Source organism: Motacilla alba, chromosome 2 (genome assembly GCF_015832195.1).
Source record: "Motacilla alba alba isolate MOTALB_02 chromosome 2, Motacilla_alba_V1.0_pri, whole genome shotgun sequence".
Classification (NCBI taxonomy): Eukaryota; Metazoa; Chordata; class Aves; order Passeriformes; family Motacillidae; genus Motacilla; species Motacilla alba.
In genome coordinates this window covers 70198508-70447592 of record NC_052017.1, presented here as the reverse complement: position 1 = coordinate 70447592, position 249085 = coordinate 70198508, and the positions used below count along the sequence as shown (strand labels likewise).

The following is a 249085-nucleotide window of genomic DNA, read 5'->3' as shown; positions in this document are numbered from 1 at the left end:
GACAGCAAAGGCCAAATTCTCTTCTCATTTATCCCAGACGATATTAAAGTGAATTGAGGTGGAGCCAGGGAAACCCGGAGGAAGACTTGGCTGTAGGCGTCAAGCACCATGACTGATCTGTCTCTGCAGAGCTCACTGAGGAAGCTTCTTGAGGAAGTTATTCCAACCAGCTCTCTGGCCTCAGCTGGCACAGAAGCCCCATGCTTATTTTATTTTGTTGCTGCTTCTTTTTTAAATTGGCTGCCAAGGACTCAGTACTCCTGTTTATGAAGCCAATGGGCTTTGGCTTGTGTTGATCTGGATGATCTGCAGGCAAAGCCATCTCCTCGGGTTCTGCAGTGCAGGAGGCATCACGTTGGGGCAGGCAGTGCAAAGGTGACTGGGAGCGACCTGCATCCAACCCAAACTCTGTGGGTGAACCAGCACCACTGTGCAGAAATAAGCCCCAGAGAAGTCCTGTGAGGCTGGGGTCACCTGGACTGGCTGCTGTAATCATCAGGTAACAGTCCACCCCATAAAAAGAGGAGCAGAAAGGCAGGTGTGATGGCCAGGGTCATCCCTTCAAGGGAAACAAAAATGGGAGACTCTCCATCACTTGAGTGAGCAGGCTTGACTTTTGAGGCTGTCCTCTCTCTGTTTTGGGGACACTGGCACTGGGTCAGGCAGGGTGAGGGGTAAAATCCCCCTGCATGAGGCAGCAAGAGCACTCTGCAGGGACCCACCAGCAGCACACATCCAGGCCCCACCTTGTTGGAACTCAGAATGTCCCACAGACATTCTCGGACGTTCCAGACCCAGGTCAAAAGCATCTGAGACCCTGGCATGCAGCCAGAGACCCCTGTGGCTTTGAATCTGACCCATGGAACAGTTTACCAACTTTGCAGGAAGATCAAGAAGTCACAAAAGTTTAGATATTGTAGTAGAAGTAGTCAGGAAGTAAAGGGTAGGATTTCTGAGTGCTGTACAGGGGGGTTTTAAGCCTTGTACGCAGGGGTCCAAGTTTTGTACATGGGGGTCAGGAGATCTAAGATGGAGGGACTTGGGTGTGGCCCTGTCCTCTTTCTTTCTCCTTCCTAACCTCCATGTCTTTGGTGATGTTGGCACTCACAGATTGGTCTAGAGTAGAAAGTCACCATTCAATATAGATAGTAGGCATTGGGGAAAAGTATAAACATGTAGTACGTAATATATGATATAAAAGATGGCACCAGCCCCCTGAGAGGGCAGAGTGCCTTTGTCTGAGCTGCTGAACGGGCCACAGCAGTTCAGGAGAAGAATCTTGTAGATAACCAACAATAAACAACCTTGAGAACAGACAACAGAAGACTACTGAGTCTTTCTTCGAAGGCACGGGTTGGAGGAGGGACTTTTCCATCTTTCGGGGTCATCCCAATCCGGGGGTGAAACCCCACACCACCTCTCCTTCTGGGGTATTTTGATTGTAGCGAAAGGCTCAAGAGACAGAGAGAGGAAAAGCTTGTTCTATGCTAAATTGACATTGGAATTGTCAAATGCTTCTAATAAATTGCATCTCAAGGAGGGGCTTCATCTGATCAGCATTTGGATGAGTCTGATACTGAAATGACATGGTATTCTATAATACACCACATCTGAGGTTGTTGTAATTATTATTACTGTTACTACTATTATTATTATTATCATTATTATAATTATTATTATTATAATCTCAGGGTCTTGGGAATCCAATCAAGAAAATATACATAGTGGTTTTATCTAGCCTAGACTGTACTAAAAGAAGACAGAACAGAACTTACTGTCCCTTCTGCCTCTTTAGTGAGAAAGGAATGTCCTCTACATGTTCTTTTGAGAAAAAAGGAAAAAAACAAACAAACAAACCAAAACACAAAAAAACAAAACCAAACCAAAACAAAACCAAACAAAAAAACCCAAAACAAAACAAAAAAAAACCAAAAAAAAAAAAAACCAAAAAACAACAAAACCACAAACCAAAAAAAAAAAAACCAAAAAACCCCCAAAAATATGTTCATGATACTGGCTCACTCATACATCAGAAAATCAAGGGAGACACCAGCAAGGATCAAAAGCTTGCCATACACGCAGCTGTGAACTTACTAGTGGGGTAAAGGACTGTTTCCTCCTTTTCTCTCAACCCCACAGTCTCTGTCTATCTGGTCCCTGCCCCATGATGGGAATAAACACATTCCCAGACAATGGACACCATAGAGTTTATCAGCTGCCTCAAAACTGGTGTGATGGTCCAGTTCATGGCCCTTTTCCACAGAAGCCTCAAAGAATAAAACACACATACAAGCAAAGGCATGGTACATATCATACTAAAACATGTCCAGGTTCAGGCATTTCCCTGAGTCATGGAGGCACATGACTTTTGGGTTCCATGGACCTGTTCTCTGCCTGGGCCTCCTGGGCCATGTAGCTGCCTTTACACAAGTTGTGCAACAGAGAGGGAGCAAAGCACGAACAACAGCCTACAACAGTATCACTGGCTTATCAACCTTGATTAATGGAGGTGAACAGCTTTTTATGGCAGGAAAAGTAGGTAATAGTGGCCATCTCAGGCTTTGTGGTGATAAATGGTATTTTCAATACCAACATTATGGTTTTCCAGGGTTATCCTCTGATACTGAGAATAAATATGCCTTTCTGCTTGTGGCAGGGAAGGGAGCTGGCAGAGCTATGCCAGAAGGGCTGCCCACGTGCCCCCATCTCTCCCGCCAGCCCTTCACACACTGGCAATGAGGGTGATAGCAATAATTCACCTCTAGCCAGGGATCCAGGAGTCTGAAAGTCACAAGTCATCGCCTCGTGTGCCTCACCAACAGCAGTGGTGCCTCAGATAGAGGAGGGGAGCAGTGGTGAGGTTGCATGGAGAAGGACAGGGAGGGATGGCTGCAGAGAGGAGCACTTGCAGGGTGGTATCCATGGCAGTGCCCAGCCATGCTCAGCACTCCGAGCTCACGGGCTGCTGGCACCAGCACCACTCCAGGGAGAACCAGCATCCCAACTGCATTGCTTCCTGTGAGGCCAGCCTATGGGAAAAAATCCCCCAGGTAGGTCAGTGGGACAAGGATTTTCTTTTTCTGATGATTCTCAGAAACTTCTCCTTCAGGTAGACTGGGCTGAGGTGCCATCCGTAGACACTGTGTCCTAGCAAAACACTTCGTTGATGCAGGGTTTCCCCACACTGGCTCTGGTTAAAAGCCTTTAAAGCTCTTGCACACTTCTGTTGCCCTAAGGGAGAACTATCACCTAAAAGTCTGATGCTTTATACATCAAAGGATGTCAAGAGTAAAATTAAGCTAGATGTTTTCATAAAGGAGTATCATCTTAAAATCCACTTTGGTGTTGTTAAGTGAAAAAGCTAGGATCTGAAGAGAAGCTTAAATAAAAGCTCCACTTAAAAAAAAAAAAAGATAAATACAGAATATTTGTACCTTGGGACATTTGTTTTCCCTTTTGAGACCCCTCATGAGCTATGCTGGTGTTCAGCTTCTGACTCATGCGCTTGTTCTGAGGAAATTAAACACCGTATCCTCGATTTTTTCTTTACATTAACATAAGATGAGCCTGTAAATGTAAGCTGTCTCCACATTTCTTACTGAGCATATTGCAGCTCCTACAATTATCTAAATAAAATGCACATAACTGTAAGCTAAATTGCCTCTTACACCATTAACTCAGGTTTTATCTGGCTGTTGTTAAGGACAACTGCATGTCACTTATGGAAAGCCAGGGGTTTTGAGATGTAAGCACAGGGGATTCATTAGTTCTCCAGCATCTGATCTGACCCATCTTTAAATAACAGGCTGGCTTTTCAGAGGGATGATCCTCATCACTTCCTTAAATTGCTCAAGCCTCCTTTAAGTGTCTTAGACTGAGCCCATTAATGCAGAACTACCCATGACTATGGGCAATCATGGCATTTGTGTCCAGCTGAAGGACTAATTTTTTCCAAATATCAGACCACGCACACTTGTATAACCACAAGAATAATCCAGAAAAAAAAAACAAAAAACAGGTTTGACTGAACAGGATGAAAGAGACACCAGAGGGACAAACTTGGTCCAGCATACACATATTCTACAAACAATAAATGCATACGCAAATATACATTAAAGCGAAAATACCACTAATGCTCATGATTCTTTCCTCCAACCCAAGAAACACTATAAAGGAAAATATTTTTAAATTTGCATTTTTGTCCTAGGTCCTGAAAGTAAAACTGGTAACTGGTAGAAAAGGAAAAATAAGCCAAATTTCACTGAATAACCCCCAAATTAGTTAGAAGCAACCATGCAAAAAGATTGGCAAATACAAACATGTTGAATTCAACTCCTTCATGTTTTCTTCATTTGCAGTAAGTCATGACCGTACTATAAACACTGGAAAAAGATTTTTTTAAAAAAAAAATCTTTTCAGCCAGTGGTGCCTGCTCAGAGCTAATGTGTATTGTGCTGTTTGCATCACGGCTGCACCAGGCTGTTTCCTGAGAGACTGGCTTTGCATTGCCTCCAGTGCCCAGCAGGACAGGATATAGCATATTACTGTCAGGATGCACAGGGCTAAGTACAACCAGTCCAAACAGTTCTCTGGGCCAGCTCAAGCAGAAAACAAAAGCTAGTTTAAAGTGGTAGCCGCTCCCAGGACTCCATTAATCATCAGTCTGCAGGGTCTTCCTCAATCCCATAAACAAGCAGGTCATCCACCTCTGATTGGTAACCAAACAGGGTTGCCTTGTTCCAATGACCTGGGAAGGAGGAGAGAGAGCTGGAGAGGAGAGCTTTGAAAAGTGTAAGGGTTTACGTGCAGCTAAAGTGCCCTTCAGACTTTATGAAAGGCTGTTATGTACAGGGGCATCGAATGTGCTATGCCACTGTAGGTCTAAGTCCTAAATTTGTATTTTATATACAGAAACTAATGTGGACTGAAGATCTGGACTGCAGAGGCATGTAATAAAGTGCTTCTGCATCCATACAATTTTTCACACTCCTTTCTGTATAGCTTTTACACTCATCTGTCCCCTGAAAAACCCGCCTTCTAAAACACCCATAACTCTGTAGTTTTGAAGAAGCAGGTTTAGCCAAGCAGAGAAATGTAAAGGTGGGAATCAAGATCTAAACCTGAAACTCACTGAGCTCAGGCTGTAGCAGGGCTTTGATCCAGAAACACCTCTGGTAAATAATTCTTTTGATTCCCATATTGTTTGGGGGGCCAAGAGGGTGCACTCTTTTCTGACAGGAAACAAAATCCATGGAACCCTCCTTTGGGGAAGGATTTTTCCTATGCTGCATAATGATAAACAGCCAGTCCTTCTCTTGTACAGCTGCCAAACCTCTTTCTTCACCTAGGCTTTCTGAAACAGAAACCTTAGTTTAGGATGACATTGGGGCTGCTTCTTTAAAAATGTAAAACCAAGGAACCAATTTCTTTCCCATGAAGGTGAGGCAAGTTTTCTGATACTTTGGTGTTAATTCAGCTCACAGCTAGCGATGGGTCTGTTCTTGAACAAAATTCAATTCTTCAAAGCATGGTTAAATAATGAAGCATGGTCCTTGAAGGCCCTAGATACTTCTAGAAGTCCTTCATAGCCTGGAATTAGTCTGGGGGACATTAGATTTTAATTGGAAAGGCAAATTTAGTCCAACATCCTAAATATGGTCCTCAGCTGTGGCTTTAGTTGACATGAAACACATTATTACAGAGGACAGCAGTGACAAACTAAACAGCCATTTCCCCTCCCACCTAAGGCAGAAATCAAGTGTAAGCTGAACCCTGCCAATCATAGCACACTATTAACAGCAGCAATTACAGATAATCACCCCAATTACTAATAAAACATTATCAAGGGTAATGGAATGGGTAATTGCTACCTTTCATTTAAGAAGGTCCAAGACCATGGCAAGACACTCTCAAGAAGGATGATTCCCAGCTCCCTTCCTATTTGATGGCACCTGCTAGGAGACCCCACAGCTACAGCTCCAGAGAAAGCGCAGAGGTGTGTCAATCCTGTTCCCTGGAAGCAGCTCCGAGGGCAAGACTGGGAGCACAGCTGCAGTAAAAAGCACCAGCAAAATAACTACTTCTTAAGCACTGTGATACCTGAGTGTGGCTGAGATGCCACATGGAGATGCCCATGTGGCTGAGATGCCCATGGACACCCTAAAATATTTCCAGCTTTATGCTTCCCAGAGATGCAGTTGAGGATCATGCTTTCAGGCTCTAACTCAGGACAGGCTCATGGCAACTCTGTGGCTTGGCTTGACCCTTAGCACTGATCTTTGGTCTCCATCAAGCAGGAGACCGCACATCCTCCCTCAGTCCCCCAAAATGCCTGGGTGTTGGCTCCAGGGACTGAACACAAAGAGCTATGGGAATTGAGTAAATCCTCACTTCCAGCCTAGTGAGCATTTGCAAAAGCAAAAGTTAGTGCAGTGGAATTGTTAGGCCAGCAGGTTCCCTGGCTGAGGGTCACCTCTTTACATGGTCATTGGGGGACACAGGAGGAAGGTATTTTTCCAGCTGACCTGCTGTCTTCAGAAGTTTGCATTTTACTTCACTCTTAGACTGATTTCCCACATTCCACATTAAATTATATATGAGTAAGTTGTAACTTGTGTGCAGGGTGACACAGACCAGCAGCAGCAGTTCCCATGCTGAAGAACAGCTCATACACTTGCTTGTTCTGTCAGAGGAGCTCTGCTGGGATGGATGTTTGTGTCCTCTGCAAAGAAACAGTGGTTGTAACTTGGTGCACAGGCACTTATTTGACTGGCATATATCTAAAGCATGAATACCCAGTTTCTTGGGGATTATTCCATGAGTGGCCCCTCTGAAAATATTTGGGTAGGCATGGAGTGTGCAGCATGGTCCCATTTTGTGGGAACAGTACTGTTTGCACAGTGTGCAGCAGCAGGAGGCTCATCTGGACAACAGAAAAGCTCAGCTTGTTTGGCTCATTTTAATATATTCAAGTAAAGGAAAGGAGTCTCAGCAATGCAGAGGATAAGCTCAGTCTTGGTCCAAAAGTGAAGTAGAGAGTAAAATTATTGCTCTTCTACATGTCTTCTAACAGTTCACACTGAGCATCAAATCTGGACCTTATCTCAATTCCCAGCACATGCAGCTTTTTTCCCCATTCAATAGAATATTTGCAGTCACAGGTAAAAGTACCTTTTATTGGTTTTAGAGTCCCCTTATATTGCTGTAAAAGAAACAGGATTTGAGTCAGTAGGAACTATGTGTTGCTGAGCACAGAGCAAATTCCCAGGGCTTTTTATTGGATTTCTCTACCTGGTACTAGGCAAATCCCCCAGGGGGATCAAAATTACTGCAAAGTCCAAGAGGAGCAAAAGTTTCACAATAAATAGCTGGCCCAGATCCAGCAGGCAGCCTGGAAGGTTGCCAGGCTGCTATGCCTGAAGTAAAGATGGCTGGAATCTGCAAGTCAGGTCCCAGCAGTGTGAGCAAATTCAGGGTAATTAGCTGGCAGGTCACTGCAGCACGCACTGGAGTGGGAGGGAAGTCACACAGGTCTGCTGAGCAGGTGGCAGAAGGTCAGGGAGGAAGAGGACACCAAAAAGGAGTGAAGAGAGAGTCTATCTGATCCATTCACAGAAAAAAAAAAGCCCCTTGCTATTAGACAAAGTAGCACAAAGGCATATGCAAGTACTTCATTACACGTCTGCCACATGCGTAAATGGTAACAACAGTATCTAGTTTAAAACAAGGGCTGGAAAACCATTAAAACACTTTAAAAAAACCCCAAACCACACACTTTAAAATATATCCTATGTTGACAATAGCATGACCAGCAGGCCAAGGGAGGTGATTCTTCAGCTCTATTCTGCTCTTATGAGAACTCGCTTGGAGTGCTGAGTCCAGCTCTGGGGCCTGCAATGTAAGTCTGGAAGAGGAGCATGAAGATGACCAGAGGGATGGAGGATTTCCTCCTCTGTGGAAAGGCTGAGAGTGTGGGGGTTGTTCAACTAGGGAGTTGTTCAACCAGGAGAAGAAAAGTCTCCAGGGAGACCCTATAGCACCTTCCAGTACCTGAAGGAGGCCTGCAAGAAAGCCAGAGAAGGACTATTGACAAGGGCAGTTAGGGAAAGGCGTCCCTGCTCATGGCAGGGGGATTGGAAGTTGGCAATCATTAAGGTCCCCTTGCAACCCAAACTATTCTTTGAAGATTCTATACATTTGCTCTATAGTTAGAGAGGAAGCACAGAAAAGGATTTTTGCTGGAAATTCTTGGTGGAAATTTTCTGCAATGTTTTCTGTGACTTACACACTGTCCAGTTGCCTTTCCAAAGATACTTTATGGAGAAAGTGGGGGCAACCACCCCATGATGCCTCAGCAAGAATGAGCAAGGCTCTGAAATCTGAGCAGCATGCATACCCTGAGAGACACAGCCATGCAGAGATTTGAGAACATCCATAAATTCCATACCCTGAATAACTGAGGCATTCTGCCCACCCTGCAAAACATCACTATTAAGAACTTCCCCACTCTGAAGGTAACCCATGCTGCCAGCAAGAACAGCCTACAAGGGCTATGGTGGAAGCTGCTGAAACTACTTCTCCAATGTGCTCCCTTTTCATAATACTGCTTTGGGGCCAACTCACAAATCCTTGCTCTCACCTGCAGGGCACACTAGGAACTACTATGAAATACAACTTTATCAGCTCTAGAAATATGGATGTCAAGTATGAGCATCTGAAACAAAACAATTTGAGAGTGGATTCCTATGAACTGTACTGGGACATAATTCTCTTTGACAGACAACCATTTTTGACAAGGCATTTCCAGAACAGGATGAGGAATCATGGTTAAATTCCTAGAGACTGATGAGAAACTCTGGGGAATAGGAAAGAAACATGCTGGCCTGGGCAAGGAGGGCAGCAGTGTTTTTTTCTTAACTTTTCTACAAACATTTCTGGGAATTAACAACATGATAGATGTAGCTGAAAGCACTGGATGGGCAGATCAAACATATGGAAGAGGTACTTACACTAGGCTAATGCAAGTTTATGTTTTCAATCTGTATAACTTTGCTGTGGATTTAAATCTCAGCAAATGGGCCTCTTCTCCTCCTAGACAGCTTCACAAAGTCATCTTCACTACAGCATCTCTGGAAATGAGATCAATAATACTTGTAAAATATCCTGTGATCTCTAGATACAGGGTATCTCCATACCATAGAATTGCTGGCAAATAAACATGGCTTTTCTATGCCACTCACTCAAAGCCTCAGGTCTGGATATCAAGTTTGCACGTGCAATACAAAGGGTAGAAAAATCAGGCACACCAAGCTCAGTTACTTTTTCATCCTTCGGCCCTAGGAGACACAGGATGTGAATGACCTGGGTTTTACAGCTCAGGAGGTCATTACTGGGAAGAAGAGTAGAGAGTCTGTTCTCCTGCTCCACTTAGATCTGCTGGAAATCACCCCTGCCCAAACGAGGCAGAGCTTCAGCCTCATCTGTGGCTCACATTGCCCTCCCCAGGAGCCACACGCTGAGATGTCCAGAAAACTGCCGAGAGGAACAACCAGAGCTAGAGTGCAGCAGCCTCTGCTGGGGCTCCTGCCATCCATCCTCAGCCAGGAAAACAGGCAGGAGGAGCAAAGGAGAGGAGGCATGACCTACCTTCCACAACACCCTGCGGAGGCAACTCCACACCAGCTCTTTGGAGAGGAACAGTTTTAGTCACCACACGTAGAAGATGTGAGACCGGACTTCTACCTACTGCCACTGCAATGTAACTTGCAATAATGAGCAGTAAATGTAAACTGTGGAGTTTCCTACCACCTACAGGAAATTTCTAGTATTAGGGAAGTGTGTGTTTGTGTTTCTCGGTGACTTTGCACACACATACAAGCTTATGTACTTTAATGATGGTTATTCCTAGGAACATAGATGAGGACAGGCTCCATTTGTCCTGCCAGAATTATAACAATGGAACAAATTAATTCCTACTTAGGCATCATGCAAGAGAATGCGAGAGCAAATGGAATGGAATGAGCAAAAAGGCAGCTCTGCCCAGGCAAGCTTGTGAAGCAAGTTCAGGAAACCCCAGCAAATCAAATCAGAATGTGGAGATTCCTCCGAAAATTCCGAGCTCAGTGCCTGCAGTGCCAAGCTGCTTGTAGAGATGAGGTACTGCTTTCCACAGATGAACTTTGCGCAACCCATTTCTTGATAACAAGTGACACCAGCAAAGCACAAAAGGAGCAACCCTTTTGCTAATTTGGGAGCATCTTTGGATCTCATTCGAGCATGGTTCCATCCAAGGAGACCATGAGATTGACAGCCTGCTGGCATGAGGATAGCAAGGTCTAAATCTGACCTCGATGTTAATTAATTTATGTCACATTCCCACCAGTGGTGCTCAAGTTCAAGTCCACCTCTTCCAAGTTAGCACAACACAATTATGCTGTCATGTTTCTACAATATCTGCTAAGAAGCAGATGCCATGAGGTCATGGTAAGCTCTGGTCACGTGGGAGCAAAGTAAATTCTCAGAGCCTTTAAAAGGCAAGAAGAGATAAAAGAGAAGCAAGACTTCCTTGAGGAAGGGATGATGTATGGATATTGCAGTGTCAGGCTATGTAAACACAGCTGCAAATCTCCACGTAGAGTCAAGCTGCTTTATGGGGTGTTTATTACACATCTAGATGGATATCTCTTTATATACTTATAGAAAACAAATATCCACATAAAACACCCTTCTGCAAGCGCTACTCAGGCCTCTTCATTGCAAAGAAATAGTTACAAGTGGGATAAGGGAATACTGTGGAGCATTCAGATCAGAGCAGTGACTACAGGTGAGCCATCCCAATGAGCTCTATGGCATTACAGTCCAGCACTCTGCAGTAGCAACATCAAAGCATCTTCTGCAGTCCTGCAAGCACTGCCACCACTGGGTCTTTTAACAGCAGTTTGAGGCCATCAATCAGCTACCAACATGCCATCAATGCAGGGAAAAGTCACCAAAACAGGCTGCAGCACTGCGGTATTATTTGGCATACAATAGGAATTGGCTCTAAAAGAAATGCAGACATAGAACTGAATAAAATCAGTTGGTTTGGCAAGGGATCAGTCTGGTTTATCAAAACATTTATGGATGCAATCCCTTAGCTTGCTTTCCTGCAGGCAGTCACCAGGAAAAGAAACATGGCTGGAGGGATACCTGACACCAGATTTTGCACCTTTATAGTAAGCTCTGCACACACTGTTCTCAACTTGCAACCAGCAGTGTAACAGTTTTCTGGTTCTCATATTTATTTTCAGACAGATCAGCACCCTAATCTCCAGCTACATCATCTTTTGTGTCAAAACAAAGAAGAGGGCAGGAGCAAACCAGTAAGAAAGGCATACCTTCTTTACAGTGTTTCTTCACTGGCACAAGTTTTACAACCAAACTTCCTGTTAAATTTCCTCCATACTTTGCATCACACTTATGAATTCCATTACCACCTGTATGTACCTTCTTTTCTCTCCAAATTCTTCCAGATTTCTTTCAGAGGGGCTATGTACCAGTCAGCAGAAACTAAGCTAGAACTAGAGAAAAGAGCCGCATATGGGGACTAGCTCCAGCTGAAAGAAAGATGACAACTTCCAAAAGAGCCATCAAGGACTTCTCTGCTCTAGGACTGACAGGTGCTGAGTAAGAGGGATGCTTTTAACAGTTCTCTTGCCACCCCTTGGCCCTATGGCACTGGAACAGTAGGACATGGAGGACTGAAGACACAGTGGTGTTTCTCTTGCTGGTGGAAACCCTTGATGTGGCTGGACAGGTATCAGTGCTAACCCAGCAAAACACAGATGTTACACTCCTGACCATCTTCTTACTGCATTACACACCAATCCATCAGAGCATGTTTCTTCAGTACAGGCATAGATGAAAAATTTGGAAAATAAAATACCAAAATAGAAATGTGGGAAGAATATCTGTAACCATCTGTTGGAGGAAACCTAAACATGAGTGTGCATAAGTCCATGGGACCTGATGAGATTCCTCTGCAGGTCCTGAGGGACCTGAGAGATGAAGTCACTAAGCCACCATCTGTCATTTTTGAAAAATTGTTGCAGTCAGGTGAAGTCCCTGATGACTGGAGAAAGGGGAATATAATCTCTATTCTTAAAAGGGGGCATGGCCAGCAGGTCAAAGGAGGTGATTCTCCCCCTCTTACTCTGCTCAGACTCCACCTGGAGTGCTGCATCCAGCTCTGGGGCCCCCAGCATAAAAAGGACACATAACTGTTGGAGCAAGTCCAGAGGAGCAACACAAAGCTGATGAGAGGACCGGAGCACCTTCCCTCTAAAGACAGGCTAAAAAAGCTGGGGCTGTTCAGCCTGGAGAAGAGAAGATTGCATGGAGACCTCATAGCAGCTTTCAAGTACCTGAAGGGAGCCTACAGGGAAACCGGAGAGAGACTCTTCATCAGGAACTGTAGTGATAAGATAAGGAGTAATGGGCACAAATGGAAGGAGGGCAAATTTAGGTTAAATATTAGGAAGAAATTCTTGGCTGTGAGGGTGGTGAGACACTGGAACAGGTTGCCCAGGGAGGCTATGGACACCTCAGTGTTCAAAGCCAGGCTGGATAAGGCCTTGAGCAACCTGATTTAGTGGGAGGCATCCCTGCCTATGGCAGGGGAGTTGGGAATAAATGATCTTTAAGGTCACTTCTAACCCCTTAATATTCTATGATTGAAGTAGTTATGTAGCATCTATTCCATAACCATCAGATATTATGGCATCTGTGGGTAGCCTTTATTATTTCTGAATTTTCTTTCTGTATTAAAAATAAAACACCAAACTTCCTAATCACACATCTTTTCCTCACTGTTGACTTCTCTCTGTAGTGGCTAACCAGATATACCAGCCACCTCAACAGAGATTCTCTTGAACTGTGGCCCACACTTAACATTTTCAGCATGGTTGCAGCAAAAAGCTCCATTTTATGATTTAGAAACTGAAGTTTTTGGTTGCAATAACAATTTTGCAGTCATTTTGTATTTTGTTAAGGGGATTCTTATAAACTGCCCCTGCATCAGGAACACTTTACCAGCAGAGAGCTTCTGGTGGAGATGCCTGGCTCTAATAAAAATATTCCAATCCTCCAAAGATTATCAGACTAGATGGGAGGCTTTTTCCTTATTTATTTTTCTTGTGGGCAGGCTTAGTACCCAACAACCCAGAAACTCCTTCAAGGACAATACAAGGCACTCTGAATCATGGATGTCTCAGACACTCTCATGCTGGCATCCCCTCCCACTGAGGGAAAAGCAGAGAAGGGCAACCAAATCCTCCCCCAGCAAAAATGAGGGGTGACAGGAGACATAAGCTGCTTCCCCCTGCTTTTCTCTCCCTCCATGTCCTCCCTCTGTGTGTGGCTCTGACGAGGGTGGTAAAAGGTGCAAGTTGTCGCGGGAGAAGGAGAAGCAGCATTTCTCACAGCTGAATTTTTGCCAGCATGAGCTGTGGTTCATGAACTCAGCCTCTGGCCCAAGGCTAAGTTCAATTGTGTCTGAAGTCTGATGAAATGCTTTGCATTGCTCTAATATAAATTTTTATTTCAGCTGAGGTTTTTTCCAAGGCAGGAGACAATTCCTCTGCCTGACTAAAAAACAGGCTTTGAGCACTGTTTGTAATGTATTAAAAGGGATTTGCTTTGTTAATTTTCACAAATACCAAGTCCATTCTGCAGGCATATAAAATGTACAGTAAAAAAACGTGATCCATCTAAGGATCACAGAGATCCTTTTCTTCACATTATGTCCAGTGGAGATGATCAAGATCCTGAACTTAAGGATTTTGTAATTCATAGTGAAAACCTTGCTGTAAAAACATATTTCTAATACTAAACGGCTCTTTATGAGAAAAATGTAACAAGATCTAATGGCTGGAAACTTGGCTAAGAAGATACAATTAATTTTAATAATCACTAACTATTGAAAGTAATTAGCTGCTAGATCAAACTACTGAATCATAATAATTTTTTTAAAATCTTAATTTCTGGCTTCATTTAATTGAAAGTACATGTTCCCTTGTAACGTACACAGTAGCTCAAACAGAAGTTACAGGGCTGAAGCAGAAATTACTCAGAAAAATGCTATGATCTGCATTAAACAGGTCAGGCTGGATGATCTAATAGTCCCTTCTGGCCCTAAATCCTATGAATTATGAATCTAGGGTGCTCTCCTAGGAGAGTTTGACAATGAGGTTATAATCCACTGTAATACTGCAGGCCAACCACAGCATCACCTCAACGTCCAAAATCTATGTTTTATGGCCATCTCTAAAGGGATAAACTTTACTTATTAGGGTATTAAATATTTCAGAGGAATGGCTAGCAGATCTGATATGTGGAAAAATTCCCTTTTACAAAGGGAGAGCAGAACAGAGGTGCACTATGAATGTCCCTGAGCTGAGGACCTCTGTCTGCCCAGCAGAAGCACCATCTGCTTCTAGGCTTACATCTTGATGTCACCCTAGCAGAGCCACAGAGATCTCAGCTAAGGATATGGGCTTTTCCTCACTGAAAGGGCAAATAACCTGACCATCCATCTACCCCATCTCTCTGTATTATAGTCAAAATACAGGGGTGAAGACTCTTCTACTTTAGGTAATGCTAAACAAGCAGTACAGCAAGGCAGTGCATGCTCATGTGGACACACTGACACCAATGCTAAAACACAGGCATGTGGATGCCCCATCCCTGGAGGTGGTCAAGGCCAAGCTGGACAGGGCTTTGTCCCTGCCCATGGCAGGGGGTTGGAAGTAGGTTATATTTAAGGTCCCCTCCAACCCAAACCATTCTATCTTATTCTATGATAACAAGGAATAAATTTTCAATTGGCCACTTTAAGCTATACAGGGGTTGCTTATTTTAGTTACAGACTAACAAGACTGCAGGTTGCAATTGCCTCTATGAACTCAGCTCAAACTTCGGGAGACTTCTCTGTCCCAACACAGTAGCACAATAAAGACTGGTTCCAAAGCAGCTCAGCTCCAGCAGAAGATGTCCCAGTTTTGTGTAGCAAGGAGTCCAAGCTAGCCAACCTGGCAGACACAGATGAGCTCTTCCCTTGGCACCCTCCCACCACCAGCATAGCAAGATCCCTCCTATACCCAGGGTCAGCCAATGCTCAGCAGCCTCACAGGTCTGGCTGGATCCAAACCATGCTCCCTGGTACAGCAGATCTCCAGGGATGCAGCATGGGGTGCTGAGCCATGATCCAGAGCTTTCCTGGACTTCCTAGCGCTACTGAGGGGAGGGATTCACTTCTGAGGATCAATAAAATCTGGGAAGCCCAAAGATATCCACTGAAATAGCATTAACATGCCTGAACCCAAATCCCTCCTCTTTACAGACAGAAGAAGAGCTTCAGAGGCCTTTTCTGTGTGGCTTATAGACAGAGGGCTGACTGATCATGTACAAACTTTGATGGTGAAACAAGTGTGTGAACATCGAGGCTTGGAACAATTGTGACCGTACAAACCTCTAAGGGAACCTAATCACTGTGGTATCAGAGCTGCTGAAGCAATGTTTGAGAGCAGAGCAGGGAATGACCCCAGAGAGGATCATCCCGGGCTCCTGCTATAACAGAGTGTGACCAGGCAGCTGCTTATGCCCGTGTGACTTGTGTTAAGCCCCTTGAAACATCCCCCTGTTGCAATAGTCAAACCACAGATCTCTTACACATAAAGCCGCTATAGAATGAGGCTGAATGCTTTTCATAAAAGCCTGATCCAAACCTGCTGAAGAAGATACTGCATTTAATTTCTGCAATCAAGCCTAACAGGCATTTTTTAATATGCCACTGCATTGCTCAGCATGCCCTTTCTCTCCCTTCACAGTCACATGGCTTTCCTACTGAGTTTTATTTTGACCTAAGGTAGCATTTTCAGCAGGCACACATCATGTGAACAAACCAGAAAATTAACAGGCTGGTGATTTGCTGCTGCTCTTGTTAAGTCAAACAGAGAGAGCACCCTTGTCTTCATAAAGCTCTGCTAGAAAAACCTCAGCCAGTGAGAAGTTAGGAAATTGCTGCTCCACTCCAATCACCCTCAGGTCTGTTTTGAACCATTCTGTAATCAAGAGAAAATGAGGGACCAACAGCTTTTCTTCCTGGCTGAGCCTTTTTATCTGCTTTGGCCAAGGACTCTTTGCTTCTGGAGAGCGTGGTCCCGTTCCTTAGACTGTGCTAGGGCTTTGCTACAGGATATATGTGGATACGAGGCAGGTGGGAGCTGTAAGCAGCAGAGCATTGACTGTCTCATCTGGGACAGGGCTTAAGGGTTCTGAATCATTTGCTTCAAGACTTGGGCAAATAGATTAAACATCATAATAAAACATATACTGAAACAAACATCCTTCTTTAAATGAGGAATAACCCTGCTCTGAGTTCAACAAATGCATGTGTTTTGTCTTGGCTCCCTTTGTGTAAAGAGCAGGTTCACCAATATTAGTTCAGAGCAATGTGTTGAACTATGGCTCATGAAAGGCACATCTACCACAGTAATGGAGCTCTATAAATAACCTAAAAACACTTGGACAGACACATGTAGCTAAAGGACTTCATACTTCAGTGGGCAAAACCACAAAATACCAAAATAATTAAATTTGTCCCTCAGAAGCCTTGAAAATAATTGGGTCAAGTTTCCCTATTTCATCCCCTCCTATTTTATAAGATAATTATGAACAACTCAGTACACCCAGTTTCTGGAAGCAAAATTCTGCACATCCTTCTTTTTCCTTTCTGCTTCCAAAGAAGCAAACAAAAGGAAGAAGAACTGAGTCTGAGCACAGTTAGGTCTGCAATATGCCACTGGCTTTCCTCCACACAACTCCCTTTAAGTCAAACCAGCTGATTAGCTCCGAGATGCCTGTCTCTGTAGAATCTCTCTTCCCAGAGCCAACAAGAAACGGAATTGTGGTTGCTTGAACCAGAACAGTGCTTCTGGGATTTTTTCAAGCACTCTCCCTGTGCAGAAGAGTCAACATAATAGTGCAACATGACAAGATGTTGAGCCACAGTGCCAAGACAACTTGCACACTTTGCATTTTTCCTATTAGAGATGCATCAGTGGTTCTGGAAGGGAAGAGAGGGAGAGGAAAAGAGAGAAAATAGTGCAGAGGAGTCAAGTCCAGCTCTAAAAGCCTTTGTGTTTTCATTTTTCTATCAAGATGAGTTATTACAAGACAGCGATGATTACAGCAATGATTTGTAGACTTTAAGTATTGTAATAAATTTGCCCTTTTATTAAAACTGTTTTCCCAGGGGAAAAAAAAACCCAAAACCAAACACAAAACAACCAGCCGAACACCAAAGCAAACAAAAAACCAGGACCAAAAGAAAAAAGGACCAGAACATTACAAACTACTACCATCCTCAACTACAGACTTCATGCTAGGATGAGCAAACAGAGAAAAAACTAAAAGCAAACTCTTCTTTCTGATCCCTCCTCGCAGTTTTTCTGGGGAATATTACCCCTAGATCACACTACCAAAAAAACCTGTGAGTTCCATTTCTTAATACCAGGAATGAAGAAATACAGAAAGCTTTGAATGCATTTCCCAATCTTCATTTTTTTTCTAAACATAGACCTGATTTAAGGCCGCTTTTTCCAGACATTTTTGATTTAAGGGAAAGAGGGTTTGTACATTATCTCTGCACCCTTCCAGACCAGGCTTCTCCCCAGGGCCAATGCAGGATGTGGCACCAGCCAGAAGTTGGCCTTGTGCTGCAGTCCCCCCTTCCTCAGCGTCCCTCCAGCTGGGTGCCCACTGAGATGTCCCTGGTCAGGACTCTCAGCCCGTCTGTGGCTGCCCCTCTCCAGCCCAGGGCGCTGTGTAGCAGGGAGCCTTTCAGCCACCCCGAGCGTTCAGGGTGCCTGCTCTGGACCTGAGCGAGTGAGCAGCAAAACCGTGCTTGGGTTGTCACCCACCTGCCCAGCAGAGCACCAGGGCCACCACTGCCTTCGGGCCCATTTTTGCAGCCCATCCTACACCGTGACCTCATCTCACAAAGAGTCTGTGACTTGTCTCAACTCTTGAATCCTTTTAATTTGTAGTGACAGAGAAAGGGGTTACCCATTGCTGATGGGCCTGTCTCTGTGCTAGAGGTATGCATATATCTGTTCAGTCATAAGGAGACAGCAGTTCATTTTCAGCCTTTTTCACTGTAAATGCAATGGTAGGTTATGGGGCAGGAAGGTGGTATAATTTCTAATGGAAATTACCTTAATTATAATTTAGAAACATTAAGAGAATTACCCTCACAAAGGAAAGTATTATCTCATAATTGTTATAAAAAACCTACTGCTCTGCTGTTTTAACACAGTCAGCTTAAAACCTCAAGGCTGATTAAAGAGTTCACTCTCGGTGTTCTTTTTTTCAAGAAAGGAGAAGATATTTGGATTGACTTCCCTCCCCACCCCATCCCACTTCTAAAGTGTCCCTAAATTGCACCACAGTGTTACTGATCCATGAGCTGTACTGTAGATGTTTGCTCTTAAAGGTCCACAAATCCTGACTGTTTGTTAGGTGACAACCTATGCCTAGGGCCCTGGCAGAGATTATTAACTTTACCATTTAGTTGGCTCCTGACAGAGATTTTTAATCCTGTGAATTACTTTTAGGAGGGCTACATCAGGAATTCCAGAGCTGCTTTATTATCTATGAATCAAGCCTTGGCTGCACACTCAGAACACCATCCCTACTTGAGAGGAGCAAACGTATGTATGTATGGGGATATAACAAATGAGTCTTTCAGACCCATCTTGACAATGAAGTTCATGGATTTACATCTATTCCAAAGATGCAGTAGAAAAAGGACCGAAGGTCACAAGTTTCTTTCCAATATAAAGCCTGACTTTAACCCCAGCACAGCTTTGCTCTATGGAACCGTGAGCTTGAAATTTGCCAGACACCCTCAAGTGATGGAGGGTGTCACCTGAGGGTGTCTGGCAATTTTTTTTCAGATTTTTTTTTTTTTCAGAAAAAGGAAAACTAACTGGAGATTAATTAACTCAGCAAACAGTTACCTTCTGTTGAGACTCTGACTCCTGCACTGAACCAGTAACATTTCTGCACAGAAACTTTCCTGCAAAAGTAGTTTTTGCTCTGATAAAAATTTAAATATAGAAACTAGGCAAAGAAAAGCTACTTTTTTAGACAGAAATCACTTTTCACTTTTCACCATTTCCTCTTTGGCCTTGGCTTTCAGTTAAAAGTGCTTTACCAAGGTACCTTTTTAAAGATCATAGCATGAACTCTGAAAGGCCGGCCTTATGGGGAAGGGCAAGGCTCTACATCAGATTTTCTTTATCTATCCATAGGGTCACATCCATAGGACTATTAGGCAAGTGCTGCAGACACCTTTGGGGGTGTGGAAGACAGGGAGTTACACACCAGATGTGCGTCCTCACACCCATCTGTGCATAAAGCTCATGGAGAAATAGGCTTGGCAAGCACAGCAAGCTCCTTCCTGCTCCGAAGAGCCCATGCCCTCTCCTTGGTGGTGGCAAAACGCCATTGCCTTGGCGGGGAAGCCTTGAGCCCTGAAAACACCAGGGCTGCAGAAGCCTCTCCTCAAGGCCACCAGCCAGGCACTGGAGGTCCCTCAATTCCTTGGGCTTGCATCTGCCACGGACACTGATGTAGAAAATAGCTGCAAAAGCAGCAACATGCTGCCAAAATGGGGAGAGCAGCAAGTATGGGATTTGCCCTTCATGGACTATGGGAATTCCAGCATCTCTTCTGCAGCTCGTCGGGCTGGGAGTCCCAAAAACCTAATAAACTGGGAGCCAGGCATTCACCATGTTGGGAAGCACGTCCTCAGATCACCGTTTGGTCATGTTTATACATTTAGGCTGTATGCAAATCTTGTGGCGAGCTATCAATTATAAATCCTCAAAGGCTTTTGCACTGTTATAAATGATATAGCATGAGAAATGTTAGAGTCACGGCACAAGTGTTTTCCGAAGCAAAGGCATACAGCCCGGAGCCAGGAATGAGGTAATTACTTGTACAATAGAAATGTAAATTCAGTAACCTGAAGCGGGGGTGGGGGAACACAGAAGCGATACAAGTCCTTACAGAGCCAGGTCCCGGGGTAAGTCTCAGGCACCAAGAGGCAAGCAGACAGGAGGAAGAGAAAGTTTTTCTATGAAGGAATAAGGCAACCAGAATAGTCACCTTTAAAGTCAGAGGAAGAGGTAACAGAATATCCCAGCCCCAGCAGCAGCAGATAATTAACTACTCCAAAAAGCTAGCTGGTTGAGGGAATAGCCAGAAAAAATAAATATTTAAAGGTAGGTAAAATATGAATAATTCTTTTCTTTTATTAACTTTATTCACGTACCCTCAGGCCTAAGTAAACACTTTTTATCGTTCAATCTCATCTACTCAAAATGCTGACTGGCGAGAAACATAAAACACAGGGTTTCCAATCCTTCTGGGGTGGAATCAGAGGATTAGTATGCTTTAACAACAAACAAACCAAAAAAAACCCAAACATTCCCGGGATATCACAAACCTCCCCAGAGAAGAGGAAAGCTCCTTCAAGAGCAGCAGGCCATGGGAGCCCCTCTGATGTTCTGAAGGGAGTGGGAAGGACCCTGGGTACAAAAGGCATGCAGCACAGATCCATGAGCAGCACTGGAAGCCTCTCTGCCTCGAGATAAAAGCCACATACCAAACCCCCATATAGAAGGAGCTCAGGACACCTACCTGAAGGAGCCTGAGGCAGAAGGAGAACGATCAGAAAGACCCCAGCAATCCCACCTCGGGCTCAGCAGGAAAACCCTTATTTCCTAGCTGCTTCCCATCATTCTCCAGCTCCTCTGTCTGAACAAGTCAGCTGAAACCCATAGCCCAGGGGCGGCTGTTCAAATGGAGAGGGATAAACCAGATGTGTTTTGGCCAGACCTGATTGAAAACCCCAGTCCTACAGTCAGCAGGGCACTAGCAGTTAAAGCTCATCAGCTGGTGAAACTCAGCTCCACATGCCCACCATAAGTGCAACTGAAGGAATTTGCATCCAGCAAGGCTCTGGTGAATGCATCCTGGCTTCCTTTTCAGTGTCAAAAATAAAGCTCGTTACTTGCTGAGGTTTGGGATAGGGGGTGGGGATGTGACAGTAAGATCCTGAAATGTTTAAATAAATGGAGGCAGCAGTGTTTTGAAGTACTGCTTGTTCCTCTCGAGGCTTTGCCCACAAAAAAGAAAAAAAAAAAAGGATAAAAAAAAAGTGTGGCCTTGTGACTTTTTTATAAAACCCTGCTGCATCAGAAAGTTTGAAATATAAACAGCTGCTTTTACTGACTACATCAGTGCAGCTGGGCTGCCTAATCCTTGTGTAGCAGTGCTTATAAATACTGCTCAGACAGGCAGGTTAGATCAGATTTTCCCATGAGCTCACCCAGGATGGCTGGCTTTCACGGACAGGCACGCTGTTATCTCTTTTAGCAGCCAGCGTTTTAACAGCCGGCTTTTGAAAGCCGGCCACAGTTTTCAAAGAGTCAGTCCTGGGGAGGAGGAGAAGGAGGTGGCAGAGGAGAGTATCTTTCATCACAAACCTGACACGGGAGAAGCTGCTCCTGGATTGATGCCGCTGGAGAATGTATCACTCACTGTCAGGCAGAGCCGGGCCATTTCCAACCAAGCCGCTGCAGAGCCCCGGGCTCTCCCCGGTGGGCACAGGCCTGTTGAGACCAAAGTGCCCCTGGAACACTGGAACCTGGTTTTGCCCGGGGGGTTAAAGTGTAGCCACAAAGGATATGGAGCTACCCTCCTCCCTCTGCATCCCTGAGAGCATCCCAGCACCTTGCTACTTAAGGGATGGGGTCTTGCCCCTGCAACGCCTCACCCTAGAAACACCAGTGGGGGAGGACAGAGAGACGGATGTGCTTATTTCAGTGAGGATTGTTCACCTTATCATACAAGCCGGGCTTTTTAACATCAAAGGGCAGCAATGCTTCCAGTTGGACCTCCTGGCACTGTGGTTCCTGCCCCTGAGGGGTATTTATCCCAGTGGCGTGGTCACCTCCATGAAGGGTGACACGCCCTTAGCTAGAGGAAAGCATCTTGCACAGAAATTATTTACAGCAGAAACAATAAAATGAAGATGCATTATCAGTAGAGCTTAAATTGTGTGAGGATGACTAATCAGAGCCCAGCTTTGGATGGCCTGTGTGGCCTGTGCCTGGCAAGAAAGCGTTAACCCAAACCTCCTCAGCCGAGACACGCAGAAAATCACCTTCAGTTCCTTTGAGCTGATCACTGCTGAGGCGCTTCATGAACAGCTAACCCAGGGCTGCAGCCCCAGGGAGAGATGAATCCATCAGGAGTGAAAGGGGGAAGCCCCACAAGAAGAGCAGATCAAGGAGTGTTTCGAGGAGCGCAGCGCAAGGCCCGGTGGTGGCTGAGCCGCCTCAGTGCTCGCCCCGCGCTGGCCTCGGTCAGGCCAGAGCCACCGCAGCTGCAGGGCACCAGCTGCCCTCGCTGTCAAAAGCCATTCCCTGGCAATCGTGCTCTGGGCATTTGGCTGATGTGTCAGGAGAGCCCCGAGGAGACCGGGGAGGTGACATTATTGCTGCCGCGAAGAAAAGTGCAGATAATGAAAACTGTGGCTGTGTCAACAGTGCCGCTGAGGAAAGGCCTTTTCCTCTCAATGTTTCTATTTCTTCAAAAAGATAAGCAAATCTCCAAGCGCTGGCAAAAGAAAAAGTGTTTTTAGGGGAGGCCACTGAAAAAATGCAGCCAAAATGAAGCCATTTGAGCTTGCTGGCTCCACTAGAGTTAAATCCAATGCATCCCTCAGTGAAGGATCCTGGGCAAAAGGGCTTTTACCCACATTTCCTTGTCTGTCCTTATAGTGATCCCAGTGGTGCCATCCCAGCTGAAAAAAAAGATGTTGAAAAAAAAAAACCCTGCATGTACACTCAGGAGGGGCCAGTGCATAACAGCTCCATGATGAGGGTCTGAGCTCCGGCCACAGAGCCAGCCCAGCACAGGAGACTCGCACCCAGCAACCCCACAGGGCACAGAAGCTCCCTTTCTTTCCTGAACACCATCAAGACTGAGGAAAAAAAAAGCCAAAGCTCAGGTCTTCATAGCCCCTTTCCAAGTTCAAGGAAGTCAGTAGTGAACAGAGGGACAGGGTTAGTTTTGCCCCATTTGGATCACAAAGTGCAGAGGCAAAAACTTCATTTGCCAAAAAAAGGGTGATCCACCTAAATGGTTTCTGCCAGAGGGCACGAGTTGTCTTTAATTTCCAATTGCCAAGCCCTGCAATAAGGGAGGGGAGAGAAGGATGGTCATTAGGAGGCCAGAGTTGTTAGCCTGTGTCCTCAGGAGAAAAGCCTTCATCCCTCTTTGCCTCACTCTCAGCCAATTTCAGCTGAATTCAAAGGAGTCTCAGAGGTATAAGTCTCAAAACCAATTGAACTTCCACATGACTGATGAGACAAAGCAGTCTGGGAGAATAGGAGGTCCCAAGGAAAAGCACATGGCCAAGTCTGGGCACAACTGGCCAGTGGGTCAGCAATGACATTTGTCTGGATGGTCCCCACCTGGACACTTGAGGAACATGGCCAGAGAGCCAGGGAAAGGGAGCACAGGCACAGCCTTCCCAGGGTCCACCAGGTCTTCTGCTCATGGGACATAACTTCAAACAATATAGGATATTGCTGGGGAGAGGAAACAATTTCAAAGTCATTTTCTGTGACTGCTTTCTTTGACAGGGCGTTTCCATGCTTTAGATAGAGACTCAGCATCAAATTCCTTGGCTGCACTTTGAAGGAACATTATCTAGGTTGGAAACAATCTCCCTGTTTTCAGAGGTGGTGGGGATTTGTCCTGTATGCTGCACAAACACACCATTTCCAGTACACCTTCCTGCAGCAAGATCCAGTCAGGGCTGTAGGCTTCATGCACCAATATCTGGCAGCTGATCACACTGATCCTTTGAGCCTTAAAATTAATTAAATGAAAAACTGAGAGTAAGCTAATCACTTTCAGTTATAATGGTTTCATATGATATCAGGATGAATACCTATCAGTTTGAGATTAAAAGCAAAAAGTAGAGAACAGAATAAAAATTCCTTCATTTTTGCTTGTGTATCACAAAGCAAAAAAAACCCCAAAAACAAAACAAACAGATGCAATCTCTTCTTTCACAGCCCATTATACAGACTCTTGGAAAGAAAATACACAGCCCTACAAGGATCTCCATTAAAAGACAGATTCAGTTCCTGTCACTTCAGACATGGAAGTGCATGCAGAAGTAATGAAGGTTTGCTTTGCTTACGGTTCTCTGTGCATAGCTGCTGGTAATTGCTCTTACTGAGCAGTGGGGCATTCTTCTTTGTGGAAAAAAATCAATACATATTTAATTCATAAATGCAAGAGAGGTGATGAGCAAAATATACAACTAATAAAGATAAATGGCTTTCATACTCATGAAGAAGTCTCATAAAGAGTCAGTGGAAAAAGTGTCCCTGCTGAGCAAAGAGAACAAAATAAATGGGAGATTATATACTGCAAACACAGCATTGAATTAAAAAAAAAAAAAAACAAAACAAAAAAACCAACCAAAAACCCAAAATCAAACAAAAAAAAAAAAAAAAACCACAAGAGAAAACAACATTAATGCATCATTAATGCTGAGTGTCTAAATCTACAGAAATCAGCACAACATAAAGGAAGATTCCTGAGGCAACATTAATTGGGACTTATTGTGGGCTCTGTTATTGATAATTACATACATTCAACTGCATAAACAAATTGCCAAAGCTGTATACAACTGGAATGCAAATAAGGGATGTGCAGTCACGTGGTTTCTCCTACGCTGCGAGATCCAGCAGGCAACACATGTAGCAGGAACAGCTTATGGGTCACCTACAGATGGACACACGTATGTATGTTCCATGGACCACCACAAGGCAAAAATTCCACCTACAGTACCTTCAACATAAGTTATTTGTGTTTATTTATTTGCAGGCAAGTTAAAGATGGGGCTAACAATGCATTCCTTTAGTGCTTGCATAATTTAATTTGTTTCATCTGTTGTATCTGAAAATGCTAAGACACGACAAGAATGTAACACTCCCTAACTGGTAAAGTACTTCTATTTAGTCATTTCTATGGCCAAATGAAAACTTAGTGTTATTTCATGTCCCATACTGCCAGTAAAACTGCAGCTGAGCTAACGTGCTCCAATCCCTATGCCTGTTTTCCAAAGCACAACATCCTGGGGACATATTCTCTAAATTCCCTGCAAAGGCTTTGGAACCACACAAATGCAGCCCGGAGAAAGAGCCTCATCCATCAGAAAGGCCAGGGTCTGTCTTGGCTCCAGCAATAACATTGTACCTTATCGGCACCAGGCAGTCACAACTTGGCAAATGGCACTCAAATTGATGCTGGAGGGGGGCATTATTTGCATCACTGATATTCTCAGAAACCCCAACAGAGATCAGATTCCTGCTGCAAGTACAAAGGAAATTGCCCTTCATGTCCAGGTAGGCTATTAACCTTTCAGAGAAGGGGTTAAGTGTGAGTGGGTTATCCTCTCAAAACATTCCCATTTCACAGGGGAAGAACTGACCCTTCTACTGAATGCTGTGGATTGAAGCAGGAAATTTGGTGTTCTGACATTTTGTTAAAATTTAAATCAAGCTCAAAAAAGCAATCCCAGACACTTTATCAAGTCACCCAAAGTTGCACACTGTGACAGAACCCAGAGGTGCCACTCTTCCCCACTTGCATTTCCCATGACTAGCCAGTCCCTCCCCACCTTTTGTGCCTCTTCTTTAATCAGAAAAAAATAACAGAAATGCTCATGCAGTGTTCTATCTTCTTCTACTTTTGCTTCCAGGCCCCCCAGCATCTGAGCATGGGGTGAAACAGACGGGGGTATATTCTGCTTAGATGATTTAACTAATCTCATGCAAATGTACTCAGCAGTCTTGGTACCCATTGTGTTTTCACCTACATAATGGCCAAGACAGCTGAATATAGCTTTTTCCAAGGATAATAGCATTTCTATGCATTATTCCTTAAAGCTTTTTGTGCTCACACACTGAAAAACAGCTCCAGCCGAGGAATAGCTGAAGTATATGTACTCAGTCTCTGTCCAGGTAATTATGCATCCTCCTCCCATGCTAGGTTAAGAAAATATGATAATGATAGGACATCATTAACATGTCTACTTCCCCTCCCCCTTTTCTTACTTTCAGCATGTGCAATAGAAAACTGCAGTTAAACATTTATTATCACATATTTTCTGACATATATTGCCTATTTATTCTGCATTTGAGAAGCGGGAAGGATTTTGCAGGCAAGACAAAACAGAAAAGAACTGGTTTAAAGCAGAAAACAATACACTTACCTCTCCTGAATTTATGTGATTTATTAATTTCTTAATTGTCTGAGTCCAGAAGGACAAAAAATCCGCCCCAAAAGTATACATTTTATACACACACACACACACACACACACACATATATATATATATAATGTTGTTTCCTTTAGTAATAGCGGCAAAGCCACTCAATAATGGTAATGGAAGTGTTGTCAGCTCCTCTTCCACATCCCTCACCAATTCTCAGGTTAATTTGCCAGTGATAAGATAAAACCCACCTCGATACACCTTCTTCCCAAGGAACCAGGATTGGTTGTGAAAACCAATGTTAGTGGTTTTTCCCCTTTTCAGTTCTGACCACATGTTGCTCCTGCCCACGCTCATGGGTTGACCAATGCACAAAGACTTTTGAATAAAGATTGGGATTTCAAATCTGAGACCAAGGAAATCTTCTGAGGAAGATTTGCTGGAGGGAGTGGGGTGTGTTGCATATGACAAGACAATCAGCGTGTGGCCACCTGAACCACCTGAACTAGTCTCTCTTGGACTAGTTATGTTCATAAGGATGTGTAGTGTTGAATCCAGTTCATCTGCTTATACAGGCTCTGAATCCAGCTGCTTCCTGCAAGAGCTCCCTCCTCACCACAGGGCAGGGCACAGTATTTTAGCGTTTGAGGACTGAAAAGAGGAAGAAGAAGGCTGAAAGCATGGCACTCTTCCTCTTCCCATGACCTTTGAAATCAAGCTTGTTTATATTTTCATTATTTGTTTATTTATTGACTTATGCTTGGCATAACTTTCTAACTTTGAAAGTGGATAATGTAAAGGCAATGACAACACACCTTGTTTTGTTTGCATTTTATTTTCCAGGTGAGTTATAAGAGTAAATGCCTCTAATGTTACATAAAGTGAAGTTGACTTAAAAGATTTACCTTTTGCTCACGTCAATACTCCTGACAAACCTGCTAATAATGGCTGGATATCATCCAGTGGTTTCTCTGTGACGGGGAGAAAAAGCACCAGACCAAGTTCCCCCCAGCTGTTTGTGACTGCAGTGGGACACGGCCAGGGATGGAGCCCACTTCTGCTCTGAATTTCCTGCCATCTGCACCCTCCTTCTCGGGGTGTCACCTCTGCTGCAAGGAGGCCCTTCCTGACCCAAACTGTCCTGTGACCCAGTGTACAGCCACCAAGTCCTCGATGCTGGGGCCAGTGGTTGAGCAAGGGACAGGTTAGTGTAGAGTCAGGCCTGGGGAATTTAAATTTAAATTTAAATCACTGCAAAAGCAATCACACCTGGGTCCAAAGTGAGAAGGTAGGAGAAATATGAGAAAGCCATGTGTCACTACCATAGCTCTTCACTGTTCCCACTGCCTCCTCTTGCTTCTCGAGGGGTTCGCAGCTCCAGCAGTACCTGCCCAAGCTTGGCTCCAAGCTTCAGCAACCACAAGCTGATCCAAAGGGCACATATCCAGTGACAAACATTGCACAATTGAACCACTGGCATTTAGGGCTGGGGAAACCTCTGACCAAGACCTAGACTCCTCTAATTAAACTTAGCTTATCGCTCTTGTGGAAAGGCTGAAGGACAAGGCATTCTCAGTGCAGTTCTCATATTGACTTTCTGTGGAGTAACCTTTATATATCTCAATAGATGTGGCCTTTTAGTGATGGACATCATTATTCTGCCTTCTTGGCATGTGAGGCAGTGCAAGACAAAAACTGCAGAGTAATTTCAACAGAGGCTGAAATTTGGTGATGTGAGTTGCGGTGAGCACACAAGCAGAGAGACTCTGAAAATGCTCTGATTTTATTTTTATATCAATTTCCATATTAAGTTAAGAGACACTAGAACTTACTGTACAAAGCACTGCTATCCAGAACTATATTTAGCTGCTCAGATATTTGTGTCTCCATCTCACTAGATCTCCAGAAGTGAGTGGATATTTTCCATCAAGGGCTTGTTATATCTGACCTACTGTGAAAGGAAAATATCTGTTTCACCACCATGCATTTTTTCATACAAGAGGTATCTTTCTGTGTCTTTTCTAACCTACTTTAACACGATTAATTTCCTTTAAAATGCTACAAACTTACTTGCTTTAATGTAACTTGGTAATTAACTGGTGGTTACAACCAAAAGAAGAAAAATGCGTGTCATTTTTAAAGAATTACATAGTGCAGGAAAACCTCCTAGTATTTGGGAGGATGGCCAAATCTCCATCCAGGACCTGAACTGAACATAAGCCTTCTGAAATTTGTCTGAGGCTTCTCATTTCCTGGGGCTTTATTTCCCCACCAATCCCAAAACAGCCATGCAGTGAACCCTGCCTAAGATTTCTTTTTCCCAAGCATGCGGGTTTCCCTGGAGGGTCCGTCTTTCCTTTACTTCTCCAGAAATCTGTGTCCTGGTGGCCCAGGACCTGATCTGCCAGCCCAACTCTGCAGGAGAATCTTAGAAGCATTTTGCAGTCCCAGGACCCAAACCCAGGACAGTTCAGGGAACAAGTTTTGTCCTGTTCGGTGGGTCATGATGGCAGCCGGTCTGTCACGGGAGAGCCCATTTACTTAGTTTGCTGCTTCTTTGTTTGTTTGTTTAGGAGTTGGATTTTTTTATTAATTTATACTTAAAGCTTGAGGTTTAGTTTTTTCCAAGTAATGATTGTGAGACCAGCTGTCGGCATTAATTTGTTTTAATATGACTCAATCTGAGCAGTGTTCAAGCTTCCTCTTAGAAAATGTAGCTGACTGAGGGTTTTTTTTTCAGGCAGCTTGCTTGACAGAGAATAAATTTTTACAAAAAGTTGCTCTACAGAGCAAGGAAACAGACTCTGTCATTTTCCCTTCCTGCTGCTCATTTCTTGCAGAAGTACCTGACATCTGGGGAAAAGCAGCCTTTTCATTAGTGGGTGCATGGCAGGCCCACGGGCAGGAGCGCAGAATAACTGGCTCTGCAATTTATAGAACTAATTGTGTTTTAAGGCTCTGTTTCAGTGAGGCACCATTGCTGCCTATCACTCCAATAAATATATTGGAACTGAATGGCAGTAACTATGTTTTCTCTCCTTGTGGCAATTTTAATTCTTTGTGAAAAATCACGGCAGCTGCGAGCTTTCTGAATACAAAGCAACGGAGCACAGGTAAGTGGAGGTGACATTCCCCTGTAGTTCACAGCAATTAACCTCAGGAGGGAAAGAAAAATTAAAATGGTCACTGGTGTTTGGGAGAATTACCTTGTGATGCATTGCAAATACCCTTGTAGGCAGTGATTTACCTTAATCTGTGCCAGAGTTATGCAAATATGCTTATGATAGGTTTGACAGCTTGATCCCTTTCTCACTCTAGGAGCGGAAGAGGAAGATGGATTGGTGTACATGCTTCTAGAGGCAAAATGTGTGATACTTGTCAGGTTAGAGCTAACTGGCATTATTTATTTGCTTACTTTGCAAGTCTGTGAATGTGCCTCACCATTAAGAAGACGAACACGGTAATGATTCTGTTTAATTAAGGGAGAAGTAACTTTCTTGCCAGTTCTAAGTGTCGCTTGATCTATCTGAGGTGTCACAGGACTGGAGAACTGCAAAGGGCTGAGGAAGCATTATTTGTGCTCAGTGCGTGGAGCTTTATGAAAGCAATTTACATATTTGCACACTGAAGCATAACTACCAGAACATAAGCGGGGTGATAAATGATTAACTATAAAAGATTGGCAGCTTGGGCAAAAATCCAGCAGAGCACTTAAGCATGTGCTTAACTTCAAACAACCTGGCCCTGCTCGCAGTGTTAGGGCCACTCTTAAGTTCGGGAATCTGCTCCTGCACTTTAGTTAAATATGTGCTTAAGTGACCAGGAGGACCAGAGTCTAGCTAAGCGAGCTTGTAAACAGGGAAAGCTTTCTCGTAGAATGCTTTTAAATCGTGATGGCAGCTGTAAGCAGGTCTGTAAACAGATCAGAGCTCATCACAGATGGAGCATCTCCAGCTCCTATTGATGAAGTGGGAATTGTCTGTTGCCTAGCATTTCTCAGACAAAGGGCAAAACCAGAGGTATTGCAGCAAAAGACTAATCTAGTCTGCCCATTTCAGCACGTTTCGTTTTGTGCATTTTGTTCTGGTTTGTTTTTAATTTTTGGGAACATAAACATGCTAAATATTTTATTGCTGTTCTGTGAAAATCACGCTCTGCTTTGGCCAAATGTTGCTTTCACTAAATGGCTTAATTGAAAATGAGATTTGGCCAAAAAAAAAAAAAAAAAAACCAACCCCAAAAAACTCCCAGAAAACAAAATCCCCAACCTCCCAAGAGTATTTTAATTTTCCAGTAATTTGAGACTCTTCTCCAGCGTTAATTTTGCACCCACCAAGAATCCTGTTAGTAACTTTGCTTCATCACAAGCCACTTTCTTACAGTGTATTTAGAAGTTCCTGAAGCTGCAGGCTGAAGAAGCTGCTCTGAAGCACAAGCGTTAAGCAAAAGTTGAAGCCCAGATGAGGGTCATTCTGATGGAGCTGCTTTTGGTCTCCATGTAACAATTCAGGAGTAATCAACAATTCTCATGTAACAATGTTTCCATGCGCCCGGGTGAAATTTACCAAATGAGTATTACAAACGAAGTCTGCTGCTTTTGCCTTTTATCTCTTCTAAAGGAGAATATTTGGGCTTATATCTGCTGTCAGAGTGACTTGCTCCTCCAGTTACCCCTCCCACCTCCAGCAGGTACCCGGGAGCAATGGCTACTGTGCATTCACCACACATTCACTCAATCCTTGTGGGCTTTTATGTCACCACAGAGTGATACATGCTGCTGTTGCATGTTCTTTCCATTTTGGGAAGCTTTTTGGCTCCATTTTTTTTTTTTTTTAATCTCTGCTGATAAAATCTCGCTTAAACCATGTCTGAAGTTCTTGGTGGTTGGGTGAAACTTAATTAAAGCATGTCAGTGTGATGGTGTCTTTCATTCAGGAGACAAGAAGGAAGATGATAATCTCCTTCTTTGGAATAAATATGAATGGGTTCAGTGCCCAAAACACAGGCTCTGAATAATTAACAAGAAGCAGAAAAAGGCGAAAATATTTTTCCAGGGCTCAAATTAAGATCTAAACAATAAGATACTGTTACTGGAGTGTGTTGCCAGCCTGAATAGCCAGGGAACAAGCAGGAAAAATAGGATCTAGAAAGTCCTGGAGACAGAAAAAAAAAAGTTGGAAATACAATTTGGAGCAAATGGCTGAAAATTCTCATTGAAATACGAGTGCAGACTAGAAAATGATAAATTATCTTTGATTTGATTCAGACTGTCTTCAAGGCTTTTGTATTTCTTTTTTCTTTTCAAAATCAACAGGTTTGCATCAAATTACCTGAATCCCTCAGCAATTTCTCCTCCTAATGGAGCTGACTTGAAAGATGCTGAACAATGATCAAACAGCATGAGACACACCTACAATGACAGCAGTCACATTTTTGTATCAGAGGATGGGGGAGCTGGAGCTTTCTCCATATCTGTTTAAAACATCAAAATGGGTTTCATGCTTCTGTAAGGGCATGGACCTTGGATATAAGCCAACAGCTGTCAACATCTGCAGGAATTTCCTAAAGCCCATGGAAGCCAATGGTCAACTGTAGATAGATCAACAGTCAAAGTGCTCTCCCAGGAGCATAAGTTAAAGGCTGGTTATTACAAAATTCAAGTGCCTACATTTTTTGTAAGTCTGCTATCATTCCTTTTTTACAGCCGGGTTTAATATGTTGGACCTATATGGAAGTTGTGGCTTTCCAGAATGTTATTGCAGGTGCCACATTGCTGCAGCTTTTCCAGCAATATTTTCCAAAAATATTCTCTTCAGCTGGCCCCTGCTCACAGAGCCTCACATCTATCAGATGCAGGAGCATGGCACCCTCCACATTCTCATCCTTTTTGCCGAAGACATCTGGGTGAAGGACCCCCACCACTCCACAGCCACAGGAAAAGGGATTGCAGGGTTTTCACAAACAATCTGGAGAAGTAATGAGCATCGCGTCCTTACAAATTAGCTGGGGTGGTAAGAGCTGAAAAAACATTTGCATTGTGGCTTCTCCAAACCAGACACCACAGTTTAAGGTTTGGGTGAGACCATGAATGTTCATTCATATCATTGTTCTCATTCAAAAACGTGAAGACTGTACCAGACTTACAACTAACAGGCACAGCATGCATTGAAATCACCAGAGCTTGTAAAATCTGATTTACTCTGTGAGGGAGAAGGGGAAGTTATTTAGTTTGAGTCATAAGAGGTCTTGATACAATCTAGGCTTCATCATTTCTGAAAAAACAGCTCACTCCCTGGGTAGATATCAAAAGGCTGCTGTGTGCATTTTTGATAATAAAAAAGCAGAGAACAATTCCTAGTGCTGAAGATTACAAGACCTTTGTATCAGCTGCTCTTCTGTATAGTTTCTCTTGCATTACACCACCTGATGGGCACTCTAGGTTTATGGTTAGCTCTTCAGGGATCCATGGATCTGAAATCAGGAAGACAGAAGCTTTGCAGAGGTTTTTAGTTTAAAAAAAAAATAAAGTTGTGTCACCCTTGGCATGAATAACAATGTCCATCTACATTGCCTTTTCCAGCCTAAGGTTTTCACCCTCTGGAGCCTTACCTGCTCCAGAGTCAGAGAGTGTGCAGCTTTGCTGCAGGTGAAAGAAGGCAGGCAGAAGGGTTTGGGGTGAATTCTGCTTTCATGTCCTTCACATGTGCTGGAAGCCTCTGCTGCTTCAGAACCCCCTTCTGAGGTCTGAATCCCATCAGGACCCCATGAAGAGGGATGATGATGCTTGAAGACCCACAAGCAGAACAAAAGAAAGCTTAAACCCATCAAAACACAGAATTTTACTCCCTACCTTAGCTGCTAAGGATGGGGAGGATGTTTTATTGCCGATGCCATTTGTTTCTGGAGAACACGCAGCTGTGGGAGGGAAGAGTCGACTTTGTCACACACCCCATGGGGCTGTGTAAAGTAGCTGAGTGGGAGAATTTTTGACACCTCTCCATGCTGGAGTCAACCCAGAAGTGTGGGCCAAGACTCCAGCAAGAGCCTCCCCTGGGGAGACGCGAGAATAGCACAGCCAATCCTGCCTCTCCATGAGAGCTGCTCTCCAGCACTCCCGGGGCCTCTGAGGGAAACCGAATTCACAAATGGCACAGAGATGCAGTGAACCAGACAGGGAAAGGGAAAGGGCAGCTGAGGTTACTACCACCATGGCCCAACCACAGCAAATGGCAAACAAGAACAAATCCCTGCAGAGCAGCACTGGGGAAAAACAATATGTATATTGCAAATATTCCCCTGTGCTCATTATCCCCTTTCTTCTCTTACAAGGAACGATGTAAGAAACAAAATTCACTTTGTAGAAAAAGGTGCTATGGAAACCATAAGCAGAAAGAGTAACTGATGCAGGTTGTACTTTGCACATTCATTTCCACTTGCCTGCATACCAGAGTATATAGATTATTCCTACTACCACAGATGAGCAGCACCAGACACAGTGGGCTGAGACACTGTTTTATTACCAGCCCCTGTGGTAAAAAAAAGGCATCAGGTTTGAGCTCCTCTGCATTCTCCCAGGGACCCTGTAGTGCCAGCAGTATGTACCTCCCAATAGGTAAGACATCCATTTGGTCTTGTCATAAACAACAAGCAGTTTTGATGAGCTTGCAGAAGGTGTGACTTATGGGTGGCAGCCCTTTGAGTCCCACATTCCCAGTTTTTCAGTCAATTTCTTCACATTGCATCAATGCCAGATGTTCAGCTGCTCCCATGAGTTAATTTGTTCTACAAACAGTAGTTCTGCAAAGCTGTCACTCCAGCAATGGAGACTGGGATGGTCAATGGCTTAGAGCTTTGTGTACTGAAGCACTGTGGACAGAGGTCTCAAGACATCAGCTAGGTCACAGAAAGCTGAGGATGCAGTTAGTACCCACAATGACACAGTATGCTGTAGATACTTGTGGAGTGAGGCTGAGGTGAGGATAGCTCTCCACAGCAGACACTCACTGGATCCTGGAACAAGTGTGGCACATTCCTATGTCTATACAGAGACTTTGACCACTGGACCACCACCTAGTGGAAAAAATTACTCCCTTAACAGTACTCAGATACTCTCACACAGTACTCTGAAGCTGCATGGATGACTGCAGGCCCATGATGCCATTTTTTTCTAGTACCCAAGAAGCAGATGGAGGTTTGTAACTGGTTTTTCCCAGCCAAACTTCCTGCAGAGGGATGACTAGTTTTCAGAGTGGTTAAGAGACATGTGACCATGGCCAAATGCCAGATGGCTGGAAAGAGCATTGGAGAAGCCCCCATGACGCATGTCTAGCCTTGGCTGCCAGCATCATGCACCATATGTATCAGCTCCCAGATAGAAAGGCCTGGCTGCTACCTGGGAGTGTGACACAGGGATATTACACAGCACAACTTTTAGTGATGCCATCATAGAATGGGCCGGAATAAACAACATTTTTTCTTTTCCTTGCTTCTCACTTGTAATCAGTATACAGAGAATCTACATTAGAGTCATTGTGCAGCCATTAGTGATGCTTACAGTAATGGAGCAGAACACAAGTGGAAAGAAAAACAAGGAAACAAAAAAAAAGCCTCCACATGGCATCATTTTTGAAAACCAGCAACTCCAGCTGCAGTTTCATGACCTCTTTATGCTGATCTAACTCTGGGCAGCTATAGAAACAATCAGCCCTAACCTTCCTGCCCCCCCTGTCATGAGCTGGCCCAAGTAATTTGACTGCTATTTAACCAGGTTCCTTTTCATCTGGATCAGCTACCTGAGTGTCATATTGCTCAGCCTGCCCAAGCTCAGGAGGCAGCAGGGGAGCAAAATCATCAGCAGCAATTCACAGCAGGATGAGCTGAAAGATGTTGTCTTACAGCAACAGCCTCACAGCACACTAGCTGTAACCTGCCTCAAGATCGTCTCACAGGCACCCTGACACGGCTGGCAAAAAGCACAGCCCGTTTCAGAGATGTTCCAATGTGTGTGCCACATCAGGTACACACAAACCAGTGATCTGCCCAGACTGATTCCATTCATGCCTTAGATTGGGAGGTGCTTCTGCAAGACATGAAACAAAGCTAGAACTTTGCAGACTCCTAATGAGAGTATGTATAAACAAACAGCTGGCAGCCCAGTTATAACAACAAGAAAAAAACCCACCTCCCCAAAAAACACAAGCCAAAAGACAGCCGCCTGTTTATTTTAAAAATAATTTTTTTGCTGTTTTCATGTTCAAGAAATGTGTACACTTGAAGAATAACCAGAGGCTTTTTTATTCCCATATTCCCACTGGTATCTAAAGGGCAACCCTCAAATGCAAATTTCAGTCATGTGACAGCATTTAATCTGTATCAGCACAGCACTCCGATCGCTGGATGGGATTTTGGCACTCTAGTCCATTAACCCTTATTTACATTCCAGAGCTGGAGGTTGGTTCAGAGGAAGTCTGAGGATGCTTCATCACATGGAATGGTGTTTATTCCTTCTGGGAAGTCCAAGTCTCTGTGTAGTTAACAGCTGGGCCAGTCCATTCATCACCATCATAAATATGGTCAATGACATCACCAGCACATAGTGGCTGATGCTGCAAGGAAGAGACAGATAAGAAAAGTGAGAGAAAAATACACATTTGCAGAGTAAAGAAAAAAAACCTCTGACATAAATAACCCTCTAAATATTTCTTTTTTTTTTTTTTTAAGTAGGCCTAATTGTTCACTTAGGACATAATTTTATATACACTGCTCTTAGAAGACAAGTATTATAGCAGTCCTGTCATGTAAAAACCCAAGTCTCTGACAAAATAAAATGGTGGGGACAACAGAAAACACAACTGAGCATACAACAAGTGAGTAAGAGTACCAGGTGTACTTTTCATTCAAATGGATAATTCAGTATATGTGAGTGAAACAACTGCAAAACTTTCATTTGCTGTCAACTATTACACAAAATCTAGAGAGACTTTGCCATCAGGCAGACATTCCTTGGTAGTAAGACAACTCAGATATTTGCCAGATGAAGGGCAATTTTCTAGAGAAAACATTATCCTAGTGACAAATAGCCTTAAGAAAAAAAAACAAAAAAAAAACAAAAAAAAAACCAAAATCCAAAACTCCACTACTTTTTCACTGAGCATTGCTAAAATCTGTAGAATTCTGTGCTGTGGAAGCACATGCAAAGAGATTAAAGAGATGAGCTCAAGAGTGGCTAATAAACACAATATGAAAATGCAGCTTCTGGGTTAGGATGTCCTGAAGCCACTAATGATTAGAAGTCTAACAAGCAGCAAGCTTGTTCTCTGCTTGCTCAAATTCTGTTACCTGAGGTTCACTGGTGTTAGAGATGGGCTATTTAGGGTCAGACTAAGATTCAATCTAGGACATTCAGCATTCTGTGTTCAATAGGTTCAAGGTCCATTTGGAATTAAATCTGGCTAAGGATGTCAAGAATAACAACAAGGGCTTCTTCAAAGACACCAAAAACACAAGGAAAACTGTGGCAAATGTCGGTCTGCTACTGAATGGAGCAGGGACCTTTGCAACCGAGGCTGAAGAAAAGGCTCAGATACTGAATGCACTCTTTGTTTCAGCCTTCACTACCAAGGCTAGCTCTCAAGAACCTTTGACCCAGGAGATCAGGGAAAAAGTCTGGAGGAAGGCAGACTTTCCCTTCATGTAGGATTACAGACCATTCAGTCAAACCTGACATCCACATGTGAAGGTGCCACCTCAGCAAGTTTACTGATGGCACAAAGCTGGGAGGAGTGGCCGATACTCCAGTGGGCTGTGCAGCCTCTCAGAGGGACCTTGACAGGTTGGAGAGATGGGCAGGAAAGAACTGAGATTCAACAAAGGCAAGTGCAGGGTCCTGCACCTGGGGAAGAATAACCCCAAGCACCAGGACAGACTGGGGACTGACCTGCTGGAAAGCAGCTCTGTGGAGAAGGACCTGGGTGTCCTAGTGGACAATGAGCTGTCCATGAGCCAGCAGTGTGTCCTTGTGGCTAAGAAGGCCAAAGGTATCCTGGGGTACATTAAGAAGAGCATTGTTACCAGCAGGTCAAGGGAGGTGATCTGGCACCTCTGTTCAGCCCTGGTGAGGCACAGGTAGAGAGCTGTGTCCAGTTCTGGGCTCCTCAGAACAAGAGAGACAGGGAGCTCCTGGAGCAGGTCCAGTGGAGGGCTAAGAAGATGATCAAGGGACTAAGAGACTGGAGCCTCTCTCTTACAAGGGGAGGCTGAGAGAGCTGAACCTGTTCAGTCTTGAGCAGAAACAAGTGAGAAGGGACCTCTTCAATGTCTTTAAGCATCTGAAGGGAGGGTGTCAGGAGGATGGATGCAGGCTCTTCTTGGTGGTGCCAAGCAACAGAAGAGGCAACGGGCACAAACTGGAATACAGGCAGTTCCACCTCAACATGAAGAAGAACTTCTTTACTGTGCAGGTGACTGAGCACTGGAACAGGCTGCCCAGAGAGGCTGTAGAGTCTCCTTCCCTGCAAAACAGCCATCTGAGCACAATCCTGAGTAATGTGTTCTGGGGGACCCTGCTTGATCAGGGAGATTGGACTAGGTGACCTCCAGTGGTCCCTTCCCACCTCAACCATTGTGTGATTCTGCAAGATCTGAATTGGGTACTGTTAAAACCACTAGTCATTCAGAAACCAGAAATCTTCCAAAACCAGTGACATTTCAGGTTAGAGCTGCAGATGAAACACTGCTGCACCCGTGTCCATTATGCATCCAGTGTGGCTTTGGTTTTTCTTTGGATTACTGAAGAAACTAGCACTCTGACATGAGAGGTACTCATTCCTATAATTTCAAAGTAGATGGCTCTTTAGGACAAACAGAGTAACTTCAGACTCTATGCAGTCTGAGTTTAGTCACAAAAAAGGATTGCAAGGAACGCTCGCTGGCTTAATGACCTGGAATTTCTGCCAGAGGACTCATTCAGTTTGAGAATGCCACAGAAGAGCAGTAAAGCTCATAATGTCGACACTATCAATCCCCACAACCCTGAGACTGTGACAACTCTGGCGTTAGTCTAGCACAACTTAGACCTGTGAAGTGGAGAAGCACCATCTCTCCACAAAGCTGGGCTGCTAACCAGTGTGAGAGAATAAAAGTAATCCAAGAAGTTCTTCCACAGCCAGGGTGCCAGTGACCAAAGGACCAAACATAGAGGACGTGAAAACAGACTTGATGCATGCTTAAGATTTTTCTGTTTCAGTTTAGTCAGACTAAAACACCTCACAAATGCCTTGCTCAAAATGCATAGGTTTAAGAAATCAATTAGAAAAATCCACCATCATAAAAGGGCTCAGACCTCAATGAGGATAATGAGTGGCAGAGCAGCATGTCTACAAGAGCCAAGCTCCTGTCCTGTTTCTGTGGGGAAGGTGTAAGAAGGGACACAGGGGGAGCATGAAGTCAGGCACAAAGCCTCCAGTCACCTGGGCAGTGCACTTTGGACTTCATAGTTCACAGCACATTTACAACAACAGAGATAAACTCCCTCAAGAGCTGCCCTTGAAAGATCATCTGGGTGTGTTACAACTTTGGTTTCAGTTCTCCATGGGAAAAGACACATTGACAGATGAAACTCAGACTCTTGCTGCAGTTATCTTCATGGCATAATGTGGCCTTGGGGACTGTACATTCACCACAGGTAGATAAGGTTGCTGACTCCTAAGGGAACAGCCACTCTGGTAAATAGCTGGACACGTACTGTCTCCTGCCTTGCCTTACTGCTAACACCTCTCACCTGGCACCAGAATTCTAGTTTTTCATGTAAGCAGCAAACACCACTTTCCTTGTAACATTCAAAGGAAGTGTGAATGAGAAATCTCAAAATCACAAACCAAATGAAGACCCTACCTGTATTCCCATAGATACTGCAAGACTATCACAAACCATGCATGGTCCTCAGACAGGCATCTGAGTTCCTATGCATCCCCAAAAGGAGTTCTTTCAGATGTGATCAGGATTTGGGCTTTCTCAGAGCAAAAAGGTCTCTTCAAACTCTCCTTAGCCACCTGTCAGTTGAGGGACTGGTTCCTCTGTACTTTTGTAAAGAGGATGTAAATGTTGCACACATTTCTCCCTTGCTATACTGCACAGGTCTGCATAGTTATGCTTCCTTTAATAAAATACCAGACATTCAAATACATATATATAATGCCATAGAGGACAATAAAAACAATTTAAATCTGCTTGTCGTGTAATTACAAACAGCCAGCATCTCTGGGGCTCTAGAAACTGGTACTGTACTGCCTGCAGGCAGCTCTGCCAGGTAAATTACTTCTTAGGCTGGGGTAATGCTGTATTTAAACAAAGAAAACCAGACTCTTACAGGTATATGCCACAACACTTGATCCCTATACAATTCAGAATCTGCACCTTTGACTGGATCTGTAGTTACAGTGAAGGAGGTAATTCTCAAAACAAGCCTTCTGCATCAGAAGTCAAACCTGAGCTAATGAGAAAGAGTGAGATTTTAGGCTCCAGGCAAATTAGATCCATGTGGAGGAAGAAGAGCCATTAAACAGGTACAAGAGAAGAGCACAATGGGGCACAGTGGGGCAATGCTTATAAAAGATGAGATGGCAGAGGTAGCAGGTGAGGGGGATCATGGATGATCCACGGTAAGGCAGCACTGTTGAAAGGAAAGGTGAGTGCCCATGTATGGATCAATGCCAACAGGGAAAGTTAGTGGCAGGAAAATTTTTTATCAGGGAGCAAGACACCTGTTTCGGTGGCAAGGAACCACAAGGAGAACATATGAGGTACTACCACCTCCTGGCTTTCTGACAGTGTATATTGGTGAGAAAAAAAAAAGAAGACCAGAAGAATCTAAGATATTAAAAAAATCAGGGGGATAAGCGATGGGAATCAATCTTGCTCCAAAACTTGGCTTTCTCCCAAGACAGGCTAATTCCTAAGATGACAAACCTGATTAGAAGCTGGAAATACAAGAAGATGAAGTAAGTCACCATAGCAATTAAAACAACTAGGAACAAAGTAAGTAAAACAAAAACAACTTGTGCAAAGACTTGGACGAGCACTCTCCAGAAAAATCCAGAGACATTATTTCTTTGTGACATGCTCTTTGAACTGTTCCCAAGCACACACAGAGACCCCAGATTTAGATTCTGAATTTTAAGTTTCCTGCTTTTCCTGCCAGGATGCCACACCCTCTCTCCTCAGTTTCATCAAAAACAAATTACAAAACTTTTGTTTTAACAGTCAAGCCCCACCACCCCAACCCCAAAATTGACTCCGTTATTCCTAAAACCTAAAAAACCCCCAGTTTTGTGCTTTATTTATGTCCCCTGACCTTTGAAACTGCAGAAGAGCAGTTAAGATCATATCTTTATCTTCCAGCAGCTATAAAGAGAAGGAATAGTACAGTATGTGTCTGTATAAAGCCATATAATAGCCATATAAAGAACCTTTAAGGTTTATCTTTACTATCAGGCTATACAACTATTTACAAAGTGCATGTACTGTAAAGATATAGTAGGCTTTAAAGGCTATTTCTCTCTCTTTCTGGAAATCTACAGACAGAGATAGATAAACACCTTTTAAGCTGCAGAGAAATTATTTTAGTGACAAAGAAGCTGAAAAACTAGCTATTCCATTTGGCTCTTATTAAAAAAAAAAAAAAGGACCTGTCAGAACAAACCTCTCATCATCATGTACTACACACTAATACATCAAAGACACTAGGAAAATTACATTATTATTTTTAAGAAATTTAGTGGTGTGTTCTTCTGGGGCATATGATGCAATTCAGGTTACCTCAAGGTATATAGGTAGAGGGCAAGGTTAAGCACACCTTAAAAGTTTGTGTAAGCTGCTGCTTTGAGTTCTGCATTCCCTGCCAGACTGTAATTCCATTATTATATCAAAACAATGAAAAGCACTCTCTGAAAGACAAGCTTACATTGATTTTGGCATCACCATTAAGAAAAGGAGCATTAAAACTTTCTAAGAAGCCATAAATATTGGTGGTAATTGATAATGTACTGAGAGGAGGGAATCAGTGGTGCGTTGATAATCTGCTGAATGTGGTAATACAGGACTGTATGTTGGATCTGTTGTTGCTCAGCATTTCATTAACGAACTGGAAGAATGGAAGAGGTAGAAATCTGCTTCCATTCAAAGACAACACTTATGTGACCTGGTGAATTCCACTGGGAGAATAAAGACATATTGTTAAGACAAATGTGAGGCATGATAAAAAGTCATGTCATATGGTTAAGGCATAGCAGAATAGGATGCAAAAAGCCAGGAGTTAGGGGTTAAATTTTTAAAAATAGAAAACATCAGTTCAGTAAACAAACCTTACTTCCAAACAATGAGATCCACTAGGAAAGAAAACATCAAGGTGAAAAAGCATTGAAGGTCTTTTTATTGGAAGGGATTTAAAGCCAGCTCATCTACATTAAACCTGGCTGTTGGAAAAATCAAATACTGCCTAGTGAGTTCCCTACTCAACTTGCATATTCTTAGTAGGAGAGAGAACACAGAGAACTTTTGAATGTGGTAATTAGAAAATGCATGGAAAGCCCATCACTGCAAAACAGGATGAGTAAGGAAACACACAACGAAACTTTACAAATGTGGCACATAAACCACTGGACTCTGAGACACTTTGGAGGAATGAATCTCCACCAGGCAATTAAGCTGCTGGTTTTCTATCTCTGATTTCACTGATGTGCTAACCAGTAACATAACACAAATCCAGATATTTTTGCTGACACACACATACACACTTCCTATCAGTATGACAAGAAAAAAAGAAAAATATGAGAGCAGCTGTCCCTAAAGACTTCTCCTATTCTCAGGAAAGCTTTGGCAACATGGAAAATGTTGCCTGTCGTAAGACAGGATATTTTCAGACCTTGCTGTCAAAGCAGCAACAGACAACACTGCACTGAGTATGCCACAGAGCTGTCACTGCACTTGCAACAGGAGGACAGGAAAGAGCTATGTTAGTATCTCACTCCCACTGGTTTTTGGGAATTACCCAAAACCCCTTGAAGCTCATCTTCCCTTTCAGGAACAAACAAAAAAAATCTTCTGCTGTTGCCTGCTAATTTTGCCAAGCCTGAGGATCACACATTAGGAATCTGCTCAGAGGAGAAAGTTCTGATGCCAAAATAATGCTCATGCTAGATAAGGGAAGGACCACTTAGCTCGACACCTATGGCTTCACTTCCTTTCTTAAGTAACCTAATTATTTTTCTTATGTGCATATACACACCTACATAGAAGACATATATAAAGAGACTACAATAAAATAACATAGGTGGCAGAGTCAAGGACTCAGAAGTGAAGTAATGACAGAGGTTGCCTGAACATAATGAATTTCCATGTTAAAAGTTAATCACAAATTACTCTTTCGAAAGGCCTTTCTCAGTGCTTTCTTCAGTGATCAAAACACACACATGGAGAGGCAGAATTAGTGGTGCATAATGAGCTCTCCTAAACTCTTCAGAATAAGGCAACCTTCCAGCTGAAATAGATCCAGCAATGCATTACTGTTGTAAAGCTCTAGCTATGAAGACCATGTATCAGAGAGGAAGCTTTTGGGTACTTGTCACAATTTATACTTTTGCTGCTAACTCCCAATTAAAAAACTTTTCGCCCAACAGAACAGAAATTTTCTGAGGGCTTTAATACCCTTATTAATCTGCAGAGGAATTCAAACCAAAGGATGAAGCCCTCTGACTTACCATAAACTGACCATAGCAAGGAAGTGGGATGCTAAAGTGACATTTTCACTGTTTGTTCCTCTGCCCACAAGGAACCTTCAGAAGGTAATGATGAGCAGGAATTTGAACATCCAAAGAACACGTGTGCACACGTGTGTCCACACGCTGCTGGGAACAAAGGGGCTCACAACAGCAAAGCACAGAGTACACGTAGACTAAACAGAATATTAACAATGGCTCACTATTCAGCTTCTGTTTAAATAACAGTGTCAAGTGACCAGATTGGCTGGATTAGAAACAACACATTCCCTACTAAGCTTACTACAGCATTTTATCTATTTTCACAACTCAGGGAAGGTAAATCTGAAATGTGTATCCCTTGTATTTGAGGTTAATATGACTGCAAAATATAATGCAAAGCAAATTCTCTAATTTTAGCTGTGATTGCTATGTTTAAACACTAAACTCTTCCCCAGCTAGGGGGAGGATGAGTGCATGGGCCTTGGTCGCCACCAACATCTTTACACAAGGCTCACTAATTCACAGTGAACAGTATATGGAGGCTTAACTAGAAACAAGATAATTAACAACTTCAAAAAATTGTTATTTTAACAGTGATTACAACTAATTAAAATGCAAAACATTAATTAAAATAGTTTTTGTGTAATTAGTCTTCAAACAGATCCTACTAACTGTATTTCTTGCCACGTTGGATTTATTACTTACTCCGTGTTGCTCTGACGCAAGTTTTGCTTGGGATATGTGTATGTATGTGTGCACATGTGTTTAAAGTATGTGGAACATCCCCAAAGCATTTGATTATGCAGAGTAATTGGAAATAATGACAAGAATTATGACTAGATAAACAATAGTATGAACCCATGAAGCTTTAAAAACGCAATGCAATGGAAGCAAAAAAGGTACTGTACCTTGTGCCAATATCCAGCCAGCTTCCATAATCTTTAACCAAAAAGAAAAAATGCTAGGAAATAAAACAACTGTGATTAGTACATCAACACTGCACATTTTGAAAGAGAAAATTAAACCCAAATTTTTTCAGGCTGCTTACTCCAAATTTCTAATTCTTCACATAGAATAAGCACAACAGCTTTCCAGGAATATTCATTTGGACCACAGTAAAGAATAGTCTAGGAACCAGAAACAGATTTAACATTGTATCAAAGAAAAACATCAAGAGATGGACTAAGTTCTGTCTAGTGTGGCTTGCAAAAGCCAGAGAAATACCAGAACTTTTTCAATAAGAAAAGCCAAGCCACCTTACTGTTTGAAATAACAACATGCCAAATAACACGTAGTGCCTAAAAGTTATCATGCAATTTCAACACAAATGTCTTTGGGCAAGTCTAGCAGTTCTCCACCTGTAAAGCAGGAATAATGCTGGGAGAAGATAGTACTTACCTATTAGTGAATTCCCCTAATTCTGGTTGGTAGCCCCATTGATTCAAGACAATAAACATGTTCTCTTTTTGTCCTGCTACTTTCTCATTTCTTGATTTAGTTCCTACTTTCTCTTTTCTTGACAGAGTTCCTACATATCTCCTACAGACCTCTTTGGTAATTTTTTTTTTTTGGTATACCAATTACATTTTTTCAAAACACTTAAACTAAAACAGGAGAATACAGGAGATGTAACACCTGGATATACTGGGGCTTGCTATACACCAATAAGTATCTGTAGTCTTCTTTTGGTTTAATTATACTGATTTTATTAGTGAAATGCTATGAATGTGGTTAATTGGTATACTATTTCTTTTCCTGTGGAAGTTACCCAAAAGCAGATTAGTCACATAGACTTATTTGAAACTTGACACAGCCACACCTTCTCCTTTTCTCACTCTACAGACAAATAAGCAATTATTTGGTTTTTACTTCCTGTTTTTCCTATCAGGTGATATTTACAGATCACACTGTACTAAGAAATAAGATCAGGAATGCTTACTCCAAGGGATAAAACAAAACCATCATGTATAAAGTGACAATACCAGCTCTACCTGCTGATTTGAAAAGGTTTCTGTTTACCAGTGGCACTGCTTGCTGATTTGAAGACAGCTAGAGTGGGCAATGAAAACATACTTTTAATCTGCAAAAACTGCATTGGGGGATTGTTCAGCTTTGGGTTGTTTTAGCTAGCTTGGTTTGTGGATGCAGGCTTTCTGAGGATAGCATTTCCTGACAGCTTATTACAAAGGGCACAAAATGTCTTTTTGGGTTTTGCTGATCTCCTGGATTCTGATAAGTCTAATGCAGCTGGTGGGTAAAGCATTTCTCCTTTTCCACCCTCTTTCAAGAGAAGCTGGGGTGGGTAAAAGGTTTGGAATTCCTGAACAATTAAATAAACTCTGCACACAGCTAAAACTGATATTCTTGTTTAATTTTTTCCAAGGAATTTGATCGTAAAGCACATGAGGAACTTCAAATGTTAACGTATTGCTTCATTTTGTCTCTTATTATTATTATGAGAACACTGCTTCTTCAGAAGCATTAATTACATGAAATTTGAAAAGCAGTGATTGGAAGAGTTTTATCTCTAAGTTATGTTAGGATTTCAATCCAATTCTCTGCCCTAGTTAGAAAAACTTTGAAGTCTGAAACAAATTCAGATCTCTCTTGATGGAATTAGGAGAACTCTCTGCTTCTTGATCTTATTTGAAGAGAATGTGCAACAACAACTTACCAAAGCCATAATGTCTGAAATCACAAGAACAATGAGGAAAAGGCTGCAAAGAAAAAAACCCAGCAAAGTCAGACCATCAACCTTTCTTTATGGATGCAGCTATTAAAAGAGCTTATTAAAACCCAGAGAAAGAAATTAAATAAAGATATGATTTCTTGCTTTGCCTTTCAAACAATCAGGTACATTTCAGTCTACTAGAAAACAATTAAAATGCATGACTAGGACATCTGGCATTTATAATTTCACATTAATAGGGTTTCAATTTTGCAATGGAGAAATGTAACATGAGTCATTTTTTGGAGAAAAAAAGTGTCTCACAAACAGCATCTGCCCATTCCTGATGCAGAGAGATGTGTGCTGGTTGGACCAAATAAAGCTGATTTAGGAGCTTCATGACGGACTCAAGAGTGAGCAAAGCTGCTTGGCAGGTACCTGAGCTGTTCAGTCCCACCCTGCTGACAACCACTCTGCTGGGTCAGAGGCTGCTAAAGGAGGTGCTTGCCCTCCCTTCCAAATCTCTGGATGCCCATAACTTGCTCTGAGAATATGCAGCATTTTGGTGGTATGCTCCCAAACCATGGGCCTCTTTACAGGTAGCAGTTAACTTCTGGAAGTTAGGCTTAGGTTAGTAAAAGGAATCAGAAGGGAGGAGGCAGAGCTATTTTTTCCCCCCCATTAACCTAATCTTCTTTTCCTCAAACTACGTGAATCCTAAATTACATGAAAGCAATTGCTGTAACTGGTTAAAACTGGTTTCTAAGTTAATGACACTGAAGTAATGTTGCAAACAGCTGACCCATTAACAAAAGTCTTTAACTAGAATACAGCTAATTTATCAGTACTACCATCATAAAACTACAAATGTTTTTTTTGGAAAATGTCCTGCTGCAGCTTTGCACGGGCATGTACTGGGGAGACACCCATACCAATGCCTCCAAATGAGGAGCTTGCTGATACTGCCTGCATCACTTGTGCTTCATTAGTAAATCAGGATGCAACAATCCAGTTGTATCTCAGACACAGGGAAAGGCTTCTCTCTGCTAACCTATGGCTCAGATAGGATGTTGCAATAATAGTGCTTAGGAGGCACTCAGCTAGAGGAATATTTTTTAATAGGCAAGCTCCAAGAACATACTGGGACAGAATATTCCCCATTGAAAAAAAAAAAAAAGAAGTCTTTCGTCTGTAATCAGGGACTTAAGGAGCAATTTGTCCAAACCACAAAAATCCACTTTTTGCCCTTCTGAACTGCAGGAAGCCTTTCTCAACAGAAGAACAAGACTAATTTCAGGGCAAGTTTTATACACTGCAAAGACAAGATTGTTGCCAGTGATGGTTTAATTTATCTAGCAGGGGCAGCAACAGCAGTAAGAAGTGCAGCACAGATTTCAGGATGCGCTGACAATCAGAGCACAACCTCTCCAGGGATCCCAGGCGCACCTTGCGGTTTCTACCGTGTTCCCAGGCGGATGCTGTGGCACTATCACTGCATTTGTTACCTGAGCACAGCTAAATGAAGCTGGCACAAACACCGGACAGAGTTACAGCCACAGCCTCATAAAGTGGCACCGAAATACTTGTGTCCCCTGGTTTATGAAGGCAGTATCATTTCCCCTCTCACACACTCAGATGCACATTCCATAGAAGTTTGCAATATCACCAGTGTTGCCAAGGCAAGCATTCACAAATTGGGAAACGCTGACCTTTATGATGCTTGAGCCCTAGAAATGGAAACCACTAGCTGGTCATCTGAGCAACCCCAGGTCCTCAATGCAGCCCTGCCCTTGTACAAGCCTTAGGGATGAGGATGAACGCCCCTCCTTGGGGGTCCAAGGACGATGCAGGCACGGTGAGCGCACAGCTAAGGCAGAGCAGGTAAAAGGGGTGGGGAGCATCGTGCTGCCGCTCCAACAGGGAGTCAGATTTTGGGCTGCCCCACCTCTCTTTGGTAGCGGGTGGTGTTGTACAAGGAGACAACAGGCAGGGTCAGGCAGAATGAAAGCAAACAGAAAAGCAGAGGGCATCACAACAAGTGAGGGCAGCTTCCTCACGCTCAGCTGAGCAATGCACAGGAGAAAGTCCCTGAAGTCCTCCTGCCACACACAAGCAGGACTTTTGGTCAACACCACACAAAATCCCAGAGTGACAAAATCACATGGCTGATGGGGACCTCCTCCATCTCAGCACCATCCATAATAGCACACGATGAGCAGAGGATTCAGTCATGTGCACTGGGTCTGCTGAATGAGGTGAGCAGGGCTGAGAAAATAAAAGTCTTGAGACAGGGAAAACATGTTTTGAGTCTGGATACAGCACTCCGTGAGGCTGGGCACCCATACTCTGAAAAGTCCTTAGAGATAGGGAAAGGACTGGCAGCCATCTGCTCCTACTGCAAAAAAATATGTAATACTGAACACATCTGGGAAGCACTCAACTGCAATGCAAGGACATCCAGAGCCTTTTGTTTTTTTAATGCTATTTGTGGTGAGGTCAGTGCTACAAAGCTATAAATTGGTTACATTATAAATGGGCTACTTAAAAAATACTATGCTATAGGCAAAGTCTGCTATAGCAGATTTTATATCTGCTCTGCAGTATAAAGTAAAAACCAGACTTTAAATTCTGCTCATTTTTAACATTATGGAGGAAAAAGGGTCATTCTGTGTATTGTCAACAAAGAATATTAAACATCTGATTGTTTCAGACAAGGCCAACACTTTAATTTATACTCATTTATCACTAAGGAAAAAACCCCTGAACTTGCAGAAATCACTGAACAAAACCCCAAGCCCTAATAACAAATAAAAGCAACAATGAGATCTAATAGGTTGTTTTTTTTTAAAATTTCCAGTGAGATTTGAAAATTCTGAATTCCTCCAAAACAGATTTGAAACCCTTACTAATGCAGAAATACACCATGTAATGTACCTCTTGGAAGACAGCTGTGTTGTGACTTGAACGGCTTCGAAAGCACATGATACCAGAACAAACGGGATTGCAACCTGTTCAAAACACAAACTACATTTTGGCTTATAGACACATTTACAAAAAGAATCTGGGCAGGTTGTGGGAACATTTTCCTGTTTTTGAAATTATCACAGAATGGGTATGTTACAAAATAAAATATTGGCTAGACAGGGTAGAAAATTTTGCAGGAAACATTTTCAGTTAAATAATAAAAACACCTTTCCATGGTCATAGCTGAACTGCAATGAAATAAGGTAATATCGAAAACTATAATTAAAGCATATCCTCACTTAATTTATCCATTTAGCACTAGTGATAAATACTGCGACAAGGCTAGAAGACAGAACTATTCAGATCCAGCATCTCACAAGATAGGCTGCAGAATTTCAAGTGTAAAGGACAATCTCTTCACAAAAATAGTCTGAATAGAGAAGGCATTCAATAAGGCAAGGGTCACACTGCCTGTCCAGAGCCAAGTCAAGCAAATGTAAATGGTTCAGTAAATTAAGAACAAAACAAACTAGAAAACATGAATGCTGCCTTTTGCTCTTTCCAAAGTTGATTTGCAATCCTTATGTTAGCAGTGTATAAAACCTGACTACTGGCATCCAGAGGGTTTGCACTATTGATCTGTGTCCTGCGGGACAACATGCAATGTACCTGTAACTTCAGCCGGCTTCCTCTGGGACAGAGGGAGCAGAAAAGCAGTGGTAGAAAGTACTGCTTATTTTAGTAATAACAAATAAATTCAGTGTCCCACTTCACCCCTTCTGGCAGAACTTTTACTCAAATACTAGAAAAAAGCTACCTTGCCTCCAAACCAGAAGTGCAATCCAATCTCTGACAGACTGAAAAAATACAGAAAATAATGGCCATTGTAAAATGATAACCTCATCAGCAGAACATTAAATACCTCTATTTAATGTAATATGGACAGAGCTAATTCTATATACATCCTCAACATTTCTGTTGATATTATACTACAGGAAAAGCTTTTAACTTTAAAAATTTTTAAAGTACTTTCAACATTTGAAATTTCCATTTTAATACAATAAACTGACCTAATGCTGTTAAACTACACTTCCCCACGCTTCATCTTCTCTCTTGGGAAACAAAATGACCTCTCTAGAAACACTACAAAGGCTGAAAGCTTCACACGTGGTTAAGAAGCCTAATGACACTCAAATATATATACATATGTTCTTTTGTGAATTGCAAAGTAACAACCATGTATGTGATAGGTTATTTATTCCACAGTTTTCTGAGAAAATCTCACCAAGCTAAGATTACTAACCTTCAGTAAAAGCAGGCCTCCCATCATGAAGGGACTGAATACAGTCAAGAAACAATAGACAGAAGCAGGATCAAAACTAGAGAAACATGAAAAAGACATTACATATCTTTGAAATGGCATTTTCCATTTAAAAACCCCCAGCCTTTAATTACCCTGTAACACACTGGGTTGTACATACATTTTTAAACAAGGCTTCCAATTTTATCTTCTCTTGATGAAATATTAAATCAGCAGGGACTGCCAACCTCACCTGTCTTTCTCTACAATTTTTCTCTAATTGTGTTTTTCAAGGTGCCATGCTGTTGGTGGGCAACCAAGCTCTCTGCTCATCCTGATAACATCTAATGGAATTGAGACAGCCTCACAACCAACAAGCTCGGGCTCTTAGGGTAGATGTTACAGAGAGCAGAAACAAAATAAATTGTTATCTCTCCACTGATTACTGCTTTGATTCTGCTGCCCTGATTTTGTTAACGAAATTTACATTCAGTACGTCAACTGCAGGAAGAATTTTTTGTACTCTGTGTCTCAAATTAATTAATAAAATTTACCTGTTAATAGAAGCTATGTTTCCAGTGCCAAAAAAGGCTGTCACTATGAAGAAAACCTAGATGCATTTAAGGAAAATACACTAAATAAAAAAATAAAACCCACATTTCTCCTCCTTCATTCCAATTTACTTTCAAAATCTATCATGAGACCACAAGAAGCTGATCCACTACTACAGGTTTACAGCACATTAAGAAATACAAAGTATTTTCTAGCTCTACCCTAGATTTCACACACAACAATACCAATTTTAAAATACACATGCTGCCTAGGTAAGGTTTTAGAGCCTGTCTTGAGGCCCTTGTGAGAAAGTTGCAGCTGGCTTTTCGGGTCTCTGCCTAGCAAGATAGGAACATCCCTGGACCACAAACCCAGCAATGCATTCAAACACATGCTTTTGCAGAACGTGATGACACAGGCATGTGTTCTGCACAACAAAATAGATGGCTTTATTGAGGAACTGACCATGGAAGAGGTTCCTTTATTAAGGAACTGACCATGGCTTCTAAAAAAGGCTAGAGGTTCCTATGCTATCCTTACTAGAGATTTTGTTTTTGTCCAAAGATTATGCTGACTCTACCCATGGCAATATGGGACTCCCATTTTCTTCCTCACTTGAGGGAGGATGACTCCAGCAGTATCTGTACAGCTAGAAGCTTTTTGATAAACACTCCCTTTTTCATCTAGATACAACACTTGCTGCTACATGAGCTCATGAAAGGTATTTTTCTTGCTCCTGAGCTCGTTGGAGCCCATTATAGCTCATATGGCTTCAGCTGAAGAATGGTTTTTAACTTATGCAAAATAAGTCAGTGAGGATGGGCTGCTGTTGCCAGAGCCCCCTCTGGTCCTTTTGCTCCTGTTATAGCTCCTGCACGGGATGATTTAAGTCTCTCCATAAACAATTTGTTACCAACTGTTCAGTAGAATGGTTGGGATTCTGCATGCAATATTTTGGAAGGATTAGGTCAGCATAACTGGAGAAATCAGGCTTCCCAAGAGTATCACATAATTTCAAGTTTAGTAACACAGCAGTCTAACAGCCTAGCGCGGTTCTGCCAGTTGAGATTTATAAGAGCAGGTCTGCAATAAAACAAACAAGAAAATACCAGTAACACATAGGTCTAATCAAAATGCTAAGCATAAGCAATCTGAATCTTTTCCTCAAAGACCAGACTCTGATTTCTCAGCAGATGCCAGATACTGGGCCTGATACAGGAGCCTTGGGATAACCTTAAGGCACACAGTTCACACGGTCGTAGTTGCAGTAGGACTGCTCTAGCAGAAAAGGTTTCTCCTCTAATACCACTATTTCTAAACATTAAACAGCATCTAAATTCAAAAAAAGACACAACGTGTTTTGAGCAGACAAAGGAGATCTGCAAATTGGTTATTTTTTCAGGAGCTGAGCAAAACACATTCAAATGTTTTAAAGTAGTGCTCACTTGTGGGACAGTGTGAGGAGCAGAAAAGGCCTTGACTCTGTGCAAGCCCTGAATTATCAATACTGCTGTCATCACAAATGCAAAACACAGCCTCACACTAGCTACCATGAAGAAAATTAACTACAGCCAAAACCAGCATAGCTACATTCCAGTGTTAAAGATGTACTATGCTGGAGCTTTAAAAAATACAGCTGGACTAGTTGACTTATTTTTACTAGTATTTAGCAACTGACAGCAGTAGCTTTACTAAAGTTAGCATATTTTTTGTTAAAATAGCAAAAGAAATTGATATATTTATTGCAAGGTGTCAGCTCTTTTTAGGTATACTAAAGCAAAGACAAACATAAAACACCTAACAAATCATTTTGCCTTCTTTCTTAGCAATTATCTGCCTTCTTAAATTGGTATCTGTTACACTTTCTCTGCTGCAAGTTCCTAATGTCCAACAACACAGTTCCAAATTCCAAAAGCTTGGACTCTGTGACTGTGACCCACCCTCTCAGATCTGGTTACCTGACAAACTATAAAGGCTGGTTTTGTAGGAACCAGTATTGAGACAACTTCCTCCCCAGATACAGTAACTCACCTGCACAAAACCCCCATGTTCTAGACTAGCTCAATTTCTCTCCCATTTGCCCATCCATCTTCCTTGCTACCAAAGAGCTCTCACTTAATTGCAGTCCCACAATGAAAGAGAAAAATGACAATGTTATCAATGGTCAGTATTAAAAAAAAAAAAAAAATCATCTGCAATATCAGTTACAGGAACACAAACTAACTGCTATGTTAGTAAACCAACAGCTCCTCCCTCCTAAGACAATACAATTTCTAACAGCAGAAATCACTTAAGATATAAATAATTCTAGGCCAGATTCTGGAAATATGTTTCACTACAAGCCTGCAGGAACTTTCCTTCTTGCTTCATCTGCCTGCTACCTAACATCTGCTTCCTAACATACTGCCATGCTCTAAAAATGAGAATACCTTTAATATCACCTATTTCAACTGATTTGTGAAGGTGAGCAAATTCCCTCCAGCCAAAATGAAGTCAAACAAAACCAAACTGAAAACAGAACTCCTCAGAAGAAAATTTACCTCAGCTGCAATGGCCATAAGTGGGCAAAGAGCCAGATTCTAAAACTGCATTTTTAACTACTTGATAAAATGCCTAATGTACAAGACCATTGCCTTTTGAGTGATATGAGTCAAATCATCTTTACCAGCTACTGTTCTCAGTGAGTACCAGGCTACAAATTTTGACTGCAGGTCCTTTTGAAACAAACCGTTTCTTCGCCCTGTAGTGCAGCAACCAACCAAAGGATACAAAGAAGAAGGACCTCCGGACATCATCCAGGTGGAGCTGTCGGAACTGAGTTATATCCACAGTGCAGGTGAAGTTGAAAACAGCAAGCTGGAAAGACAGCAGAAGGAATCAACACCAAATATAAACTAATGGACTTCGACAGAGCCACTATATTTTTACTGAAATGAATGAGAAAAAAACCTACTTCCCTATTGCCTGTTATTAGAGTATTATAATAAGGACTGCAAATGTTTCCCATGTTTTCATTACACTTTAATGAATTAATGAATCTGCCAGAAAGACTGTACAAGTGAGATGATCAAATGAACAGTGAAGCTTCCGCTGTTATCTACACTAAAAATGAACTTCAATGCCTTAGACTTATAACCATCTTCTTTCATCAGAAATATTCCTCCCACACACATACTCTTCCACTGCTCACATGAGCATATGGATAAAGATCCTCAGAAATAAAAGACTGCAATTATCCTCATTTGACTCATTTTGTGAGTGAAAACAGTAAAATACTCTCCATCTCCTTTACTCAGTCCTCAGCACAATATCACTTGACTTGAAGAGAAATTATCTTCATGGAATTTAAGAGGTCAGTGAACTCCTTTACATTGGGAAAAAAATCAAGTAATAGACATTGAAGACTGATAACATTTTAATTTAAAATAATCTCTCATCATCAGATAATTGAGCTGCATTCTCTAATACAAGATTTACTTTGCAGCATATATTAACAGGCATTCTAGGGGTGGTATCTTCTGGAGTAAGCATTATTGTTCCTTTCACCTGAAACCATAAGGTTCAAGTAAATGTTGACAAACAGTAAGTGAAGTGACAACTTAAAACATAATTACAGCCTACCTATGTTCTTTTCACTTGCATTTCATTAGTAAAGCATTCATCACTGTTTAATACTACTTTAATAGCATTTTATTTTATAATGAAGAGAACACCAGACTAACAGCAGACAGGCAAGCATCACAGATGCTTGTAACAAGATACAAAAGATACAGTGGGTTCTAGAGTGGAAGAGAAAATACATCTAACAGATGCTAAACACCTTCAGTCGCAATTGTGGCATCACACTAATTGTAATTGTGAGATTCAGATTCCATCCCTATTGCTTAGGATGCTACAAAACACAATCAAACAAATTATCATAAGTAAAGGTAGCATAAATAGAAAATTATGCCTATTTGTATTTCTCTTTTCTAGGCTTGAATTGCTAAAGCCTGCTCTCTCAAGTTTCAAAACTGTCTTGCTTGTAGGAGCACCACAAAACCACAGTATGTGTCAGGTTTGCTCTGGTGACTGTCTTGGCTCAGGTTTCAACCTCCAGAACTTTTCCCTAATTATTATGAGCTGCAAAAGGAAGGAAAGATGTGTACCAACAGTTCTCAAGTGACTCTGGCCACTCCCATGCACGTGTAGCCAGGAGGGCTCATCTGGGAGAAGCCAGGGAGAGCTGTGGTGCACACCCACCTGGCTCCAAGGACCCAAACCACTGTAACTGGCACTTTGGATCTGACCAAAACAGTGGCACAGCCCCAGTTTGTTCAACCCTACACCTAACCTAAGAGCTAAGTTGCAGTGTGAGCAGCATGGACTTGCAAATTGACAATATACTAAATTTTAAGGTGGAAGAAGTTGTATTGATTACAAAACTCCCTTTTCTCCTCCAGGCAAATATGAGAAGGCACTAGTTCCAAGTTGGTCTCCAGTTACTTGTCAGTCTAAACAGAAATAAGTTTCCATCCTTGGACAAAGAGAGGACAAAATCAAATTAAGATTTCTAATATCTCCTATGGTCTTTTCAGAAATCAAATTTCTTTTCAGCCTCTCACTCATGAATCTGTGATCAGACCAAAAAAAGTACTGCAACAATGTACTTACGCTGAAGAGCTACTATATCTTATCCTGAATTACCACTACACTTGACAGAGAGCTCTGTAGCCTACAGACCATACCACTGTGTCTTACTAACTCAAACTGTCTTCCGGCATTTCTAGAAACAGCTCTGATATGCACTATCTTCCATAACATGAATTACAAATCTTACTTACAAAGGCATATTCCTAGTTCATGATACAGCTTATACTGACTTCCCAAACTGAAAAGAAACACGAAGTGTTGCTCTCTGAAAACCACTCCGAATATTTATTACATCCTTAAAAAACCCCAGATAAAGCTGTTAATTACATTGATATATCTGTCAAGAGCTGTTACCTTTGGTTTGGATGAAAGGCCATAGTGCTGCAGTGCTTCTTGTTCCATATTTATCCACATAAACATCAAACCAAACAGTGCCAATGGAAAGAGAGCTTCATATCTGAAAAGTAATGTAATAATCCTAGTAAGGGCAGTTGCTGACAACGAATTAACATCAAATGCTTACATGTTTCTTTTCTTTTTTCTTCACACAAAGAATATACTAAGACTTGGTGGTATTGTCCCCCTTCTTTACCCATTTCCAAATAGCCACAGTTGGTTAAATTGCAAAGCCATAGAGTAGTTAAATGGCAAAAGTAGGATAAACAGAGTTTGCCTCAGCTTTGTCATGTTTTGCATTTTTTTGTTCAATGGCTGCCACAATGTTGGATGAGTGACTTTTTAAATTTTAACAAAACTGGAATTAAGTTAAAAGAAACAGGAAAAAACCAAACCTACTTGACAACAATTTTCTGCAAAAGGGAATATTTCTCAATGAGAGTGACTTGGAAATGAGGGGTCACAGTTCAACTTAAACAGCAGCTAGTATCTCTTTAGGACCTCATCACACAAACTCATTATGGTGATCTGAGCTTTGTTCTAAGGAAAGACACATCTGTATAATAAAAGGAGCACTACATTTCACTTCAGTGAAATGCTCTTTTCTTCACTGTATTCCAATCCTTCACAATAGCAGCATCAAGTCACACTCCAACCATGGCCACTAAGCTGTTCTAGCTACAACCCCAATCTCTGAGGAGTACTTCTGGCTCCTACAGCTCTCAGATTCCAAAGTATGAGTGTATTTATGTGAGAGATTAATTTAATTAATTAATTAAACCCCCAGATAACATAAGGGTGTAAACTGAAATTGGACAACATTTAGTTTCTCCAGTTGCACTTCATGGTATCTCCCAGGCTTTTTTCTTCCAGGATAAAATTATAGTACTGACTCTGACTGTAATACTGATACTGACAAGACTGCAAATGTTTCCCTCTTTATTTTTCCTTCTTAGACAAATATCTATTTGTCTAAAAATAAGGTAATCACTGCAGTCAATCTTGGTATTGTTTCTGTTGGGCTACAAAGCAATTTCAAACTGGAACAAAAAATTTTGAACAGACATTTCCACTTTATTATCAGAACCACAGGCAACTAAACATGAAGATGAAATAGTTATGCTGTCAGTAATAGAAACACTACATGTCCTTATAATGGTCTACATCTACACTTGCTTTCAGATTAAATGCCTTCAACAGAGTTGGCGACAAGTGGTTGTATGCAACCATGCTCTTAGGCTGCCTTCAGTATTTCCACTGACCCACCCCTAGAGAGGTGCTGCAATTATCCAGGCAATGTGCTGGGTTATCAGTACTTGATAGAAGAGTGCACTGAGGAGAGAAACACTGGACACTTTTGGCACCAGTGCCTTGGGTTCTGTTTTCTCTTATAAGAATCACTCCAAAATTTTTTCATCTATTTGGATATTGTAGGAAGCCAGCAGAGAGCTGTCAGCATTTACATGGCCTGATGCAGGGCTAAAACACAAAGAGGGAGATTGCCAGCCTCAGAGAGAACAACATTCCTGCTTTATACAGTAGCCAGCACAGGCTAAGAAGGTTGAGTGTAAGAATGTGTGTGCAGTCAGGAGTAACATTAGGCTCAAAATCTTAATGGGGAAGTGGGAGGAGGGGGAGGCAGAAGACTGGAAAAAAAAAAAAAAAGGAGATGCTTCAACTAAAATGAGAGTATCCACAGGAGGCAGCTATTGCAAAATGTCTGCTGCAAGATGTTTTATTCCACTTAATTTTCCAGTGTAATTAAATCCAGAGGATAAGTGGGAGGGGAGGCGGAAAGAACAGTTCCTATACTCCCCATTAATTATGCTCTTAAAAGCTACCAAGTCTGAGAGAAAAGAAAGGGCTGGCTGACATAGTGTTTTCTTCATTTAAAACATTCAGAGAAATTGACTTTTATCCAAAAAGAAGCAAGGTCTAGTCTTTATGGGAAACAACATCCCTCTGGAAAAAAAAAAAAAAATTACTTCCACAAAAATCTCTCAGAATGCAATTTTCCCTCATTTTAGGACTACCTGTTTCCTGGCACACATCATTTAAGCCATAACTAGACACCAGTGCTGAGCAGCTGGGAGAGATGCTATTTCCTTTTGTTTGTGAGCAGAAAAGCACACGTCAAAACAACAAAAGGCATAAACTAAACCAAGACTTTCTTATTTTGGTGCAAGATTGTTTGAACACACACCCTTCCAGCCACTGCCTTGTCTAGTTGAAAGGAATGTCAACAAACTGTGTTTATAATACAAGGAAGAACATGAAAGTTCCCCTGAAATTTTATTTAGTAAACTAAACAAGGAGATAAATGCTGAAAGCACACGTTACACCTTTACCAGAAATGTGCATGAGATGAAGTAGTTGCACATATAGCCCTGGATTTTCATATGTAAAACCAACTCAAATAGAGTAAAAATGAAGTACCCTGTGCTGAGGAGCAGGTAGGTTGACATCAGGGAGAGCAATATGCTGAACAGTCTCTCAAAGAGAAACGTGGGGCTCAGTAGCAGCAACACTGGGGAAAAAACTGCAATAAGAGGAAGAGATACATCAGTCACAACATGCAAACCACTTCACCCTCAGTAACAAGATAAAATGTCAAGATTTGAGGAAAGTTATGTACAGAAAAATCAATACATATCATATATGACCCTCTATTTTCAGAAGTTACTTTTGCTAAAGAAAATACAATGTTTGGACTGTTTTACATTCACCCAAAGTAATTTCAGTTCTTTATCGTTTTAATTCCCTGTCTTTCCATGTCACAGCCTTTATGATTTCTCATGAACTGATATTAATAAGTTTTTAGGATGATGTAGAAGCACTATCCTAAATTCCAGTCAAACCTGACTGTTTAATACTACCCTGAAAACCACCTACTATGGCCCTGAGGACCTCTGGCAGCTCAAAAACTGCAGTGACAAAGCCACTGCTCCACTGGATTAGAACCACAGAACAGCTTGGGTTGGAAGGGACCTTGAGGATCACCGAGTTCCAAACCCCCTGCCATGGGCAGTGACACATTCCACTGGGACCAGGTTGCTCAGAGCCCCATCTGACCTGGCCTTCTACCTTTTGTAATTAGATTAGGAACTGGGCTACTGCAAAAGTGAGTAAAGAGGCAGAAAAACAGGAAAGATGTCCAGTGCTTGAAGAAGGGAAAGGGAGAAGGGCAAGCACTGCTGTGATGTAATCTTTAAACCCGTTTCTTTTAAATACAAAAAACTGCATGTTTATAAAAAAGTATGCTGACAAATAATATTCATGTAATTCTTCACTGCAGTATAGGAACTTCATATTACAGAATCATTCAAAGGTTGCATCAACAGTAAGTCAAAATTAATAATCACTCTAAGGAACACAAAACTATAAGATATGGAAAGTACTCCCTGGTGATTATCATCATTGCATCCATTAGTATTTATAGTGAACATATCAATGAAAGAGAGGCGAGGAGGTTTCTAAGTCCTGTGGGTCAGTATGCTTTATTTTCTGGCTTTCAGTCTTGGCCACTGCTACAATTACAGAATAAGTGACTTCAAGGGGCTCCAAGAAGGCCCAGTTCAAGGAGGAACTCCAGGAACCTCACTGAAAGTCAGAAGAGTTGGAAATAGAATTCAGCATGGCAACTGGCCTCTCTGAATGACACTGAATATATCAGATGTGTATCACACTGACTGCAATCATAGATGAGAACAGATGAGTGGCTAGTAGGTGATTATTAGTCTCTCTCTTCCATCTCTGATGCAATATATCAGATATTAATCATAAAAAGGCCTGTAGGTTTCTGGCTGACCTACAAAAACCTCTGTATATGACCCCTGCACACAGTTGTGACACCAAATTCCTCAAAATTTAGCAAGTTGCTATGGTAAATTTCTACAGATGAAAATTTTAAGACATAATATACATTAATTGAGAAATGTCTGCTAATATTAAGAAGGTTCTGAAGAACATGGGAAGCATTTGAATTAATGTTACACCTCCTCGTTTTGCAGTTAAGTACACTGTATGAACTATACAGTGTTGCAGCTAAAGCCACTTGGACACAGGCCTGCAGGAACCCAGCTATCACTAATTCATTTACCTGGTTCCTCAAACACCAGTCTTTCTCAAAAAAAATAGGTTGAAGTTTAAATTTAAACAGTTAGGCTTCATATTAATCAGGACAAACAGCTGAGAAAGGGGGAAAAATTCCCAAGAAAACTTCTGAAGTATTAATATTACCCTGACACAATAATAAAACAGTATTATTATGAAAAAATACTCTTAACTGTGTGTTTCTAGTACTATAAATACACAGAGATGCCAAAAGAGTTCAGTAACAGTGCCATTCTTCCACAATTATGCAAAAAGACAAAGAGGAGTTGGACCACCTGTAATCCCACCAACCTTGGAAAAGCTACAGTAGAGTTTGATACTTTAATTCTTATGGTATCCCATTTGTGGTACACACTGGCAACAAGGCAGGTGCTAGTTGTGGTTATGGTAATGACAAGGCATTTCTCTCCAAGAGGAGTATTGAGGACATGTTGGATGCCTTAGTGTTTTACCTGCTTATTTCTGTGTTTAATTATGGAAAGCAATTTCAGCAAGTACACAAAGCTCCTATCTTGTATATCATATTCACTTAGAATGATTACTTCCAGTCTGAAAGACTTTGCTAAAATATTCAATACTACTGTGGCAGCAAGCAGATATTTTGAGTACCTACAGTTTACTTCACCGTTAGCTTTATTTTTATCATCACCCACAACAAAGAGAATTTCTAATATACTTTTTCCTCATAACTCTAAACCTCTTTGACTGCCTGAATCATCTCTTAGATGAAAAATGCTTCCCTTTCATCCTTACACAGGAGAGAAATATAACCTTTACACTCAACTCCTGCTCCAGTAAGCCAAGCAGGACTTCATTGATTTCATTGACTTTACAACTGTGAGAAATTCATCTACACAGAGATCCCCATTTAGCTTTAGCAGGCTGCAAAGAGTTAGGGGAGCATGATGGAAAGGAAAGGAAAAATGCAAAGAAAAACGCATTACTAAGAGAGCATTGCTCACACACACTGATCACAATCACTGAACTTAATCTTGAAGCCATTTGCTCAAACAGAAGCAGGATTGCTAAAACTGGCAAGATCTCCTTAAGTTAAAACAATGTCACCAGTATAGGAATGTACATGACAACCAGCAAGTAGGCAGCATGGACCACAGTACTTTCATTGGGCCGTGTTTAAATTCCTGATCTTGACTTGTAGCAAAAAGTTGCTATCAAACTTAATATGGGATATGTTTAGCTCTAAAACAAATCCCACTTTCAGATCACTCAGGGATAAACAATGCTTAGCATTTTCTAATGGAGCCCTATAGAAATTATTTTATATCTGAAATATGAAAGGTATTGCTTTACTGCATTCCAGAACTCCAGTAACAATTCCATTTGCTCTGTTTGATCACACTAAGATTTGTGAGTGGTGAACAATTCATAGACTTGCAAATTGCTTTTTTCTTTAATAATTAGATACTAACAGATATCAAACATACACTATCATCATTATTTCACAGGTATTTTGCAAGGCAGCTCTCAAAATCACTTCCACAAGGGTAACTGCCATCGGCTGCAGCTTCAAGTTTACATTGAATTACAGCAACAACCTTTGGTCATTTCCCTGTGCTCAACTGGATTGATGGCAGAACAACTCAGACAACCCATATCCAGCTCCAAGTGAAACAAAACGGGAATTTATGCCATTATATCCCTAAAAGTGGTCTTCAAAATATTCAGAACATTCAAAATAAAAGATAAAGCTATTTGTAAATCAAAGATATTTGCATTTTATTACAAAGTTACAAAGAATAATATTTTAGAAGACTAACACATCTCAAAAAAACTCACTTAGGAAAACAAACATACAGAAGAACGACCAGCAGTCAGATAAAGGAAAAGAAGATGTTAACGAAAAAAGTGACATCATCCCCCACCCAATCCCAGACTCCACAAACTGCCAGCATAAAAGTTTGAGAGGGAAGATTTTCTTACCTAGTGTCATCCAGCTAATAATTTGATTCATTACAGGTAATCCCTGTTTGATCTTAAGACTGTTATGGGTACTGCCCACAACATATGTCGAAAGTGCAACACTGAACATCTAGAAAGAAGAAATCAGGCAAAGAAACACAAAATTAATGTATGGATCTCTGCCATTCCATCCTAAATATGTAGATATGCTTTAGAGTTGCAAAAACACCTCATCTGAATCACCATAAGAACAGGAAGTCAAAGACAGTGTCAAAATTTATAATTTTTTATAATTTACAATTACAGGCTTTTTAAAACTTCCATCTAGATTACTTTTTATTAGCATTCTTGTTATTTATTTGCACTATTTTAGAATAGTATACACAAGTGACCGGGACCACTGATTTGACATGCTACGCTCTTTGCCAAGAGTAACTATTTAAACACTCCTGCAAGCCACAGAAAACACATGCCCCCAGTCCTGCAAGAGGCACTTGTCCTCAAAGAACAAGCAGAGCCTTTGGCTTTGCTGCAGAATCAGGTACAGGGAGAAGGGGAAGAGAAGCAGCAGCAGAACAAATTGGAAGTGGCTTTTAAGAGATGGGAAGAAGCTGTTGGGTTTTTTGCCCCACAAGTGAATTGACTGAGCCACCTCAAGCAGAGCCCTCTGCCTTGCGGAAGCAGAAAAGTTGGAGAGGGTTTTTCTCTGACTAATTCAAGAGACACCATTCAGTTACCAAGTACGTGCAAAAAACCTTTTGAAAATTACCCCATGAGTCAGTTATTTTTGAAAGGTGACAATTATCCAAGAAAATGCTTGAGCCAAGTTTTCAATTACTGCTATTTATTCACAACTCTGCAGTTCCACTAAAAGGCAAATCAAGCATGCACAGTACTTTGCAAACACGTGCTTTAAAACTGCATTACAAGATGTAATTGCAGTCGCGGTTTTTAGTGCACCAACTACACCATTCACACCCATCACTTTGTACCATATGAATAGCTGCTATTTCCCTGCTAGACTGCAGTGATACCTACTGGGATCAGCCCAGACGATACATTTAGCATCAGCATTCTTTTTTGACAAGTTTCACAGGTGCTCAGTATCTGCTGCTTCTATTTCATTTCAGGCCACAAGAACATGTACCTTGTATTTCTCCATGACACCAATAAACAAGGTCAAAACATTAGGCATCCAAAAGCTCAGGGAATTTTAGACCTCTGAAGTTTATTTTGGACACTTTTGCTGTATTCGGGCCCTGTGATATATCTTATCAAGTTCTGTTTGGTGTCACGAGCTCTGGTGATTCCTCCGATATCCCCTAGACACTGGTGAAGTCACTTTGCACTGACTTTGTGTCACCCTCTGTAATATATCCTGTGCCTTGGAAGACTTGTGATGGCCTGGAAACATCAGTAAGCACAAGGAACTGCTGCTAAATCTATGCCAGCGTCCAGGCAAGGGCTCAGCACGTGCTTTTGAGAATTCGTGTTCACATTTTAAGTAATGTTCAAACTGGTCTTGGCTTTCACCCACACCTCCAGGACTGCAGAACTGAGCAGAAGAAACTTGAAGAGGAAAACTGAGCTAAGCTAAGAATCTGTCTCCCTTCATCCTTCACAACCCTCTCCGATGTTCAGAGACAGTTCTCAAACAACTTAAGAGCAGGTCTCAGATATCCACACATGTAGATCATACAGCTACAAAGAAGAAACCAAGGGTGACACCTGCAGTCCCAACACTGCCAGCTGCTCTGGCTGGGAACTCTCCTCCGCATCAAACATCATAAGGACCCATAGGGACAATGGCAGGACAACCAGCATCATCAGCTGGGCACAAGGCTGGTTGAAAACACCCTTCCTGTCCCCTGCTTCCGCCAGAATGACATGGATTCCTACTGTCCACTTCTATTTTAAACAGCATGTAGATGTTGCACTTAGGAACATGGTTTAGCGGTGATCTTGGCAGTTAACGGCTGGACTTGATCTTACAGGTCTTTTCCAACCAAAATTATTCTATAATTCTAACTGAGAGGAGAAAACTAATAAACTGACCACCTTGGACACACATGAAGTCCAAGCATCCTGGGAATAATAACTTGGTCCAACATTATCAACCAAGGAAACCAGCAAGTTTTCAGTAGCATGGCAGAAACTGGACAACACCTATGAAAACAGATGACAAAGAGAAACTGGTGCTCTCTCCAGCAAAAATTAAGTTATACAGTAATCACTGCAGCAGTCTAGCTGATGGATTATGAATGACTCCTGTTTTCATCTTTACTGAAGCCTTAATGACCTCTCAGAGATCACAGAATCAAAGAATTGTTTAGATTGGCTTAGGTTTAATTCACCAGTGACTCCAAACATTAAATAACAGTGTTATCAGAGGAAGGCACAACCTTTGATGACTGCCTCCAAACACCACTTATGGGGGACCTGCAAAGCCTACTTTTAAGAATTCCCTTGTCAGATGCAGAGCAGGAATCTGATTGAGTGTGCTTATCTATTTGAATGCCAGTGGCCTGATCACCATTTGTCACAGTAAAATAGGTATTTTTTTCCCTGCCTAGGGAATTCATCTCACCTTTAATATTGTCTGGGAGTTGTAATCAAAACTCAGGATCTCAAAATTAGCATTTTTGAAGATTATCCCTTCCTGTTCCCACTGAAAAGTCCAACTCAAAGGAAAATACAAAAGTGGAATTAGGGAATTTCATTGACTAGGAATACCAGTATTCTGACAAGCATTTTCCTCTTGTATTCCTGTACATTTCAAAACAACTAAATGTAACCTAAAAATGTAACCTCAAAACAAGATATTTATTTAGAAACACATAGAATGCCTCTGTAATATTCTTTTATCCCTCTACATCTGAATAATCTCACCTCCCAATCCTCTTCTTACCCAAAATGTGAGTGATAGATCCCATATTTTCCATTCCCATTTGAGGTACTGAAACAAAAGTCCAATAGAGACTAGTAATTAGATGTCACTATTGTAAAATATCTACTGATTAAGAGGCAATTTGAGGAACTTTATGATCTTCTTAAAAGTTGGGAGGAAAATGAAGACATTACTTCTGGAATAAGCAGGTAGAACGTTTTCCTCTAATTAAGTATCACTCTGTGAACTTCCTGATTCTCTACATTTGGTCAAGAATAGTCTGGCATTACTTTTTTACTATAGACCAATTTCTTCATCATCATGAGATGCTGCAGCAGTTGTGTGGTGAGTTGAGGTTGACCAGCCACCTACTGGGCTGCTCCCTTACTTCCCCATGCAGTGTAAGCCTTTTTCAGACATTCCAGCAAGAAATCCATTGCCAAGTGTATACTGGAAATTTATGTTTTAAATGCTTAGGAAAGGAACTGACATCTCTTTTCCACATGTAGGCTGAAAAAATTAAGAGACATCACCACCATATTTGACATATGCATTCATGCTCAGCTGCAAAAGCCATTTTAAGTATTCATTACTCTTTCCCTTCCTCCTTTCAACCAATTTGAGCTCCCTACCTAAATCACTGATATAATGAGTGCATTGCTTTGCTCAGCAAGAAACTCCAGAACACACTAAATCATAACAGATAAAGCTGGTCCTGAAGTAAAACTATTATCTTGTAATAGGTTGAGAAAAAAAAAAAAGAAAAAAAAAAGAGGACAGCAGACATGCAAGGTATTATTAGAATCTTAAAGCTCTCTAGAACTTAATTAGCTCCAAGCATGAAAAAAACCTACCTATTTCAGGAAGATATAACTCACCTGAAAGAAGACTTAACCAACAGAAAAGATGCTCAGTATCAGTCTCACACTGTTTTTCTACAGCCAGAAACTAGAACTAGGTCAGCCCCCCAAACCAGCAAGCCTTAGTGTGCACATGCAACTAATGCAAAGGCACTGGAAGTGATATACACAGACCAAAGGTGGGACAAACTCTCAAACTCTCCAAGCAGAACATCAAAATCTTTAAGCACATCGATATATCAAGCAATATAATTATGCACAGATTTACACACAAGCAATATAATTACGCACAGGCTTTTGAGAACACAGCATGATGATGTTTAAATATGTGCACATGGTCCTCTTGAAATAGCCAAGGAGAAAACTCTCAAGAAAAAAAAAGTTATTCCTAAAAATTGTGGCCTTGGTAGAAATATGTTCTTAGAAGGTAAGTAAAAATTTGCACAGAAAAACCCTCTAACATTCAGAATTATTGAAAAGTAACAACTGACCTGATAAAAATATACTTTCAGATCTTCATTATCTCTGTACTTATTTTCATTTTTACAAAGAGATGTCAGTGAGAAGAAAGATATCAAGATGGTCAGCAAGCCAGCTGCTATTCTGCAAAAACAAATAAAAGAAGAATAAAATCTCAGAAAACATCATCAAAAATTTCTTTTGCTACTGTACACTGTTTTGTTGCACTTGACATGCCACACCAGATTCAACCCCAGGAGCGCTTTGGGTTTCCTAATTCCTATCTTGAATATTCAGTGTCTCCAGGTTCCTCTTGGATTGTCTAGCCCTGCTTTCATCCCCATGATTCCTTTTTATGACTGAGCTGACTCAGGAGCTCCCTGCTCCTACCATACAAGTTTCATTAATGTACTGAAAAGCCCTGACTTGACAGTACCACTGCCCAAGAACAGAAACACCTATTTCTCACTGGCTTTCTGATTTCTCCCTCTTGTATCTTCTCCCCCAGCATCAACTTATCTGCAACATCCTGAAGTGTCACATATATTTTTAATTGCTGCTTCAAACCTTTCCAGCTTCAAAACTACCTTGAAAAGTTTCAGACAAACACAGTGTTTCAAAGGTACAATGTTTCATCAGAAGAATAAATAGCAAGATGTAGAGCTTGGGCAAGGTGAATATAAAGAGATGTCAGAGAGGAAGATCTGTAGGTAATTTATTTCCATTTTGATTTCTAAGCTGTGCACATATGTACTAAAGAATAGAAAAACCTCAGTTTGGACCAGGAGAAATACATATACATGTATATAAAGCTGAGAGGCTGTAACACAGTCGAAGCAAATCTGTGCTGAATATTTCTAATGTGCCCAAGGAATGAGACTAAGAAGCATTTTCAAAGACAGATTTAAAACACAGTAGAAAGTATTGAGGGAGAATGTCAATAATCTTGGAAATATCTGGGCTCATAATTCTACCTGCAATCACATATTACTGCTCAAATCCCATATTTCATTGAGGATCAGGCATCCTGGCTCTGCTGAGGCATGACATCTTCTACCAGCCGGCAGGAGCCATTGCACCCCAGGGTAAATTCACTTTTTCTGCACTAACTACAAAGAGACCACAAGCCTAACACTTCAGGCCAACCACCTGGATTGCATCCAGATATGAGAGAATGTTCCTATGACCAAAGAGTGGCTCACAAGATGAGAGGAACACATAAAGATGTACTAGAAAAACAATAAAAAACAACAACTGTAGAAAATCAGACAAGCAATACCAGAAAAGAAGACTCTGGATAGAGAAGCCAAAGTGGAAAAAGAAGAGACACAGGAAACACAGAGGAAGAAGAGAGCTCTGCCTACCCTGTTTGTTTTATTTCCCTGAATATCTCATTAGGTACAGAGTGCTATTCAAGACAAACTATTCAGAATTGGATGGACAAATTCTGAAAAATGCTGTCAAAAGTATATTGCTTTTGACTAAATTCTTATTCACGTATGATAGTTGTGTTCTGACCATATTTACTCCCCACTGAAGCTTCTCCTTTAATGATCCCCTTTATTTTCCTGTAAAATGTGCAAATTTTTGTATTGTGAGGAATGTTTCCCCTTGACAAGAAATTGCAGAATAACAGAAGGACCAAATGGATGTGGCAAAATAATTAAAAGTCTATTCTCATTCTCATTAGTGAATAACTGAGGTCTCTATAATCATGTTATTTAAACTCTGAATTTCAACTCCTGTCTCAGCCAGCTTTCAATAATGCAATTCCTCACAAATACCAAAAGGCAGCCTACATTTTGAATCAAAGAGGGAATAAAAAATTTAAAGAACAAAATGAGATTCTTACACCAGAGGAATGTTTGGTTCTCTTCCTACAACAGGCATTAATGGGAATATTGCCAGGAGCACACACAGGAGAGTCCAGATCAATGCTTTTGTCTAGAAGAAGAAGGAGGTCATGTGGACAGACAATTGTCTACTCATAAAGAAATACTTCAGTGAGCTACTAACAGCTACTAGGATCTCCCATAAGCAAAGACCCTGCATCACCAAGGAGTAAAATTAGCTAAAAAAAAAAAAAAGACCATGGGGTCATCAGTATTACAGCACTTCAATTTAATACAGAAAAGAATTTCATTGATATAGCTGTCAAAATCCCATCAAAGACAATGATAATTAAAGCCAAGATTACACTTATAAACACTTTCTCAAAGTGTGGCCTTCACACATTGCAGACACCAGAAATCTGACAATTCGCCTTCTAGAAGGAAGGCATAAAACTAATATCCTCAGAAGGTTACAGCAGTTAATTAATCAGCATTGAGAGAGAATACTCTGAGAATATGGTAACATTATCCAGTCTTTGCATCTATGTGCCATTTGATTTAGCCACCATAATCATCTAAGTAGTTCCTGAAACTCTTTGGTAACATGAAAAAAACCAACCTATCCCAGGTGTTTTATTTAACTAAAAACATTAAGAGCTGTGTCATTTAAATTTTTCAAGCTCAAGTCAAATTCATATTCCTGAAAGGAAATTTCACACTACAAAACATCATCTGTGCATATCCAGCTTTAAGACAAGTTACTTGATTACTCAACTAGAACAAAAAATTGTAAATTAAACAAATACAAGACTCCATCTTGGCAGTTTTTTTGAGACCAAGACTTAGCAATTTGACTCCTTTTCTCCATCCCAGAACCCTCAGGTTTTAAGTATCCCATGAAATAAGAGATGTTGGAATCAATTAACGGAAGAAACGTCTCTTAAATTTAATATCATGCTACTTGATGAAAGTGGAGGTTTTTTCCTAGGAAAAACAACAGAGAAAGCTGCCTCTGAGAAGCAGGTGTCCCAGCTGATGGCAGACAATAATGAGTTGACAATTGCTTTTCCTTCATCTTCAATACTTTTTTAAAATAAATTATCATATTGGTTAAAGGGTGACACTTCCACCAATTGTACATATCAACACCATAGTCACTGCAACAGTTTGATAAATGATGTGCATTTCATATGATTGAGTCAAGCATTTTTTACTCATCAACAACAGAAAACTGACAGCTAACCCATAGATAGCCCCAAACTCTTAAGTACTCATATTACTTCTGCTGCATAACAGATCTATACAGATCATATTGAATTCCCTTGCTTTGCTACATGCAGATTATGACAGCGATCACAAAAAGAGCGTAACTGAAAAAGACTCTAAAGCAGCATTCCAAAGCGCTCCCAACATCCTAAGATGCAATTCAGCTGTTCAGCAAAGCAACACAATACCTTAGCTTGAATCCACAGTTGTGTGATCACTGGCCAGCCAGCAAAGACAAGAAGGCCAACAGTAAGTGCTGAGCGGTAGAAAAAGCTGAAGACCTAATTAAAAAAAAATCCAAGAGAGAGGACTGAAAATCAAACACATTAATTCCTCAAAGAGGTAGAATACAAGAAATTAGACACCCTGTTGATACATAAGGATAAAATACTTACTAGTATTTCAATTCCCAGTATACAAACCAAGAGGAATCCTGTAGATTGACCAATATGAAGTGACAATACATTTGTGGCAAGGTCCTGAATGACATGAATTCTGTTCAAAATGATGGAACAAGATAACATTCATTTAAAAAACCCAGAAATAACATATCATCTTACCATTGCAGGGCAAGGATGGGGTCAGAGGACAAAAAAATGTTAGAGGTATTGCTGGCCCTGCCTAGACCTTGTGGTTGATGGCTAGGTGCTCCTTCTGCCCAGTTTTACTTCATAGAAAATCTATAATAAAATTCTCCAGCTTTTTTCTTCCCATATTTGGCACATCTCCGCCAATGTTTGGACAAGCTTCAGATTATTCACTACCCAAATTGACTCTGAGTATATGAATATTTTTGGTTATGTTGTGTTTAATGTCTGTCATAACTGATGAAACATTCAGACGCTTTAGAGAGAAGAAAAACCTTCCTTGTTAGTTTTTCCTATGTTTTATGAGACAGCTCATTATCTAACTGCAGTTGGTCTCATTTTCTCTGAATAATACTGAGTTGGTATCTACAAATTGCCAGTCGATCAAGAAAGTAAAAGGATTCAGAAGATAACAAGCATTTCTGGGCCTGGAGTAGAAGGAGACCCAAACAAGACAAACAAACATATTTCAATATGGGAGCACATTCTTCAGCATGACTGGCACATGCTAGTTCTCCAAAAGTAGCTGGTGTTCCACAGACTTGACACTTTGCAGGATCATTTTGCAAAATAAATCAGGTGCTACAGGTATTTGCAAAGATTTTATGTTTTCATGGAAATAGCTAAATTTATTTTTGCTAATAGAAAAGATATCTTCTAGAATTGGCAACTGTATCAGTCAGTTTGGACACTACTCATTATGTCAACTGAAATATAAACCAGAGTCCTTTGGAATGTCTCAGGAAACACTTAACGAAGTTTTCTCCCAAATTTATGGGAAAAAAATTAAATTCTCTACAAAAAGGAAGTCCAGACTTGGTCTTACAAAACAGTAGTAATAAATTGCATTCTTTACTTACTCTTTCACAACTGCATACCATACTGCCACTGGCAAGAGACAGTATATATAGTATGTCCAAGGACATGTTTGAATCAACAGGAAGAAAGTTATTATCATTCCAGCAGAGGCAAAACCATAGAAGAGAACAGTAGATTTCTGAAATACAAACGTTTGGACAAACATTCTTTAAACAGCAATAAAATGTTTTAAATTACACTCTATTTTCCATTTGTTAGTTGCACAGTAAAACAAATGCTATTTTAACACAGCCACACAAGCTGCCATGTGTCCCTACACAACTCTAGACAAAGCTGTCAGCCAGATTAAAAAAAACAACAGTAGGATTTGAAGATCTAATTCTAAATGTGTCTCTTTATAAGGTCCTGCAGAAAAATCTGCATGGGAAAGACATCCTTGTACAATCTGGAAGCCCAATATATGCAATGTCATTTATGTTCAATGGATACTTGTAATCCATCTGAAGCCAGAGATGCTAAGGGGTTTGGGAAAAAGAAATCTCAAATTTAGATTCTAGAAACAGACTTGGAATATAACCCATCGAGCTCAAGTTCATAGCCTTACAGTCAAAGCATTTAATGCAAATTCCATCAGCACATTTCCTCCTCCTGCTTGAGACATTTATAAGAGAACTAATTAAATTAAAATATTAAGCATTAACTCCTACCAGAAAAAACCCCACTACTATTCAGGATCTAGGGACAGCTACAAAAGGAGGCTTGTGACCAACCTTCCACAGGAAAATCTTCCTTCCTCAAAGAACCCACCACTTCAAAATACAACAGAGGACTAGTGTTGCACAGGCCTACAAGCCCTATAGCTACAACTCCTGGTATTTCATCTTAACCTACAGGTACTGCTTTGGGCTTTTCTTAGAAAAAAAGAGATACAAGATTGGAACATTATGTACTCAAAGAAACACATCCTCAGACTGAGAACACTCTTAAGGAGAAACATCAAAGAGAGAAGGAAAATTTTAAATGGGTTATCTCAGATAGGCAGGTCAGTCCTTAATCATCAGCAGAAATCCCTTGTTTGTACAAAGAGAAGCATTAAGCAGTCTGCATCTGCCTTTTATCTGGTCATTGAACTATTCTTCCTTATTCACGGACATTCAAATATCAGAAGAATTACTGGTAAGGGAAGGTTATGTACAAGTTTTAAATAAACAACTTTATCTGTATGTATTACAACTTGACATAGCAAAGGCAGCTTTCGTGTAGGTAATGACAGACACTGTTTTCTTCTGCACAAATGCTAATTTTTTGAAAGTGTTAGGTAGACAGATACACAACTATGTTAAATATGCTGAAAAGAAGAGACAATCAGCTCACAGTTCACCTAGAGGGATTAACATCTTTTCTGGCTCCCCCTCCCTAGAACTGATGTACAACTGCCTTGATCTAAAATGACAGCAAATGCAAGTTCTAAATTATTTTTAAAATAGAACTTTTGCTAAGATATCCCATTAGCCTAAGAAAAGATATGTCATATAGAAAGCTGACCTAGGGCAATTTTGCTTTATTAGTTTTAAATTTTACATTTGCTGACATATAGACAGAATGAATACGCATATATATGATACGCACATAGTATAATTTATCACTGAATGAGTAAACAAACACAATCAACATTTTATTCCATATAGCGACACAAATACTATAGAGTCCAATATAGTCAGTCATGCATTGAAAGTGGAAATGAGATTTGCAATTCTGTGACTATTTAAAATAAATTTAAAGGTTACATTTCTTGCTAGGTAAAACAACATTCTACACCAAAAGAAAAAAAAAAAGGTGTTTTTTCATACGCAACATAAGAAGCCAAAACTTTTAAAGATGATATATACAGGATTTGCAGTTTCATTACTCAGAGGCTTCTTGATTTTATAAAGGCGTGCTTTGCAGGAGACTATTTGTCAGTGGTAGATTAGTCTCTCAGCAGATTTCTTTAAGGTGCTCCAATGTAAGCTATAAAACAAATAACTTCCCTATGTGAAGCATTAGCCTCATATTGTGATTCTCTAAGTATTTAGGAACACTAAAAAAGGTTCCTACAGAAAAGGGCCGCTTATGAAAACTGAAGATAAATTCTATAGATGAAGAACTAAGATATCAAACTTTTTTTTCTGCCAGTGTCACTAGCATAAAATTTGTCTTCAACAAGTAATATACGAAATTAAAATCTATGTCAACTAAGAATGCAAATTTTTCCTTAATGTAGTTATTAAGATGCCTGATATTCAGCCTACTTATTGTAATTATTTTGTTTGTATCTAATATCACATGCATTCTGGATTATTTCCTCCCAGTTATTTGATGAAAGAACAACTAAATCATGCAGTACAGCACTTATGAATATTTTCCATTTTAATTTTGTTTGAGTATTTTCACTAAAGGTCAAGACTATCTCATTTCAGCCAGTAGTAAAAACCTCAGGATAGCATGATAGGAATTTTCTCAGAGTAATATATTGAAGGCAGTAAAGATGTTAAGTGAGTTCTCATTCTCACCTACATTACAAAATGAATCAATTCCTTTTATTCTGAAACAAATTCTTGCAGTTTGGGAGAATTTCCCCTCCCCACAAATGCTTTAACCCTTCTCTAGTGAAATGCTAGCTTTTTGCCTATTCACCTTTTTGAGGTCTCTCTTTTCTTGATGAATGACTGAAAATAAATTCTTAGGATTTTATACTTCGTAAAAAATCAAACCACAATAATCTAGTCAAAAAGAGCTTCCTTCATCTTTAATGTCTTCTGCATACTTGCAAATCACAAAGAGCAAGAGAGCACACTGTTCTGTGAAATCACAGCTCACCTTCTATCAAAACAGGCTATACATTTTAAAAACGCCATGATTGGACTGCACAGTTGCTGAGAACAGATGTAAAATTACCAAAGAAGGCAGAAATAAAATTATTTACATGCTGGGTTTTTTTTTTGTCCTTACAGTGAAGAAACCTCAATGAAACTGGGAGCCTGAAATCTGTATTCCTCCAAACAATTATTATTACAACAGAGTGCTGTTAATACTGAAAATTAAACCTGGTTAATTAAACCTGGGAAAACTTAACCTGGTTAAAGATAGTTTTAATAGTTAATAGCTTTTTAATAGTTTTAAATCACTCTGTTTTCTCACACTTGCATTAGCATCTCAAATGGACAACTGTAGGAAGAAAAACTGAAGAAGCACACTCAGACTTACACATCTTAGGAATACTGATGCTAATCAATGGACTTAACAGTAACACCACACAGGCTTACAGCAGCTGGAAAACTCAACAGCTTGCCAGTTTCCACATTAAGTCAAAAGAAGTATAAGGTATTTAATTTATCCTGCACACAGTCACTTATCATGCATGTAATACTGAAAACTGATAGGAAAAAATAATTGAATGCTTCCAACCTACCTTTTTATTAGCTGGGATAGTCTTGGTCAAATTGGTATGGGCCTTGATAATGACCAAAATCACGTAAGTTGTCCAGCCCACAAAGCTCACTGCAATGCTCAGACCCAGGAACAATCTATCATACGTGTGGTAGTAAGACAAGCCTTCCAAAGCAAGGTTAATCAGGGTTTTGCACAGGGATACCTGGAGGCAGACAAAACATTTAAGTACCCATTAGAAGAGTGTGGGCTCCCCATTCCACAAATCAACCTAACTGACAGCTACTGGAGCTCCAGCAGCTCAACCACTCCTGGCACACATGTCCTCTCCATGCTCAGGTAGTGTTTTGGCCAGCACCAACTGCTGGAGTGCACACTGCTTGGGACTCCTGCTGGATATCAAATCAACCATCACCTGGCTCCTTCACCATCCTCCCTGGCCACGACAGTGGTTAGAAGGTGAATGCCACACAGACAGCACACCTTCAACATCACCTGCTACCAAGCATGTCATTGGGTTTTCCCACAAGCATTTGACTGTACATATTCCAGCGTAAGTTACCCCCTTAAACACCAGTCATGTGCTTCTGAAGGCACATTTACACAGGAGGAGGATTATGGATGCAGCTGAAACATGGCCACTCTCCACAGCCTGAAGTATTCCCTGCCTGGGTTTTGATGTCCTCCACTTCAGTAGTACCTGATACTGCTAGCACCAGCAGTGAATTCAGAGACTAAACTGGAGTCCCGGATGCATTTACAGAACAGCTGCTTGTAGCTCTCAGGACAATTTCAAAAATCATTTGGAAACAAGAAGGGTTGGACCCAGTCTAATCACAGGTCCCTCACTAAATACCTCCACTGGGGAGACACAACGATAAAGCCCATGGGTTTTCCCACCGTGCCATTTGGGTGTGCTGTGATTCACCCAAAGATGGGAAGCTCATCCATGCAATTTGGAAGAGTACAGTAACAAGATGAACATACACAATGAAGTTTTTTTCTATGTGCAGGTACCCAGTTGGGATTCAACAACAACAAAAAACACAGAAAAAGGTACAGCATCTACTGAAGAGATCACAAGTCTGCCAGTGGGCAAACTCATCCCAAAAGACACATATTCTGTACAATTCTGAGGGCATATTTGCAAGGTTGAGGCAAACAATCATCCATACCCCAGGTTCTGGGAATTGAAGAACCCTTCTACATTGCAATAGAGGATGCTGAGGATAACCAAGGCACAGGCACATGTCTGATGTGTGAGTGATCAAGAGTGAACTTCATATAAGCAACAATACAAAATCACAAGTTCTACTCCTGAAATGCATAAAATGTCTCCTATCAGTAAATGTGACAGCTAAGTAGAAGTATTAAGAAACCAAAAAGAAAACCTTCTCCCACAGCAAAATAGATCAATTTATTTAAGTTGAACAGTTTCCAATTTACAACCAAGCAAGTAAAAAGGTATAAAATAGATTTAGCTGTCCTGTGCATAAAATAGTAATTTATTACCCTAAGAATCATATTAGGAAAAAAGAACTGAACCCTAACACATAAAGGAAGTCTTCCTTGTGCCTGGCAGGTAAAATATAATCTTACATATTCAATATTTTCATACTTTTAAACATAGAAGTCAATGACCAAACAACATCTGTTAAAATGAAAGACTTCTTAGTATGATTTAGCTCAACAAATTCTTTCTGTGAACATCACAATACAAGCATTGGTGAACTGCACCCATCAAGTACCCCACCACACAGTGAGTGTTGGCAAATTCTTAGGAAAGTAATACTGGAACTGAGAAGCATAATTCCATGTATGGCTCCCAGTCTGACACACTGAAATGTGAAAGTAAAACCAAGCACGGCTGGTTCAGGTAGAAAAAAAAAGGATCAGGTAAAGCAGGATCTATGATGGAGCAAGATACCACACTTGTTTCATGCAACTAGCTGTCTAAGTAGTACAAACATGAACTACATTCCTCAGTTTATCTCTCAAATTACCCTTTTCTAGTGTGGAAAATAAAAACACACACTTGAAATATGTAATATTTCAATGAAATTTGAAATATTCTATGAAATAGTAACAGTTTAAGAAGTATGAGAAAAAATACAGCAAGTCAGTATTATGCATTAAAATTGCTATCAAATTGTAAAATTTTGAAGACTTACAGTGGGGTTTTGAGTTAATGAAATGTGTATGATAAGGATGAAAAAAGTTTTATTTCTCAGATAATTTTAATTTAAAGAAAAAAAATATTTACATAGAACAAAAACAGACTTACCGCTTCATCGTACTTCTGCTGCTCAATATATAGTCTTATTTTTTTTAAAAAGTTGATCTGTTCAGAAGCAGAAAGTGGTCTGTACAACAATATAAAGAGATATTAACATTTCTCCTCTTCATGAGCAGAAAAAATTAACTTTGCAATTAAAATAATTATTCTGTAATAACACCAAAATCTTCTGAACTTCATTAGAAGCAATTAGGTAATTGAGACTAATCTATTCCTCTGCATTCATCCTCACATGTGTCAACACAGCTGCTTTTTAACTTATCTCAAAATTGCTGCATTAATAGACATTTCTGTTATGTAGCTGATCCCATCTAATACTGCTGAGAACTATCTCCCTTGTGCATTGTTACTGACCATTGCTTCGGCCAGGAAGCATGGCACATAAAAAAAATTAAGCAATGTAATTGATTTGAATGTGGCTGTAAGCAGTTGATAAGACAGTAATGAGTGATTTGCTCACGTTCCAAGTTAACAGTAGATGATTCCCAAGAATCTTCTCTTTGAAAAGTATGGCTGTGTCTCCTGTTACTCAAGGAAATACTAGCTGAGCCCCCACAGCAGGGGATAACAGAGTTACCTGGCTACACTGAGGTCAGTGATAAAAAACTCTTTGATTTTAATGAATCTGATCAACAACCTAAACAACTGCTACCATTCTTCCCTTACAGAAAGCAGCAACCAAGACAAACAAGCCAGTCAACCAAACTCCACCAAATGAAGGGAGAAGGAGCTGTTTCTGCTGTACCATTTTCTTTCCACATTTAGGGACAGACAGACCTGAGAACCCCAGGCTTACCCTGGATAAGTTATAAGCCACAACACAGTCCCTGTCGCTCTTGGCACCACAGACAAACCACCATGGGCCAGCCCTCTGACAGCCAGGGAATTCATACAGCAGCTTTCCCTCACACCTTCCACAACACGGCAGTGGCACAGCACCAGCTCTCTGCATCCATGGCACAAGATGGCCCAGTTGCATGCATGCACAGATGCCTGCCTCTCTTCACCTCCTTTACATGCCTCATTCACAACCATCCACCTCATGTTTCAGGGAGTGCCAAATCAGGTCACTCCCACCATTTCAATCAGCAGCAGCTGCCCATGCAGTCACTCAGCTGAACCACGGGGGCAGGTCTTGATTTCATGCAGCTGCTCCATGGAAATGCTCATTCCTGTAGCTCCCAAACAGCCATGAATCACTTTTGCCTACAAGCCAGTCTATAGGCTGATACAGCACTTAATAGATACATCAGCAATACATACACAACATCCTTTGAGCCATGAAATATATTGCAAGTATTCTGTGCCTGAACAACCTGAATTTTTATTAGTAGTAACATCCTGGTATATTTTGATGCTATTTTATTAAGTTCAGAGCACAGCAGTATCATGCAGGAATCTTCCTGAATAATTTCTGAATAATTGGAACAGCAACTAATCTTACTTTTGACAAGAGTAGTACCTGTATTAAGAAAATGTTTATCTCTTTTCAATCTAGAAAAGAATTGAAGGGTGGTATGTATAAACAAGTAGGAAGAAAGAGATCCCATAGAAAAGGAAAAAGGGAGAAAAAGATAATCACAAGGTCACGGTAAGAGATTGATCACCTTAACTTTGAGGGGAAAACAGAGGATTTTAGAAACCAGACTTGAAAAATAGCAAAGTGAATGTTGGTTGCTTCTGCACCTTCATGATATGTGTCTATGGAAGCCAACCTTACACCTCCACAGGCTGAGGGCTACAATTAGAAACAATTCTTAAAGGAGGCAAACCAGACCCCAAGCCTTGCCTCAAGGAAATCTGTGGCTTTCAGATTTTGCAAAGTTGTTTGGTAGGGGAAAGGGAGCAAAACATCCACTCAAGATGGGAGTTTCACCATGTGTAATAATAGGAGGAGGAAAAGTAGGAGAGAATAAAAATAGGAGGAAGAAAAAAAATAGGAAGAGGAAAAAAGAAAAGATATCTTAGCTTTTAGGTAAGGATTTTTAAAAGACTCTGGAATACATATTCAGAAGTTTTATTTAGGACTTAAAACATTCAAGATGTTCCTACATTCCCTGTCTCATTTTTATTGTTTTACACATACTGTTTTCCACGAATTCTATCCTTGTCAAATTCAATGCAAATTTCTTCCAAGCCAAAATCCTATTTTACTTCATATCTTTAGTAGTTTAGCTATAACCCACTTATTATCTTTTTATTCTCACTGAATCATTATATTATTAATGAACAACAGTCTTCACCTATTCCTTCTTAGAGGACAGCACTTAAGATCTCTGTACATGGATGGTGTAACAGAATAAACGAGGTTTTCAAACAGTAAAATTTTGACTAAGTCAAACACTGAAAGCAATTATTTTGTCAAACTGGGTTACCATTGGCAGGTGCACTGTTAATTTTCAATAGCTAGCATCGTAACACACATATTACCTTACTTCCATATATATAATTTTCAAGAGGTTGAATTTACAATTGTCTAACAATTGTTTCTGTAAAATTTATGAATTTCACCAGAAACTAAGGACTATTCACATATTACTGTGAAAATGCAAGGAATTATCATTATCTTAAGATATTTTTTATCTCTGTATTAAACAAAAAAGCAAAGAAGTGATTAAAGAATTTTTGTATTTTATACCAGTCCAAAAAGGTTACCAAATATGCTGATGATCCCTCAATTCAAGAATGGGCATAGTTCACCATAAGCAATTTATCATCCATTGAGGACACTGATTCACTTCCTGAAGCTAACAAAGTAGATGAGAGATTTAAAAGAAATCTAGGGACAGCAGAATGCCTATGAAAAAACCCATGGACTTCAGAAATGGTGGTTCTAAAAAATCTACAAGACTTACCAAAAACCAAAACCACACGGAAAATTTAAATCTGAGAGGTTAAAATTGAACTGTTTGTAGCACCACTTGATTTTAACTTAAACTATTTTAAAGGGATCCAACAGAAGACAGTGTTAGGAAATAATAAACTGACCAGAGTTTTTCCCTGTGTTTTACTATACAGCATCCCAGAGGCACTAGCAAATGTCAATGTATTCTCAAGGTCACTTAATACACACATTCATGCAATTAATATTAATAGCAATGAAGTGAATTTACTGATAATTATTAGAAATATTCTCAATTCTAGAAGGAAAACTAGGTTGTATGTGTATATGCTCTTGCCAGCTATCCACCATCAAAATCCAATTCTAATAAATTCAAGATGAATAGTCTTGCTTTGTAGAACCTGTGGTCTTCTTCCATAACACCAAAATACCTGTCCCATTAAGAGGCCCACACAAAGAGAATTCAGTCAGTGGATTCAACTCTGTCCTCCTTTTCTTAAAAGTATTGCAAAACACATGCACTGTAAAGGGTAGTACTCAGAGGTTCAACTCAAAAGAAAAAAACAAGAACTCGATCACACAGATTATAAACACGCATGCATTCACAATATCATCAGGATTCCAAAGACTTAAGGTTACATTCTCCACAGAAAATTATGGTGGTCCTGGAAGAGTACTTTTATTTTTCGTTATGGCTATCAGAAATTAACTTTCTGGTTCCACAGAGAAATCACAGCTTCATCCATGAATAAACATAATTAATTATGAAACAAGATGATTGGGCTAATCATGCAAGTGCTTGTAAACTCTCCCTTCTGAGATGTTAGTTACCCTTGTCATAGGTATACCTGACAAAATTAATCTTTCCAGCACATCATTCATGCTTCATATAAGCTAAGCTATTTGACGGCAATTCACAACAAGACTGTGATGAAGTACATTCACCATAGCAATGTCAAAGGGATCTCTCTTAGGCCAATGAGTCTTGTTTATCATCACACTACAGAAATTACCATCCCCAATGGCATAGGCAGCATGCTGCAGACAAATTAGGAGATTAAAAACTCTGAGAACAGAAGGAGATGCTTTGCAAATACATCTGTATCCACCACTGCTAGTTTGTTAATTTTATTATGCCTGGTTATTTGGGTAAAGATTTATGGTAATTTTATTGCACAGTAAATTTTCCAGAATTCTGCTATAACAAGTAACCCCTTCGTGGCTGTATCAGTTGAACACTTATAATGCTGCAGATTTAATAATGAAAGTCAAGGAAGCACCACAGACCTGTAGATGAAATGTACAAGAGAAAGACTGAGATCTTTGCCTTGCTCAATGTCAGATGAAAACAAATTCATTTCAGCTGCTTACCTATACACACTCACAAACCCCATGCACCTGACTATGTCAGCTCATGCATATCTACACCCTTTTATCACTGCCTTTTCACTCTCTCCATCAGAAAAAAAAGAAAATACTGTACCATGCTACAACTCTTTGAGAATGGCAAGATTTGCAAAAGACAGTGATCACATTTCTATGACCCTTATCCAGCAGCAAATCAGAAGTAGCTGTTCAGCAGTCTTCTATCTTTTTCATACTGGCTATTTGGGAGATGGGGAGGAAAGCACCTGCTCCTCCTGTTGATGCAAAACTAAAAAGCTAAAGCATATGGACACACATCCCTAGACCCCTGTGACAACCCCATGATGGAGTAAGGCCATTTAAATATAGCATGATAGAACTTTGTGTAGGTGACCTTCTTTTGAACGCCACATAAAGCAGAGCTTCTCACATGCTTTGCTATGAAATTTCTAACTCCAGAATTGTTAGCAGTAGAAGAGCCATCAGACTGACACTGTCCAAACAACTCCAGCAACATCTACCCAAAATGCTGAATAATTATAGCTTCTTGTCCTCTTCTCCAGAAAGAAGATCCCTGGTACCTGAGTAACTTGCAACCTGAAACAAATCAGCCAGGATAAAGTTGCCCATCTCTATGGGCACCACCCACCCTGCAGAGCATCCACGGCCTCTGCCATCCAGACACTGTGGGGGGCAGGTGCCAGGGTGCCTCTCTGCTCTCTCCTCATGGGAGAAAATTGCCAGCAACACATCAGCTGAGTATGTTCAAACTCTGTTGCCACACACCTCTGTGAGAGGGCCATACTGGAGATGGCTTCCACTCCAGCAGTTCTGCAAGCAGCTGAAATAGTACTTACAGGACCCACTGTTATGGCTTTGATCCACAAAGCAATAATTTGATCCACTGCTGGCAAAATGCCATCTTGAAAATGCAGATGTAAGACTGGCCTGATGCTTTTGCAGGGCTGCTATTCAAAAGCAACTGAGCCAATGCAACAACAGGCTTCAAAAATGCAATCTCCCATGAGAGCTGCCTTCAAACATTCCCAGTGCACAACAGGACAGTACCTGAGAAAGCATCAGGTGGGTAATGGGAGAGTACAGACACAAATCTTTCTGCATTCAACACTATTAATGTGGCAGAAACATGATTGCACACTTATTTCTGTTCTACAACAAATTCACTCCAGTTAGCAACCCATGAGTGCACAGACTTATTTTTGGTGACAGTGCAATCACAAACGAACCAAACTTTGTCATTGTCCTGTTTCTTCCTTCCTGTTTACTTTTCAAAGTACGGTGCACAGTCTTGTAGCAGCAGAATAAAATGCATAAAAGAAAACCTTCCCATTTCATCATCCCCAGAGAACAATCACAAAGACATTGAATGGCAAGTGATGCAAAGTTGAGTTCATTTAACAAAATGTGAAAAAAATTGACCAAGTAAATATTTCAAAAATCAAAGTCTGGAACCATGATATTTCCTTTCTGTTGAACTTGCTGTGCAATACAGAGTACATGATGTTACCTGGGCAATGATCAGGAAAAAGAAAGCTATTACAATTCTATGGACCTCACCAAATTACCTATTTACATGAATTTTAATGGCCAGAAGCCAATTTTTTCCCATTTTCAAAATGCATTTAATTCCAGTTCTTTAGATGTGCCTTTTCAGAAAAAAAAAAGAACTGTTTTATAGTATCTGCCAAAGACAGACTGAAAGCACATAGCATCAGTTAAAGAGACAATCCTTTGCATACATTTTAGTTTTGATCAAAGAGTGAAGCTTCAAAGATTAAACAATTTGATGGGTAAGTCATGATCCTTAATCTGTTTAGATGGCCTTAATTTTACTTGTTCACTAAAATATTTTCAGGTAAGCTGCTAAAAGAGGCAAGTCCTAAAAAACATCATTTTCATAATTAGAAGATGCATGTTGATTACAGATTTTTAAAATTACAGCCATAGTTTTAGTATACTAAAGTTATGCTTTTTAAAAGAAAATGTACTCTACATAAACCTACACGAAAGGCTTTATTACAGCTTCATAAAGACCAGAACCCACAATATTCCCATTCCCAACCTAATCTAATGCCTTTGTTCCTGCTGTTCCATTGCCAGGACTTTCAGTTTTGGAGGGTCTAAATTTCAAGTGGGTTTTTGTATATCTGGATTTTCTGACCACTGTGTTAAATTTTTAGTCAGGTAGACTAGTTGTAGGGTTGTAGTAAGTTATCTTTGCAACTCAGCCTTTTTCTTTTAAGAAGCATTTAAAAGCACTGCTGGCACTCCAAAAGAAAGAAAAGGATTAAGAAAGTCAATAAGAGGCTGTGGTTTTTAACTTCTGAGGTTTTTGTTCTTTAAAGCATAATGAAATGAAAGAAGGACATACACACTTCCACAGGCCAAAGGTAGCAAAAAGTATATTTACTGACACATTGCAGAAGCCTGTCAGTACATCTATGCTTTTGTATTCATCAGATTCACAAACATGCAGAGGAGGACAGCAGGACATCAGTGAAGCTGCAGGAAATGGTCTGACTGCTAATGCTCTAACCCTGGACTGTCAAGTCTCAGGAATTAAAATAGCCTTTAATATTCACAAATCAGAATCCCTGATGTAGCATATTCAACAGCATAGCGCCTTAGGATATTTATGTAAATCCCTTAGATAACAAAGATGAGAGAAAAAGGAGCTGACAACTGAACTGCCAGCTGCCAATTCACTGAACAGAGAAGCAATTAAGGTAACTGGGCTGCACATGGCATATTTTGCATGTAAACTACTATGGCAAGAGCTTCAGAGAAGCAGAGACCAAAAGGGAGGAGACCACACTCTGAAACTGTCCCCCTGGTCCCCTTAAAGCAGAACTGAGAAGCTGGATGTAGGGATCTTCCAGGGGCAGGGGGTTTGTCCAGAAAGCCATTGCAGGACATGATGCTGCAGCCTTGGAAAGGGAAACTGCTTTTCAGGGAAGGTGGAAGATCCTTGAATAAAAGAAAGACACCATTTTTAAAGTCCCTTCTATTTTAGTACTACAGGGGAGGGATATGTGCTGACCATACCTAACAATACCCTGCCAATGCTGCGAGTGAGCCCTCACCTCTGCAAGATACATGATGATTTATGCCAATGACTTATGTATGATTTATGACAATGAGCTGGAGCTAGGTATCTGCAGTGTAGTGGCTATGCAGTGTTATCCCACAGATCCTCTTCTGCTCCACAATCCTACATGCCCATCCTAAACCCTACTGACCATTTTTGAAGCAGCTGCATCCAGAGGAGGCAGCTTGTGCTGTGCTGGGCAAGTACCTACTAGCAGGGCCCCATGGCCACCAAAACATGTCTGGGAGACCAACCATACTGATCCTAACTAGGAAACCATTGCACATCAAGGAGTCAGTGATCCACATACCCCATGCAGACCCAGGCCTGTGGTGCCCAAATACCTTGGCCAAGGGACAGACCCAGTCAGCTGGTAGGAGCAGAGGAGCCTGCAGGCAATTCCCACTCCGTAACAGGGATTACACTGCCAGCCTGTCCACATGTAAGTAAGAGGTGCAAGAAGTTCTCATGTGAACCTCCTTTCTGTCTGACAGTAGAAATTATCACCAGGGTTGACTTCTTGATAGAAAATCACATAGCAGCTTGAATAACCAAAACAAGGGAACGCCTCCACAGCCAGCATCTGTGTGGCACCATCAGAAAACTGATTCCACGCTCCACAAATAGGGTGCCCAGCACCTGAAGGGATGTACAATTTACTTGCTATCTGTTTTCTTCTGTTCATTTCCTATTATTAGAACAGCTATTTTATTAAGCTATTTGTTATTGGGCCTTTCTACTGGGATTCAGAAAGAGCCCTGTACTCTGCCCCTCACCTCACGCCCCAGAGCAGAGCATTCTCTGTTCATCCCCTCCTCCCACCTGCTGGAAATACTCCCTAACCCTCATTGCACAAAGCCTCACAAGTTCCATGAAAAGGCCAAAAGGATTTATAGTACACGGAAATAGAGAAATATACATTAATCTTGTAATATTTTTTCTCATATACCAGCCTTTTAGCTCCTTCTAAAGACCTTACCTACTTCCTACTTGATAGTAAATCCAATTACATCCAGTCCTCCTGCGCAGAAGCTGCTGCCAGTTAGCTTTTCATGTACAAACTAAAAGCTCCCAAGTCCACTGCTGAAACTCAAGACCAGCAGGATGTCTGCCTTCTAAGAGGATTGCATCTTCCCTGAGCAGCAGTGCGCTTCAGACATGGCCCATTCAGTGACAGAGAAGCTGATATTTTTGCCAAAGAACAGGCACTGACTTCTCCTTGAAGAGATAATACCTTTACTATTTAAACAGGAGGGCTTTTTGTAAAAATTAATACAAAGCCATTATTTTCATTTGAGCACTTTGTCTCTACAGCACTGCAGTTCTATCTTTTGATGAATATACACATGTCCTTAAAGCCAAGGGTGGAGGGGAGAGGGCTGCCAGTCTGGCTCCTGCCACCAGCAGGCTAAAGGTGCCCACACTGGCCAGCTTGTACCAGCAGTCCCAGCAGCTGCCTTATGCCTAGATTCACACCTGATAACACAAAGGGGACTAAATGGAGACAGGAAAAGGGAAAAGGCTGGCTGCCTTTCCAGGGTTCACTTGGAATTGATAGAAGCTGCTGGTCCTTCATTCTTGACCACAGGATGAAGGGGCTGAAATCTCTGCAGATAAATCACAGTGCTTCTGCTAAATAAAAAGTCCTCTGAAGACACAAAGCATTCCAACAAACATGCAGGGAGAATAATCACTATTAAACTATCCTTCCCTACTGCAATATTTTCACCCTTTCCTCTTGGCATTTAATGCCTAATGTTTGCGCTTGAAAGCATTATCACATGTATCACAAATACCTCACATATTACCAGTTATTTCAATAAAAGTAATTTATTTAAACAAAACAAGAATAGTATGTTTCAAAGGATGTACTGACATCTTAAGGAACCCTGCCTTGCTCAATGGTAGAAAAGAAATCACTTGCTTCACTTTGATCCAAATGTCAATTTTGTGGGAATATCTATTATTTAAGTTTTGAAAGGCCATCAGACAGAGGGAACAATCTAGTACTGTATCTCCAGTCATCAGAGAAAGGAAGAAAAGAGAGGTATTTGTGCACATGGCAGTTTTTTGAAGTTTCTGTAATCTTCAAAGACACTCTACACTCCATTTTCTTTTCTAGCACTGACAAAATACATAATGGGCAATTATGTGAAAAAACTCAGCCTCTGCATGATTGATACTTCCTTGCACCAAATCCATACAAATGTTTAAGGGAGTTATATCTTAATTCATACTAGAGGATAGAGTAAAGGAAGAGTTACATTTTTGTACGGTGAGAAATACATTTTTATTTAATAAATGTACACTCCACATTAAAAATGCAGCGACTGTCTACATAAATATGCAAGTTATAACTTGATTATGCACACAAAAGTAATTATTTGGTATGATTAATATGTAGAATTCAGACAATTAGGTTACTTTAAAAATGCAGCATAAGGTGGTACAGGATTTTTCATATCTGAGAAGATAGCTCAAGTATCTTATTTAAAGTCAAGTTTCTATTTTCTGATAAAAAAACCCAACCATTATCGATAAAAACTCCAAGACATTCAATAAAAAAGCACAGCTATTGGTAAGAAAGCAGTGATTATACTTTAGCTGTTCATCCCTTGGATTTTTTTCTGAAGATGGTGATCCTTACACTACTGCTCTGGCCATCTTACTGTGAGGGACCAGAACCTGACCAGCTGGAAGCCATCCCTGAAAGCACTGGATACACCAGGACTATGCAAAGGGACTCCTGTGCTTTTGTGTAATTTATTATCTTAAATTTCTAGTACCTGTTGGGACAATAAAATTGCACTAATTGGTTACACAGATTTTAGGGCAACACTGATGCACCATTTACTCACCACACACCCTGTCCTTCTGATACTTCTTGTAGGATTACTTCCACAGGCCACAGATGCCAACTTTAGGAATGATTTTGCAACAGTAGCATCTGGCCCCTTGGCACACTGGTCTTAGAGCTGTGCCAGCTTGGCAGTTGCCCTAAGGTACATCAAATGGTCAGAAAGCTAAGATAGTTCACTATCCTGGACATCAGTTTTCCTCTGTCAGCAGTCCTCAGATTTGTCCTCTCACTTCCTTCAAAGCATCTGGTATCTTGGCACCTCCTTTTCTTACACATAAAGGTCAAAGCATTGTGATTTTCTTTTCAGAATTCTGAGAAAAGCCTCTGATTTTGCTAAGCAAATGGTTTTTGAAAATACATCTTTTGTAGTTGGGAAAAAAAGGTAGGGAAATGGAAAGGAAACAAATTTCAGATAGTACCTTCTTTCATATATCCAACTACAACTGCAGGTAAGTATTCAGACTCAGCAAGGGATACTGCACCTTGCCTTGCAGAATCAAACACTTGGAGATGAGTTTCTGAAATGTATTCTCAACAGTTTCATAAGTAGCCTCAAGATACACTTTTACCCAGATTTATTCCTTGATGAAGGCACTTCGATAAAGCAAAAATGGCATTACTAGCAGCCAGACACATCCTTATCAATAGATAGAGCTATCCAAACTCTAACCCACCTCAAGTCTGGTCAAGTACACACTATTGAAGTTTCTATCACATAACACAATGATCAGCTCCATCCTCCTTCTCATCATTATACACCTGACAGATGGATTTCAGACAGAGATGCAATTTAGATCCAAGTAGGAAGGGGCACATATCGACTGGCCTCCTGAATTTCCTGTCCACTGGGCCAGTCACACTTCTGCTAGGGACGACAGTCCCTGTGGAAATCAGAAGCTTTGTATCAATTCAATATTCTTCCTCTGTTGCCAACACTTTCAAAATAGGCTTATTTTATCCATAAATATACGTGTGTATACTAGCTTAATGCTTTTGGTGCAATATATTCAACATACAACTCAAACACTAGTTTCTTAGTCATTGCAGCTGAAGGTCATGAACAGTTTTCTACTCAGTAATAAAATACCTGAAAATCAAACTGGAAAACAAGATTTTTCCCTCAGAATGTCAAAACAAACATTTTAATGCTATTTCTGACTGAAAAAATTCAGTCCAGGTTAAGTTTCTGTTAAGTTGCAATTTCTACAGAACACATTGTTTGTGAATATATCCTCCCCTCTCCCCTACTCTGAAAACTATACATTCATTAGTAATTGCACCTCTAAAACCAGAATGTCTCAATCTGAAATTCTAAACTCAGATTTCTTCTGGAGCTCATATCACATTTCTATTATACTTTATTCAACTACATCTTTAAATAATTTAAGAAATTCAGTTCCTAGAGATATCTTTGGTCATTTTCAGGTCACCAAGTTGCTGAAATAACACAAAATCTATAATACTCAAAAACAAAATACTTAAAATTTTCTACATAACTTCATGATTCCAAAGCACTTCAGACATGAATTACTCTTCACTAACCTCCAATAAACTATGAAGGAAAAAAGCACTATATGTTGGAGCATATACTTTTGGAGCTTCAAATTACATATTTCAGGCACCAGAAGGATTAAAAACGAGTTTAATTCCTTTGTACAGCAACTGAAAATGAACAGAGGTGGAAGAAGTTATTTGTGTCTGAATGAAAGGACAGTAGAGCAGAAACACGGCACAGAACTGTGCTCAGCTGCAGGAGCAGGTAAGGCCAACCACAGGTTAATACAGATCAGGGGTCAAACCTGATATTAAACCTGGGCTGACAACTCCCAATAGCATATAGCTCTGCAGAACCACAGCCTCCATAGAGTTACCAATGACTCTGAAACATAGCACAGCACAACAGAACTTCTCTTGCTCTGGACAGGAGGTAGGTGTCCCCACCTTAGCATTTTTAACTTCTCCTGAAAAAGTAACCACACCCTTCTACACCCTTTTATCTACCACCAAAAAAGTGTCTCAGCAAAGACAGTGTGCACAAGGGGATGTATGCCTTTCCCTCTGTATCTCATTCAGATTCAAGCATAATTTGTGTGATTATTTGATGTGGTTTGCCTTATACTAATGCAGCAGATCATGTACCTGCAGCAGAAGTTCAGGCTTGTGTTCACCACACACACATTCAGTCATCTGCATGTGAAAGAGGGGATGGATCTATAGACAGGTCATGCCTAAAACTACCTTCAGTCTTCCTTAGTTCCTGCAAGCTGGACCACTAGGAAGTTACTCATCTGTTTAAAAATAAGTTTGTGTTCAACCACTTCATCCCAACTATTAGTAAGAGGTAAGAGGTTGGACAAGACCCCTTGGTAGCTTCCCAGACATGAGCCAAGTTTTGAAAGTCAAGGAGAGTTGTGAAAACTAATCAGAATGTGGCCAAACTACTCCCAGCACACTGTGGGTGAGTATTTACATTAGTGTGTGACCATCTATGTTGAGTCTTTTTCTGTTTTCCTAGCATGAATAAACAGCATCATCTTGAAGCAACAAAGAAACTCTTCACCCCTGACAACATTCCTGTAAGGCATTTCACTGTGGTAGTGGATTCCTGCCTCCCCCACCCCCACTGGCTGCTCCTCAAGGCTGACAGATGCCTTGCCAAACAGACCCTTGGCAAGTAACAGCATGCCAAACTCAGAATCTTAGCTAACTAACACAAAGTTGTGTTTGCACACATATAATCCTTTAGATACAAACCACTTACCAAGTCTGGAACTAATTCTGGATCTAGCTGCATCTAAACTCCCTCTGAGAAGGAGGTTAGAATGTAAGGGGGTCTTCTCTGCATCTCACAACTCAACAGGAAAATCTCCATGACAGCTTTTTCTGACCCATCCTCTAAGCAGTAAATAATCAAGTGTACCTTGTCACTAAATCTTGCTAACCACTGTCGCATTTACCATCCAACATTGTGAAACAGTTATCACTCTTCTCTGAGTGAGCGAGGTGCATCACTCCATCCATGACATTCACACATCCAAGGAATTATTTTAGTCTCAAATAAAAACATTTACTGGAACAACTATTAATCCAAATTTTAATTCAGAAAAACTTGTAGAGTATCTAAAGAAAATAAATTTATTTTTGCAGTGGACCCTACCAAAGTAACAATATGTTTATACCAAGTTTTAGTTGCATTTTCAAAGTGATAAATGTCTCTGCATTTCCACCTAAAACAATCCAACATATCATAAAAAAGGAAAGACAGCAATCCATAAAGCAACTGGTAATACTTAGATCCTTTAAAGATAAATATAGCATTAAGAAAAGCACATTCTATTGTATAGACTCAGTCTTATTTCTCAAGGAAAGCTAAAATTGAAAGAGCTGAGAAATCAAACCAATAGTCATTTATCAAAGAGAACTGTCCATCCTTTCCATATGGGCATTTTATTTCACACAGATCAGTAAACTCTTTGATAATGCAGCCGTCATTGTTATTCAGAATTTGTTCTAAAGGATTCATTATGTGCCCAAGATTAACTTGACTTTTGTCTCACGGACTGTCTTGAACCTTTCCCTTTGAAGGAGCTAGAGGTATAAAATAACAGAGCAATTGTCTGTTCAGACAGGGAGCAATCATCTTTAACAATAAACATACTTCACAGGAAGCAACTCAAGTACGTTTTACTGCTGCTATGATTTAAAGATCTTAATTAACATTGCTCTATTTCCCAAAGGAAAACAGCTGCTCTTGGTGACAAGGCATTTTTGGAGCACTCCACAAACTGCGAGCAGAACTGAACACTATCGCATGCACCCATGGCAAAGCTTTTAAAAACCTTTACAGAAGAAAGGAAAAGGAAAAAGAAGCTTTAATTAGATAAGACAGAAGGGTGAGGGGAGCAGTAACTGTTCGATACACTAGAGCAGAGTTCCCAGATACACAAATCACTACAAAGACTCCTTCAACAGCCCTGGAAACACTAAGACTAGGCAACACAAATGCTAAACATTGTGAGTTCTTTTCTGGATACAATGCATTTTATTTATTCTTCATTAGCATTTAAATCACAGAACAAACAATTCTTAGTTCAACTTTTAGATATATATATATATATAGATTAACAGATTGCACTTCCTGACCCTATAGGGACTTGTTTCTCCCAAAGTATAGCAAGAAAAAAATTAGTGCAATCTCAATAGCTATAGTGTCAAAAATAGCTTAGACAAATAACCCTTGATGGAAAATAAAATGTAAAGAAGAGATTAAAAAAATAAATCTATCCTAAAGTTCTGGTGAGAAGAAGAAATTAATTGCATAGAGTTCTAGTGCAACATTTCATAGTCAGATAAACACTACCACCTAAAAAAAACTTAAGAGACTGAATGTGTTGTTGCAGCTCACTGAAATACCAAAGCAAGTGGTAAGACAAAAAAATCAGGTAAAATATACATAGTTTTACACTTACTTGAATGGTGTGAACAGAATTGACAATGTAGTTTCCTTTTTCTGACTCATCTTAACCTGCATAAAAGAGCATTAAATCATTACATGCAAGTGGCAACAGGACTAAAAATTGTATCAGGAATTAAACTACAAAAGATCACAGAAAATTTCTAAGACTTTGGAAAAGGAATGAAATCACACTGTCAGTATGCTTCCATGAAACTGAGTGTTACACTCCAGTATGCACAACTGCTCTGAGCTCCTGGAAACTCAGACCTGCTCTAAAGTAAATAAAATGAACAATGGTCCAGTCTCTGCTTCTCCCAGAAGGCCTTCTACAGTTTGCAGGATAAAAGGAAGACATGGCTAGAGGTGTTACCAGGCTTCAGTGACAACACCCTCAAGGAAACCAGCACCATTTATGCCAGACAGGCACCAGTACACTGCAGCAAACTGCCAAAGCAATGCTGTAAATCAATTCACCTGCATATGGACAAAAATAGAAGGTTTTGATGCCATCAGAGCTGCTTTGTCCAAGATTCTCCAAAACATCTTTAAGACCTCCTGCAGCTGCCTGACTCAAGTCTGACTGTTGGCATAATGTACATTCAGGAACTTCCTAAGCACACTCCTTGTAAAACCTGACAGCTGGAAGTAGCAACCCACACATTTCATCCTATCCATCCAAGGCAACATCATCTCCAGGGAGCACAAACTGTGATCAGGTCAGCCCATTGCAGGAAAAGTAAAAATCCACTTGGCATGTCTAAGCTGGTCTACTTCTGCTTCAGCAGAGAAAAAGGAAATTCAAAGGAAATGCAGACAGGATCATTCCAATACAATGCTAAAAAAAGCCAACAACAATAACCCAGCACTACAGAACAAGAGAACAAAAGTAAGCTCAAAGGAAAGGACAAGCAGGACTATTTAGTTTTTAAAATAATCTCCAAGATGCCAATTTAACTGAAAAATATCTGAGTCATCCTTAATTCTTAAAGCAGAGGTCTTCCAACTGCAGAGGTGATATCAGCATGCTTCAAACTTCACATCCAACCCCACCAGTTATTTCCCCTGTTAACATGCCAGCTCTCCACCATATTTTTGAAAGTGATTCTGCTGCTGACACTGCCACTCTGGTATCCACACCTTTGTGAACCTGGCATTTAAAAAGGGACAGAAGATGCTGAAGGTGCTAATCTCATGCAGGTCATCTCATGCTAGTTCATTGTTTCACTGTCATGACAGGAATTTCCAGACAGGATAACAGTTCTTCTGTGTCTCAGCTTCCACCTTTGGAGGATGGATTTCCCTCAGAGTATTTCTATGACTTGCCAAAACTGGGATTTTGGACAGTTTCTCACTCCACTGCTTAGTGAAACAGAACCTTTTTTATTTGGACCACTCATGTGTTCTCATAATGTAATATCCAATATTAAATGAATCAAGACATAGGAGCCAGAGATGAACACTTGCAAAGCAAAACAACAGATATAACAGCATTAGCTAAAAGTTAATTAGGCCACTAATTTAATTTCTTTAATGCACAGGAGCCTTTTACCTTTCTGATCTGTTTGAGTACTGACCCTGATTTAAGGCCTTGTCTCCCAGCCCCCATTGCAAAGGCATTATTTCCCTTCTCTGGTACCAGCATTCTACCTACATACTGCAAGTAGGTTTAGATTAACACCAATAAACATCACCATTTTTGTTAAGAAGCAAGAAAAAAGTTATTCATTTTCCTTAGAAAAAACCAACCAAACTTCTTTATTAAAGTATTTCAAGCTGTCTCAGATAAGTCTCACAGCTATTCAATCAAATGAATGTGCATTTGATTTTAATCCTTTCAACTTGGCACACTATGTATAGAGTAAGTCATACAATTATTTTACATACAGCAACAACTATTATTCAAACAAGCTGGGCTTTTTTACCATATGTTTAGTACCTTAAATTGCTCAAGAATCTGAACAGCATTGGTAAACATGCTCTCTGCTTTGAAAAGAGCACTAGTGTTCAGATACTCCAGAGGTAGAGTTCCCTGAGGAAGAAAAATACACATAATAAGTAAAAAAAAATTAAATGAAATAACAGAAATTTCCCTTAACTTAATTGCTGGCCAAATAAGCAGTAAGAACACTTCAAATTACTGCTGAAGTAACTCATGTAACTCCTTTGAAAATACTCTTCTCACACAGCTTTGCAACATCACAGGGATTGTTTGTAATATCTCAGCTTCTACAGGAACGCAAAAAACATAAGTAACAGAAGTTGTTATTAAACTATATACTATACAATAATATAAACTCAACCTCTAATCAGAAGCCATTTTTGATACCCCTAAAAGTCTTCCACCCAAAGCCTCACCTGGGCCTGACTCAATCCAGTACTTGTGGTAGGAAAGGGAGCAGTTCCCATGCCACCCTGTGTAGGGCAGCCTTCCTCACATAACCAGAAATGAGTGCAGGACAGGGGGACAGCCCCTGGGACAAAGTCTCCAGAAGAAATATTTCAAAAATATGCTGTAAACAGGTGTTTTTATATGTGAAACTTGCAGTGTGACAGCACACTAATGAAATGCTAATTGTCAATTTGGTATTTATAAGGCAACTTTTGGACTATGTAATAATACATGAGAGAAATTAAAAGAAAAAGCCATCTCACTGTTCACGAAATTAGAGGCACAAGATAACATCTGAAGAAAGTACACTAGTTTAATCAAAAAATAATTGAACATTAAATTGCAGGAACTGGCTTGTTTACAGGCTTAGCTTTCATGATCAAAATCATGTGTTATTCAAACCATGTTGCATTTTTACCAGCCCTAAAAACGAAGCAACAAAAAACTTTTATACAGCTCAAGAGTATAAAGTTGCAGATTACAAAAGGACCAGCTGCCTCTCCAATTAAAAGCCCTATACAATACATTAAAAAATTTAAATTTCTGCTCTAAACTAAAGATACACACATAACATTAAAACTACAAGCAGTCTTCACACCCTATAGCACTTACACAAATCTGTAATCCTTCTCCTCACACACCTCAAGTCTTGTCCCCAAAACCTCTTCCTTCATGGTAAAAAGATTTTTATAACATAGAAAAACATTTGTACTTCTTACCACTGAGTTCAGGGGGAAAGGCACACCGATAAGGGAAGCCATCAGTGGTGCTATATCAGCCTATGCAAACAAAAGCATTCCCATTTTAACATAGCTTCAGCCTCTAGAAATAATAAATTCAGCTTAATTTTCACATATCTGCATATGCAAAAGATAATTATGCAATATTGCCGAGTTATACATACAACTCTCCTTTATACTTTTTTGGTTTTTTACTTTCTAGTAGTCATGGCATGATTAGATTCAAAATGTGAAGCTCTGCTGCTGAACAAGCTTGAAACAATACATTTCATTTAAAAAGCAAATATAACCACCCCAGTATTTATTTGCAGGAATTCAGCACCTCAGAGAGGCATACCACCTTTTATGACTATTTATATGACCAAAAGAACGAATTTCATATTTACGGTTTTAAGCAGTATACTGGATATACTGCTTTTCACAACATTCCTTATCCCATGCTTCCACAGCGCAGATTACTCACCTTCTTTCCTTCAGAGGGAGTTTCTGCAGTTTTTTAATGCCCAGTCAGGCCTCAGAAAGGCCCTTCAATCTACACCAAGGCATCTCATAAAATAAGTTATCATTTCCTTCTATTGGTGATAATAAACACTGCCTCTTACCAGGTTATATTTTCCTTTAATTGAAAACTACACACCAAAATTCTTTGTTTCTCCAGCATAAATCTGAAAAAACTACACTGAAACCATTGGCACTGCTCCAGCCTCAGATCTACTGGGCAGACTCCAAACCATTATTTGTGGGGAACAATACACTTGGAGTGTGATGATAATTAGAAGTCTGATTTGCTATTTTTACCCATAGTCCCACGTGTACTACAGGACAAAAGCTCTGTCTTTGGGAACTCCATTATCCAGGACAAAGTAATACTCAAGACTCTTCTTTACAGTCTCAAAACAACATTGCCATAACTCCTACCAACCTTGAGAGGAAAACTAATCTTTTTTTGTAGTTTTGTACCAGGGCTTTGCTGAAAGCAGTTGATCCAGAACGTTCCAAATTTGAACCTTCTAGCAGGAGATTATTTCCCTTGTTTGAGTAGGTTTGGAGTCTGTTATTCATATATTGATTTATGTAGGATGATGAAGCACTACAGTTTAAAAAAGCTTGACTGATTAAGGATCAAAGAAATAGTTCTTCACATTCTTTTCTTCCTTGACAGTACTAATTGTCCAAATTGCAAAATATTTGGGCCACAATCACAGATGAAAAAAACCCACAGTTTACTACTATAGCAAGAAATGGTTTCAATTTCATGACAGCAGCCTGGGGGACCTGGTATATTGTATGGCACTCTACAGCCGTGTGGGATCACTTAAATAAATGGTGCAATAATGCATCTTCATGAGAAGTTGTGTGTGCAGCTGTCACGTGTCAACAAGCAATTTAAACTTATCCTCATGTGTTATTGTGGTTCTTGTTTCTAGGGAAATGGTACATTAGTGTGATCATTCACTCAAGTGAATTACTTTAAATCACACAAAACTCATAATTTAAGGGGAAAACTTATGAACTATTAAATGAGGTGTGTTTGATACCTGATTGACATCAAGCCTCTTCAAGTTCTCCAGTTTCCATTCTGCAAGAAACAACAGAGCACCTGAACAGCTAATCTACACAGATTTGAAAGGACGGTTCAAGTTCAGTTGACATTTATTATCTTGTTGCCATTTTCTGTAAAGTGTTGCTACTAAAGAAAACTAGGATTTTACATTAGGATGCTAGCTCAAGAAGGGTTACAGATGGAACTCAACAGGCAAGAAACAACAAAATGCATTCATTTCAGTTCACATTTTCTTTTATCCACCAGGATAAATTGCTGCCTGCAATTGTGACCTAGATCAGTAGAAGAAAGGCCAAGGTTTTTATTTTTTTCAGCACAGTGATGTATTACCTCCTGTGCCAACTAAAAGAATCAAACCTGGATTTAGGAGATTTATAGTATCTCTTCAATAGTTTGTAAAAAAGGCTAACCCAAGGTCCTAAATGCACTGGTACAGCGTGGTACAAACATTAAATCCTAAAGCTTTGGCACATCATACAAAAACCTGGTTGAAAATTATATTTTCCTCCTCTACGCTGGCCTCTAAGGAAATAAAGAGAAAATTGCCTATTTTCTTTGGGGGTGGAGAGTTATTTAGAAACAGAGTTTAGCAAGGTTTGTTTTTGTTCGTTTCTTTCATACATCTGCAGTACTGCATACACCAAACTTATTTTCAGCAATTAGTTCATACCACTGCTGCCTTGGGGGGTCTGAGTACAGGTCCACTGTTATTTCATCCCACAAGCACCCTGAAGAGCAGACTTATACTTTAACAGTAGTGAGACAGCTAAGGGGAGTTCCCATGGCAACACAGGGCAAGTATTAGCAGCATTAATCATCAATTCTGTTAAACTCACACCAAAAGGAACAAGTTTGCTTCCTTTTTCTTCCCAGAAAAGGAAATGGATTTATATTTCTAGAAACAGACCCATATTTCTATTATATAAATGAATTGCCCGTTTTACCTTTAAATTCAATTTTCTAAAGAAAAACATTGGAAAACTGTCTATGCACACACAAAATGTGCCTAAGGTAGGAAGAAACTGTATCTCCGCTAGAGAAAACATCTCTTTTTGTCAGAAGTTTTTTCATCTCCGCATGCCCTACTCAGATATTCCAAACTGCAGAATTGAAGACATCTGCTTTGGACCAAGAGGCACAGGACGCTGAGCCCAGGAACTCCTAAGGACTGCGACACACCTACGGACTGGCCAGTCCAGCCTGTACTCCCAGGAGTGAGGCATCTTGGCTGTACATGCTGCCCACACTGGTTTATGATTCCAGTTCACTGTCTAGGTTTCCTGTACAGTGCTCAGCAGTTTTCCACCCACTTTATAGAGGGTTTTTTTTTTTCCTTTATCCTGCCCTGCTTTTACTGCAGCCCGCTGGGCTGTCAGATGCAAACAGTCCAGGAAAACAGCAGGGAAGTGCCAGTTCAAAAAGAGGCTGAGGATGAGGGTACGTGAAGCAAAGAAAATCTCACATAAAACCTCACAGAAGCCAAACTAGTGGAGGGTACACTGAACTCCCTCAGCTGTGCCAAAGCAGGTTGAGCCCCCTACAAAGCAGGCTTGTATCAAGCACCCCACATCCTCATGCTGCAGGAGGTTGTGCCTTTACCCATCAGCTCCTCTGGGCTTGTACCCCAGGGCCAACTATCACCCCCCTGAGGAGCTAGAGAGCAGTTCTGTATTCTCTTTCTTTCTGAAGAAGGGTCAAACCAGTGGCCAAATGGGTAATACCACATGTTGGCCCCAGGATGCAAGGCTGCCATAACAAATCTTTTCGAGAGGATTGCATGAGCAGGCCTGAGGGAAGGCAGAGCACAGGTGACGAAACTGATGAGGAGAAGGCTGCCAACCCAGAGAAGACTCTGCCCTTCTGGCCATCCAAGGAACACATTCATCCCTCTGTGACAAACTGCACAAGCTAAGTCCTGCCTGCTGGCACTGCCTTTGAGGGGTATGAACCCCCCATGGCAACAATGAGAAGAAAGACAATTCACTAAGCTGCCGACAGCCTGCTTGCACTGAGCAGATCACAAGAAGTTTGTCAGCGTTAGAAATGTTCTGTCAATATTTCCATAAACACTGGGAGAAATTAGAAAGGATTGTCAATAGATGAAAGAACTTGAACATTGGAGCATGCAACTAGAAACGTAAGTCTGACACCTGCATACATCAGTGACACAGCAGTCTTGAAAACACCCTCCTCCCCTGCACACAGTCACAGCTGCAGCCGTATGGAGCAGGAAAGACAGATTCAAAGAACATTTCAAGAGAACTCTTTTAAACAGCTTTTCTTTTATATGCTACCTTTGTGAAAATATCTGGAATTGTAACAATGAAGTAGCTGAACTGTATTGACCTGTGCAAGTGCCAAGTTCCATTTCAACAATTCTCTCTTTACTTCTAAACCACGTAACCTACTAGAAGCTATGATGCAGTACCACAGAGAGAACAATCCCTTTTTAAGAAGATACTTATTATTCAAATAGAAATTCCAGCTCCCAAGATACTCAGAGCATCTCAAATCTCCAATAGAGATAATCCTTGCCAATTAAGAATCTGTAAGGTTAAGTGTCTAAACAAAGTAACAACGGGCTTGACAGACACAAAGCTACCCAAAAATAAATGAAGGAGTTTCTGATGTTTGCTTTGGGGTGCTTGGTTTTTTGTGTGATTATTTGGTTTGCTGGTTTTTTTTAACCATCAGAAGGAAAATATGAAGCAGGCACAGCAGGGTGCAGACAAAAGTCATCCTCTAAGTAAATACATATTGCCTAACAGATGAGGGCCATGTAGCTTTCCCTACTGTGCACCTGGGAGTCAGCTCAATGCTCATCTTTTTTGAAATCTCTCACATAATTTTCATCATGACTTGAAGTCAGATGCTGAGGTTTGCACTAAAGCTGCTGAGAATCTAGGAAACTGACAGATGTAAAATTCAGCTATTACAGATCAACCCTTGGATATCAAATGTCCTTAAAAGTCTAGCAGATCAGCCACCACTGACACCAAAATCAGTTGTTTTATTCTGTTTTCTCTTTTTTCCTACAACTCATTTTCAATTTTATCACAGATGTCATCATTTTATAGCAGCAGTTAGGCACAAAGAATGAAATGCTAGCACTATTTCTGAAATGACCTAAGCTGTTACCAAATACCTTCTCAAGAGCAGGGCGGAGTTAAACCCTCAGGCCTGAAGTAATTTTTGCCTGTTTTCTCTAATGTACCTTGACAAACAATCCAATAAAATAGGAAGTCATTACCTCATTGATCCTGAGCAACAACCCAAGACTGAAGGCATCTTAAGAAACAGAGGAGGCCACAAGAATGGGGCACATGAAAGAGGAACAGCCTAAAAAATTTAATCATGTGTAAAGACTCTCTAACCCCACTGATATTTCAGTAAGACAGCATTTATTGCATTATGTATGTGAAATAATAAAAACTCATTCCTTTTAAAAAAAATTTACTCTTAAATAAATGAGAAAAGGGAAAAATAACAGTGAATAATCACAGTTTTTCATTAAGAAAAGCTGTTTACATTTGCACAACAGCTGCAAGGATGCAAATGAGACAAGACCCTAGAATGTACACAGGGTTGTGCTGTGAAGTTAGAAAGGAGTCTGAACTTATCAATTTATGTTTCTGTACTAATATCATTCAACATCTGGGAGTTAAAAATTAAGTCTCCTGGAATGTAGTTTTGAATAGCCTCCTGTCAACAAAGAGAGTAAGTCTTCAATTCTATGATTAGAAAAGAAAACCAACTGATGTTATCCATCCAGTTTTGCAGTAGCTTCCTTAGGTATAGCCTGTCACCTTGTCCTTACACATCACACAAAGCAAATCACACTTACTGAAATAGAACAGAAGTTAGTGAAGCTCAACAGGTGTAATGGTTAAAAACATCTCCACTTCCACCAGAATCTTTCACTTAAGTCTTATATTTTACCTACCTTTCAAAAAATTGTCTTCAAACAACTGGGTTCTAACTTTCTGTGGATAATTTACCCCAGCACCCCAAACAATCAGTGGTGTTAAAGTTTCTGAGGGATGACCAGCTCCATGGGATCCTAAGATACACCAAACAAGAAAAATATAAACTTCAAGACATGTGCTGTAAAAACAAACAAAATCCACATGTAATAAATATATGCACACATGTACTAAGCTCTTGATGCAGACATACTAAAAGCCTGTTACAGACAACCTATTCCAGCTTCATAGCTTATTTTTATGGCACTAACAATAAGGGCTAAATTCAAGTTTCAAGTTGGGAAATCAGTATCAGTTAAGTCAAGATTAAATACATAGAACTTTTTATATTAAAACCCCCAAATTTTTAACATACAGAAAATAAAGCCATAATATTTTAAAGCCCCAACATATGGAGGAGTTACCAGCTCAAAACACATACACGTGCTTATCCTGAGCATCTCAGTGAAACCAAGAATGCCTGATTTCAGTAATATTAGGCACATGTGAAAAAAAAATCATATAGAACTGAATAAGAACTGAACTCTAAATAAGAATTAGACTTCCACTTCAAAACCAGGAAGCAATATGCATTGAAACTGTCATTCTTCTAAAAGTGACAGAAGTTCATTTTTAAGGTTTTAAAGTCTAGTAGCACATTCCTTAAAAATTGATAAAACATTACTTTCTTCCCTGGGGAAACAGATTCCCTCCAGCTTAACATATCAGCCACCAAAAGCAGGAAGGTTGAAAACTATGACATCTCAGCAGCAGTTGTACTAAAGCAGAAGCCACATGAGCTTGAAAGAAATACTGGTCATTGAACCCAGTGGGTGAGGTACCAGAGCAGTGAGATAAGCCAGCCTCAAAGGGAAGGACTTTGTTACAAAAACCCTATGTGGGTCCCTGCATAGGCTACAAGATTATACATTTGGCTTATATTTGCACAGACACATGCTCTTCCCTGTCTATAAACATGAATTTTAATAAATACAAAGGACAAAGCACACTGTTGTGCAACCTCAAGACTGTTACACGTCCGGGGTTCACCAGATGTGGTTTTTAGGGTAGTTAGGACAAGGGGTGAAGAGAGAGAGAGATTTTGACTCCATATTTCAGAAGGCAGGTTTATTATATTATGATATATATTATATTAAAGAATCTACACTAAAACTGTACTAAAAGAACAGAGAGAAAGATGCATCGGAAAGCGAGACGGGAATAGAAAGGAATGAATAACAAAGGCTTGTGACTCCCAAAGAGTCTGAACTAGCTGTCTCCTTGATTGGTTATTAAGTAGAAACACCTCACATCGACCAATCAAGGAAGCACCTGTTGTATTCCACACTAGCAGATAATAATTGTTTACATCTTGAAGCTGAGGCCCTCAGCTTCTCAGGAGAAGAAAATCCAGACAAAAGGATTTTCATAAAAATGTCGTGGTGACACAAGACTATTCCCAACATCATACCTAATTCTATCCTTACAACACTCACTGTGGCACAGCTGAAAAGCCAACTTTGCTTACTTTAAACAGCCCAAAGCTTAAGAACACACTGGTCTGGGAATTAGATTTCTGATGTTTCTCTCTGGGCTCAAAAAACAGCAACAACTGCTGTTCTTTGAAGAACATGGGAAAAGAGCTTATGGAGAGAGCACTTCCTGTATCTTCCACAGACCATGGATTATTTCTTATATCAGTTATATTCTTGTTACTGCAGGAGGAAAAGCGATATTTTGGTGAGTTTACATTTCAGCCAAGCCATCAGCTCCATCAGCATTTCACTGAGATACTGTCTCTATGAATACTTTAAGACAGATACAGCTGAGAGAGGCAGCTGTACCCACTCCCTCCCTGTTATAAAGAATTGAATAACAAGAGGGGAAGAAAAATAATTCTTTTCAGCTGGGTCACTTCCAGGTTCCACCCCCAGCACTCTGCAAATAGACTTTTTCAGGGGAAAGGGGGGAAAAGGGTGCTGTTCTTTAGCTGTCTGCTCCATAGACCAGCACACCACACAGGTACTTGTGCCAGGATGGTAGCAGAAACGAGAGGCCAAGAGGAGAGTGGGTATGGAACGCCCTGTGTTGGTGGTCACCAGTTCCATCTGACATCAATTTAAAGCAAAACCATGGGGTCAGACTGAAAAAGCAAGTGACAGGATTGGCTTTTGCCAGCAACTACAATGTCTTTGATCATGTCTAATTCAGATCATAGTCTTTTCCCTAATAGGCCCCCCCATCCTCCCAATGTTTCATTTGTTTTAAAAATGGTGCACATCCCATTCTGCAAATAACCACTGAAAGGCTGCAGCAGGGCCTGATACTACCAACCAGCTCAAATTAAAACTCCTGAACTATCCTTCAGACACTCACAACGGGCCTGAGCAGAACCTCTGGGTTTGCTCTCGGATTCACTAAAGTCAACTTCAAAGTCATTAACACTTCTGGCACAACATCAAGCTTTTCCTTCAAGACACAGAGAGATGACAGAAAACCACAGACCAGTGGTTCTCAAAGCCTCAAGAAGTTACTCCTAACACCTTTTATTCCCCCTCCAAAGGATCCAGTGCATAATGAGAACACCCCTGCAGCTCACTCTGGCAGTGAGGAAGGCCAACAGCATCGCAGGCAGGGTTAACAGGACCATGGTACAGGGAAAGGATTGTTCTCCTCTATTCAGTACCTGTTAGACAACCTCTAGACACTGCATCCAGTTTTGGGCTCCTTTGGTACCGGAAAGACACCCATCATCTGGAATGGTCTCAGTGAGGAGCACTTGCCCTGTGAGAATCAGCTGAGGGACTGGGACTTGTTCAGCCTGGAGAAGAAACAGCTTTGGGGAGAACACAGCAGAGCAGCCTGCCTGTGCCCTGCTGGGAGGGGGCTTGAGAGAGGATGGAGCCAGAGTGCCACTGTGGTGCACGGTGGGAGCACAACAGAACAGGCACAACTGACACAAAGGAAGTTCAGATTGCAGATAAAGAAAACCTTTCCCCCTCTATGAGGGCAGGCAAGCAGCAGAGCAGCCTGCCCAAAAGGCTTGCATAGGCTCCATCCCTTTGAGGTTTCAAAGGCCCTGCTGAATTAAAGCCCTAGCATCTGTGTCTGATTCAAAAGCTGATCCTGCCTTGAGCAGGTGTTGGACCTCCCGAGATCCCCCTGATCATATATATACATAAATATAAATATAAATATTATAAATATAAATATAAATAAATATATAAAATAAATATATATATAGACACCCCTTCCTAATAAGAAAAATTATGATATAATTTCTTGAAACATACAAAAAATATCGCAGCATTAAAAATTTATTGCAAGAGGCAGTCAGCTCAACGGTAAATATTATTCAAAATGGACTATTTTGCAAGGAACAGATGGTAATTAGGTTGATTGGATAAATATACAAATATTTTTGTTATCTCTGATGACAGAAAAAAATCTCTTCAGTTGAAAAACTTTAGGATTTCACACACAGAGTAACATGCTGACTGTTGTTTTGCCACGCCCATGCCTGGAGCAGCCTTGGTTCAAAAGTATCATAGTTAGTAGCTGCAAACACACAGCATTGGAAGAGAGACTTATTTTCACTGGTTGCACACTAGGACAGGAGTGTTCTTAAGATTCTTGAAAGAAGAATGAATTAGGGGAAAATGTCTAAATGAGCTTAGCACTGCAAACTTTTCTCATCTACCTTCAAAGCATTTGGCCACTGTGGCCATACCCTTCACAAGTCTCCTCTGTGGGTATCAGCACAGTAGGCCCCTGCCTCACTCTCCTCTCTGTACTCTCAGCTCCTTCACCTGTCTCTGGCACCAGCCTTCTCTAGAAAGATCACACAGCAGTCCCCTCCTTTCTGCTGTGCTTAAAAGGCCAAAATAAGCAAAAAGATTCTGCACCCCTCCCAAAACCTCTCTCTGTACAGTTTTTCACCAGCTCCTGGACAGATTTCCCACCTTTTCCAGGTGCTTTAGAGCACCAAAGTGAGAACTGTATCTCCCAGAGGGGCTGGAACAAGACCAAATTTGCTGCTGGCAGCCAAATAACACCATCTCTTCCTGCCTGAGGTGGTTTTCTGCACCAATCTTTCTACCTCTACTAGCAGTCACTGAGGAAATTAGGCTTTAACTTAGTGTCTTTTTTCTGTCCAGACATGGAATGCAGCTGTCACAGCAATTTGCATGGATTTTCATACACAAGCAACATTTAGGATACCAAATCAAAGCAGGGGTTCCAAAGCTTCTCATGGCACAGAGCTCTCTAATCACACGCCAGATGCCCATAAACTCAACTGACTCAATATTTAAAAAGACTTACCCCAATCTGTCATTCCATGGTCAGAAGTCAAAATAAATGCAGTCTTTCCATCATTTCCATAAAAATTGTCAATCAATGAAGCAATTTCTTTCACACCCTCATCAACTTGTTTAATATTCTCCTGGTATTCCCTTGAAAAACAGGAAAAAAAAGTTACATTCCAGGTGGCTCTCACACTTGGTATAAAGCAACTTATCCACGGCTATAAAGCCCAGTCCTTTGAGTACAGACAGCTTTAATCTCAAATGAACATTAAGCTAACAAAAGCCTTCCTAGATGTAAAATCTCTCCTCCTCTGAGTCTTAGTGAGATATTAAATCATTGCAGCACAGTTTGAAGATTACTGAAACCACTGTTTCAAATAGATTTATACTTCAAATCTGACCTGTCCTTGATATAAGACTATAATTTTACTACTGATAGCTGCCAGGCAAGTTAAGCAGAATGCCAAAAGTAAGGAATTCTGGAAAACTCAAACACCTTAAATGGTAAGCTGCAACATTAATTCTGGAAAACTCAAACACACTAAATGGTAAGTTGCAACTTTAAGCCGGTAACTAAATGGCCAAGAAAGATCTCACCAGGCAGTCAGTGTTTTGAGATGATTCATAGATCAGGACAGACCCTAGTTTTCTGGAATAGAGGCTAAATAAAAAATTTGTGTATTTTTAGAAAAAGTGATTGACCATGATTGACTTTCAGACAACTAATTTCCTTTCTGTTGCTAAAGTCAGTTTTAAAAATCTGTCTTTAAAAATCATAATAAATGAGCATTGAACACAGCAAGTATGAACTTCAGAATGATGTAGAAAATCAGAGAATTTTAAAAATATGGAAGGATCAAGAGAAAAACATAAAATCCTGCAAATCAGGACATGAAGATATTAAGAAAGTTCTCAAATAACCACTTCAAGATGAATTGGCAAAGAGAACTGTTAATCTAAACTCTTCTCTTTTTTCAAGTGTAATAAGGAAAGCCAAAACATAATGCCAGAATTTGCCATTATTGCTGAGCTTACTGTTGTCTATAAACTCAATGATATCACTTCAGCAGTGGGGTATCTGAAAACTGTATCAATTTTATATTCAAAACTGCATTTCCTACACATCCTCTAGATTATGTGTTGGCTGCAACTAAGAAAACTGCTAAAAATCAGACTTGAATACAGGAATATAACCGACATACTGTATGAAGCAAAAATCTGTCATTTCTGTAGGTGGGACCTCAAAAAACAAAATAACCACAAAACATTCAGAATGTAGGTGATCATGGTAACATATATGACCCCCAACACTACAACCCTTGTTTTTGGCTTGATAAATTGCACTGTTAAAAAGTCACTATATGCATTAAAAACTAGTAAGAAAGATATGATTAATATCTCAATTACCTTGAGTTTGGCCGATGAGCATGTCCATTGGTGTCTATGCCTAGCAAATGCAGGAAGAGAACCACTTTCTCCTCATTCAGTGCTGAGAATAATGTTTGATTGCTTCTGGAAGAATTAAAGAAGCTCTGTATGGAATAAGCCATTAATATATTAATCTGAGCAAAATAGAAGAAGATAAGCATCTTACTAGAACTAAACCACTGCTGTTTCCGTGTCAAAATACTAGTAATTATTAGAGTTTAAAAGGGGAAAAAAATGACTTCCCAATTTACAGCTTGGAGGACAACTACTATCAGTAAGGTCAGTTCAAATTTTCAGCTTATCTAAGACAACATTAACATTGAAGTGTTCTTTTGTTGTTTGGTGGGCTTTTTTGTGGGGTTTTTATTTGTTGGTTTGGTTTAGTTTCGTACGGGGTTTTTTTGAGTTTTCATAGGCAGAAATACATCATCCCTTCTTCTTTGCCTGCTGTATAAACAAATTGATGAACCACTCCCGAGTGCCACTTATGGCTCACATTTCCATTGATTTACTGAATTTAAACTGGAAGCACAGGTCTCAAATATTCTTGCTTTGGAAGCAGGTTCTGCAGGACTGAGATACCAAGCTACAATTTGTTTGCAGAAACTAAATAAAAACAGAACAAAACATGACACGCTTTGCAAATACATGAACTACAGAACATACATCTGCCTTGCACATGTCCTACTTAAGCATCCCTGAGGCAGATGCCAGGGGAGAATTTTCCCCTTGGAGTGAATGAGTCTTGACACGGCTGCTCTGTGTTAGACCAGCCACGCTGCAGCAATGCAAAATTCAGGCAGACAGCTACTCCAGCATCAGCTCCTTAGTAACAGCACTGCCCAAGGAAACAAAGTTGGGTAGGGTCTTAGTTCAAAAAAGCATCTAGAGAACCTTTCAGCACACTAACATAAGTGAGAGTGTCTTTGAACTTCATGCAGGAGTCCAGGGAAAATGCTGCTAGAGGCAGGGAAGCATTTCTGCCACCAAAGGACAGGGCAGTCCACCACACTGCTGTGATAGTGATAGAGCTCTTAAAATCTAAAGCTCATGCCTTGTATAAACAAAAGTCAGTGTACCCAGAGGAAGACCAAAGTGGCAGGGAGGATATCACAGTGAGCTGTGCCAGGAAACCACAGCAGTATGCAATTTCACTTTTCTAACTCCCTGAGTACACACAAGCCACATGGACTAATATTTGCATGCTCTCAGCTTCAGCTCTTGTCCAAACAAAATCATGACCAAAGTCCAGAGATATTTTAAATAAAGATACAGGAACAAAATCTGATTACATTAAATAGAATAGCAATATAATTATTTTAAGGAGATTTTCATTTCCCACAGAGATCTGTCCACCTGCACATATTTGACCACAGACTGAAGAAGCTTTCCAGAGCACACCAATAATTTGCAGGATACAATAAAACTGTTTCCTTAATTCTAATTAAATAAAAGGAAATCAAAACAAAGCATATCAAAACAGACAAACAGGAAAATTCCCAAAATTAAATCTTAAAATGTAGATCAATATTAGAAGGCATATGTTTTTCTATCACAGAATGATTAAGCAAAAGAAATCTTTCAGAGGAAGGCAAGGCCAGAGCTTCTCCTCTCCCACCAAACAAGTCCCCAGGATAAACCAAAAGCATCCCACTTTCACAGTCCCAGCCACCTCATAAGCCAGAGCAGCAGCAGCCAGAAAAGTTTGCCCAAATTCTGGCCAATTACAAACAAGAAGACAAAAGGAAGATGAGTGATGTCTTTTCCCAGAGCAAACAGCAAACTTTATCCCATGAAACTTGAACAAAAATGGTTTACTGAAAAAAAATCCCAAAAAGCAACAGGAAGTTTGCCTGGATTGATGGCTGATAAAGGTGGTGAGTTGGCAAGCAGGTACCAAACACACCAAGGGCAAAAATCACTTCATCTTGCTCTGGATGTCGCTGACCTATTTGTTCACAAGTATCCTTGCATCTCCTTATAGTCTGCTAAAGGCCTCTTCTTTTTGGTACTCGGTGTTCACAAAACTTGAGTCCTACCTCTACTCAACACTAGTTTCCCACCCATCACTCTATTTTAACTATCTTCCTGTCTCACTCTTTTTTATTCTTGCTTCCCTTTTATTTCCTCTATTCAATGCAATAGTAATATTGCCTCCACTGTATATGTAAGCTGAACCTCCCCAAGAAGTTTCAGGGATAGCAGTAATCAACTAAGAGGTTGAGAGTCCTCAGTTTTTCCAGTCTCAAGAAAAAGCAGCTAAGGAGAGGTCCCATTGCTGTATACAACCATCTGCCCTGAGGGTGAAGGGAATCTCCATCCTCGGATTGAGCCAGACTGATCAGAGGGCCTCAGAGATGACACCGGGGGACACTCACAATTTGGAATGTGAAAAACTGCAGTAAGACACAGAGACTTGTAAAAAGTATTTGGTAAACCATAACTACAGCCATGTATTGGAACAGCTGCTTAAAAGGCTTGCCCTGGGAGATGCTCAAAACTTGACTGGGCAAGGCCTGAACATGTTGATCTAACTGAACCTCCTTCATGAAGAGAGCTGGACTCAAGATGACTACAGCTTCCTTTCAACCTTCTTTTTAAATTATTCTGGCAACTTTTGTTTGATTTTCTGGCAGCTAGCAACAAAATAATGCACTGCTTACAAATGATATGCAACTTAATAAGATGAGCACAAAGTTCCCAATTAAAACATTTACAGCAAGCTGTGAACTTAATTATAATGTAGTACTAAGTAAACTACTACAACAGAATTTTAGCTATAACTATGTGAAATCTTGATCTAATCATCTCCCTCCTCAATGGGAGGAAGCAAAGAAGAAAAAAAGACTACTTAGACGGTTTAACAAATGATTCCCATATGTCTGAACAAAATACGAACTTTAAAAAGTTAAATCTCTAAGTAATTGGGGACTTTTTGCTCCCTCAAAGTGTCTTCCATGGAAGCATGATTCTTTAGTAGAGCTGATAAACTGTTGCTGACTGCATGTACAAGAGAGACCAAATAAACTTTTTCCTTTCACAAAGCTTCTTAATCATGGACAAGTTAATTTAATTGGCTGCTTAAAGCCGTGCACACTGATTCGTGCTGCTGGGAGAGTTTAAATAGTTGTGCCAGTTTTCAGATGAAAAAAAAAAAGGATAAAGGCAGGACAAACATATATGCCAGGTTTAGATCCCTTGAGCATGATCATACACAATACACTAACACATTTTAAATGAATCATAAAACCATTGCAAAGCTAATTAGAGCAGAGCTATCTGTATTGAAATTCACTGGCACAAATCAACATCCAGTCACAGCACTATCTGCAGAGCTTCAAAGTTTAACATAATTCAATTCTGGACTCCATCCACTACCCTGCACAGAAGGGACAGTCTGAAGGCTTGGGTGGCCTTTCTCCAGCTGAAAGCAGACAAAGGAAGAATGGAATACTGTGTTCAAAATGAGAAAAGAATAAAAGAAAAAAAACACAATTTTTTGCCATCTGTCTCTACATGTCCTTTTCAGTGAGAAGACATTAACTGAATATCCTACCCTTTGATCACAATAAATTGTGGTTAGGCCATTACTGGAACTCATCTCCAAGACTGAGTTCCTGGAATTTTAAACTTTTTACCCTAAAAAAAAAAAATAGTTGAATCTTCCAAAGCTATTTTCCACTAAAAATTTTCAAAAATCAGAAATGCATCAACAAGATATTTTTCCCCATTAGTTAATCTAGACTCCCAGCATTTTGCTCCTTAGTTTCTTAGCACAGATTCAAACTATGAGCACAGACTCAAACTATGATGTAAAAGTTATTTTACTGAGAATCATTGAGTCACATTACAGTGATTAAACTCCACTCCTTAATTATTTTGCCAGCTTCTTAAGAAAAAAAAACTAGAAACACACCAAAAGAAGCCCCAGACAACCCAAAAACCAGAAAGAAAACACAGTCCTTCATCTCCATGGCTGTCTGGAATTCCAGACCACTCTCAAGTTATGACTGCACTTGAATATTGCTCAATTTTCACACTGCTGTAGATAAAAAAAACCCAGAGTCTAGTCCGAGGTGTATTTTCTGTCCCAAGAAAGGGTTACGATCACCTTGTATCGGAAGGAGACAGGACAAGAACTATCGAGTGTCATACATTTTTCCTCTGCTCATGATTTAAGCATAGATACAAATAAAAAGTAGTTAGAGTTTACCATCTTCTGATGGTGAGTTACTGTTAGTTAGCATTTTGAAAGAGAACAAGCAATTTCAGAGTGGCAGCACTAGCAGCCCAAACATGAGTTAGCCATTCTTCATTGTATCCCCATCGTTTTTTGGGGCAGAGGAAGTGGCCCCAAACAAGTGGCTCTCACAATGCTTGGGACCTGGGGACTGCAGAGTAAAGAGGAAGTACATTTGGTGTCTTTTGCTTCCTAAAGAGGCAGAAACCAGGGACCACATTGGCCAACATATGAATTAAACAATGTATTGTTAAATACTTGAAATAAAACACAAAAGAGGAAAAAAAAGAGTAGGCAAAGCAAAATTTAGATTCCAGCATACTGTCATTCCTACTTTATATATAATCTCACTAGCACAGCTGAAAGTTGTTTGAGCTATAATAGCAGAGTGACCTTGCTTTCAGTAAGCCTCAAGTTTCACACTCCTGAAGCAATTGTTGATGTGTAGTTAAAGAGATGATTAATGGAATGTGTGGCTTATGCCAGTCAATCAAGTCCTATCCATCCACAGTATGGAATTTAGACGGGCAAAATAAGTCTTAAAAATAATGGTGCTGGCTCCAAGGAAAAAGTAATCAGTAATGACATATATTTTAAACATATCATTATAGCTTGAAAGGATAAATGCCATTAGGTGTTCTGAAGCAAAAGAAAGGTAGTACCACCCTCATATACTTGTGCAGCTCCAAATGACAGCAGGGTGCAACTTTATGACAACAGCTATTCAAGTGTAACTGACAGCCTAATTTGATTTGTATTATTCATATGCATTACAACACACAACATGGCACAAGTGCACATTCAGGGAAATGATGGCACTTAGAAAAAACATCTTTTCACCTGCAAACTCAGAAAATCACTTCCTTTGAAAATTAGCAAACTATAATGAACTTTTCCACCCTATGTCACTGTTTAAAGCAGAATTACCTTTCACTTCCTAAATAGATGATGATTTGGTTTATTGATTTGTTTTTTGTTTGATTTGATTTATGCTGGTTAGCTACACTAATGCATGCAGGCCAGAGATCTTGTGGAAAAAAGTTTTAAGTCTGAAACTCTATTAATATCATTATGAGATCCAGAAAGTAACTCACTTAATTGCTTCAGTGATACAGATAATTATACACCAATGCTCACTACCAGCATTTCTTAATCCAGAACAAGTGAGGCAGCACGGAATAACATAACAGGAATTAACAAATAATCAGAAATCATGTGCCTTGGAGTATTAACATGATGAGAGTGTCACAGAAAACAACAGTCATGAACCAGAACTGACCCAAGTCAGCTGACCAGAGCACCACAGTAACAAATTCCACAGCTCCAGCTCCTAAGCTGCCTCCACCTCACACCCTGTCCCCCAAAACAAACTGTGCCTGCTCTGGCAGCCACACCATAGTGTGAACCACAGCAGAAAAACAGAAGCCAGCTACATCTATAAGGAAAAGCCACAGTTTGACAAAAAATAAGTCCATAATATTGCTTATTTTGCTTTCGTAACGAAGACTTATCATTTCTATCATGCTGCAGCAGCTGTTATAAAATCCTTAACTAATTGCATTCAAGATCTTAAAGGGTCTATAGTGCTCCAAGATGAGTTTCACATTATAGGCAAACAAAACAAAGCCTAGAATGTTTTTACAAGGTTAATTTTTTAATTAGCATTGAATGACAAATACTTCCTTTAAGCATCTATTACACTTGTCATGAAAATTGACTCAAGAAATTTTTACTTATAACCCCAAGTGATAGGTCTTTCAAGACTTTCTTACTTTCTAGATCTATGATGAAGTGTTAACAGGTTCTGTGATAAAGTTAACATGCAACTGTGCTTTTATAAACAGGTAGCATAAAAAGACTCTCTACTTACCTTAACATGATCAAAAACCCATATATCAAGCTTGGCTGCATCTTCTGCTCCAAAGTCTTCACTTGCTGCTTCATAACAAAATGTATAAACATGATCTCCAGTAGCACCTGCAACAACAATATAGATGGCACACGAGATACAAGGTTTTTTGCCTCTCTCATAGTCAAAAATACTTTCATGCACAGGAGTAGAAACCTACCAAAAATGATTATCCTGAAAGAAGTCAAACAAATTTTATCCTTATTTTAAACTTTCCCATAATTAATCATTTTTGGAAGCCTGGATAACATTTTACCTCATTAGCTTATCAGCACCTCAGAGGAATGAGGAACAATGTTATCCAGTATGTCAGGCAAGGAAATAAAATGTGGAAAAGCAGATAGGAGAAAACCAAATCCCAGTTTAAGTAAATTAAACAGAATCTGGTTTTGAAACAAAGAATTTCAGTGAGAAACTTCTAACCAAGGAAGACACATATTCATAGTCTCATTTGAACACCTGGTTTGGGGGCAGGCTGTTTAAGAAAAATACACTCAGCTTTTGGTAGTTCAACTGAATCATACAAGATAAAGCCTCATCTATGAGGTCTCTTCCACAGGAAAACATATCACATATAACAAAGGTATCAGGAGGGTTACTGTATTTCAATTCCAGCTACCAAAGGCCCAGTGGAAACTTCAGGGAGACAATAATCAAAGTCTGCATGCATCTTTAAAAGAAGCATCCAAAACAGAAAAGGGAGAGCTACTCAACTATGTTCAGTCACGAAGTACAACACAAGGGCCACTGATGTGCAAACACAGCATCTGGACAATGCAACTCCATTCTCTACTCACTGTCAAGGGAGCAAAGCAGAGAAGGGAGGGGGCAGGGGGAAGACAAAGACTGGCAAGAAATTAAACTTCAGAAGTCCTGAATAGATTTGAACCTAAGTGAAATTTAATTAAACAATTCCATCAATGGCAGAGCTGCTGCAGCTCAGGGGTGCCATTCATACTATGACTACATAAACTTCCAGAGGGGAAAATGTTCTTCAATCAGTTGATGACCAGAGAGAATATATGCGATCTGCTGTACGCCATAATTATATAATGTAGTTGGGTAAGCTTCCAGGCTTGTGAATGAACCAACATCCCAGGATAAGGCAGCTGCTTAACCAAGATTATGTGGAAACCCACACAAAGGGATGCAGGTATTTCAGGCCAGGAAGATGAAAGCTGGCACAGGTTTTCTGATGCAGCTCTCCCCTGCACCTCCAGAGATGTTACTACTACTTATAACACAGAACACTCACTGCAGTTCTCAGCCTAAAAGAAAAGGAAGAAAATACTGCCAGGCATTAAAAGTGAATGCAGGAATTCCAACTGGTGGATAAATGAGTTCAAAAGAAGAAATAAGTCCTGTCCATCACTGCCAGGATGACTGACAACCTAAGAGGATAGAATGCTGTAGTGTTTTTCCACAGTGTCACAGCAAACCTGAGAAGTCCTTTCTTGAGAAGTGCCACACCAAAGACAGCACAGAGTTTGCAGAAAAACAAAGAAACACATCGACCACTTACCCATTTCTAATTTCTACCAAAGCAAAACAAAACAATCCACCCAACGCTGCACTGCTATAAAGAGAAATGGTGGCAAAATGAAGTCATAGCAGGAAAGTTTTGAAAGTACCTGCATAGCTTATAAAAGAACTGTTTCTTTTCTGTTTGTTTATTTTGTTGTTGTTTTGTTTTGGGTTTTTTTTAGTAAGAACTTCTACTATGCAAAATGTTAGGAAATGTTATTATAGTTCTATTGTTTGAGGGGGCAAGCAACAGTATGCCAGCACTTTTTTTAAGTCTGGGAATGAGGAAGCAAAGATGGGATAGAGAAGTAGAAGAAAGTCTGGGATGAAAACATCTTTTAGAAGGATAGAGCTCTGCTGAGTTTGATGATCCCATTACACTATGGGAAATAACTGGAGGTGCCAGAACCTCCCAAAAAAATAGCACCTATTGCTTTTGCTCTCTTCTCTACCACTACATCTCATGCTCAGCATCCATATTCAAACATTAGGATCAGGGATGAAGTTATCGCACTCTTACAATAAGACTTAGGTCCTGCAGAAAGTGAATGTCTCACTCTGCTAATGGGGCAGGTTGTGTCTCTGACAAGCCTGTCATGGGTCAGAGTCCAGACCAGCAGGAGAATTTGCCAGCAAATTCTGAATTTTGCTGGCACAAAAGAAGGCAAAAAAGAATGAATACACAAAGACAGTCAGACACTGAGGAGGACAGTGTGTGGCCATCAGAGAGCTGTCATCAAATACAGCCATGTGAGAAATTCTGCATTGTTTAACAATAAGGAACTAAACCAGAAGATGGAGAGGTCTGTCTGTCCAGAATAATCCTGCCAATGGTTTGTCCCAATTGTTCCCATGATCTTGATGATATCTTTCTTCATACTCAAGGTAAAACAATGACCCTAGCCTTTCTGGAAGCTTCCAAAAAAGAGAAGGGGAACCCATGAAACAAAGGGCAATCTGGATGCAACAAAGTAGTATCTACTTCCCCTTAGAGAAGCAACAGTCTCAGCTGCTTTTTCAGCATGACATTGTAATATACTCCAACCCAGACCACTGACAGAAAAGTAGAGGGCTGGATTTTTCAGGTCAAACCTTTTTCAGGTCAAATCCTGGCAAGTCTAGAAGAGAAACTCAAAGTTTTAAGGAAACAAAATAGGCATTTTCAAGCCCTGCTATTTTTAGATCATTTCAAGGTTATAATTTAAAAACATCATAGAAAACAAGGTTAAAATTAGCACAGTGAATTTGTGTGTCTTAAGTGAGTTTAACTATTAGAAACAAATACTTTTTAATCCTGCTCAAGATACAAAGGTACTTCAGATATTTTCTCAGAGTGAAGTACTGATCACAGTCATTAAAACTTTGCCAAATTTAGATTCCATGTATATCTATTTTGATATTTTAAAAAAATCTGTGAGCAATTTTTTACTTCCTTATAGAATTCTCAACCATTTTCTTGAAATATATATTTTATTACAAGAAAAGTACCTAGAGAAAATAGACAATGACAGGAAACAAAGTATTTTTCTATTCTTCCCAAAAGGCAGCAGGTGTTATACAGTCTTTATGCATCATCCAATGCAAGTGGTGAGATGGTAAAATTTGGAACACATTGGCATGATAAAATATACACAAGAAGAGTCTTGTGGCCTCGCTAATTTGCAACATGAAAACAAAGGGGCACATAGCTCAATTTCTCTCTATCTCCTTCTTGGTTTTTTGTAAAAGTAAGGATAAAGAACAAACACTTGATTCCTTTGCCTTCCGTGCTATAAAACTTGGCCTTGTTGAAAGAAAGGGAACTATCTTTTTCTAAAAGAAATTAATCTATCCTTCTGTCATGAGAAATCATGATTCATGTTCTGACACAGCATCTACTCCTCAAATACATTAAACTTTGACAACTTTGGGAGATTTCTTTTTTCCCCCTGCAAAAGGAAGCTGCATTGTTGAAAGCACTCAGAACAAGCCATATAGAGAGTATTATCCTTGCACATCTCTTCAGATAACATCAAAGCTGCTCACAAGCCCTCTGCTTATCATCTTACTCAAACAAAAGCAGTAGAAAGACAGGGCTCTGGGAAATTCTTGAATTCCCCAAATATTTTCCCATGAACATATCCCTTAAACACAAATAATCTGTGCAAGGGCAACTACCTTTCCCCTCTCCCCACCACCATCACACTATTTCCAAATACAAACTGTAATCTGAGGTCATGGGAAATTATCAGGAGATATTTTTACAGCTCATCATAAATTTATGAGGCTTAAGCAAAGAGCAGAAAAGAGGGGCGTGGGGGGGAATATCAGGATGTGAGGGGGAAGAGACATGAGTTCAGAAAAAGTTCAAGAATCATCATGAGAAATATGATGTATATTTTCTCTAAACCAATATTACATTTCACTCCTATTCTGCCTATCCCATTTTTCTTATTATTTGTCAATACCAATGCCCAGAATAGAACAGCAGCACATGCCCTTAGCTTGTCCCCTTTTCACTTGAGTCTGTTTATTCTGAGATTATGTGAAAGGGTTTATATGTACTCATTCTTCCAAGAAAACAACAATATTAAACTTGGAGAACCTTTAAACGTTTGAAGCGTTGCTGAGCAATCTCTGCATGCTCAAACACCAACTGCACTGGGCTGACAAGACTTTAACACACTGCACACCACAGGCAAAAGACCTCAGTTCAGGAATAGCACCAGGAAGCTCTTGCTTGCACACAGTTCTTCCCTTTACATATTAATGTTGTGAGTAGAAGCAGGATAACCCACAATAAGCTACTTCTTCAGCTCTCACACTGAAAAAGCATAGCTGCAGTTCTATCTCCCAGCTCACTGGAAGCTGCAGGCTTGAAGAAAAAACTCAGCTGCTGACTTGCAAAACCATAGTTTCAAACCTCACCAAAGAAAAAAATACTATGTCCTTATAACTAAAGGTGTGTTTTTTTAGTGTATTCACAAAATTAGCTAAGGTGTATTTATGTGAGTAATAAATAGTGATATCCTCATCAAAAGCCTGCTTCTTTTCCTCCACCCCATCTTCATTTCACAAACTAGAAATCAAGCATACAGAAATACACAAACTGAAAAGACTTTTTTCACCTTCTGCTCTAATTCAAAAATGCTACGTGTCCATATTTTACTACCTGATAACCATGTGTTAAAGATTCATAAAATTAAATCTTACCTTTTGCAAACATTGGCAAAATATCTGGGCTTCCCCAGCTCCAGGTATATTTACTTTCATTGAAAACTGAGTCAAATTCCACTGGATTCTCCTTCCATCCTGTTAAACAAACACACCTGCATTTAAATGGCATTGCCAGAAGATCTCATTGACTGCTAAAATTGATAGTCCATGCAAAATGTTGTGGGGTTTTTCTATAAGTTTCCCCTAAATTATTTCACAATGAACTCCAATATGTGCATCTTGATTTTAATTCCATTTAAACATCTATTATAATTACTCCCCCATTCATTATGAAGTGAGCTGAAAACCAGGCCAATCTCATTATGCAGGGTTTCAAACAGGCAAAGCACACAGCTGGGTTACCTTCTAACCAGCTAACACTTCCCTGAATTCTGCATCTCCTATTGCCTGAACTCAGTTTTTGGCATTTCAGGCAATAAGATACACACTTATATATTTCCAGAAGTTATACAGTACTTCCTTACAATAAAACCTTCAAGATTTTCTGTTTCCATGAAAAGGCACTTGACAGAAATACGGAGCTGCTCTTAACCAAGTATCCTTGCCAATCCTGCGTTTGTAGTGATTGTCAGAAGGAAGAACCTTTTCACGAGGAACATGGACAAGACCAAGTAATTCCTCTCACCTCCCCTGTCCAAAACCAGCACACATGACTAGTGCTCAGGCCTGGAAGCCTGGGGGAAGGCAGAGGAGCACACAAAAGACCAAGTCAGTTATGAAAAGGGTTGTTCCACATAAATAAGCCCCAAACACTCAGTAAAAGCTCTGGACAAGACATGGGCTTGGAGCTTTTAGTTTATTTTGCTCCTGATTCTCCAATTCAAGCTTGTAGTGGTTCAGCTGAGACGCTGCAGTTCATTTCTTGTTTGCAACACCTACCTAGCCATATCCTAGTGCATCCCAAATGATAATGGAAAACTCTGTTACATGAAGAGGTGAGGCCATAAGATAATTCTGCTTTTAGGTTCAGGCTGCTAAAATCGACCATATTAAAACTATTAATTTATGTAAGCTATTTTCCTAGCTTCAATATTAAGAGTGGGAAATTCATCCAAAATTAGTATTTTCCTTATCATCTTGGCATACAAACCACTATGCAGGTATTTATCAACAATCATCCAGGAACCCAGCACATTACTGAAGCATTGTACCTTGGAGGAAAACATTCAAAGCTTTAGGACCAGCCTACCTTTAGCAACTGCACTGACATCTTCATAAAATCCAGCAATAAGTGCAACGTGCCCCGGCCTGGATTCTGTTGGGACCCGGGTGTGAGAGATTCCCCAGCTGCCATTATTCTCTAGAATACTCCTGAAAAAAAGGATTCAAGGCAGATCACTTTCATGACTTCTCAAAGCACAACAAATTCCAGATAAAAAGAGTGACAGGTAGATGTGAGGCGGGAAATGCAAAAAAAAGCCCCAAAATCCAGATTTTCACTGATTTTCACAGAAAAAGCCCCAAACCCCAAAAACAGATTTTCACTACCACCTGCTGTGCAATAAAACAAGCAGAACATTAACCTGCAAGTAGTTCTATATTGCAACACTGCACAGAGAACATCACTGTAGTGGCCCATCAGCACTGCAAACAGAGGAGTTCAATTGGTGTTCTAATACACTTAAAATTAACATACTATTTTTTTTCTGCTGCTTTCCTCTTTAGCTTTTTTCCTCCCAACAGATTGTTTCTGCCTGGTGTTACTCTTCTTTGTTCTTTCCATTTAGCCTGAAAGTGTCTAGTTCAATCTTATCTTACTCTTTAAATACACTCATTTTTAATTAGCTCTTGTGACCATGTCTGCCTTTATCTGTGCTGAATCTTGGAAGCAACATTAAGAGAATTTGAACCCCACATAAATCTAAGGTGCAAATAATCTTGGCAACAAGAAGAAAATTGAAGTAAACCTTGTATCTTTCGCAATTACACTGAAGTGAAGGAGAATGCATTCTCACCACATGCACAGAAAGACATCAAGTGTCTAGGGTTTATGCACATACAGTAAATAGTAACAACAGATAAAAAGCAAAGAAAACAGAGGACAAAGCCCAAGCATAAGAAACAGCCTCATAAACTATTCTCATCTGCCGAAGATCTGAACAGCTGGAGCCTGTCAGGAAGCAAGAGGTGAGTGTTACCATATGCTGTTTTCTTGTCTCCATCTTCTGGAAGAACAGAAAGATTCACTGCTCACTGTCAGAGCATAGGAAAAAAAGAAAATAAAACATAACAGGACATATCTTTTACAGATTTTTAGGAAAAACCAGCAGAATCTTCTGAAAAAATTCAAAGTAGTTTTTAACAGTCAAGTTACCAGGAAATTAAATTTTGTTGTTCATGATATAAGCTACCAAATTTGCTATGTTTATGCGTTTCAGTCCAAGTAAATTCTAAGTTTGTGCCTTTAAACACCCAAAAATTTCAGGCTCCACTTAAAGCTTGCAGCATTCACCATTTGTTTGTTGGGTTTTTTTTAAACTCATCCTAGACCTCACATCCTCAGAATTACTTGAAAGCTCACAGAACTACTTGGAATAGCCCAAATACTACAGTGAGGAATATAAAGGTATGTAGAGACATAGCTCTCTCATATGTTATTCCTACTCTCATCTCAGCTAGGAGACAATGCAAGTTGTACTGAAAAAAGTAATTAGAAAAAAGGATTTATGTATTAGTCACTACAGACTGATCAGGATGTATTGCAGTAACATTCATGAAAGATTTAAAAGCAAAATAAAACACTTGTAGCTCTCCTTAGACTTACTTTATAACAACAGGTAGAAAATTTATTTAATTAGAAATTTATTTCTATTGAATTGGAAAGTAATTTTTTACCTCTGCTTGTCAAAAATAGGATGACTTCAGGATCTGAAGTCAACAATAATACATACCAGGCAGAAAAAATAACATATAAATTTGTCATTTACCTACTCAAAATTCATTTAGATACTTTGAATGACTTTGATGCCTTTTACTCAGAAGAACCACTGAAAAAAATTAATTCCCACGACAGCCTAAACATTAGCTACCCATAATAATAATGGTAAGTATTAATATGATATAGTAATATGGCTGAAACATGACAGGCAAGGAAGAAAACATCTTCCCTGATATCACCACTGCAGCAATTCAGATCACTTACTGGCCCTCACAGCTAGGACAACACTGCTGAGAACCAGATTTTTCATAAATGTTGTGGAAGAGTAGGTACTTGGCATACATGTATTATCCAGCAATCTGCTTCAATATTTATTTTTAATTCCATGTACCTACTAAAACTTTGTTTCTTTTAATAGCACATTGCTACAAGAATGGCTCTTGCTCATTTAAAGACAATCTTTCCTTATTACCAATGCAGTAGTTCCCAAGGTACTCCACTTGGATAAGACTAATAACCTGGCTGTTATGTTGCCCACTACTATAAAGTGGGTAAGGGACTGAACAATTGGAACTTAAGAATGATCATGCAAAAAAGTAAAATTTATATTAAATTGCATATACCTTGAGTTAGTATTATTGAAAAAGGAATGTTCAGACAGCAACAACTTGGCAGAATAAAAAAGGAAACATTTCCAGAAACTAACACATGATCTTGTCAGCCTGTTTGCTAAGTTAACTTATGGAAGTTATGCAGCTCAGAGGTTCAGGGACAAAACACTGAACCTGTTGCTTCAAAATTGCGGCAGGTCGCATAACAGATTTGAAGAGATGCTCTGGGCTGCCTGCTCCTCCACGTTTCAAAAGGCACAGCATGCTGCATGTTTTTTTTCTTTTCATCACCTCTTACATATACACGCTCACACACATATGCACCTCTATGCAGTATGAGAGATGAGAGAAATACAGTTGGCATTTCACACCTCTACTGCATTTTCTTCCACTTGGCAACCTACCAGCAACTTTGCTTGTTACAAGGCAGTTCTTCCCCTCCATTCACCCATGTACTTTCAGCACTGGTGACAATGCTTTACTTCTACAGATTTTGAAATAGGAAGTCCCTAGCTCCACAAACATGGTCAAGCAGAGAAAATAAAAGTGACAATTTTCCAGCAGTAGACAAGCTAGTACACAGTTTAACTTTTTTCTATATAAGCATGATAATGCTAAGTGGATAAAACTTAAAACCTCAAATCACTTAGTAAAAAAAAAAAAAAATACTCATTATAAGTTTTTCCTGGCCACTACTCACCCCTGCTCCTAGTAATGGGGCCATTACAGCATTCACACCTTGACAGTGTTGGTTGCTGGTTCAAAAGACCAACAGTTTTACTGCTAAGGAAAGAAACTGCTCTGGGGTAAGTGTGAAGTCCACTGCTAGAAGACAACATGTTAAACTCACAGTGATGTGGCAGACACCTGCCAGTGGCAGACAGCACCTTATAAAAACAATAGCAGCAGCAGAAGTAGGTACAAGTAAGCCATTATGGGCTGGCAAGCAATGTGGAAAGAACTCCTCACATTTCTGTACTACTTTTGCAGCAGTGGACTGCAGAAGCCCCAAGAGCTTCAGATGACTGATTATTTGGGTTTGCTCTGATATTCAAGCCCAACCAATTCTATGATCACACAAAAGAAGTCTTATTTAATACTGCCTTTTTATCAGTCTAGAAAATTAATTGTCTTATGCTCAAATAATTACCTTGACATAAGAAGACAGGGAAAGTTAACAAAAACTAGTTCTAAGCACACACGGATATGACTTCAAACACTTTTCTGCAGGATTACTTTTTCACAGCCTTAAACTAAATCATTCCTTTAAGCAATTAGACACACACACTGTAGAGAGTACAAGGGAGGCAGCAGGGTCATGCACACAGGAAGGGTGGAATGAAGAGGAAGTGGCAGCCTGCTGTTAGATCTATTCAGGACATCTCTTCTAATCACTCCTTAAAAAGTTTTGTCAGTAGCTTAGAATCAGAAGACAAGCACGTTAATATACTACTACTCTTAAACTGAGCATCCAGGAAGCAGTTTAAATTAGTGACTGCCAGGCTTCAGAATTGATACCATGCTGATGTGAATGGAGAAAGTTCACTCCCCTCTCAGTTACTGGCTATCTGTAGAGATCAGGGGACAATACGGACTCAATTTACACTGTCCTAGTTTTAGCAGCTTTCCTGACAAGGGACACCAACCCAAGCTCACACATTTCTGCACAGTCTAACTCTGCAAAGTTGGTTACTTCGAAAGCAGAAGGAAGGCAGTATTCAAGCCACCACAATTGCTGTTCTTCTTGTTCTCTTCTCAACATTGTGTAGAGCTGCATCCAGAAGCAAAACCCTGTAGGTCAGTATAGCTTCGGGCTTACCGCAGGTAAGGTGCCCGGGGTGTGCCATTGCTGTCCAACTCATACAGAGAATCTGCTCGCAGACCATCGGCAACAAAAAGCACGAGACGTTTTGCTGGAGGTGGCAGCGGAGTCTGCTGAGGAGTCATTCCATGGACCAGGGGAGAGCTGAAGTAGATGTCAAAAATGGAGACCAAGAACACACAATGCACGAGGAGCCCCGCAAGAATGAAGACTGGTATACCCATGGCAGCAGCCGGCTGGCAAAGGCAAAGTACAACACTAAGAGAGAGAGAAAAATAAAGTTAGGCAGACAAGACTTATCAGAATCAATACTTTTTTCATTTGTTATGGAATGGGAGCAACAACCACAGCCATCCCCAGAATCCATAATCAATTCCTGCTTACATCAAGCTTTTTTCTGCAGAAGTCCTGGTCAGAGTCACTGCGTAATAATTCAGACTTTCAACAACCATTATGTCTCAGCAACTCATGTCTGGTGTTCAGAGGTTTGTTAGACTGCTTCAAAAAACCACTGAATCAAGCCAGTTTGTTTTGTGAGCAACATCTGTGACAGAAGACTCAGACAATGCAACGTCTCCATGAACATACTACCCTCTACTGGCTGGTTGCACCACAACAGAGTTGAAGTCTGTTCAGGTAAATACAAGCCAGACAGCCAAGAGAAAGCCATCCTATAATAAACATCCATCCAACACTGCTTTTTTTCCTCCAAGTTTGCCATCAAATCTGGGCTCATTATACTCTGTCTAGAAACTGAAACATTCTTTTAAAAGAACAAAGATGCTGTGCCAAGCACAGAATGCTATTCCTCTTCTAAAACAAGTGGCAAAAGCACAATAGCTGAAGAATTATCTTTCAGGAATTATTATATTCCCTTTCTGAGTGTTTTTTCCCCGCCCTGTCATCCTCTGATGTCATATTAGAGATACAAATATGCTTAATAACAGGTACACTGGAAAATGTCCATGTTTGCCAAGCACGCTGTGGGGTTCATGCAGTGCCTCCTAAGTAAATTCGTAACTATGTAAGTAAAGTAGGAAGTAAATATGAATATTGGCTGAGGTAAGTGTGGGACCTGAGCCTGAACGAGGCTCAGTTCTGACAAAGGACTATTAGTGCTGTCCAAGCTGCTTAGTTATTTAAATATTACCTAATTATCCACCTTAGCCAAACATCACCTCCATTCACCAATTAAGAAACAGATGCTCTTAACAGCCTGGAAGGTTCAGACTACCTATGTAAATATACACCTCTCCCTAAAAGAAACAGTTTGTTTAAGAATTTAGTTAGAGCTTTTCAATGACAATATATTTATTAAGTTTATCTTGTTACTTTCAGAGTTCCAGTAGCTGAACAGAAACAGCCAGCCACCATATGGTAAATCTACCATTCTTACCAAATAAGGATAAAAGGCTTCACTACCACATAACCTTAACTCTGATCAAAACTCTGAAAGATGTTTTTTAAAACAAAAACTGAAATAGCCAGGAAAACCAGTGGAAAAAAAAAGAAACACACTAAAAAGGATTTGAAAGATAATACACAATATTACTTACTAACCCAAAGAAAATTAAGATCTGCATGCAACTTAAACATAACTTCCAATTCCACCCATTTTCCTTACTGAAACACAGATGCAACAACTCCAACTCTAATCTGAAGCATTACTATAGCAATTTCTCATTTGAGATACTTGGAGAGAAAATGAAATAAAAAATTGAGATAACAAAATACTCAGACACTGCAAAGAGACATGTAGTAGTCACATTTAAATGAACAAAAACTTTTTGTTAATCGGGAACTTACAAGCTTTTATGTCTACAAGTGAGATTCCAAGAGATTTGGAATATTTGTAAATATCAGTTTGTTTCTTTTTTATTTTTAAGTATTTGGAGTTCCTGCATCAATTTAAATATATGAAATCACAATCACAGAAATACCACTAAGTTCAGTGCCAGAGCTCATTTTATTCGATCAGTTTTATTTTCCACAGGGCTTTTTCTTTTGATGCAGTTGTGCTTGATAAGAGAATATGAACTACTCATACTTTAAACTGATGAGACTAAACACCCTACAAAAGAAAGCTGCTACTTCTACTTGTTGCATGCTCCCAGTGCTACAATTCTATAGCTTCACATACTCTATGTTCTTCTAATTAAAGTATTAGTAACCTAATCTGTTGTCTGCACTAGCTAATTGTCTTTGCCTTAAACTCTCTCTAGGCCTCAGTCTTTGCAAACAGAAGAGTTCAATCCACACAATTCAAATGTAATGCTTAGACTATAGTAGCTATAGACTTAGTGAGAGAAAAAAAAGAAAAGTATATTTCTTTTGCAACCACAGTTTGATTACATTACACCTAACCATTGATCTTGGCCTGACGTATCCTACTGCTCAACACCATCACATGGTTTCCAGACAGGCAGCTCCCAAAGAACCTGCTCGCGCCACATCCCTCCCTTCTGCCTCTACCTTAGCTTACACTGCTCCTTGAATGCAGGACTTGGTGTGCCATCACTGAGACACAACATTGTGAAAAGTATTCTGTCCCCAAGCTTACAAATAGTTTCCCACAGGAACAGAGGCTTTGGAAAGCTCCAAACTGCACTCAGCTGAATGCAAATCTCTCCACAGAGCCTGGTGCTTGACTGTTCAAGACAGCTCAAAAGGCATGGAAACAATAAGGACAACGATTTCAATAACAATTTCTTCCTCATAAGGAAAAAAATAACCAGGATAAAAGGAAAAACTGGATTAAGCACTAGCTTATAAGAAAAACCAAAAGACATAGCCTGTTGAGAGAAGAAAAACAGAAATGTATTAAGCATACACACTTTTGAGATGAGGAGCCATATGTAAGTATTTATGACTAGTGCCAAAACATCTCTGCCCGCAGGTGCCTGGCCATCCAAAATGTGGATAAACAAACTGCCACTTGAAAATACATCTTATATCTTTCTGTCAAGAAAATTTGATCCAAAGATATCTCAATATTTTTGTGTCCTGTGATATTTTCTCAGGCAATCCCTTAGTGCGGTACCTTCCACAGTCCTTGCTTTCACAGGGAAAAACACAAGTTTTGCTCAAATTCTGACTGCATCACTCTACTTTCTTCTGTTAAGTCATTGCCTGTCACACCAAGAGGAAAGACACTCTGAGTCTTGTAGATAAGAGAAGCATGTTGCAACCTATTTGCCACGTGTCATTTCTTACTGCCCACCCAAACACATCACTTGCTACAACAGAATCCTGGAATCCTAATACAGTTCTGACAGCCAAATCACCTCCTCTATAGAGTCAGCCCATCTAGTAAGCTATATATCAGACTCTAATTTATATTCCTTTCTTTCTACATTTCCCCCCTTCTGTCACCATCTTCTAAACTATACAGAGCCAATAATGATACTGTCCAACTCCCAGTATGCCAGCACTTAAACTATTCCAATAAAATATTTTTGTTCAAACAATTTGGAGTCAAAATCACAAAGCTGGTGTGGATTCTTAAACAAAGATCCTTTTCAGATCCTTAACGGGAAAGTACTAAAGATCCACTAAGCTACTCACTGCCTCTTAAATGCAAGTTGTTCACATGGAGGAAGTAGAAAATGAGCAGTGCCAAGGTGACGCAGGGGGCTCCAGGAGACTTCAGAGCTTCTCACACATCTTTGGATGTTGTACAGGAGCAGAGAGGAGAGTGACAAGATGCACAGGTGAGATCGATCTGAGAGACAGAAAGGCAGAACCAGCAGACACCTTCCCTAAAGTCTAGGAGACCAAAGAAAGAAAAGCAGCAAGGACCTTCTGACTGCAATTAATTACTTTTCCAGAACAAAGCGATACGTGCAGATTAGAGAAGGGTTTTTTGGTGGTTCTCTCCCCTCACTCTGAATTCTCAGGGAGAAAGTTAAGCTACCAGCTGGTGGCAAACGGGATGAAGAGACCTTTTCTTTCTTTGCATTCACACCTATAAAAACAATACCAAAAAATCCTGCTGTTAGCCACAAATTCCTCTCCAGCAGCCATGTCAGTGCAAAGACTATTTGCCACTATGATGGTAGCAGGGGAGAGAGACAGTTGCAATGAGCCACCCAAGACCAACTCTTCTTCACATGAGCTTTTCCCTCTTTTCAAATTCATCTGTAATGAGACAAGACTGTTTTTTTCCCAAACCTTCTTTTTGATGCCATAGAAGCTACATCCACAGTACCAGGCTGGATCAGGTCCCTCAACAATTAACAGGAAGGCTGACATAATTAAATGCAGCCCTCATTTTGCCCCAGTAATCCACATCTAAGTTGCCTCTGAAGTTATAATCTCTCAGCATTATTTATAAAGCAATGAAAACCATACTTGTACTGCACCACAATATAGTTCTTCATATGAAATGTAATAATTCCCTTTTATATTCTTCTTTCTTCGAATATAAACATACACAAAATACTGCATGGAATATGCCCCATTGGCAGGAATATTTTCTTAAGGACAATGAAGTGTCAAAACAAGGAGCTCAAGGTACATTAGTAATTTCTTTTAGAGGGGCCATGCTTCACTAATACTGTCAGGTCTGTTGATTAAAACGAAGAAAATCCATTGCAAATGTATTTTCAATAAGCATCAATGGCCTTATCTTGTACAGAAAAAAAGAAATAGACAAGAATGTCTGCTGTGCTTCTGGCTAATATTTTTCAATTAAACAGTGTTGTGTATTTTGTAATTTAACTGTCAAAGTTGTGACTGTACAATTTGTCTACACATTTAAAAATTATCTTTTTCTTAGGGCAGAGGAGCAAATGGAAGTTGGGTGGTCTGACAGTACTTTGCATGATATGCCAGCTCTAAAGGTGGTGTTAGCAGTCCCTACCCTATTCTTTCACTAATTTAGATTTTTAAAGAGCTACACGAGTCAGGAAATGCACTCAAGTCATTCCTGCTGTCACAGCCCAGACCTACTGACTGCACAAGGCTGTAATTTATACTAGAGATGTACCAGACAATTCTGAGTAACTCTCATATCTTCACCCACTACTTAAACATAGGAAACCCCAAATCCTCATGTTGACTTCATCATGTATGAAGTGGGAAAATTATAAATTCCCTTTTCTTCTTTACCAAATTTTCATTTTCTTTCTCTATTGAAGTATAACATACTCTGCTACACAATGAAACTGCAACTACAGTATTTCCACTTGCTCTGGCACTGAAGTGGTTTTTGTAATTCAAACCATCTGTTTAAAATTATTTTATGTTCAACATCTTCACTGAGCATTTTAAGGATTATAATAACAAATGACAACTGCTTTAAATTTTAAATGCGGCTCAGTAAAGCACATCCAAACCTGAGGCAAAGAGCTCAAAGAATACTTAATTTTCTTTTTAACATCACTTGATAATCAAAATGACTCTGCCTGCCTAGAAAAGTGTCTTTTGCCAGAATTTTTCAGGGAGAAATTTGACTATGGCCTGCAAAGCATCAATGAAACATCAAGTGCTCCAATACTTGAACACGCTGCAAAGCGGTCACCTCAGTGTCAGCCTATGCAATTTTCTCTGAATTATCCTTAAACATGGGAAACTGTATCCACAAGTTTCCCAGAAAAAAAGCCCATACCTGAGAAAAACACCGACGACCGGACAGCAGTGATAAAGAGAACAAGAGCACTTCGTTAAGAAACAATTACTGTTTTGAGGCATGAAAGAGAAAACAAGAGCACCACCCTTTTGTACCACTTGTTAGCCAAGTGGAGGCAAAACATGAAGTAGAAATTTAGCATTACATTCACTCAGGATGCACGCAGCTAAAAATTCAGAACTCTGAGAAAACAAAACCCAACAACAAGAGACGCTGAGTGATCTCGCTGTGAATTATTTCACTGGGTAATAGCATTTGGAGGACCTATGTCTGGTTTCAGGAGGTATCTGCAAATCCTCTTGCATATTTCTTGATTTCTAAGTCATTCAGCAATATTCTACCAACAAGTCTTCTTCAAACATCACTGTGATATTCTATATTTTTTTTTTAAATCTCAATATGGACTGTTTAATTCTTTCTTGTACCACCAAAAGTAGAAGATTCCCTTAGATTTCTACATTCTTGAATAAAACAAGAATGTTTTCCTGTCACTGTTTTTTTCTTAACCTGCTTGGAGATTTTGTAGAGAGATGCTTCATTTTAAAAGTTTTATGGGACACTTTTGGGGAAAGAACATCAGCCTGACAGTGTCTAATAAAACACATCCGACCAGTTTTCACAGGGCAGGGTCAAGGGACAAGTGGCACTTAAGAGAAGACAAGCACACAGAAGGCAGCTTGCCACAACAGTCTTCTGTCTCACTGGAGCCCTCCCTCACAAACCAAGGCTGAAGGCTCCCTGGGGTATTTTTAAAGCCATTTGCAATAAAAATACACAATAAAGCAGAAGTACCAATACAAGCATGACAGTTCTGCCCTTTAACAATAAAAGGGGCAAGGATCATACTTGAAAGTCATACAACAAATATTAAAGTAGAACACACAGGGATGAGGATGAAAAAAAAACCCAACTTTCAGCTACACTCTTGCAAAACTAATTTGCAAATGTATTATATATACACACAGAGGGGAAAAAATCTCTTTTAACAAAAAAAACAAAACAAAACAAGCAGTGCTTTATGGATGTTCTGGAGAAGCTAGTATGAAAAATGAAGGTTTTAAAAAGTTGGCAGAAGTTGTTTTGCTTCTACTAAGTCACATTTGCTTACTGAGAGCAACCATTACAAATAAAAAAGAATTATGTCATATAGCAACAAGTACATCGGTTGGATCTAACACATAAGCCTCTGAATGCAAATTTACTAATAGCTTCAGTTTGAAGGGAAAAAAGGGACCACAGCCTTCCAAGCATAGAGTAAAACTTTCATAAAAGGCATTAAAATATCAAATCAATTGGTAGTTTCCCATATTTTCAAAAGTAGGGGATATTTTTCTTTTTTTTTTTTTTTTAGAAAAAGACTTCAGAACTTTTTGGGTTCAAAAGTACTATTTAGTCACGCTAGCAAGTTGACTATAACGTGTAGCTGAACACTATTCAACCGCCCATAGCATCATCTACATTTCCGACACCTTGACCTGCCGAACTTGCATTGCAAACAAGGCTGGCACGGGCAGAGGCAAGTTAAGCTCCTCGCTGAGAACACAAGCTCACTAGCGGCCGGAGGCGGGCGCGGAGCAGCAGAGCGGCCCCGCTCGGAGCCCTGCCCCTCCCAGCGCCCGCCGCTCTCCAGGGTCCTGCACCGCGCCCGGCACCACCGCACGCCCAGGAACACGGCAAGACCCGCCCCTCCGATTTGAAAAGAACTGCGGCAGTCGAGTTGTAAAGCGTAGGAAAAACGATAAAAAGGATGGATTATGCCTCCTTTAAAAGAGCATCAAGTCATAGTATAAGCATGCACAGTATTTGTGCAAGGATACTTTGAGGTCCAGTAAGAAATCTCTATGCAAAAGAATCACCTCCTCTTGAACTCTTCCACCAGCAGCCACACTTGCAAACTGCTCACAAAGGAAGCATTTCCCTAAGCTCCCACAGGACTCAAAAAAGTCACTCAACTTATCAGTTGCTGCAGCCTGAAATATTGGCCTTTACTTCAGTACAAAGTTCTCCGTACTCCAACATCAGCCTGACTAACCAAGGAGCTAACATTATTAGCATTTACGATATATCAACTTGCAAACATCCTTTGCTGAAGCCCTGTGAGCTTGTATTTGTTTTTATTACAAAGCCAAGCCGCTTTTCATTTGTATAAGACACCTTTATTTTTCAGCTGCTGGCTCAGTCTAATAATAAATGGAGACAGAAAATTATTCCTGAAAACAAGCAGTGTTCTGCCTCTTTGCAATATGGGGAACTGCTGATTTAAAATGAAAACTCCCCAGCACTCAAACTCTTCCAGCAAATGAGCAGCAACAGAGCCACTGTAGAGAAAAAAAGAGCTCAGAAGACAAACCAAGAACTGCTACGGAGAAAACCACAAACCTGGAGAATACAGATGGACAACAACTGCCCAGTTCTCGTATTTGAGGTGATTTGTATCAGTTATTCACTTGTACTCCGCCACCTATCAAAACCTGCTTGTAACTAGAAGCACATTTTCCAAAATACTTGGGACCAGCAAGGCAAATATATTTCATCAGGTCTTTTATACAAAAACAGCTGTCATGGGGTTACCTGTCATAGCAGTTAGCAGAACAAGAGGCTTTCACAGTTACGAATACTCCAAGAAAAACCAAGCCAGTATAGCTGCAGAGAGCTGTCCTGTCCTCCTCTGCTCCTGCCCACTTATTCCCAAGCCAAATCTCTTCCTTGGGCTGGCACAGCCAGGTGTACAACTGGATAGTTAAGCATTCTAGAGAATGAATTCAATTGAAAATAACCTCAAGGAAAAAAACAAAAAAAAAACCAAACAAACAAAAAAAAACCAAACAAGCAGCAGGAAGAATAAAGATTACTCTGCTGTAGTTTAGTTCCCTGAATTCCCAACACAAACCTCCGTGTTGGAAGCAGGACAGGATGCCATCTCCTCCTAACAAAAGACCTAACTCAGCATGCTCAAAGCATGTCCTCAGACTTCCTCGTTCTTTGAAGCCTGCATCCCACATTAGTTGTAGTCAGCAAGCGATATAAGGAAAAAAAATGCTGATTTTTTTTGTTCAAAGCTCTGCAAATACTAAATTGAAGAGGAATAATGTGAAGCAAACAACAAAAGCACAGAGCATCTTCCCTTCCCCACCTCCACTGTCCCTCACCACAGGGTCAGGCACCCATCTCAGAGCCTCTGCAATACCTTTCTGGGCAGCCTACAGTCCAGACAATGTGCTCCATCTTCCAGGCTACGGTGAACAAGGCCCAAGTAACTCAATACTCAAGTGTTTGCAGTGTCATAAAAGGTCACGTCTTTGATTCACAGTTTCTATTTCCTCACTCGGCTGTAAGAGCAATTTTCCTTACATATTCATTCTCACAAAGCCATAAATATACACATAATAAAGCCTGAACAAGTTTTCTAAAATACTCCTTAGACTCTTAGTGTGTTTGGTTTTTTGGGGTTTTTTTTTAATGGCAGGCTTCCAAACACCCACTGTTTACAGTAACACTTCAAAACAGCAGTTTTGGAGGTAGAAAAACACAGCGGAACTTGAATTCAAAGGGATTTTGGGGGGTTGTTTTGTTTAATTCAGGTCTTCACTTGATTTCACGGGTCATTATCACATTTTTGGTGATGCTGAAAATATTTCCGAGTGGCCCTTCACCCTGCTGTACTACCTTTACTTAAAATCCCAATTAAAAAAAACCCTTATAAAGTAGGTTTCTCCGGGTAAAGCTACACCTGAATGTAACACACAAGTAACCATTAACTAGTAATAGTTACAGGCTGGTCTCATTAAAAAACATTCCCTTGAAACTGGAATGGACAGATACAATTTCAGAGATGCAGCAGAGGTCTTTAGGCACAAGCTACCAATATTATGCACCTCAACATTTGTATTATTTGGCTCCTACAAAATGTAAAAATATTTTAGAGGTTAGAGTTAACAAAGCACTAAAATTCGTTTTTAAGGTCTAAAAGCAAACATAAAAATCATAATTGCCTTCAAGTTTCTTTTCAAAGGAGGCAAAAGTCAGCCTTCAATAAACAAATAGAGACAATGATTCTTTCAGGCAGCTCATTTTTAGAAGAAAACTTATGCAAAAGTTGGTAGAACTCACAGATCAGCATTATTTTAAAAGAGAAATCAGATTTGCTTCAGATAGTTCTCCATTATTTTGTTCCCTGTGCCCTAATTAGGACCCCAATCAGATTTAAAGAAAGCTACCTTTTTTCCTTCTAGGACCCACTAGAGCACATTAATTCATATACTTAAATATTCAGCACAGGAAAAAAATCCAGTATGTACCTAATAGAATTAACTTCTTTGAATGAAATGAACTTTATCTGTGGGAGTTGAAACAGAAACCCCCTTAAAGCTTGACTTAAACTGTGTGTTCGCTGGCTGTGAGAATGGCTGGTGCTGCACCAGAGTAATGCAGAAAGAAAGAACAGTTTACATACCCATGACCCCACCAAACAACAGAGGGAACCTGAAACTGGTCATATGTTTCAGTTCATTAAAGTCTCAGGCATTAGCACAAGATTTAACACTCCTGCCAAAATCAACATAGTAAAAGCAAATTTTTTCTACTAATTTTTCATCTCAAGGACCATAAATTTAAAAGTTCATTAAACAAAACATGCATAGACTGAAAAAAGTTGTTTACACCACCAATGATTTTTTTCTCCAAAAAAGAACTCTTCGAATTTTTTTGTACAAGCTCATGTATTTTGGACTCTTAGCCTTCTTAGATGTGTTTACATATGTTGTTCTTCAGACATAGAACTCAAATCCTTTAAAGGTTCGAAGGAGACAGCAACTCCAGTAAGAGACAAAGCAGCTTGAAGAACAACCTGCCTCTCTTAGAATGACTACTGAATAATTAACTTGCAGCTGTCTGCCTCAAGGAGACCTATATAATGCTCCATTTCCAGAACTCATGTAGCTTTTTCTGCCTCACACATCCTCTGAGGCACTACACTATCAGGTTTTCTTCTCTGGTTTCTCAGAACAGTACCCCTTTGGCACATAAACTCTTTTAAGCATATTGTTACAAGCACATTTTCCTACCTACACTCTTTATTCCTGGAATACACATTTCCGTGAAGACAGCTTTTCCCCAGCCATCCATAAATTATTTTGGAGCAATTGAGCAACAGCTGTAAATATTTAATTTAGCTTACCAACCCAAACAAACCTCTTCCAAAGCACTGAAACAGTGGGACGCTTTTTTTATTGATTTTCGGCGTGGAAGAGTGAAAAAAGTCAGTCCTTACTGGCAGAGCACAGAGAGGGGGGCAGCAATGAGTGTCTGAAGGGAAAGGCAGAAGCGAGCGCGGGGAGCCCCTTCCCAGGCGCTGCAGAGCCCGCGGGCCGCCACCAGGGGCCGCTGCAGGACCCCGGCAGGGCTCGCAGCGGAGCCGCCTCGCAGCAAACCCGCTCCGAACCCGCTCCGACTCTCCAGAAAGGAAAGCAAAAAGCACGAGGTTTCTTTAAAGGTTCTCAATTCCACCGGAGCAGCAGCGCTGAAGTGTTTTTGTCCCTATTTTTGTTGTGATCCCACTGGAATTTTTAAGCATTTTCAACACACTGCTATTTTACGTTATGCTACAACCAGCTCATGCTCTGCCTCTTGGGCTCTTTTTTGTGCATCAACAGCATGAAACAACGCAGCACTAATAAAATCCAAAGTTTATTATAGGACAGAAAGCTAAACCGAGTATAAAATTTACAGAAAAGTTACGCAAATCCAAAACTGGAAAGCAGAGTCTTTTAATGCACACCACCACGTGAATCTAAGAGTTTGGAGCGAGTACTCCAGAGCGCTTCTGGATCTCCGTGTCACTGCCAAACATCCACATTATTCTATTACCAAGAGTTCAGCCCCAATATGCAGGTCCTAGCGGATCAGCTTTACACAGAGCTTCCACTGGTGGGAATGGAACAACGTTTTCAAGGAAATTAGCAGGAACCAATGCTGGCCCTGGTTTGCAGTTTCCAGTGAGCTGAACTTCCTTCAGCAGCACACACTACCTGCTGCTACATTCCAGCTTCAAGTGTTTTGCCAGGTAACACACAAAGTAACCACCTTGCATCATTTTTTAAAACTGATAACTTTACACTTCCAGATGCACAACTTCATGGACTCATGGAATCCTTACGATCAGAAAAGACCTCGATCAGAAAAGACCTCGAGGGTCATTGACTCCAGCTGTTAACCCAGCACTGCCAAGTCCACTGCTAAAACACATTCCTAAGTGCCACATTCACATGTCTTTTGAATATTCCTAGGGATGGTGATCCCACCACTTTCCTGGGCAGCCTGTTCCAATGCCTGACTAGCCTTTCAGTGAATAAATTTTTACTACTATGCAATCTTACGCATATTAGGAAAAAATTCAATGGCACAACTCGAGGTAATTTCTTTTCCTCCCATCACTTGTTACCTGGGAAAGGAGGCCGACCTTCACCTTGCTACAGCCTCCTTTCAGGTGGTTGTAGAGAACAGGAAGATTCCCCCTAAACTTCCTTTTCTCCAGGCTAAATGACCCAGCTCCTGCAGCCATTCCTCATAAAACTTGTGCTCCAGACCCTTCACCAGCTCCACTGGTGAAGCCCTTCTCTGGACACGCTCCAGCACTCCAATGTCTTTCTTGTAGGGAGGAGCCCAAAACTGGACACAGGACGCGAGGTGCAGCCTCACCAGTGCCAAGAGCAGGGGGACAATCACTGTCCCGGTCCTGCTGGCCACACTGTTGCTGATACAGGCCAGGATGTCATTGGCCTTCTCGGCCACCTGAGTACATTGCTGGCTCATCTTCAGACAACTGTCAAGCAGCACACCCAGGTCCTTTTCTGCTGGGCCACCTTCCAGCAGAAAAGGACCTGGGAGGTCCCACAGCCTGTAGCACTGCTGGATGCAACTAGTCCAGATCCCTTGGCAGAGCCTTGTCACACTCCAGCAGATGAGCCCTCTGACCCAGCGGGAGCATCATTCGGCTCCCTGTTCCCTTCATCGGGGGCTGTACATCACAAGGATAATCAGCTTTGACATTAAAGAGTGAGAAAGAGAAGAGGTTTTGTACCACAGCCTTTTCCTCATCCTTTACCACTGCTTCCCCTTGCATTCCACAAAAGGATAAACACGATTCTTAGCTCTCCTTTTCCTGCTGATGCATCTGCAAATACATTTTGTTGTCTTTTACAGTAGTAGTCAGATTAAGTACTAGATGGGTTTTAGCCCTTCTAATTTTCTCTCAACATAACCCTACAACGTCCCTGTAGTCGCCCTGAGTAGCCTGACCCTTTTTCCAGAGGCCATCAACTTACTATCCACCTGTGCTTGCGCCCTCCCTAATGGCAGCAACACCTGGTGCTGGGACATGGCTCACACACCCACCAGGGACACGGAGTTACAGAATCGCCTAGGTTGGAAAAGGCCTCTGAGACGATGACATTGAGTCCAACCCATGACCGAACCCATGTCACCCAGACCACGGCACCGAGTGCTGTGTCCAGTCTTTCCTTAAACACCTCCAGGGACAGCGGCTCCACCACCTCCTTTGGCAGTCCAACGTCCATCTGCCCCGGTGCCCTAGCAGGGCGCTGCTTTCCCCGGGAAGCCCTACCCTGGCCCAGCCAACACAACCGGGCGAGGATCCGAACCTCCAGCCCGGGCTCGGAGGCCAGGCCGAGTCCCGCATCCCTCCCGTCCCAGCAGTGCCGTGAGCCTATACGGGCTGGGCGGCCGCTGTGGAGGCTGCGGAGCGAACCAAGCCTTGCGGCAGGGGGGAGGCACAGCCCGTGCCCAAGCCGTCCCTTCCCCTTCCCGGTGCCTCAGGATCGGCCGCCCCCTCCCCTCAGGAAGCGCGCGGCGCCCACGCGACAGAACTCACTCCTCCTCCCGCGCCGCGATCCACCGCCGCTTCCGCTTCCCCTTCCGCTCCCGGCCCCGCCCCTGCGCGGCCGCGTCACGAAGCCCCGCCCCTTTCCCCCGCGACCGCGCCCCACCGCGGGCGTGCCCTAAAGCCCCGCCCCTGTGCGTGGTCACGTCCCCTAGCGTCCCTACCTCCCCTTGGGCCCCGCCCTGCGCGGAGGGGGTGGGGCCGCGTGCCGGGGCACCGCTCGCCATTGGCCGCGGGAAGTCTCGCGCTAGCAGGGATCCGGAAGCGGCGGCAGGGCGGGTGGGAGGCCGCCGAGGAGGCGGCGGTGGGGAGTCGCTGCGGCCGCAGGTGGCGGCAGCGCCCGCGGCAACAGCGGCATCGTCAACATCATCAGCACCGTCGCAGGGGCCTGGCAGCGGCTCGGGCCCCGGCCCCGCCAGGAGGGGTGTCTGCGGCGGCATCTCCGCACAGGCTTTGCCGCGGTAGCGCCCCGGCAGCGGTCGCGCCGCGCCGGGCTGTAAGATGGCGGCGGCGGCGGCCGGCGGGGGCGGCAGTGTGAACCCCTTCCTCAGCGACTCGGAGGAGGACGAGCCCGAGGAGCCCCGGCCCGGCGGCGGGCAGCAGCAGCAGCACCGAGCCGGGCGGGCCGGCGTACCCGCAGCAGCAGCCGGAGCCGGCGGCGGGGAGCCCCGAGGAGCTGCCGGGTCTGCGAGCGGCGGCGCCGGGCGATGCTGCCGCGGGGGCAGGCGAGCTGCCGCGGGTGCCGATGGACGCGATAGCGGCGCAGCTGCTGCGGGACCAGTTCCTGCTGACGGCGCTGGAGCTGCACACGGAGCTGCTGGAGAGCGGCCGGGAGCTGCCCCGGCTCCGCGATTTCTTCTCCAACCCGGGCAACTTCGAGCGGCAGAGCGGCACGCCGCCCGCCAGCGGGGCCCTGGGCAGCCTGGGCGGCAGCATCGGGCTCGGGGGAGCCGGCGGCAGGGAGCCCGGGGCCGGGCAGCTCAGTAAGTGACCCTGGCTCGGGGCCCGAGGGGCTCCGGGAGGCGGGGACAGCCGCCGGTGGGAGCACGGGGCTGGGTGGGGTGGCTCCCGGTGTCGCTGGGCGGCCGGGAAAGGCGCTTGGCATCGCTCCCCGTTCCAGTCATTCCGTGCTCTCTAACCTGCGCGGAGGCTGTAGGAGCGGGCAGAGGGGGCTGGGGAGGTGAGCTGCCGGATCCGGTGTTACCCTGGTCCCACAGGCGTAGTTTCATCGAGCTTCTGTGTTCCTGTGAGCATCACGGGTGTTTGCCAAATGTGGGAGAAATGATTTCCAGCAGCGTTCTTTGGTGCCAAGAGATAAGTCGTACGGTGCTAGGAGAAAGAATGAGGTGTTAAGCCGTGAGTGCACACGTAAAGTCTAAAAAGTGTCAGAAATGGGGTATAAGGAGCCAGGGTGTTATTTCTGCTGGTGCATCTAAAGATAGGTCTGAGTTTCACAGCTCTTGCACAACTAATACGGTGCTTCCTACAATTAACACTACCATGTTTACCAAGTGTCTGTAATCTTTGGTTAGCCAAGAAGATAGGGAACAGTAAATTTACTGAGTTGGTAGAAGTTTAGGGAGCAAAAGGAGAGGAGTGCAGATATACGGACAGTTGTCACACAGCTGGCCTTAACAGCTTTTGTGTTTTAAAAGCAGCGCACGTGGCTTAGAATAAAATTACTTCTGTGTCTTGTCAGTGTTGCTGTCCAGACACGTAGGGTTCTACGAAGGAGGTAGCCTGTGGAAGTGGCTTTGGGAAAGAGAAGCTGACCAGCCGCCTGAGTTTTGAGGACTTAATGAACTCGTGGGAAGGTATTGAAAGGAATTCTGGGTAGCAGACAGGTGAAAGACATAATCATGTGTTTACTAAGATACCTAAAGGCATTTTGTGAATACTCCTGTATTTTCTTTAAGAGTTTCTGATGTCACAAAGACACGAAGTTACACTTTAAATTTGGAAATAACTGGTAGCCTCTGGATGGTTGGGATAATAAAGACAGCTAAACTTCAACTTGTTAGTGCACTTCAAGATCTTTTAAAAAATGTATGGTTTCTTTTAAAATTCCTGCTGTGTTGTTTATGTTCTGCTTGTCTTGTGTGTGAATAGTTAGAATTTCATCCTTCTCTTTGTCCAGCTGAGAGCTTCAGTGTGGTCTTCTTCATGATATGATTAGTGAATGTTGGAAAAACTTGTGCCTCAGGGCTTTGAACTGATAAAAATTTCTGTTTCATCCCCAAGCTGCTTCCTTCGGGATTCCAGTCAATTAATCTGATTGATTAAATATTCTCTTTTCTTTGTTAACATAGTATGTTGTTTCCAGTTATTGACACTGCACTTACTCCAGAATTAGAAAAACAGCAGCCTGTGTAGCTGTGTTGTTATGCACAGAAAAAAAAAAAAGACCTCTTGCAGTCTTGGAGCAATGTGCACTTACATAAGAAAATCTTAATTATTATTTTGCTGACCTGCTAATTGACATATGCCTGTGGGATGTCCCTATTAAAAAAAGGAGGGAGGAGGCTGTAGCAGTGGGGAGATAAAGAAGGGGGGACTAACACTTAGTTTGGAAAAGTTTATTAATACTGAAGTGCTGAAATTAAATATCATGCTAGACCTTATGCTAAAGGTGTGTCTTGAAATCTGATATCTACAATAGGTTAGAGAGTGCATTTCAAAGGATTTTTTTGTCTCAACAGTGATTTAAAAGGTGCTTCACATTAAGTGACATTGAAAGGTGACAGATGCAGAACAATGAAAAAATATTTTTATATAGCTCAAGTAGGTTTTTTAACTTAGTGCCATCAGACCTTCTTGCAGTCTGGAGTCTAGCATTGAGCTAGCAATTGTGACAGTGCTGTTCAGACTGATTCTGATTGATCAAGAGCTGATAGTCTCATGCCTCTGCTGTCATGCCATTTTCCAAGTACTAAAATGTAGATTGCAGAAGACTCTCACGGGGTGAAGATGATGATCTTTGGAAGAGTTCCCTCACTTTTTTCCTAAGCATCTGGTATTACTTCATTTAGGCAGGTGGCTGAGCTACAGTTCTGATCCAAGAATAATTCTGTACAGTTTCCTAACTTAGTCAAAATGTCCAGTTTTGTTGAGAGATCCAGATTTGTTGTACCTGTCTTTATAACAGAGTTGTGCATGTACTTTTCTTGTTTTAACATGCCCAAAGGTATTTGAGAATGAGCTACTAGTTTTCTTAAAAGAAACTATGGATGTAGAAAGTAGTGCAGGTTGGCATGATTGCCATTTCAAGGTCATGTGAATTTTACGTTTCAGTGAAAAGAATTCATAACATCATTAAAAAAATGATGATTGGTTACTGAAGTCAGAATTTGTTCTCAGTGGTTTGTACCGGCTCTTCCCAGCCCCCAAGTTAGATTAATTTCTCTGGCTTTATTCTGAGATTTTTCATAATTGGAGTGGATGCAGAAAAAGTATGGCTGGCAATTCTTATTGAATGTGAAGTATGTTTGGAATGCTGCCTGAGGATTTCCACTGAGCAATAGAAAGCTTTCGTACTTTACGTGCTGTACAGAATGGGAGAATTTCAGTACCAGTGTTCATTGCCTAAAAGGACTCTGAGAAGTGCCAGTCTAAACTCTGAGTGCGTGCTGGAATTTATTTTGGTGTGGTTTTATTTCTTCTCTTCATCTTCAAAGACTGTTACAAAAAGATTTCGCTGAAGTGTCATTGGATTGAAACAACCAGCATCATGTGGTCAGCGAGTGACTTAGAAGCTGTTTTGTCTTTGAACCATGCTTCAGAGCTCTTGGTTGCAACAGCAAATGACAGTCAGATGACTGGGATTTCTTAGTTCTTTGCAAAAACACCCTTCCTTTTTCCAGCAGCAGCAACATCACATCTGCAAACTGAGATTAAGATATATTGTAATGAAGAATGTGAACATGTTTCTTGGTCTAGCAACTTTGCTTTTCTAGTTTGAAGCGTGTGAAGGCGGTAACACTATTCCTGTAGGTTCCTAGCGCTCTGTACAGTCATCCTTCATGTCCTGTATCTCAGCCAAATGTTCCCAAACTTCTGAAAGCTGCTTCCATTGGTTTCAATAGCTGTAGTTAAATATCTGCTAGGGCGTTGGATACCACTTTTCTAATGCTATTCATGTGAGCAGTATGGTTTGGAAGTCCCTTTTTCTTACTGCATTCCAGATCTTTTACAAGGCTTTAGTCAGCACCTACGCATGAAATATAGATTTTTGTCCCTAGCATTTTTGCATAAGAAGGTGCAGTATCAGTTGAGACGCTCAAAATTTAGAAATAAAACTGTGGCTCAAATGTCTCATCTGTGTTCCTGGACCACAAATGTTTATTTGTTTATTATACGCATGACCATAACTCAAGCTTGTGCATATAGGGTGAAGAAAACTTGTTTTTGATGTGATTGACATGGTGCCCTTTGGTTGCTATGTTTGATGAATGCCCTTTCCTGAAGGAATGCAGCTTAAACTGGTAGGACTAGTGTTAGTCTTAAAATTTGCCATTTATTTTTTTCTTAAGTGCTACAAAAGTGCAACATTCTCAAGATTTGAAATAGCTTTAATGAAAATCATAAGGGGTTTGAGCACTTATGTTACATTTCTGGTTTTCAGGAGATATTTTTTTTCTAGTTACTGCCATAATAAAATTGTTTATAGCTTTCTGGGGATTTGATTCCAGTTTTATTAAACTAATCCATGAGTACAAAGATATAAAGTATTGCTGCTTTGTAGTAAGCTCCAGGCTTTGTTTATGATTTGGGGTGTTTGATTTTCCTTTGGGGTTTTTTTTGGGGTGGTGTGGAATATTGTAATGCATTGCTCCTTTTGCTTGTAGCCTTTGAAATTCAGATGGATCCTACTGGAAAAAGCCCAGTGGGAAGAGTATACAGATTCTACCTTTGTGAGAGGGGGGTGTCTTGGTGGCAGCTCTTCTCAATCCTGTATCACAAACATTGTAATTTTGTGTGGAGCTTTGCCATGTTTCAGCTGACTTTTGTTCTGAATGAAAATATAGCAGAACAGGGCTACTTCCAAACAGTTCACTATACCTCAGCTTAAATAGCAGTCTAAATAAAACAGGAAATTAAGAAGATGGCAAATAATTTTTGTTCTAATGACTACTTCTTAGGTGTTATGGTGTTGTCAGCTCGAGTCTTTGGCTTGTTACTTTATGAAGCAAGCAAAAACATCTAGCCCTATTGGCTGTCTCTGTAGATAACGAGAGGTAGACTGGCAACTTGTGTGTAAGAGTGGTTTTGCTACCTGATTTGGAATAGTGCTCCCCTGAGAAAGGATGGGATGGAAAGGTGCAGATAAGTAGATAATCAAAGCTGCTGGTAATCAACAGATTGGAAAGGCTGATAGTTATCACTTTTAATGAAGTACAAAAAACATTTTAAAGAGTTGAGGTTTGTACGTAATGCTGAAAGAAAAGGAAGCAGAGTTTGCTTCAAACCTGGCAGAAAAGAGTGATGCCTGGAGGAAAGCTGAGAGGCTTGATAGTGCTCTGTTGTTGGCTTTACTGATAGAGAACCCAGGTGAACTTTTCCTGTTGTGACTTCTTTAAACCCAGTCCATTTTACTGACACTGGTGTTTCTGACAGGTTTTCAGTAACATGCACTTACGAGCTGCTTATGTTAAGGCTTTTGCAACTGTTGGACTTGTCAAATGACTAAAACTGGGTGTGCTGGAAGCTCCCCCTGATGGATGAGTCTGAGCTTTGGCTGATGTCTTTCTTGGGCTGATTTGGGATGTAATGGTAGATTGTTCAGGAGACAGGTTAGTCCCCATAAGTATGTAACTACACAAAGAAGTAACAAGATAAGGTAGCATGATAAGCATGACAATTATGGACAAAGAAGGACAGAGTAAAAGCCTCTATTGTTAGGTAGGTAGATATCAAGTTATCCACTGAGTAGTGAGTGACTGTGATGACTATGTTGTGTTTTCCCCTGTCGTAACTTAGTGAATGTTGTGGTCCTTTTAGGATCCTCAGAGCTATGAGATGGGGAATTTAATTGCTTTTGTCCTGGCTTCGTTGTGTTCCTGTGCTAGAGTTCCTGTTACTTTTTGATGTTGGGGCAAGCAGAAGTGAATCTCTCTGTGTATGCACTGTAGCTAGTTCATTTTTCTGTGTGTTTAACCATCCTGTGGCTGAAAGCTACAGCAAAACAAGCTGGATTTGTGCTGAAGCAGCACACCATCCTTCTGATGGTTTTGCTGTTAGGGAAAGAAGAGATTGGGTTTTGGGTAGGTGGAAAGAAGGGAATTACAATGTTGAGCTAGAGCTTTGCATTTCAGAACCAACCACTGGCAACTTTTCCAAGTTCTCCCATATGTAATTTCAATTCTGTGTAAGTTATATCAAATTTCCTGTAGCTTTTTTTCCCTCTGAGAATTACCTTTTTCTAAACTGAAGATGTGACTCATAAACTCTGTCCAGCTGAGAGAATGCTTGCTGAAAATTTTACTCAGGTTTCATTCCTGATAAAAAAGTTTGTCTAGTATTTGAAAGCAAGTTATTATCAAGTAGATATTGATATCAGCTATGTTGGAAGCTGATCTGTGTGCAGTCTGTCTCTGTTAATTGAAAACTTATAAATACTGATTTCTGTGTTCTAAAAACACAGAATTAATGAAAATATGGGAAAAAAATCTTTTTCAGGACGTTCTTAAACTTCCCAACTAAATTAAGATTTTTTATAAAATCTGAGTTAGGTAGCTTATATCTATGGAGCTCTCTAAAATATAGTCTGAGGAGTCTTTTTCTTTTAAATGAGAAGATAAGTCCTGAAAACTTACACTGCTTGGTTCAAACTGGCAACTCCTTGTCTTCAAGGTGGTACTTGCATTTGGATTTCTAGTGTACTGTAAAGTTGCAGTTTTGAGAAACTGAGTTGAAATCTCCTCTAGCACAGGCTAAAACATTGAGTAATTCAGTAAAGTTTTTAGGCCTTATATATTTCTTTATGATGTGAATGGCTGAGACATGCCACTAAGTATATTGAGTGTGTTGGACACATAGTTTAAAAAACTGTATTTTTTTTTTTAAGACAGACCAAGTTGAAAAAACCTTTGAGAAATAGTGAGCTCTTTCTTCCAGTGCACTGTAGGGTAGAGGCAATTTTCTTTCTCCCTTCCTGCAATATAACTCTGCATGATAGTGATGCAGCTGATTACTTTGTTGTTGAATTGAAGGAAATACTGTTACGTAAAAAGTCACAGAACAAGAATTTAGTATTTATATAACAAGTACTTTTTCATCTTGTTTGATGTTAGAGGAGAAAGAAAGCAATGAGCTGTTTTGTCATTAAAAAAAAAACAAAAAAAAAACGTTTGGAGTAAGAGAAACCATGGCAAGAATAATCTCAGAATCACAGCATGGCTGAGGTGGCAAGGGACCTCTGGTGATCATCTGGTCCAACCTCCTCCTGCTCAAGCAGGACTACTGTGACCTACAGCTGATTTCCCAGGATCATGACCAGATGGCCTTTTAAGTGTCTCCAGGGACAGAGACTCCCTCACCCCTCTGGGTAATGTATGCCAGTGCTCGGTCACCCTTACAGTAGAAGTGTTTCCTGATGTTCCAAAGGAACCTCTTGAGTTGCAGTTTGTTCCCACTGCCTGTGGTCTGTCACAGGTCACCACTGAGAAGAGCCTGGTTCTGTCTTCTTTGTGCCCTCCCTTCAATTATCTAAACACATCATGAGACTCATCTTGAGCCTTCTCCCCACGCTGAACAGCTTCATCTCTCTCAGCCTTTCCTTATAGCAGACATGCTTTGGTCTCCAGTTGATAGGTTTGGTTGGTTTTTTTTTTAATTCTCTAGGAACCATATGGATACAAGTTAAGTTTTAACTGGAAAATTTGCTACTGTCCTAAGATAAATGTAGAAAGTGGGCAAATGAGAACTTACTGAAATTTAAATATGAAAAAAACTGAGGCAATACAGTGCTTGAAAATAAAGGTAGATATTATCCATACACTTTAAGTAGTCCTTCAGCAAGGGCAACCATTTAAGGACTAATCTGAGACAATTTTGCTTGATGTTAGGCTTTAACAGAAAGCTGGGTTACTGCATCAAATTGAAAACTCCGTGTGGTACAAGTTAATGGATGCATTTTGGACAATGCAGTCCTGCGGCATCAAGCATATGGAGTTAATGTGATGCTGATGAAGCTTTCTGATTTCTGCTAAAGCCAGCTGGGGTCATGAGCTGGAAGGAGTACCTCCATGCTATGCTTCGCCCTTAGCTGTTCTGTTTTGGGAAGGTCTGCTTGCTCAAGAGCACTGCAGCTTGAGCTACTCCTTGCGCATGTGTAAGGGGTCAGGCTGGGTTTGATGCTTTTCCTAAGGGCACACCCCTCTCGACCTCAGTGTTCACTGCAGCAGCATCCAAATCCTTTGTGCAGGGTTGGCTTAATTCTTTCAGACTCAACTAATTTGGATGCTGCCTGAGAATGTCTGCAGTAAGCCTCTCTCCAAAAGCAGCCTGTTTTGCTATGGCTCTCCAGGAGATCAGCTCAGGTGCATCTGTATCATAACCCAGTTCTGTGAGCTTGTTATTTCTGTGCTAGCGTGCACAATCTTACCTGTTTTCTACTTGTAATTTCATCTCTCTAATGAGCTTCTGCAGTGTGCCTGTCATGGGAGTGAGAGTAATACTTTTTTAATTGCAATGTGTCTGCAAAATATTTGTTTTACGTATCTGGTGGTTGGTTTTTTGTTGTGGTTGGTTGGTTGGTGGGATTTTGTTGGTTTGTTTGGGGTTTTTTCTTTTCTTGGCCAGCAAGCATAGGTTAGTTTTCTCTAACCAGCTTTAGGGGCTTACCCTCATATGCTTCCTATGAATTTTTATAACTTGCTATAAATATGAAGTGGGAAAGTGTATTGATCATCTGTTTTCAATCTGATTTTGATTGCCCATCATGGACTAGTACTGAATTTCTGTTCTTGGTAATTGGTAAGTAGATTGTTCTACAGCTTGGAAGCTAATTTTATTATAGCAGCTTTACTTAACTAAGTTTTCATTTGATGAGGGTCTGAAGTGTACAGAACATACGAATTTGGAAAATTCTGCAGGTCTCATTGATTAAGAACATCTGGGAGAGAGTGAAAGAAGCACTTGAGTTGCAAAGCAAGGTTGGTAGGTCAGGTGCTTACAGTTTTGTGCTTGATGCAATGAATTAATTTGAGGCTTTTTGTTCCATCCCCAAGTTACCATAGCAATGTGGAATGTGTTGATCTGGTAAAATTTACTCTACAAGTTCAAGTTGGTTTAAAAAATTATTGTGTAAGTCTGTTTCTACTGTAAAGGTTGTATGCTAGATCACATGTCTGCTGCAATGGATCAAGTTTGCTTTGCTGAAAGATCGAGCCTCAGTAAGCTTGGAACAAGTTGAAACATAACAGAAATTTTAAATGCAGCAGACTTCTAAAACTTCTCAAAGTAATACTGCTTCAGAGATGTCTTATGAAATATGGTACAGTTAAAATAAATTTGCAGTTTTATTTATGGGGAATTGAATAGTTTCATTCATTTATTCATATGTATTGCACAACATAGCTGTTTCAGTTGCTATATAAGGTAGTCACAAATGCAAATTGAGAATTGATGATCACTTATTAAAGAGTTAATGATGCCTGATTATTTGATTTAATGTAGAAAGGACTTCATTAAAACTCTTGGAGTTTTCACATTATCCCACTTCTATCACACATGCTTGCTCTCTCTCACAATTTGGTTTATTCACATACACGTGTGTGGTTCAGTACTAATATGGGGCTTAAGCAGGTACAAAGAAGTACAAGAGGAAATTTATTTTTCCCAATGGATGGGAAACGGAGGTTACTCCATTCCCTGTTTCCTTGGCTTCTGCTATTTTGTGCCTGTGATATTGTGCAGGGTAGCTGAAAATACACGTTATTGAAGGACACACTTTTTCTAGTAGCCCTAGAAAAGAGCAGGCCATCTGCTGTATGACCCTACTGGCTAGTTTACTCTGGGTCTGGAATGTTTAAGGTAGGTAAGATACCTCACTTGCAGACTTGTTTACTGCCAGCAGAAATAGACCTAAAATGTGTATTTATACATCTGCATTCCCTTAGGTCTGAATTTCAATAGTTATTTTATTGTATCTGTAGCACTGAAGAAAGGGAAAAAGTGTCAGACCTGAGTAATTTTCATAGAAGCTTCTCAGAGAGCATCTGTTATCAGAATACTTGCTAGTTTGCCTGTATCTTTGCATTTAAAAATTAGATTGGGTGCGTGAAAAGTAAAGATAAGCTATACCCTATAAAATATGGGTACTGTTGTCCTTTGCCGATGTCTATGAAATTTTTTCTGACCTTTGATTTGAGGACACCTTTAAGTTTTGGCTTTGGTCTCTTCATGACATAATTTGCTTTTAGATGGAGACGTTCCTCCATACAAGAAGGGGTTTATGTGTATATTGGGAGGAGGGACAGATTAACTCATAGGAATAGCACAGCTCATCAGGAAAACTTGTGTGTTTTCTAAAGTTACATGGAACTATATGGTTATTTTAAAGCTTGTCTTAGTAATGATCCATAGCTTGTTGGTTGAAAAACATGGCAGTAATAATTTTTGGAGTCTAATTTGCTGTTGTGTTTTAAGTGCAGCATATTTGTTGGTCAAATTATTCTGTTTTGTTCGGGGTTTAATTCATAATAAAATCAAACCTTAGCAATTCCCTATTTTAATAATTTTGTCCTGCAAAACAGGTTTTCAGTGCCCAGTTCAAGAATGAAGTGCAACTTATTTCTGTTGTTGCAGAGAGTTGTATTCTGGAGTCATATTGGGTTTTTTCTTGCCTAGAAGTAGCTATCAGGGTGATGATGCTAAGGAATAATTTTTATATCCGCAGTCATTCACTTATGTAACTTTCAATGTCTGGTTTTATTCAGGATAAGCTAGAAGGCATTAACCTGAGATGGCTTCTAAGTAGGGTTATACCTGACACTGAACTGGCAGGCCCTGTTTAATGTTTGTCCCTAGTGAAATCCTATGTAGTGAAAATTTAATTTAGTGAAGAGAGTGTATTATTATCAAATAAAATTACAACTGCTGGATTAAGTTGCTTGTACGATAATTCGAATGCTAATGTTAAAACACTTTAACTTTGTCTAAAGTAAAAGTAAAAAAGATTACATTAAATAAAAATTCTGTGCTTCTGGAAGCAGAGCTGTGCTTGGATGAATATTCAGAGTTCTTGATATAAATCTTTGTAGTGTCCAATAGCATGAACAATGTTCTTAAGAGTTTTTTCCAAGCCTTTGGTATTTTGCATGTTCCTGTTTGATAATGCTGCAGTAAATGACAAATACAATTGTATTAACCAATTATATAGAACGTATTCAGAGTGTTCTTTTGCTTGGTTTTGGGGTTTTTATCAATGCAAAGTCATGTTTGGTTTTGCTTCTCCAAATAGTGATGTATGAGGGTGGAGGTTGGAGTCCACCCAATGGTCCTTAAAAGGGGCCAGCTTATAGGCATTAGGTATAAGATAGCATTATATCTATAAGTTTTTATCCAGACCTTTACTATCTCAAAAAATCTCGAAAAGGTTGTATCTCCCTGTGATATGTGTGAACAGCCTACAGCTGTTTCATCCTCCATAGAACCATGTAATTCATGTAAAGCCTGGTTTAAACTGGGAAATGTGTTGTCCTAGTATGTGCAATATCCAGTGAAAATCTGCTCTGATCCTGCCTGGGAAGGATTCACTTTTAGTTCCATTTGTATGCTTACCAAAACCCTACTTCCAGTAGCCAGTTATTTCTCCAATCAGTGTAAAATGTGGTTAGCCAGCTATTTCACTCAGCAGTTTAAAATATGGCAATAATCTGGTTTCAGGATTACAGATATTTTTCAGTACAAGGGAACAATAGTTAGCAAAGTGAATCTGTCATGTACAAGCATAGTATCATTTCTTCTCTTTGAATTTCAAGGAAAAATTGTGGCTTTCTGGATCTTCATGTGTTCCATTTTATTAATTGTTAGTACATGATGATGATGTGATTTCGTGTGATCTTAGAGGAAATGTGACAACTGGGCTGCTTTATTGACTAGTAATTTTTAAAATCAATTTGGATGTTTGCAAAGTAAATTCAAATAGCTTCTAAAACATTAATTTTTAAAATATTTTCTCTTGTGCCTCCTATCAATAAGTAATGCCACTTAATTTGTCTATGCTTTTAGCTGATTTACAGTGTCATGAACATGTGAAGATTATTTAATGAGATTTTGTAGAAGACTGCAACTTATTTTTACTTAATGCACGTACTGTGACAATATGTCTAACATGAAAATATGGCTAATATGATCATTCTTGGTGCCCTTTAGGTAAACTGGTAAAAATAGTCTCCTTTTATCATCAGAGGGAATGAAACATAACCTTTTTCATATTATGTATGTCAGTGGAGGAGGATGTATCACTTTGAGATTCCCTTACATTTTCCTACTTGAGTAGTTATGCTCAACTTTCAGGGAGAGCTGAATATATGCCATGGGAACAGAAGCTGTCAGCAGAAATCTGCTTGTCATTTGGTGCCAGTTCTGGGAATAAGAAAAGAATTAAAATTCCTTTCCCCTGGAATGAAGCAATATTTTTAAAGAGTGTATAAGTTAATAAGCAAAATGTGATGTTGAACCCAATTTTTCACTTCACAAATGAAATTAAATGCATTGTATTTTTTAAGGGATTAAAAATCCTTCTTATCTTTGAGTATATGAAGGTTGGCATTCTGATTTTGCTCATCCTTTTCCAGTGGTAAAGGTAAGAGACAAGCACTGTGCACAGGCTCTCCTTTATTATCCCAATATGTCTCCTGGCATGTCTCTGGTATGAATTATGAAAACCCTAAGCCTGTTTCACTGCTTCTCTGTGCACTTTCTTGTTCCATATTGAGGTGATCCATGTTCTGCAGTTGTTTATACCTGCTTGTCAAAATTGTTCTTGTTACTTTGCTTTTACCATTTCTGAAACATGAAGCTGACAGCAGTTATTTTGCCAGTATTCACTAGGAAAGCTTTTAGCAAAAGGGAATTGCTAATTATAAAGTGTTTTAATTCAGAGAAAGAAGCTAAAATCCATGCACAGGAGACTGTTGATAAGAATGCACATATCAAGACAACAAAATGGGTTCCCGCTGCTGTGGCAGATAGGGTTTCTTTCTGGGAAAGAAGCAGATTTCAGCCAAAGTGTGCTTTTCCTTTTCAGTGGTTTCTCCACAAGAAATTGCTGTGATATTCTTTGCCAAATCACTTGAGACTCAAATTTTTATTTTAAAAATTGAGTATATGTTTTCTTCTAAAAAATTGTGGGTTTTTTTTTCTTTTTCACTTTCAGTTCAGAAAATAGTTCCCTTTTCTGAATGCTGTAGTTGAAATGCTTCCACTCCTGGAGTACAACTGTTTGTACTTCAGACAAATGCTATTTCACATTCCTCAGGTGAGCTGTGTGACTGAAAACAGCCCTTCCCTTGGATTCTTTCCTTCAAACAGCCCTGCCCATTTTCCTAACAAATGAGGCTGTTGTGCTGCCAGCAGGCAGGTGCCTTTTACACCCTCTTGATCCTTTGCAGAGCAGCTACATCCTTTATGGAAGCGTAAATACGAGCTTATAAGATGTTATTCCATGATTTTCTGGACAATGGCATTAGTTTTAGGAGTTAAACCTCTTCTGATGACTGTCTGCAGAAACAGTGGTAAGTAGCAAGGTCACAGATGCAGTTTCCCCATGGTGACATTTTAGGCAGGTGAGGTGATGGCACAGGCCTGCTGCTCTTCACTGTGGGCACTGTTCAGCAGTGCCTGTGTGCCCTGACTGTACTGATAATGACACGTCTTGGGTTAGGGGTGTGCTAATGGGTGTGGACTTTTGTAATGGGGAGGAGGATCAGCATTACTGGCAGAGTGAAATAATGGTAACAGGAAACCCATGAGGGCTGGTGTTCCTTAGCAGATCTTACTTGGTTTCATCAATCTGAGTCGAGTTGTTTATGCTTCTTCCCAGTGTCAGCCTCTATGACAAGGAAGTCCAATGTTTGCTTTTATTATGAACCTGGTAATGATAAAGCAAAGTCAAAATGGTGAATGTACAAGTTTCAACCCTGTCAATTGCTGCTGTGCATGCAGGGGTGGTGCTTAAGGCAGTGTCTGAGTGTTGAAGTCATAAACCCCCTTGGTGTTCCTTTTTCCCGTAGAACCATTAAGGTTGTAGAACTGATTGATATTGTGAGTTGTTGGAGTCACAGCTGCTGGTATGATCTTAAACAGCTTCTGTTGTCTAAATCCTGACAAAGATTGTGATTACCCCCTGCTTTTTTTATAGGCATCTGGGTTTTGGTGGTTTGGTTTTTTTCCAAGAAGTTTTTGGCTTTGGCAGATAAGTTTGTGTTTTATGCCTGGATTTATCAGTTCTCAGGGGAGAACCTTGGCCTCTGAAGTGTGCCACTAGTCATATAAAGAAGAAGTTGTGTTGCTTATGGCTTTGGATGCTTCGATAATTGTGATGTGGTTGACTTAAGTTGAAATTTGAGCTTTGTTTCTCTGATGTTACTTTGCTTCTGTTCACAGATCAATTAGAAAATTGATCTGTGAACATGGCAAGACTGCAGGGGGAAACAGTTTTATTTCTGCATTTGCCATTGCAATGCTTTATGTGAGACTTGGTTGCTTCTCTTCAACATCAGCTTTTCACTGAGATATCCATTTAAATATTGTCTTTATTTGATTTCAAAAAATTATCTTGTACCTCCCAATGAAATAAGTTGCAGCAATATTTACTCATCAAGGTGCTGGATGTTTTGAAAAGTCAGTTCTAAAAACTCTCATACTGCATGAATTCATGTTTACTTTTGAACTTAATCTCTTCAAATTTGATTCTCAATGGTTTACTGTCATGGCAGTCCATTTTCCAAAGATGATGTAAAAAGAAAGTTTGTACTGTGTTGCTAAGCTACATTGAACAGCCTGCAGAGAATTACTAAATCAGAGTAATGTCTCAAAAATTTGCAGAGGATAAGACTGGAAGCTGCATATGAGCAATGAGGTTTAAAAGCAGTGACTGAGTAGAGACTCACTGAGGAGCAACAGCTTGTTTCATTGTTTGGATAAGAAAGCATTGTAAGAGCAAAAACCCCTTTGGTAGATATAAACTGTGTACTGTGGTATATTTTATGTCCATGGAACAGACAGGTTAAGGTTTTCAGGCAAGTCTTGATGTTGTAGAACTCAGCTGGTGTTGGCAACTTTAGTATTTCTGTATCATTTAAGATTGATCTTTTAAGATATCTGTATCATTTAAGATGTAAATGCTTTATTCAGTCTTAATTCAGGTGTTCTTATTTGAGTGCGATGCTGGTCGGTATGGAGAGAGGATGTCACAAGACCTAACAGTAAAATTAACCACAAATATGCGAAGAAAGTCATTAATAGATTTGTTTTGTTTTGTTTTTTCTTTTTTTGCATAATGCAGAATGGGAGGAGAGGTTAAATACTTAATGATGTTAGTCATGACAGAATTTGACTGACAAGTGATGAAATTGCTTCTATTTCCACTGACAGATAAGAGGTTTTTTGACAGCTCTGTGGAATTTGTTCTTTGTTAATGTGACAACAGTTCTAATGTAATTAAAATTATTTTTGAAGTGCTACATAGATGTTAATTTTAAAAGGAGAGAAAAGATACTAAGGTACTTAATATAATTTCTGTGTGTTCAGTTGTGCTAAGAACCTATTTAATTTATTTTAAATTCTGTACCAAGTAATTTGTGCATTTTTATGATAAAAAGGTGAATATGTCCTTCAACAGACAGCTTCAACAAAATTGCATTTTGGTTGATGGTTTTTTCTTTACCATTCCCATGAAATGAAAAATGTCAAGATCAGATCCAAACCTTATGCTGGTTACTGAATTTCTTTATTTTTTCCTTTTTTAAATTCAGGATTTAATTATAGAGTGTGAATATTATACCTGCAGTAGCATGAACTGTGCTTCCTTTGCTTTTGTTAGATACTATGTTCCTTAAAAAACGTTAATTAAGTGGGTATGTACTGAAGTTAAAAGCTAGATCAGGAGATATGTAAAAAAGTATTTGGTCACAGTGACATGCCCTAAAATACTAAAAATGGGAAAAGGAAGTAGAGTGTTTGAGGCAATCACAGGTTTCTGTTAAAACTTGTCACACAACAGTTTGGTTTCTTTTACATTCTCACCTGGGTGTCCAAGCCAAAGTCCTTAGCCCTTGTGGAAAGGGGGAAGTTCTACAATACACTGCTCCTCATCTGCTGTGAACAGGCTAGAAATGCTATCTTAGGGGGAGCAAAAATATCTTACAGTCTCTTCAGTGAACTTGCTGTTCAGTGAACAGTGCTGCTTTTTCAGTTCAAGTTTACTGATGTATGCTCTACTTACAGATCTTCAGAAAATGCAATATAAATTGAGTCTTGCAATGTAGCTTCCAATTTATAGTTTCTGAAATGAGATGGTGTTTTGACTTTCTCTGTGACTTTCTCTATAAAAGACAGGCAGCTCTTCAGGATTCTTTCTGATATCTTTTTTTTTTTTTTCCCTACCCCTTAAGATCGTGCTGGAAGCATCAGTACTCTTGATTCTTTAGATTTTGCAAGATACTCTGATGATGGCAATAGAGAAACGGATGAAAGAGTAGCAGGTAAGTGTTCTATATGTTTTAGGAATCACAGAATGTTGATTTTACTGTTTAACTTGTTGTTTCTAGCATAAGTATATTTAGATAAATATTTCTGAAGATGACAAGATTTCACTGAGGTGTTCTAACTAGTTGCTTGGTGTTGGACACTTCTGCTGTAATTTCTGTAAATATTCAGGCAGGTGTACTGGTGTATGATTCCAGATGGCACGAGTGCAGAAATACGCAGTATACTTGAAAATTGTGCCCAGCCTTTGGCAATAGATTGCCTACTGAATACTACTGTTAAGCTGAAGCATTCACTGAATTACTCTACACAGTGGTCTGTTACTACTGTGGTTAGAGTTTTCTGACCTAAAGATCTGTTGCAAGTCATCTCTTAAATATAACTTTCATCAAGATCAAATAAGCACTTCCAAACCCAGAGCAAATTTGGGATTTACTCAGTTCCATAAATCTTCTTTGCTACAAATCTTAATTGTAATGCTTTTCTCTCCTGTTTAATTCTTTGATTGTATAAGATTGGGGATTTTGCCTTTTGTTCTGAGCCTTTGGCACTTTTAATTTCAGGATCTAATTCATCACCAAGGGCAGGACCCTCTCTTGTATTAGAAATTATTTTACTAACCACTTTTGCATGTGAGCTGTGTTTGTAGGGCTCTGTTGTAGGATTTGCAGGGGTCCCAGGACAAGGGAAGAGATTAAAATCTTGATTCCATGTTTCAGAAGGCTGATTTATTATATTATGATATATATTATATCAAAAATGCTATATTAAAACTATACTAAAAGAATAGAGAGAAAGGATTCATCAGAAGGCTGGACAGAAATAGAAAGGAATGAATAACAAAATCTTGTGACTCTCAGGGAGTCGACCCAGCTGCATCTTTTGTCATTAATTAGAAACAGCCAGCATGGACCAATCATAGGTGCCCCTGTTGCATTCCACAGCAGCAGATAGTTATTGTTTACATTTCTTTCCTGAGGCTCCTCCGCTTCTCAGGAGAAGAAAATCCTAGCAAAGGATTTTCAGAAAATATCATGGTGACACTCTGTCAAGGTTTTTTTCCAAGTTCATGTTTTAAGTTATTCACAGCTTCCACAGAGAAACCCATAAAAGCTCTCTAGAAATGGCTACAGACCTCTGATTACTTCTTGTCAGTTAGTGCTGTTAATATCCTGAGTTCATGGAAGTTGTCCACGCTGTGACTTCTTCTCACATGGTTAAGCTTTATGAAACCTGAGGTGATGCAAGCTGCCATGTCTCTCTTCCACCCTGTTGTCTCTACTCTGAACCACCAAGCAATGAAAAGGCAGATAAAGCATCGTTCTGTAAAGGATCTTCATTCTGAAATTTCATCTCTGGGTCAGTCTGAAATGGTGGGAAAATCTGATTTCCCTTACCTGGACAGTGTTGCTGAGTTAAGGGACTGGATTAAATTCACAAACACAAAGCATATCCAGGTGTTTTGGTGTTCTGCTCTAGAACTATAGGAACTTGCTGTTCTTCAATTTATATGGAAACTTCTGGGATCTTATTACTAATTTGCTACTCCCTTTTCCAATATACATAGTTCTTTTTAAGGAGGCAATAGTTGTAAATAGAAAACTAATCTTCTAAACAAATTGTGTTTAAGGAGCCCAAGCCTTTGTGAATTGTGTCCTGGAATGCAAGGAAGAAACAAGCAAAATCCCAATATTTTATTTATTTTCCTTATCATAGTAGATTTTTCCTGGTTGTAGTCAGTATTTCTTGGCAATAGTGTTACTGAGAGAGTTAGTTTGATTCTTGCTTGGAGCTGTCCTTAGATTTGGAGTAGAGACACTTATAGAAAATATAGACCAGTCAGAATTGACATCCAGTAGAACCAGTAATCTTCTGACAAAATATTAGTGACAAAGTATTGGTTACTACCAGTACAAAATTAATATAGCCTAAAATTAAGTGTTAAGTTTAAGTAAACAGTAAAATTGATCCATATTTTTGATAATTACTGTATAGTGATTGACTGCTGTCATATGTAATTGATGAGGAAATTGTATGTCAGGATTTGTACAGTTCTGTGTTCCTTTAGCGATGTTTTTCAAAGAGTTCTTAAAAAGTAACGTAAGAACTTGAACAAATAAGACTGAGTATTATTTCTGGATGTTTTTCAAGACTGGAAGTTTTCAAAAATATTTTGTTTATACTTAAAATTCTGGTTCAGTCATAATTGCTTAAAATATTTTGCCTCAATCATTTTAAAAGCTATCTTCCCGAGCAATTTCAAAAACTAGTAAGTATTAATTAAAAAAATTATGTCAACAGACGTTTCAAAAATTTTGCAAATCCAGTTCCTTCTTTAAACAAACTCTGGCTTACAACTTCTGCTTTTGAAGTTGTTCTTAGCTGCAAATGCACTTTGAAACCTAACTGGAAGTCCGTTTTGCTTATTTCTTCTAAAATTCTTTCTTTTCTATTAAGAGCTTTGATGCTTAGGAGGTTAAAATTGTAATCTGTTGTGAAAGCTTGGGGCCATGAGCTAATAGTCATATTTTTCTTCTGATAGTTCTGAAGATGAGGTTTGAATCGTTTCTCTTGTAAATGCCTTTCTCATGCTCCTATCTTTGTTTTTTACTGTTTGGACAGAACACATGATTTCCATATCAGTTCTCTTTCATATCAAATGAAAGATAGAACATACATTCGCATCAGTCACTAAATGAAACTGCTAAACTGGTTCCAAGACAGAAGGACTTTAAAACTGAGGTTATAACATACCCACTTTACAGATACTTTCGTATCTTGGCTATGTTAGAAAGCCCCAAATAAAAAAAGTGTGCATATATCATCATCCAAAGCCACCATATTCCATTTGCCCATTATGGTTAGTGGTAGACTTAGCTGCCTTCTTTTTTTTTGGTGTTTTTGTTTTAACAGTCCAAAAATTCCTGGAAATAACTGTATCAACTCTTGTTTGAAGTTGATTTTAGTATACTTAAAAGCTATTAGCCCACTTCATTCCATCTGGAATTATAATCAAAATTTGGCCTAGAAGCAAACATATTTTGAAGAGTTGTTGAAAAGAGCTTTTCACTTGGGAAATCTGCTGGAAGGAATCTAAGTGAGTCCCTTCTATAATATTATCACCTGCTTGACTGAAAAGATGCAAGTCATAGAAGCCAGTCAGGATGTGGAAAAGTATGTCAAAACTAACTGCAATTTAGAAACCATAAATTTTCTCCTTTATCTACCTGATCTTAATGAAATTGAGAGTTCTGTAACAATTTGGATAATGCATTTGTATTCCACTAAGAGATGAAACAAACCAAAATGCATCCTTACAGCTTGCAATTTACTAGATGGAAACAACTTGTTCTCTAAGACAGGTGACTTTTGAATCCAAAGTCAGGTATTAGTGCTTGAAATAATTGCTCCTAGGATAGACTCAGTAATGAAGGATTTCTTAGGGGTAGTAGACCTCCTTCAAATACTCATATTTTCCAGAAAGCAGCTAGAGAATGGAAAACCTGCTCCTTTCCTGTGTAATAAGGGTACACCTAACTTGAATACCCAACAGGATTTGTTTAAAATAGGTTGCCTGACATTCAGTCTAAGGAATTGAATCTTATGCCGCATCTTAAATTTGCCATTGTCTAAACCCCCTAGTTTGCATAATTCAAAATGTTTATTATTGTTAACCTGTCTTTGACATCAACTCAAAAGATAAGAATCCAATAATTTTTGAGAATCTAATAATTTTAAAAATACATGCTGTGTTTTCCAAGATGAAAAAATTCATTCTTTTAATCAGACTCCATTTCAATTATATGTATTCTCAGATTTCCCTGTATTTGCATTGATTTCTAGCTGGTCTTGTGTCTCCGATTAGAAGAATAAGATTTGAAAGGAAGAGACCAGTTCAAAAAACACTTATTTTTGAGAATTTCATTTGTCTAGACTCAGGTTCACAGTTTCTGCTTTTTACAGAGCCCTTTTTTTGTGTTTTTATTAGTAGGCACTATTAAATTGTGCACACCAAAATCAGAGGAAAATCTTTTAAAAATCAAATAAATTAAAAACAGAGCACAAAAGGCATCCATGGTACAACAATCACTTGCTAACATTGTGTGTGTACTTTGTTCATCCTGAAAGCAGATCTGCTTTTGTCTTCTCATTGCCTGTCTTAAGCCTGTGAAGGAGTTGTAAGCCTCTTAAATTTGCTTCCAGGTTGAAGGTCTCCAGGGGTTGAAGCTGAAGACGAGTCTGCTGTAGTTCAGGTCTTCTCTGTAGGTGGTCCTGTCTCATTAACTTCAAAGCATTAATGAGGCTACTGAGTCAAGTGTTGGCCTCCCACTTCTAGAGTGACAAGTTCTCTGTTACTTGCTTGTGAACCCTCCTGCTGGTCTTTATTTTTGTACTGTGGTAGTCATATCTTGTGCTGAAGTACAACTTTCTGATTTGGGGCTATTTGTGTTATGTGCTTGAGTGTTTCACATTTCAAGGCTGCATTTTTTCTTAATACTTCCATCAGGAAAGTGGGAGTTGGGAAACCTCAGGTCCTGAAGTATGTTTGGGACAGTGGCTTCATTGCTAGCTGTTGTCAGAGAATTTAAATTTCTTCTGATTGATTCAAAATGTTTGTAGAGATCCATCACATTTAATGGGATGTCATACATGTTTTAGAGGGCATGATTTAGGACATCTGGAGTGCTGCATTTACTTGGCAAGGAGGAAGGACTCAAAATGGCAGTTAAGGAACAGCTGAGCTTTTAACAGTATGAAAAAGAGGAAAGCTGGGTAAGCACAGGGGCCCTTGATACTTCAGAGGAAAACTATTTTTAAAAGAAAATGTCCAAATGCCATATGCTTCACAACACAAAACTACCCTTCTACCATTATCTGAAGTACTGAGTACTTCATAGTGAAGTATACAAAAATCTGTCAAGGTATTCTAAATGTAAATTATAAAATTCTAATATAATTGGAAATACTACTGCTTACACAACACAAATGCTGGATGATTTTAGAAGTACTGTGTATTTCCTCAACTCTTTGGCCTTGGCTCAACAAGACTACTGTTCATGTAGATCTCAACTAGTTCAATCCAAATTGCAGGTGGTTCTTTGTAGGTTCTTGGTAGGTATCTATGATCCAATAACTTATGAAGTCATTAACAAATATGAGTCAATAGAGTAAGACCCTTGAGAAAGCTTAATTTTGAAATTTCAGCAGACAAGCTACTCATTCCTCATACGCACTTCTCTTTTAAGGTGTATTAGATTAGCTGCATGAAAACTGAAACATTTAAAAATTGCTGATCTGAAAACCTTGGTCCAATGCATCATTGCTTGCTTGAAAGATTCACCCATTTTAAGTTAGGCTTTGTAATTTTTTTCAGGATAGTAGCTGTAGTGATTAGAAACTTTTAATAATGAAAAAGCCTTTTAAAAGCCATCATTTTAAATAAAAAGAGCCATTGAAATTTGGGTAGTTTTCTCCCCTAAGGCAAACTAAATTGTTCAGAAATGCCCTTTCCTTGTAGGAAGATTACCCAATCTCAAGGCTCTAAATTTCTATTCTTTGCTTTCCTGGTGCAGAGGAATATCTGATTCTTTCCTTTCTTAGGCTGTCTGCAGCAAAGCTTTTGTGCATTATTCTTAAGGAGTGTCAGCTCCTTCACCAGTTGCTGGGAGTTGTACGTGTTATCAGCCTAGTAAAGCGTGAAGCTAAAATTTAGCTTCTTTATCAATGCTTCTGAAGGTGTAGCTTCAGCTTTGTAACAGGAGAGGCATCAGGTCATTTATATTAAAAGTCAGTAGTTCATAATGGTTACAAATAAAGGGGTTAAAAGGTTGCCTTTCTATGTAAGAGAATGCTATAGACTCAACAAATGGGGATTACTAATGTTGATTTCATTGGTAGATATGTTGAATTAAAAATCATTACATGTTTTGGCAAAAGATCACATTTCAGTATAACTTGAAGAGCTTTTAATCACAGTTTAACATTTCACTGAAGTTAATGTTATAGCTGTTTACATGTGTAATTGTATAAACACCTATAAACTTCTTCAAATAAAATCTACATTTGTGACTGACTTGAAAGCATCAAGGTTTGTATGATGGCAATTATCACGGTGACATTAGTAAGATTGGATGAGGTACAACTGTAACAGTGCTGTGTTGTGGTGGGATTATGTGGCTGTTTTGACATGCTACCAAGTGACAGCTTCTCAAATATACTGTGTCTAGAATCTTCTACTATGTAACAGAAACATGCAGCAGAGTAATCTACTCTTAAGGTTGAATGGGTAAAGTCCTAATGACTTCTGAGAATTGTCAGCATCGTCACGATTCACTAAAAATCAATTCTTGCCGTCTGACATGGGTTTGTCTGACATGAGTTTTTTGGCTTTCTATGCCTTCAGACATGTCTTATTCCTATTTTCCTTAATTGGATTCCCGAGTTTTTATAGTTTGCATTGTTTTTCTAACTTTTTTTATTATTTATATCATTCTAGTTCAGGGCACTCCTGATCTGCAATTGTTCTGGTCTTCGAAAATATTTTACAAGAGTAAAATGTTAACACATAGTCCTTTCCATTAGAAAAATTACTTAATTTGAGTTCTTTAAAATTTTCAAAAAGTAACAAATCAGTATCTTACAACTGTGAATAAGTAACTCAAATGCAAGGAGATGCTAAAATCAGGTACTTACTTTACGATGAGAGTGTTTTCTAACTTTGTTGCACAGAAGTATTTGCAGATCAGCATTGCTGAATACTAGAGAGATTTTACATATTTTATTCATTGTATCCTCAGTTGCGCTTTTGTATTGCTGCAGTAAAATTCTGTGCATCAAACAAGTTATTTTCATGTAGCAAATGTGGTGTACTGTAGTAACTCCTTCAGTTTTTATGCAGAACTGCAAACTGAGTGAATCTTTTTTCCATGAGTACTAATTACCAAGAGTCTTGGTTACAGATGCTCAAAAGAGGAACTGGTTTTATTTGCAGCCTTCAGTAACATTTTTTACCAGCAAGGGCCAATGCAGTGTTTCTGCTGTACATTGTGTTCTGTGGAAATATTTGAAAATGCCCTGTTAAGTTGTTTCTAGGCAGTGATTAAAGATCTCATTGAAACTTTCTTGTTACAAGTCACTACAACATTTTTCCTTTTGTTTGGGAATAAAGTAGATATTAAACTATTCTAAATAGGTCATCTAACACTTCAGCGTGGTAGGTGTTCTGTGCTCATCTCTCCTAGTGAAGAGTCCTTCCTTCTGGTAACTGTATATTTAAGTGTGATTAGAATAATATGAAAATTAGTGAAATGCATGCGTTTATCACCTGGTCACCTCTTAAATAGGTTTCCTTAGATTTTCTACCTGCAAACGACTATTAAAAGAACATTTGCTATATGTTTTGCAGCAGTCCAGGGGGTTAAATTTTGAGGCCACCATATACACATGACCTCAGCATCAAAACACATGAAATCCCAGTGCACACAAGTCACCACTGGCCCTTTTTGGAGGAAACATTGGAACATGAGAAACAAGTAAAAGTGACTAGAGAAGTGGAAAAGTGAATTAAAAGAGAGTGGAGAACTAGAATTAAGTATTTTTGAATTTAGAGCTGACTCTAGGTCTTTGAAAATTGATGTAAACTTCAAGAATAATGGTGCAAAGACTTTTTTCCTTTCAAGCTTTTCTATAAGTACTGCAGAAGAGCTGCATTTTTTGGGTGTTTTTGGTCGTGTACATCTCCCTTCATTTGAATTCAGTGAACTGAATTCAAAATTCTAATCAACTGTGGGACATTCCTAAAACTCCACTTTTTTTAAATAGAAATTTAAAATTACTTTTTTTTTTTTTTTTTTAAAGTAAGATAAAGTACATTTCAGGATCTCCCATTTAAACTACTCAAATTTTGGTGTATGATTTTATTTTCCAAAAGAAGTCTGTGGTGTCAATGGGACTGTACATTTGCTTCATGGTTTAAGCTTTGCTACATGGAGACAGCTTCCTCTGCCGCCACAACATACTTGCTTTATTTAGATCTGTGTTCTTATTGCCCACATATTCCTCTTGCCCCCAAAAACCCAAAACATTTGACAGCATCAGTTCCCAAATATTTTCCCAAAACCTTACAGCGAGTCCTTGTCAGACAGCTTGAAATTTTGACTTAGCTAAGCTGAGGCCAGTGAAACTATGGAAAATGTTCACCAGTTTGCTTTCAGACCAACTCTGCTGCATGTGTTCATAAGTTCCATAAAGATTGCATGCTTTGCGTTTAATACAAACGGTATCTTTTTTTTCACACCCATCCTTGCTTTTTATATTTTATTTTTGTTTCCCTTGCCTTGGTTGGATGCCTGTGTGTGTTTAATCCAAATCCCTGTCCAGTCCTGGAGTTTGAACTACGGAAAGCCAAGGAGACCATACAGGCCCTTCGAGCCAACCTGACTCAGGCTGCAGGTGGTGTACATAAACCTTTTCTTAAGTCTCTACTTAAAACAATGTAGAAATAGCTGAGCTCATCCTCTGTGAGATAGTAAAATTTAGTTACTTCTTTTTTCCTCCCCAGAAAATGAAGTTCCTTTGCAGGAACGAAAAAATTATAAATCAAGTCCTGAAATTCAGGTAGGTGGCTGGTGATAAATGAACTTTGCATGGATTTTACTGTGAGTATAGTGTGCTTCCGTAGTTGGAAGGGAGATAAACCAAAGATCTAGTGTATTTTCTTTCTTTTTTTTTTTTTTTCCTTTCCAGGAGCCAATCAGACCTCTTGAGAAAAGAGCTCTAAACTTCCTAGTTAATGAATTTTTATTGAAGAATAGTTACAAGCTTACATCAATAACATTTTCAGATGAAAATCATGATCAGGTAAAGTTTCCTTGTGGATTTGTTTGGGGTTTTTTGCACGCCTGCTTTCCATATTCTGATCTTCTCATAAACTCAAGTGAACTTAAGTGACTTTTCCTGTGCATGCAGTTTGCTTCATATATATGAGTACTCTAAAAGTTAAATATGTTAGTTAGCATTTTCGTATACAAACCATGGTTTGAAAACACAGCAGTTTGAGGAGTAGTTTCCCAAAATTTGTAGGAAGGAGGCAGAGTGCTTGCGTTCTTTAAAGGAAGCAAAACAAGAAGTGAAATACTGTGAGTAAGATATTTCCTTGTATTCTGGTGTGACACACATTCCGTTGAACTCAAGGATCTGGATCTCAAACGTAGTCTTTTCCTTAGATGCTACTCAGTTGACTTGTGCAGGATATACAATTTGTTCATTGGTTGTTTTTTGGGAATGCGTGTGTGTGTGTGTGAGAGTACTTAATCACCTGTGGCATTGAGTACAGTATTGAATAAGCTCTTGGTAAGAAGGTGTTATCCTGGCTCTTTCCCAACATAGGTATGCTTTGATGCATTTTGCTTAAGATGATCAGTTTTATATCTCTGTTGGCTTATATTTGATGGGAAGAATGTTTGGAAGGTTCTAATTACATTCTGACTGTTTCTGGGTAGACAAAACACCCAGTAATATCAACACCCAATATGTATTCAACACTAAATGGGAATATTATCAGAAGAATTAAATATAGAATTTCATCCAGTTTTATCTGAAACTAGTCCTCCTATACTCTTCCTTCCTTTCATATCCTAATCTGTGAATCAAATATGTTGTTCAATAGAATTTCGGAATCTTCCACCTCCACTGAGTATTTGCACTTAACATGCAAATACTTGTGAGAATACAGCCCCCAAAAAAGAAAAGATGAACAGTTTATCCTATTTGTGTTCTCAACTAAGAATGTTTTGTGTTGTGAGACAATTAGCAAAAAACAGCAAAATTCTTAATTCTAGAAAGTAAATATAAACATACTGCAATTAATGTATAGTAGGCACATTTTTTTCTACATTATTCTCATAATTCTTTGAGAAAATAATCTTTCTTCAAAGAAATGTGTGTGACCAGACTATGGAAAAACATAGCGAAGACTGGGAACAATACGAAAAAGGTTTAAACCAATACTTAAATTTAATGTCATTAAAGCGACCATCACAACTCCTATGTAACTGTGCACAAACTTACTTGTATATACAGACATGGAATATTCTTGTATTTATAAGATGATAAGATGTAAATGAGAAAAGAAAGAACATAGAGTGATGGTTTCAGACAGGAGGCCCTTGTATTGTTTGCGTCTCCCTATCAGACTTCTTCAGAGCTGTTTAAGCTATATTAGACATCAGGAGGAAATTCCTCATGGAGATATTGAACATTGGAACAGACTGCCCAGAGAGGTGGTGGAGTCCCTGTCCTTGGAGGTGTTCAAGAAATGACTGGCCATTGCATTTAGAGCTCTGGTCTTGTTTGCGTTGTGATAATCAGTCAAAGGCTGGACTTGTTCTCAGAGGTCTTGTCCAGCCTAAATGATTCTGTAATACTGTGCCTGTCTTCCCTAGGGAAATTACACCTACTCTCGTGAGTGAAATGGAAACAAAACAAATATTTCTGCCTTGTATCAACTGCATTGGTTTCTGCTACAATTTGAGCAATGTTATTTCTGATTCTAAAAAGTGGTCATGTCTTAGCCAAAAAAAAAGTAACCTGTATGGTTGGAAAGGTAGCCTCTCTGGTATGTTACCTAGAGCTGCCTTTATGGTGAAACTGCTTTGGTTCACAAAGTGGATCCTTCCTCTACTATTGTTTCTTGCTGAGTGAAGCTTCTATCTGATTTACTACAATGCAGTCTTGATTGTTTTGCTGTTGCATCACCTGTGGTCAAATGAGGAAGAGAAAAGAAAATAAAAGGAAGTATATTGTATGCTTTAGTTTCTTTTATTCTTTTGAAGGATTTTGAACTTTGGGATGATGTAGGATTGAACATTCCAAAGCCTCCTGACCTGTTACAACTCTACCGTGACTTTGGAAACCATCATGTTGCTGCAAGAGATGTGGTGGACGCATCAGTTGGTGTAGAAGATGATGAGTTAGAAGCTGACACTCCTATACTTGGGACCGTCCCTGTGTTTGAAACAGCACCACAGTCAATAGAAGTAAGACTGTACAGAAGAAGTGTTGCAGCTGTTTGATGTACTGCTTAACTTTATTGTACTAAAATCTTCTGTTTCTGTCTTGTGTTTAGCAATGTTTATTAGTGCAAAAATTAGAAGATCAAATTAGTGTGTTAAACAGTGAGAAATGGTCTTTGATGGAACAAATCCAAAGACTTGAAAGGTATGTTCTTATCAACCTACTTGACTCTTGATTAATGTTGGATAACTTTTCAATGTTTTTCTAACACATATATGGAACCATAACTTAGATATAGGAAATTACTGGGGTTCTTCAGGGCAGGGCATTCTTTCCTTTTCAATACATAGTATTTGATTAAGAAAATGCAAGCGACTTCAAACTGACTATTTCCCTTTATTACCCATACAATTTAATTTTGTAACCAATTTTGTTCTTTCAGTGTAACTTCTTTATGTCTTTGAAAACAATCGCTTCTAATCTGCTTTACCTAGGTTTTTTTTTCAATTAGCTTTATGTTGCTCCTTAGAGTGTACAGCTTGCAAACACTGTCAGAAAGATGCTTGTTTTAACATCTGATGTCAGCACAGTTTTTCTTTCTGAAGAGCAAGACTAGTAGATGTTATGGTATCTTTAATAACAGGGAAAAAAAAATGCTTTAAAGTTTTGACCAAACATATCATTCTTTAAGTCATAAGATATCATTCCTATTAAGAGGTGTACTAATGCATTGTGTGGGAAAGTGCATAAATTTTAAGTGGCTTTATTGACTTGCATAGTTACCGTTTCAAAGCCAGATAGGATAGTAAATATTGATTCACCACTCTAGTATTTTATGTTTTGCATCCTAGGTAGTGTTCTGTCTTGTGACAATTTGTGTCTCAGTGCTCAGTTTTCAGCCAGGAGATAAAACTGTTGTTACTCACTTGTATCATTGATTCACTCACTCAGAGTGCAACATTTTTCCTGCTGCTAATTATTTACTGAAGTGCTCAATGAAACTAGTGCTTATTTGAACAGTTTGTGTGACCAAAGTTATTTCTGTTATAGGAATTCTTAAACATACATGAATTCAAGAGTATGTTGAGCTCTTCAGCATGTTGTGTTTATTTCTGTGCTGCAGTGGTGTGATTTGAACAGCATTTGCATGAAAGCTACAAAAATATTTCATGTTTTGCTTTTTCAGTGAAATAGATCTTCTCAAGAATGAAAACTTTTCTGTGTCAACTGTTTATGGTGTAGCTCCCCATCCTTCTTTAAAACAAGTGCCTCTCACAGTCTCAGAGGACAATGGACGGTACTTGGATATCAAGAGCTCTGAGAATGACAGTAAACATGGAAACATTGAGGAAACAAGCCTTGCTTTATCAGCTGAAGTGGATTCAAGGACTTCTAAAGATGATATGCTAAATTCTGTGCCCTCTAAAGAGACAGAGAAACTGTCCTCATGTCCTCCATCATCTAAAGCTGCAGTCCACTTTGATAAACCTAATAGGTTAGTGATAAGTTGTAAACTGCATGGTATTATTAAAAATTCTTGTAAAGTGAGTAGATATTTTTCTAACAGTGAATTTCTGCCAAATTGAATAGATCATTTGTGTTTTGAAGGCAAATAAAAGACTTAACATAGCTCTAGGGTACAGTGCTGATATTTTTATATTGTTCCTAATCTCTTTAGGAAGGAGTACATATGACAAACCTACAGTTTCAGTATTAAGTTGCAGAAATTCTTTTCACTTTCTACTTGTTTCTAAACCCAGCCCTGTTTGTTGCAACAAAAAAATTGGTAAAATCAGAATAAGGAATGGGAAGACAAGAGAGATCTGTTCTCTTTTAAATTTTAATGTAATAATTCTCTTCTGCTTGAAGTGTTGAAAAGTTGGGAAATTTTTTTTTCTTTTTCTGTGTAGATGTGTATAACTCTCCTAGAGAGCAGTACTGTTTTTCATTTACTTATTTTATAACTATCAGAAAGATATCTAATGGCATACTGCTTTTTTGAGTTTTGATTTTGGGGCAAGCCTTCACTGGGTAGCTATGATTGTTTTAACTAAATTAGGGTATTCGTGTTGTGTTACTACTTGGTGCTTGTAAGTGTTCTTGAGAAAGCCCTTTCAACCTGTACAAGTGTTTTTATAGTGAAAAGGAGAAGTGATTTGTTCATTAAGTGAGATAAACCACTGTAGTCATCAGAAGTAGCACGGACCACAAACATAGTGAGGGTATGTACAATTTGTAATTGTTACCACTGCAGACAAAGATATGCAAGTACCTCACCTTATGATCTTACTGTTTCTGTTTGTAGGGAAGCAGGCAGCCATCCAGCTTTGTCTTTTGTCCCTTAGTGAGCTTTTACTGGTTTTGATACTGTAATTTGTTTCTAGAATTATCTTTCCATCTGAAAATTCCAAGTAGAAATCCGTGTGATATTCTGTGCAGATGGAAAAATAAATGCAAGCTTGCAGTGGGGGGGAGAAAAGGAACGCCTGAAAAAAAGGAGTTGCTAACCCTGCTAGTAATTACCTTTTCTTGCAAACCCTAAGAATCCTGCTTTTTCTGGATTTTCTGTACTTCTTGCACTAAGTTCGAGGGTCAGGGCTACTTTTTCAGTGATAGCTTAACTTTAAGAATTGGACAGGAGGAAAGATTTCTGAATATAATACTTTGGAGTCACATAAAAATTTCTCTCTTAGTTGACTATACTAGTGTGTAACAGGAAAGTAGAACAGCTTAGATTTTTCTGGAAAGTGGTCAGTGGTTCGATGTAAGCTTTCAGATTTTTTTCTTTAAGTTTCTTTCATATCCTAGCTAAAAATCCAGACTATGTAGTAATCAAAACTTCGAGCTGTTGCTATATACCTGTCTACCTACTTTCATTTGGCTTGTTGCAAGTTTCTTCTTGCTCAGATTAATGATGAGTGCTGGGTGGCATTAAGTGCATGAATACTAGATTGATGGTTTGGGGATAGTGAGGGTGTATATCAAAATAGGATTAAATCACTGAGTGAGGAATGAACTCTGTATTTCCAGTGGAATTTATGACGGTAGAGGCTAGAAGAACAGCATTTGTTCTGCTGCTCACAGTTGTTTTAGCTATAACTGCACATAGATTTATTTGAAAAGTAGTTCAATGAAGCTGTGAATCCCCATTGAGTTTAATTCACAAGTCCCCTCAAATGCAGTTCACTGCAGAAATAAATAATGCACGTGTAATATGTAGCTATTTTTGTACTCTGCTTTGGGCTTAATATGTCAGCAAAGGGTCAGAGGAAAATATATTTGATACAGTGTTTTATAGACCAGTATCTAGTACTAATTTTTTTTCCTGGATTATGCCCTAGGTTTGTAATAATGCAGTATTTTTTTTCACTGAATAAACAGATTATTTGTTAAATGTTTTGAGATTTGTGCGAGAAGCAGCACAATGGAAATGCTGGATATTTATGGATTTCAATCCATGTTTATTTACAGAAGACAATTATTATCAATCACTCAAAATGTACTAAGAAGGGTTAACAACTAAGACTCTATCCTGAAAGGCAAGATCATTACTACTGTATCTATAGACTGTTTTCTTGGCATAAATCTTGCCCAGATGGGAAGAGAGAAGGGGAAGTTAGCCTGCCTTGTGTGACTCCACTCAGAGCAGCTGTGTGTGCATGCTGGCAAATGAGGACATGGCCATCACTGGAAAAATGCCTCAGTTAACAGATGGCAGTGCAAAGCACTAGCAGTGGTTTAAATAGACTGCACCACATGTGTTTATTCAACTAATTTGAGGTGTGTGGTAATTTGCACCAAATACAAGGTGTTTTCTGTATACAGCAGTCCTGGCTTTTGGAATGAATTGTCTCTTTTGTCCCACACTTATATAGAATAGAATAGTAGTGCCTGAGCTTTTTATTCATTGTACTTTCTTATATTTGGATATCTTCACTGCTGGCATCTGTTGGCCCTTGAAGAGACTTGCCACTGACTTGTGTGCAAGAGGCCTTGGTCTTTTATTGTTTTTGTCCAGCAGAGCCATCAAGGATTTTGTTAGACTTCATTAAGGAGAAGCTTTCTGGACTCCAAGTACAGCCAGCAATTTTAAGAGGATCCACACTGCCCAGAGCTTGCTGTTATTTAACCCACAGGGAAATTCAGTGACATAATGTCATACTTACTTTTCATTCTCTGCAAAGTGGTAGTGGAACGTTGCCCTTATGTAGGATTTTAATTAGGATTCCAAGTGGGAAAGGATCTGATTTTCTGTAGAATGAATGCCAGGTTGAAGGACAGCATGGGCAAAGGGCTGGCCAAGGCCTTGCCTCTGTGTTAATGTTAAGCTGCTGCTTTGCAGTGCTTGCTTATGTTCTCCCAGTGTTAAAAAAACTCTACAGTCTTGAGCAGAGTCTGTAAATCTGTCACTCAAGAATATTTTACAGCATAAGGACTAACATATTGTGAAAGAGGTCTTTTACAACTTGCTACTGTTTAAGTAGTTTAGTAACTTTTTTAAAGTGAACCTTGCGCAAAACCAAGCTGAATGGAATTAAAACAAGCTTCCTTCATTAAAATTTAAAATGCACTTCAATATTCCATACTCTTAAGAAAAAAAAAAGATTTTATGCAATAATTAAAAATTCTCAGTTATCATCATTTTCTTAATAGTGAGAAGAGGAAAACTGGTATGTTTATTGATGTCCTCTTGAATAAGTTTAAGTAATTGTTAGTAGGAGCTTTGATTCTTATGGAGCTTTTTCGGTTAGAAAAGGGTGAATGATGGTGTATTTACTGTAAGAAGTATTATGTTTCAATCTATTAGATAAAGTCTATGTCCATGCATGTAATCATTTGTGTGTTGGACTTTGTGTGCTTGTGTATATTTTTGAGGGTTCAAAGGTGTTACCAATTTCCACATAAAAAATAGGAGTTGCCTCCTCTGTGTCATCAGAGGACTCAAACAGCAGATGATGGAAATGGATGAGATGCTTTCTGTGCATATTTTGGAAGACAAATGTTGTCTTTCTTCTTTAAACATAGTGGATGAAGCAGTGCTAGATTAGCATCTAAGTGCAAGGCCTCAGATAAGGCAGAGGAAATCGTCATTACTGGGAAAAATAGGGTGCTGCTGCCTGCCTGTTTGATGTAGTGGTCAGTAATTGTTTTCTGAGAACATTTCTGCCAAATTACCCTCTTCAGACACTGCTGTTTTGAAGCTTTTATCAGGGTTTGATATGGATGCTTAAGGCTTTGAGTAGCTCGGCTGCACTGGTGCTGGATGTGGCCATGAGGCAGTGCTTGTGCAGATGAACCCTGTATGAGGGCTTAGACAACAGTTTAAGATTGATTTTGAGGTTCTGGCAGTGTTTGAATCCAAAGTTAGATCCCATAATGGCAGTTGAGCAAACTCTATTTAACCCTGAAGCCCATAACTTGACTGACTACTCAAACATTTTTATGCAATTTGCAGAATCAGAGCATTAAGCAAAAATATTGTTTCATGTGATTTCTGTGCCCGCCCCACCCCATTTGCGTAATTGTATGCTTCCTCTTGTATTGCCTAAGCTTCCTTTTCTTCATGCTTAAGTCCTATTTTTGTCTGTGCAGCAGTTTGAAAGATGTTATATTTTTTGGAACTAAAACTAACTTCTTAATTAGGACACTCAGGGTTTTTTCTTGCTACGAACTAAACACCCTAAAAGTCAAAGATAATTTTCAAACTTCTGTAGTGTGAATCACTTAAACATGCTTTCTGGGTGTCATTTTACCTAGCTGATTAAACCAGAATGAAAGGACTTGCTTTATCACCTTTCTGATTTATTCTTTCTTCCCCCTCTCCCTTTTTGATGATATTTCAGGAAATTGTCACCAGCTTTCCATCAAGCACTACTGTCTTTCTGTCGGATGTCAGCAGACAGCCGTTTGGGATCAGAGGTATATTTCCAGTTGGCATAAACTAAAAGATCTTTCATTTTGCATGGCAGCGATAGTTAAACAAGCAATAACTGCTTTGAAACAAGACATGGAAAGATTAATCCATCTGCGTGAAAGTTAAGAAATAAAGATATGTTCTCAGATTTTATGCTAAATATGAAACCTAGTGATAGTGGTGTAATTACTGGGAACTTTTGAGTCTCTACAAGTGGATTCATGCTTTTGAAAGTACTGACACATCAAAAACTTACAGCTTAGTGTATGGAAATAAATACTTTTCTAGTAAGTGATCAGCCTGCTGCAATTTTTATTATTCCTTTCAAATGGTGTTTTTCTGTTCCTGTGCTTCTAAAAAAAGCAAACAAGCAACTTGGTTTTCTAGGTATCTCGGATTGCAGATAGTGAGAAAAGTGTCATGTTAATGCTGGGACGCTGCCTGCCTCATATTGTTCCTAATGTGCTGCTTGCAAAGCGAGAGGTGAGGAGCCCTGAAATTTTGCCTTTTATTTTCATCACAATATTTTGTTGTTCATTTTGAAGATGTTGTGTCTAATTCCATGAAAGTCTATTACTTGCAATCATGTTCTTACTTTTGTGCATGCATCTCTGCTCCTAGAAAATGGTTTTACACCTCTGTCAGGTGAGTTCAGTAAACCTGCATGGTATCCTAATATTCCTTCCTCTGCTTAAGGCACCCATTAGCATTCAGCAAGACTGTTACTGTAGGTCCATCTGTTTATGCTAGCACACATGTTTTTCCAAGGGAAGACCATATCAATGTGCATTGTGAAAACAGGGGCTATGAGTTCAAACATGGTTTGGTTTGTTTGGTCTATCAATTTTGATAAGGAATAATGTTCAGGTTCTTTTGCAGCGCTACAACAAAAATAATTTTCAACAAACAAATTATGTTAATGTCATTTCTTGCAAGCTCCATGTATCAACCAAGTAAAGGTTCATCAAAAATACTTCTTTGTAAGGAAATGAGCAATCTTGCTTATATGTTTTCCTTAACTTTAAAATGAGAATGACTAAAAATTATGAACATATAATGTGTATTTTGAATGTGACTGAAGGTGATGGTTTGCATAATCATTCATGCTATACAGCATACAAAAGGAAGGAAAAAAAAGTGACTGGTTTTGTTTTGCTTTGTGTAAATATTTCACATTACCAAAGATGTAAAAAAATACCCAAGAGCTGAAGAGATATCGAACAAAAATTCAGTGTCTTTGTAGTTGACACTGAAATAAAGGGTTTGAAGTAGCAAATCTCTTTGAACAAGTTTTAGTCCTTGTTGATGGGACCTACAGTATGGTAGACCTAGTCGTGTGTTTTGCATAAATTCATTTTAAGGCTTTGAAAATTCCTCAAGAAATTTGTACTGATCCTGTAATCTAAAATTTTTATACCATACAAGTAATTATCAGCAGCTGACATGGTGAACTTGAAATATGTGCTGTGTTTTGAAAATTCATAAAAGGCTTTCTTTTTTAGGGGGTGGAGGTGTTAACTGGGTGCTCTGGAAATGCTTCTGTCTTTCACAATAATTCTGTGAATGTTCCTGGATCAGTGCTTAATTTCTGATTTCTTATTTATTCCTTTCCTTCCTTCTGCTTGGCAGGATGTGGTATTTTGGCTCCTTTTCACAGCTTTTAGCTTAATCTGTGTAATGTATTGAATATTTTTGTGACCTTTTCATCTGTTTCTTACTTGGTTCCTTCCTACATTGTTTTACAGTGAAAGTTACATTTGATTACCTGTATTTTTGCCTTTAATTATCTGTTTCAGTTTAATTGAAAAAGGTGCAAATCACAATTGAGTAATTGGATTACATGGGATGCTTAATGTTTCAGTAATTGAAATTTGTTTTAAAAATACCTTTTTTTAGTTCCCTGCCACCTTTTACTATAACTATTTTAATGTTCTTTCTGCTATAGTCGTGGAACTTGAAGGAAAAGTTGGGTAGACCATCTGTCAGTATTTATCCTAATCAAATTATGGAAAGCTAACCTAAGAACTAGGCTGTCTTCAACAAGGTATAACTTTGAGTCTTATCCGTAAACAATCTTATAATGAGACTTTTGTGCAGAGAAGTGGTGTAAAAATATACCTAAAGATGACTAATTTGGGAAAGATGTGTAACAGGTTCAGATCACAATGCAAAGTTCTCGCCAGTCTGTTCTGAAACAAGAAGAATGGTCGTGTTTAAGATCTTACACTATCAATATATGAGGATGAGAGTTAAACATAATTTTTGATGACTCCCTGAAATGTCTTTTTGTTCTTTAAGCATCCCTCATGTTGAAATTGCTTGCAAAATCTTAAGCTGAAAATTACATGCTATGCATCTTCATTTCGGAGAAACTGAGTTTACGGAGGCTGTCAGTCTCTCAGTAGTTGTTGTCCTTTAGCAGATTCAGAAACCATTTTTCCTGTTTTTAAGCATCTTAAGGTCAGTAGCAACCTGCCTGATCCAGTAGTAAGTGTTCTGGCAAATGTTATAGTTGGCATTTCTGAAATTATTTATTTTTGTGTATTGGTGCATCTTTCATTGTTCTTCAGTGTCTGTAGTTTAGATTCCAATGGAAGGTAACAAAGAAGGAAAGACACAGTATCAAGTAGGGTGGCTGAGGGGATAATTTTAATTGTTTCTAAAAAAAGCAGTTCAACTGTATAAAATCAATCATGCATCATACAGGCAAATTGCCTCCAAGTAATTCATAATCATCAAAATTCTTGTAGCAACATATAAATTTAATTTTGTTTTCATCTCAAATGTCTAGGTTATCTTAAGTCCTTGAAAACATGTATGTCAATATTTAGGTTTGTGTATGAATGCAGTCACAAATAAAGGAGATGTTGCAATCCAAGTAACAGTTAAGTGGAATGACCAGTAAAAAATGCTAAAAACCGATACTTAAAAAAAAAAGCCCATTGTTTGGGATGCAGTCTGTGATCAAGCTTCTTGAAAATGAGCAGCTTGGGTTCCTAAGAATCGATCTATGTTAGAATCTGATTTCTCCATTGTCATTTTACCACTTAAAATACATTAACAATCAAAAAAATGCAAAAGTAAAATCATCCACCTTCTATTTGTTAGCACATATACCATAGAAAAATTCCTTTGGCTAAAATGTAATTAGAGAGAAGCAGTCTTTTAAAATTTTTGTAATAACGAATCAGTTCAATACTCATTTTTCACTCATTAAGATGTTAAAGTCAATGTTTTTTTGTCAGGAAACAAGAGTAACCTTGTTTGTACGTACATCTTCCATATTCTGCAGTATATAATCCTTTACTGGAGTTTGGCCCAGAGTAAACTTTTTGCTTAAGATCTTATTACTCTTGTTCTTAATCAGCACTTTTATTTAATTATTTACATCTTTCATCTCACCCATTATTCCAGTGTTGGTCTTTAACTTCTTTTGTGCTATGCAAACTTAGCAAAATCATGATAGTAATGGTTTACTGAATATGCACCACTTTATAGTTATAATGAGAAACTGTTATTTATAGAGAGTTCAACATGTTAAGAATAGAGAGTTTTGCTCTATTGAGCAAAAGTTTTGCTTTTATTTGTTTGTAAAGTTGAAGCAAAGATAATGTTAAATCTTCAGGCTCTGAATTGATGCCATTCTCAACTCCACTAGATCTCCACTAAAGATTGAAAGTAAACACATTCAATTGCAGTAACTGCACATAAATGTCACCAAGGCACTTCAGTTCTCTGGCATGTCTCTTAAAGCACAGTAGAGTATTTTACTATAAATTTTCATCTCAGTCTTATGTTTTAAAAGCCATAAAATACTGGCTTTGCTAAAGAAATGCAAAAGAAGTCTGTGTCAGATCTTGGCAGTATACTCAATTGTTTGCTTCCAGGGGTCGTGTCTAGCAGATTTCATCATGGTTGGATATGGATAAAGGTACATAAACCTATGTTGCTGGGCATAAAAATTGTCAGTTGTCGATATCTTCTAGATGACCACTTTAATTTCCCATTATAAGGGAGAATAAAGAAATCTAAATGAACAATTACAATACTTTGTTACTCTGTAACACTTAATCTATAGAAGTCTACTGCTATTTATGTCTCTAAAAAACAGGAGTAGTATTGACCACAGCCTGTTTGCTGGTCCTTTTCTGGTATACGTGCAGTGCTGGTTTTGTATCACAAACTTTTGTATGTGTGTTTTCAAATAAACAGTAGATACAGACAAAGAAGCAGAAAGTTTTTTCACACCCACGCCCTACCATTGATTCTTATGTAAAAGCATCCCTTTGGGATCTCTGAGAGGCTTACTTTGGATCCTGCAATAATAGTCTCACCCTATGAGAGGTAATCAGAGCTTTGATTTTAATATTGGTAAGATTAGTAGCACAAAGTTTTGAGTCATGCAGTAATCCCATGATTTTTTTTTTTTCATTTTAAAACTAAAAGAATGAATTTGTAACTTTAAATACATTCTTGCCCAAGACAGTTCCTGTCAGTGGTTTGTTGGTACCTGCAGCAATTTCAGTTGCAGACAATAAGATTATTTCATTTTATTTACTTGTTGTCAAGAGGCTGAGTTACAGAACAATTTTAATACAGTGTTGGTTCATGATATAAGCATTGACTCTTAAAGAAGATTAAAAGGCACACATTAACAAAATTGATCATGTCATCCTGGTTTATATATTGTTGCCTGCAATATTAGTACATTAATATTTGGAGTAATAAAAAATATTATTATTTGAACCTACTGAAGTAACCAGTCTTGACACTTAACACTAGTTAAATTTATTCTTTGAAATAATTATTTTGCTTATACAAACTCCAGCGAGAAGACAGTAATTAGTGAGAGCAGTAAGATGTAGGAGACTTGTTGGAATGTTTAGCAAAACATTGTTATAATGATGGAAACAACACTGACAGACAAGTCCTTTCTACCTTCTGAGATGATCACTACAATGATGCACTTAAAAAACCCCAAAATTTAATATTTTTTCATAATAATTTTAACATGTAGGAAGAGCTGTAGGCATATAGTTTAATGGTATTAATTACTATTAAAAAGCCATGCTTTTTTGTCCATAATGAAGAGAGAGCTACTCCGTATGTCCATGTAAATGTTGCCTTTATTGATAACTTAACTCAAATAGTGAATCCCTTTCAAAGATAATGGAACAAGTTATCATAAGTTGGGATGAAGTTGTCCAGAGATAATATGGTGAGAAAAATGTGAGTTTTTCTTTGGAGAGACCTACATGGAGAGTTACAGAGAAGTAGAGCAGAGGGAAGATGGGCTGTTTCAGTTCTCTTGTGCAATGTGTTAGGTCAGCCTCAGAGCACTGACTGTCAGTCACCTGTACGTGTAGCTTCCCTCACAGTAAAACAAAAGTAATTTCTTTCTCTCCATTCTTCATCTGGGTAGCTCACAGGTATAAACTGCCTCAGATCCGAACTTGGCTTTTCAATAGCAGAGGTGGGACCTATGACACATAATGTTTTATTGCATCAAGCTGCAAGTGCTGACAATGTTATGAGTCAGTCTGCTTGGAATCTAATAGGAAAACAGTATCAAAGCTCTGGAAGTCACTCTTCTTGCTATGGTCATGAGTCACTAATCACTCCTGTTAACCAACACTGACACGACCTATCAAAACTCATGTTCTGAACTCAAAGGCAAAAGAGAAAAGAAGGACTTGGGGATGAACAGGATGTTTAGGAAGGATCCCAAATTAAGTTGAGGGAGAGTTGTTGGGTTTTTTTGAAACTTAAGTTCTTGCTTTATGACTGTCAGCACAAGTGGTATTCCTTCCCAAGGAAATGCAGAGTGTTTCACATAGCACTGGAAGTCCACTCCTTGATTATTAATAACTATATGGAGTTAATAAGTATATGGAGTCTCCATAACCATGTTGTGAACTTTTCTCTTGAATCTAAACTAGCCAAATACTAATCTTACTGTGTTTTATTGGAAAATTGCTACTTCCTATAGCTTCCCTGCTGGTTTCAAGAACGAAAAACCTGAGATTTGTAAAACAAATCTACATCAAAAGCATGACCCTTAGCAACAGGAAGAAATGAGGTCAAACCTACCAGTAGGTTGTTTTTTTTTTTTTCTTAATGCTCCTGAATGTCCTGAGAAGAATCTGCCCCTTATAAGTCTTTGGGAGATTTCACTGGACCTGTTTCATCCCTCTGTAGAGCAGTTTTGTTCTTCTTGTGCCACAGTCCCTTTTGCTTCCAGTTTTACCTGCCTGTCCCTAAGGGCTTTAGGGAGCACAGAAAACACTGTTCGAGACTTCTCACTGTTTCTCCACTCCCATTAATAGAAGGAACTGTAGAAGCCCTGATGCAGCGATGCAGAGAACACTCTCTTCTCCCATAGTATGCATGAGAGAATGTGACCAATGGACGAGAAAATACAGCTAATTCCATCAGCTATAATAACCAGCTTTCCACAAGGTAAAGAACCAGCCTTGTATCTGCCCATGTCAATGCTGTTAGGTTACTCATTACCTTTCAGACACAAGGCAGTAGTTTCTAGGTGAATATTCTCTGGTGTTTGCCTTTCACACAGACTCAGCTGAAAAAGGATAATGTTAACGTCCTTAAATTCCGTAAGAATACCCACCTAGTAGTACTGCATTAAAATCTAGCAGTAGTTCTGAGTAAGCAGTTTAGATTTTTGAGTAGGTACTCAAATATACTAAGAAAGTGAAATCGATGTGTTGGTTTCAACAGATGAAACAAAAATCCCATCAATGTCCCATTTCATGTAGTATATTCTTTGTAAAGTTTTTCATAGGAGCATTTAAGAATACTTGCAAGAGCAGTTGAATAATGTGAATTTAGAGTAGATTTCAGAAAGTTAGATTTCACTAAAGTAACAGATGTTTATTTAGCTTTAAGTTTTTAAATGAGCTTTATTCTTTATGGTAGTAATTTTGTTCTCTATCTACAAATTGCAATCAGATTTCCTATTTAAAAGATTTTAGTTTAATGTTTAACTAGGGGTATTTAGAATGGTGTTGAGGAGGTATTATTTTAGTAATATTCTTTCAAGACATTTTGAATTAAAGCAGCGTTTGCAGGAGAGAAAATTTTATGCAGTCAAAAAAAGAAGTGAAATAGGTTAAACCCTCTGACTTCTCATAACTTTCAATGGGCAAAAATCTTAAGTAAGCAAAAATAATGAGATCTAACATGCAGATTCTAAAGGGAAAGAAGCTCTCAGCTGAAGAAAGTTATTTAGTTGTTCATGCAATTTAATTTGTAAAGTTCCTTTAATGCAAGTCTTCAGTTCTTGTTATTTTGTGTTGTGCTACGCTTATTTAAAAACAACCCCCGTTACTCTTAAAAGTATTTAAGAAATGGAAATGTTCCAAGTATTCAAATTTATTTTTCATTTCTCCTTCTCTCCTTTTAGATTTTTTTTAAGTGATAGGTAGGATATTTCCATGTTGTCTCCTCGGTCATGAATTCTCTAACCTGTATCATAAATGAGTTGAATATTGCCAGTATATCTTCCAGAATCACAGAATGTTAAAATACAGTTCAGGTTGTGTCTTGGTCATCTTTGGAGATGGAAATAGCACATCAAGTAGAATTCTTGTAAAATAAAAAAAAAAAAAAAACCCAACCAAAAAAAGCTTGAAGCTTGTCAGGAGTTGGCTAGCTTAGGCACTGCTCTAAAATGGAGTCCTGTTTTATGTTTAATATAAATAGAGCTCCTGCTGTTTAGGAAAATACAGGTTGAGCAGTGAGGATGTAGTCAGTGGTGTTTCCACAGGTCCACAAAAACATCATGATTAGGTCTCTTTTAATATCTGCAAGAAGAAATTTGCACCTCCCTGCAAAGTCATTCTAAACAACCACAGGTTTTTCCAAGTTTTGTATAATTTCCCCAGCTAATGTTAGGTGTGTTTCCCACTGTCACCTGCTTATTTGTCACAACTTAATAATTCACCAAAAGTCCTTCTGCTGAAAATTACTCCAAAGTACAGAGCAGGTGTGCAAGGTTATCTCCAGATTACTTGCCTGTGTTTTTTTCCAGACGCTGAGGTTTTTCTTGTTCTTTTTTTCCTGACCTCCCAGTGTGATGAAATCACTTAAAAACTGTCTGGCTTCCAAATTCAGTTGGAGTAAAAGCTCACATCAACAAGGTCAAGCGAAGGGACTTCCAGACTATGTTTTAGAAACATTTGTTTCTTCTGGGAATGAATACTATGAGCTTTGTAGGCATATTTAGAAAGGAGGAGGCCTTCACTACAAAGATCCTTATATTTTCTCTCCATGTTTTACACAGTATTTTCTTTGTAATTTGTTCCTTTAAGGGATTTTAATTGCTCCAGAAAGAAAATTCAGCTTCAGAGATCATTTTTGTATGGAAAAAAAAATCATAGAACCTTTACAAAAATCAGATAATTGTCAGTCAACACAAAATCTGTCTGCAGTCACCTTTACCAATGTACGTTTCTCAATGTTTCTTTTTTCAAACTTGTGCGCAAAACTGTGTGGATGTTTCATTGGAAATTTTAATCTTTAACTCCGTGGCATTTTTTCATAGGAACTTTATTCCATAGTTGTCTGTGGAGCTTCAGTTCAGTAGGTAGTGAAAACAGTTGAAACCATGATTGTCCTCTAATTCTGGTTACAGGTGACCTGCATATGTTAATTGTAATCTTTTCAGAGCTTTTCATTTCATGTGCTGATTCTCCCCTGATTTTTCCTAGCAGGAAAATAATTCTAACCTTTGTAGACCTTCACTTTCCTCAAGTCACTTAATAAGACATCACGACTCCAAAGTATCTTTTCTAACTGTTTTGATGTTATGTGATTTTAGATTTATCTTCTTAGTTTCTTTTGCAGTAAATGAATGTATGCCCAAAGCAATTTTACTTTGTTTGGTTTTCCCCTACCCACAACTTTTTAGGAATTGATCCCACTCATACTGTGTACTGCCTGCCTCCATCCTGAACCCAAAGAGAGAGATCAGCTTCTGCACATACTGTTCAATTTGATCAAACGACCAGACGATGAGCAAAGGTGTGTTTGCGCTTGTGTGATATGGGACAAGCAGGAACCTTTTTCTCTGTGCAAGCAGCAGAACTAGTAAAAATTGGATATTATTGGATGGTATTAAACAAATTTCATTTATGCTGGTGTTTTGCTTATGTAGTGTTGACAAATTTAAGCCAAGTTCAGGACTTTCCATTTCCATGACCTGTACTTCCAGTTACTGAAATGTAAGAATGTGCTTGTAAGCTACAGTGTAATTTCAATTCCTTTTTCTGTTTAAAGATTAATTTAAATTGTTTTGTTAAAATGGTCTTTAACTTCGTATTTCTTAGCACTGGTTGATGTAGAAATCAAAACAGCTTTTTTTTTTTTCTTTTTAAACCTGTGTTAGTGATCTACATGTTTGTTCAGATGATCACCACATTTCTTTAGGGAAAATAGTGCTCTTTCTATGTATGGCTCATTACTATAAGGGCAATTAAAAAATCAGAAGAATGTAGCAGTGATCTAGGTCTGACAAATGTTAATGACTTTGTTTCATTTTGGTTAAGCTTCTGAAACAAATTACACCTTTTGTTCTATAAATTTAATTCTTCCCTGCTGCTCAGTAAATCTGACTTTGTACTGATCTTGATGAGAATATCCTTAAGGTTGAAAGACAGTACCCTAGCTGGTATGTTTCCTTCTCTTAACTGTGGAACAACTTTTCATGTTTGATCTTCCATTATTTTCATTAGAGATGTTTTGGAAAGCATCTGTATCTATTGTTGCTCTAGGCTGTCTTCAGACAAAATAGGCTTTATGAAATAGGTGGAAAGCATTTCTTTTGGAGACTCTCCAAAACTGAAGTGTTCAGGCATCTTTCTAAACTGTTCCCATGGTAAAATTTAGAGATTAGGTATAATTGAAAGCCGTGGCTTTGGAGACAAAAAAAAAAAAAAAGCTTAAATAAACAAAAGCAATTTGTAGCATAGTGGCACCATGTAGATTGAAATTACAAAAAGATGCAGTCTTGGTTCTACTTCAGAGTCATTAGAAGTCTGCTTCTGAAATGTTTTGAATGTCCCAGAGGATTGAGAAGCTAAAATAATTTCTGGTTGAAGGGGAAGGAAATTGCATGTCACTTGGAGTCTCTTGTGATTAATTTGTTACAGAGTCGGTGGCCTATTAAGTAGACTTTTCATATCCCCCTATAGGTGCATTAGGTGTGTCTTTTCCAGCAGTTAAGAAAGAAGAAAAAGCTTTTTTTTCCTTGAATTTGTTCCATTTTTATTGTGAATTAGAGATTTATATATAAAAATAACTTGTTTCCATGAGAAATCTGGGAAAAATAGTCTGCCATAAACTCTACGACAAAGCATGCATATACATAATATACATTTGCACACATAGAAATAATAATTGCTTTTAAAGGTTCCATAACCTGATGGAAAACCAGTTAAGATTCCATGAAATAAAAGAGATTCTGAACAGTAATTAATAGAACATCCTTTTTCAGAATTTAAGGGGGGTTTTATTTATAGATTTGTAAGGAAGTGTATTATGCTTGCTTTGTTTTTATCTAAATACATTTAAATAATATTTTAAAAGTCTTATGCAGTATGAAGTGAGCAAAGACATTCAGGTTTAGTCACCAGAATGATGATGTTTATTATCTCTTGTTACTTGTTTGCTTTCTACTGTACTGTACAGGCCTACTACATCGTACCTTGATGTAGCAGCTGATCAGTTGACATTTTTAATTTGCTAAATGCGAGAGACTGAAATGTGACACTGCATTTCTAAGAATTAACCCATTAAAAGCATTTTGTTTTACAATGTCAAATATCTGAAGTATGTTAACAATTATGCAGAAAGCCTGGATTATATCTCTTGCCCATGTGAGATGCATTTTGGTGCTTGGCATATTTCTGTAGTCTTGTACACTAACATTGTATTTGACAAGGCCACTTGTATCCTCATGGCTTTGCTCATTAATGTCCCATTCAACTTCTAAAAATGCCTATCAAATTCTATTCTGCAAAGGAACAAAAATGTGTTCACATAACTTCCTTTTTGCACAATAATGTTAGGTTTGGAGGCTACGAGTCATGAAAAAGTGAGATTAATGTCTGACTCTAATAGGGCAAGTATAAAACATTGCTTCAATCACCTCTTATTCAGATCCTTACAACTTTTCCTTTCCCTGAAATGCTGACTGTTATATGCCCTTAAAAAGGTTGCAGTAAAATATTTAAAACCTTGTTTTAAAATATTTTTGAAATATCTTCAAATTCTCATCTTGTTAGGCAAGGCAAAAAGAAATCTGACTTAATTTTGAGATTTCATGGAACTTTTAAAAAAATATTTAAGAAAAAATATTTTGTTTTATCCCATTTATAATGCAGAAGTGATTACGCAGTAATCAAGTGATTACTGTGTTCTGCTATTTTTTAATGCCTTAAAAATATATATTCTCTTGCTCAGTCTGTGATGAGGTGCAGTGTATAGAACCAAAGACAATAATTCAAATGCCTATTTTGTTTGCACTAGAACTGAGAATTACCACAGGCTTTTGTCTCCGTATTGCTATCAGCTGTTGATTTCTTGAGTCTTGTCTAATAATTTTTGTTTTTTCCTTAATCAAAGGCCTAGTTCTGTGAATGTGGTAGAGGTAAAAAACCCAAACACGCACAACACAGAAGAGCTTGCTCTGATTGTTGGCATAAAGAATGCTGGGATAAAAAGCCACAACTTTTTGATAGGATCTTTCTCCTAAAAATTCTTAAAGTGAATGAGTTTTTTTGATGGAGTATGATCTCTAAGGGGTTAAAAGATAACCAGCAGAATCTCTGCCTTTCAACCTTAAGGGGATGCTATTGGTACAGAAAATATTTAGGAGTCTAGACATGACACGAAAATGGTAACAAATTAATTCTGGCTTACATTTCACAGAGGAATAATAATAAACTGAGTGGTGTCCTGATCTTACTGAGGAGGTGATAAAATTGAGTCTCATGCCCACACATTATCATTTGAAACTGGATATTTAATAATTCATGTAGGCTCTAAAGGTAAATAGAATTGGTGAATTGCATTCCAAGTTGGTATTATTCCAATCCTATCAACAGGAGAAATAGAAGTAAAAACATCTTAGCAAGATAGACACTCATTAAATAAAATACCACAAATGACAATTTAGTACAGTCTTACTGAAATTTTATATATACCTCTGTGCCTATAAAATTGATAGAACAATGGCAATTTCTTGCAAAATTTAATGACAGGTATAAGTTATTATTAAAAAAGTATAAGAATATGAATACAAATAACAGGTGATCATAGATCCTGCTGGTTGATTACTTGGTTTCATTTTTTAGTGGGCTTTAGAAGATTTCTTACAAGAGTGAAGTTCAGTATTTTGTGGGAGATGACAGTAACTTGTCAGAATGTTGCAAAACTATGTCATAAAAGAAATAAGCTGCTTGCTCTGAAGAAAGTTCATTAAATCTCACAAATGCTTCTAAATAAAATCAGTTTACTTCAGTGAAATACTGATAGTATGATAGTCTTAGGTAATTTAGATCCTTTTACTGCATGATAGTATTCCGTACTAAGAATTAAATGAGAAATTTAGTCAGAGACTCCCAATCTCAGACTTTAGAAAATCAGAAATACCCAAATCAGAGATTCTCAGACTGGTTTATGGAGTAGAGAATCTGCAAGATTTTGGAAAATGCATTCTGAATATAAAACAAGGTGAAATCATAGAATAGTTTGAGTTGGAAGAGATGTTTGAAGGTCATGTATGCAAATCCCCACTCTGCAATGAGCAGGGATATTAGTGGCTTTCAATTTAGAATTTATTCTTTAAGTCAGTGTGGATGGTGTGAAATCTTGACTGCAGACAACTATCTATTGCCTGTCAGCATGCACTTTACCTAACTTAAGGAATGTATGTTATATATTATAAAACTTTATAAACAGGTTAAAACTTAAATTTATCTTTTCAGACAGATGATACTGACTGGGTGCGTGGCATTTGCCCGACATGTTGGACCAACACGTGTAGAAGCTGAACTTTTACCACAATGTTGGGAGCAGGTAACTGATTAGTGTTTGCTTTATGCTCCAAAATCAGTTAAAAGTTCATAAATTTCAGTTTTACTTGTTCCAGGGGGAGGTTTTGGGTTTGGTTTTCAGAAAGATACTTGGATGTTCTTTGTTCTCATCATATATATTTTTATCTAACATTAAAAACACCTCAGAAGCAGAAAGCTTATTAAAGACTGTTTGGAGAGATTTTAGTTACCTGCTTGTACCTGAAGAAGCTTGTTATAGTGAAGTGTAGATAAGCTCATGCTCATCGTTAGTGTTATGTAACACATTGCTAGGTAGATACCTTTATAATTTTTACTCTGCCTTCTAGCCTGTTGGAAATCCATTTTCATTCATTTCATTCAAAAATTTTATTTGCTGGGGGTTTTATGTTGTATTAAGTCTCTGGAGCAGTGTCCACACCAGCTGGTTTTCAATTCTTAAACAGAAAATCGAAGACCAAAGTACTCCTAAGCAAGTCTCTCATAGAAGGGCACCTGTGAGATGAGCCTGAAGTTTACATGTCTCTTGTAGAATCACAGTGATCTTTTTCACAGATAATCCAAATTAATAGTAATAACTGAACAACCAAATGGAAATGTTTTTACTGGTTTGTCTGAGGCGTAGAACCAGAACAACATGAGTTCAGGTGAAAATCTGTTTTATTTTACATTGAAGGAAAGGGAGTTCATCATTGCCTGAAAAGACAATGAATAACTAAGCCATGACAGAGTGGGAATGCCTGCTTTGATGGCGGAGTCTTTCTGGTCTGGTAGTTTTCTACTGTTCCTTGCATAACACAGCAATCTGTGTTTCCCAATAAAGTCTAAGCTTTAATAGCCTTAATGCTTTCTGACAGTAGAAGTACAAATTATATGCAGCGTTTGTGCTTGTTATGAATGACTGATGTATCTGTTGATTAAGTGAAGGTCTCATGACAGTAGTAGTTTGAAAGGGGCCATACAAATAATTCTGTATTTTTGCCTAATTTTGTGAGCAACATTTTGTTTTCTTAGTCCTCATGAAATTTAAACTGTGCTTGAAAAAACATACCTCAGTAAGAGCACTTTTTTCTCATCCGCTTCTTGCTAATTGCTGATGCCAAAGAGAAATGAGTCCAACTGTACAAGTACAGCATATCAGACTGCCAAATCACATGGCATAGTGCACTTATCTAAGGCAGTTTGCCAGGCTTTGTTTGGCAGTACTGGAACCAGGTCATTATTTTCTCCAGCAAAATACCAGCTGAATGTCACTGTCACAAGTCTTGAGTTTGTAGAAGGAGCTCTAGTATAGACATAATTTTCTACTTTTTGCAGTAGATGTGTAAATCATGAAAAGGATTCATGCTCTTGGTCTCCAACCAAAATCTGTCTACAGATGCAAAGGACTGGACCCTCAGGAAATTCATCCTTTTCATTGATACATTGTGGAGCTCAGTTATCAGGCTAGTCTTTTTAAACTCTCTACCTGCTCTTTTGTAGGTAAAATTTGGTAACTGACTCAATTTTGTTGAAGGCTCTGTGAATGCTAAGAGGGTCACTCAAAACTAGTGACCAGTTATTGGCTTCCAAAATTGGAATACTGCTTACTAAAGACAAAAGGAAAATAAATCCTTTTAGTTATATTTAGTTTCCAAGGGCTACTCCTCTGAACACACACCTGACAGAAATTTCAGTCTTTTTTCCTCCAGTATGTCTTTGCAATGTCAGGGGTGATATTTATATTGCCATGCCAGACTACCTAAAACCAGCTGAAACTAGTCTTTGCTGTTTCCCTCAGGTAGGCAGAGCACCAGAAGAAGATGTGTGTCTCTGCTGCCAGTGGGGAATTTGCATTTGAAAATATGGCACATAAGTAAAAGATTTTACAGAATAATAAAGAAGTTGGGGTTGGAAGGGACCTTAAAGACCACTAGCTCCAAGCCCCATCCAACCTGGCCTTGAACACTTCCTGGGATGGGGCATCCACAGCTTCTCTGGGCAACTTGTTCCAGTGCCTCACCACCTTCACAGCCTAGAAGGTTTTAAAGCAGCCTCTTATTGTCCATAATATTTTTCATCTATGAAATCTCCATACTTTGAAAAATTATTGCAGGTGCTCTATTGATGAATGAATGCAAAGTAATGATAGACACACTGAAAGAATATTCTTATGCTTGAGACTTCAGTTTAGTCCTGAAGCCTACGATTTGATAATTCAAGTCTCTTTGAAATCACCTTTTCCACACTTGATTCTTGAGAGAGTTCTCAGTAATTTCATACCAGGGCAGTCAGAGTCAGAACAGTCATTGTTGAATGTGCTGAGCCAGTCATCTCAGAAAGTTGTCAGGTTGGGTGTGTCTTCTTTTCTATGTAAATACGTGCTGGCTATTTCCAGCCACCTTCTCGTCCTTCGGATGTTTGGAAATACTTTGTAAGGCCAATTGCTCCAACAGCTTCCCAGGAGCTCGTGTGAGGCAGTCTGGCCTGTGTTTTACGGGGTTCTCTGGGGGTAGCAGTGACATTTGCTTTCTTCCAGTCCTCAGGAATTTCCCTCATTGCCACAACATTTTGCTAATTGTCAAGAGTGTTCTTTAAATTACATCAGCCAGATCCCTGAGCACTCATGGGTACATCCCCACCAGGGCCCACAGACTAGTGTATGTCCAATTTCTTTGAATATTTCCTGGCCTGCTAGTTTCTGCCCAAGGTCCTCCTTGTGCCAGAATTTGGCCTGGATTTTAGGGATCTCAGACTGAAGGCAAGTCTTTCAGGGTAGAGACAAAGAAGGCAGTGAGTACTTTGGTCTTTTTTCATGGTGAAATGGCTGCCTCACCAAGGCTATACACTACCTAGCAAGAAAGAAACAATTGCACCAAATGCTGCATATCCTATTTTATCTGAAATCATCAAAAAAAATCACATTTTACTCTCAGCATGGTACCATAGACTTTTTATTCACAAGGTATTGAAACACTTCATTGTTTCATTGTACAACCCTCACACAAACCGCTAAATCTGACTCCACCAGAATGCACACTTGATTCCGAAGTGTCAATAATAAATATTAAATTTGTAAGGCACAATTTTCAAGCAGCCTTTGAGTAAAAAGGGGAAATAACACAGGATCAAGAGGTTCTTGGTAATATGAATTGTTTTTAGAGGTGTGACATATTTATGCTGGACCTCAGAGCAGAATGCAGATGCATTTAGGCTTCTACGGATGTCTTCTTTTGACTCTGATTGCTCAGCAAGACCAAGTGTAGCTCAGCTACACTGCTTGGCTCAGAGCACTAGAGGGCACTTGTGCAGCTCTTGGAGGAACAGTGCTCCTGAATGTCTTCATAAGACAAAATCTTTCATGTCATGCCAGTTCAGGAGTTATGCAGATTCTTTTGAGTACAGCAGCCCATACACTGCTTTCCTTTTTATTGCTTATATGTACATGCTTCTCACATATATGTGTGCTTCTCTGACTCTTTCCCTACTGTAAGCTTACAGTAAGCTATGTCTTATGGGACAACTGCCTCATTTTTATGCCTCATTGTAAGAATTTGCTTAGTACCCAGGTGCAACTTCTGTGAGCTCAATCAGTGTTTGTTGAAGAGGTGCAGACACACCCCTCTAACAGGGTGTGCACCCTCTGCAGTTCATTCTAACCACATTTTGAATGCTGGTTACTGCAAAGCAAATAGTCCATCTGTTTCTCTTTACCAGATCAACCACAAATACCCAGAGCGACGGCTGCTGGTAGCAGAATCCTGTGGAGCTCTAGCACCTTACCTTCCAGTAAGTATTAATAGACTCCAAATACCTGCTAGGGAAAGCAAGGAAAAAATCTGATGCATGATGTAAGCATCCTGTATAATTTTCAATATTATCAAGTGTGTATGTTATGCATAGACAGTCACATTGTCTTCTACTTTGTATCACACACGAGATTCACTAAGTCACTTCAAGAAGGAGATAGTTCGTTTTGAAGAAATACAGGTTAATCTAGCTATCAAATGTTTCTAAAAACTATGAATATTCATCTCAGTAAAAACGAGGCAAAGAAAAGATAGTTAGGATCAATTAAGGAAACCATCTATGATAAAGGAATTGGCACCCAACTGTAGCGTTCTTGAGACACTGTGGAATGTTACATCAAGAGTGCTGCTAGTTAGAAGAAGCAGTGAAATTATGTCAGTGGTAAACTAGAATTTGATGCTTCAGAGAAAGGGTGGGGAAAGGGAACTTAAATTAAAACCCAATTTCTCCAGTTTAGCAATGCAGTGATTACTTTAAGCCTAGGCCTAGTAGTTTTAGTAGTTTTACTGCTGTTAGTTATTTTTGGTTCTTTGCGAATGAAAGGACCTTAGTTCTGTGCTTAGTAGGCCAAAACCTTTTCTAATGAAGGTACTGACATTTTATATTCATCCATCTTCTGCTGTGAAAACTGAACATGTAATATTCATAAATGAGTTTATGGTTGGAGGAACGGATTTTGTTTGTGAGCACTAATAGAAGTGGGAACTTTTTATTATAGTTGGTACAAATCCACATTTCTTTTTTCATTGGCTTTAACAAAAGTGTTTCTCATTTACAAACAGAAAGAAATTCGTAGTTCATTAGTACTTTCCATGCTGCAACAAATGCTAATGGAAGATAAGGCAGATCTGGTACGAGAAGCTGTGATCAAAAGCCTTGGCATCATTATGGGCTATATTGATGATCCAGATAAATATCAACAGGTATCATTTTGTTTGGGTTCTGTATATCATTCATTCATAATGTATATCATTATGTATTATCATTCTGTAAAATGCTTTCTATAGATACTTCATAAATAATGAGGGATGTTGTATAATAATAGAGGGTCATTTAAATTCCTGCATTTTTATTAATTCTTTCCAGATACTTTTAAAAATGGATTATTTATATGTATGTTGATTTTACCATATCACCAAGACAAAACAGAAAAACTACAAGTAGCCTTAGAATTTCAGGTGTAAGTCTTATACAGAAGCTGCTCTAACAGTTCATAATTTGCCTTTAAGAACATACCACTTCACTGCCCATCTGATATTATTAGCCAGTTTGGCATCATCACTTACTAATACAGATTTCTTTGCTGCAACAAAGCCTACCTACAGTTCAGCTTAATGCTGAACAATAATGTTTCACATAAGTGAAGATAAAGAACTTTTCTCTTTGAGTTTTTGAAGGCAGAGTGGTAAAAAATGTGTATATTAATTTTTGGGAAATAATTGCATTCTTCACTGTCTTTTACCAGGGTTTTGAACTGCTGCTTTCAGCTTTAGGAGACCCTTCAGAACGTGTGGTTAGTGCAACACATCAGGTATTTTTACCTGCTTATGCTGCCTGGACAACAGAACTGGGAAATTTACAGTTCCATCTTATACCTACACTGCTTAATAAAATTGAAAAATTGCTCAGGGTATGTATTTAGCTGTTTCTACATTGGAGAATTTTCTTTGTATTCTTCACTTGTACTTTGGAAGAAGGAAAAAAAAAAAAAAAAGAAAAAACACCAAACCTCCCCCAAACTAAACATACTCTTCTTTAATACTGTTCTGTTTTATATCCTAGTAGCATTGCTCCATGTCTAAATTGTGTAGATTTTGGTAAACTGCAGTTTTTATTAAATAAGCAAGAAAAGTAGATTTGAATGGTTAGGTTAGGTCATTTCCAGTTAGGATGCAATTTGCACATTTCAGATATAGATAGATATCTCAAAAGTTCTGGAAAAATTGTGTTCCTCATAGCTATCTAACACCATGAAAGAAGATGCTTGCATTCAGAGTACAGGTGACTTGTTTATTTAGTTTAGATGCCTTGGTCTCTGAGGCAAAGGATCCACATTTCTAAAATGTGCTGAAAAATGTTCTTTCAAAATATCAGTCTGTTCATCAGCATGAACTGCTAAAAGCCAAAGGTTATATTGCCTCAATCTTTTCAGAAGAGGTGACTTAAGAGTGGCAAAATATGCTTATGATTAGGCTAAATTGCTTTATAATTAGTGTGTCTGGGTAGCAGCTCATCACAGATGTGTCGATGCCTTGCCAGGGAATACATGCCTAAAGAACAGATCTTCCAAACTGAAAACTTGCAAATTAATGTCCTGTTTGTTTCAGGAAGGAGAACATGGCTTGGATGAACATAAGCTCCACATGTATCTGTCCGCCCTGCAGTCATTGATTCCTTCGCTGTTTGCACTGGTGCTACAGAATGCACCTTTTACAAGCAAGGCTAAACTTCAGGGAGAAGTACCACAAATAGAAGGTAAATTATTAATTTCTGTTACGTCAATTTTTTTTATATTGGTCTGCCTTAGTAAATTCTTAAGTAATGCTTCCTTTTTTCACCCCTTGCTATGCCTGAAATACCTGATTATCACAAAAAAAAAAAACTTCCATCTGTTTTTCTCTACTTCTTATATGAAGCTTTTAGAAAGCAAAGCAATTTTTAATTGTACTTCCTAAAGGTTTCTAAAGAACTGATTTCCATTAACAGCCAATAATAACTCAGGAAGGCTGGCCTCAGATTCAGTTAATTCTTACAAATTTATTGAGTGGGAAAAATACAGCATAATGCAGCAGCATCACCATCTGTTATCTATCTGTGTAATATCCTAGAAGACCGTCCCATCCCTGGCAGTGTTCAAGTCCAGGTTGGGTGGAGCTTTGAGCAACCTGGTCTAGTGGAAGCTGTCCCTGCCCATGGTAGTAGGGCTGGAACTAAGTGATCTTTAATGTGCCTTCCAACCCAAACCATTCTATGACTGAATGGCCTCATGGTGAAGTTGTCCTTAGATCTGCAAACCTAGCCTGTGGAGTGTTTTCTACTGTTGTATATACTTCGAAGATGTTACTGGTAGCACCTGCCACATGCTGATAATAGTGCTGTGTGTGAAGATGTAAAGAAAGGGTAACAAAGGAGTATTTGCAAAGTAGCTAGTGGTACATTACTGTCTGATACTCCTTTGAAAACGGATGCCATGGTAAGGCTCATCTGTCTGACTTGAGTAATTTGAGGATGAGCAGTTTTTCGCTGAGTGGTTACTACTTAAATAACAAATTCAAAAATTTCAGGTTTCAGCCTAGTCTTCTCCAGGCTGAACAAGCACAGCTCTTTCAGCCTTTCTGCATAGGAAAGGTGCTATATCTTTTTGTTCACAGTTTTGTAGCCATCCTTGGGACTTGCTCCAGTAGGTCCATGTCTTTCCTGTGCTGGGGACCCCAGAGCTGGATGCAGCACTCCCAAGTGGAGTCTCATTAGAGAGAAGCAGAGGGCTAGAATCACCTTCCTCATCCTGCTGGCCATGCTCTTTTGGATGCAGTATTGGTTTTCTGGTCTGCGAGCAAATATTGCTGGGTCATGTTCAGTTTTATCATTCACCAGCATCCCCAAGTCTGCCCTCAATCCCTTCATATCCCCCAGCCTGCATTGTCCTGACCCAGGTGCAGCACCTTGCACTTGGCCTTGTTGAGCCTCATGAGTTTCCCATAGGCCCATTTCTCAAGCTTGTCCAGGTCCCTCTGGATGTTGTCCTGTCCCTTAGGTGTGTCACTGCACCACTAGCTTGGTGTCATCTGCAAACTTGCCAAAGGTGCACTCGATCCCTTTGTCTGTGTCATTGGTGAAGAGAGTGAACACTACTGGTCCCAGTATGGACCCCTGAGAGGCACAACTTGTCGCTGATGTCCAGCTGGACATTAAGGCATTGACCACTATCCTCAAAGTGTGAGCATCCAGTCAAGTCCTCATTCACTGAAAAACTGATCCATCAAATTCATATTTCTCCAGTTTAGAGAGGATGTTTTGGGAGACTGTCAGAGGCCTTACAGCAGTCCAGATAGGTAACATTTGTAGCTCTTCCCTGTTCACAGATGTAGTCACTCCATCATAGAGGGCCATTAGGTTGGTCAGGGAGGGTTTTACCTTGGTCAGTCTGTGCTGGCAATAATAATAACAACATAATCTCCCTGTATTTTCTCTTTTTAACTGAGGGTTACATAATCTCTTCAGAGATGATTGTAACTCACTGATTTCTAAAAAGCAAATTTATAACCTTATAGAGAAGATACTTAATGAGTTTCACAGCTTCTTAGCTGTTGTTTCTGACATCACCTGTGTGGTATTTTCATCTTCTTTCGTTGATGGTTGCTTGTTCTCTGCTGTTACAGTCACTAGGTTTCCCCGGCCCGTGTCGCCTCTTCAGGACGTTGCCGTCATCATTGGAAGCCGCGAACAACTGGCGGTGCTGTTGCAGCTGTACGATCATCAGCTAGAACATGAGGGCACCACAGGCTGGGAGACTCTGCTATGGGTAGTCAATCAGCTGTGAGTTAATTTGTGTCTTAGGATAACTAATTTTAAAATCTGTCAAAATAAATTGTTCCTAAACATGGTCGTGTTTAACAATTACTGAATATAAGAATGCTAAGAATGATTGCATTTGAGAATTACTAAAGAGGAAAACTTTTTATTTATTTTAGGCATTTTAATTTTCATGCTGAATTGCCTTTGTTTTTATTCAGAAAGTATCAAGTCTAGCAGAACACATAGGTAACTATTTGCTCTGAAAACTTGTTTGTTTTATTTTGCATCAGTATAGTTTATCCTCTTTTGAAGTAAAGATTGTTGTATTCCATCTCGTGATAGCAACAGATGTTTGAAAATATAGGTCAGACATTTCTGGCACTTAAACCCTTGCTTTCTTCACGGGTCAGGAGTTGTACAGAACACGCAGCTAACTTTATTAGAACCAGTAGTGCTCTGTGTGTGCTTGTATTTATTAATATAAGCAATAAATCTATACAAATGTGAATGGACAAAAGCAGAAAGTCAGAGTAGTGTTTAATGTCCTTTTGTTTCCTGATTTTTAGGCTACCACAGCTTATAGAAATAGTTGGCAAGATCAATGTAGCATCAACTGCCTGTGTCCATGAATTCTCTAGATTTTTCTGGAGACTTTGTAGGACATTTGGGAAAATTTTTACAAACACTAAGGTAAGATATTACTTTAAATATTCTACATACTTAGTAACATATATTCTCTATATTTACGGTATGTTGGAACACCCACAATTTGTGACCGTTTATATTTTCATGTCACACTGATGTTTTTCCATAAGTACATTTAAACCTATTCTTTTTAGAGCTCTATTTGTGTCCTTTTCTGGTTTTGGTAATTTTGGAATTGCCTTCTTATCATGGCCTTTTTTTAAAAAAAACTATATTCTTCATATTTCCTTTCTGAATGACAGAGAGAGTAGGAGAGATCATCCTAATTCTGGTTATTTAACAACTTTCTTTCTTCAGAGCAGCATACTGTTCATTCTTTGCAGTGTACAGAAGTACTCCACCTTTACTTGATTAAAAAATTCGAAGTTAATGCCTTCCCAGCCTGAAATATTTTTTGTTGGTAGTATATAAACATTTTTATCAAGGAATTATATATTTTTTCTCAACAAAATAACTTCTGAATAAAATTTAAAAATATTTCAAGGGAAATTGTCAAACATGAGAGGATTACCTAAAGATAAAACTCTGTTAGCAGTACGTGCTACCTCCAGAGAGGGGATTGTTGTTGTTTTGTTTTGGGGGATTTTTTTTTCTTGGTTTTGCAATTCTTTTTATTTTTCTAAGTTAATTGACATTGGCAGCAGACCAATTACCATTGGCCAATTCTTACATGACATTCATCATCCTTTTCATAGGTAAAACCACAGTTCCAGGAAATCTTAAGACTGTCTGAGGAAAACATAGGTAAGTAGCTTTTTACTGAAATAAATTGATCTTAACTGCAACAGGAAAATACTTTCATTCTCATGTTCAAGTAACATTGCCAGCTGCAGTTCTCAAATTTCTTATCTTTGTGAAATGTTGAAAAATTTTGCATCTGAATGGAATGGAATCTGAATGGAACACTGAAGTTGTAGATTGTGTGTAAGGTAAAAAAAATTTCAAATCCAAATACCTCTTGAGTATTATTTAAGCACATTTCGGTGTATATGGATTTATATGCATATAAATTCTTCATGTATATATCAAAAGGTGATTGAATCTATGATATTTAAACATGTAAGTTTAACATGTAACTTAAACATGTAAGACTTACACACATGTAAGTCTCCTATAGATAATACATATGTTCTATACTCATATGTATGTATAAAACCTCAATTCTTCCCTGTGTTTCATTAGATTCCACAGCAGGAAATGGAGTGCTAACAAAAGCCACAGTTCCCATCTATGCAACAGGGGTCCTTACATGTTATATTCAGGTAGGTTTGGGTTTCTGTTTCTTTGTTGTATAATAGTGTGTGAAACTTATTTTTAAAAAATACCTAAACATTACTGTGTTCATTGAAAACTTACTCTTCTTGTGCGTTGAAGATAGGTAGATGAATGGGAAGCTGGAAATACACCTTCAAAGTCTTCTAGTAAGGTGGTGATGCACATTTAGATCATGTGTTACCATGCCCCTCTATCAAAACTCTATTAATGTTATTCCTGAAACGGGTTCTCAGCCATTTAACTGTGAACTTGGCAAACATCATGGTGCAAAACTTACTGAAACAGGTCAATTACCATTTGAAGCCTAGTTGGAGTCTTAAAATTTTCATGTCGCCTAGTACTAAAACAAGCACACTCTAAATCTTACCTAATCTTCCAGCAATGAGCAGTCAAGTTCTAGTATACACTTATATATCTTATATATATCTTATCTATATCTTACAGGGAAAAAAAAGAAATTCTTCATAATCTTACAAATTTTTAGTCAATTATGATTTAAACTTTCAGGAGTCATAAATGTACTTAAGTACTGTTATTAGAAGTTTCTTTAAGAAAAGAATTTAAGCATGAGTATGTGCTTAGTAGATGAAACACAATCTCTTCATGTGTTTGCTTTGAAAGGCTCTTGTTCTTTAAACACATTTTTGAGTTCCTAAGAAAATTGTGAAATGCTTAATCTCATTTGTTCTTTTTCATAGTTTGTCTCCTCTGCAGCTGTAGGCTGCCATCATAACCTTAGCAATCCTTCCAGCACATTCATCACTGTACTCCCTCCTTCCCTTCTTTCAGGAAGAAGACCGCAAGCTGTTAGTTGGATTCCTAGAAGATGTAATGACCATGCTTTCACTGTCCCATGCTCCTCTCGATAGCCTGAAAGCTTCCTTTGTGGAACTAGGGTAAAGAATATACCTTGGGGTTAACTACATCTAAATACATTAGAAGCTTTTATTAAAAGCTGCTAATGTATATGTAATTTTTAATAACTGTGATGCTTTGGATTAATAAAAGGTATACTTGCTTTTTTTCCCCTGGTGTAAATGTAATTTCTAGGTTAAAAACATAGGACTTAAAAAAAATCTAAAGTGTAAAAGAGGAACACCGAAATCCAAACAAAAGATTTCCACAAAAATAATTCATTGAGAATACAATATAAATTAATTTTGTATTTACCATACTATTGTCATTTGTTCTAGATATGTATTTGCATTCTATATAATTCATTGAAAATTATGTTCCTAAAGTTGAGCTTGGGGTTCTTTTAATTAACTTGAAAAAGGAACATATTTTCTAGACTGCACCATGTTATGAGTCTTTCAGAATGAGAGAAGTATTTTGTATCCTTCAGAAAGCATAAATGCTGGAGTTTTAGATTTGTTGAACAAGGAATTCTTAAGACTTCATTTTTTAGGTAAAGAACACATCCAGGGCTTGGGAGTATTTTCGTTTGATCAATTGCCCAACTGTTTTCTTCTAGTGCAAACCCAGCTTATCATGAGCTACTATTAACTGTTTTGTGGTATGGAGTTGTGCATACTTCTGCTCTTGTTCGGTGTACAGCTGCTAGAATGTTTGAGGTGAGTGTCATCCAAACTGTTTTTCACTTTTTTAAAACTAGAGTTTATTTTTTAAAACAGGAATTAATCAGACAATGTTGCTACATTCTTAATCATTACAAAAGCTGTGTACTGTGTGATGGAGCAGGAGGTCGTTGTTCAGTTGTTACTGTATCTGTTCTCTGTTCAGCAGCACGTCTTTCTGTAGGTCTGTAGTTAAATATAAGCAACTCTGAGTTTTAACTTCTGCTTTTGCTATTCAACACATCATCAGTAGTCTAATACACAACTTACCATTTTCAGTAGGTCTTGAGTATGATCATACAATGCACTTGCATTGTAATTCAAACTAGTTTTCTTTGTACCAGATATGGTGGTGAAGACACACATGTAACCAATTTTGTATTTTTTGTAGAAATTAAAAGAATTTTAAAAGAGTTTACAATTACTTTACTTGACTCAAAATGACAGCTTCATTTTTCCCTTAATATCTATAAATTTTGGTCAGAATAAAGACTGAAATGTATACCTAGTAAGTTTGCTTTTATTTTCACATCATGCCTTTGTTTCATCAAATGTTCATTTTAAAAGGCATATGCAAAAACTCTGGGACATACTCCATTGGCTGAACAAAGAGAGAACTTTCTGTCTTTTGCACGTTAGAAAAACGTATTTCTAATCACCATTACTTTTTCCTTCTCTTTTTTTTTTGTGCATTTCTTCCATCTATGTCTCGTTTGGATAGCTTTGGAGTGGGCCTCTAGCTGAACCTAACATCTTGTCTCCATTTGCAAAAACAAATCTAAAGTCTGCCTCAGAAAAAAAGAGCACTTAACATATACATCAGCTTTCTTTAGTGACACTCTGCAAGTGAGAGCAGAGAGAGCAGCAAACAACCACAACAAGCTCCATCCTGAGATTTCAGTTGTAAACATTCAACAATGTCCTTTTTTTCTGGTTTTTTGGGGGGTTTTTTCCCCTCATTTTAAAAAGGAAATGGCAGTTTTTGGATACCCTTAAAATCTATTTGCCTATTTTCCCTCTCACAAAAGCATTTTTATATCCTATTTATAATAATAAGGTCTTTTTCCCTTATAAATATCAGCTATATTAAATATGAAACACCTCAGTTACAACAGGCTGTTGTCTTGATTGCAGTTTCTTTTCAAATTCAGCTGATTGTTGATTATTTTTAGGCAGTCTATGCATGCTATTTCATACCTTGTTTCTTAGCATATTTCAATTTTTACCAAAGCCTAGGCAGCTTTCTTTTAAATGCTTTTCTTACTTGAAAATAGTAACATATTGCTATTTTCTGGATAGCCATGGCATACGTATTTATACACGGTATTATGTAAATTTGGGAAGTCACCTTTGCAAAGAGGTGGTAATAGTTGGTTTCACTACTGGAAGATTCCATCACTCAAGGAATTTCTGTAACCTCAGAGGCTGCTGAATGGCAAAGCCCAGTGATTAGATAATAGGATGAAGAGTATGTGACCTGCAGGACAGCTGTGTGAGAACAGTGAAGATTCTGAGCAGCACAGAGACTGCAGGCCCGACTGCTTTACCAAAACCTTTACAGTCTGTTAAGGGTTGGAAGGACACAGAAGTGATGTGGGGCCTTTCCACTCCCTTGCTCCTTTGGGGCTGGAAGCTTTGTGCTACCATTTTTAAGCTGTAGTATGTATAAGTAATTATCTAGAGGAATCAAAAAAAATAACAATTTACATTTTCTGTCTCACTCTAACCTTACATGCTGCTACATGGCTTTGCCTACCCAGCTGTTCCTGTTGCTTTTGTATTAATGTTTGTAGTCAGCAGCTTCCCATTTGAATGTTGATGCAAACAGATTTGATTGCTCTGATTTGAACATGAATAAGTCTAAGTTGACTTATACATCAGCGTTCTTTGCTGGTCTGTTTGGGTTCAGGGCTAGGGACACATCTTTAGAATGACACTTGTATTATAAAGCATGTTTTGTTTTCTGTATGATGGACTGCATCTGTTCACCATGCTTTACCATACTTAAAAATGTGGCAGACCAGACAGGAATGAAGCTGAGATCATTCTAAATTATTTACTAATTATACAAATCCCAAGCATTTGGGTTTTTTTCAAAGCACTGTATAACTGCTAGGCTTTTCTCTAAATGAAGGTTCATAAAGAAAACTCAAGTCTCTGTTTGTCCGAGATTGAAAATTATAAGCATTCTCTACTTTAATAGAAGTGAAAATTAGTGAAGCTATGTATTAGAGTAAAACCATCCTAAGCAAACAATGATGTATGTCCTTAACAGCAGTTTGAAGAGTAGCCCATGACCTCAACAGATTGGCATTGGAGTTGTTGCCAATGTAAATAATTGTGAAATGTATTAATGTTAAAATGCTGTAGTTGAACTGACATCCTAATACTTTCTGAGTAACAAGTATCGGATGTTGCAACTTTCCTACTCCAGGTGCTTTGCAGCAATAGTGTTTTATGGTCTTACACAGCTTCTCCCCGTTCTTCCTTCTCCGGTAATTGTCTGTGAGACACACTCTGTTCCATGTCTGTGTGCACTCATGCTTGCACACACATACATGCACACATAAATGTTGCTTAATAGGAGCAACCCCTTTATATAGAAGCTTCTGAAAAGTCAGGTTCCTTCCAATATTTTACAGCTTAACTTTGGTTTAAATTCAGAGTTGATAAAGCAGGAATGCTCTATTACATAGCAGAATGTAAAATCTTTTCTAGTTAGAGGATGTAAATACTGTCTGGTTTTGGTACTGATATACTGACAGGTACTGCTTTTCCCAGGGGAATAGCTTAGAATTTAATTTGTGTTAATTATGCAATATGAGTAATCAAAATATAGCTGAATATTAAAAAGACATTTCATATTTCTCATATAAACTTACTGATGTTTATATTCTTCTCCTAAAATCAGCAAATAGATGCACACTTGCTTACATGAGACACAAAATGGAAATATCTAATCTTTCCTCTTTTTATTAATGGAGACAAAACCCACCATTTTGTTGAATATGAAAAAAGTAGTTACTTGGTTTGAAAAATAAGTAGGTTTTCATATGAAGAAAGCATGTAAAGGGCATTTGCAACGTATGCAGCAAATGCTTGTGTATAACTACATAGGTAATGTAAAAAAATCACCTGGGAACATCTGGATTCAAACACCTTTGTTGTGTTCATCTATAATGAGTTCTACTGTGATTTCAAGCTTTTAATGTTTGGGATGCACTGCAACAAATACATCTCTTCCTTAGTTTGCAAAAACACTTGAGGAAATAAATTTCATGGATAGTTCAAGGATTCTCCATTTTCTCCCTGCACAGATCAGCATGCATACTGTTTGGATGGTTGTTAAATATCAGGAAGTCCTGAATGATTTTCAGGAAAACATTTTGGCATCTGGGAAGGTGCTGTTTGTCTCATTGTAAAAGGCATGAGAGGTGTCACTCAGTGCGGGGAAATCTACACACATTTGGCCTAATCAAGACTTCTGTGTTGCATGTGACAGCCACCTCCTATGATAAACACTGTTGCGTTAAGTTAGGAACTGCATTTACATGAAATCATCAAATTCAGATTGACATCGCTTTAGTACTTAATTATACATAACTTTATTAATATTTATTATTGTATCTGAAATAAAACATGCAATTACTTGCTAAAGGTTTGAGTTCAAGTTTTAAAATATCTGAAAATAAAGAAAACATTGTATTGTTGAATTTGTCACGTTTGTGCTGATTGCCAGACCACTTTAGCTTTCTTCATGCCTTTGCATTTATAAAGCTCTAGTGTAGCAGTATTTGCTTAGCTTCTAATTTTGGTTTGCTTTTTGTGTTTTTCTTTCTCTCTCTTGGTTTTGCCGTTCTTCTTCCCATGATACTGTGCTCGCTCTTTCCGTGCATCACCTGTGATACCCCCCTGCTCCGACCATTCAGCTGTTGGTGAAGGGGGTACATGAAACTCTGGTAGCTCAGAGAGTTGTTCCTGCTCTCATTACTCTCTCCAGTGACCCTGAAATGTAAGTTCTCTGACTGTCTTATATACCTAGCATCTCTCTTAATACTTAGAAAGAAATAACCATCAGTTATGTCTCTTAATCTAGCTGAACAAAAATGGAATGACTTTTAAAGAAAAGTAATCTTTAAATCACTTATTTCTAAATAAAAAGGTATACTGCAACACCTGGAATTCAACCATATAAAAATGCTGAATAAACTTTAAATAGAAAATCTAAATCCATGTGGTTGATTTTTTGTTTATATTTAATCATGTTCTCAGTTTTCAAATTTGCTTACATCATTTCTAGCAGAAAGCTGGATACCACTATTCTGTAATGCTATCAGCTTTGCTACTGCAAAATTAAGTATCATCTGCATTAATGAAATGCAAAGTGGTTTTGTATCTCAATTCCGATAGACAACCGTGGCACTTAATTTCATGGACATTCTGATGTGGTATTTCTTTCAAGCTAAGGAGGGATGCTTTGCTAATCTCACTAACAACTTGTTACTAACAGATGCTCCAGCATGAATAGAGTCTTAGTGGCTTTAATGTCTTGTGTGGGTGACTAAACCAAGAACAACCCCAAGAGTCTGCCTGCCCATCCTCAGTCACAGCTAACCCAGTTGTTCACGTTTACCAAAGCGTTTTTTATTGCATGTTGACTGGTTTACAGCTGGCTCTTCGAGGCATGAGTGAAGCATTAGTTGACAAGCGGGTTGCTCCGGCCCTTGTTACCTTGTCCAGTGATCCTGAATTGTGAGTTTCAGACTGAGACCTTGAGTTAATCCTGTCTTTTTCCTGGTCTGCTTTCTTTTTTTTTTTTTTTCCTTTGTCCTTGCTAGAAACTAATGTAACTTAAAAGTACTAATTTTTAAATTTTTATTTAGTAATTTTGTTCTTGGTGTTGAATACGTCTTAAAGACCCTATTCTTCTATTGTAGTTCAGTAAGGATTGCTACAATCCCTGCTTTTGGGACCATCATGGAAACTGTTACTCAGAGAGAGGTAAGACACCTGTTGTCACCTGTGTTTTTGTAGCATAAGAAGAGGATGATTTTTTAATAAATCCAGAATAAAAGAAAGGGCAAGTCATAAATTTTTTCTTTCTTTTTTTATCATATTCTCTACCAAAGTGCTTTCGGGTTTTGCAATGGCCTTTTTTTTTTCCTCTCTAAACAAATCAACCCTTGTAACTAATAAAAACATTTCCTTCTAAATCTCAACCAAACATAAACAAACAGAGACAGATAAGTAGAGGGGAGGCCTGTGCTAGAAGATGGGAAATCCCATGCTCAAAATGTTTTTTTAAAACCTTCTCCAGTACAGTTGTGAAATCTACCTCCATTATTTCCAAATGAAATAGTTCTATTTTATAATGGTGACCAAAAACATCCATATATTGTTCTGTTGTATATTGTACTTTTTTTAGGTGCTTTAGGGTATCCTGCTTGGCTCCCAAATACTTTAGAAGAGCACAAGACTCTTGTTGTTCCAGTCAAATCTGCTGGTTTAGCCCTTGGTTTAGTCCAAGATGGCACTGAAAGACATAATGACATTAGCAAAGTATTCCTTGGAAATAATGCAGAGATGCAATTCCTCCTCATTTTTTGAAGGGTAATAAATAAGAATTCTGAAGACAGTCAGGATTCTACTGTAAACAGTAGAAAACTGGATTTTGTTTCATGTAACAACTGTGCAGTCAAATTTCTTCTGTAAGTCCTTGCAGCTTTTTGCAGAGCTTGCATTCTTCCCGTAATTTCAACATATTCTAAAAGAATGTGTTTGAGGAAATGTGAGTAATGTGAGTCAAGTCAGTGATGACTCACATGTACTCGGACGATGGAAAAGTTAGAATTTTGCAGCTTGGAATGCATGCCTATAATCAGTTGGGAAGAATATTGTTTTGTTACCACACAGAAATTACTGTATCCATTGCATTAATTATGATAAGCCTTAGAGTACAGAGGTGATAGCGCTTTCCAAAATATATCAGAAAACATGATTTTTTCAAGTTTGAATCCAAATTAAATACCCATCTCATTTTTTGTTTTCTAGCCTTTAGTTGAAGAAATCTTTTTAATTCCATTGATTTTATGATAGTTACTTTTGCATCTCCGTCCTCTGCAAAAAAATTTTCAACCTATTAATTGAGATACATTACAAAAAATGCTATTAATTGATTTCTAATTAAACAGGAAAACTTTGTAGTTATTAGTTATTAAGTAAGAGGGAAACTGTAATAGCAGGTAAAAAAAGGGAGTATCTGACTCAAGGAAATCTCAGGAGGAAAAATTAACTATATGGGAGCGCCTGTCTGTTGGTAAAAAACAGATCAGATTAAAACCCTGGTAACAGTCTTTAAAAGATAGAGGTGCATTGAAGAGTTTGAAACATCTTCTTAGAAAAAATCTGGAAATTAGAAGAAAGTCCAAGATCTGTCATCTGAAATACAGAAAATTGTAAACATACTCTGAACTGATCATAACAATTTTTAGCATCTTGATCCTTTTGTATTCTTTCTATTTCTCTGGGAATATTTAAGCTTCTGGAGAGAGTAAAAATGCAGCTGGCATCTTTCCTGGAGGACCCTCAGTATCAAGACCAACATTCTTTACATACAGAAATCATAAAAACGTTTGGAAGAGTTGGACCTAACGCTGAGCCCAGATTTAGAGACGAATGTAAGTTGCATCCATGGGAAGACGCAGTCTTCTTCTCTCTGTCCAAAAGCTAATAGGTATGCTGGTTACATTGATGGGGTTTTTCTTTCTTTTCTGTAAACTGTTATTATTTCAAAGGTATTCCAAGGTACTTTTTTATTTTAGGTGGTGCTACCACAAATTTTAATTTCAAGTTTGAGTCAATCCATTAAATATGCAAGGGCAATCCCATCAAAATCAATTGTTTGCAGTTCTTACTCCATGCTGATGTGTGAAGTTTCAAATGCCTGCAGTTGCCACATAGCACCTGTTTAATGCTAAACAAGTCTGTGGAAAACAGTTTCAAATACTTATTCCGGTATTTACTTTTCCAGTTGTTATTCCACACTTGCACAAGTTAGCCTTGGTCAACAACCAGCAGTCTGTTGATTCGAAGAGATTGGATATCGCTACCCACCTGTTTGAGTCCTACAGTGCTCTTTCCTGTTGTTGTATCCTTTTTTCAGGGGAAGTCTAGCTGTTAGCTCTCTGGTGGTGAGAGAAGTTTACTATTAGAGAAATAACTAAGTTTGTCTTTGAATCTGTGATATAAAACATGATGAATTCAACATAAGGGGGAGGTGTTCTGAGATGGTGAATATCACAGATTAGCCAGACACCAGGTGCCCCCCAAGCAACTCTCTTTCCCCTCCTCAGCAGGATGGATGAGGGTGGGGGAGAAAATCAGATGGAGGAAAAACTTGTGTCAAAATAAAGGCAGTTTAATAAAGCATAAGCTCTGTATGGAAGCAAAGCCAAACAGAAGATTTAGTCTCTACTTTCCATTAGCAAGCAATATCCAGCTATTTCCCAGGAAGCAGGGCTTCAGCACATGTAGTAGTCCCTCCAGAACACAAACATCATAATAACAAAAGGTCTCCTGCCCCGCCACCACCACTTTCTCTTAATTTTTATATCTGAATAGGCATCATAGGGTGTGGAACATCCCTCTGGTCAGTTTGGGTCAGCTGTCCAGGCTGTGTGCCCTCCCCCAGCCTACTGATGGGGGATAATGTTTAGAGAGAGCACCGATGCTGTGTCATCGCTGCTCAGCAGAAGCCTCAGCGCTGGTGTGTTACCAACACCTTTCTAGGTACCAGTGCAAAGCACAGCACTGAGGGCTGCTGTGCAGAAAATCAACTCCAGCTCAGCCAGACCCTGTACAGTGGAACGGATAGTTAATTCAAAAAACAAAGCTACAAAAACAAAACTCTTGATCTTAGCCAGTGAATCAAGAAAAAAATCTTAAAAGGATTATATGGATGTATGAAATACATGATGTTAAATATGTTTCAGATCTTTTTTCCTTTTTATTAGCCATGAAGTGTCAAATGCTGTTCCACTTTCTTAGTTTTGCTGCTGCCCTTGTGTTCCATAAAGTAACATTATCAGAAGATAGAAAAAAAAAGAGTATAATTTCATAAGGTAATCCTTATAATACCTTAACAACCTGGGTTTTAGTTATTTCAGAGGATTTAATGGTCAATCACTTTTTACCAGGACTGAAGTGTTTACGAACCGACATGGAACATCTCTCTCCAGAGCATGAGGTGAGCAGTAAACTATGTTTACTGAGTATGAGATGTAGGTGGCAGAAGTTGAAATGTGATGGCATTTAAAACCAGAAGTTAAGGAGAGCTGCTCATAAGTGGTTTCAAAGCATGACATTGAGGAGGTTTTTTTGATAAAGGTCACGTGCTTTCAAATCCAGTAAAATCTTGTAAAATATATTTCTAAGCTGAGGATCTCTGCAGACAAATACTCAACCATTAGAATTGCATGTAGAAACATAGATCTTCCTAGACTGAAGAAAAAGGAAATGTTTTTACCATCTTTATGTTAATCAAACCAAGGATGCACTAAAATCATTGGCTACAATATATCCAGTTAGGTGAAAGTTTCATTTTCTTTCACCAATTGAATAACTGATCAAATTATTGTTCAGTTATGCTATTACATTTTTGTAGTTAATGTAACTTTTAAGGTTTAAAGACATAATCAGTTCAAAAGACACCCTGAAATAGAACAAGGAGTTTGATTGAGTTTGAATCTTGTAGTCAGAGAAGGAACTGAAGACTGGATTTAAAATAAATCAGTAAGTAAAGACAGCTCTCAATTCTTCATGACTACATTCTGCATTTCTGTGCTTAAGTGACTTCAGTCATGATGCCAAGTGCTTTGGCTTTTTAGCCAGAGAGCAATATAAAATTAAAAATACTTACTCCTCCTCCAGTGGGTTCGAAAACTCACTACAGGCTTTACAATTTTATCCCTTTTTTTTGTAGAAAGGGATATCTAGAGCTTGATCAGCTTCCCACTTCAATAGGATGTTTGTAGGCATCATGATAGAAGCTTCTGAGACCCAGTGAGTTCTAGTGTCTGTCTTGGAAACCTTCTATCTGGAAATCATGTTTTCTGAAATGAATGTCATTTACTGTCTCAAATAATTAGACATTTGCATCAACAGAATTAATCACTATTTTGTCCTCTATGGTGTTATTCTTTATTCAAATGGCATATCACTTGACAAACTCACATTTTCTATATCACAGAGCCTTAGCTCTAATGGCTTTAACGTCAGTGCAGAGTTTATGCTCATCTTGGAAGGGTAACATTGTGGAATTGGCTTGTGTGGTCCTGTCTGGCAGCATTTACCACTCATACCTCATACTTGTTTTCCTTTCTTTCATATAAATAAAAGTGTAAGTTGGGCATTCAGGTCAGACCTTCTCATCTTTAAAGGAAACATTTCAGCTTGTGCAGACATTCAGATACTTTACCAGCATCTCTAGTTCAATGTCAAGTCCCTTCTTCCTCATTTTCTACTTACCTTCTATGGGTTTTCAGAGTGGATTTGAGTTGCATGATAGTGAGTCAGTACTTGGTAAAAATATTTAGTCCATATACTGCAGTACTGTTTATAAGACTTCAGCATGTTAAGTCTCTTAAGCGTCTCTAAATATAGAGTTAGTACTCTAAAATATTTCTCTTTAAGGAGATGTGATTTCATAATCAGTCCTATGACCAAACAAGGACAACCCAAGGGAATAGGTCTGAGCAGTAGGTGCAAAGCCATAACATAGAAATTTAGAAATTAATTTTCGGCAGAGGCAAGAATTGCTCCACTTCATCCAAGAATTACACAGCCTTCCCAGAAGGAGCTGTGCAATGGATGGGAAAGCCATCCTGTTATTTAAAAGATCCTGGGTCCTTGATTAATTATTCTCCCCTTTGATCAAGGCTTCATATTGTTGATATTTGGAACATCTGAAATCAGATGTACAAAACTGTAGGAAAGCTCCAGTGCACAGGTGGAAATGATAAGTAACAAAAATTATGGTGGTTGTGCTTCAAAATGTCAAGGCTTTTTTGATACAAAACAAAAACATTTTGTTTTGTATCAAAAACATTTTTTCACTAGAATTCTGAGTGTATTTCTCTTGTACCTGTGTACTCTTGAGCATTAAGTATTTGTGTAACATTTTATGCAAATTGAGGACAGCAAATGTAGCAGGAGGAGTTGTAGTCCTGTTTGAATGCCGCTCTCTGAAACACTCAAGGTGTGTAACACCTGCCACCTAAAATGTTTCAAATGCTGAAGTAATACTTGTGGATAAATAGATTGAGCAGTGGCACAGGTCTGCAGACCAGGCCACAGTTGGTTGTGCTGCAGACTTGACAGAAACCAGCATTTTAATTTATGCAAATACATTTTAAAATAGTTATCAGTTGGTAGTTACCATTAGTGACTGATCTGTATTTTAGAGATTGAAAATAGTATTTTTCCTTTGTTGTATATATTCAGGTTTGGTAAGACAACACTAATTTTAATTGCTTGTAGCTTTGAGATTTTAAGTTTAGTGTCTCAAAAAAAGTATTTAGCTTTCTTCTGAGCTGTGGCAGAGGAAGTTTCCATTTATGCAGTGTGTATATATGTGTGTATATGTAGATATTTATATATTTATAGTTTCATACTTTGCATTCTAACTTTTTTGCCTAAGTGTTTCAAAGCATGTCTTGGTTTGAAAAGACAGGTGTCTGCTAAGGAAGGCAGGAGCCTCTCTTGAAATAGAAACTGTAAACCCCTCCCTCTGAATTTTTATAATTTTGAAATTAAGGGGCTCTCAGGCAAAGATATGGGAGTAGAAATAACAGTTCTTTATTAGGAAAAGTAAAAATAAAAATGCAGCAAAACAACACTGACAGAGTCAGAATATGACCTGACACCCTGTTTGTCAGGGTGTTGGTAGCAGTCCCATTAAACGGTGGCTGCAGTCCTCCTGGAGTGACAGGTGTGGTTCTGTTGCAGCAATGATCCTGTAGAAGGGTGCAGTTTTCCTCTGATGGTCCAGTGGTTGTGTAGATGGACCTGGTCTTTCTCTGGGAATCCAGTGGGAAAAAAAAGCTGCTTCTCTGGGAATCCAGTGGAAAAGGCTGCCTGTAGTGTTCCAAATCTCAGATTATATCCAGGAAGGAATGCTTGGCTCCTCCCCTTGGTTGGAGCATCTCACACTGGGGTGATGTAATTTTATCAGTCATTCAGTGAGATTCAGTGGCCCATCAACAGAAGATATCTCCTGGATAAGAAGGAAGGATGGGTTGTGGAAGAGATAAAGAAAAACTGCCCAGTTAACAGAAGATAACTGTCCCACCTCTAACAGATGGCAATAGAATACACACCCCCGGCCACATCTTGCGTTTGCAACCTAAGACAAAACACTTTTGTCTTAATGTGTTAAAACAGTACTGTTGTGAACAGGGCAGGGATTCATTTTTCTGTCCCATGAATTAACTGTGTGATTTTATTTTAAAGCCTGCTATTGGAAATCATTTCCTTATTTTTGGATAAGTGTAAAAATGTCAGTGTGGAGGTGTCTTCAGTCTTAAATATTCTGCAGAAACCTTTAAATCTGTACTTGCTTAAATAAAAGGAAAAAGCCATGAGTCATAGGAACTCTGGAAGACACCAGTGGAATGGTATCAAGTTGATTTTAGCACTTCCTTCTATTAAGATATTGTCCTAGGATACCATCCCACTTTTTTCTTTCCTTGCTTTTTCTTTCATGCATAATGTTCATGAAGATACAGCGTGTCACAGATGTGGGTTTGTTTTAGTGCTGTTTCTAAAAGCCTGGGGCAAAAGGACGGAGTCCTGAACTTCTGTAACTATTTGGAAAACATTTTCTTCTTTAAGTTATTTTGAACATTTTTTGTTGTTTCTAACCACAAGGCATTATCAGATAACTGGAACTCAAAGGCACTTGAAAAAAAAAAAAAACAGGGAAATGTTCTGCTAATGTCAGAATTATTTGCAGAGTAGATTTCATAAGAAGTGTTAGTGTAAAAGGAAAAATGTCAAATGTCATGTATCTCTCTTCCTTATGTGTCTTAGGTTATTTTGAGCTCTATGATAAAAGAATGTGAACAGAAAGTGGAAAACAAGACCGTCCAAGAACCGCAAGGGTAAGACTTCCACTTCCCTTTTTCTGTGTGCCTCCAGAGTAGTGTTCTGCAGAGTGTATTCCGTAACAGTGTCCAAGGTTTGTCACCTGAAATCCTGCACTGACATATGCTGTATTTTAAGACAGATTTTGGAAACTTTAATACAGTGGTTGTTTCTGTCTCCAGTGTAAAACATGAGACAACAATTATTTTTATAGGAATGATGTTCTTGGTTCTTAATTTTTTGTTCATTTAAAGCTGAATTTAAATTTCTGTCCTGAATCTGAGAAATCAGGGGGTGCCTGGCCTAAGCTTAGAGCAATGTATGTAGCAGACACTTTGCCACCTGTGGAGGTGGCAACCTGCAGGCTGAGGGAATTGTTCTTGTCCTGGGAAGGGCTTGCTTTAGGCTGCTGTCCTGGTTTGCACTGGACTGGTGCCCACTCGAACAGTTTCTCCAGTGTATAAACTGGCCCCTGTGTACGTGTGCTGGTTAGGCAGTAAGCTGACATTGGGAAAATGCCACCTGTGTTGCCCTTTGGTAAAACAGCCTTTCCACAAACACAGAGTAAACCCAGCTCTCCAGGGAGGCAGCAGACACACAGTGCACTTGCATCCACGTGCTTCACATGTAGAGATGGTATCATCTGTGTGCACTTCCTAAAGTAGCCAACAGACCCACCTTGGATGTGGAAATTTGGAATGCTCAGTGCAATTATGATGAATTGTATGTGCTCTTTTGCCTGCTTATTGCCTGGAATGGCATGCCAGTAGGTAAATTCTTGTGGATTATTATAAAACTTAACAAATCCTTAGCAGTGTTGCCAAGGAAGTGTGTGAGAAGGTATCTGAAAAGAGAATCTGTTCTCAATCCCAGTGCTTTGTCATGAGAATTGAGACAATTACTGAAGCTTGTTCATGTCATGCTTCCTTATCTGTAAAAAACTGATAGAATTTACTTCTTGAAAGAGCTCACCCATAGTCCTGGAAGCAACTGGTAGTCTGAGAATGATTAAAATAAGAAAGGTGTACAAGAACTCAACGGAAGAAATGTAAAGTAGAAAAAGGGTCACTCTCTCAGGCACCAAGTAAAATATTTCAGGCTTTACTAGTAGTAAATACTTTGAAATGATAGTCAGTACTATTAAGCCATTGCAGAAACAGATAAATGCAAACCTCATACAACATCCAATGTATTTCTTCTTATTCTTGTATTTCTTGCATTTCTTTATGAATGCAACTGCTGAAAACTAAGATATGAAAAAGATGAGTCTTTGCAATCTGTTCCTTTGTGCTTTAATTAGCCTTCCCCTTTCTTATTCAATGTCAGGCTATGGTTGTAGTCTTGTAAGGTACAAAATTAACAAGAAATATTTTACCACTGAAGAAATGACCTTTTCATATACGTAAATATCTCTGTTTTCTTGCTAAGTGCTTGCTAATTTCAGTTCCTAATTTCAATGACAAATACATCTTTGAGAAAGGATTTAAATACAACTGGGAGATAAATTACTGGGGTTTGTTAAGAGTACAGCAGTGCAGGCACAGAAATCAAAATGGGTGCAAAAGCAATCTTATGTTCTTTTCCCCTTGCTGTTAGAAAAACTTGGTCAAATAATATGGGATCAAAGAAATATTTTTTTTCAGAAGATTAAACTCTGCATTTTTAAATATTGGATAGCCACTTTTGTCAAGCATTTTGTTTGACAATTAACAAGGTATTTTAATCATGGGTAACAACTTACATTACAAACTGATTGCTATAAAATGCCCATTAGGAATGTTTGGTTTTGCCTAGAGCTTCCCCATAAAACAGGCAGAACTGTGTGTGGCATCTGATTCATCTAGACACCAGGAAAAGTGTTATGTTTACACATTATTTTTATTTGTGGGTTGGGTTTTGTTTTGCTTTTTAAATAATGGATTGTTTTAAACAAGATATACTATTGCTTTGTTGAGTTCTTTGACAAATTATTTGATTTCATATTAATTTTTGCTATGTTTAAATATTCAGTTTGCATAGTAATGGAAGTACTTTGGAGGCTATTTATTTTGGATATTTAAACTTTTAAGTATGCAGGATGCTGTATATTATGTTTCTATTTACAGTAACAGTATTAGAAAACATGAACTTCTAGACTCTGTAGTTGTTACTGTTTCATTTTTGACATCAGATGGCTGATATCCCCCAAACTGTATCAAGAACCAATGGAACACCTCCTTGTTTTCCTCAATCTTATTCAGGATCATTAGACTAATGAAGCACAGTTTGTTTAGAACTACAGGCTTGTCACCAGTTGCTAGGCTTTCTTTTCTGAAGGGAGCAGTTTTATTTTCTTAATGCTGCTAATGCTTGGAAGGTACAGTATTTCCCAAATAAGTTTTCGTAGCTACACACGACTCTAGGATACCTCATAGTCTGAGATAGCTTCTTGTCCCTAACTAGCTGATAGTGAGTGTAAACTGTGACTTAGATAATTTATATGCCCTTGCTTTATCATGAAATCAAAGGAAATTGCAGAAGGCATCCATCTTACTGTAGCAGTAATTTCCCAGCTGAGTTTTATCAGCTGGAAATATGTGATTCATTAGTTGACTGGAGATGTTTAATCAAGCCAAAGATGTCTGGCTATGTGATCGTGCCTGAAATAAATATTTTACTTTAAAAGTTTATAATTAAACTATTTGCAAATCCACAACACAGCTTTAGTGAGAAGCTTCCTTTTATTTTTAAGGTACTTAAAAAAGAATCAGAAATCATTATTACAAAGCACCTTTTTTCTGTGGTGTGAAATGGGAGAAAAGTACTGGTGTATCCCTTCTACCTTTGAAGAAATCAGTCAAATTCTGTTGAAACAATTCAGAGTTAACTTCAGTTTTATCTCCTAGATGCAAGTGTGTCTAACAGAACTGTTTATAACTTTTCAGACTGAAAAGTCAGTTCCTGGAATCTGGCCTTTGCCAGTAAGACAGATTTTGTGGTCTTAGCTGTAATTTTGAAATGCAGAGTCCATGCTGAGTTCACAAGAGAGAATTCATTTGGTAATGTTTTCTAAAACTGTCCTTGTCCAATGTTGATAAACGCTTGCCCTTTTGACTACAAATATAGAAAGTATGGAATATTTGTGAATATTCCTGCTATGTACATTTGCTCTGTCTTAAGACAGATGACTCCTACTGTGCTAAACAGTTTATATATATCTGAAGTTGAGCTCACTGATTTGTTGTTAATTAAAAAAATATTAAAATCTGTTAATTTCACATAATAGGGATAATTTCTTAACATATTATTTAAAGTTTAGCATCCTTCAGCTTCAGCATTGATTGGATTGCTCCTTCCAGTCCAGTTTGTGGGAAACCTGTGAACTCTCCATTGTCCTATCTAGTATGTCTCAATTAGGAACATCCGAGCACAGGTAACAGGAGCCACATTCACAACAGCCAGAAGCAGCAGCTCCTTACCTAGTGAGGGGCTGACCCAGTAGGGCTCAGGGTGGGGTTTGCAAGAAATTTATAAGGATATCAAAGGAAAACTGATCAAGTAATATAAAATAAAGACTTACTGAGAGTTACTAGGTTGACAGTCCTCACCAGTTTTTAACTCTGCTCAGGTGAAAGTAGTTGGAAAATAAAGAGTTGAAAATTAAGGAGAGAGGCCACTGTTCTGTACTCACCTTGCTTTTGCTCGTCTCTACACGTCTGCTCATGTCACTGTTGGAGGCAGGTTACTTGGGTTAGAGAGGTCTGTGTCGCAACTGATACTGGTGAACTTAGACTAAATAAACACAAGGATGGACATCTCTGGTGAGAAGGCAAAGCCAGCTTTCACAGAGGTATTTGTCACTACAGCAATTCCCCAGTAAGTAGCGAATGCTAATGTGGTGACATCCAAAGGTACTAAAACTTAGTGCACAAAATATTTTACTGTTTTCACAGGCACTGTGAACACATTATAATAAACTTAACAGTGGACCAGGTAGTGATGGGTTTTCAATTTTTCTTCACAGACTGGTCTTTTTTGTTGAAACCTCTGAAACACAATTTAGTTGCTTAATAAATAACAACATAATGTTCTTTTTAATTTGTAGTCTCATGCCACTAAATGTTTTCCTTTCCTAGCTCAATGTCAATTGCAGCGAGCCTGGTAAGTGAAGATACAAAGACCAAGTTTTTGAACAAAATGGGCCAGCTGACTACATCAGGTGCAATGTTGGCTAATGTGTTCCAGAGGAAGAAGTAAGATGGGAAAAGGAACTCCCAGCTAACACTAAGGTGGACCTCACAGAGACTGGTTCCTGTACTTGAAGTACTTGCCTTTTAATTTCTTCTGTCTTATGTTCTTGTAGTATAATTTTATTCTAACCTCCAAAGATATTTGCACTGCTTTTGAATATCGCTGTGTATCTGTTAATTTTGGGTTAACTGTGGTTGATATAAAACTGAAATCATAGTCTGTACCAAGTCCCTGTTCTGTGTTCTTGTCTTTCCAGCATATTTTTTTATATAGTGGAAGGTTTTGGTTTTTTTTATTTTCTGACAGGATATCAGCAAATATCTGTATTATACATGGAGCTATTCTGACGGTACTTAAAATAATGTAAATTTGAAGTCATTGTCATGAAGTAATAAAAGTGGAGATTACTTATGTATTTAAATTATGAGAGAGTAAGGCAGATTTTTTAATTATGTTTCTAAAAAGAAGAGGAAGAGCCACCAGCATTTGTCTGTGCTTCTAGGGTTGTTTTTGTAAGTATTGTGCATCTTGAATCCAGAGGAATTGCAGTGTCTAATGTATGAGACTGCTTGCACTGCATCAGTCTGCAGGGAATGCTCATGTTTCACATGCTTTATGCCGACATTGTAAATGCTGTACAAAGTCCTTCAGATAAAATTCTCACATCTATGTGGTTTTTTGAAGGATTTTTTCTTTTGTAGGGGTTTTTGTTTTATTTTAAAGCACTTTACAGGTCTACACATCCACAGGCACATCCATTAAGTAAAGGAAAAACAAGATAAATGAATAAATGTTTATAAACGTGTAAGCTACTACACAGAGTCCCCAGTACAGTTCTGCAGGCAGAGGGAACCTTATGCAGGAGAGAGACGGCTTTCATCTTGCACTCAGTGTGCAGTTCTGTGGACTGTGAAAACTAAAGATATTTTGTTGTTTAGATTGAATTTCAGTTCAAATTTAATTTTGGAGTGTTTGAAATTATGCTGAGTTTGATGTGCAGTTTCTTTAAAATGTTAAGTAGACTGCCTACATACTTTTTGAAAATGACATTACAGGGAGTATATTCAACTACCAAATATTTTTGTTAGCAAGGAAGCATTAACAACTAAATCCTTCTCTTCTTATTCAGCACTTTTTTCCCCCTCTTTATGTCAATGTAATCTTCTGAAAGTAAACTCAAGTGCATGCATGAACTGGTATGAGGTAGCAAAATATAAAAGCTCAGGCATTCTCTGACACGGTACCATTCAGCTGGAAGTATGGACATCTTTGAGGACAGGGAAGCAAAAAAGAGCAAGGTATTAAAGTATTCCCCCTTGAAACAGAATATGGACGGAATAACAGGTCGGGTATCATCCTTAGATGGAGATAACTTGAGGCTTCTGCCTGCTTCATGTCTGTGCCCGTTGGCTCTGCATACGCTGTTCCTGCCACGGTTGTGTTGTGACAGGGCCTGCTGCTCACGTGCGCGCCGTCGGTCCCCTTGCACTGCACTGATGGAACATTGCTCTGGAGGTGACAGACAGCTCCATGCCTTTGTGTTGCTCGTTACCATGAAAGTACACTTTTAGCAGACTGACTCTGAAATGGAGACATTCCTGAGGAATGAGAAGTGGTGACATTCCTCTCTATTGTTCTGTTGTCAATAAAAAGTTTTGTATACCTGCCTTGTCTTGTTACTTCTGCTCTTCTCTGGAAAAGGTAATCACATCAACAGAGCGTTACAGGACAGATGTCCAATGTACAGAAATTGTTTAGCCTTAACTCTTTTAACATAGCAGGTGGTAGACTGAACTTGCTCAATTTCCTTGGCTCCTAGACCTGTGGCTTTACTGCCATTTTCATTCAGGGTTTCCTCCTATGTCTCCTGTGCCACAGCTGTGTTTTGGATTTTTCTGCTCTTTTCTGACTTCTCAAGCAGTTGCAGTGCCAGAGACAACTTTGTAGCCATGAGACTGAAACGACAGGTCCATGGTTAAGTTGCTGCTTTCTAAAGCAGGGCAGCTGTCTGTGAGAGTGGCTGCTCACCTACGCTGAACTTCATCCACTGTTTGGAAAACTTGTAAGTTCACACAAGCCAAAAAACTGTGACAGAAATTTAACTTTGGAGAAAGTGGGATGAGACTTCAGTTTCTTAGTATAAATGTAGCATCTTTACCCCCATAGGGTAATAGGTCTAGTCTCTCCAGCCCCTTGAAAGTGTAGCTTTTGCTACTCACGGTTCTACTTCACACCAATTGTAGGAATTTGAGCGAGGATCACAGGAAGACCAGCACGGCAACTACTGAGGTGAGAAAATTACTGTGTAGGCAGCAAACTTCCAATGCAGGTTGTCTTCAGCAATTTTGCCTCCTAAATTTCAGGTCTCTGTTAGTATATGTTGGTTGCAGGAGTTTTTCAGTGTATATTAGTTTTCAAATGCGAACAGACCTTCAAAATTGCAAGAAGTTGTTCTGTGTGGGGGACTTGGTGATATTTGGGTTTTTCTGATTATTCCTCCTAACTCTTGTCACTGTAGCATTCAAGACTGGAAAATAAAAGAGACCCATTTAATGAGAAGAATTACGAGAATATTTTAAATTAACCTCCCCCCCTTTCCTGTTACTATTCAAAATAAGTAAACCTTTTGGGAGAAAATGTTCTGTTAAAAGAAAGCAGTTCATCCCCTAAGGGTTGTCTTTAATTGCTTATGGCTCTGCCTGAATAAGGATTCTGTAAAAAACCTAAATGTTTGCTTTATTGGCATTGCCTGACCTTCTTCAAATTTTTAGCTTTAAATGTCAAAGGTCTCATGCTGCCCCTAGTGAAGTTTCAGACAAAATCTTAGTATCTTTATTTAAAATATTGACTCTTGTGTTCTTAAGCAAAAATGATCAATAGGCTGAAGGTACCCGGCTGCCTCAATATATGTTCTCTGTAGATTAAGCATAAAGCTAATTGGTATTATGCCTATATTTGGTTCTGAAAGATTGTTTTCTAGAACTCTAAATTAGGCAAATTGTTCTTTTTGTATCTTCCAAGCAAGGTGAATAAAGGGAGCTCCAGTAAAAAAGCTGCTCAGTCTTCTTCTATTAATCTCTTCCTACTCCCCTACCGCACCAAGAAGAAAAACAATCCTGCTATTACTGTGTGTATATTCCGGTTAGGAGAACTAAAAGCAGTGTTTGAATGGATTTGGGGCTAGAAAAGGTGAGGAAGCTGATGGAATTAAAGATTAAAAATTATCCATGAAAAACATCTGTTGTGAAGGCAAGGAGCAGTTTTTGTAATATATTGTGGGAATTCATTGCCACATAGGGGATGATAAGATGATTCAAAAAGATTCTGCAGAAAAGTAGAGTTGTGGGATATTTCTACTCTCTCTGTTGTGACATTGTTAATGGCATTTCTGTATTCCAGGAGTCAGTGGCTCTATATTTTAGTGCATTTATGAAGGTGTGTACAATGCATTCCAAGTGTTTTAAGTAATTTCCCATATGGAACTTACTGATGATGATATTTAAGTAAACCATGAAGTACCAGCACAGGTTCATGGAGCAGAAAGTCACTGACATGTTGATACAGCAAACTGATTGGCATGGCACTGATCCAAGGTGGAATCACAGAAGTTTGCATCAAATGTAAATGCTGATAAATAACAAGAATGAAGGCAACAAGATTTCAAGGAAACTGGTTCATTGCTTTTCTGAATGCATTTGACTAACGTTTCTAGTAAATACATTCAGATCTGTAGCTAATTTGGTTTAGACTATGAAATTGGTCAGCGAAGGCCCAGAGGAGCATGGTTGTTGAATAAAGCTGTTCAGGTCCTGGATGTCAGCAGTGTACACTGATATATCGTGTGTCAACTAATTCAGATGAGTCACGATGAATGAGCAATCGTTTTTCCAGAGAAGCTGTTTCTAAGGTTTAACTTAAAAGCTGTTTTAAGGTTTCCTTAGGTTTAATGCTGGCCAGTTTTCATCCATACAGGTAAGCTGTAGGAAAAGATGATCCTGCTTACAGAGTTAGAAACAAGCAAGTCAGTGGCAAACAGCCTCTCTCTTTGGAAGCATCTGCACTACATGCTGAACTTGAACATCCATCACACTTCCAGTTTGGTGAAAGACTTCCTTAGACTGAAGATTTCCATTTCCGAGAAACTTCTGAGCATGAGCAGTTCTACTGCAGAAGTGAGTGACTTGAAACAGTGACTTACCACTTGGTGTCAAGGGCCAACACCATGGCAGTGGTCAGTCTGGTTCCTTTCCCATCACTGGGATTGTGTGTGCTCACCACTGCCTCCCTCCATCACCCCAAGTTAGGCTGGCCTGCTCCCTCTTGACTTCACCACCCCGCAGAAGCAGAGGGCTGTTTGTTCTACCATTTAAATACTGTTAGCAAATAGGGCTGTTTGCTGTGTATTTGAATATTTCCATTCCCAAAACTATTGTGACTGTGGCCTTGTGCTGCTGCTCCTTGCCCTGCTTACAGAGGTTTTTTTTCCCATTCCATAACACCTGAGAGGCCTCTCCAGGAGATGGAGGCAGTACAGTGGAGTCCTGCTGATGTGCCAGCAGCTGTAGCAGAGCGTGTGCCTTGCAGGATCATGTGGGTTGTTCTGAAAGGCATTTGCACCTTCCCTATAACTACGCTACAAGGCAAGGGGAAGTGGTGATGGGGAAGAAGCAGCTGCAATGTTTAATAGGCAATAAGGGTTCACATAGGTTTGATCCCTTGCTGACAGATGAATGCACTCCATTGATCTAAGTATGAGTTACCTCAATCAGGTGAGTTTTCAAAGGAGTTTGGGATCATTAAGTGTGCTGTTAGATAAAATGGCAGGGTGGCTCTGGGGAGCTGGTAATGGGATGTTGCCAAGGGGTTAGGGTCTCAGTCCGCCTGCTGGTAGGTGTTTGCCAGCCTTAAAGACTCATTTCCAGGGCTTGAGGAGTATGCTGGGCAGAGCAAGCTTCCCCAGGCCATGCCAGTATTGCTTTTGTCCCAAGGATGAATTTATGACTCAAATCTTAGAGGTCAACAGGTATCTTATAAACATCAAAGTTAAAAATTCACCATGACTTTGTATTTCCTCCCTGGAGTATGCAGGCATAGCTGTTGCCACAGTGGCTGGTGATAACCTATCAGCTCAGTGTCTGCTTGCACGTACTTCAAATATCTGACGTACTAGCGGTGGGTGGTTGGGAGCGTTTTTCTTTTGAATGCTGTGGACTTGAGGTTTTCAGACAGGCATTTAGCAGTGGTACATTTTTGTGGGATTGTAAAAGGTGTGTTGTGTAAACCACACCAGTGTGACTAAGGAGCTTTATTATAGTTGCTCTGTCATGGGAATATTTGTGTGTTTTCAAATTTCAAGGAGACTGGGCAAAAGAATGCCATGGAAACTTGCCTTTCACAGGAAGAAAAGAGTTTCAAGTTGACGACATGATTTTGTGTATGGGTTGGAGTTTTTTGTAAAGAATAGATTTTATTTTTTAAATTAATTTATTTTAATAGCTAGAGTTCTCAAATAAAACTAGAGCCTCCTCTGCTAAAATGTGCAGATATTTATCTACCTTTTTTCTCCAAGTGTAGAAAGCTCCACATGCTGGGTCATACAGTAGGGCTCCCTCCCTGCAGTGGGTGATGAGAAAGCAGCCTTTCTCCCTAGTCCCAGGACAGACTCTCTGCATGGATTGCTGGTACTCCAGAAGCTGCACTGCGATCCATCTGCCCCACAGGGCATCCCCCTGATTTAGAGGGATCTTTCCTAGAGCTCTGACTTTACACTGCACTTCCTTTCTTGCTCACCTGCTGCGAGGCAGGTGCTCATATTTACACAGCCTGTATTTAGTCTACAGACTGAAACCTCAGGTAACCCTTGTGACACACACTGAAAGAAAACCATTGATCGTGATCGATCAAAGCCCTTCATCTCATCCTCTATCACTTAGCAGCATGTGAGAGGCAAGGGAATGCCTTCCTGTACATGAGAAAAGGTTTCCCAGGGTGCAACCATCTGCCTTTCAGTGTTGCTTCTCTACCCAAGTTTCCATCACGTCACTTTGAAGACCTGGATTTAACACAGAGCATCCTGGTTCTCCCTCCTGGGGAAAGGGGCCATCACAAGGTGTTGGTGTCCGTGTGCAGGTAAGGGGAGTACAGTGGCATGGATAAAGTGAAGGAACAGCTGGGGACGTAAACATGAGTATACAGGTGCTGCTCAGATGCCCTGGTGTATCCACCAAACCATACCCGGCCTTTGCTTTTTGGGTTGAAAGTTTTGGGAAGATGGGAGACAAATTCAGGCATTGGCTGGGACTGAGCTACCATTTATCCAAGCTCCTGTAAAAGAGGAGTTTTTACACTGATGCTGAAGGGGTTTAATTTTCCCACCACTACAAAACTTGCAGTTTTGATGTAGATAGCAACTTTCAGAATAGCTTTTAGCAGGTAATACCCACTTTTCTCTCTCTAGGAAGGAAGTAAGAAGAGATCCATACTGACCACAGCCCTGCTAAGCGGTCAGCCGGGCTCACGGTTTGTTTTCCATGGCAGGCATCGCCAAAGAAGGGATCCTGGAATTATCCAAGGTATTATTTTCATTCCAGAACAGGCGGACAAACCAGTTTTGGTATAAATGTTTAGGTTTTATCTGTGCTACATAAAATGATATATGTGATAAGTGTGAGAGAACTGACAGTGCTACACATTCCCCAGTTCATATTTTATAGCATTCACATTTTAGTTTCTAACAATCTACTGCAATCCACAATTAAGACTGTAAAGCACCCAGTAGCGGCTTCTGCGGGTTTTGGCTCAGAAACATAAAATTTAACTCAGAGGAAAATGTCTGAGCTTTCAAAAAGAGTCTGTTTTCGCATAGTGGTAGAAAATGAGAGAAATTTCAGCCCAAACAATAAATATTTCAGTCAGGTTTAGGGGTGAGAATACAAAAGTAATTGAGCTGATGTGCAATACTGACTGCTCTGGAGCTCCTCCGAGCTTTACTCGATGCTTTCAAAGTCTTCACTTGACACCTTCAGAGCAAGCTGATAACACATCTAACCTCTAGTGAGAGTGTGAGTTTGCTCTTGTAAATCTTTGGTTAGAATGAGCAGCTGGTAAATAAACACAGCCTATAGCCTTGGTGTTGTGCTAAATGTGAAAAGGGGAAGAGACTTAACAGACTGTTCTGTTTAAAAAGAAACATTTCCTTGTACCATAAACACAAACATTTTAAAACATCTCGGCTGGCACAGAACTGCATGTTTTCAGCAATGGGTGGATGAGGCTCCAGCAGAAGGATCTCACGCTGGTGGTGTCCCTCCCTCTCAGTGGGCTCCCTCCAGGACCAGCCAGGGCTAGCTAGCACTGCTGCCAGCAGCCAGGCACACACCTTTGCACATGTCACACCTTACCTTGCAAAGCCTCAGTGAAGTCTGCTTTGCCTTTGTTGCCTACCAGGCAAGCTGGCTGCCTGTGGCCATCCCTCCTGTTCCTCACTCCCAAGTCAGTTCTGTTCCCACCTGTCCAGCCCAAGTGTGGTGAGACCCTGACTCCTCAAGCAGGGTGACAGGGCTCTGACACCGCACTTGCAAGCTCGATGGCTTGCTGAAGCCCATCAGCATGATCCTTGCCCAGTCACCTCCAGAAGAGTGAGGCCAGCAGGAGCAGCGGCAGGCTCTAAGCCAGGCACGTCATGCAGTGTTGCTGTGAGCCACAGCCCACTGTGGAGCATCAAACTCTCCTAGGGGCCACCAGTGCCCAAACAGCCACGTGGTGTCAGAGAACGAAGCCAGGACCTGCAGGAGCACAAGGACCTCAAGCAGGACCTGCTTAAGCAAAGATCAGGCAGGGCCCAACGCTTGCTGAGAACAGTGTGGGGGGTCAAGGGACTTCAGGGAGATTAAAAAGGCTTTATGGTGCCTGGAAACTATCTAGGGGTGAAGGCCATAGCTTGATCTTGCTGTGGAGGCAGGCCCTCCACTAGCTACAGGAAAAAAGCTCAGCAGCTGTTTCTGTCCTGAGTGAAACCATTCCTCTGAGCAGAAATCAAACAGCACCACCGAGGGAGGATCAGTTTTCAATATTCTCTTCATCTTTTGTGTTTTAATGTATTTGTTTATTTGAAAACAAAGCGAAACTCCAGGTTATTTTCCTGGTCAAGGGTTAAATCTAAATACATAAGTGAAAGAACAACTTCCTTCTTTGCCGAAGTCAGAAACACGCTCCCAAGCTCATTTCTCAGCATGTGAGCACAGGGCAGGTTCTGTGTCCGCAGGGTCAGCTCCCCTGGATCCTCAGCCTGTGTAAATAGCCGGGCCCTGTCCTGCCGCACCACAGAGAGTTCCTGACCCTCTGGGAGAGCAGGGACATCGCGGCCGTGCCGGGCGTGCCACCAGCTGCAGCCACTCGCCTCCAGGCAGGGCGGCTGCCGCAGCGCTGCCGGGGGAGGCTCTTTCGGGGGTCAAGAGGCCGCCGTGCAGCGTTCCGAGTCAGGTCGCAGGGACTGGCCCCGTGCGAGGCCTGGAGTGGTTTGGGAGAGCTCCCAAAGCACATCTTCCGCTTTTCTTCCCCTCTTGGCAGCAATCCCGTCCGCCAGCTCCCGACATCAGCTAAAGTTCGTGGAGGGGGAAGGGAGGGGGACGTCGAGCTGTGCCAGGACGCCGAGGCTGGCACCCACACGTTGCACGGGCACCGAGAGGGGACAGGGAAGGGATGGGACAGGAGCTCCCCTCAGGGCTGGACGCAGACCCAGGGCGGATGGGGGGCGAGGTGGGAGGCTGCCTGAGGCCCAAGATGTCCTCTGACAGCGGCAGGCGATACCCGGGGGCGTGAGGAGAAGGCAACAATTCCAGGGGAGATGACAGCCCCCAGCCCCTTTCCTCCAGGAGAGGAAAGGGGCTGGGGGCTGGAACGGGAGGGCGCAGAGGCGGGGGCAGGTGGACGCACGGCCCTGCCGAGAAGACCCGACCGAGAATGCAATCCCCACCGGCCGGAGGAGGGACGTGGGCATGGTGACTAAACTTCTTGTAAAAAGGGGTGGAGAAAGGAAAGGGAGGGACAGAAGCGAGGGAAAAAAAAAAAAAAAAAAAGCCCTGCATGTCAAGGCTGAGGAAATGCTGTGGGAACTACAGCCAGGCGCTTTTTTTTTTTTTTTTTTTTTTTTTTTTTCTTCTTCTTCTCTCTTCTCCCCTCGTGTAGCTGAGAGGAAGGAAAGGAAGAAAGAGAAGTAGTCAGCTCAAATGCGCCTCGCTGCGCTGCCGGGGCGCGGGGGCTTGGCTGGAAGGATCTAGTTTCCCTTCGGTGGCAGGAAAAGGAGCCACGGGAGGAGGCAGAGACGCACACCCAGACATGCCCGTCCCGTCAGGCTGCTGGCTTCTTCTCCTGTGCCTCGCTGCCGCTGGCAAACAGGTAAGGCTGGGAGCCGGCGGAGGGGGAGGTGGGCGTCGCATCCCGCCCGCTGGGTTGGTTTGCTCGTCCCGCTGCTCGGGGCCGTCGGCGAGGTCGGAGCCCGCGGCATCCCGCTGAACAGCTTCGCCTGCCTGGCCCTCCGCTCTGCTGGTTTGGGTTTTGGTTTTGTTTTTATCCCAGCAACTCATAAGTTTCTCTCGCTTCTGTAAAATCAAAGTAGTCCAAACCCAAAGTTGCAAAGGAAGCCAGGGGATCTGCGGGGAAAACAGCCTGCTTCTGCCCAGGGCAGGGTGTGAGAAACCAGAAAATACTTGCAGTGAGGTTGTTGAGGGATATAATTTGCATGTAGAGTAAAAATAAGGCAGACTCCACCCTACCGAACAGATTTATTCGAGAGAGCGTGGGCACACTTGTCCCTCAGGCATGGGACGCGGGGTTTTCGCAGCCCCGCTTCAGCTTTCCAGCTTCCCCGGCGGGATGAGTCCCCTCACGCTCTGGCCGTCCCGCCATCCCAAATGCTGGCAGCCCCCGCGCGGCCCCGGGACGTGGGACGGCGCTGTGACCCCGGGTCCGCGAGTGGGCGGCCGCCTAACTCGCCCGGAGGTTGATGTGCTGATGATCGTGGCAGAACCAGGAACGCAAGCCCGGAGCCGGGTCAGCTGCCCCAAGGGCAGCCCTTTCCTCTGACGGGGGAAGATCTGAGCGAGGTTTGGCTCTGCGGTTGTTTGCAAACACAGCGTGCTCTGGTCGCAGCTCTGTGCGATGCCAGGTGGCTGCTGGTCAGCGTGGTTCACTTGGGATCGTGGCTGGTCTTCCCCTGCTGTCGGAAAGACCATTTTCTACAGCCAGCTCTTGCTCAGCCTTGTCGATGGCGTACATCACATTTCCTCCAGCAGTTTACATCGGCAGAAGCTCGCTTTGCTTTTTCTAATTATACAGCTTAAAAATTATCCTTCTCCCTTGTGGTTCTAGACTGGCAAGATTTACAAATACCATGCTACCCTTTATTTCCTCCATTAATCATTTTGGCAGCCTCGCTACCATTTGTATTTATTTCATTGGAACTTCTGGTATTTTTCTGTGTGTCATTATTCTTGATAAGTTATGTAACTCAAAGTGCTTCCCTCAACATGGGGATGTAACCAGGTCATGGCTGGGTTCCCTGAAAGCAAGGTGCAGCTTCAAGAAAAAAAAGATAAAAACCCAAACCAAAACAGAAAACCCTCTGCTGTCTACAGCTTTCAATTTCATGTCTGACCACACAGTCCTGAGAGCCTTTCCTTTGGATCTCTGGTCCTAAATATGTTGCCTAAAACCACACAGGCCTTTTTTTCCTCCTCTAAAACGTACGTTCCGTTTTGTCCACCCTCCCTCTCAGGCTTCTCTCAAATCGCTGCTTTCCAGGTGTCGTCCATATGTATGTGAATGAGCCTGCAAATTTCAAAAGTGACTTTTACATCACAGTTTTCAGAGGGTTTTCCCTGTCCTTCAGTATCCTCCGTGTCTCTCTTTTTTCCTTCCCTGGTGCTCAGGACTGATCAGTGCAGCAGGAAGAGCAGACCTCAATGCTCTTCATTCCTTTACTTCATTACATGCCTGCTTCATTCTGGAGCCATTTGGGTTTAGTGCAGTTTTTCCTTTTGGAATATCCTCATTGCCTGGAACTGGCTCAGCTTTTGACCAAACCTTGGAAATTCAGATTTCCATGGTATAGCTCCTGGCTTGTTTCAGGTACCGTGATGTAGGAGCCAGAGCTCCTCATCATTTCTCACCTCTTGATTCATAGCCTTTCACAGGACACAGAACAAGGAACTTGCATTTATTTTGGGCTGATGTGTAAAGTCTTTCCACTGCCTCCAACACGTGCTTAATTCTGAGTCTGTGTTTGTACAGGGTGCAACTTTGCATTGCCCTTGCTTTGGATAAGTAGCAGCACAAAACTGTAGGAAGCTCCAGGAAAGCTGTAGCGTAAAGATAATGATAAAACAATTTTTCAAAGAGCTCATTAATTTCATATTCTGCCTTCAAGAGTGAGCAGAACCTACAAGAATGTGAAAGGCAAGTTTAGAGAGGTGCTGCTCTGGAACAGCCTTTCAGTTTCTCCTTTGTCTGACTGATTTGAGCAGTGGTTTCTTAGAAGAGAGTTGCTTTCTGATGGAACAAATGTGAGAATACCTGTGGGAGGGTTGAGGTTTTTCTTATGCATTTGTGTTAGTTTAGACTGGTAAACAGGGTGGAATAGTGCTTGAACGGTGATATTTGCAATGTATTTCCTGCAAAGAATGAGAAGCATTTAGAAATATAAGTTATTGCATACTCACTCATAATTCTGCTGAGAATAGACATGATCATTGTCATCATTTTCACCAAAGAGGAAATGGGAACGGAGAATTCGTGACTTGCTCTAGGTCACACCAAGCATGGAGCAGAACTTCTGGGAACAGAGCTCAGCCCTGCTTATCTTGTGCTTCAGCCACAAGATGATATTTCCAAGTGATTTGTTTTGGGCACCTGTCAGAGGTATTTTGCTCTCTGGGGCATGATCCGCTCAGCTTCTTTGCACAGAATAGTCACATCCCTTTCCTTGCTTAGCACCAGTAAAGAGTATCAGATGGGAGTCAAAGTCTCTGAGAATGTGCCTTTGCAAATGTGCAATAAATCAGTTGCACCACAGATTCATCCCCCCTTGTGTGGCATGGAATGTGTCCTTCCACTACTCTGTAACATCTACTTCATAGATAAAGTTTGCAAGCACATTCTTTTGCAATGTAGAAAAGTTTTGGTCAAAATACCGATTTTTCCCTAACTTCCTAAAATGCACAGTCTGTATGATGAGAGAGGGGAAAAAAGAGCGTTAACAGTGACTATACTGTTACATGTTACACTGTGGGCTCTCCTGGTCCGTTATTCCTGCTCTGATCAGGGCCAAAGGAATCATTCAGTAGAGCAAAAGTTCTACAATATCTAATCTAAACTCCTGGATATATTCTGCCATAAACAGGGCTTTAAAGCTACTGTAATTCAATTAGTTCATTTATAAAAATTCCCTAGTAGCAATGGTTCCCGTGAGGAACACTAGCAAGCCTTCCATTGTCTTGCAGCTTTCCCCAAAACATGTGAAAAATCTTACAGCACCTCATATCAACAGAATATAATGTATGTAAAACTACATCAAACCACAATTTAAGAGATCTGTCCCACTTCTCTTTTCGCTTTAAGCATCTTCTGCCTGATGTAATTTCTTCTTTCCCACCAGCAGGACCAAAACAAACCTTTGCCACATTTCACAAACTGGTAGAATTCAAAGCTTATCAGACATCTCGAGGGTACTGACCGATGTCATCTAGGTCACAGGGCTTTCTTTATACTGTGCCAGAAGGAAAAAAAAAAAAAACAAAAAACAAAAGAAACAGGTCAAGCAGAGAGATTAACTGCATCCCTAAGGACCTTTTTTTGTTTCTACTGCCCATTACTGTCTATAACCCTCAAGCTTAGAAAAGTGTGATGTAACTTGACAGCTGGGCAAGAACCAGTACAGATGGTAAAAGGGATGCATGTGTAACTATGATACAGAAGATCATGGAAACCTCAAAGCGATGCCCTCCAGCATCACTTAACACTATTTAGCACATCCTTTAGCACACTATTTAGAGGAATCATACTTGAGTCACTTTGCTGCACTTATCCATCTGTCCCTAGGAGTTCAAGTGGTGAAAGGCTCTCCTGTAGTAGGTACATGTGCAGATGCAAGGAAAAGGCAATGCTTGCTGCAAGGCTGTCCCGCTTCTCCCTGCCCACTTCCTCTCTGTATGACCAGGTCTCCAGGGAGTCTTTGAGGTGTCCAGAGCCAGGAGGGTTCCTGCCACCACATGCCATTACCACAGAATTCAGATCTCCCTCCATCCTGTGCCCTGTGCTGCAAGGAGCTGCTCTGCGGCAAAGGCTGCCGGACACTCGGAGGAGATGAGTGCTTCGGGAGCTGGTTGAGCTTACACAGGAGGGAAGAGGGAAACAGAGATAGCTGGTTCATCATGTCATCAGCTGCAGCTCTGCTCCATGCGTAGACTGTCCCCTTCCTTTCCATGGAAACTCAGCTTGCAAGGCAGCACTGGCTTCTGCTGCAGCCACACACCGTTTTTAAGGATGCCTTGGCTGGCATTGCTTGCATGGAGAAGCAGCTGCTCTGAGAGTGGCTCATTATTGCTGATGGAAAACGCAAAGGCAAATATTTGTGTGTAATAAATGCAAGATAAAAAAACTAAGTGATGTTTAACCAGGTTGCACTCTGGACTTGAGTAGGCCTTGGTCTGTGCGACACAATAGCCTGCCTGCAAGAACTTGCCCCTTTTTATGACTTACTCTTTGACAATGGTCCAAAGTTCATGTAGTAGAAGAAAAACTCCACAAGCAGCAATGGCTGGAAGTCACAAGGTGGGCTGCAGGTGGGAATCCAGCTGTGCTGGCACTCAGGGCAGCCTGCTGTTGTATCTGCCCTGTGGGAGCAGGACTTGGTGTGATGCTTCGGCACTCTGGAAAACAGGTTTCCTGATTTGTCCCTGTCTGTGTGTCACTGCAGTTTGCTATCGTATTTGTGATGGGGTGCCTTCTGGAGGGCTCAGCACTGCACAGCAGGAGCAATGCTGACATCACCCTGGCACTCCAGGACATCCTGGTTTGTGTCTCATACCTGTGTAGCCACCTCAGCTGCTTTGTGCAGGGCTTCTGATGGTTACCTCTTTTGTTTGCCTTCTCAGGGTGTGAGTTCTCTGGGCATGGCTTTCTTTGGTGTTTGTGCAGTGCCCAAGATGTCATGGCTGCAAAAGAAGCCAAAGAGTCATTAATCACCTTGGGATAGCACCCCATCTGTTTCTCACCAAAGTCACAGGGAGGTCTGCCCACGCAGGCCCGGGAAGGGAGTGGATACGTTGCCTTGGCTGGATGCCACAGTGTAGGCTGCAGCATCCAGCCCTCACCCTTGTTCTCTGGATCTTCTTCTGCCCAGGACCCCAGCAGCATCCCTGTGGCAGAGGCACATTCCCCACACCACTTGGCCAGATGTGTTTGTGCTGCCTCCCAAAGGAATCCTTGCAGCATTCCCAAAGGAGTGGCTGGAGCAGGGCCTCTGGCAGGGAATTGCAGCATAGTGGGCAGGCAGAGAGCTGAGACCCAGGGTTGCTTCTTAGCCTCTGCAGAACCTTCTGGCTGCCTCCCCTCTTAAAATCTAGATAAAAGCGACCAGAAAAGGCTGTGTTTTGGTAAAAGAGCCAAGCTGGCCGGTTTAATCCACCCTGCAAGAGCCAATTAGCCAAGGAGGGGGAAAAAAATGAGGTCATTCACCCTCACCACTTTGTGGCTACTCCAAAAGAAAAAAAAGTATATAGGGTCTGTTCAAGAATGGCGAAGAACAACATTTGTGACTGCAGATGGACACAGAATATATTTAGTCAGTGGTCAAAGGGGAGGGAAAAGAAAAGAATCTTGTATGGAAATAAAAATACTGTGAAGTTTTGTTAGGCAACCCATTAATCTGGAATGCAGAAATACAGATAGGGAAAAATGTGCAACTAGGTTCATACGAAGTCCTAAAATTGCTTATGTAGCACACAAGAAAATCTATTTCGAGTGCATTATTTTGCCACAGCGAAGAGTTTTGCCTTAGGAGCAACATATGCTCCAGTAACTTTGCATTGTTTGGTTGCAAGGATGAGATGGTTCCTTGAATCTGCTCTCACAGGAAGAAGAGCTCTCCCCTGCAATACCACATGTTGTAAAACAGCCTGCTTATGGAAAGCAGCCAGGGCCTCTTCCAATCAGGGAAGAGTTTTTCCATAGACATTACTGGCCACAGCCACCGGCAGAGCTGGTTCCTCATGACTGACAATTAATCAATTCTCAGCCCAGTCCCGAGCTCTTTAATAAAGGCAGCAATTCCTTCACAACGGAGAAAGTGAAGATGCAGTCATGCAGTCCTCCCTCTAAATCACACCGAAGCAGAATGGTCAGTGGGTGTTAAATTCACTCCTCCCGACAGCCATCATCCCAAGCGAAGGCTGCAGCCCCACCTCTGCCCTTTGTGTTTCTGCCTGCAGAGTATTCAGCAGTTGTTCCGCGGACAATGCTAAAATCCCGAAGGAACCCAGAGCAGAGCATCAGGTGGTGAAAGCAAGCTCTCTTCTACAAGCTTTCTCATTCTGCCCAGCAGCTCAACTAGGATTGTGGGATCTCACCTCACATCATAAGAGATTAGCATGTTATGTTCCACTCTGAGGGCATGCTGGAAGGAAATGGTACATAAATAAACGGATTTTTTAAGCATAGAAAGTCCACATTGGACTCCTAATCTGGCATCCAGCCCAAAAAATCTGTCATGGTCATTTCTTCATTAATACTCAGCTTTAACTGAGGCCTAGAAAAATGATCTGCTGAACTGAAATGCAAGAGGAGCATGCTCCCCCTAAATCATTGTGGCTTTACTGTTTTTTTTAATTTTTTTTTAATTAAGCATGAATGGGTGTAGAGTTACTCATGATGAGTCATTGAGACAGTACCTAGCGTGGTAAGGCTACTAAACTTTCCTTTGGAGCAGTGCTTTCGCACCTGTTCGATCTAGAAGAGATTTGCCTCTGCAGGCCTTACCACAAGCACACCTAGGTGTTAGCTTTGATAATGTCATTATTCTGCAGCCTTTATTTCTGCTTGTTATGGACTGTTGGTCTTGCTGTCAAGCTTTTTTGTTAAATATTTTGATTTGCTTAGCTTTTGGGTTCTCAGTCTCTGATTCACCTTCAGAGTATTCTACCTAATAGCTGTTAGTCATTGAATTGCTGTGGCTGTGGGTGCACGTAGATTAAAGCATGAATTTTGCAGCAACGTGCAGGCAATATGCAGGCACTGCTGACTGCCCAGGCAGTGAAAATGTTAAGTGTGCCCCTCTGGCTGCGGTGTGGAGATGACTTTGAATGTCAAATGTTGTGCACGTGATGGCAAGTCTTCAGCCCGTAGAAGCAGGCTGGCTTATTCACAGCTTCAGTCAGTCCCTGTTTCAGCCCTGCTGTTTCTCACCCCCATTGCCTCCCATCTGATATACCTGAGGTTCCTGTCTGCCTGCCCTCACCCCGCCGTGAGAGCCGTCAGTGTGGCACTTCTCCTTTGCGTAGCTGCTGGCCAGAAATAGCTCTGGTGGGTTTGAGATTGAGGAATGCTCCTTCCCACTGGTGGAGCAGCACCAGTTGCTCAGGTGTTTGCTTTTGGTTGCACACTGGAACAGAGGGACAAGGGGAATAGGCAGGATAGAACTTCTGCCACCATTTGCCCAAGTCCTGGCCACACGTTACGGTTTTCTCGTCACCTCTTCATTATTGGTTTTATCCCTTATGCTCTTTCTGGCCTCTTCAGGCGTTCAGGCTGTAGCAGGGTTTTAAGGACCTATTTTTAAAAGTGAAATAATATTTAGTTTAAGCTGTTGCCATTTCCCGGCTCTATTTTACCACGTGGTGGTAGTTCTGTGATGTGGTTTACTGGTCACTGGAAAGTTGACATCACCAAAAGCATTTCATTCACAAGCTAAGATTTTTGTGATGAATTACAGGCCTGCAAGCAAATAACTGGAATTGCAAAGCTGTGACTTGGGTGCTGCTTTGATTTAATTTTTATCAGCAGTGAAGACTGTCCATGAAGGAACTGTGGCATGCAACGTGATCATGATTAAGTCTTTAACACAGGACTCCTCTTTCCCCTTGTACACCCACAACTGTAAAATTTTCCAGAGTTGTTACTATTATGTGCCTCAACAGAGTGCCTGGGAGCACCAGCCACAGCAGCGCCCATCGAGAACCAGATTCTATTTTTACTCAAATAATTTTTTAGGCAAGCCTCTGAAACTGGCAATGGGCTGAAGAAATCTGGGGTCTGGTGAACTGTACTGCTGACCCAAGGCAGATAGGAGGCTGGAAGGTTGTGGGCACAGTTGGTACCTGTGAGGGGAGAGGCGGTGGCTTCATATTTGAAGAAGCAGCAGCAGATGACTGCAGAGGCCCTCTTAACTGTGCAGGGGCTACTTCAGTTCAGGAAACATTGCTCAAACCTCACTCCTATTGACAAAGGCTAATAAAGCCCCAAATCCACAGATTTTTTTCAGTTTTGTAGCAGGCAAGTCTAAGGACCTCAAAAGCAAGTGGCTTGAATAAACCTGGGCTCCAAAGTATAAAGAAGAAGTGGTGTGTGCAAGGCAGGACATACCAAAGTTGTCTTTCCCATAGGTACTTGGATGCTGTAATAATAAATGGAGAAAAAAAATGTGCTTTGCTCAGTGAAATGATGACAGATGACTTGAATACTCTCCAGAAACAACTACACTGATCAAGAAGGTGTCATCTTAAAAGACAGTTATCCCTTGATGTGTCTCTTCACATCTCAATTTTTGCTAAACTGAGATTATCGCTAATGAGCAATCCTCATTGAGGCCTCAGGTTCTTGTTCAGAAGTGTCACGGGAAAAAGATTGTGGAAACCCCCGACCTTGTTCTTCCAGATTTTTTCTTTTAAGGGAGAGAGGCCCATGCAACTTTATCTTTTCTGAAATGTGAAGAGTGAGAAGAGTAATTTTAGCATTCATGACATACAGCTTCTGCTGCCCTCTGATTGCTCAAGGGCACAAAGTATAAATATTTCCTTAAGCCTGAGGACAGGAGTCTGAATGCTGCTGGTTCTCCCCTTCAGAAGCACCTGTGTGTGTGTTTTTTAAGGTGTGAGTAACACAGCGTTGCTTTGTAGTGCTGTCATCGATGTTCTTCAACCCTAAAAGCACAAGCACACTCTTGCTTAGTGTCCTTTTCAACAAATAAGCAAGAATAAAAACCCAAAGCTGAAAAGTTCGCCTGCAACTCAACACCAAAATACAATCTTTCTGCAAACCTTGATGTAAGCATGCCTGTTTTCCCAAAGAAGTCAATGGTGATAATCATGTGCTTGAAGGTAAGCAGGTGTGCTTTACCAAACTGGATCTACTAAGCTTGGAGGAGGTTTGTGTTTTTCCCCCTGGCTTCTTCCCCTGTTGGATATACTTATTCTGAAGTAATACTGATCAAATAGGAAAGCTTCCTGGTTTTTTAGGAACCGGTGCAAATCTGGATGCTTTGCACACTTTTGAAATGACAAATTAAACTTACACAGGATACCTAGAGCTCTCTGAAGCACTTATTTATGCATGGTGGTGGGATTTAATGAGTACTTTCATCAATAGCTAGACCATTAAAGGAGTGACCAGCCTGGGTGTAATCTCATTTAAGCACTTCAGAGGAAGTTGGCACTTTCTCTCTCTAGATAAGAGCTTGATGGTGTCCAAATCACTCTGACCCACAGGCCAGCATCCGAGGAGAGGAAGGATGTTCCAGGGGTAACGGAGCAGACTTGAGCCTTGGGAGACTTGGTTTGGTTTCCTGTCACCTCTGTAAAGCCAGATGGCCTCCTGGTACAAGTTCCTCATCTGCAAATGAATTGCACTTCCCTGTCTCAGAAGGACACATTGGCAGGAATGTGCTGGTGATGGTGAAGCATCGGGTCATCGTGCTGCCAGCAGCACAAATACTTCTCATCCTCCAAAGGAAGTTAATCTACAGTTGGAGACAGACACATCTGCCTGGCAGAGGGATTAACATGGGATAGCCTGACATCAACAGAGCTGTGTTAGCAAAAATTCTTGAGTTTGGCTCCCACCATAAGAAAATTCCAGGTTGCTTTGGTTTCCCTTCCTGTCCACTCTTGCTTCAGTTTTCATGTTTGGCAGGTCCAACCAGTCCATACCAGGCTAGAATCCCTCACCTTCACCTGGGGGTGAGCCCCATGAGAGCCTTGTCTTTGCACCATTGGGCATAAATCAAGAGGAGTATTGCAGCTTTATGAATGCCGTGGCTTGTGTGAAAAGGGGAAGGACACAGACACAGAAGAGGCTGCTTATGCCATAAAGTCTGGTGGTATAAAATGATGTCCAACAGGTGGCTGAGCAATTAGCCTGATCCCTTCACCTTGGTTCCAGGGCCCTGCTGCTTCTCCTCAGGCTGACTTGTGATTCTCAGAAATTACTCCAGACCCTTTAGCTGAATGCTCCTTAGCAGATTTGCATATCCTTCCGCAAAAAGGATGACTTTGCCCTTGTTTGACACTTCAGTAATTTTTTTAGTCTTTTTGTCTAAAGAGGAACTATTAAACGGGGGCAAACGAGGAAGAGGAGGATATTCTGTAACAAAAAGCGAGTGGCTGAGCCTGCTTTTGGTCTCACCACGATTGTTACCTTTGTGGATGGCTGGGTAGAGAATCAATTGCTCAAGACACTCTTTGTGCTTGGTTCCACATCATCACCTCAACCCTTTGCTGGCCATCTCAGTGTTTTAGCCTGAAGTGCATTACAGAAAATGAGCTCTTTGAACTATGGGGGTCACTGAGCTGTGTCACTCTTCAGCTGCCAGGCTGGCCCAACTTTCCTTTTCCTAGATTGCATCTTCCCTCACCAGGGCTGCCTGTTATCCTGTGCCCCTCCTTGGAGGTGCTGTGTAAATGGGGAATGCAGTGTTTTTTCCAAAAAGTCATTATCTAATCACAGGAAAGGTACTGCTAATGAATGCAAAGAAAGAGACAAGGAAACAATGACACAACAGGAGACTAGACTCTTAATTTGACCCGGGATTGTTGTGATGATAAAAAAAAAAGACTGTAAGTTGTTTATACCCTGCAAAAATACAAGAACTCGAGACCTCTGACTTGTGCTACTTTTTCTGTTCCAGACACAGCTAGTAGAGTTTTGATAAACACAAATCATGCACCAACCCATGGCTCAAACTCTAAGCCAGAGGGTGGTGTTTTAAAAAAAAATTCAATCTTTTTTGGTCATCTTAAATATACAAGACCCTTCCCAGCATTAGAAGAGGACAAGGTGCTCAGGGAAAACTATTTTTTGAGAGGTTGCTATTGCTTAAACTAGAAAAGGAGAGAGGAGATGTAAAGACTTGGAGGAAACAAGGGGAGAATGCTGAGTAGAGGAATGGGAACCAGCACCAGCAGTCATTATCATATGCTAACCAGCAGGGTTATCATATGCTATTAGATGGCAAAGGCTCCCTTTAACCAGCAGAAGAAGCTTTATTGCAGCTTTGTCCAAGTTTTCAGGGCTTCACTTCCAAGAGTGAAGAATTCCTTGCTATGGGCTGGATTTTGAATCACCTAATCTAATTTCAAGAGGAAAACTGTGAGGTGTTGAGTTTGCCTTGAGGACTCTGGGCTGCCAAAGCAGGGTCAGTGAAGGGCTGGGCGCAATGCTTGGCTGGCCAGGATCCCCAGTACAGGCCATGCCCTCAAGCCTGGGCTCTGCACGGGACCACTGTGTGCACAGACAGCTGAGAGCTGGGAGGGAATGCAAAGGCACATGAGGGCCAGAGGCATGTCTGCTGCCCACTTTGCAGGTGCCCTGTCATGTACCCATTTCAGGTGGGTGAGGGGGAGAGGGGGTGCTTTGTGTAGATTTGTGTTGGTTTTGGTTTAGATTTTTGAGACACAAAAAGCTGTTGGATAATTGCATCCCCTTTCCGGACGGCTGCCTCAGTTCCATGAGACCACCTCTGCAGGACACAGTGGGAGCCATAAAAAGCTGCAAAATATAAGCCCAGTATTTTATGGGACCAGCCAGGAGCATTTTGTATCCTAGTGGGAAGCTGGGAACTTCTTCTTTTTCAGGAATATAAATCATTCACTTTGCTTGTTTGCTTAATGCTCTACATTAAAACTGGCAGTTTCCCAGGTCTTGATCTGAGGTAGTTTCTGTGGAAGAGACTACAGAGGTATCTCTATGCCTTTTTTTGTCTTTACAATTGTTTTAAAGTCATAGATTTTAAATAAAAGAGTACTGTAAGAACAGGTTATGCAGCAGGCCAAAAGTTCATGACAAATTGCAAGACAGGTTATTTATTTGTCACCTGGCTCTATTAAAAATCCCTGTGTGTACATTATCAGGTACATACTCTTAGCATGTCTACAAAGCACCTTTGAAGTCACAAATGTTAGGTAAGTTTTATTGCTTGGCTATCCACAAGAGATAGAGACAGAATGTCATCCTTCTCTCTGCCAGCACTGGGCCTGGGTAGGTCTGGAGCTCTCCAAGTGTATTGGTTCTCATGTCCTCTCTTTCCTTCCCTGCTCCAGCTGTCACTACAAATCACTCCACCGTGTGAGAGCGAACAACACTATGAGTACTCTGGACGGTGCTGCAGGAAGTGTGAGCCAGGTATGTGAGCACTGCCTGGGCTGTGAGGCTGAGAGGCTCCTTAGCAGCTGCTCCATGGGTGAGGCAGCCGGCTCTCCTGACTGCTGATGGATTGGCACGTGCCCTGCAGGTGCCTGATCTCAAGTGCCTTCCTAGGGCAGGAGTGGTCCTGCTGGCCTCAGGGAAGGCCACAGCAGCTGTTTTGTTGGGATAGCACTGAACCACTGTGGGAGACAAAAAGGAGCTTGATTCTCGTGCTCCCAGGCTGTCCACTTCACAGATGTTTCAGTGCCACACTAAATGGGGACCAGATTGACAAACTAAAAAAGTGCAGGAAGAAATGATTGTCCACAGAAGTGTTAGCACCCAGTCTCTTATTTTTCTCCTAACCTCCTTAGACAGCTGCTCTACAGCTTCCAGATGACCTGCTTGTCCTTTTCTCAATCACAGGGAAGTATTTGTCAGCTAGATGCACTGCTACTTCTGATAGTGTGTGCCAGCCGTGTGGCCCGAACGAGTATATGGATGTCTGGAATGAAGAAGATAAATGCTTACTACATAAAATATGTGATCAAGGTGAGCCATTCATAGTGCAGAACCTTTTAATCCAAATTAGTGAAGCATGAAGGTGGTAAAGTGGATCTAGGGAAGTTGATGTGTTCGGGTGCCCAACACTGAAGGCTGAGCTTGCAGAAGAGCCTGGCTGAGAGGGAGGTCCCCAGACAGCAGAGATCCTGTGCTGTGCAGAGCACCATGACTGCAGTCTCAGTGCTGCTGATAGTGATTATCTTCACTGGGGCCATTCACCCCTGTGAGCTGATTTTAGAAGTTGTCCTTTTGCCCAGCACACTCTGCATTCACTTCCCCTAATGTGTTTGTCTCACCCTTGCAAATGCTGTGTTTATTTTCTACAAAAGCCACAAGGAAATGTATTGTTTAGAAGTGCAGTGGGTGAGGAGCCCCGTGCTGATCAAGGGTCTCCCGTGCTTCCGGAAAGACACCATTTCCTCTAACATGAATGGTTTTGCATCTGCCATTCAAGCAAAGCAAGTAGGTAGAACAGGAGGTTCAGAAACTTGAGGCTTGTTATCAGAGAGAATTTTACTCTCATCTGCTTTTTCTTTTAGGGAAGGCCTTGAGAGAAGTGAACCCAGGGAACAGCACGTTCCAGCGGCAGTGTGCTTGTACGATGGGCTACCACTGGAACGAGGACTGCGACTGCTGCCAGCGAAATACCATGTGTGCTCCTGGACTTGGAGTCAAGCCTCCTCGTAAGATACAGAAAGGGGATGTACAAAGTGAAATGTCCAGCTCAGGCCTACTGGATGAGGCTAGCATTGTGTGGGTTGTGACATTAGAGAGGGTCCTTTAGACTCTCAGATGACAAGAGAAGATGCATGTCTGAGTTGTCATTACTACTGTGTATAAACCTCCTGAACTATTCACATTTTGAAGGCTTCTGCCTCCATAGTTTAAATAGTATATTGGATCAAGTGACTTCTGCAACGTATCACGTGGACATGGCAGTAGTTGCAAGGTGTCCAGTACATTTCTATTGTTTGCTGAGGTGTCTGACTGTGAGTCACTAGGTCATGCGTTGCTCCTGTATTCAGAGAAGCACTCTTTTGGGGGTTGTTCCTGAGGTCAGATTTGCAATCTGGTTTTGTGCAATGACTTTGCTTTGCCACTTTTTAATGTTACAAGCAAGTTAAAAGTGATTAACACTTTTCAGGTGTGTTCTGTTTTGGATCGCTAGTAATACAAAGGTTATTACAGACATTTAATTAATTAAAATTTAATTTAAACCAATGCCCGTGTTTTGTGAGTAGAAAACAGACAGTTAAGTTCAGAGTGAACAGTGGGAACACCTGCACCAAGCGTAAGGAACCCCAAAAAAGCAGCAAGTAATAGAGTGGTGGAGGAAGAAATGGTTTATGTGTCTGGAGAACAGTTGCTGTTTTTTCTCCAGCCTAACAAATCCTGATGCAGCATTTTGTTTACTGTGGCTTCATAGAAGTGACAATACCAGTCAGCATCACTGTCTGTGGCACAGCATCATCATGAGGGAATAAATAGAAGGGGAAGAATAGCAGCTGTGTGTTATTTTTCAATAAATAATACAAATGGCTCCTGGTTATTTCTCATTTTGATCATGTAGAGAAGTGCTCAGGTGAGACTTTCTGGGGCTTACATGGGGCTGTCATTACTGCCCTAATATAACCTAAGACCCCCACTCTTTATGAATGCTTTTAGGAGGATTATGGGAGGAGAGTGGGGCGGGAGGATGGGGAGCATAGTCACCTTCCTCTCACTTGGAAGGAGCCCACAGAAACTCATCTATGACATTTTTCCTTCCTACACACAGTGCAACAAGACAGGGACACAATGTGCATACCATGTCCCAAAGGCTACTTCTCTAAGGTCTCTTCATCCACCGACGAGTGTAAATCCTGGACCAAGTAAGTTCTTGGGTGTTGTAAATGGACCACACCAGCCAGAAGACAGGGAGAAGCTTGGGCAAAAGCATTTCTCAGTGGGGTGTTCTGGATTGCCTGTAGAGCACACAGTGCATCAGCGTTGGCTGTGCAGGGATGAAGCTTGAATTGTCAGGCTGAAGCTTGAATTCTCCTTATAGGAGAGCAAGAGAGAGCAGTGACAACAGAACTCCTGAGCCGAAAATAAAGTATCTGAGGTTCTTAGGGGTGGAGAAATATCATATTTTACAGCAGAAAGTCCTGCTCTGCATAAGTGTAGGAGGCACAACAAGCTTCCTTGAGAGAACCTAGCCTCTTTGTCTTTCTTTTTTAGCTGTACAGCTCTAGGAATGGAGGAAAGTGTGCCTGGGACTGACAAGTCTGATGCAGTTTGTAAAGAACGGAAGATGCCTGAGCCATCAGAAGATGGTTTGTGTCCTCATAGGGGTTGTCGATTGGAATGCAGCAGGGAGGAGGAGGAGGGATGTGATTATTAGAGGTTTGGGCTGGCTTAAATCCATTTTCATTGTGGGTGACTCTAGGGAGAGCAGCTGTAGACCAAGACAGTGCTCTTGGAAAATCCCATCTTTAAAAATTGTTTCAAGCCTGGTGACTCTAAGGCCTATGTCCGCTATTAAGCTGAGTTTGACACCTCCCAGTAAAACTGCATGGCAGCATTGCTGTTACAGCCATGTTATACCCGTGACTCCATCCCATTTACAGCTTCTTCATTTTTATGTGCTTTCCACGCACACATTACGTGTATAAAGACTAGCAGCTCCTCTCCTTGCTTATTTTATAGCAATGGATACAGTCTCAGCCTGATCCCTCTCAGGTATCCCTTCTTGCCCACTGTTCATTTCCTTCTTCAGTGTGGATATGGTACCAAGGAGGTTGCTTGCCTGACATGCAGCGATCCATCATAACCTGAGATAAAGGACAAATTTTTCCACCTGTATCTATAGTCTCCATGAAATGTGTGTCCTCTGTCCCCTGAGTGAGATCAAGCTCAGCCCAGTGGCCTGCTGGCAGCTTGCAAGGCAACACTGAATGAAGCCTGGCCAGACAACATTGCTCTGTAACACCAGGATTCTGGTTTTTATGGAAATGTCTTGGTACTAGGTGCCATCAGTGTGGCTGCTTGTCACAGAACTGCATGAGTGCTAGAGTTGCTGTTCTTATTATAGAAACTAAAGATCAAATAGGAAAGGAAAAACAGCCCTCTCCTGTAGAAGAGCAGGTAAAATGAGCAAAGATTGTCTTACTGTTGAGTGCAGGCTATGTTGATGGCACTATCTCTTTTACACCCTGCAGGAACAAACAGGATCTTGTACGTGTTGATTGTCATCTTGTTTTTCGTGACACTAATTGGCATTGTCGTCTTCATTGTATACTACAAGAAGAAGGGGAAGAAGCTGACAGGTACATCATAACTAATGGTATTCATGGGTGTGACAACTGTGGCTCTGTGCACTCTGATTTCATGGGTAACCAACAGATTAAGAAGCTCAGGAATGACACTGGAAGTTCTATGCCGTCCCTATATCTGTCCATATGCATACGCTTTATCTAGCACAAAGTCATGCTAAGAATTCCTTTCCTCTAGGCAGGCAGTAATTTACAGTGTATTACACTTGACCCATGGAGTCACCATCCTCAGGGCAGATAGGAGTGTGGCTGGAAGGAGGAGGGCTGGTGCTGGGGGCTTTCATAGCAGCCTGGCTGCTCTGCAGCACTCGGCACAGCTGGCCCCTTGGCTGAAGGGAAGCAAGGACAGATAAAAGTCCTGTCTTCTTCACCTTACTCTCCCTCCCACCCAAAAACCTGCATCTGGACAGGTTAAAATATGGATTTCAAGGCTGATGTGTATTTGAGAATATGATGGAGATGATGTTTTTAGCTGAAGACTGAAGTTCTGATGAGGTATTGAAGAAATACTAGAAGGCAATAGTACGAATAGTTAAAGTAGAAAAATAGAAAAATTCTAGCCAAAGGCATACTGGATAACAGTGGGATAGTGAGTTTGTTATTAATAGAATAGAAATACTTTCATATTCCTCCACTCTATGTTAAGCCCTGGGTCTCTTTAGTGAAGGACATACAGAGGTATTGTTCTGTTGGTTCTTAATTTTTTTCCCCTAAACATGGAAAGCTTTTTCCATAATTTCCTTTTCCAAGTGCCAGCAATTTATGAAAAGTTTTGGGAGCAATGGAAAGGAAGACAGAACTCACTTCTTGTAAAGTATATTTCAGCCTGTGTTTTAGAAATAGGCTGCCTCTGCCACACTAAACATGGGTTGTGCTAAATCTGGAATTTCTGGGATGGGCTGGAGGAAATGGTGACTCTCTCGCAAACCAAGTACTTGCGATGCAGAGCAGGTTAGGGGGGAATGCAATTTCTTTGGCTTTTTTATTGCCCTGCTGCTCTGCAGTGACAGAGCAGCATTTGCCCCTCATTTGCATGGGGAATCCTGCTCTCCTGGCCTGGGAGAATTGCAGGATCAGGAAGAAGCCCTTCCTGCTTGTTGTGGCTACTGGTGATAAATCAACATCAGAGCAACAGAGTCATTGCTGGGAACTGGCAGTGGCTTCACAACTCATCTATCTTCAGCCATGCAAAACCATTGTAGACTTCAAATGTTTATGGGACTTGAGCCCTTCAAAGTCTCCTGAATTTCTAAACAGAAACCAAGAATTGCTCATTGCTTCAGCTGTTGCCCTACACCATGTTGGACTTAAAGCTTTTCTTTGGGAATACTCTAAAGAAATTGGAATGAATTTCCCCATTAAGCATACCCTGATTAAGTAGAGTATGCTATATTTGAGGCTGCCATCCTGCGGTTTCAGTGGCTTACCCTCTTCTCTCCAGGCTTCTCACTCCTGTCTGGGAAGGGCCTTTGGGCCATCCATGTGACTTCTCTTGAAATAGACCATTTCTGCTGTGAGCAGGTCGTTGTTGGACCAGTCATAGCTTGGTGTGACATATGACCAGGAAAGAAACCCCATTTGATGTGGAACACAGTTTGACCGTGGTCTATTTTGGGAGTTTGGAAACATTTGTTCCACAGAAATATATCCCTGTTCCAGTTACAATGAATCCTCAGCTAGACCGGTGCTGACTTGAGCAGGCAGTAAAAACAGGCTTGCTGGTTTTATTTAATATGGTATTGCGGGTTGTGAATGACTGTGGGTGTTTAGGTCTGTGGTTAACTTAAGTGCCTGCTATATGTTACAGCTGCTCTTTTGTTTTCCCTACAGCAGATCTACAGAACTGGGCTAATGAAGTGTGCAGCCAAATAAAAAGAACAAAGGTAAAGTCAAATATGATAGCATTTTCTCTTGGTTTTGAGTTTTCCTCATGGCATTCCTCACATCCCTTCTGAAGTGGATTCCATGGTAATCTTTGGCTAGAAAACAAATTTTCAGTTCCTCAAAAAATTGTTCACAGCTTTGGCTTTTTCAGTCTGGTTTTCTGTAAATGTGAGGCATGTGAAATCACCATTCACAAATAGCTTCTGAACCTGCTCTCTGGTTTCAGCCAGTTTTAACAGAGATAAACAGTCTCATGATTATTTAATATTTATGATGAGAAAGTTAATCATCAACCCACTGGTGGCTGAACACCTGAGACTGCCTAGGAGAGAGCCTTTCTAAATCCTAAGTGTAGGAAAAGCTTCAGCTGACTTTGCCCCTTGTTACATACCAGAGTACTCACAGGGAAGAAACTTGGATTTGGGTCATGCCAAAAATGCCAGGCATGCAAGGGATTAAACACAGAGCCATCAGCTAAAGAAACTGTTTGACTCCTTAATTCTAGGGAGGAAGAAATCCTGCTTGTGCATTCTGATATGAAATAAATAAGAGCTTTTGCTCTGGAAGAGCACCAGCTCCATGCTTGAAACAGATGGTAGCACTGCTTCAAGTTCATGTGTACAGCCTGCTTAACCCTGTGGATGTGGACTGAGGTGTCCCCAGTGTCCCACCACCCCTTCTAGGAGCTGTCATGAGCTTAGCTGTTGAAAGACTCCAATTTCATTGCTTAAAAGAAAAACCAAACATACAAAAAAAAAACCCACCTTTCTGAGCAGGCAGTTCCTCTTTTGTCTCATAAGTCTTCATGCAGCCTCCTGTCTTAGCAGCTGCTCAGGTCCTCTGGGACAGAGGAGTGAATCAACAGCAATTAGTGGCTGGCAGCACTTACACTCTCTTTTCTATCCTGGAAGATCTGAACAGATGCTACAAATTAGAGGTATCAGTTCCCAAACACCCATCTTTAAAGCACAACTTGTACAAACTGAAGAAAACCCCTGAAGTGTTTCCCAACTCTTCTTTTGGAGCTGCTACCAAAAATGTAGCTTTACTTAGTCAGTTACTGTGACAACAGGCTGTCACGGGCCTTTGCATTTTTTTTGTCCTAACCTTTCAGGTTAATACAACCTTGCTTGTGTTTTCTTCTACCTTGTCTCAGAACTTCTTAATCAACCTAGGATCTTTCTTCAGTCATTGCTGATATAAAAATTCAGCCCCCAGTAAGGCCTTCACACATATGGGAGTGTTCCGAAAACCGAATAAGCAGTTTTGTGGGTCTTAATAATGGTCCATAAGGAACAGCAGAATCCAGCAACTCTTCTAGGTTTATTAACTCTTCTTGAGTAGCCTTGAAGAAGAAGCTAGGAATCGTTGTCTCACAAGATTGAGTGTTATTGCTCCCCAGGCCACCAGATTCCGTTCTCAACGCCTGCTGAGCCCGGCATCACCAGTCACAGTTTCACAGCAGAGTAGAATTGCACATCAAGACTCAAATATAGCAGCACTGCTCAACCTCAGCAGCTCCACACAGAGGAAGGACTGTGATCTGCCTTTTCCTTCTTTGTCTAAAAAATAATTCTGTGTTGATCTATTTGTTAAAGACACTTTTAATTTCTTTCAGGAACTCCCCAGAGATGCACTTGTTACTGTGAACATCACAAATGCTCCTGTCCCCCAGACTGCTGAAGGCACATGTCTCCTGGTCCCCTCGGGCTCTTCTGTCCCTGGAAAATCGTGCTGCACCTCTGGTCACTCTCCTTGCAGGAATGAGAGCCCCAGCACAGAGCCTTGTGAGGCAGGAGAGTTTTCTGTGGTAACCGAGACTGATGATTACCAATTCCCACCAGTTCCCACGGAAGACGAGTACATGGATAAGGATCTCAATAACACTGATTATTTATCTTTACTAAGCCAGACTGCCAGTAAAACGGTGTCATCATTTCCAGAACCAGTGGAGGCAGGGGAGAATGACAGCTTGAACCAGTACTTTTCAGGTATCGGGAGCACAGAGGATGTATCAGTCTCTCAAGGCTTTCACCCTCCCTCCAACACAGATGGGGCACACATTGCCACGGACCAGTTTCTACAGAAATCTTGCCAACATGCCCACAGTTGCCCGAAGGAAACGGGCAACAAAGACACAGATCATTTTGCAACAAACTGTGACTCAGAGAAGATCTGTGTAAGGTGTGGCGTTTTGTACAGAGAATCTCCCCAAAAGTGTTACAAACCCTGTCGTGCTGCGCCTGACAGCACCTCCACCTCCTCAGAAACTGGTTCCTGTGCCCAGTGCACCTGTGGTTTGAATTTTCTCTCTGCTGGTCAGAGCACTCTAGCAAACAATCTTGGTATGGAAGATGCACCTTCAGACAGTACCAACATGAAGTACCAGAACACAAACAGAAGCACTTCAGGGACACACAGAAGCACTTCAGGGACGAACAGCAGCACTTCAGACCTCCCTCCAGCATCTGGTAAGCCCATTAGGCTTCACTCATACACAGTTGTATAGGATTGTCCTCTTTGCTAGATGAGTAGTATTCAGAGGATCTGATTTAGGAGAAGAAAATTATTATTTTTTCACTTAATTGCCCTGAAGCTAGTCTGAAAAAATATCTGAACTTCTAAGGCCGTTTGGTTTGTTTTGAATTCTGCAAGAAGAATAAACCCAGCAGGGGACTATTGTTCCATCCTGATCTAGCCAGCAATGCAGAACCCACCTTCTGGCTGTCACTGCAGAGACCAGGCAGTTCTGTTGGCAGAACACAATGTAGGTACCTAGAGGTTGAGTTAAGGAAGGATGCATAATGCTCAGGCAGATACTTTTCATTCACTGGTGTGCACACATATTTTTGCCATTAGATTTAGGTCCAGTTAGATTTATACAGTGGTCAGTTAAACTCCAGCTGGAGCTGTAAGCTGGTGGCTGTTACTGGGTCTAAGAGATTATTACAATTTTCTGCTTATGGCTCTTTCTCTTTGTTTTTATTTGCTGGGATATAAGCATTCACATGGAATGGTTTCATACAGACACTGTTTCTCCATACACATATGCTTTCTTCCCTAAACAACTCTGAAACACTGATTACTTTACTAATTGTCTACCAATTTATTAATTTAGTAAATATAGAAAAATTGTCAAATGAAAGGGAAGAAAAGCGCTGAAGCAAAACCAGCAGAAGGGAAGTTACGCGTCTTCTCTGGATTGAAACCTTCCTTCCTCAGACTTTTTTCAGTACAAGAGTCTGCAATCTGCCTGTCGTATGTTATTAGTCATTTTAGATTATAATCTCATAAAGTTGGATGGTCTATTTTTATTTCTATCAGTGCACTGCCAAGCATAATGAGACCTTAGTGTTGAGTGGGACATCCAAGCATTACTGTAATACCCACAGCAGTTGTAAGCTGTTACCCTTCTTTAAACCATGTTGTGCCTTAAAATTTCTTACAGAGACATTCTTGTCAGTCTGCCAAAGCCCCAAAACAACACACTTGAAGGCCCTTCCTCTCTCAACATGCATTCCATATGGGAATCTGAAAGTGTGTAGCATTCATATTCTGAAGAGCAGAAACTTTCTGCTGCTTCAGTTTCCTGAAATCTTGACGCAGTTTCACTGTCTGGTCTGTACAAAATGCAGCAGGAGTAAAGAGAACACAGATTATAATTTTTGTTATTGTTGGACTCTTGAGGTACAACTGAAAGCCAAGTTATATTTGGTACTGCTTTTCTTTCTAAATATGACTCAAAGAGAAAGAGAAAATATTAAGGAACAGTAGAGCAAATGGGAGAGCTTGGATATAAGCGCTGTGCTAGCAAGTGCCATCTTAGATCTGCAGCATAATTCTTTATCTGGGATTTTAATAGTGTCTGTGCCTTTGGATATGTACACGCTATAGTGCCATCTGGTGAAACCTGAGCACAGATATTGTGTTCCTAATTTGCCAGTTTTTATGTATGACTACAGGAAGATACCAACAGAGCTGTGGGCAGTATCAGAGTGTGGGTTAGTTGATCTGTGGGTAACCTGGCTTCTTGGCAGAGTAATTTTTCTGCCCACACAGAATGGCCATGCTCCCCTGGCAATGCCTGGTTGCATGAGGACCGGGACAGGGCTTAGCTACAGGTTCCTCACTGAAGCAGCCCAGGCATGCCAGGGCTGCACGTGTGGGTACATCAGCATCTGTCATTTTGCTAGGCCTTGTGAAATGGCCAGATGGAATAAATGTGCATGTAAAATAACTTTCTGTAAAGCTTTTCAAACTGGAGCCACCAGGCTTTGCACACAGTTATGCTAAAACAGAATGGTACAAAAAAAGGTGGGTGAAAATGGGAAGAAAAAGACCATGGTAAATTCCATGAAGTTTTGGTCTTGGTTCACTAACACTCAAAATGACAACAGAACTGGTAAACTCTGTCCCTCCTGTGAAACAATCCTAGAGGACCAAAGTGGACTTCTGGACAGGTGCCCCTTCCATGGCTCACCACTGGAGATGGAGTTAAGCCTTCAAGCAGTTCTTCAAAGCTGCTCATGAGTTCTTCTCACAAGCCTGGAGGCAGTCAGAACATGAAGGATCACTTCAGGCCCACCTCAAATCCTGTGCAGGGCTACAGCGTAACACGAGTGCAGGAAAACTTAGCTGACTCATAATTGGGACTGGTTTTGCAAAGCCTTTCACTTCCAGATCCCAAACCAGCCTGGTTTGGCAGTGACAAACAGTTCTCACCACCTAGAGGCCATTAAATGTCTCAGAGAAAATTATTTGCCTGCCTTGTTCCAGTTCTGAGTGGACAATTACCACAAAAATTAATCTGTCTTTGTTATTAATATCAGATAGTCTGAAGAGATCAAAAGGCTGAAACACTGCAGAGAACAATGCCTGCACTCTGAATGTGCCCCTTATAATTTTCTGGTTGGGAGCACTTTTCTTGCACAGTGGAGGAAGCTCTTGTGTCCATCTTCTGTGCTTTCAGGCCTTAAATATCCTTTTGTTTCAGCATGGTGTCTTCAGAAAGCACAGAAGGTTTGCCAGCCACATTCAGATAAACATTATAAATGTGTTAATCTGCCTTTTTTTCCCTTCCCACTGTTACATATATTTCTAAATTTTTGATCTCGTGCTGAGCACTGGTAACTTTATTCACAGCACCTTTTGCAAGTGATAGGCAATCTGTTTAAAGACAAACAGTTATTTTTGTACTGCCATTATGCCCAAGACTTTTATTCATGGCAAACAGCCACACTGAATCAAACATAGGGGAAAGAATCAGCAGGGAAAAACTCCCGCAGAGAAAACCCTTATGGACATCTCATGTTAATCAGCAGCACTTGGGAAGAAAGCAGAGAGCCAGCAATGCAGTGGTTTAGATGAAATAAATAAGATTGCTTAGGAGGGCCTATTAGAGAGACGCTCGAGTGCTACCCAGACTCAGCTCTGAGCAGGCACAGATCCTGACTCCACACAGCTGGTGACCAGTGCCCAATGCTGGTGTGCAAACAGCACCCATGGCCACTGGAAAAACAACATTTCTCTGGGCTAGGCCATGTTTATCTGCAAGGAAAATGGGAATGTCTCAAATGTTGAGGAATGTAATGAAGAAAGCACAAAATACCTAAAAAGAGTCAGATCAGTCTGCAAGTAATGACAAAGTGAAGCACAGCAGGAAAAACATGTCTTAGTAAGGCTGTTGACAGGCTAGGAAAATTTTGTTGGTTTCTTCAGTTTGTTTCCTTTTCAAACTTCAGCAAGCTTGTTAGTTTGATGTTGGAAGTTTGTTCTCAGTTATTTTCTCTCTGCTCCGAGGAAAGTTTATTTATTCCCAGAGCCTGGTCCTGCTGTCACTTAGGTCAGCAGCCCAGTCTTTGAATAGCAGAAAGATTGCATTTGCACTGAAAAATCTCTAACCTCAGGCAGGCTGACTGAAACCATAACTGTGTTAAGTTGCTATGATATAGACTCTGTCTCTTCAATGGCATCAGTCTATATCCAGCTAAATCTATGCAGAGGATAGATGACTGCTAGAGTGTAGCTTCATGGAGGATCTGGACTATATAACATTATTTTATAAGCTCTGTGGTTTTTGGACACTGTGTGACTGTGCGATCGGATGTTAAGACTTTCAGTATTTGTTCAGTAAGCCTGCTACCTAACCCAAATGGTAGGATTGATTGGGGGTTTATTGCCTCTTTGGTAAACAGTGTGATTTCTGGGACTCTAGGAAGAAATGCATCTCATAATCAGAAATAATTAGCATTTCCTCTCAAACCATAGGCAGATTGGACCAGCTTTGTGCATCAGGCAGCACAGGGGACATGAGATCGTCACCCTCTCTCTGGCTTCCCGGATCACAGCTCAGAGGGAAAATGTTTCCAACCCTTCCAGACAGGCTCCTTGGGTATGACAGACTTTGTGCTGTGGAGATGAAAATGGAAATAATGAAAAGGTTCAGTGGAAGGCATTGATTATAAGAGCATCCTCATGTCACGGGGGAAAAAAGTAATGGAACAAGAACAAAGCCACCACAGCAGATTAAGTTCACTGCACTAAGTGTCCACCTTGTGAGGGGAAAATATTAATCATGTGTGTCTTCTTTTCTCCCCCGTCCTTCCTTAGGAAATGTGACTGGAAACAGTAACTCCACCTTTATTTCAAGTGGACAAGTAATGAATTTCAAGGGCGACATCATTGTTGTCTACCTTAGCCAAAACTCTCAGGAGGGGACGACGGCCTCCTCCGGGCTGAGCGAGGAGAACGTGGGCAGCCCGGTGCAGGAGGAGAACCTCAGCCGCTGCGAGACTTTCGCCGGCAATGCCCAGCACTACAAGGAGAAGTGTGCGGAGCTACAGGGCGCCCGTCTGGCCCCGGGGAGCGGGGGGCCACGGTGGCCTGGTGGATCCCTGGCCCAGGAATGGGGCCCGTCCTGTGGTGGACAAGCCTCCCAGCCCGTGCAGGAGGAAGGGAAGCTGGGACACTTCTCGGAGAAGGTGTTGAACTGAGGGGACACGGTGTCCTTGCTGCGGGCCAGGGCACCAGCACACAGCCCCCAACAGGGTGTGGGGCTGCTGCCGTGCTGCCAAAATCCCGGCTGTCGTGACAGACTGGGAGACTGTTGCTGCCCCTGGTGTCTTCTGGGAAATTTTACAGCTGGAAGGACCCTCATGGCGCACGTGTCGGTGGTGGTGGTGGTGTTCTGGGTGGAGGTGGCCGATGGGGACGGGCACACGTGTGAAGCCGGGTGCACTGCCCCTGTTGCAGAAGCAGCAGCAAGGCTTTCTCCTCTCCCCTACAGGGAGATGGGCTCCCTGCCTGCCCCCCCTTCCCTGCCGCCTCTCCCTAGCAAGTGGCAAAAGGGAGCTGAGATCCATCAATCTGGGACTCTGTGAGGAGGAGAGCACTGCTGGCCAGGTGGGCAGGATGCTTCTGGAGAGGGGACAGTGTGGCCAAGGACCGGACTCATGAGGGGCCCTGAGCTGTGCCTCAGGGTTTCTTTTTTGCAACTAAATGTACCCATTTTGCTGGGTCTTGGAGGTGGAAGGAAGCCATGGTGCAGCTGCGGCCTTTGCCTCCCTGTGGTGATGTGGCATGTGGCATCATCCCTTTCCATATTTCCCAAGGAAGCAGACACTCCAGTCCCAAATCAGCACCAGAGCCAAGGTCCTGGACTGCCCCTTATTGACTTGTGGGTATAAATAGGTGTGTGTAATGCTGCCACAAGAGTATGATAACATGCAAAATACAGCTGATATGCCTTAAAAGCATATCAATCTCGAGCAAAGAGCATTTATAGTGACCCTGGTTCACCTCTGCCTTGTTGCACCTCTCCAGAGGAGTTCAAACCTCTGGAGATGAGAGTGATGTATACCTGGTACACTGCTGCAGGAATAACATCACTATAGTTTAAGACAAAGAGCTGCTAGCAGAAAGAGAGAAAGGAAAAAGGGTCTGTGACAACCAGCTGTGGATATTTCCAGGAGTTACAGGAGAGGGAGGGATTACCCAAAGGTGGAGAATTCAGTCAGGGTCAAGCACTCGTTTTTTTATCTGCCCAAACAATTTTGTCATTCCTTTTGCTATTTTCATTAACAGGCAAAGATTTACTTAGGTAGCATGAAGCTATTCCCAGAACTTGGCCTGTGTGAGCTGAAGTCACAGTGTAGCCTCTGTCGAAGTGACAGCTGATGAGCAATGGGACCAAAGGTTTGGCATTAAAGAATAATAGTAGTTGTATTTAGAAGGGAATCTTGGCTACTCAGCTGGCTTTGGTTCATGTCCAATATCCTACAGCCTTCTCCAGCAGCCACTGTGGAGAGAAAGATGAAGGGAGCAGAGTCTCAAGGAACTCCCAAAAGAAAAAATAACATTTTTAATGATTTCCTGATAAGGGATAGTTTTCTGACATTCTCCTGCAGGTATAAGTGCTGCAGGCATCTATCTGCAGCTGGAGCCTTCAGGAGGGCAAGTGTTCTGTTTCCTGCCAGACAGCAAAGGGATCTCTTATCTAATGTAGCTTTGGCTTCCCTGTTGGAAAAGGTCTCTGGTTGGGAGGGCTTCTTCTCGGGAAGGTTTTAAAAGTGAGGGGTTCACTGCTTAGCTGCTGTTTTCAGTAGTACTGCTCTGTGGGGAAAGAGTACCTATAAAGCTGACAAGATGATCACTGTGTCACAAAGAGCTTCTCATGCATAAAACAAAAGGATGGGCTTAGCCACCTTCACCTCTCAGGAGAATAATTCGGCATTGTTTATATATCTGGGATGTAAAGTTCAGTACAAATGTGCAAGACTCTCTCAGGTGACTGGCAAAAAGGGCAAATGAGCAGCCAGTCTCACTTCCACCTCTATGTGGCCTTCGAAAAACTAGATCACCCTAGCCTAGACTCAGACAGGCAGGTAGAGTGTCCCATTCAGTGATGGCCCAAGCTATCTCTGCCTCCCTGAAGGTGTGTAACTGAGGCTCTCTTGTCTGTCGGATTCTTTTGTCTTTCCTGCTGGACCATTCACAGCCTCGTTCTAGTCTCTTCTGGAGTAGTTCTGTATCCCCTTGGCACTGGTACAATAGGGACAAGGAAGCAGAACCACCATCACCTTCAGGAAAGGTGGTATAAATATTTTCTCACTTCATCTTAATTTTTTCAGTTGCTTTTTTCTGGAAAGCATTCTGCAAGACATCAGTCCTGCTGGAAAACATCCAACCAGCCCCATTTACAGGGCAGGCAGAACTGAATTCTTCCCCTCATCTCTGGGTAAATTACCCAGGTCTGTCTTTTTCTCCTTCTGCAGCTTCTTTCTTCCCTTGGTTTGTAAATGCCACCAGAGAGCAGGCTTAAAATCCTGATTTGAAGGGAGATAATGGGAATTTATTGTGTGTCCTCAATGAGGACACATTTTTCACTTGTTAAATTTCAGGTTCCTACTGAGCAAGAATTGAAACTAGGATCATAAGCAAGCATGAAGAAATGAGTCCTCTATGGGAAACATGATGCACCAACAGACCCAGTTCTTTTTCTTCCTCCAGAGTCTATCCCAAAGCAAAAAAACAATATCACAGCCATTAGCATGCTGCATGTTCCCTGGGTCTCTTCCTGACTCCTCAGATGGGGATCCCAAAGGGACTTCTTTATTCTCATGATTTCATTTGTCATCAGCTTGGAGCTGGGAGTGATTTTTAGCATCTGTTTGTACAACAGGGACCTGTGCATTGGGCACTAATTTGGAGGCTTCTGGCTGCTACTGTAATACACATAATTAATGATAATAAAAATCTGAAATATCTATTTGAGAAAAGGTGAAGGTTTTATTTGAATAAAGAGGGAAAATGAAATACCTTATTCTGTTCTGAAATACATTATTCTGCCTCTGCCTGTTTAAAGAAAAAGAAAAAAAGAGCCAAATGTGAGCATAATCACATTCGTAGTTAGGCTTTTGTAGCATTTTCTGTATTTTGAATTGTTTTAACAAGAAGTGCTTACCTTCCACAGTGCATTCTGCAATGCATATTTTGCACCTGCACTGAGCCTGATAAGCGCTCTCAGAGACTTGTTGTGGTAATGCTTTACTGCTGAGAACTAGGCACTGATTCCAGCTCATTCCTAAGTTTTCTCCTGCTCAGAATGCATTTTTACAAGTCTTTTAGTTTGAGGAGTCACATGAATTATCCTTGGTGAATATACTAGGTGTTCTAGAAAGTCAGCCACTTTCAGACCCCGCGGGACAGGAGTAATTCTGCATATTGAAATGGGAAAACAGAGACACTGGAGCAGCCCTTCTTATTCCGATGGAGCACAATATGGCATTGAAGATCAGTGTAGACAGTAATTGCTGTTAATCTGTGTACTTTGCTGCATGATCACACAGAGACTGGAAGTTGCTCTGCAAGGCTTACAGCATAGCTGGGAGTAGTACCACTAAAATGCCATTTCTACTTGTCCATTCAGGTTTCCTCCTTTTCATCATGTTGATGGTATCTGAACAATTACACCCCTGTGTCTATCATAAAACAGAACCCTGCTGAAAGATGTCTTTGTGCTTATCAGTTATTTAATAGCACTCTCATTTTATCAGATACCTACATGCACATTAGGCAGCAGTGCCCCTGTAAAAATAATCTACCATGACTGAAGAATTCACGTCTGCAGCACCTTGGCAGACCCCAACATATACCCCTGTTTCCCATTGTTTTCTCTTTGATAGTGTGGTTGCTTGGTTTTTCCTTCTGCCAGGCATCCAGGTTGGTTGTGGCCTCCAAGATGATTGTGCTTTCTCTGCAGCAAGTGTTGCTCCAGTCTTGCCTTCAGGCCCTCCAGCTGACTTGTCATATCTGTTATGTTGTAAAATGTGAGCATTCGTAAGCATGAACTTTGTGAAAAAATGCTTTATTACAATTCTCTCTGGCTTTTGAACAAGGCAATGACCGCACAACATTAAGGAACCCTGTTGCGGTAGGTGAGGATGCCAGAGTGTCCAGTCGGATGTGTTTTTACACTGCTTTTTTATTTCTTGTTCTTCTTCTGGCTAGTTGGTTTATGGTTTCTTTGTTTTGGCTGAGGATTACCACAGCTCTTCTGGTTCATTTCTTAGCCTGCCTCACCACTTGGTCGATCCCTGGGCCTTGCACCAGTTCTTACTTGCATCAAAGCTGACAGGTTTGTTCCATCATGTTTCTATTGGTGGTCTCACATTTCTGTACAATATATGCAGATGTCCATACATTAAATTGCTCCTATTTCAGCTTCACAGGAAACTGTTGGAAAGGTTTCCAAGGTGAGCAAAGGAGCTCAGGAGTGTTTGAGACCGCCTGTACAAGTGGGACATACACAAGTCAATGGGACTTGGCAGAATGCATCCAAAGCTTCTGGGATGGCTTGCCAGCATCATTGCAGAGGCACACTGCAACATCTTTGACAGGTCGTGGAGTTTGGGGGAAGTCACATCTGACTGGAAAAGGGCAAATATTACAACCATCTACAGAAAACAGAAAAAAAAAGAGATTTGGGAAATGACAGATGAGTCAACCTCACTTGAGTACCTTGAAAAATTAGGGAGTGGGCTCTCCTAGAAGCTATTTCTGGGCATGAAGAAGAAGAAGAAGGCAACTGGGAGAAGCCAACACCTTAGCTAACTCAAACTTTTCCTGCTGTCAGCAGTTTGTTATTTGCTTCCTCATGGATTCCATAGAGACTTGGAAGCATGACTTTCCTCAGGAAGATCTAGGCAAAGAAGGTGTAAAGAAAATCTTCAGTTCTCTCTCTGTCATTTGTTGCTAACTGGCCAACCCCACTCAACAGTGGACCTACCTTTTCCTTGTCCTACT

General features: G+C 40.2%; 3 protein-coding genes across 7 annotated transcripts; 2 read left to right on the top strand and 1 right to left on the bottom strand.

Annotated features, from left to right (window-relative positions):
• Positions 1-35593: 35593 nt before the first annotated feature.
• On the bottom strand, positions 35594-134930 carry PIGN (phosphatidylinositol glycan anchor biosynthesis class N). Of its 3 annotated transcripts, XM_038127080.1 has the most exons (29): positions 134878-134930; positions 121358-121618; positions 117239-117360; positions 116026-116124; positions 111271-111377; positions 105140-105264; positions 103749-103879; positions 99407-99523; positions 95438-95478; positions 93879-93938; positions 92707-92799; positions 90784-90839; positions 76127-76205; positions 73865-74047; positions 70455-70591; positions 69403-69502; positions 69196-69288; positions 67762-67853; positions 65942-66053; positions 61725-61833; positions 58107-58209; positions 55629-55731; positions 53412-53498; positions 50645-50700; positions 50094-50169; positions 48761-48834; positions 45833-45875; positions 44067-44119; positions 35596-36009 (listed from the first exon to the last, which is right to left on the bottom strand). In XM_038127080.1, the coding sequence occupies exons 2-29, from the start codon at positions 121582-121584 to the stop codon at positions 35886-35888; spliced, it is 2802 nt and encodes a 933-aa protein (XP_037983008.1). In that variant the 5' UTR covers positions 121585-121618; positions 134878-134930; the 3' UTR covers positions 35596-35885. The 3 variants fall into 3 exon arrangements, with proteins under 3 accessions (XP_037983010.1, XP_037983008.1, XP_037983009.1); XM_038127082.1 differs by lacking the exon at positions 134878-134930 and having other exon boundaries at positions 35594-36009; positions 105140-105244; positions 121358-121588; XM_038127081.1 differs by lacking the exons at positions 35596-36009; positions 44067-44119; positions 45833-45875; positions 48761-48834 and adding an exon at positions 48850-49647.
• A 225-nt stretch (positions 134931-135155) lies between these two features.
• Positions 135156-211519, top strand: RELCH (RAB11 binding and LisH domain, coiled-coil and HEAT repeat containing). The gene is given in 31 exon segments (XM_038124521.1): positions 135156-135476; positions 135478-135869; positions 151506-151595; positions 159979-160050; positions 160160-160215; positions 160345-160458; positions 162432-162635; positions 162725-162816; positions 163799-164107; positions 168456-168531; positions 168914-169009; positions 169148-169171; positions 177456-177568; positions 181534-181624; positions 185317-185388; positions 186192-186332; positions 186875-187039; positions 187737-187884; positions 189789-189945; positions 190491-190614; positions 191325-191373; positions 191812-191891; positions 192694-192800; positions 193379-193478; positions 197411-197493; positions 198419-198482; positions 200020-200158; positions 200512-200628; positions 201638-201726; positions 205569-205639; positions 209738-211519. Coding segments are annotated over 31 exon segments (3645 nt in total). The 5' UTR covers positions 135156-135387; the 3' UTR covers positions 209859-211519.
• Positions 211520-217950: 6431 nt separating this feature from the next.
• Positions 217951-247098, top strand: TNFRSF11A (TNF receptor superfamily member 11a). Of its 3 annotated transcripts, none has more exons than XM_038128526.1 (11): positions 217951-218454; positions 219039-219248; positions 231437-231518; positions 231948-232073; positions 232625-232768; positions 233863-233956; positions 234306-234400; positions 235286-235393; positions 237230-237282; positions 238902-239754; positions 243893-247098. In XM_038128526.1, exons 2-11 carry the CDS (start codon positions 219189-219191, stop codon positions 244273-244275), a joined length of 1998 nt encoding a protein of 665 aa, XP_037984454.1. In that variant the 5' UTR covers positions 217951-218454; positions 219039-219188; the 3' UTR covers positions 244276-247098. The 3 variants fall into 3 exon arrangements, with proteins under 3 accessions (XP_037984454.1, XP_037984453.1, XP_037984452.1); XM_038128525.1 differs by lacking the exon at positions 217951-218454 and adding an exon at positions 218834-218851 and having other exon boundaries at positions 237233-237282; XM_038128524.1 differs by lacking the exon at positions 217951-218454 and adding an exon at positions 218834-218851.
• Positions 247099-249085: the final 1987 nt, after the last annotated feature.

Excerpts from the sequence above, each read along its gene's own strand:
- TNFRSF11A (XM_038128524.1), top strand. Across the intron at positions 232,074-232,624 it reads ACATAAAATATGTGATCAAG|GGAAGGCCTTGAGAGAAGTG; the intron begins GTGAGCCATTCA and ends TTTTTCTTTTAG. Across the intron at positions 239,755-243,892 it reads AGACCTCCCTCCAGCATCTG|GAAATGTGACTGGAAACAGT; the intron begins GTAAGCCCATTA and ends GTCCTTCCTTAG.
- PIGN (XM_038127080.1), bottom strand. The coding sequence starts at position 121,584 with ATGGGTATACCAGTCTTCATTCTTGCGGGGCTCCTCGTGCATTGTGTG. Across the intron at positions 66,054-67,761 it reads GAACCAAACATTCCTCTGGT|AATAGCAGCTGGCTTGCTGA; the intron begins GTAAGAATCTCA and ends TTGTTTTTGCAG. Across the intron at positions 48,835-50,093 it reads GAGGCCTGCTTTTACTGAAG|GTTGCAATCCCGTTTGTTCT; the intron begins GTTAGTAATCTT and ends TGTTTTGAACAG.